Here is a 288,358-nt window from a genome sequence, read left to right as displayed (position 1 = left end):
TAAAACTGGTGACTTCCCAGACTCAGAGCAGACTTTAGGTTTATAGCAAATCGATTAATACTGCAATAGGTGAATAAAATAATGGAAAGCTTTAAATTCTCCAATCGAGGTAAAACGTGACGCGTGCTTACGTTATATGGTTTCAATCACACGTGTACCCGTCCACATACAGCAAGACCATTCGGAGGGTGGGAAGGCATAGTTCAACAGTAGTGTATTTGAGGAATGAGTGCGCCTGTATGTGTGTAATTTTCAGTCTTGTTGTGGTTGCGCACAGACTTACGAGAGGTCAGGAAAAAAAGAGAAGTATGTGCTCTCACTCTCCTGCAAATGCATCGACAGGGAGGCTTTTGTCAATCCAAACTACGACTTAACCTCAGGCTGGTCACCTTACACAATAGTCTCCTTGTCACCGATTTATTTGACAGCCCCGGAAGCTGTTCGCAATCACTTTCTATTGGAAAGCGATGTTTAAGACTGTGTAAAGGTTGCGATGGTTTATTTTTTCATATTTCCAAAGTGTGTGTGAGCCAAAGAGAGTAGTTAGCTAAAGCAGTGAGTTTTTAATCATGGTGAAGGACATGATTATGCACTTCCAAAATTAACTAGTCCAGTTGGTCAGACATTTGGAAGACCAGAGTTTACGTTTTTTGACGTCGCCGAAACGTCTCGCATCCAAGGGTAGTCACATCGATGAAGTCAAAAGGAAGCAACTGTTCAAATTCTGTGCTTGGAGTTACCTGTATAATTATCACGACACCTGCATTTACCTGTGGTGGGAGCTGGGATGTTTGTCGATCTGGCATATACATGATGAGTGAAATGGCCTTGATCTGTAAATCCTGATATTTATGGATTTCCTGCAGAAGGTTGGGGTTGGGGTTAGGGTTAGGGATCCTCATATTTTCCTATTTTTAGTTTTAAACGCAGAAGGATTATGAATGAGATTTACATATGACAAACGACACATTAGGAACATGTATGTAACATGTACAACGTATTAGGACATGTTAGTGAACCTTTTCATGAATCACACAAAGACATTATTCAACAATGGAGAGATGAACAATATATACAGAATGTGAATGCATTTCATAATACTGAATGTAAGTGGAAAAGCAGGAGAGAAAATGTGAACAGGACGAAGGAAGGAAGGACACCGAGTCCTATGGTATGTTTCCTTCTAACCGGCAGATATGTTTGCAATATTTCATTGGTTCTCTTCTGGTCTAACTCCTTCTGCCCTCTAAGCAATCTGCAAATCTCCTTCCCCTATATGTCATGCGTGTTCAAGTGGAAACCCTTACCTACTTATCATTTTTTCAAATTCCCTGTTTTCAACATATTCTCAAATTCCCTGACTTATTTCCCGAAAGTTCTTGCAGTGTCCATCTTCTTTATCCGGTGCAGATGAGCTTGATGGGGAGATTGGTGAAATGCCCGCTGAGATGGGCTGGACATTTGGTGGAGATGGGGGAAGAAAGAATGGCAAAGAGATTTACATATGTTCCGGACAGGTTGAGGGAACAAGGTAGGAGGAAAAGAGGTGGACCACAGTTGAGATTGGAGGATTGTGTGAAGAGGGATAAAAGTATGGTGGGGTTGCTGGAGAGTGGAGAGAGTTGGCTGAGAACAGAGGGGAGGGGAAGAGGATCGTGTTCAAGGCAGGACAGGAGCTTGATGCCATCGGACCTCACACCTTATAAAGGGAAGAGGAGAACACCAACAACAAAAAGCCCCGCCTCAGCCCTCTCTCTTCCACAGATCTCCCGACGTCCCTGTTCCCTACTGTTGTTGTGCTTCCCTCTCTCTCGCCCCCTCTTGTGTTCCACTTCCTTTATAACATGTCTGTACGTGTTAGTTCTTATACGAGCCTAGACTTTGTATCCAAAAAAACCCAGAAAGTGGGATGGATGGGAACCAGGAGGACAAGAATGCACAGATGCAGTGTTAGGGGGGAATCTACTATATAAGAGAGCTGTTGGTCTGTCTGTCTGTCTGTCTGTGTGTGTCGCCATTTTTCTCAGAGATGGCTGCACGCATCTTCATCAAACTTTCAGAGGTTCATCAGTGAGTCGTGCCTGGGACTGTTTCAGGCACAAAAAAAAAAATTGGCAAAAACTTGCTGGGAAGTCACCAGTTTGATTCTGACTCTGGACACGTTATATCAAAGACTTTTCAAATGGTATGTGCTGCTTCCCTGCTTTATGCACAGCACTTAGAGGATAGAGCATGGATACATCCCGGATGTTGGCTTCCCCCGGGGAGGGTCGATTCTCCCTAAAAATGCTCCACTGAGTGAGAAGAGAGAAGCGCCACCATTAGATTACATCGCTGGTACACACTGTTCGCGGAAGTTACTTCTTTTGAGGTCAAAGGCTGTGTTTGTTTGAATGGAGAATTAGTATTGTTCGTGCAGGCTAGTGTCGACCTGCATTGGCGGACAGGTGGATGACATCAACAGAATGTTGAATGAAATGTAGCCTACTAACCAACGTGAGGAGCAAGGAGACCCTGACATTTCTTTACATGCATGAAATTTTGAGATAATTTGTACTTTAAACAAGCCGGTTTGCCTTTTTGATTAATGACAGTTATATACAAGTACACATTCGCATAAATAAATACAAAACAATCACCAGACATTTGAACACAAATAAATCAAACAATTCCGGAATTGTACGAAGTTGGAAGTAGGGCTTCTTCTTCTTCTTCCTAATCGGCATCATACTTAACTCAGAAACGTGATGAACGGCACACTCACCAGCATATATTCAACGAAAAGGTGAAATTATGATTTGACATTTGTGATGGATTCTGATTTGGATGCAATTGCTTTTCCATTATATTTGCCCTCATTTCAAATATGTTAATGTTTCTTTTTCTCTTGAGCAACGGTGGGTACTCCAGCTATCAACACTTATACTTTACTCGGTGTACAAATACAAATACAACTTTGCTTGGGGGGGTAACATAGGCTATGTGGCCGCGGTCTCATGCGGGGGTGTAGAGGACCAGGAGAGGGGCGAAAATTCTCTATGTAAATGTGTACCGTGTAGCGCCACCTGATGATGGTGGCAGAGGGTATTACAATTTTCTTTTTTACCTGGGCAACACTGAGGTCAAAGCACTCTTTGCACGCGTAAAAGAAATTTCCTTCTCATCCCCCCCTCCCCCAAAACGGAGGGGCCTGTCAAAGCCACCCCTTTCCCACCCCACCCCAAAAGATGTATATGTAGTATATCCCCTCCCTCCCCCCTCAACTCTCGCATCCCTCCCCCTTCCATTTCCCCCACTCCCTTCCTCACCCCTCCCTCTCCTGCCTCCTCGCTGCGGTTTCAGAAAAGGGATTTTTAAAAATATCGGCTTCCAAGCTAATACGGCTGCCACACCACGTGACATTTGACCTTAAAAATGTACTCTGCATAGTAGTAGGTTGGGAGGGGATCACGTTTGTGAAGTTTCGTGTTGATCAGATAAAGTTCGTTTTTCTATTCAAGATGGCTGCCGACCCATGTGACCTATGACCATCATTTTAAAACTGCATGCAACAATGGTGTCAGATGATATTTGTAAAATTTCGCATCGATACGGTAAGAGCTCTTACGTTTTAGCTCTTACACGAGCCTCGATCTTGTACCGTATACAAAAAAAGAAAATTAAAAAAGAGGTTTCAGAGATATAATTATTTAATATTTTCTTTCAATCCAATATGTCTGCCACACCATGTTACCAATGAGATTTTTGTGATCATATTTTAATCGCCATGCCTAGTCAATGACATGGAAAGTTTTGAGTCAATAGATTTAGTGGTTTGGGAGAAGATGCTTTTTAAGGTTTTAGGTTAAATCCAATATGGCTGCCAAACCATGTGACCTATTATGTCATAAATTTAATATTTCAATACAAATAGGTCATAGATCAAGTGCATGCAATTTTAGATTTTTAGGATAAGGAATTCGATTAAAACATTTTTGCCTGGTACACCACTTCACCGATGATGTCATCATTGTCATGCTTTTGTTCCCCATTGGGAGTACTTGACAATTTGCCAAGTTTCAAATTTTTCCATTCAGCGGTTTTCGAGAAATTATTTTTGAATTATTTGCGTTTAATCCAAGATAGCTGCCATACCACGTGATCTATGACGTCACAATTATCACGGAAAGATTATGCATAGGTGTCACTCCTACCCTGAAAGTTTCGTCTCAATCATAAATGTGGTTGCTGAGAAAAACGAGGTTGAGCCCATACGGATGGACGGGCGGACAACCCGAAAACATAATTCCTACGAACACCTTCGGGGGCAGAAGCATAAAAATGATAATAAGGTAAGGGTTTCCACTTGAACACGCATGACATGGAGGTGAAGGAGATTTGCAGATTATTTAGAGGGCAGAAGGAGCAAGACCAGAATGGAGCCGATAAAATATTGCAAAGCTACCTGCAAGTTAGAAGGAAATGACAATCGACAAGGAGAGCCTCAAAGCACAACATCTCAGAGAAAAATATGGGAAGCAGCAGCAGTCCATAATGGTCTGGCCGAGTCCATATTCCATGGCACTTTGGAGGAAGCCCTTCCACACTTTTACAAGCTGTAATTGGCTGAGGACCAGCTTTGCAGGCCAGCGTGGAGATATGACAAGTTATGGGTGATATGGAGGTTTGGCAGCTCGAGAGACTCCACTGCTCCGAGAGACAGGCCGCAGAAATAAATTGTGCGATTTTCCAACCATTGTTCATGGAAGGGCAAAATGTAAGTGCAGGACTTTTCTACTTTGAAAGAAAGAGTAAAAAAAAGATGTATATATATATATATGTAGCTTCTGCAAGCCTGCCTGTCATGAACAGTCCTGCACAGATGAGGTTTTGCTCAAAATGATACAATGGATTTTTCAGTAAAGAGAGGTCATTTATATTGACCAAGAACACCTTTGGTCCCAAATGCCTTCGAGGATACCAGAGTAGGCACTAGGAACAGCACAAGAGAAAATGAGACATAAAGAAGCCCATTGTTTGTGATTGTGGAAGAAATCTGACAGCCAATCCAAGAGGGGACCATGCCTCCATCACAAGTCAAGAACTGCTCAGATGGGAACTTCAAATAGGCCAAGCCAAATATGTTTGTAATTTTAGGTGCATTTATCAATTTGACATGGATTTATATAGATGTTGTCGAAGGTGATGTACAAGTTGTCCTCCTTTGATATTCAGGGACCCTCCTCAAGTGGTTGTCTAATTTCCTCTGAGTTAAAACACTGGATGACCCTTAATTGTGTCCTTTAGCATTATCTTTCTTTTCAGGCAGGGCCTCCGCAAGGCAGCATCTTCGGACCAACATTGATCTTGATCGATGTCAATATTCAACCCGATTGTGTTGAAAACCAACTTTTCCATTTTGCCAATGACTTCACCATGCATGGAATGATGCATCTTTCCAGTGAAATGTTGGTCGCTGTCAATCTCTTCTATAAGACATGGAGAAGCCAAACTGGTAGTCACACAGCTACTTGCAAACTGATGTTCAATGCTGGCAAGTGATGCACTCTCACATGGTCTTTCCACAGTGATCGACAATCAATCGATCCATTCAACTTTTCTCGGCAGCCACTGTGGCAAAGGTGCAGTCCCTGGAGTTCTTCGGCCTCACCGTCGGCCATACCCTTTTGTGGGAGAATCATATCATCAAAATGGCTTCAAGGGATAGTCGCTGTCTATGTATTCTCCACAGAGCTATGACATTTGTGTGCCACACCGAACTCATCACGGTGTCCAAGGCTTTCTTACGGAACTCCATGGAGTATTGCTTCGCACTCATGGCTGGTTCTCCCACTTTCCACCTTGCTCCTCTTGAGACGGTCAAAATCAAGGCCTTCCATACCATTGCTATCTTAAAACAGGAAGGGGAATCCGAAAGACTATCACTCTCCAACGGTGGCAAGCTGGTGGCTCTCTATTTTAAACAAGGTCACACCTGCACTTGCTCCTCATGTCCTGTCCTGCATATGTCCTCCCCAAACCACCATGCATCCACATGCCTTCCTTAAGTAACCCTCACCAGCTCACTCTCCCAAAGTATAGACTGGTTTCTCGCCCACATTCATTCGTCGTCTTATTCTCCCGATTGTGGAATCGTCTATCGATGTGTTTGTTGTCTGGTCCTTCTCACCTCAGTATTTCAAAAGAGCTGCCAGGACATTGTTATTTGTTTTTGTGTTATTCCTCCTTTCCTCGTTGTGCATGTCCATATCCCTCCTCTCCCCCTTTGTGTATTAACAAGCGTTACGCCTAGGTCCCCCGTCGGTGAAGTGATGTGAGTTGACAAAGTGGAAGCCGCAGAAAACATGGAAGAGTCGATAATATTTGCGAGTGGGTTGGAGATACACCCACACACCGGATTAGAAGTTAGTAGTTCGTTTATTTTTCCAGATATTCCGCTCACAAGGTTCAGACATATATGGTGGCGGCCATATTGGATTTTGACGCGGCGACCCAATTTTCAATAGCGTTCTTCCTTATGCCTAGATACACCCACACACCAGATTAGAAGTTGATACTTCGCGCATTTTTCAAGATATTCCGCTTACAAGGTTCAGACATACATGGCGGCGGCCATCTTGGATTTTGACGTGGCGACCCAATTTTCAATAGCGTTCTCCCTTATGCGTAGATACACCCGCACACCAGATTAGAAGTTGGTACTTCGCTTATTTTTCAAGATATTCCGCTCAAAAGGTTCAACGCACGCATGCACACACGCACGCACGGACGCACGGACGCACACACGGACGGAGGGGAAAACCATAGTCCCCCTTTCGCTCCGCGGTGCGACGGGGGACAATAAACCGGCTCCTCTTTGTTGTTTAGCTGCACCATGGGCTTAGACTTGTGTTAAAAAAATAACTTCAAATCACCAAACTACGTAAATCCAAGGATTTTACTAATCTTGTACAAGCAGAATTGATTTTACTATTCAGATAAACTTCAATGAGCATCGAAAAGAGTGTTCGAACAATAGTGAATCCTGAGACCAAAAATATATTGTGTTCCAGTTCGATTTGGAATAATTAATTCTTGTTAGTTTGTTAGCTATTACGCTGCAAGTCACGAGAGACATATACAATCTTAGGGATTAATTACATAATTCCTAAAGTGTCCATTATAATAATAGCATGCTTTGCCCAAAAGCCAACCGGTGTCACAGGGTGTACGAGCAGATCTTTTTTCAAGTTTGTACCAGAAATATGAACATATAACATGAAAAACAGAATGACAAACAGGCATGACAATTAACATTGGGAGCTCCCTTTAAATATTATTGATTTCTGCTATTTCGGCCAAGGTAGCCCACAGCAGCCTGAATTCCAATGCGGTCACAGCACTGACATGAGAGAAGTGTCTCATCTTACAGTTTTTCTATCGAAATGTAATGTTGACCCCTTGGCTTGTGGCTGCCTGTTGTGCCCTTTGGAGCCAAGACGTGGCAAGAATGGCACTGGCATTGCCCAGTCTGGCCTGAATGTCGTCCCAGACAAGACAGGACAAAACTGCACTCACAGGGCAGGGGCGCACAGTAGAGGGCGCACGACATACACAAGTCCGTACCCTAATGTTGGGATGGTAATTGATTTACTCAGCCTGTCTCAGAACAATCACAGCTGCTGGTGAGTCGGTGACATCTCGCACCCAAAGTTGCAAATGAGCCATCAATCAATGGCTTCAAAATAATGGCTGATGCTTCACATCTTAAATCGAAATAACCATTCAGTTTAACATCTGGTCAAGAACCATGCGAAAATCTACTACTAAAAGGCAGGAGCAGAGTCTGTCCATCCACCCATCGTCCATCACGTTTTATTCTAAACCTAAAGGGCGACATGTTTGGAAAGCCAATAATCGATTTACTTGGTTGTAAAGCTAATAAGCCATTCACTTAGTTGGAAAGCTAATAATCGATTTACTTAGTTGGAAAGCTAATAATCGATTTACTTGTTTGGAAAGCTAATAATCGATTTACTTGTTTGGAAAGCGATTAATCGATTTACTTGGTTGCAAAGCTAATATGCCATTTAGGTTGAAACGCTAATAATCTATTTACTTGGTTGGAAAGCTAATATTCGATTTACTTGTTTGGAAAGCTAATAATCGATTTACTTGGTTGAAACGCTAATAAATCTATTTACTTGGTTGGAAAGCTAATATTCGATTTACTTGTTTGGAAAGCTAATAATCGATTTACTTGGTTGAAACGCTAATAATCTATTTACTTGGTTGGAAAGCTAATATTCGATTTACTTGTTTGGAAAGCTAATAATCTATTTACTTGGTTGGAAAGCTAATAATCGATATACTTGGTTGAAACGCTAATAATCTATTTACTTGGTTGGAAAGCTAATATTCGATTTACTTGTTTGGAAAGCTAATAATCTATTTACTTGGTTGAAACGCTAATAATCTATTTACTTGGTTGGAAAGCTAATATTCGATTTACTTGTTTGGAAAGCTAATAATCGATTTACTTGGTTGAAACGCTAATAATCGATTTACTTAGTTGAAACGCTAATAATCGATTTACTTGGTTGAAACGCTAATATTCGATTTACTTGTTTGGAAAGCTAATAATCGATTTACTTGTTTGGAAAGCTAATAATCGATTTACTTGGTTGGAAAGCTATTAATCGATTTACTTGGTTGCAAAGCTAATAAGCCATTTGCTTGGTTGGAACGCTAATAATCTATTTACTTGTTTGGAAAGCTAATATAATCGATTTACTTGGTTGTAAACCTAATAATCGATTAACTTGGTTGCAAAGCTAATAAGCCATTTGCTTGGTTGGAACGCTAATAATCTATTTACTTGTTTGGAAAGCTAATAATCGATTAACTTGGTTGGAAAGCTAATAATCGATTTGCTTGGTTGGAAAGCTAATATTCGATTTACTTGTTTGGAAAGCTAATAATCGATTTACTTGTTTGGAAAGCTCATAATCGATTTACTTGGTTGGAAAGCTAATATTCGATTTACTTGTTTGGAAAGCTAATAATCGATTTACTTGGTTGGAAAGCTAATATTCGATTTACTTGTTTGGAAAGCTTATAATCGATTTACTTGTTTGGAAAGCTAATAATCGATTTACTTGGTTGGAAAGCTAATATTCGATTTACTTGTTTGGAAAGCTAATATTCGATTTGCTTGGTTGGAAAGCTAATATTCGATTTACTTGTTTGGAAAGCTAATAATCGATTTACTTGTTTGGAAAGCTAATAATCGATTTACTTGGTTGGAAAGCTAATAATCGATTTACTTGGTTGTAAAGCTAATAATCGATTAACTTGGTTGGAAAGCTAATAAGCGATTTACTTGGTTGGAAAGCTAATAATCGATTAACTTGGTTGGAAAGCTAATAATAATCGATTTACTTGGTTGGAAAGCTAATAATAATCGATTTACTTGGTTGGAAAGCTAATTTTCGATTTACTTGTTTGGAAAGCTAATAATCGATTCACTTGGTTGGAAAGCTAATTAATCTATTTAGCTGGTTGGAAAGCTAATAATTGATTCACTTGGTTGGAAAACTAATAATCGATTTACATGGTTGAATATATATATGAATGAATGATCGTTTTAAGGCCATTTTCCCCGCTAGAGCGGGGGTTAGCCTTGCGGGCCCCATGACAATCATGGTTTCCTGTTTGAGGCAAGGTTTTTATGGCAGGATGCCCTTCCTGACGCCAACCCTTGGTCCGAAACGCCCGAATCCGTCACTTGGTTGGAAAGCTAATAATCGATTTACTTGGTTGGAAAGCTAATAATCGATTTACTTGGTTGGAAAGCTAATAATCGATTTACTTGGATGGAAAGCTAATAATTGATTTACTTGGTTGGAAAGCTAATAATCGATTTACTTGGATGGAAAGCTAATAATTGATTTACTTGGTTGGAAAGCTAATATTCGATTTACTTGGATGGAAAGCTAATATTCGATTTACTTGGTTGGAAAGCTATTAATTGATTTACTTGGTTGGAAAGCTAATAAGCCATTTACTTGGTTGGAAAGCTAATAATAGATTTACTTGGATGGAAAGCTAATAAGCCATTTACTTGGTTGGAAAGCTAATAATTGATTTACTTGGTTGGAAAGCTAATAAGCCATTTACTTGGTTGGAAAGCTAATATTCGATTTACTTAGATGGAAAGGTAATAATCCATTTCCTTGGATGGAAAGCTAATAAGTTATTTCCTTGGTTGGAAAGCTAATAAGTTATTTCCTTGGTTGGAAAGCTAATAATCGATTTACTTGGTGGGAAAGCTAATATTCGATTTACGTGTTTGGAAAGCTAATAATCTATTTACTTGGTTGCAAAACTAATAATCTATTTACTTGGTTGGAAAGCTAATAATCGAATTACTTGGTTGGAAAGCTAATAATCGAATTACTTGGTTGGAAAGCTAATAATCGATTTACTTGGTTGGAAAGCTAATAATCGATTTACTTGGTTGGAAAGCTAATAATCGATTTGCTTAGTTGGAAAGCTAATAATCGATTTACTTGGTTGGAAAGCTAATAATCGATTTACTTGGTTGGAAAGCTAATAAGCCATTTACTTGGTTGGAAAGCTAATATTCGATTTACTTAGTTGGAAAGGTAATAATCCATTTACTTGGATGGAAAGCTAACAAGCCATTTGCTTGGTTGGAACGCTAATAATCTATTTACTTGTTTGGAAAGCTAATATAATCGATTTACTTGGTTGTAAAGCTAATAATCGATTAACTTGGTTGGAAAGCTAATAATCGATTTACTTGGTTGGAAAGCTAATAATCGAATTACTTGGTTGGAAAGCTAATAATCGAATTACCTGGTTGGAAAGCTAATAATCGATTTACTTGGTTGGAAAGCTAATAATCGATTTACTTGGTTGGAAAGCTAATATTCGATTTACGTGTTTGGAAAGCTAATAATCGATTTACTTGGTTGTAAAGCTAATAATCGATTTACTTGGTTGTAAAGCTAATAATCGATTTACTTGGTTGGAAAGCTATTAATCGATTTGCTTGGTTGCAAAGCTAATAAGCCATTTGCTTGGTTGGAACGCTAATAATCTATTTACTTGTTTGGAAAGCTAATATAATCGATTTAATTGGTTGTAAAGCTAATAATCGATTAACTTGGTTGGAAAGCTAATAATCGATTTACTTGGTTGGAAAGCTAATAATCGAATTACTTGGTTGGAAAGCTAATAATCGAATTACTTGGTTGGAAAGCTAATATTCGATTTATGTGTTTGGAAAGCTAATAATCGATTTACTTGGTTGTAAAGCTAATAATCGATTTACTTGGTTGTAAAGCTAATAATCGATTAACTTGGTTGGAAAGCTAATAATCGATTTACTTGGTTGGAAAGCTAATAATCGATTTACTTGGTTGGAAAGCTAATTATCGATTTGCTAAGTTGGAAAGCTAATAATCGATTTACTTGGTTGGAAAGCTAATATTCGATTTATGTGTTTGGAAAGCTAATAATCGATTTACTTGGTTGTAAAGCTAATAATCGATTTACTTGGTTGGAAAGCTAATAATCGAATTACTTGGTTGGAAAGCTAATAATCGATTTACTTGGTTGCAAAGCTAATAAGCCATTTGCTTGGTTGGAACGCTAATAAATCTATTTACTTGTTTGGAAAGCTAATATAATCGATTTACTTGGTTGTAAAGCTAATAATCGATTAACTTGGTTGGAAAGCTAATAATCGATTTACTTGGTTGGAAAGCTAATAATAGAATTACTTGGTTGGAAAGCTAATAATTGAATTACTTGGTTGGAAAGCTAATAACCGATTTACTTGGTTGGAAAGCTAATAATCGATTTACTTGGTTGGAAAGCTAATAATCGATTTGCTTAGTTGGAAAGCTAATAATCGATTTACTTGGTTGGAAAGCTAATATTCGATTTACGTGTTTGGAAAGCTAATAATCGATTTACTTGGTTGTAAAGCTAATAATCGATTTACTTGGTTGTAAAGCTCATAATCGATTTACTTGGTTGGAAAGCTATTAATCGATTTACTTGGTTGGAAAGCTATTAATCGATTTACTTGGTTGCAAAGCTAATAAGCCATTTGCTTGGTTGGAACGCTAATAATCTATTTACTTGTTTGGAAAGCTAATAATCGATTTACTTGGTTGGAAAGCTAATAATCGATTTACTTGGTTGGAAAGCTAATAATCGATTTACTTGGTTGGAAAGCTAATATTCGATTTACGTGTTTGGAAAGCTAATAATCGATTTACTTGGTTGTAAAGCTAATAATCGATTTACTTGGTTGTAAAGCTCATAATCGATTTACTTGGTTGGAAAGCTATTAATCGATTTACTTGGTTGCAAAGCTAATAAGCCATTTGCTTGGTTGGAACGCTAATAATCTATTTACTTGTTTGGAAAGCTAATATAATCGATTTACTTGGTTGTAAAGCTAATAATTGATTAACTTGGTTGGAAAACTAATAATCGATTTACTTGGTTGGAAAGCTAATAATCGAATTACTTGGTTGGAAAGCTAATAATCGAATTACTTGGTTTGAAAGCTAATAATCGATTTACTTGGTTGGAAAGCTAATAATCGATTTACTTGGTTGGAAAGCTAATAATCGATTTGCTTAGTTGGAAAGCTAATAATCGATTTACTTGGTTGGAAAGCTAATATTCGATTTACGTGTTTGGAAAGCTAGTAATCGATTTACTTGGTTGTAAAGCTAATAATCGATTTACTTGGTTGTAAAGCTAATAATCGATTTACTTGGTTGGAAAGCTATTAATCGATTTACTTGGTTGCAAAGCTAATAAGCCATTTGCTTGGTTGGAACGCTAATAATCTATTTACTTGTTTGGAAAGCTAATATAATCGATTTACTTGGTTGTAAAGCTAATAATCGATTAACTTTGTTGGAAAGCTAATAATCGATTTGCTTAGTTGGAAAGCTAATAATCGATTTACTTGGTTGGAAAGCTAATATTCGATTTCCGTGTTTGGAAAGCTAATAATCGATTTACTTGGTTGTAAAGCTAATGATCTATTTACTTGGTTGGAAAACTAATAATCTATTTACTTGGTTGGAAAGCTAATAATCTATTTACTTGGTTGGAAAGCTAATAATCGATTTACTTGGTTGGAAAGCTAATAATCGAATTACTTGGTTGGAAAGCTAATAATCGATTGACTTGGTTGGAAAGCTAATAATCGATTGACTTGGTTGGAAAGCTAATAATCTATTTACTTGGTTGGAAAGCTAATAATCGAATTACTTGTTTGGAAAGCTAATAATCGATTTACTTGGTTGGAAAGCTAATAATCGATTTACTTGGTTGGAAAGCTAATAATCGAATTACTTGTTTGGAAAGCTAATAATCTATTTACTTGGTTGGAAAGCTAATAATCGATTTACTTGGTTGGAAAGCTAATAATCGAATTACTTGTTTGGAAAGCTAATAATCGATTTACTTGTTTGGAAAGCTAATAATCGATTTACTTGGTTGGAAAGCTAATAATCTATTTACTTGGTTGGAAAACTAATAATCTATTTACTTGGTTGGAAAGCTAATAATCTATTTACTTGGTTGGAAAGCTAATAATCGATTTACTTGGTTGGAAAGCTAATAATCGAATTACTTGGTTGGAAAGCTAATAATCGATTGACTTGGTTGGAAAGCTAATAATCGATTTACTTGTTTGGAAAGCTAATAATCGATTTACTTGGTTGGAAAGCTAATAATCGAATTACTTGTTTGGAAAGCTAATAATCGATTTACTTGTTTGGAAAGCTAATAATCGATTTACTTGGTTGGAAAGCTAATATTCGATTTACTTGTTTGGAAAGCTAATATTCGATTAGCTTGGTTGGAAAGCTAATATTCGATTTACTTGTTTGGAAAGCTAATAATCGATTTACTTGTTTGGAAAGCTAATAATCGATTTACTTGGTTGGAAAGCTAATAATCGAATTACTTGGTTGGAAAGCTATTAATCGATTTACTTGGTTGCAAACCTAATAAGCCATTTACTTGGTTGGAACGCTAATAATCTATTTACTTGTTTGGAAAACTAATAATCGATTTACTTGGTTGTAAAGCTAATAATCGATTAACTTGGTTGGAAAGCTAATTTTCGATTTACTTGTTTGGAAAGCTAATAATCGATTCACTTGGTTGGAAAGCTAATTAATCTATTTAGCTGGTTGGAAAGCTAATAATAGATTCACTTGGTTGGAAAACTAATAATCGATTTACTTGGTTGAATATATATATGAATGAATGATCGTTTTAAGGCCATTTTCCCCGCTAGAGCGGGGGTTAGCCTTGCGGGCCCCATGACAATCATGGTTTCCTGTTTGAGGCAAGGTTTTTATGGCCGGATGCCCTTCCTGACGCCAACCCTTGGTCCGAAACGCCCGAATCCGTCACTTGGTTGGAAAGCTAATAATCGATTTACTTGGTTGGAAAGCTAATAATCGATTTACTTGGTTGGAAAGCTAATAATCGATTTACTTGGATGGAAAGCTAATAATTGATTTACTTGGTTGGAAAGCTAATAATCGATTTACTTGGATGGAAAGCTAATAATTGATTTACTTGGTTGGAAAGCTAATATTCGATTTACTTGGATGGAAAGCTAATATTCGATTTACTTGGTTGGAAAGCTATTAATTGATTTACTTGGTTGGAAAGCTAATAAGCCATTTACTTGGTTGGAAAGCTAATAATAGATTTACTTGGATGGAAAGCTAATAAGCCATTTACTTGGTTGGAAAGCTAATAATTGATTTACTTGGTTGGAAAGCTAATAAGCCATTTACTTGGTTGGAAAGCTAATATTCGATTTACTTAGATGGAAAGGTAATAATCCATTTCCTTGGATGGAAAGCTAATAAGTTATTTCCTTGGTTGGAAAGCTAATAAGTTATTTCCTTGGTTGGAAAGCTAATAATCGATTTACTTGGTGGGAAAGCTAATATTCGATTTACGTGTTTGGAAAGCTAATAATCTATTTACTTGGTTGCAAAACTAATAATCTATTTACTTGGTTGGAAAGCTAATAATCGAATTACTTGGTTGGAAAGCTAATAATCGAATTACTTGGTTGGAAAGCTAATAATCGATTTACTTGGTTGGAAAGCTAATAATCGATTTACTTGGTTGGAAAGCTAATAATCGATTTGCTTAGTTGGAAAGCTAATAATCGATTTACTTGGTTGGAAAGCTAATAATCGATTTACTTGGTTGGAAAGCTAATAAGCCATTTACTTGGTTGGAAAGCTAATATTCGATTTACTTAGTTGGAAAGGTAATAATCCATTTACTTGGATGGAAAGCTAACAAGCCATTTGCTTGGTTGGAACGCTAATAATCTATTTACTTGTTTGGAAAGCTAATATAATCGATTTACTTGGTTGTAAAGCTAATAATCGATTAACTTGGTTGGAAAGCTAATAATCGATTTACTTGGTTGGAAAGCTAATAATCGAATTACTTGGTTGGAAAGCTAATAATCGAATTACCTGGTTGGAAAGCTAATAATCGATTTACTTGGTTGGAAAGCTAATAATCGATTTACTTGGTTGGAAAGCTAATATTCGATTTACGTGTTTGGAAAGCTAATAATCGATTTACTTGGTTGTAAAGCTAATAATCGATTTACTTGGTTGTAAAGCTAATAATCGATTTACTTGGTTGGAAAGCTATTAATCGATTTGCTTGGTTGCAAAGCTAATAAGCCATTTGCTTGGTTGGAACGCTAATAATCTATTTACTTGTTTGGAAAGCTAATATAATCGATTTAATTGGTTGTAAAGCTAATAATCGATTAACTTGGTTGGAAAGCTAATAATCGATTTACTTGGTTGGAAAGCTAATAATCGAATTACTTGGTTGGAAAGCTAATAATCGAATTACTTGGTTGGAAAGCTAATATTCGATTTATGTGTTTGGAAAGCTAATAATCGATTTACTTGGTTGTAAAGCTAATAATCGATTTACTTGGTTGTAAAGCTAATAATCGATTAACTTGGTTGGAAAGCTAATAATCGATTTACTTGGTTGGAAAGCTAATAATCGATTTACTTGGTTGGAAAGCTAATTATCGATTTGCTAAGTTGGAAAGCTAATAATCGATTTACTTGGTTGGAAAGCTAATATTCGATTTATGTGTTTGGAAAGCTAATAATCGATTTACTTGGTTGTAAAGCTAATAATCGATTTACTTGGTTGGAAAGCTAATAATCGAATTACTTGGTTGGAAAGCTAATAATCGATTTACTTGGTTGCAAAGCTAATAAGCCATTTGCTTGGTTGGAACGCTAATAAATCTATTTACTTGTTTGGAAAGCTAATATAATCGATTTACTTGGTTGTAAAGCTAATAATCGATTAACTTGGTTGGAAAGCTAATAATCGATTTACTTGGTTGGAAAGCTAATAATAGAATTACTTGGTTGGAAAGCTAATAATTGAATTACTTGGTTGGAAAGCTAATAACCGATTTACTTGGTTGGAAAGCTAATAATCGATTTACTTGGTTGGAAAGCTAATAATCGATTTGCTTAGTTGGAAAGCTAATAATCGATTTACTTGGTTGGAAAGCTAATATTCGATTTACGTGTTTGGAAAGCTAATAATCGATTTACTTGGTTGTAAAGCTAATAATCGATTTACTTGGTTGTAAAGCTCATAATCGATTTACTTGGTTGGAAAGCTATTAATCGATTTACTTGGTTGGAAAGCTATTAATCGATTTACTTGGTTGCAAAGCTAATAAGCCATTTGCTTGGTTGGAACGCTAATAATCTATTTACTTGTTTGGAAAGCTAATAATCGATTTACTTGGTTGGAAAGCTAATAATCGATTTACTTGGTTGGAAAGCTAATAATCGATTTACTTGGTTGGAAAGCTAATATTCGATTTACGTGTTTGGAAAGCTAATAATCGATTTACTTGGTTGTAAAGCTAATAATCGATTTACTTGGTTGTAAAGCTCATAATCGATTTACTTGGTTGGAAAGCTATTAATCGATTTACTTGGTTGCAAAGCTAATAAGCCATTTGCTTGGTTGGAACGCTAATAATCTATTTACTTGTTTGGAAAGCTAATATAATCGATTTACTTGGTTGTAAAGCTAATAATTGATTAACTTGGTTGGAAAACTAATAATCGATTTACTTGGTTGGAAAGCTAATAATCGAATTACTTGGTTGGAAAGCTAATAATCGAATTACTTGGTTTGAAAGCTAATAATCGATTTACTTGGTTGGAAAGCTAATAATCGATTTACTTGGTTGGAAAGCTAATAATCGATTTGCTTAGTTGGAAAGCTAATAATCGATTTACTTGGTTGGAAAGCTAATATTCGATTTACGTGTTTGGAAAGCTAGTAATCGATTTACTTGGTTGTAAAGCTAATAATCGATTTACTTGGTTGTAAAGCTAATAATCGATTTACTTGGTTGGAAAGCTATTAATCGATTTACTTGGTTGCAAAGCTAATAAGCCATTTGCTTGGTTGGAACGCTAATAATCTATTTACTTGTTTGGAAAGCTAATATAATCGATTTACTTGGTTGTAAAGCTAATAATCGATTAACTTTGTTGGAAAGCTAATAATCGATTTGCTTAGTTGGAAAGCTAATAATCGATTTACTTGGTTGGAAAGCTAATATTCGATTTCCGTGTTTGGAAAGCTAATAATCGATTTACTTGGTTGTAAAGCTAATGATCTATTTACTTGGTTGGAAAACTAATAATCTATTTACTTGGTTGGAAAGCTAATAATCTATTTACTTGGTTGGAAAGCTAATAATCGATTTACTTGGTTGGAAAGCTAATAATCGAATTACTTGGTTGGAAAGCTAAAATCGATTGACTTGGTTGGAAAGCTAATAATCGATTGACTTGGTTGGAAAGCTAATAATCTATTTACTTGGTTGGAAAGCTAATAATCGAATTACTTGTTTGGAAAGCTAATAATCGATTTACTTGGTTGGAAAGCTAATAATCGATTTACTTGGTTGGAAAGCTAATAATCGAATTACTTGTTTGGAAAGCTAATAATCTATTTACTTGGTTGGAAAGCTAATAATCGATTTACTTGGTTGGAAAGCTAATAATCGAATTACTTGTTTGGAAAGCTAATAATCGATTTACTTGTTTGGAAAGCTAATAATCGATTTACTTGGTTGGAAAGCTAATAATCTATTTACTTGGTTGGAAAACTAATAATCTATTTACTTGGTTGGAAAGCTAATAATCTATTTACTTGGTTGGAAAGCTAATAATCGATTTACTTGGTTGGAAAGCTAATAATCGAATTACTTGGTTGGAAAGCTAATAATCGATTGACTTGGTTGGAAAGCTAATAATCGATTTACTTGTTTGGAAAGCTAATAATCGATTTACTTGGTTGGAAAGCTAATAATCGAATTACTTGTTTGGAAAGCTAATAATCGATTTACTTGTTTGGAAAGCTAATAATCGATTTACTTGGTTGGAAAGCTAATATTCGATTTACTTGTTTGGAAAGCTAATATTCGATTAGCTTGGTTGGAAAGCTAATATTCGATTTACTTGTTTGGAAAGCTAATAATCGATTTACTTGTTTGGAAAGCTAATAATCGATTTACTTGGTTGGAAAGCTAATAATCGAATTACTTGGTTGGAAAGCTATTAATCGATTTACTTGGTTGCAAACCTAATAAGCCATTTACTTGGTTGGAACGCTAATAATCTATTTACTTGTTTGGAAAACTAATAATCGATTTACTTGGTTGTAAAGCTAATAATCGATTAACTTGGTTGGAAAGCTAATTTTCGATTTACTTGTTTGGAAAGCTAATAATCGATTCACTTGGTTGGAAAGCTAATTAATCTATTTAGCTGGTTGGAAAGCTAATAATAGATTCACTTGGTTGGAAAACTAATAATCGATTTACTTGGTTGAATATATATATGAATGAATGATCGTTTTAAGGCCATTTTCCCCGCTAGAGCGGGGGTTAGCCTTGCGGGCCCCATGACAATCATGGTTTCCTGTTTGAGGCAAGGTTTTTATGGCCGGATGCCCTTCCTGACGCCAACCCTTGGTCCGAAACGCCCGAATCCGTCACTTGGTTGGAAAGCTAATATTCGATTTACTTGTATGGAAAGCTAATAATCGATTTACTTGGTTGGAAAGCTAATAATCGATTTACTTGGTTGGAAAGCTAATAATCGATTTACTTGGATGGAAAGCTAATAATTGATTTACTTGGTTGGAAAGCTAATAATCGATTTACTTGGATGGAAAGCTAATAATTGATTTACTTGGTTGGAAAGCTAACAATCGATTTACTTGGTTGGAAAGCTAATAATCGATTTGCTTGGATGGAAAGCTAATAAGCCATTTACTTGGTTGGAAAGCTAATATTCGATTTACTTGGATGGAAAGCTAATATTCGATTTACTTGGTTGGAAAGCTAATAATTGATTTACTTGGTTGGAAAGCTAATAAGCCATTTACTTGGTTGGAAAGCTAATAATCGATTTACTTGGATGGAAAGCTAATAAGCCATTTACTTGGTTGGAAAGCTAATAATTGATTTACTTGGTTGGAAAGCTAATAAGCCATTTACTTGGTTGGAAAGCTAATATTCGATTTACTTAGATGGAAAGGTAATAATCCATTTCCTTGGATGGAAAGCTAATAAGTTATTTCCTTGGTTGGAAAGCTAATAAGTTATTTCCTTGGTTGGAAAGCTAATAATCGATTTACTTGGTGGGAAAGCTAATATTCGATTTACGTGTTTGGAAAGCTAATAATCTATTTACTTGGTTGCAAAACTAATAATCTATTTACTTGGTTGGAAAGCTAATAATCGATTTACTTGGTTGGAAAGCTAATAATCGAATTACTTGGTTGGAAAGCTAATAATCGAATTACTTGGTTGGAAAGCTAATAATCGATTTACTTGGTTGGAAAGCTAATAATCGATTTACTTGGTTGGAAAGCTAATAATCGATTTGCTTAGTTGGAAAGCTAATAATCGATTTACTTGGTTGGAAAGCTAATAATCGATTTAATTGGTTGGAAAGCTAATAAGCCATTTACTTGGTTGGAAAGCTAATATTCGATTTACTTAGTTGGAAAGGTAATAATCCATTTACTTGGATGGAAAGCTAACAAGCCATTTGCTTGGTTGGAACGCTAATAATCTATTTACTTGTTTGGAAAGCTAATATAATCGATTTACTTGGTTGTAAATCTAAGAATCGATTAACTTGGTTGGAAAGCTAATAATCGATTTAGTTGGTTGGAAAGCTAATAATCGAATTACTTGGTTGGAAAGCTAATAATCTAATTACTTGGTTGGAAAGCTAATAATCGATTTACTTGGTTGGAAAGCTAATAATCGATTTACTTGGTTGGAAAGCTAATATTCGATTTACCTGTTTGGAAAGCTAATAATCGATTTACTTGGTTGTAAAGCTAATAATCGATTTACTTGGTTGTAAAGCTAATAATCGATTTACTTGGTTGGAAAGCTATTAATCGATTTACTTGTTTGGAAAGCTAATATAATCGATTTACTTGGTTGTAAAGCTAATAATCGATTTACTTGGTTGTAAAGCTAATAAGCCATTTGCTTGGTTGGAACGCTAATAATCTATTTACTTGTTTGGAAAGCTAATATAATCGATTTACTTGGTTGTAAAGCTAATAATCGATTAACTTGGTTGGAAAGCTAATAATCGATTTACTTGGTTGGAAAGCTAATAATCGAATTACTTGGTTGGAAAGCTAATAATCGAATTACTTGGTTGGAAAGCTAATAATCGATTTACTTGGTTGGAAAGCTAATAATCGATTTACTTGGTTGGAAAGCTAATTATCGATTTGCTAAGTTGGAAAGCTAATAATCGATTTACTTGGTTGGAAAGCTAATATTCGATTTATGTGTTTGGAAAGCTAATAATCGATTTACTTGGTTGTAAAGCTAATAATCGATTTACTTGGTTGGAAAGCTAATAATCGAATTACTTGGTTGGAAAGCTAATAATCGATTTACTTGGTTGCAAAGCTAATAAGCCATTTGCTTGGTTGGAACGCTAATAATCTATTTACTTGTTTGGAAAGCTAATATAATCGATTTACTTGGTTGTAAAGCTAATAATCGATTAACTTGGTTGGAAAGCTAATAATCGATTTACTTGGTTGGAAAGCTAATAATAGAATTACTTGGTTGGAAAGCTAATAATAGAATTACTTGGTTGGAAAGCTAATAACCGATTTACTTGGTTGGAAAGCTAATAATCGATTTACTTGGTTGGAAAGCTAATAATCGATTTGCTTAGTTGGAAAGCTAATAATCGATTTACTTGGTTGGAAAGCTAATATTCGATTTACGTGTTTGGAAAGCTAATAATCGATTTACTTGGTTGTAAAGCTAATAATCGATTTACTTGGTTGTAAAGCTCATAATCGATTTACTTGGTTGGAAAGCTATTATTCGATTTACTTGGTTGCAAAGCTAATAAGCCATTTGCTTGGTTGGAACGCTAATAATCTATTTACTTGTTTGGAAAGCTAATATAATCGATTTACTTGGTTGTAAAGCTAATAATTGATTAACTTGGTTGGAAAACTAATAATCGATTTACTTGGTTGGAAAGCTAATAATCGAATTACTTTGTTGGAAAGCTAATAATCGAATTACTTGGTTTGAAAGCTAATAATCGATTTACTTGGTTGGAAAGCTAATAATCGATTTACTTGGTTGGAAAGCTAATAATCGATTTGCTTAGTTGGAAAGCTAATAATCGATTTACTTGGTTGGAAAGCTAATATTCGATTTACGTGTTTGGAAAGCTAATAATCGATTTACTTGGTTGTAAAGCTAATAATCGATTTACTTGGTTGTAAAGCTAATAATCGATTTACTTGGTTGGAAAGCTATTAATCGATTTACTTGGTTGCAAAGCTAATAAGCCATTTGCTTGGTTGGAACGCTAATAATCTATTTACTTGTTTGGAAAGCTAATATAATCGATTTACTTGGTTGTAAAGCTAATAATCGATTAACTTTGTTGGAAAGCTAATAATCGATTTACTTGGTTGGAAAGCTAATAATCGATTTGCTTAGTTGGAAAGCTAATAATCGATTTACTTGGTTGGAAAGCTAATATTCGATTTCCGTGTTTGGAACGCTAATAATCGATTTACTTGGTTGTAAAGCTAATAATCTATTTACTTGGTTGGAAAACTAATAATCTATTTACTTGGTTGGAAAGCTAATAATGTATTTACTTGGTTGGAAAGCTAATAATCGATTTACTTGGTTGGAAAGCTAATAATCGAATTACTTGGTTGGAAAGCTAATAATCGATTGACTTGGTTGGAAAGCTAATAATCTATTTACTTGGTTGGAAAGCTAATAATCGAATTACTTGATTGGAAAGCTAATAATCGAATTACTTGATTGGAAAGCTAATAATCGATTTGCTTGGTTGGAAAACTAATAATCGATTTACTTGGTTGGAAAGCTAATAATCTATTTACTTGGTTGGAAAGCTAATAATCGAATTACTTGATTGGAAAGCTAATAATCGAATTACTTGATTGGAAAGCTAATAATCGATTTGCTTGGTTGGAAAACTAATAATCGAATTACTTGGTTGGAAAGCTAATAATCGATTTACTTGGTTGGAAAGCTAATAATCTATTTACTTGGTTGGAAAGCTAATATTCGATTTACGTGTTTGGAAAGCTAATAATCGATTTACTTGGTTGTAAAGCTAATAATCGATTTACTTGGTTGTAAAGCTAATAATCGATTTACTTGGTTGGAAAGCTATTAATCGATTTACTTGGTTGCAAAGCTAATAAGCCATTTGCTTGGTTGGAACGCTAATAATCTATTTACTTGTTTGGAAAGCTAATATAATCGATTTACTTGGTTGTAAAGCTAATAATCGATTAACTTGGTTGGAAAGCTAATAATCGATTTACTTGGTTGGAAAGCTAATAATCGAATTACTTGGTTGGAAAGCTAATAATCGAATTACTTGGTTGGAAAGCTAATAATCGATTTACTTGGTTGGAAAGCTAATAATCGATTTACTTGGTTGGAAAGCTAATTATCGATTTGCTAAGTTGGAAAGCTAATAATCGATTTACTTGGTTGGAAAGCTAATATTCGATTTATGTGTTTGGAAAGCTAATAATCGATTTACTTGGTTGTAAAGCTAATAATCGATTTACTTGGTTGGAAAGCTAATAATCGAATTACTTGGTTGGAAAGCTAATAATCGATTTACTTGGTTGCAAAGCTAATAAGCCATTTGCTTGGTTGGAACGCTAATAATCTATTTACTTGTTTGGAAAGCTAATATAATCGATTTACTTGGTTGTAAAGCTAATAATCGATTAACTTGGTTGGAAAGCTAATAATCGATTTACTTGGTTGGAAAGCTAATAATAGAATTACTTGGTTGGAAAGCTAATAATCGAATTACTTGGTTGGAAAGCTAATAACCGATTTACTTGGTTGGAAAGCTAATAATCGATTTACTTGGTTGGAAAGCTAATAATCGATTTGCTTAGTTGGAAAGCTAATAATCGATTTACTTGTTTGGAAAGCTAATATTCGATTTACGTGTTTGGAAAGCTAATAATCGATTTACTTGGTTGTAAAGCTAATAATCGATTTACTTGGTTGTAAAGCTCATAATCGATTTACTTGGTTGGAAAGCTATTAATCGATTTACTTGGTTGCAAAGCTAATAAGCCATTTGCTTGGTTGGAACGCTAATAATCTATTTACTTGTTTGGAAAGCTAATATAATCGATTTACTTGGTTGTAAAGCTAATAATTGATTAACTTGGTTGGAAAACTAATAATCGATTTACTTGGTTGGAAAGCTAATAATCGAATTACTTGGTTGGAAAGCTAATAATCGAATTACTTGGTTTGAAAGCTAATAATCGATTTACTTGGTTGGAAAGCTAATAATCGATTAACTTGGTTGGAAAGCTAATAATCGATTTGCTTAGTTGGAAAGCTAATAATCGATTTACTTGGTTGGAAAGCTAATATTCGATTTACGTGTTTGGAAAGCTAATAATCGATTTACTTGGTTGTAAAGCTAATACTCGATTTACTTGGTTGTAAAGCTAATAATCGATTTACTTGGTTGGAAAGCTATTAATCGATTTACTTGGTTGCAAAGCTAATAAGCCATTTGCTTGGTTGGAACGCTAATAATCTATTTACTTGTTTGGAAAGCTAATATAATCGATTTACTTGGTTGTAAAGCTAATAATCGATTAACTTTTTTGGAAAGCTAATAATCGATTTACTTGGTTGGAAAGCTAATAATCGATTTGCTTAGTTGGAAAGCTAATAATAGATTTACTTGGTTGGAAAGCTAATATTCGATTTCCGTGTTTGGAAAGCTAATAATCGATTTACTTGGTTGTAAAGCTAATAATCTATTTACTTGGTTGGAAAACTAATAATCTATTTACTTGGTTGGAAAGCTAATAATCTATTTACTTGGTTGGAAAGCTAATAATCGATTTACTTGGTTGGAAAGCTAATAATCGAATTACTTGGTTGGAAAGCTAATAATCGATTGACTTGGTTGGAAAGCTAATAATCTATTTACTTGGTTGGAAAGCTAATAATCGAATTACTTGATTGGAAAGCTAATAATCGAATTACTTGATTGGAAAGCTAATAATCGATTTGCTTGGTTGGAAAACTAATAATCGATTTACTTGGTTGGAAAGCTAATAATCTATTTACTTGGTTGGAAAGCTAATAATCGAATTACTTGATTGGAAAGCTAATAATCGAATTACTTGATTGGAAAGCTAATAATCGATTTGCTTGGTTGGAAAACTAATAATCGAATTACTTGGTTGGAAAGCAAATAATCTATTTACGTGTTTGGAAAGCTAATAATCGATTTACTTGGTTGGAAAGCTAATAATCGATTTACTTGGTTGGAAAGCTAATATTCGATTTCCGTGTTTGGAAAGCTAATAATCGATTTACTTGGTTGTAAAGCTAATAATCTATTTACTTGGTTGGAAAACTAATAATCTATTTACTTGGTTGGAAAGCTAATAATGTATTTACTTGGTTGGAAAGCTAATAATCGATTTACTTGGTTGGAAAGCTAATAATCGAATTACTTGGTTGGAAAGCTAATAATCGATTGACTTGGTTGGAAAGCTAATAATCTATTTACTTGGTTGGAAAGCTAATAATCGAATTACTTGATTGGAAAGCTAATAATCGAATTACTTGATTGGAAAGCTAATAATCGATTTGCTTGGTTGGAAAACTAATAATCGATTTACTTGGTTGGAAAGCTAATAATCTATTTACTTGGTTGGAAAGCTAATAATCGAATTACTTGATTGGAAAGCTAATAATCGAATTACTTGATTGGAAAGCTAATAATCGATTTGCTTGGTTGGAAAACTAATAATCGAATTACTTGGTTGGAAAGCTAATAATCGATTTACTTGGTTGGAAAGCTAATAATCGATTTACTTGGTTGGAAAGCTAATATTCGATTTACGTGTTTGGAAAGCTAATAATCGATTTACTTGGTTGTAAAGCTAATAATCGATTTACTTGGTTGTAAAGCTAATAATCGATTTACTTGGTTGGAAAGCTATTAATCGATTTACTTGGTTGCAAAGCTAATAAGCCATTTGCTTGGTTGGAACGCTAATAATCTATTTACTTGTTTGGAAAGCTAATATAATCGATTTACTTGGTTGTAAAGCTAATAATCGATTAACTTGGTTGGAAAGCTAATAATCGATTTACTTGGTTGGAAAGCTAATAATCGAATTACTTGGTTGGAAAGCTAATAATCGAATTCCTTGGTTGGAAAGCTAATAATCGATTTACTTGGTTGGAAAGCTAATAATCGATTTACTTGGTTGGAAAGCTAATTATCGATTTGCTAAGTTGGAAAGCTAATAATCGATTTACTTGGTTGGAAAGCTAATATTCGATTTATGTGTTTGGAAAGCTAATAATCGATTTACTTGGTTGTAAAGCTAATAATCGATTTACTTGGTTGGAAAGCTAATAATCGAATTACTTGGTTGGAAAGCTAATAATCGATTTACTTGGTTGCAAAGCTAATAAGCCATTTGCTTGGTTGGAACGCTAATAATCTATTTACTTGTTTGGAAAGCTAATATAATCGATTTACTTGGTTGTAAAGCTAATAATCGATTAACTTGGTTGGAAAGCTAATAATCGATTTACTTGGTTGGAAAGCTAATAATAGAATTACTTGGTTGGAAAGCTAATAATCGAATTACTTGGTTGGAAAGCTAATAACCGATTTACTTGGTTGGAAAGCTAATAATCGATTTACTTGGTTGGAAAGCTAATAATCGATTTGCTTAGTTGGAAAGCTAATAATCGATTTACTTGTTTGGAAAGCTAATATTCGATTTACGTGTTTGGAAAGCTAATAATCGATTTGCTTAGTTGGAAAGCTAATAATCGATTTACTTGGTTGGAAAGCTAATAATCGATTTGCTTAGTTGGAAAGCTAATAATCGATTTACTTGGTTGGAAAGCTAATATTCGATTTCCGTGTTTGGAAAGCTAATAATCGATTTACTTGGTTGTAAAGCTAATAATCTATTTACTTGGTTGGAAAACTAATAATCTATTTACTTGGTTGGAAAGCTAATAATCTATTTACTTGGTTGGAAAGCTAATAATCGATTTACTTGGTTGGAAAGCTAATAATCGAATTACTTGGTTGGAAAGCTAATAATCGATTGACTTGGTTGGAAAGCTAATAATCTATTTACTTGGTTGGAAAGCTAATAATCGAATTACTTGATTGGAAAGCTAATAATCGAATTACTTGATTGGAAAGCTAATAATCGATTTGCTTGGTTGGAAAACTAATAATCGATTTACTTGGTTGGAAAGCTAATAATCTATTTACTTGGTTGGAAAGCTAATAATCGAATTACTTGATTGGAAAGCTAATAATCGAATTACTTGATTGGAAAGCTAATAATCGATTTGCTTGGTTGGAAAACTAATAATCGAATTACTTGGTTGGAAAGCAAATAATCTATTTACGTGTTTGGAAAGCTAATAATCGATTTACTTGGTTGGAAAGCTAATAATCGATTTACTTGGTTGGAAAGCTAATAATCGATTTACTTGGATGGAAAGCTAATCATTGATTTACTTGGTTGGAAAGCTAATAAGCTATTTACTTGGTTGGAAAGCTAATATTCGATTTACTTAGTTGGAAAGGTAATAATCCATTTACCCGGATGGAAAGCTAATAAGTTATTTCCTTGGTTGGAAAGCTAATAATCGATTTACTTAGTTGGAAAGCTAATAATCGATTTACTTGGATGGAAAGCTAATAAGTTATTTCGTTGGTTGGAAAGCTAATAATCAATTTACTTGGTTGGAAAGCTAATATATTGATTTATGTGTTTGGAAAGCTAATAATCGATTTACTTGGTTGTAAAGCTAATAATCTATTTACTTGGTTGGAAAACTAATAATCTATTTACTTGGTTGGAAAGCTAATAATCGATTTACTTGGTTGGAAAGCTAATAATCGTTTTACTTGGTTGGAAAGCTAATAATCGAATTACTTGGTTGGAAAGCTAATAATCGATTTGCTTAGTTGGAAAGCTAATAATCGATTTACTTGGTTGGAAGGCTAATAATCGATTTACTTGGTTGTAAAGCTAATAATCTATTTACTTGGTTGGAAAACTAATAATCGAATTACTTGGATGGAAAGCTAATAATCGATTTGCTTAGTTGGAAAGCTAATAATCTATTTACTTGGTTGGAAAACTAATAATCGAATTACTTGGTTGGAAAGCTAATAATCGATTTGCTTAGTTGGAAAGCTAATAATCGATTTACTTGGTTGGAAAGCTAATAATCGATTTACTTGGTTGGAAAGCTAATAATCTATTTACTTGGTTGGAAAACTAATAATCTATTTACTTGGTTGGAAAGCTAATAATCGAATTACTTGGTTGGAAAGCTAATAATCGATTTGCTTGGTTGGAAAGCTAATAATCGATTTGCTTGGTTGGAAAGCTAATAATCGATTTGCTTGGTTGGAAAGCTAATAATCGATTTGCTTGGTTGGAATGCTAATAATCGATTTACTTGGTTGTAAAGTCCTCAAGGGGTTTTGTGGATTGCGATATTGCCCCCTCCCCCACCCTGACATCCTCACTGAAGTAAATCAGGAATTTTAAATGGTGTGGCACGGTCTGATCCTTTCATTCACCTGATCTAACATGTTACAATGTCATGCATGTTTGATCGTTTCAATCACCTGATCTAACATGTTGTAATATAATGCACAGTCTGATCCTTTCAATGACCTGATCTAACATGTTTTAATGTCACACATGGTCTGATCCTTTCAATGACCTGATCTGACATGTTATATTGTCATGCATAACCTGATTATTTCAATGACCTGATCTAACATGTTATAATGTCATGCACGGTCTGATCCTTTCATTCACCTAATCTAACATGTTACAATGTCATGCATGTTTGATCGTTTCAATGATCTGATCTAACATGTTATAATATCATGTGCAGTCTAATCCTTTCAATGACCTGATCTAACATGTTATAATGTCACACATGGTCTGATCCTTTCAATTACCTGATCTGACATGTTATATTGTCATGCCTAATCTGATTCTTTCAATGACCTGATCCAACATGTTATAATGTCATGCATAATTTGATCGTTTAAATGACCTGATCTAACATGTTATAATATCATGTACAGTCTAATCCTTTCAATGACCTGATCTAACATGTTATATTATCATGTACAGTCTAATACTTTCAATGACCTGATCTAACGTGTTACAATGTCATGCATTTTTGATCCTTTCAATGACCTGATCTAACATGCTATAACATCATGCATGTTCTGATCCTTTCAATGACCTGATCTAACATGCTATAACATCATGCATGTTCTGATCCTTTCAATGACCTGATCTAACATGCTATAACATCATGCATGTTCTGATCCTTTCAATGACCTGATATAACATGCTATAACATCATGCATAATCTGATTCTTTCAATGACCTGATCTAACATGCTATAACATCATGCATAATCGGATTCATTCAATGACCTGAACTAACATGTTATAATATCATGCATGGTCTGATCCTTTCAATGACCTGATCTAACATGCTATAACATCATGCATGTTCTGATCCTTTCAATGACCTGATCTAACATATTATAATGTCATGCATAATTGGATCCTTTAAAGTTTAAATGAACTGATCTAAAATGTTATAATATCATGCATGGACTGATTCAATGACCTCATCCAACATATTATAACATCATGCATGTTCTGATCCTTTCAATGACCTGATCTAACATGTTACAATGTCATGTATGTTTGATCGTTTCAATGACCTGATCTAACATGTTATAACATCATGCATCTTCTGATCTTTCAATGACCTGATATAACATGTTACAATATCATGAATGTTCTGAACCTTTCAATGCCCTGACCTTACATGTTATAACGTCATGCATGTTCTGATCCTTTCAATGACCTGATCTAACATGTTATAATGTCATGCATAATTGGATTCCTTTAAATGAACTGATCTGACATGTTATAATATCATGAATGTTCTGATCCTTTCATTGACCTGATCTAACATGTTATATTATCATGCATTGTCTGATCCTTTCAATGACCTAATCTAACATAAGTAATAGTAATGATAATAATTGGCAATAATAATCATAAGGATAACAACATGACTCCCCCCTGCCACTCCCATAGTGAGCGGGTGTACTCGTATTCAAAAACAGGCTGAGAAAAGCAAACATTCCGACATTGTATCAGCCAATATTGCTGTGGCCTTTTAATGCACAATAAAGGAACTACGTTTTCGTATGAGACTGTTATTTCCCCCCATTGTTATATGAGGATATAATCTACAAAGAAAACAATTGTTCGATGAAAATGAGCTTTTAATGGGGCAATAAAAAGGAACATCCAAGGAAGTTGTCCCTTTACTAACAACGCTACCACTAGTGGGAGCTCCAGGCTGAAGGATATATACCATGGTGAAATATCTATGATTGTTTTGAGTACCAAGAGAAAGCTTCTCTCCATGAGCCTCTGGCCTATCTTCAGCTGTCACAGATAGAATAAGGGCTTCCGCGTGCATTTCAGGTGATGTAACTTCTGCCGATATGAACTGGACATGTTTATTAAGGGTTTTCTCCAATTCAAGTTATTTTCATGCAATACCTCCAAGGATATAAAAAGTGAATGCACAAACAGTCAATTCAAGCGATTCGGCTTGTGCTGACGAGATGGGAATAAGAGCACATTTGCTGTTCTTCAAACTGATTTTCTTTAAATCCTTTAACAACTCCATTTCATTTCAAATGTTCTGCTCCCTTGCAATATTAGTTCATATTCAGCTCGCTTCAAGCCAACGTCATTTTTTTTTAAATGCAAAACTAAATAATTTGTCCAACATATTTGATCGCTTCGTATATAGCCAGATCATCTACACTGAAATGGCCTCTACTCTCCGAGTCCGAGAGCATCAATCCTTTGTTGAATTGGCAGAAAAAACTCGGAATAGCCATGAAAGAAGCCAAATCGTTGATTTAATATGAGAGCGAAATAGAGTCCTCTGAGATTATCAGTTTCATTAACTTGCTGATTATGGGATTATAGGGCGACCATTTTGTATTTCAGAGGGCCTGTCTTCACCCCCTTAGGTCAAGGCTGGTCAGCTAGTTCATCAAAAGTGTTGGTGAAAGATGGGCCAAATAAATGTTCCCCAGCCAGCCCCATGAGAAGTAGGAACTAATTGGAGCCATTATAGTACTACTTTTAGTTGTAGTAGTAGTAGTAGTAGTAGTAGTAGTAGTAGTAGTTGTTGTAGTAGGTTTGGAATAACTTGACGAGAGTGACGGTAGAGACCGTCGATGAGCATCTCGGTCTGTGCACCAGAAATAAAAAAAGAAAGGAGTTTAACCCACTGGAAAAGCCAAAACAGAATCCCAGTCTTTCCTCTTTGGGCAATTCCTCATGAGACACAGGGATGTGAAGGATTTGTTTTTTTTGGACAAACATTGCAATCTGTATTACCTTGGCTGGAGTCACTCCACAGATGGGAGAAAAGAGGAACAGAGGAGTAAAGGTGAGCTGTAAGCTGGCAATGATGTCCTCCTTTTTGGATTCCACAGTATATCCAGGAGTGGGCCATGTGAGACAGCTGCACCAGTGATGGAGAGCACCAAGGGAGAGCAGTATTGCATTGAGCGACCAACAACGACCATGTATGCCATGAGATGAACAGATTTACAGAGGAAGGACTTGACAGGACAGAGGATACGCATTCTGCTACTGGCTTTAAAGACCAATTTGACTCATGAAATAAAAACTTCGACTCTTAAACACCTTGAGGGCCAGGCCACCAGAGAAACATACATACATACATACATACATACATACATACATACAGTACATACCAAATTGTGCAAGGCTAACTAAATTTAATAATACTGTAATAAGGTAGATAAATTACATAGGCAAGAGTCATACTTTAAAATGTGTCTCAAAATTCTCCAACCACAATGTAATAACCCTAATTTCCCCTTTCTCAGTCTCACATTTCAGTCTGTCTGCATTCGGTCACTTAATGTGCATTACGAGATAATTACAGACCCGTATATGTACTGAAGTAGCTACAGTTGGTGCTCTTAGAGTATTTTAGGGTCAGTCTACCCCCCTTTTAATAGCGAGTGGATCTGATTTCTCATGACAATGATCAAAACATGAAAGTCATTATTTTGCCAAGGGGGACCATTAGTGAGGGCACAGCATGACATAACTCCCCCATTATTGCTATTACTTGTCTTTCATTTAAAAAAGTTGGCATCTCGACTGCCAAGATGATGACTGGATATGAGGTCGACTTTCCTGTATACTCGAGGATAAAACGACCATTATTTGAGGACCGAGATGAAAACCATAATGCTAATGTGTGCCAGTTTCAGCAAAGGATTGCAGATGTTCATCACCCCCACATGATAAGAGCCTCATTCTTGTTACGATATTGAGACTAACAAAAACAGTAAAAAGCCTAACGGTCTTGCGTATGTCTCTAATCGCTGGAAGAACGAAAGTACATCATCCAAATCTCCAAGCAAATAAAAAGGGTTGACAATGGAATTCACTGCATCTACGACCCCAACATAAGGATCAAGGTTTGTACATACTGAGCACATCTCTGAATGTGGTATTTGGGACTCAATCTTGATCTTTTCTAATGTGTTTTGGAAGCATCACCATGGAACCCTTATTTGGAAAAGGAACCCCTTTCTTGGTCCACAAAATCTTCCAAACAGTTGACGGTTTTTTTTTTAATGAATCTCTGTTTTTGTTTTGTCACTATTTCTTGTATGACTGACATCATTGGAATGTCCTGTGTTGAGCCAGCAGCACTCGCTAATGAGTTGTAAATGAAATGCAGATGATTTCCTGGAACGGATGCCTGCCCAGATGTTTCAAAAACAATGTCTGACCTCCAGGACCATTCAAATCGAAATTGTTTCCCTTTGAATCGTCTTGAGAAACTGAAACTGTTTTGCATTTCAAGTTTAATTAAATATTACTCACCGAGCTGTAAGATCCAGATATGACAATACAGATGGGTGAAGAGGATACAAGAATTCCATTCCATACCTGTGTAGTTCCACCAAAAGAACACCAATTCAGCTCAATTCAGAATGGCTTTTATTGTGCGAGCAGCAAGCGCAACACCGCTTCCCGGGCCAACCAACCTGGAAGTGACGTGTACATCCATATCCGCTTGTTATATGGTGTGGACGGTGAGGTCTAGATGTTGCATACATCACATCTCCCCCTTTTAGCTGGGTGATTACCAAAAGTCCATATACAACATTTTTGTATCAAATGTGAAAACAAATGTGAAAATGTCAATTGTGAAAACCATGAGCAATATTTTGGCAAAAGTGAATCAACACAAAACGGTGCTAAGTTTAGAAAAACTAAAACACACAACTTGAAGCTTAGGAAAACTAGAATAACTCAACTTGAAGAGTCAGGGGCGAACTACCCCGATGCAACAAGATGACTGACTGCCACATCTATAGGTCAATACGATCAGGGCGTTTCCTGTTTCTGGATGAGCTGTGTGGCAGGTGTGCAGGAGAGGCAACATTACTGCCTGCAGGTGGAATGGCAGCATCGATTTCAGGCATGAGTGGATCAGAGACGTCCATTTGAGGCACGACATTCCCAGGTGCAGGCACAACAATGGATTGTTGCTGTTCATGCTCTGGCATAACGACAGGCAGTATTGGAGGTTCAATGGGGGCTGCAGTGACGGCAGACAACGTGGTCCTGGTGTCGACGGACAACCCGCCCATCATGCAAGCTTATTGTATGCGACAGTGGCCCAGGTTTGTCTATGACATCGCCAGGCAACCAAACAGCGCTTGCACCAAAGTTGCGGGAGAAAACTGGATCCCCGGTGTGAAGTGGGCGGCTCATTGCTGACTTGTCGTGATGCAACTTCTGGTTAGGTTGGCTCTGGTTCACTCGAGAAGCCATATCTGGTTTCAGACGGTCCAGGTTGGTCCTTAGGTGTCGTTTCATCAGTAATTCTGATGTTGTTACTCCTGTTGTACCATGAGGTGTAGTGCGATACTCGAGGAGCAGACGCAAGAGCCGGGTTTCGAGGTTTCCGTCCTGCAGTTTGCGTACTCCAAACTTGATGACTCCAACTGAACGTTCAGCCAGGCCATTGGAAGCTTGGTGTTGTGGACTGACAAATTTGTGTCTAATGCAATTCCTGCATGTGAATTTGGCGAATTCAGAGCTCGAGAAACATGTATCATTATCACTAACGATAACTCTGGGCAAGCCGTGTGTAGCAAAACAACGTCTCAGTTTCTCTATTGTTCCAGCTGATGTAGTGCGATGTGTTGTGTAAGCATCAATGCACTTTGAGTGGGCATCAGTGATGATTAGTAGCATCTAACCGTTCACTGGTCCAGCATAGTCTAGATGAACTTGATGCCACGGTACGGTGGGCCATTCCCAGGGATGCAGCGGTGCTTTCGCTGGTGCATTCCTGGTGCTTTGGCAGGGATAGCAATGTTGAACACACTGTTAAATATCAGTGTCGATATTTGGCCACCATAGATAATTCCTAGCCAGGTATTTCATCTTGACTATTCCGGGATGACACTCATGAAGTTCCTCCATTACCCTGGAACGCAGATGTTGCGGAATCACTATGCGGCATCCCCACAATATGCAACCGCTGCCCACGCTAAATTCATTTTTACGTGCCACGTAAGGGCAGGGTCCTCATCAGTAGTGATTGCCATCCAAGCTGTATGGCATGGAGAACTCTCGAAAGGACTGGATCACGTCTTGTGTAGGTGCAAATATGGTTGGCATCGATGGGACAGTCCTCCAGATGATCCATCAAGGCGATGACACTGCCAGGTAAGGGTGGGTTGGTGACCAAATTAGGGAATGGTTGACGGCTCATGGCATCTGTGTTGGCAATGGCATATCCGTGTTTATACTGAATGCGGTAGTCGTAAGCAGCGAGTAGCAACGACCATCATATAATCCTGGGTGGTAGCATGTCAGATGTTGCATTGGTTGGACTAAACAGGATAATCAGTGGTTTGTGATTAGTATAGACAACAAAGTGACGTCCAAATAGGTATTAGTGGAACTTTTTGACTCCAAAGATAATTCCTAAACCTTCCTTGTCCAACTGACTATAATTCTTTTCTGCAGGAGATAATGTCCTGGAGGCAAATGCCACTGGTTTCTCTGAACCATCAGGCATACCATGAGACAGCACTGCCCCCACATCGCACTGACGAGCATCACACGTCAGTACGATGTCCTTATCAGGATCATAGTGAACCAGTACGTTTGATGCATGGAGCAGGTCCTTTGACTTCTGGAAAGCTGCTTGTTGTGTTGTACCCCAGTTCCATGAGACTCCTTTCTTCAGCAGGTGATAGAGAGGATCCAAAACATTGGATATGTTTGGGATATAGCGGCTGAAGTATTGCAGCATGCCGAGGTAGGCCTTCAGTTCCGTCACGTCTCTTGGAGCTGGTGCATCCTTGATCGCTCTGACTTTATCCTTGGTTGGATGTAGCCCTTAAGCATCAATTCTGTGGCCCAGGTATGTCACTGATGGTGCCATGAACTCACACTTGTCGGGCCTTAAACATGGGCCGGAGTCTGATAGCTTTTTCAAGACTCCCTCTAGGTTGTGTAGATGCTCAGCTTCTGTTGAACCGGTGACCAGGATATCATCCTGATAAACCGCAACGTGCTGTGCTGCAGCAAACAAACTGTCCGTACAACGCTGATATATCCCTTGGGCAGACTTCATCCCAAAACTCAGTCGGTGGTATTTGTACAGGCCACGGTGCGTTAATCATCAGGTATTTCTTAGACTCTTCCTCGAGAAGAAGTTGAAGATATGCTGACTTGAGGTCGAGCTTGCTGAAACTTTGGCCTCCACTCAACTTCGCATACAAATCATCAATCCGTGGGATTGGATAGTTGTCTAGTGCTGAACATCTGTTGACTGTCATTTTATGGTCACCACAAAGACGAATAGACTGATCAGTGATCAGCTTTGACAACGGGGACAATAGGTGCAGCCAAATTTGAGTATTGAACTGGCTCAATGATTCCAAGTTCCTGGAGTCGATCGAGCTCTTTGTCAACCTTTTCACACAGAGCAAAAGGAACTGGTCGAGCCTTGCAGAAAATTGGTTTAGCATATTTGTCAATGTTGAGTTTAGCAGAGTAACCCCGCAAAGTACCGAGCTCATCGTTGAAGATGTCTGGATATCTGGCCAGGACTGCTTCAAGTGGTTTTGATGCATTGGTTGCACGAAATTTATGAATCCCCTTCCAGTTGAGTTCAATTACCTCCAATCAGTTCCTACCGAGTAATGATGGTCCATCACCTGGAATGGCGATCAGGGGTAGGTTGAACTTACGATTGCTGTAAGTCACGTTGATGTCACAAGTTCCACAGGGTTTGATCTGTTCACCGGTGTAAGTAGAGAGCAGGTGGAACGTCCGGTGCAATTTGGGCCAGTGAGGTTCACGCCACAGGTTGTTGAAAGCAGCTCGGCCGATGAGCGAAACAGCAGCACCTGTGTCAACCTCCAATTCCAAACATCGATTGTTGATACCGACTAGAGCCAGCAGAGGTTCTGCTCTGTTTTTAGAGAAGAAATGAAATATGTGCTGTGCATCGTGCATCTCGGAGGTATCACCAGGAGACGTTACCTCGTCAGCAAACAGAACTCTGAACCAATGAGGTGTGTCTTTGTACCACCCGCTTTCTCTTTATGTTTGCGGGAGAGACAAGTTGGAGCGATTACAGCCACTCTTGTGGCAGAAATGGCATGTGGCATTTTTGTAGCGACATTCATCTGGTGAATGCCTACCATCACAGCGATGACACCTGTTGCTCCCATAACTCATTTGTGATGGATATCCGGGTCTGGGATTCATTTTCCGTCACTGTGATGAAGGTTGTTCGACACGATTGATGGCAGTGTTGGTCTGTGCCTGACCATATGAAGAGCGAGTGATGCCGATGTCAGCAACGTATTTGTCCGCACTCTCCATGGCAATGGCAATATCCTTGGGTGTTGTAAATTTCAATGTCCGTTCAGCTAACAGACGGCGCCGTATGCGATCATCCGCAACACCAACAACAAAGCAGGTCCTGTAGCATGTCCTCGAGTGCGTCACCAAACTCGCAGAAGTGTGAAAGCTTCTTAAGCTCTGCAATAAATTCGGAAATTGACTGTCCTGTTGCCTGACGGCTCATATAGAAATTGAAACGTTGGACAATAACTGATGGGGTTGTGTTGCAGTGATCCATTAGCACCTCCACGAGTTCTGAATATTTCAGGTCCCTAATGGGCCTGGGCATGACCAAATTCTTCAACAACATGAACGTCTCTGCGCCACATACCAACAGTAGGACTGCTTTCATCTGTCGCTCGTCCGAGATACCATTCACCTCAAAGTAGAACTCCAAACGTTCAGCATACGTCTTCCAATCACCTCCATGGGTGTTGAATTCATCGATGCGGTCATATGACGTCATCATGGATTCCTTTGTGACGAAGCAAACAAAAAAATTCTGAGAATTTCACGAACTGGGTGGATGCCACGGGAAATTAAAGTTTCCTCCGAAGGTTTATCCTCGTCGCCATGTGTAGTTCCACCAAAAGAACATCAATTCAGCTAAATTCAGAGTGGCTTTTATTGTGCGAGTAGCAAGCACAACGCCGCTTCCCGGGCCCACCAACCTGAAAGTGACGTATACATCCGTATCCGCTTGTTATATGTTGTCGACGGTGATGTCTAGATGTTGCATACATCACAATACCAAAGACGTTTTATCATGGTAAGTGCTACTTCCTTGCTTAATGTTCAGCATTTAAAAGGTTAAGAGCACTGACAATCCCCATAGGTTGGCATCCATGGGGAGGAGGAAATTTCTCCCTTGGAAATGCCCGGCGGATGTGGTGAGAAAGGCGGCGTCCTTATTGTGACGTCACTGGTACACAGAGTAGCCCTGGAAGTGATGGCACTTCCGCCAAGCTTGGCGGCTGTGTTTGTCTCATCCAACCTGCGAGAAACCCAATCATCAAACCTTTGAAAAGTACCTGAGAGAAAGGGCTGTGTCTCTACACAAAGAAACACTCGGATAACTTTCTCAACTCGCTGAACGGGCACCTGCCCGTACTGCAAACTCCCGACCAGGTGGGTCAGTGGAAGTGGAATATTACATTTTTTCCATCTATTGCTAAATGTTGTCGTGTGTGTGTGTGTGTGTGTGTGTGTGTGTGTGTGTGTGTGTGTGTGTGTGTTGGTTATTATCTCCATATGCGGGTTTAAGAAGGTGGAACGGAATCCTCCCAGGTCTCGAAGTATCCACCTCCATTTCGGTAAGATTCATGGACCAGCTGTGAGGTTTTGTAGTTCTCAAAGTTTTGTTCCGAGGGCTCTTTTGAGGATCGTCACTTGGCCCCGGAAGATTCCAACTGCAGTTTGGTTTTACTAACATTCCCAGGGATGTTTTTCAAGATATCAGTGAGGTTGTTCTTCATCATTCCCATTGCTACAATAATCATTGGCACAATTCCGGTTCGCTTCAGATTCCAGGAACTTTTCAATTCATTTTTGAGGTCTTGGTATTGGTCATTTTATTGATTTGTGTTGTTTCGGCCAAAATTGCTGGGCCAAAAAAAACCAAAACCTCAATTAGCAATGCCGTTTAAAAAAAAATTTTGTACCTATAGGTACTACATCTTGTCACAATGCTTTGTTTTCTGTATTTATGCGCGATGGGATCATCAGATCGTATGTGAACGTTACTTCCTTGTTCTCAATTGTAACCTTTGGTTCATGTTTCCATGAGTTTTCTGGGACTGGGAAATGGAAGTTTTTACAGATTTGTGAGTTGATTACTCCACATACCTTCTGGTGCCTTTGAGTGTACAGCTGTGAGCATTACACGAAAATAACAACCAACAGAAGACCATCAAAGGAAAGGTGGCACATCTACGATACATGGATGATTTAAAGCTCTTAACTCCGAATGATGAAGAATTGACAGAACAACTAAAACTAGTAAACGGTTTTCCGAGGATGGTTTTCAAATGGAATTTGGACTAGAGTACACATTTGTACAAGGTAAACCAACAAAAATAGACAACATAAAAATTGACCTTGAAACAACAATACAGCAGTTAGAAAACGAAGCATCATACAAATACTTCGGAGTAGAAAAGGGCCACCAAATATGTCACAAACAAATGCTCAAAACAATCGCCAAAGAATACCTACGTAGAATGAAGCTGAGCCTGAAAACATACCTCTCCCCAAGAAACAAAATCAAAGCCATAAACCAGCTCGCAGCACCAGTGTTCCAATATAGCTGCGGAATAATAAACTGGCCCCAATCAGAAATCAACAAGTTAGACATCAAAACAAGAAAACTCCTTACCATCTACAAAATGGTTTACAAAAAACAGTGCATCCCGAGAATGTAGCTGCCGAGATGAGAGGCAGCGGCCTGATGGAACTCAACCAGGTGCACAAAGCGACGAGTGCAGAACTAGCTGAGGATGTGAAATGCCCAACAGACTATCAGATGCAATTTGTAAGCAAACATGAACACAACAAAGCTGAGAAAGTACCTAACCCACCTTGCAAAGAGTTTCCAAAAACAGGTGTGAATAGAAGATGCCGCACAAGAAAATGAAACAGCAACAAATTCAGTTCTAACAATTGCAAAAAAAGCCAAAATAAATACATATAAAGAACTAGAACAGCACTCAGTAGAGAGCATACATTGGCCAAACCAAACAGTTTACATTTTGTATCCCACTGATAAGTCGGATCTGGATCCGGACCTGAACCAAAAGCAAATTGGCTTTTTATTGACACTTACCAATTCATTCACCAGGCTTTGTCATAAATCATCCACAACTTTTTGAAACATAACGTTTTTGGCCCTGTTCTCAATGGTGAAGAATCACTTAAAAAAAAAAAAATCTTGCATCTGGATCCAGATTCTCAACAAAATAGAAACGATTCGTCCTTGTCAAACACTGTCCACAAAGTTTTGTCCAAACCCACCCAGAACATTTTGAGATATCCTGCTATTATCGGTTTTAGACTATCAATCAATAGTGAAGAATCACTTTAAAAAATTCTCTGATCCGGATCCCGATTCGATTCTTTACCAAAATTGAATCAATTCTTCCTTGTCACACACCCAACCTGTTCACCAATTTCGTCCAAATCCATCTATAAATTTTTGAGATATCGTGTTATATAATCGGGTTTAGTCCTATCTCTCAATGGTGAAGAATCACTTTAAAATTCTCAGATCCAGATCGGAATGCGGATCTTCATCAAAATCAAATAATTTCGTCGTTGTCACATATCCAACCTCTCCACCAAATTTCATCCACATCCGTCCACACACTTTTGAGATATCCTGTTCACAGCCAAATAGACAGGGGTGAAAACATAACCTCCATCCACCTTCGGTGGTGCAGGTAAATATCAACATACACCAACAACTGGTAGAACGTCAAAAGAGCAGGAAAATACAACAAATAATTGGACAGATAGGGAAGGGACAAATAATACTCATTGGAATATGCCGAAGAAGAGGTCAGCTCAGCTGGGACGGCAAACGAATCATAATAAATGCCCAAGATCAAGGACACGACACCAATGGATTAAAAAAGATGGCAGGACTGAGCCAGATGGACAAGAGTAGATTCTGCAAGACAGAAAGAAAAAGTACGAGTCACCTACTCTCAGGATGCAAAAAAACTATCAGAAAAACTTTAAACATCCCAGTACCAGAAAACACATGGAAACACGAACCAAGGGGATCATTGAAAATGAGGACGTCATGCTCACGTACAACCTGATGATTCCATCGAGCATGAACATAGAAAACAAAGCATTGCATCCGGACATTGTACTCAGGAACAAAAAGAAAAAGAAAGCATTGCTGATTGAGATATCAGTACCCAGCGATTTTGGCCTAACCAACACATAAATCAAGAAAATGATCAAATAGCAGGACCTCGAAAGTGAGGTCAAGAGATCTTGGAAGCTGAAAAGCATCGAAATTGTACAAGTGATAATTGGAGCAAAAGGAATGAGGAAGAAGAACCTCACTGCGATTTTGCAAACCATCCCCGGGAATATTACCACAAATGAACTACAACTGCAGGCAATCTGGGGTTCGGTGACGATCCTGAAAAGAGAACTTGGAAAAAAACTCTGGAAAAGTTGAACAGCTTGGTCCATGAACTGTGATCCTTTACCGAAAAGGAGATGGATACTTTTAGCCCTGGGAGGACTCCGTTCCACCTTCTGAAACCCGCATTTGGAGATAACAACCAATGACATGCAAACACACACACACACACACACACACACACACACACACACACACACACACACACACACACACACACACACACACGGCCTCATTTAGCATTCAAATGTCATTTTTAAAGTCACATTTTAATCAAACTATCCAGGCGAATACATGGTGCAGAATTCAAAATGTTGATCAATTAACAATAATAAACGTTTTTTTCACTCATTTCTTGAATGATTTTATCCCTACAGATAGAGTCGGATTCGACAAACAATTAGAGTAAAGTGCTGAGGATTTGGGTGGTTGAACCAAAAATCAGTTAACAAGCTCGTACGACAGAAAGTTCTGGTTCACTGGCAAGGAAAATGTTCCAAATTTGCTACGATCTGCTCAAGGCAGATTACTTCTCAAACCTTGTTCTATCTTGAACTTTGTTCATTTATCTCCATTTCATTTCCATTCACATATTTTCCTGTTCTATTGCAACATCCATGCCACAATATCATCTGTGTACCCACTTTGTGGATGGCTTCGGTGCAAAGTGTGTTACAATTCGGATTACTTTCATGTTATACCCAAATTTTGCAATTGCTTTGCATGATAATGTTAGTAAATGATTGTCATACTCAACATTTGTACAATTTTGTGTGCAGCCACACATCGTCACGGGATAGTGGTTGAGACATGACATTTAAGATATATATATATATATAATTATATATATATATATATATATATATATATATATATATATATATATATATATATTGTTATGTCGGGGGGTAAAGGAATATCTAGAGCCAGGTAGATCTGTATAGGTAACATGCTTCGACTGTCGCGATAGGGAGTCTACCCTGTAATAAGTTCTGTGTTTTTAGGCGGTTTGTCGGGGAAGTGTATATCTGTGAACATACAAGGATGTTCGGGTGTTAAATAATTGTAGGGACTACGATAAACCCCTGTGTGTCAGACCTGGTAATCATTCCTTTGTCCCTTATGGCAACGCACACATATAAACACTTAGATAGGTCCTTAGTGCACACATTCATTAGTTCCCTTCCCTTACAATGACTTTGGAAGAAGACCGGCAGGAAGCCAGATCTGGACACTGCCGGATGGCCGCCGCCAGCCGCACCACCAGCTGGCCTAGCAACATCGTGTGAGACGAGTTGTAACCCACGCCACAGGGAATATGTGATTGGTTGGCGCGGAAGGCGCGAACCTCCCGCCAATTAGGGCGGGAGGCGCGACTACGCAACTGAGAAGGAGGTTGTTCATTGGATGGAAGGCGCTAGAAGGTTCGGTGGATGGCGGGAAGCTACGAGGCGCTGATTGGGAGGGCGCGCCAGAGCTGACGTCACACGCAAGGTGATAAAAGAACGCGCTGAATGACATTTGCTCTCTTGGGCTGCATGACATTCTCTCTCTTGGACTCCGCACACTGGACCCCTTCGTATTGGAGATCTCTCTGTGCTTGAAACCCTTCCCCTTCTTCGCTTGTCTCTGGTCTTCATTGGCTCTTCCTTCTTGCGTGCTGGACCTTCGTGCTGGGTGACCGTTCATCGTGGTGCTTGGAGCGGGATCCGGTGCTGTTGGTACTGGAGCGAGGGAACTCGTGGCGTGCCGCGGAGCAAGTCGCATCGAGGCCGGGTGGAGCGTGCGAGCGAGCGGATGAAGGGTTTCTTCGCGCCGGAGCTTGGAGCCACGTTGGACGGTGGACACGACTACAGACAAAAATAAGATGCACCACATTTCACAAGTACACGATGAGACATTTCTTTTATTAATTCAGTCCTTTGTTCGTTTCTGAAGTGAGGTGTGCGGGATCCCAATTTAGGATCATTATAAGATTTATCATCGCGTTTCCCTGTCCCGACCTTTATTTAAAATAAACCCTTGCATTACTTTCCATTGCTTGTTAAACCCGTGTTCGTTTGAGTTCATTCCCTCTACAGGTACGCGCTTTTGCCACTTCTTCCTCTTCCCTTCTTTCTCCCGTGCTGTGATAGCAAAATCCGTGTTTGGTCGTCACCTCCATTAAAGCCGCTCGGTCTTCTGCGGTCCCTGGTGTTAACCTTGAGGGATTCGCACGACAACTGTTGTCAAGGAGTGGGATAGAACCCTGAAAAACATTGGTGTCAAGAGTGTGGAGAATCTGGAAACAAATTTTTTTTAGTCGGAGGCGATAAATAGGAATAGTCGATCGGTGCGCGGGACGCGAACAGCGCGTCAGTTAAAATTTAAATTTTATTCCTGGTAAAAGCTGCGTGGGAAAGTGACCTCTTCTTAACGGATGGAGGAGGTGGGCAATATGGAAGAAGGATGGAAGATGCGGGAAGCATTGGGGATGAGTCGGAAGTAGTTGGAGTGAGTGGAGCATAGTGATGGAGCTGCCCCCGCTATCAAGGCGGCCCCGATGGATTTACAGGCCTTTTATGAAAAAATAATGAATGGAATGAGTGATATATTTAATGGATGGACGAGTGAGTGGGGGGAAGGACGGACGAATGGTGCCGATGGGGCCCAGGAGAAGCCAAGGGTGGCAGAAATTCAATCGGAACGGGGGGAATTCAAATTGGGAATTGTAACGGGAATGGCAAAATTGGAATCACAGTGAAAAGGAAGGGAAGGTAGAAATTTAAATGGGTAAAATTTGATTGCAGCATGTGAAGAGGTGAATGGGGAATGCCTACAGGTAGATGGGGAATGCCAACAGGTGAATGTGGAGTGCCAAGAGGTGAATGGGGAATGTGAAAATTGTAATGGGGGATGTTTCCCACATGGTGACCTGGAGGTTTATTGGGGCCGGGTGGATGCCACAACACCCCAACCGGGAGATGAGTTCGGAATGGTGCAGCACCAGGGCGGTGGTGCAAAGCAAGAGAGGATAACAATAGGGGGGGTCCGAGTAATGGAGCCGGAGTATTTATTGGGGAAGACCTGTCGGGGCCGCAAATTATTGATGGGGATGATGAGCATGATGTGACACAGCGGCTGGGGACCTGTGACAGTCCCATGGAGGACGAGTTTGACCGGGCCCAAAGGAGTTTCGAGGAGGAGGTGAGTCGGTCCGAGGAGGTGATCGAGAGGACCCTCACCACAAACACAAATTGGGCAACACAGGCTCCGAAATTGCATGACCAGTTGGGGGAGTGTGTTGGCTCCGTACTAGATTTGGACTTTTGAGAGTCGGGAGATCGAGCCTCAGACAATTTGGTCCCCGTAGAGAATTTCAAACAGCTGCGGGGAGGGGCAGAACAACCTGGGGTCGTTACCTGCAGCTGCGGTTTGGCAGTGGAAATGAAAATTTTTTTAAGGAGAAAGAAATTTAGATTTAAATGGGAGTTTGATTTGGCACAGCCTTGGAGGGAGTTGTTCCCCGGGCTGCGGAATTTGGACCAGAAGAGGTCATTGTGGATGGCCTCGGGCAAAAGTTGCCCCTTTCAAAATTTGGTAATGCCAGCCAGCTGGGGAGCTGTGCTGGCGAGATTTGGACGTGGGGTCCAGCCATGGGTGTCGTGGTACAACCTGGGCCCCACGGGGGGTCTGGTGGAGTGTGGCATCCCTTGTCCGCCGAGGCGCCGCCCGAGCGTGTGGCTCGGGCCGGCAGGGTCGTCGGCACCTGGTGGGGGTTAAGACCTCCAGGGGGGTCCGAGGTGGTTCTTCACAGGCCTGGGATGGCATATATTGAGGACCACTAGGGGGAGGTGTTGTGGGTTGCGCTTTGGTGGTGGCACCACGGACGGCCAACTTGGGCCTGATGTGGTGACCACCCGGGCATGCGGCCTGACACCCTCTCCCTGAGACTCTGGGACAGCCAGCCATGCTGTGTTGGTCTATGGACGCGGGTCAAACCGCATGGACAGGGAATGTTATAGCCTACCGGACAACCGTTGGGGCATCTGCGGAACGTGATGGTGTGAGAGTGACCTTCCACCGATGTTCCATTATGATTTGTGGACTCTCGGTTTGGGAAGAGAGCCATGGGATTGTTGAATCGAGAATTGGTAATGAGCCGAGTATATGGGCCATTCTCGGCTGGCATGTGTATGGCAAAGCATCTTTCTTTGGTGAAATTAGTAAAATGTGAAAAATGTTTGGCATGGGTAATCTGAGGGTTAGATGCAAATTTAAGGGTGAATTTTGAAATGGCATGGTGGTCACTGACAGCAGTGACACCATTATTGATCCAGGTGTGTCGACCAAAGTGTTGTTGGCCGTGATTAAAATTGACAGGTTTGCAGGACACAGCTTTCAACTGGTTGCGGGGGCGACTGTGCTGATATTTGGGACGCAGGGTTATGGAGATGTAGTTGTGTAGTCTGGGGGTCAACGTGGTGCTGTGCATGTCTGAGGTGTGTGGACCATGTCTTCTGGGTGGGTCTCCTGGTGGAGCATGGCTGTTGACTGGACCTTGGTGTGGTCAAGTGTGGGTGGGCACTGGGGGCTGTGGTTCTATGGACTGGGGGATGAGGGCTGCGTAGGTGACTTGCGGGGAAAGCCACGCACTGCGACCGTCTCCCCCAGGGCCGAGGTTGTGCGTGCGGTAGTGGTTGTTGGCAGCAGGTGCTCACCACATTGGCCAGCTGGGGCTGGTGCAGCTGTGTTCCTTGCAGAGGGGCCGAAGGATGGATGGTGGGTCGCACCCTTATGGACACTCATGGGCCATGTTGGCGTTTCGACTGCTCACCTTGTCCCGATGACCCTTGCACGGTGGAGGTGCGGAGCTGTCGTAGCCACAGGTAGTTGTTTAGAACGGTTCACCGTTGGATGCGGATCCACATACCTGCCAGTATAGTGGGAGAAAAGTGAAATTTGGAAGAATTTGGAAGGCCCAATGATAAATTTTGGGATTTTGTGGGTGGATGGCACTTTGGACCTGACCAACTGGAAATTACCTGCACATCAAGGTAGGGGTAAGGCCTTGATGTTTACTGTCCCAGGCTTCAGGACTTGCTTATGGAAATTAGGGGACATGTGATTTGGAGTTGGGGGCGGGTGAGAGCGATGACATGGTCGGTGAGTGGGGATGGAATGTGTGCCACAGAGTCTTGTGGGTGGCGTTTGTTTTTGTGTTGTGGTTATTTGTTTTTATGTGGTTGTGGAGAATGGAAATATGAGTGAGTAGTAATTATTGAGAGTTTTGAAATGTGCTTGTGGAAATGTAATGGTTAAATGTGAACGGGGATTTCACACAGGGGCAGGCCATGGCAACTCTTTTGTACCATCTACGAAATTGTGTTTGGAAAATTGAATGGCAGCAGGGGAGGAAATGTGTTTTTGGGATATTGTGGGTGGGGAAGGTGTGTGTGTGCCCGCAGGTACAGATCAAGCTCTGAGGAGCGATGCCTGCGCCACCCCCCCCCCCCCCTCCGCGGCAATTACCCCTGGCAGCCGGTGGTATCTGGAAATTGGAGCTCATCGGTGGAGGGTCTGTTTGGGCGCCGTGGGGTAAAGGAGACTCCCGGCGACCCGTGGAGCTGCGCGGAAGCAGGAGGTAACGACCCTCACCGGCGGGGTAACGGCGGAAAGGGCTGTTGGGCTGCCACGGGGCCAAGAGGTAAAGGGGGGGGGGGGGGCAATGAACTTGTAATTCGGTTGACTTGTTTTTGGGTCACTATGTGTCCCGCAATGAGCATGGAGAAAAGAAAGAAAACCAGAGAATTGTCTGAGGAAGTCAGACACAAGATTGTAGCCAAGAATGGACAATCTCAAGGCCACAAGTCCATCTCCAGAGACCTTGATGTTCCTTTGTCCACCGTACGCAATGTTATCAGGAAGTTTAAAGCCCATGGCACTGTAGCCAACCTCCCTGGACGTGGCCGCAAGAGAAAACTTGATCGAAGATTGCAGCGAAGGATTGTTCGAATGGTGGAGAAAGCACCTCAATCAACTGCCAAACAGATTCAAGCTGACCTTCAGACATAAGGTACGACAGTTTCAACTCGCACCATCTGTCGCCAACTCAATGAAATGGGGTTCTATGGAGGACCCCACCACTGACAGAGAGACATAAGAAAGCCCGAGTGTAGTTTTCCAAAACACACGTGAACAAGCCAAAATATTTCTGGGAGAATGTCCTGTGGACAGACGATACCAAATGAGAGCTTTTTGATAAGCACATCATCTCTATGTTTACAGACAACAAAATTAAGGCTTCAAAGAAAAGAACACCTTCCCGAGTCAAACATGGAGGAGGTTCAGTGACGTTTTGGGGTTGCTGTGCTGCCTCTGGCACTGGGTGCCTTGAATGTGTGCATGGCATCACGAAATCAGGAGATTACCAAGGCATTTTGGAGCACAATGTTCAACCCAGTGTCAGAAATCTGGGTCTCCATCGAAGATCATGGGTCTTGCAGCAGGACAATGACACCAAACACACTTTAAAGAGCACCCAGGAATTGTCCAAGACAAAACACTGGACTGTTCTGAAGTGATCAGCACCGAGTCCAGATCTAAATCCCATTGAACACCTGTGTGGAGATCTGAAAACAGCAGTTGGGCGAAGGCACGCTTCAAATCTGGGAGAACTGGAGCAGTTTGCACAAGAAGAGTGGGCCAAACTGCCAGTAGAGCGGTGTAGGAAGCTCATCCATGGCTATAGAAAGCACTTGACTGCAGTTATTTTGTCCAAATGCTGTGCTACCAAATATTAAGTCGAGGGTGTCAATAATTTTGTCAATGCCATTTCCTTTTATTTTCTGATTTAAAAGGATATATTAAGTTCTGAATCAAAAACAAAGGTTCTGCAATATTAACAGTGAAATAAAGAATTGTTAGACCAAATACTTTGGTCAATTTTATCTTATTTTTAGAGAAAATTGTGAGTTATTTGAAAAAACTGCAAGGGTGCCAATATTTTTGGCCACGACTGTAAATATCCAAGAAAAGATTGTACAAGGTTGTTTTCTCATTCACAGGAAATGTTTCTGATATTCAAGCAACATATCAAGTAAAACAATAATCATGATGAAGCTACAAGTGTAATAATAAAGCAATATTCGTTGTGAGACCAATATTTTTGGCCACGACTGTAAATATCCAAGAAAAGATTGTACAAGGTTGTTTTCTCATTCACAGGAAATGTTTCTGATATTCAAGCAACATATCAAGTAAAACAATAATCATGATGAAGCTACAAGTGTAATAATAAAGCAATATTCGTTGTGAGATTTAAAAAAAAATAACTTGTGCAATGGAAAATAAGACAAGTTCGTTTGGCAATTGATCAGGACAATCAATGAAATTCCAATAACAAGTATTTGGGGTTTAGTAGTTGCCCCCTGAGATTATACGAGTAATTTGATGACTCTTACAATTACCACTAAGTGCTGTTCCCAGTAAGAATGTTTGTAATGGCAGGAGAAGGAATGCGATTTCATTAAATATATTAAGTTCGGCTTTTGTTGCACACGTGCATACGGTTAGCAAAATGGGTTCTAGGTTGAGCGTTATATAGCACACTTCAATAAATCAATCTTATTTGTGGCATTCTAAGTCTTTCTTTCCTTATTCAATTTTCCTGTTCCATCGGAATCCAGTTGGAATGCAAACAATCCATAAGTCTGGCATAGACGGTTGTTCTCATGTGATGTCAAATGAATGAGAGATTGTGGAAGTATGGTGGAAAATGCTCAGAATGAAATACACTTTGATCTCCATTTCATGAAACATCAATCAGTATACACTGAAACACTGTACTCTCATAATCCACATTGCTGTACACATACATTGTCGTCACATTAGCATATTGACACAATTCACCATTAATGTAATCCTGAGTTTTGTATTTGTACACACATTGCTCTCCATAAGTATTGGAACAACAACAACAACAACAACAGGCATTTTAAGGCCATTTTCCCTGCTAGAGCGCGGGTTAGCCTTGCGGTCCCCATGACAATCTTCTCCATTTTGCCCTATTTTCTGCATCTCTCCTTGCTAACCCCCTTGCCCGCATTTCTTCTTCCACCATCTTTAGCCAAGTCTTTCTCGGTCTTCCCCGTCCTCCACTTCCTTCTACATTCATTTCCATCACTCTTCTCAACCAGTCACATTCATGCTTCCTCAACACATGACCAAACCATCTCAACCTGTTCCTCTTCACAGCATCAATCACAGGCTCTATTCCCATCATCTTTCGCAATTCATCATTTGTCTTCCTCTCTCTCAACGATACTCCGCACATCCGTCGAACCATTCGCATTTCCACCCTTTCCAGCCTTCGTTGCTGCTCTACGTTCATTACCCATGTCTCGCTCCCACAAATCATAACACTTCTCACACATACAGCATACACCTTTCCCTTCAGCTTCAACGACATCAGCATGCCACTCAGTTAAGTAAAGTATTGGAACAATAACGTCAAATTTGTTATTATTGCTATATACTCCAGAAATTTGGATTTGAGATCAAAAGAGGAATATGAGGCAAGAGTACAGAAGGTCAGCTTTTATTTCTTGGTATTTATATGTATATGTTTTGCCATTGCAGAATAATGGCACTGTTTATGTTCACTCTCCCCATTTTAGGAAAGCTTATATGTATTGTGAGATTAACTTAAAGTAAATTAAAGTCGGACAATATTTAGTATTTGGTTGCATATCCCTTCCATGCAATAAGACTCCACTCTTTGCCGCTCCATTCCTCATCCCTCGGATCGGCAGTCTGCAGCCTCCTCACTCTCTGCAGACCTGGACAAAATCACAGACAGGGCAAACAAGTGGAACATGTCTTTCAATCCTGACAAATCCCACACTCTTACTATGTCTCTCCGAAAAGATCGACTGGACAACCCTCCCATCCACTTTCTCAACGATCCTCTCCAAAAAGTTCTGTCGCTCAAGCTTTTGGGTCTCACTATCTGCCATGATCTTTCCTGGGAAAACCACATTTCCAAGCTGGCCTCCAAAGCCAGAGGCCGACTGGGCATCCTCCGTCGTCCGAAGTCCTTCCTTGGCACACCTGAGCTCCTCACCACATACAAGGCTTTCATCCGCAGCTCAATGAAATACTGCTCTCCCCTCTGAGCTGGTGCTCCTGCCTCACACCTAGCTCGGCTTCACGCTGTTGAAACCAAAGCTTTCAGAATCATTGGAATCTCCCGCGATGAAGCTAACTCCGAGGGCCTTTCACTCGCTCACCACAGGCAGGTTGGTGGTCTTTCTGTCTTCTACCGACTCCTCTCCGGCCTTGCTCCCCCAGCTCTCTCTGTGCTCTGTCCCCCAAATATTCATACAGGTCGCACAAGATCTGCCAGAAACCCTCTGATGGTTAAACTGCCAAAATCAAGACTCTCTGCTCACCTTCACTCTTTCATTCCTCTTTTCTCCCACCTCTGGAACAAACTTCCCCACTCTCTTCAATCCCACTCCTCCCTTTTTGTCTTTCAAAACAGTTGTTCACCACCATCTCTTATTTTCCCCCATCCAAAACCTTGATCTTTTCTACCCCCACAAATTCACCCCAGATCCACTTTTTTGAAATTCCAACTTCTTTCCTGGAAGTCCTTGCAGTGTTCAAATGTTTTATACCTCTCCCACCTCCCCCCAAGCCCTCTCCCTCTCACATTTCTCTCGATGTCCCTGCTCTCAAATGTTGTGTTTGTGTCCTTCCCCCTCTCTCCCCATCTTGTCTACCACTCCCCTTATTATACGTTTTTTATGTGTCGGTTTGACTTTTTGTGTGATTAATGTTAGCTCTTTCACGAGCCTCAATCTTGTAAACAAAAAAATAAAAAATAAAAAAACTACATCGAGCCTGTGACCCATCGACGTCACCAAACTCTTGGTATCTTCCTTTGAGATGCTTTGGCAAGCCTTTACTGCAGCCATTGTCAGTTGTTGTTTGTTTTATGGGGTTTCTGACTTCGTATCCTCTTCAGTCGGTGAAATCCATGCTCCATTGGATTTAAATCAGGAGATTGACTTGGCCAGTCTAAAACTGTATTGAAAAAGCTTCCAGACCTCTTTCCAAGATACGAGGCTTTATTCAAATCGATCTTTGGCATCCTGCACAACAGGCAATAATTTCATCGGTCCTACAAATCTAATAAAGCATTATAAAGCAAAGTCAAGCAGTTTAAACATTAGTCATGAATCCCAGTCACTTCTTACCAATAAGATCCAGCGCTCATCTCTGCATAACTCAATTCAGCAGACAAGATACTGACCCCCTCTCTGACCGAGGGCTCGCCGCTAAATAGGCATCCAATAAGACCCACGCCTATTAAGGCTCTTCTTCTTCTTCATTTTCACGACAATCACCCTCCCTTAAGAATACTGACAACAGGTGTAATGGCTAAAGCCACAGGTGCAAAGGAATAAATCAGAACGAATAAGCTACAAGCCAAAACGCGTCGGAGGCTGACAAAGCCGCCCAATTCGAGAGCGATAAACTCCATCAAAGCCTGGGGCATGCTGAAGGAATGTTTTAAAAGCCACACAAGGGATGCAAACATGTCCAAAATCTATTCTGGTGCCATCTTGTCCTTAATTTCCCTGGTTGCCATGCCTAATACACAGAGGACACGCACAAATTATGCTTTCCTATCAATAATACCATCTTAACGTATGTACAGTGCATTCAGAAAGTATTCAGACCCCTTCACTTTTTTCACATTTTGTTATGTTGCAGCCTTTTGCTGAAATCGTTTAAATTCATATTTTTTCCCTCATCAATCTACATTCAATACCCCATAAATTACAAAGAGAAAACAGGGTTTTAGAAAGTTTTGCAAATTTATTAAAAAGAAAAAACTGAAATATCACATTTACATAAGTATTCATACCCTTTGCTATGACACTTGAAATTTAGCTCAGGTGCCTCCCATTTCTCTTGATCATCTTTGAGATGTTTCTACACCTTGATTAGAGTCTACCTGTGGTAAATTCAATTGATTGGACGTGATTTGGAAAGGCACAATCCTCTCTATATAAGGTCTCTCAGCTGACGATGCATATCAGAGCAAAAACCAAGCCATGAGGTCGAAGGAACTGCCTGCAGAGCTCAGAGACAGCATTGTGTCGAGGCACAGATCTGGGGAAGCCTACAAAAAAGTCTCTGCTGCATTGAAGGTTCCCAAGAGCACAGTGGCCTCCATAATTCTTAACTGGAAGAAGTTTGGAACAACCAGGACTCTTCCTAGAGCTGGCCGCCCGGCCAAACTGAGCAACCGGGGGAGAAGGGCCTTGGTAAGAGAGCTGACCAAGAACCCGATGGTCACTCTGGCTGAGCTCCAGAGATCCTCTGGGGAGATGGGAGAAACTTCCAGAAGGACAACCATCACTGCAACACTCCACCGATCTGGGCTTTATGGCAGAGTGGCCAGACGGAAATGTTGATATATGTTGATATATGAATGATGTTGATATATGAATAAAATACATACAAAAAGAAGAGATCTTGTTAACGTTTACTCACCTTCCTCAAATTCAACGAAAGTGAGCTTACGTTACGGTTGATACTGTACACGCGTACATATATAAACACATACGAGCACAAGCACATATTCATATACTGTACTGTTTATATTTATATAAATACACTGCCTGCATTTGTTCACGACATGTATAAAGGTTACACGACATGTAAGTTCACATCATGAAAAAATGAGGTGAATGATTTACGGTGAATGAATTAAATGAGTTGTGACATCCGTTAATCGTTAAAATTTATGCCATGAAACTTTGTCCGAAGATAGTGTATCCAAAAAGGCTCACTTCTCAGAGTTGTGGTGTGTGATCGATTTGCAATTATTGATTTGACGAGATTTGGATATTGTCTATTCTATTGAGTGATCTGGTTGATTAACATGTACAGTCAGGCAGAGATTTGGATATCGTCTATTCTATTGAGTGATCTGGTTGATTAAAATGTACAGTGTCAGGAAGATATTTGGATATCGTCTATACTTTCAAGTGATCTGGTTGATTAAAATGAACAGTCAGGCAGATATTTGGATATCGTCTATTCTATTGAGTGATCTGGTTGATTACAATGTACAGTGTCAGGCAGAGATTTGGATATCGTGAAGGAGCTATGCTCCAACGTGAGTCGGGAGGATTGACGCGACCAAAGACGGAAATTCGTCCGAGTTGCTTTATTGCACGTATCAAACTCGGGTACTCTCTCCAAAAAGCCCGTTTATCGGGCAGCAATATATATACACATTATGCCGGAGCGTTTGCCCGGGAAAAGCGAGACCGGGTGTGCCCGGGCGTCAAGGGCGAGTCCTGGAAAGGCGAGTCTGGACCTGCCCGGGCATCCTGGGCGAGCCATGGAAAGGCGAGGCTGGGCATGCCTGGGCGTCCTGGGCGAGCCCTGGAAAGGCGAGAGCGGGCATGCCCGGGCGTCCTGGGCGAGCCCTGAAAGGCGAGAGCGGGCATGCCCGGGCGTCCTGGGCGAGCCCTGGAAAGGCGAGAGCGGGCATGCCCGGGTGTCCTGGGCGAGCCCTGGAAAGGCGAGTCTGGACCTGCCCGGGCATCCTGGGCGAGCCCTGGAAAGGCGAGTCTGGACCTGCCCGGGCATCCTGGGCGAGCACTGGAAAGGCGAGGCTGGGCATGCCTGGGCGTCCTGGGCATGCCCGGGAAAGACGAGACCGGGCGTGCCCAGGAGGCTTGGGCGAGCCCGGGAACAGCGAGTCCGGGCATGCCCGGGAGAGGCGCGTCTGGGCCTGTCCGGGCGGCCTGGACGAGCCCGGCATGGTGATTGCTCCCTGGCCGCGTCCTTGGTAGGTGCAAGGCGATTGTGTACACCCAGCGGTAACCGATACACACGCCCCTCCAGAATCGACTTGCACCGGCAGGGTCAATTTAAGGGGGGTCCTGATGACCCGGCCGAAGCGACCCCTGGATGGTCGTGGGGGGGGGGGGGTCCGATGTGGTGGTGGGTGGTCGATCGGGGGGAACTGTGGACGGGGGGCGGCCTCGCCGCGGAGGAAGGGCCAACCGTGGTGGTTGGTCGACGTCCACGTGCGCCGGCTTGAGGCGGTCCACTGAAATCCGGTCCGACCGGCCGCAGAAGTCGATGACGAATGACTTGTCGTCCCGTCGCAGGACCCGGAAGGGCCCGTCGTACGGCGGCCGGAGTGGCCCCCGGTGTGCGTCATGACGCACAAAGACGTACTCCACTGTGCGAAGCGCTGGGGGGGACGTAGGACTGGGGGCCACCGTGGCGGGACGTTGGCACGGGGGCAAATCGTCGGGCGGCCTCCTGGAGGTCCGAGCGCTGGCGAGCTGCGGACCAGGGACTGGTAGCGTCGGGCACGAACTCGCCCGGGACGCGGAGCGGCTGGCCGTAGACGAGCTCGGCGGTGGACGCCTGGAGGTCCTCCTTGGGGGCCGTGCGGAGGCCCAAAAGGACCCACGGCAGCCGGTTGGCCCAACCGTCGTCCTGAAGGCCGGCCATGAGCGCGGCCTTCATGGAGCGGTGAAAACGCTCGCACAACCCATTGGCTTGGGGGTGGTAGGCCGTGGTACGGTGGAGCTGGACTCCCAGGTTGCGGGCGACCGCGCCCCACAGCTCGGAGGTGAACTGCGGACCGCGGTCCGAAGAGATGTCTGCCGGTGCGCCGAAACGGGCAACCCAGGTGGCGATGAAAGCCTGTGCCACGTCGGCGGTGGTGGTGGAAATGAGGGGAACGGCCTCCGGCCACCTGGTGGTCCTGTCCACCATGGTGAGCAGGTGTGTGAAACCCCGCGAAGGGGGAAGGGGGCCAACCAGGTCCACGTTGACGTGGTCGAAACGCCGTTCGGGCACGGTGAAAGGTGCCAGCGGGGCCTGGGTGTGGCGGTGGACCTTGGCCCGCTGGCAGGCCGTGCAGGCGTTGGCCCAGTCACGGACGTTCTGTCGAAGGCCGTTCCAGACGAAACGCGCCGACACCAGCTTCTGAGAAGCTTTCCGGCCCGGGTGAGAAAGGCCGTGGAGGGAGGCGAAGATACGGAGCTGCCAGGTAACGGGCACGTATCGGCGAGGCTGGCCTTGGGAGACGTTGCAGAGCAGGACAGTGTCCGCGAAGGGGATATCGGCCAGGCGGAGGCCCGTGTCCGCCGCCCGGAGGGCCTGCACCGCGGTGTCGGTGGTTTGGTCGGCCGCCATGAGCGCGAAGTCCACGCCGAGGTGGACCGCGTTCGCGCTGGCCCAAGAAAGACAGTCGGCCACGGCGTTGTCTTTGCCGGCGACGTGCCGGATGTCCGTGGTAAATTCCGACATGGCGGAGAGGTGGCGCTGCTGGCGGGCCGACCACGGCTCCGTGACTTTGGCCATTGCGTAAACCAATGGCTTGTGGTCGACGAAAGCCGTGAACGGGCAGCCCTCCAGGAGGTGGCTGAAATGGCGAACGGCCAGGAATAGACCGAGGAGCTCGCGGTCAAACGTGCTGTATTTTAACTCGTTCGGCCGGAGTTGCCGGCTGAAAAAAGTGAGTGGCTGCCAAACCCCGTTCACCCATTGTTCATGGACGGCGCCCACCGTGTAGTTGGAGGCATCCGTAGTGAGGGCGATGGGAGCGTTGAGCACCGGGTGAGCCAGCAGCGTTGCGTCGGCGAGGGCCCGCTTGGCGCTCGTGAATGCCGCGTCCATGGCCGCGGACCAGATGATGTCATGCTTGGCCGGCTTGCCCCGGAGGGCTTCGTAAAGGGGCCGCATGAGCTGAGCAGCGCGGGGCACGAATCGGTGATAAAAATTCACCATGCCGAGGAACTCTTGCAGGGCCTTGATGGAGCGGGGACGCGGGAACTTGGTGATGGCCTCGACCTTGGTCGGCAGCGGCACGGCCCCGGTCTTGGTGATGTGGTGGCCCAAAAAGTCAACGGTCGTCGTGCCGAAGTGGCATTTGGCCGGGTTGACAATTAAGCCGTGCTCGCTGAGGCGTCCGAACAGCGTTCGGAGGTGGAGGAGGTGCTTGGCCCGGGACGTGCTGGCGACGAGGATGTCGTCCAGATAGACGAAAAGAAATGGCAGGTCACGCAGCACGCCGTCCATCAAGCGTTGGAACGCCCGGGCCGCGTTCTTGAGGCCAAACGGCATCCTGAAAAATTCGAACAGGCCGAACGGCGTGATGACGGCCATCTTTGGGACGTCGGCCGGCCTGACAGGTACCTGGTGGTATCCCCGTATCAGGTCAATTTTTGAAAAAATAACCCGTCCCGCCAAACGGGCGGAAAAGTCTTGGATGTGCGGGATCGGATACCTGTCGGGGGTGGTAGCGTCGTTGAGGCGGCGGTAGTCGCTACACGGGCGCCATCCGCCCCCCGGGTTTGGCACGATGTGCAGTGGTGAGGCCCACACGCTATCGGAGCGCCGCACGATGCCGAGGCGCTCCAACGCGTCGAACTCGGCTTTGGCCACGGCGAGCTTGGCCGGGTCGAGGCGGCGGGCTCTGGCGTAGACCGGCAGGCCCGTAGTGGGTATGTGGTGCTCGATCCCATGTCGCACTGCGACGGCCGAAAACGTCGGCCGCGTGAGGGCCGGGAATTCCGCGAGCAGGCGAGCGAACTCGTTCGCCGTCAGGAGGGCGCATGCCAGTTCGGTCGGCGCGGAGCTGCTCATCGTACATGCCAGGGAGCTGAAGGTCTCGGCGTTGACCAGGCGACGCCGTTTGACGTCGACCAGCAGCCCGTGCGCGCAGAGGAAGTCGGCGCCCAGCAAAGCCATGGGGACGCTTGCGGTCACAAAAGTCCACTGAAAGCGCTGGCTGCCGAAGCAGAGGGTGACGTTGCGCGGGCCGAAGGTGCGTATGGCCGATCCATTAGCAGCGACCAAGGAGGGGCCGCAAACGGCGTTCTGCCTGTCCTGCTCGGAGGCGGGTATGACACTCAGTTGGGCGCCGGTGTCACAAAGGAAACGCCGCCCTGACGCTTTGTCCTTAATAAACAGCAAGTTGCCTGAGTGGCCGGCGCTCATGGCTGGTAATGAACGCCGGCCTGGCCGTTTCCCGACTTGCCGAAAGTGCACGGGGGTCGGCATGTCCGAGCCTTGTGTCCGAACCTGGCGTGGTAATGACACCACGCCTGGTCAGGTGGAGGCCCCGGCCGTCGTGTTGGAAGCGGTCGGCGCGGCGTGGCGGCCGCCAGTTGCACCGGCAGTTCGGCCTCCAACCGCGCAGGGCGCTCGGGCGTCATGGGCGTCGCCTCGGACGGCGGCCGGCTCCAGGTAGCCGCCCCGATGTGCTGGCCTGCCGAGGAGATCTTGTCGGCTTCCCTGGTGAGGGCGCGGGGATCCATGATCGACGTGCCTGCCAGGGCGAGGCGTACCTGGTTAGGCAGCTGGCGGAGGAACAGCTCTCGGAACAGAAAATCCGGAGAGTGCTCACCGAGCAACGAGAGCATGTAGTCCATTCGCTCGGACGGGCGCGTGTCGCCGAGCTCGGGCAGGTCGAGCAGGCGTCGTGCGCGTTCCGCCGGTGAGAGGGCGAAAGCGTCGAGGAGGAGCGGCTTGATCGCGCCATACTTGTCAGCGGCTGGCGGGCGCTCGAGGAGGCTCAGGGCGCGGGCCGCGGTGGCGGAGCCGAGCGCTGCTACCACATGGTGGAGGCGGGTGTCGTCGGCGGTGATGCCTCGCAGGGCGAACTGGGAGTCCGCCTGGGCGAACCAAACAGCTGCGTGAGCCTCCCAGAAGGTAGGCAGTTTAAGGGCAACTGCCGTGTCCATGTTCGGGGTCACCAATGAAGGAGCTATGCTCCAACGCGAGTCGGAAGGATTGACGCGACCAAAGACGGAAATTCGTCCGAGTTGCTTTATTGCACGTATCAAACTCGGGTACTCTCTCCAAAAAGCCCGTTTATCGGGCAGCAATATATATACACATTATGCCGGAGCGTTTGCCCGGGAAAAGCGAGACCGGGCGTGCCCGGGCGAGTCCTGGAAAGGCGAGTCTGGACCTGCCCAGGCATCCTGGGCGAGCCCTGGAAAGGCGAGGCTGGGCGTGCCCGGGCGTCCTGGGCGAGCCCTGGAAAGGCGAGAGCGGGCATGCCCGGGCGTCCTGGGCGAGCCCTGGAAAGGCGAGAGCGGGCATGCCCGGGCGTCCTGGGCGAGCCCTGGAAAGGCGAGAGCGGGCATGCCCGGGTGTCCTGGGCGAGCCCTGGAAAGACGAGTCTGGGCATGCCCGGGAAAGACGAGACCGGGCGTGCCCGGGAGGCTCGGGCGCACCCGGGAACACCGAGTCCGGGCATGCCCGGGAGAGGCGCGTCTGGGCCTGTCCGGGCGGCCTGGACGAGCCCGGCATGGTGATTGCTCCCTGGCCGCGTCCTTGGTAGGTGCAAGGCGATTGTGTACACCCAGCGGTAACCGCTACAATCGTCTATTACTCTATTCTATTGAGTGATCTGGTTGATTACAATGTACAGTGTCAGGCAGAGATTTGGATATCGTCTATTACTCTATTCTATTGAGTGATCTGGTTGATTAAAATGTACAGTGTCAGGCAGAGATTTGGATATCATCTATTCTATCGAGTGATCTGGTTGATTAAAATGTACAGTGTCAGGCAGGATTTGGATATCGTCTATTCTATTGAGTGATCTGGTTGATTGAAATGTACAGTGTCAGGCAGAGATTTGGATATCGTCTATTCTATCGAGTGATCTGGTTGATTAAAATGTACAGTGTCAGGCAGAGATTTGGATATCGTCTATTCTATCGAGTGATCTGGTTGATTAAAATGTAGTGTCAGGCAGAAATTTGGATATCGTCTATTCTATTGAGTGATCTGGTTGATTAAAATGTACAGTCAGGCAGAGATTTGGATATCGTCTATTCTATTGAGTGATCTGGTTGATTAAAATGTACAGTGTCAGGCAGATATTTGGATATCGTCTATTCTATTGAGTGATCTGGTTGATTAAAATGTACAGTGTCAGGCAGAGATTTGGATATCGTCTATTCTATTGAGTGATCTGGTTGATTAAAATGTACAGTCAGGCAGAGATTTGGATATCGTCTATTCTATTGAGTGATCTGGTTGATTAAAATGTACAGTGTCAGGCAGATATTTGGATATCGTCTATTCTATTGAGTGATCTGGTTGATTAAAATGTACAGTCAGGCAGAGATTTGGATATCGTCTATTCTATTGAGTGATCTGGTTGATTAAAATGTACAGTGTCAGGCAGAGATTTGGATATCGTCTTTACTATTAAGTGATCTGGTTGATTAAAATGTAGTGTCAGGCAGATATTTGGATATCGTCTTTTCTGTTGAGTGATCTGGTTGATTAAAATGTGCAGTGTCATGCAGACATTTGGATATCGTCTATTCTATTGAGTGATCTGGTTGATTAAAATGTACAGTGTCAGGCAGAGATTTGGATATCGTCTATTCTATCGAGTGATCTGGTTGATTAAAATGTAGTGTCAGGCAGAGATTTGGATATCATCTATTATATATATATATATATATATATATATATATATATATATATATATATATATATATATATATATATATATATATATATATAATGGTATCTGTAATCTGGTTCTCCAACCTAATGAGCGGACAACATGACGTCATCGCCATGCACGTCCGCCTTGCCTGCAAAGTTCCAGAGGAACCATCTAGCAGTGCGTCATTACGGATTATAAATACAGATACTGTCACAAGTGCATGCAAAATTCACAGTTACCGACCTGGTTTCGCCCTTGTTGGGGCTTCATCAGGGCAACGCAGTGAGGCTTTCCATACACTTGTAACTCTGTGACCCTTTCGGTTTTTATATAAGTCACTATGCGACCTTCACGAGTCACTAAGGGACACCTTGCTGGCGGTTCTCCACTGATGATATGCGTTACCTCGTTGCGTCCCAATGCGACCTCTTCGCTCAACCTGCGCCCAATGTCCTCCCCCAATTTTTTTATTTCTCGGGTGGATTTGTCCCCCATTTCTTTTAATATCTCCCCTCGGGTGTCCATTCTTTCTTTCAATTCGTCCTGGTCACGCCTTGCTTCGTCCCTCATTTCTGTTATGTCTTCATTAAACCTGACCATAAATGCCATCATTTCAGCCATAAATAGGCCCATATCCATTGATGCCGCAGGCTCGGCTTCCGCTGCCACGTGCGAGGTGCCGCCATTTTCTACCCCGCTGGGCGGTGTGAGGAACGCGTGGAGAGCGGGGTAGAGCAGAGCGCAGCTAAGTTGACCGAGGGTATAGAGATCGCGACACCGGGTGTGGAAAAGCCGACGGCCGCCGAATTGGACAGAAAAATTTTATGCGCGCCAGTGGTTGTCGAGGAAATAATTCAAATAAAGGAAACAATTGGGGCCGAAGAGACGGCAGAGATAGAAATTAAATCGAGGGAAGAAATGGAATGCACACAAAGTTCGTGCTCGCATCGTGATGCCGTGCTTGCTAACCGCAATAAAATTTTGCAGGTGTTGCCGGAGAAGAAGGTCCCCAATGGGAGTAGGAGTGTGTTTGGCAGGAAAAGGGTTTTTGCACGCTTGGGACATGGACGAAACCCGGGCGCTCGTGGAAGGTCCATGGTGCGGTGTGCGAGGGCGAATGGTGCACGGGTGAGAGAGAAGTGTGCACCGGAGTACGAGTGTGTAACAGGAGAGTGTGTTACGGAGTGTGCGATGGCCGAGGAGAGGGAGAGAGAATGCACACCGGACTGTGTGCAGGGAGAGTGTGTTACAGGGGAGTGTGCGAAGAAGCGCACACTAGAGCGTGTTATTGGGTGTGTACCAGGAGAGTGCACACCCGTGGACGCTACGGAGTACGTAACGGAAGAGTGTGCGCCAGGGTGTGCGCGAGGGTGTGCGATGGCCGATTGTGTTACAGAGTGTGTAACAGAAAAGTGTGCGGTAAAGGAGTGTGTGGAGGAAAAGTGTGTAATGAAGTGTGTGAGGGGTGTGAGTGTGCATGGGTGGTGTGCACCTGAGTGTGTAAGAGAAGAGTGTGCACAGGAGAGTGCAGTAACAAAATGTATGGAGTGTATGGGAGGCTCAGGGATGCCTAGGTGTGCGAGTGAGGAGTGGGTCGCGTGTGGTGAGAACGCGGCTCGAGCATCGACACAGATCTGGGTAGCGTTTAGCCCGATGGATAGCCGACGTGAGCCCTCGGTGAGTTGTGTGCTGCGGGGACCGGCGGGGATCGATGCCGCGGTGGTTTCACAAGGACCGCCGTGCACGATTCGTGCCAGCCCCCGCCCTGTATGGTCGGTGCCGCGCCTTGGCGGTAAAGGCGATCGGCAAGGTTCAAGGGGAGGTAGGAGAGTTCGGAGCCACGCCCCCTGGCGGGTGCGGTGCTCCGACCGTGGGCGGTTGGGGCTATCGTGCGTGGGACCACGAGGCCCCGCACAGAGATGGAGCTCTGAACCTCGGCCCTTCCATGCCTCCTCCTCCTCTGGATAGAAAATGCCGGACGGACCCAACCTACAGTAGACCAACCACCCGCACGGATCGCTCGGCCTCTCGAGGTCGAGCCGTAATGGCGATGTATTTCCGCACGAAGAGGCTCAAGTGCAGTGGACGAATAGCAATAGTGTTGGGGAATGGTACCCGGCGTGGAGGAATGGTAGTTTTACCATTCCTCACACAATCCGGGCATTAGATTAGGGGGATGGCAGTGTTAGGCACATAGGGGGCCAGCGATGGTTACCTCCATGGGGCACCGAAGCTAACAGAGGGCGGGCTAGGATAATTGATAGGGAATTTAGCTGACTGTAGGGGACAAAGGTTTAAGTAGTGACTTTTGTACTGTAGTGGGGACGTAGAGAGATTAGATGGATGTTAATGACGAAGGGAAGTGCTTAGTGTAAGGGAAGACGGGGAAGCACGAGTATTAGGGGAAAAGCAGTTAGCTAGATGATGCTGTGTGTGTGAGGATTTGTGTATGGAGAACAAATGGAGTTGTGTTTGAAGTGTATGGGAAGTAGTGTGTGAGCACAACAGGTGTGTGAGAAAGGAAAAAAGGTGTGTGTGTACAAAAGGTGTGCGAATTTGGTGTATGATCACAAATGGTGTGCAAGATATTTGGTATGTGAGAAAAGTGGTGTGCGAGATCATTCTGTGTGGAATGTTTGGTGTGGAATAAAAGGTGTGGAATGCATGGTGCGAAGGAGTGAATGGGGGGAGATGGACCCATTCACGAATACCTGGGGTGGGTAGTTTAAAGTCAGGTAGAGGGCTCAGGTAAATTGTTTGGATTTTGACACCCGTGGTGCAGGTAGTGGCCAAGTAGTGCTTTGGAGGGTGCATGAGTACATGAAATGGCTGGGCGTGTGGCTTAATTGGTGAGTATGGTTATTGGGGCACTCCGTCACTGGTAGTTTGTCGGCCAGGTGATGCAGCAGGTAGGCTCTGGGAGCCAGTTAGAGTAGTGGTGAGTTCGCAAAGGTGGGCGGTCCGCTTCGAAAGTCCGCTTATCCGCTTATCCGCTGCAGCGGACTAACGTTTTCGAAGCGGATAAGCAAATCGGAACAACCCCCGGAAACCGAAGCGGATAAGCGTAAGCGGACTACCGAAAAATTAAAGCGCATCGCGATTCGCCAAATCAGCTGTTAGCCTGAGCCGTTACTCTAGAATTGTGAATATTTATTTAAGTGAATAATAAGTGAAAACTGAATATTTTATTGGACGCGAGAGCGGCAATAACGTCAAGATGGAGAGATTTCTGACTCTCCAGCCCAGCGGCAGTGCCAGGGACAGGCACACGAGCGACGCAAACCAGCAGTCCCAGCACCCCAGCCCGGCTCGAGCAGTATGGACTACCTGTTCGCCATGGAGGAGGGGCAGCAGGAGGAGAACCTCGAGGAGAAGATCAGGGAAGAGGTCAACAACTGGTCGAGGAAGCCGCTGAGGGGGAACCCGGGGCTCTCGCCCAATCTCTTCCCGCTCGAGTTCCGTGATGCTTGGGTAACTCTATTTCTCAGGCATAACACGCCGGTCCCGAGCTCTGCCTCGGTCGAGCGCGTGTTCAGCTACGGGTCGGACATCCTCAGGCCTAAGAGGTCGGCCCTGGCTGCACCGAACTTCGAGGCCCTCGTCTTCATGAAGGGCAACCTCCAAATCCTCAAGAAGGCCCACGAGGTGGAGGAGGAAGACGAGGACTAGTCAACAGACTGCTAGTCTGTTGACTAGTAGACTCTCTTGTCAAAGAAAGGACGGGCAAATTGATTTTTCTTTAATGTAACTTGCATATATTAAAATTATATTTAAATTAACTGTAGAGTAGAGTAGAGTCGAGTGGAAAACTTTATTTCAATAAATTTTGAATAAATTTTATTTAAATAAAAATGTATATTTTTGATCTTAAAAGCTTTGTTTGTCTTTGTAGTAGTTAGAAATGGCTATTTAGGCTTAAAAAGCATTAAATTCCCTTTAGAAACGTCAAAAATCGCTTTAAAAACGTCGAAGCGCTTTTAAAAAATCGAATCGAAGCGGATAAGCGGATAACCGGTAAGCGGACTAAGATTTTCGGCCGCTGAAGCGGATAAGCGAATCGGACTACACGGGCTGGCGGAGCGGATAAGCGGTAAGCGGACTTAACATTTTCCGAATCGCGCCCACCTTTAGTGAGTTGTTTAGTGGAGCCCGAGGATCCAAGAGAAGGACCAGGGTTTCCCAATGCCAAGGAGGGCATCAGAGGGGTAAAGAGCCAGGAGGGGCCTTCCCCAGTTTAGGTAGTCGCAGGAGCAGGTAAGCTCGGGTGGTGACTTCAGTGGCGGAGGTGCGCAGGTAGTTGGACCTGCTAGTGGAGCCACATGACCCAGCCCCGAAATTGTGCAAGGGCACAGTATGAAAAATTGGGGAGTGAGACCCAAATTCAGGGGCACCGCAGAATGGTCAATGGGGATTCGGTTTTTAGAACCACATAGTTTAAAGAGGCCGATTGGCAGGGTACGACCCCGGGTAGTGTAAATGAGTTAATGTAACTGGTGTAGTTAAGAAGAGAGAAATTCCCATCGCGCCATCCACATCCATTCACCGACGAAGACGAAGCTCCACACCAGCACCAAGGCTTTGTAAACTGTTGAGTGAGTAAAACGCATCATGATGTAATGGGACATTGTGTTTGTTCCATTCCTTCCTTCCAGATCCGGGCTTTGACTTGGCCATTCCAGAACTAGTCAGGTTCACTATGTTTTTTCGTTCAAAATCATGGTAGATTAGCAAACCTATACATTTTTGGAAACGTTATTACATGGAAAATCTGAAAATCAATGTTTACATTTGCCAATTCCGACCAATTCGATTCGACCAATTCGACCAATTCGACCAATCGACCAATTCCATTCGACCAATTCGACCAATCGCTTCGATCGCTTCGATCGACCATTCGACCAATTCGATCGATTCGATTCGATTCATCGAATTCGATTCGATCGACCATTCGACCAATTCGATTTGCCAATCAATTTGACCGACCTTTGCTTGTGTGGAACGGACTGTGAAAACGATGCGGACTATATTGTCGGATACGACACACAGGACAGTGATGACGAACTCTAAATGGCATATTCTGTAATCGTGTATGTTTGATGCCATTGACTGCCTGTGTATATTTTGTCATTGACTGCCTGTGTAGATGTGAAGTTATACTGACTGCATGTGTATATATGATTTTGCTGACTGCCTGTGTATGTTTGGTGATATGAATTATTGTGACACATTTTGATGTTATTAACTGCCTGTACAAAATGATAACATGTATTTGATTATGCAACTTATCGCAAATATAAAGACAGTATTTTGCAATTCAAAACCTTCGATTCGTGTCTTACCATTCCCCATAGCACTAATTTGATACTTTCATTGGATTCCTTGTCCCTGAAAATATAGGTTTAGTATATTTTTTAAAGTTTTTAGGGTAATTAGAGGCAGAAATAGAACAAAATATATATTTTACAGTGACCATTTTGAAAATCCAAAATGGCCGCCATACAGGTATCTCTCCAAATGTAAACATCGATTTTTAGTTTCCTTATGCTATAACCTTTCCAAAAATGTATAGGTTTGCTAATCTACCATGATTTTGAACGAAATATAATTTATTGACATAGTGAACCTGACTAAACCCTCCATTTCTTTCTTTTCAGCCATTCCTTGGTGGATTTACTGGTATGTTTAGGGTCATTGTCATGTTGCAAGGTCCACCTTCAATTGAGCTTCAACTTTCCGACAGATGGCCTCACATTGTCCTCAAGCACCCGCTGGTACAATGAAGAATTCATAGTGTATTCTATGATGGTGAGCTGCCCAGGCCCTGATGCAGCAAAGCTGCCCCAAACCATAATATTTCCACCACCATGCTTTACAGTTGGTATCAGGGTCTTGTGGTCAAATGCTGTCTTTGGTTTTCGCCAAACATATTTTCTGGTACTGTGGCCAAATAGCTCTACCTTTGACTCATCTGTAAGGAGCACATTGTTCCAGAAGTGCTGGTCTTTGCCGAGGTGTTCATTGGCAAACTTTAGTCTTGCCCTGATGTTCTTTCTGGACAGCAAAGGTTTCCTCCTGGCACACCTCCCATGTAGATCAAATTTGTGCAGCCTCTTTCTAATGGTGGACTCGTGCACTTTGACATCAACAGTGGCAAGAGCTACCTGTACATCCCGTGATGACATTCTGGGGTTCTTCGAGACTTCTTTCAGCATCTTGCGGTCTGCTCTTGGGTTGAACTTGCTGGGGCGGCCGGGCCTGAACAAGTTGGCAGTTGTTTGGATTCTTCTCCACTTGTAGATGATCTACCGGACAGTCAAATGATTGATTTCAAATTGTTTGGAGATCTTTTTAAATCCCTTCCCAGACTCGTAGGCATCCATAACCTTCTTCCTGAAGGCCTCAGAGAGCTCTTTTGATCTAGGCATGGTGACGCCGCACACTTCAACAACAAAGAGCAAACCAAACTAAATGTCTAAGGTTTAAATAAGACAGGTTCCTCCAAGATCCTCTCTAAAGATGTTCTAATCATTTGCACCTGAGCTGGTGCACCTGATTCTAATTTTAGGTATTTGAAATAGTGATAAATGTAGGGGTGTACTTACTTTTTCCACATGCGAAATTTGCATTGATGTTTATTTAAATTATACAATGGACTACAAAATGGAAATGTTTCATGATATTTGTTATATTATATCACCTTTATCTGTCAATATTGTTGAAATGAAGATCAAATAGCTGTATGTTGAAATATGTTGAAAACGTCAAAACTTTACATGGGGTGTACTTACTTTTTCAAGTGACTGTGTGTGTGTGTGTGTGTGTGTGTGTGTGTATGTATATATATATATATATATATATATATATATATATATATATATATATATATATATAGTGCATTCAGAAAGTATTCAGACCCCTTCACTTTTTTCACATTTTGTTATGTTGCAGCCTTATGGTGAAATCGTTTAAATTAATTTTTTTCCCTCATCAATCTACACTCAATACCCCAGAATGACAAAGAGAAAACAGGATTTTAGAAAGTTTTGCAAATTTATTAAAAAGAAAAAACTGAAATATCACATTGACACAAGTCTTCAGACCCTTAACTCAGTACTTAGTTGAAGCACCTTTGGCAGCGATTCCAGCCTCGAGTCGTCTTGGGTATGACGTGACAAGCTTTGCACACCTGGATGTGGGGGTTTTCTGCCATTATTCTCTGCAGATCCTCTCAAGCTCGGTCAGGTTGGATGGGGACCGTCAGTCGGCAACCATTTTCAGGTCTCTTCAGAGATGTTCGATTGGGTTCAAGTCAGGGCTCTGGCTGGGTCACTCAAGGACCTTCACATAGTTGTCCCTCAGCCACTCCTGCATTGTCTTGGCTGTGTGCTTAGGGTCATTGTCCTGTTGGAAGGTGAACCTTCAGCCCAGTCAGGTCCTGAGCGCTCTGTTTCAGGTTTTCATTAAGGATATCTCTGTACATTGCTCCATTCATTGTTCCCTCAACCCTGACCAGTCCCCAGTCCCTGCTGCTGAAAAACATCCCCACAGCATGATGCTGCCACCACCATGCTTCACCGTTGGGATGGTATTGGGCAGGTGATGAGCGGTGCTTGGTTTCCTCCAGACATGACGCTTAGAATTGAGGCCAAACAGTTCAATCTTGGTGTCATCAGACCACAGAATCTTGTTTCTCACAGTCTGAGAGTCCTTTAGGTGCTTTTTTGCAAACTCCAAGCGGGCTTTCATGTGTCTTTCACGAGGAGAGGCTTCCGTCTGGCCACTCTGCCATGAAGCCCAGATCAGTGGAGTGTTGCAGTGATGGTTGTCCTTCTGGAAGTTTCTCCCATCTCCACACACGATCTCTGGAGCTCAGTCAGTGACCATCGCGTTCTTGGTCACCTCTCTTACCAAGGCCCATTCTCCCCCGATTGCTCAGTTTGGCCGGGCGGCCAGCTCGAGGAAGAGTCCTGGTTGTTCCAAACTACTTCCATTTAAGAATTATGGAGGCCACTGTGCTCTTGGGAACCTTCAATGCAGCAGAACATTTTTTGTAGGCTTCCCCAGATCTGTGCCTTGACACAATCCTGTCTCTGAGCTCGGCAGGCAGTTCCTTCGACCTCATGGCTTGGTTTTTGCTCTGATATGCATTGTCAGCTGTGAGACCTTATATAGACAGGTGTGTGCCTTTCCAAATAATGTCCAATCAATTGAATTTACCACAGGTGGACTCCAATCAAGGTGTAGAAACATCTCAAAGATGATCAAGAGAAATGGGAGGCACCTGAGTTAAATTTCAAGTGTCATAGCAAAGGGTATGAATACTTATGTAAATGTGATATTTCAGTTTTTTCTTTTTAATAAATTTGCAAAACTTTCTAAAATCCTGTTTTCTCTTTGTCATTATGGGGTATTGAGTGTAGATTGATGAGGGAAAAAATGAATTTAAACGATTTCAGCATAAGGCTGCAACATAACAAAATGTGAAAAAAGTGAAGGGGTCTGAATACTTTCTGAATGCACTGTACATATATAAATATATACATAAATTGATAGATATTTACATATATAGATAGATATTTACATATATAGATAGATATTTACATATATAGATAGATATATACATATATAGATAGATGTATACATATATAGAGAGATGTATACATATATAGATAGATGTATACATATATAGATAGATGTATACATATATAGATAGCTGTATAAATATATAGATAGATGTATACATATATAGACAGATGTATACATATATAGATAGATGTATACATATATAGATAGATGTACACATATATAGATAGATGTACACATATATAGATAGATGTACACATATATAGATCGATATATACACATATAGATAGATATATACATACATAGATATATCCATAAATTGATAGATATATACATACATACAGACTTGGCATTTAATATGTAATTTTTTTTTTGTGGGGGTGAACTTACTTTTCAAGATGACTTAGAACCAAAAGTTCATTGGAATTATGTTGAAATTATTCTAGATTTTGTTAATGTGACCTTTAAAAGAAACAAAAACCACATTTGACATTTCGAAGCAAATAAATTGATCCTTGAAAGTGATGTAAACTGATATCGAACTCAATTCATGGACAGTACTGTGTTAAACTTCTGTACGTTTTCCAGAAGCATCTCTTTATTTTGCACATTAGCCAAAAAAAATTTCAACAAAAACAAAAGCTAAATTATGACTGGGATTACGGACAGTAAAATTACAGTTCAGTACTTCGTGTAACCCCCACGAGCATTCAGGAGAGCACGTACACGTCGAGGCATGCTGTTCACGAGATTTGCCAAGGTTTGGACAGGAATCGCTTGCCATGCAGTTGCAATAGCCTGCTGCAATTCACGCACAGAGGTAGGCTGCTGGTCCAAGTGGTCGATTTGACGCGTTAATTCTGCCCACAAGTTCTCCATCGGATTCATATCCGGGGACATGGCAGGCCACTCCATATGCTCTACACCACGGTCAGCAAGAAAGTGTTGGATCATGCGAGCACGATGAGGCCGTGCATTGTCATCTTGGAAGACAAAGTTTCCTCGAAAGGCTGCACGAGCAAATGGAAGCAATGTTTCTTCCAGAATGACCCTGTACTTGAACTGGTTCAGGTTTCCATTCAGAACAACCAGGTCAGTTTTGCCCCCTGCATGAAAAGCAGCCCAAACGGTCACCCCACCACCTCCAGCTTGGGCTCTTGGCACTATACAATCTTCGATGTGGGCTTCATGCACTTGTCTGCGCACTCCGACGCGGCCATTTTGACGATAGACAGGAAATCTAGACTCGTCACTGAAGGTCACGTGATTCCAGTTTCCTGGCTGCCATTGACGGTTCTCTCTGGCCCACTGCAATCGGCGCTGGCTGTGTTGTCTGGTCAGGTGTGGCTTTATCAGGGGACGCCTGGCACGATAGCCTGCTTTAACCAGTCGTTGGTTGACTAGCCTTCTGGATACAGGTACATTTGTCAGTTGCTGCCACTCAGCCTGAAGCCGATTAGCTGACTTGGTACGGCCATTGCAGACTAACCGGTGCAGCTGGCGATCATCTCTACTTGTGGTTCTGCATGGATGTCCTGGCCTCGGTATTGGAGAAGGGATACCCCTCTGAGCATTTCGTTTCAGGATCTTTGACACCTGACCTTGAGTGATGCCATACTGCCGAGCAATAGCACACTGTTTCATGCCAGAATTTCGTAAAGCCACCACTCCATGACAAACAGCATTGTCAAGTTGACGGACCATCTCCAGAGGAAGCGGCAATAACTTTTGTGGACGTGCAGCAGTTGTTTTCCACTAATACAGAACGCAACAACCCTTATATACCCGATTGTGAAGCCAATCGTCAAATGTACCTGTCCTTACATTTTGTCACGCCACCTGTGATATAATCCTGTTATTGACTTCTTGCTGCGAAAGACAATCAGTGACATGGTTCTTTCAACAAAGACATCACCGAAGCGTAAAAGAAACTCACCAGATCGATATACTGAGCTCAGAAAGTAAACCCAAGTCAAGAAAAATAAATATTCCATATTAAATGCCAAGTCTGCAGATAGATATTTACATATATAGATAGATATTTACAGATACAGTCGCGTGAAAAAGTAAGTACACCCCATGTAAAGTTTTGACTTTTTCAACATATTTCAACATACAGCAATTTGATCTTCATTTCAACAATATTGATCGATAAAGGTGATATAATAAAACAAATATCATGAAACATTTACATTTTGTAGTCCATTGTATAATTTAAATAAACAGAAATGCAAATTTCACATGTGGAAAAAGTAAGTACACCCCTACATTTATCACTACTTCAAATACCTAAAATTAGAATCAGGTGCACCAGCTCAGGTGCAAATGATTAGAACATCATTGGAGAGGATCTTGGAGGAACCTGTCTTATTTAAACCTCAGACATTTCGTTTGGTTTGCTCATTGTTGTTGAGGTGTGCGGCGTCACCATGAATAGATCAAAAGAGCTCTCTGAGGCCTTCACAAAGAAGGTTATAGATGCCTACGAGTCTGGGAAGGGATTTAAAAAGATCTCCAAACAATTTGAAATCAATCATTCGACTGTCCGGAAGATCATCTACAAGTGGAGAAGATTCCAAAGAACTGCCATCTTGTTCAGGCCAGGCCGCCCCAGCAATTTCAGAACGAGAGCAGACCGCAAGATGCTGAAAGAAGTCTCTAAGAACCCCAGAATGTCATCACGGGAGCTACAGGTAGCTCTTGCCACTGTTGATGTCAAAGTGCATGAGTCTACCATTAGAAAGAGGCTGCACAAATTTGATCTACATGGGACAGGTATATCAGATCAGTACCTGTCACAGCCAGGAGGAAACCTTTGCTGTCCAGAAAGAACATCAGGGCAAGACTAAAGTTTGCCAATGAACACATAGGCAAAGACAAGCACTTCTGGAACAATGTGCTCTGCACAGATGAGTCAAAGGTAGAGCTATTTGGCCACAGTACCAGAAGACATGTTTGGCGAAAACCAAAGACAGCATTTGACCACAAGAACCTGATACCACTGTAAAGCATGGCGGTGGAAATATTATGGTTTGGGGCAGCTTTGCTGCATCAGGGCCTGGGCAGCTCACCATCATATAATCCACTATGAATTCTTCATTGTAGCAGAGGGTGCTTGAGGATAATGTGAGGCCATCTGTCGGAGTGTTGAAGCTCAACCGAAGGTGGACCTTGCAACATGACAATGACCCAAAACATACCTGTAAATCCACCAAGGAATGGCTGAAAAGAAAGAAATGGAGGGTTCTGGAATGGCCAAGTCAAAGCCTGGATCTAAATCCCATCGAGATGTTGTGGGGGGATTTGAAACGAGCTGTGCAACAATTTTTTGTGGAATTAATTATTGCAAAGTCAATTTTCATTGTTTTTTGTTCAATTACATCACCTTTATCTATAGATACTGTTTAAATGAAGATCAATGTTATTGATATATCCACATATCTCAAAAAGATTTTAAAAAACATTTAATGGGGTGTACTTACTTTTTCCACATGCGAAATTTGCATTTATGTTTATTTAATTTATACAATGGACTACAAAATGTAAATGTTTCATGATGTTTGTTATATTATATCACCTTTATCTATCACTATTGTTGAAATGAAGATCAAATTGCTGTATGTTGAAATATGTTGAAAAAGTCAAAACTTTACATGGGGTGTACTTACTTTTTCACGTGACTGTATAGATAGATGTATACATATATAGATATATCCATATATATAGATTATAGACACGTACATATATAGATATATACATATATATAGATTATAGACACGTACATATATAGATATATATATATACTAGCTTGGCTCGGCTCGCTGCGCTCACCTCACCAAGCGTCGTTACTGAGGAACGGGCTTATTTTAGCTGAGGCTAATGACTGTACCTGAGTTTCTGTGTTGTCATGATTTACACCAATCATAATACAAACAATTACTTTGCACAAATGTATTTGTTGTGTTTGTGATATTATATTTTTATAGGCAATTTAGGTTGAAGATTTAGGTTGAATGTTTTTTTTTTCAAGAAAGAACCCCTCAGCACACACATAGGGGAGGGGTAGGTGCAGACTGGAAGTTTGGGATGATTACACCTCACCACCACGAAATTAAAAACACCTCACAGCCATAAAACATGTAATAAAAACACCTCACAGCCATAAAACACATAATAAAAACATCTCACAGCCGTAAAACACATAATAAAAACACCTCACCACCACAAAATTAAAAACACCTAACAGCCATTAAAACACGTAAAAAAACACCTCAGCCACGAAATTAAAAACACCTCACCACCACATCATTTAAAAACACCTCACCACCAAGTAATTCAAAACACCTCACCACCACGTAATTCAAAACACCTCATCACCAACTAATTCAAAACACCTCACCACCACATAATTAAAAACACCTCACCACCACGTAATTATAAATACCTCACCACCACGTAAATCCAAACACCTCACCACCAAGTAATTCAAAACACCTCACCACCACGTAATTCAAAACACCTCATCACCAACTAATTCAAAACACCTCACCACCACATAATTAAAAACACCTCACCACCACGTAATTATAAATACCTCACCACCACGTAAATCAAAACACCTCACCACCATGTGATTTAAAAACACCTCACCACCATGTGATTTAAAAACACCTGACCACCACATCATTTAAAAACACCTCACCACCACATAATTCAAAATACCTCACCACCACGTGATTCAAAACCACCACAACGTTATTAAAAACACCACAACCACGGAAACAAAAGTTTGAGGGAGTCGTTAAGTGACAACACAGACACTGCCCAGATGTGTCGATATCTATCTATAATTCCAGCAATCTCTGTGTGTATGTTTGTTTGTTTGTTTGTTTGTCTGTGACCGCTGTTTCTCGACAACCACGGGTCCGATATACTTTAAACTTGCCAGGTATATTGCTGGGGACCCGAGGATGTGCCTTTTCAAGGTTTCATATTAATCGGACAATTACTTACCGAGCTATGTCCAAAAAACGATTCAACCAATCAGAGAGCAGCGAGCTATCGCGTGTGCCGAACGTGGCGAACACACTCTGCCTCGGACGGCACATTTGAGAGCGTATTCATTTATTTCACGTTGGCAAACTATGTTGGCGTTAAACTATGTTTTAAAACTAATTAAAACTACTTTGCGATTCATCGTAACTGCGATTCGTAACTGCCGTTCGCTTTGGCTTTGCGAATGGACCAAACCATTTCATGTAAATAGAGGGGGGGGATTGTCACCGTACTCGCAAGCCGTTCGCTTTGGACCAAACCATTTCATGTAAATAGAGGGGGGGGATATAATTTTAGATATAGATATAGTACGGGCATGCCCTAGTATAGATAAATGACTGTACCCGAGTTGCCGTTTTGTCATGGTTTAAACCAATCATAATTCAAACAATTATTTTGCACAAATGTATTTGTAATATACGTGATATCACATTTGATAAACAATTGAAGTTGAAAAAAAAAAATTCCCAAAAAAATTCCAAAAAAGAAAAAACAAAGTGGAACATTTTTCAAGAAAATACCCTTAGGACATACCGACGGCAGAGATATGTGCATTCCAGAAGTTTGGTACGATTTCACAAAAGTTTGAGAAAGTAGTTCAGTGACAACGCAAGACAGATATATATATATATATATATATAGACAGATAGATATTTACATATATAGATAGATATTTACATATATAGATAGATGCATACATATATAGATTTGTCCATATATATATATAGATTATAGACATGTACATATATAGATATATACATAGACATATATAGATATATACATCTATAAATTATAGACATGTACATATATAGATATATACATAGACATATATAGATATATACATCTATAAATTATAGACATGTATATATATATATATATATATATATATATATACATATATATATATATATATATATATATATATATATATATATATATATATATATATATATATATATATATATATACATAATATAGATATGTACATCTATAGATTATAGACATGTTCATGTATAGATAATATATACATATATAGATGTATACATATATAGACAAATACATATATAGATTATATATAGATACTGTTACAGATACGACTTTGATGGTATGGTGGGCCGAGCGGGATGGCCGCCGTATCCGTACAAGTTACCCGATTGTGCCCGAATGTTAACTAATCGCGCTACGCTGGCTCAATAGGAAAGAGAAGACACCCGGCTGGGTTACAATCACACAATACGACACCAGGGGTTCAGTTCTCAAGACCTCCGGAGGAGGTTATATTAAGGCGGAAAAGGTTAGATTACAGGGACAAGAGGGAAACATAGGAAGGTGGGCACTTAAACACACTCTTATATTAACCCTCGACAGACCACAGATAAACGGGACAAGGCTCACTCACACGGGGTTTGATGGCCAGGAAAGCGGCAGTCGATGGCTCAGGTGCACCTGGCTCAGGGACAGAATCGCGTACGTTGGTGTCCAGCAGATGCGGGGAGGTCGCTCAGCGCTCGTGGGTCGCGACTTTGGTGGAGATGCCGGGGAGGTCGCTCAGCGCTCGGGAGGGTGGCGTCTTGTCCTTCCAAGCTCGGGGCGCATCTCTCGTCACGTCCGGCGCGGGGCCGCGTATATCCGGCGGGGAGTCACGCCCTCGCTCGTTAGCTCCGCCCCATATGGCATCGGCCCATGGCTTCTCATTGGGTGCGGGGGTTACCGGCTCCGCCCTTGACGAGGGGCCGACAGGGAGCCCCCTTCTGGGTAACCCCGTCGAGCACATGTTCAATGGCGGCCAACCGAGCCGGAGTGAGGACGCAAAGCCGCTGTTGTTGTGGTTGTTGTTGGAGCTTGAGATGATGGGAAGAGATGCGGGGAGGTATGGGAAGGTCCTAAACTCCTACTGGTGCCATATCATCACATTCTGGTGCAACGAAGAGTCATAATTAATGGAAACAAGTCCTTAACTGACATAGATTAAGAATAACTAGCAAGATGTCCTATAATTGTCTACGTGTGGTGCGGGGGACCTGGGCACGACATTTAATGGGGGAATGAAGGGGAAGATCGGCTCTAATGGGTGTTGTTTACAGACAATGGGACTAGGGAATGGGGTAAGGGGAGAGTTGGGGAGTATCGGAGAAGATAGGGGAATATTTACAAGCGGATATGGAGGTCAAATTCCATATTCGCAACATTGCACCCTTCTCTACCCTCGGGGCGTCCCGACCCGATAAATTTTTACCTACTTTAGTGTGGCACGCAATGTAGTTCCCTCTACTATTAACTCTACCCTGAGTGCGACAGTTTTATAGATATTCACAAATGAGTAAATATGTCCCCCTGCGACGTTGCACCCTTCTCCTCTCAGAAACACACCCACAGGATAACCGAATCCGGAAAGAATTCTCAAACTAAACATACAGCCGGTAGGGAGCATTATTTACAAGACTACGCTGATATTTACACTACGATCCAGGACCTGTCTTTGGAGGAACACATGCAGATGTTATGCATAGAGAGAGCGCGCTTGCCAACATCGATACACCAACCCACGAGTGCTCTGTGGCCGACGGCCTTTAATAACGTGCAGAGCACCCTTTCCCAGCATCAAAAGCACCACCCCACCACACAGTCAGCACCATCCGGTGCAGTCACCATTGTTCATTGGTATAAAAATAACTTCAACAACCCCTAACCCTGCAGGTGTCTCTTGCTCTTCTTGTGGTGCACTTGGTGTTAATTATTAGTGGTTCACCTGTATGGCATAGGTGCCCCGTTGACCCATAGGTCCATCCCCGGGTGGTGCTTGGCCGCAAACGAACTGCGGTCCATTGTGGGTGGCCACAAACATTGCGGTCCATATGGTGTACCGATCCAGGCAGCGAACAGCGAAAGTGCAGGCCCACAACTGCGCAGCCAGCACCTCTCTCTCCTCTCTCTCTACCCCAAAGCCAGATCCTCGGAGGTGGGAGACAAAAGAAGCAGACAAGTGAGTAAGGTGGTAAGGGCGCAAAAGTGCACGCAATGTAAGGTAATGCACACTGGGGGCACATGGGAACCAGGTGAGACAGGTACGTTCCTATCGTACGCCCCCCCCCCCCACCAGGTAACCTACATGGCCCCTCCCTTACCCCTTACTGTATCCACAAAACACAACACTACCCATAAACATCTACTTTACAAATCAACAAACATCCCTACTGTCTTCCCCGTTCCTCCCATAAACCAAATTCGTCTTCTCTCCCTCCTAACCAATCAAATTTGCCATTTTCAACTCTCATCAAAATTTGCCATTTTCAACTCAACATCAAAATTTGCCATTACCAATTCATCATCAGTCCCTCCTAGGGAGGGAGAGATGGAATCACCCCAATGTCTCATCCACGTCGTGATGCGTCTCACAAATCCACAGCAATTTCATTTCCTGCAACAAACAAAGAAAACACAGGTGTGGAGTCATCATCATCACCACAGGCAAGTGGCTGCGTATGGTGCGACAGGTTCATCAATCCTAACTATTTCCGAAATGACTTTAACAACTTTACACTACCCGGGGTCTTTCTCCGGCCAACCCATTGGCCCTCTTACACTATGGGTTCTAAAAACCAATTCCCATTGGCCAAACTGTGGTGCTCTTCAATTTGGGGTCTCACTCCCCCGATTCATCTCCCGGTGCCCTCGTACAATTTCTGGGCTGCGACGTGTACCTCTCCCAGTGGGTCTACCCACCTGCACACCTCCACCACTGCAGTTGCCTCCGAGCTTACCTGCTCCTTACCCTAACCTAACTACCAGGGGAAGGCCCTCTGGCTCTCTCCCCACTCCGTGCCCTCTCTGGCACTGGGCTGCCCGATCCACACCCGGGATCCTCAGGCACCCACTCACAACTACCGGCTCCCAGAGCCCACCTGCGGCCTCACCTGGCCGACATCCTCACAGTGGTGGAGTGCCCAACCAACTACACACACTAACAGGCTACACGCCCAGCCATTTCCACAACACTAATGCACCCATTCACAACACCATTCTGCAACCGCACCACAAATGCCAATATCCAACCACAATTTACCTGCACCCTCTACCTAACACTTACACTACCCGCCCCGGGTGCTCGTGAAAGGGGTCCACTCTTCCCCCATCCACACCTTCGCACCATGCACACCACTCCGTACCACTCACTCCAACTCTCTCCACACACCTGTACCTGCACACCTGTGCTCTCACACCTGGTGCCACCTGCACCCTTCTCTCCCCAAGCGCATTCGCGCTGATCCACACACTCACTACTCATACACTGCTCCACACACCTGTCCAGTTGCACACCTGTGCAATCACACCTGTTCAATTCTCACAAACACGGCATCATCTCAGCTAACTACTCCCTTCTGAAACTTGCGCTTCCCAGTCGTCCCTTTAAACTATTGCGCTCCCACGTCATTATCATCCATACTAATCTACCTGCGTCCCCACTACAGGTATCAGTCACTAACTAAACTTAACGTTACCTAATGTCATCTTCGCTAGATCCCTACACACCATATCCTAACCCACCCGGGCTAGTTTTCACTGCCATACACCCCATAATCTATTGCTCCTTTGCCCCCCCTGTGAGGGATGGTGGATTTGCCATCCCCCCACATCGGGGGTCTCTCACTACCAATTTTGCACATCAAATTTCAACAAATCAAGAATTTGCCAATCACTGCCCATCATCTGCCAATCACTACTGCCAATCCCTTGCCAATCATCAAATTTTGTTTTTCTCTAATTTTGGGTCCAAAACACTAACCTCATCACCCAGTCGACTCACTAATACCTCTCGGTGCGCCAATCCCTGTCCAAAGCCCGGCTTCGTAAAGCCAAGCAATGGATGCTGGTTGTTTTGTGCCAGCGGCTGAATGCGTCCGGCACTCGGTGCAGGGACGGGGGCTTACCCGGGCCGAGATCCCACGCATCACCTCGGCGCGGAGCCATCCAATGTCCCGATCTCGACCTGCCGGCACGTCTCAACAAAACGTGGTCGCCATAACGACCCTTCCTATCGGGCTGCCCGCTCCCCCTAGTGGAGCACGGACGCGGCCGTTCAAAGCGAGGCCCAGCACGCACCGAGGGCCCGATTCGGCTAAAAGTCGCTCTAACCTCTAACCCGTGTAACGTCGATGCTTCACCTGGACGCTTACACCCCGCAGCCCGTTCCTTGCTCACACATCCAGCCGTGCCCATGCTCCTCGTACCTTTCCTTACACACCCAGGTACACCCATTCCACTCACAGCCTTGGTCACACACCTGACCACCGAACACTTTGGCACACATTCGTTGGTAGCACACCTCACCAAAACACCTCTTCGCGCCCCCTCCTCTGTCACCTCCTCTGTGACAATCACAGGTGTGCTCTCATTCGCACACCCAACCACGTGCCTCACTACCAATTCCAGCGTGCATTCCCACTCACGCTCTACCATTCCAGGTGTGCATCCTTCCATCCCAGGTGTACATCCTCGCTCACCTGTCACAACTAACTCACGCTCCATGTCACTCTCACTACTTTCACCTCCATTCCTGACAGAGCACTCACCCTTACTCTTGACAGCGCACTCTTTCCCCATGCACCTGTCCGTCACACACCTTTCTCGCGCACACTCTCCCGTTACACCCTCTGTAACACTCACCACAGGTGGACACTCTTCCTTACTTCTGACAGCGCACTCTTTCCTCATGCACCTGTCCGTCACACACCTTTCTCGCGCACACTCTCCCGTTACACCCTCTGTAACACTCACCACAGGTGGACACTCTTCCTTACTTCTGACAGCGCACTCTTTCCTCATGCACCTGTCCGTCACACACCTTTCTCGCGCACACTCTCCCGTTACACCCTCTGTAACACTCACCACACCACGCTTCCATGTGCTCCCTCGCACACGCGCTACGACCGACTCACTCTCGCCAGCACACTCACTCCTTGGCACGCACTTTTTCCTCACACACCCCAGAGTCGGACTTTCTCGCACACCTCCTTTTTCGCACACCAGACCTGTCGCACACTTCACCAACGGCCTCTCACGAACACCCGGGTCTATCTCGACCCCCAAGCTTCTTAAATCCCCTGGCGCATCATACGCACGACCATATTGGTCACCACTTACACCGGGTCCTCTTCCTCTTCGCTTCTCCTCCATCACCTGCGAATCCCTCATCCGGTTAATGAGCACATCATCACGATCCAAACACAGACTTTGGACCAATTCTTTTACTTCCTCCTTTATCTCTTTCTTATCCTCTCTCCGTCGCTTCTTAATTTCGCTCACCCCTTCTTCCACTTCCTCTAATTTTTGCTTCATCTCCTTCATCTCTTCGTGCGCCCCTTTAAGTTCTTCCTCTAACTCCACTTTATTTTTTTCTATGTGCTCCCGCACCTCCCGCTCTTTAACCTCCATTACCTCTACCACCTTGTCCATTTTCCTCGTCAGGTCCTCATGTACCGTCTGGCACTCTTTTTTAATTACCCCTACGTCCTTTTTCATCTCCTTCTGTGTCGATTTTAAACCCTCTATTACCGCTGTGTTCTTCTTTACCTGGTCCCCCAACTCCTTTTGTCCCACTGTCAGTTGTTCTACTCCCAGCGTCAACTCCTCTATACCACCTTGCAATTTTACAGTCCCCTTTCTCACCTCTTTCTCCATGCGCTCCTTACAGTGCCTCACCTCCTCGCGCACTCCTCCGACCTCCTCACTCACTCCTCTTCTGATCTCCTCTCCCATCACTTGCATCTCCTGCCCAGATGCCACCCTCATCTGCTCCATTTCCTCCCTGTGAGCATCCAGTTTGGTTTCTACCCCCATTCTGACCCCCTCTATCTGCTGCTCCATTTGTTTAACTTCCCTTTCCGCTTGGTCCCTCATGTCCCTCAATTTGCCTTCCATACTGTTTTCTAACCCCTCTAACCCATTTTTCACTCCCTCTATCTGATTCTCCTGGGCAGCCATTCTATTTTCTACCCCCTCTAACCCCTTTTTCACTTCTTTTATCCCGTTGTCTAACCCCTCAAAATTATTGTCTAACTTCTCACTGGTACCCCTCGCTTCGTCCCTCATTACCCCCATTTGGCCCTCCATTCGCCCACTATCAACCCTCATTTGCTCACTCTGAGCATCCATCCGGTTCCCCAATTGGTTACTCTGCAGTTTGAGGGACGCCTGCATTTGCGCCATAAATTGCTCCATGAGGACCTGCATCTGGGCCATCCCTCCCACTTGTGCAGCGGGTGCGGCCGCCGTAGCTATGTGCGAGGCGCAATTTCGCGCGTCTGCTACCCCCGCTGTTTCGCTCTCCTCATGTCCCTCATGTCCCTCAATTTGGTCCTGGACCGACCCTGCTTCACTCTCCCCTACCGGACCCCAGCCGTCTTGATCCGCCATAGCGCGACTTTCAAAATTCGGGTTTTTATTATTTTATTTTTTTTGTAAAACACAATCAAATTTCGCTGTTATAATTTCGAGCGCGTAAACGCGCTCCGGGTCCAATCCCACTCCTGACACCAATTGTTACAGATACGACTTTGATGGTATGGTGGGCCGAGCGGGATGGCCGCCGTATCCGTACAAGTTACCCGATTGTGCCCGAATGTTAACTAATCGCGCTACGCTGGCTCAATAGGAAAGAGAAGACACCCGGCTGGGTTACAATCACACAATACGACACCAGGGGTTCAGTTCTCAAGACCTCCGGAGGAGGTTATATTAAGGCGGAAAAGGTTAGATTACAGGGACAAGAGGGAAACATAGGAAGGTGGGCACTTAAACACACTCTTATATTAACCCTCGACAGACCACAGATAAACGGGACAAGGCTCACTCACACGGGGTTTGATGGCCAGGAAAGCGGCAGTCGATGGCTCAGGTGCACCTGGCTCAGGGACAGAATCGCGTACGTTGGTGTCCAGCAGATGCGGGGAGGTCGCTCAGCGCTCGTGGGTCGCGACTTTGGTGGAGATGCCGGGGAGGTCGCTCAGCGCTCGGGAGGGTGGCGTCTTGTCCTTCCAAGCTCGGGGCGCATCTCTCGTCACGTCCGGCGCGGGGCCGCGTATATCCGGCGGGGAGTCACGCCCTCGCTCGTTAGCTCCGCCCCATATGGCATCGGCCCATGGCTTCTCATTGGGTGCGGGGGTTACCGGCTCCGCCCTTGACGAGGGGCCGACAGGGAGCCCCCTTCTGGGTAACCCCGTCGAGCACATGTTCAATGGCGGCCAACCGAGCCGGAGTGAGGACGCAAAGCCGCTGTTGTTGTGGTTGTTGTTGGAGCTTGAGATGATGGGAAGAGATGCGGGGAGGTATGGGAAGGTCCTAAACTCCTACTGGTGCCATATCATCACATTCTGGTGCAACGAAGAGTCATAATTAATGGAAACAAGTCCTTAACTGACATAGATTAAGAATAACTAGCAAGATGTCCTATAATTGTCTACGTGTGGTGCGGGGGACCTGGGCACGACATTTAATGGGGGAATGAAGGGGAAGATCGGCTCTAATGGGTGTTGTTTACAGACAATGGGACTAGGGAATGGGGTAAGGGGAGAGTTGGGGAGTATCGGAGAAGATAGGGGAATATTTACAAGCGGATATGGAGGTCAAATTCCATATTCGCAACAATACATATATATAGACATTCATCCATAGATTATAGATATATACACATATACGCATATAAACATAAACATATATGAGAGATAGATCATTAAATTAGCAGGTTTTCTTTTTCTTCTCTCTCTGTAAACAGCGTGAGGGATGCTTTGAAGTTGCGGTCGGAGCGAGGGGCTCAAGCTGCGGCACAGATCCTTTGATGGAGCCGCGTTCTCGCTGTAATCAGGCCCGCCCTGGGTAAGCTGCGCGTCATGCTTTCATTGGGATCAAAGGCACTCCAGCTGTTTAATATGATGTCAGCATAGAAACGAAGGATTTGGCCTCGGGACTGATTAGCAACGATGCATCGGCGTGCTCGAAATGCCCAAGAGAAATTTGAAGAACGTTAGTCAATTAAGAGCGAGGAAAGTATTGGGACGGGGCAGCCGCAACCGTCCCAGTGCAAAAGCCCAAATCTTCAAACGGATTTCCAAGAGGGATCTTCTATTCCCAAGAGGCGTTTGTCAATCTTTCTGCGAATCCTTTGTGGGAATGTCGAGCTAAAAAAGTCAAAGCGTAAATAAATCTTCATTCTCACTAACAGCTGCGGGTCATCACACTCGTGGCTTTTCCTGGCGGAACCCATGGAGACAGGAGGTCCTGAAGACAGGGATCACCATTAAGGCGCCTCGGCGTTTATAAAGCCGTAACCAAAGGGCTGTCCTCAAACGCGCCAGCGGGCGCCTGGCACGCATCCTAAACCCAAACCCCAAATCCCAACCCCAAGGCACATTCGACTCCCTCTGTGAGAGCTCAACGTCACACGAAGACGGCATCCTCGCCTCACGAATCGAGACGAAAGAACCTGTATATAAAAGAAGCGTGCATCCATAATCTCTTCCCAATCACCCAGAAGCTCTGATCTGCAGACACCCGTGGCCGACGCGGGAAATGGATACGGACGGAGGTGCGAGCGAGCACGTGCACCAGGTGCCCCGCACATCTATCGCTTCCTAAGACCTTCCGAGTCATCGAGGTGGATAGAAGCGCTGCTGTGAGTCGGGACCCGAACTTGTGCGAGGGGAGGGGGCTCGGGGGTGGGAGGGAGATATGGCTACATCGGATGTGCTTGCGCTTCTGGCGTTGGCGGTTTTCAGCCTCCACATCCATGGCGGACAGCGGGCGGAGGCGCATCGAGACGCCGAGAGCTCCCACGCGCAAAGGCGCGAACTCAAGGTAAGTCCGCGTCCCCATGAACCCAGCAGCTCATCTTCATGTTACCTGTTTCGCATGTGCGGAAATTTCGTTTTCGCATTCCTGGTGGAACCATCCTCGAGCCCTCATTTGATCATCAAACACCATCCATAGCGAGAGTAAAGTACTTTTTCCCCCAACGAGAAGGTTCCACGGGTAATGGGATTCCTTTGTTGTGAATTTTACTTCATCTTATTTCAATCCCTTGCTTCTGTTCAAGGTACTTTCATGTTGCATCCCTCGTGGTCAGCAGGACCCACGACGCGAACGAACGCCGGAGTCTCCTGTCGCCCCTGCGATGGGATCTCCCGAAACACAGAGCCCAGGATCGTCGTACATCAAGGGCAGGAGCCCTGCAGGTCACGGGCGACACCGGAGCCCAAGACGCGACCGAAATCGACGTAGACACGGAAAAGGAAAACGTCTCGTCAGTGACAGCCCCGAGCCCGCGTTGCTCTTCAACGTGGCTGCCATTGGAGAGCTGGAGAGAGGTTACGCCGGGGGTCGAGCTGAACCTCTGGATGGCGACCCCAACATCCAGGTAAGCGTGATCCGTACACCGTCATTGTACATTTGATACACACTTCGCCACTTGAAAAGTGTATTCGAATTTTCCACAACTCGGTATTTTAAAACAAACGTGTGAATTTCAGGTGACCATCGAGGTGGTCGATGAGCCCAAGTCCCAGATGAACTTCAAGCGTCTCGGGGGACGACCGTGGGGAGTCGCAAGACCCGATCAACCACCGCCCGAGGAAAGGAATGTTCTGAATCCCCTCCTCACCTGGTTTCGCGGTCTATTTGGCCCAAACAAGCCCAAAGCGTCTGGAAACACCATGTACGGTAAGCAATCAGTTGAACTACCTGCATCGCGAAACACTCCCGATCAGGTTCCATGAAAATATAATGCTCGGAGGGAAAGAAAAATGCTTTTTTAAACAATTGGTGCCAGCAAGTCCTTTCTCTTTCTCTTTCTCTTTCTCTTTCTCTTTCTCTTTCTCTTTCTCTTTCTCTTTCTCTTTCTCTTTCTCTCTCTCTCTCTCTCTCTCTCTCTCTCTCTCTCTCTCTCTCTCTCTCTCTCTCTCTCTCTCTTTCTTTTCCCTCAAGCAAGGAGTGAAATAAATAACATTATGATTCTTATTATATCCTCACAACATCCCCTTACACACGTTTCGCTACACCATCCTCATCCGCTACCTTCTGCTTTTACAATCTGCCGGTTTCTCCCCTTACACACGAGATGCATCAGAGAGAGACAGAGACAGACAGACACAGACATAGACACATAGAGACACCGAGACAGACAGAGACATAGACACAGACACAGAGACAGAAAGAGACATAGACACAGAGACAGAAAGAGACATAGAGACAGAGACAGACAGAGACATAGACACAGAGACAGACGGAGACATAGAGACAGACAGAGACATAGACACAGAGACAGACAGAGACATAGAGACATAGACACAGAGACAGACAGAGACATAGACACAGAGACATAGACACAGACATAGACAGAGACATAGACACAGATACATAGACAGACAGAGACAGACAGAGAGAGAGAGAGACCACCTTTAGAGGCCATTTTTCCCTGCAGGGCAGGGGTTGGCCTTTTTCGAACACCATGGTCCCCTTTTCGAAGCAATGTTTTATGACCAGATGCCCTTCCTGCCACCAACCCTGTTACTCGCCTCTTGCGACACACAGGGAATTACCAGTGAGCTGGTACTCAATTTGCCGACCTCGGAAGGATATGACAGGTTGAGTCAACCCCCCACCCCCTGGTGTTAATTTAGCGATTGACCGGGATTCGAACCCAGGATCCTCGGATCCCAACCCGGCACCCAAACCGCTAAGCCAACACCAACATGGACAACCCTTAACCAAGAGTTTGCATAAACAACACCCATTCAAGATTGTTGGCACTGGCAAGGATAGAAAAGTAAATTCTGAACCGTTTTCATCACAGAGGAGGTGTCACTCAATGACTAAAGTCACCTCTAGGCCTCCGTCAACCAGTTTCCCTAAATCACGCAAAAATTACAATCTGCAGAAACGTGCGCAATGATGATCGGATTCTCTGCCAATATCAAAATCCATTTCTCGTTAACTCAGGAAGTGCAATTTTTCCAAATTTGGTTTCCTTTAACAGACAGAGGACTTCAAGCTGGAAATTCCTCATTACAACTTCAGTTTCTGCTCTGATTCTGTTAAACTTTATCATGGATTAAAAAAATAAATCTTTTAACAAAGCAATACTTTCTGATTGTGCATTTAAGACCCAAGAAGACAATGAAATTGCAGCAATAGCTTCCAAATGAATGAACACAGACTAGATATTCTCAAAATAGTTGCGCACAGAAACACATGTTAAAATATATTTTTTAGATGCAATCACTTTTGAGACGCCGCTAACTGTATAAGCAAAACCGATAGTCACCTGGCGATGAATCACGTTTTTTTTAATCGATTCTGTATTGTGGAATGGTGTTCAGGAGACAGTGGCCAGAGTGAGTGGGGAGCCTGGTCCGCGTGCTCGGTGACCTGTGGCTCTGGCAGACAACAACGCATCCGTTCGTGTGGCCCATCCTGCACGGCTACGGAGAGTCGTGCCTGTGAACAGCGCAGCTGCTCTGGTGAAACACGTTTTTCCTACAGAAGGGAACATTGAAAAGATTGACATGAATGCATCACACATGTTTAAAAGCAACATTTTATGAAATTAGCCTCAGATCAGATATCGTTAAATCAGCCCACAATTCTGCTCCATGCAATTATTTTATTTGACTTTTTTTTCTTTTTTTTTTAAAATACTTAATTTAATTATTTATTTTTAAAACTTTATTGTTATTATTTTCTTTTTTTATTTCCATGTAATTCTTTTATTTGAGTCCAGGTCTTCACATAAGACTTTGTCCTGTAATGAGTAATCAACTACTTGTAATGAGTGGCCTTATGGAAAGGGTTCTCGACTGACGCTTTCATAATTTCTGCGTTCAAGCTAAATGAATAACTAGCATGAAGTCGATGGCGAGCCATCGCACATCCCCATGCTTCCCACCTATGCAAGATTGAAAGATGGCAAAAAGTTCCACCAGGAATGACCAAATATCATATTTTGAGTTAAAAAACAACAACTTTGTTTTGACCCATGCGACCAAGTCCCCTCCTTGGGCAAGAACCGGGGGTCAAATCTAAAAAAAAATCGCTACACATTTCATATTTCCCCCAATGTTGATTGCATATACAAAGTTTCATTAAAAATGGGCCCGTAATTGAATTTTTTTTTTGTATTTGACCTTTTGACCCCACCCCAAGGGACGACACTGTTCTCGCACCTTTGTGCCATGTGGGGATCATAACTACCAAGTTTGGTGAATTTCTGTACTTCCGTTTAGGAGGAGATAGCGTGACGGACAGACAGACAGAACCAATTACAATATTTCCCCGTTTTTTTTAAAGTCTGGAGATAATAATAACAATAAGACATCCCTGATAAGGAACTTCAACACAAGAGGAGGCCATTAGGCCCATCAAGCCTGCGCAATGGTTGCCAACCTGTAGTCGTTTGTTCGTACTCTATCCTTTTTAAATGCCGAGATTCAAGCAAAGAATCAGCATATACCATATTTAGTCTTTGGTACGACTCGGGTGGAGTTCAAACCACCGACCTCCTAGACTCGGAGCGAATGCTCCAACCATTGATTCAGAACTATCGGGGATGCCTCTTCGTGGTGGTTTTACCCCCCAACGCAAATCTGGGGCCAAATCCTCACCATTCTACCCTGCTGACCAGATTCATCAGGGCGGCATGGTCACGGTCAGAGTGCCGATCGGTCCCTATGGATCGGCCCATTGTCTCTTTCTTTTTCTTTTTTTGTCTCTGTCCCTGTCTCTGTCTCTCTCTCTCTCTCTCTCTCTCTCTCCCCTGACTTCGTGAGGGTGGGGGGGGGGGGCAATCTCTGGGTTGCGACTGCAAGATCAATCGGCTGTGACTGTGCCGCAGGCTTGTTCAAGAGGACTGTCCGGGGCTAAACAACAACTATTGAACCACAGATTCTGATTGGATATCTTCTTGGCGTTGCTAAATTAAGGCAGCAGCGAGAAGGACTTGGATTTTTCCAGATTCTGAAATTCAAACTAGGCTTGAGGACAGTGATTCCCCTATGGGATGGTCAATTAAAAACCCAGCTGGCTCTCTGCTTTACCTCGTCTGGACTGCTTGTGGTTGAAGTCCAAACTTTGTGGCAATGTTTTGATGTTCTCGAGTCAACTTGGAATGGGTTTCTAAGATGGAACATTACTCAAAAATCTCCACGAACAATATAAATAAAACTTAGAAGCCATATACTTACTCCTTTTTTCATCAAAAACACAATGGGTCCACTTTTACTAAACTTGGAATCCTTTGCTCTTCCAATACACAAAGAGTGAAGGCAAAGTGATAAATTGCGAGTAAGAAATGGGAAATCGTAGCACAACTATAAATTAAAGTAAAAGTTCAGTAAAATGTGTTTCCACGTGTTTTGTTTTTCTTTACTCTTCTATTCAATGTAAGGAAGAAGAAGACTGTAGAAAAATTTGAAAACAAGATTTATATTGCCTTAGCTTTAGTTCGAAGTCACACTGTTATTGTAGACAGGATTGGATAAAGGAAGTGTTCAGATTGAAAAAAAAAAATGGCCAAACCAAACCGGTGAAGGTGATTGGGTGATGATGTAAATGAACTGTTTTGTCGCGTTATTCTAGGTGCTCGAGGTCTCCACGAGTCATTTGATGTTCCAGTGTCGGAGAACGTGACCGAGCTTCTCAGCGTCAGTAAGTCTTCAATTCTCAAATGATGCTCACAGTTTAACTCTCAACAGATCTAAAGAATAATGATTTTCAGGCAAAATTAAAAGGAAACATCAGCAAGCAATGCATCGAATACATAAACCATTCTAACCGCTCACTCACTCAGTTATACATTAAAAGTTTAGTAGTTTCTCAATGGGCTTGGAAGATGAAATTTAGTGTGCGGATGTAATTCGAAGCCACGATTACAGGAAAAAAAAAATCACAAAACTGTATGGAAATGTCCGTAAACAAAACCCGGCCGGTCGAGCCTCGCTCTCTCCTCGGTCAGGAAAGAGGCGGAGCTTGGACTGCCGATGGCGAATCGCTCTCTCAGTTCGGGAGAGGGGCGGAGCTTGGAGTAATCATAAATAAAGAGCACGTACTGCTCCTTATTCTTCATTTAATTGATGTATTGATCTGCTTGTAGGATGCAAGCAGAATCCACTCGTATATAATAAAGACTAGAATCAATCCTTAGCCTCTCTGTGCACACAAAATCGACAAAAGGTCCTTACAGGACATGTAACGTAGAAAAAAAACCTCTACGGAGCAAACCTATCCTACTCTATAGCAGCAAGCCGTACATAAAATTGGTACTGTGGAAGTAAAGAGAGTGGTTGGGACGCAACATGAGAACGTAATGGATGGAAAGTGGGGATAGATCAATATAATGGAGAAGGAAGGACAGAGAGAATAAAGACAAGGGTTGCCGGGCTATGGCTCAGATGACCCGGTAGGAGCTGACCATGAGCGCCTCCCTCAACCTTCCATTTTCAGAAATTCGGGGACGTCCCAAGGTCCACGCCAGTACTCACAGGCTCGGACAGACATGATTACATCGGTGGCAGGCCGAAATTAGAATCGATCGGTTGATGTGAAGACATCACTGAAGCAAGACATGTTGACAGATGCAAACGATTGTAGCATTTCCTCTGTTGGCTCTTAGCACCCTCTGGTGCAATGTTTTTCCCTCTCGAGCTAACAGAATCCCAATATCTCCATTTCCTCTCAACACCTCCAAAAACTTTTTGTGTTCCTTTTCACATCAGCACCTTCTCCGCTCTTTAGCCTCAAAGCCAAAAGCTGCTTTTCATGTTTGTGCAGAAAACAGTAGTCCATGCCCCATGCACACCCACAGCGGTATATGGACGGAAGGACAAATAGGGAGGGTTTTAATCATAAAAGAAAGGGTGAGGCGGGAAGAAATCGGCTTTGTTGGAATAACTTACGGCTTTCTATTTTGTCCATGTTGGAATAATTCGTTCTCTTTACACCGACTCATCATGCAACTCATGCACATAACCTAACAGACACATTGAATGTCCATACATTTTTACACATAGATGTACAACTTAGGACCCACTCCCTTCCTTTTTCCATGCATGTTGTAGTGTGTTTGCTGTTACGCAAAAGGAATCCCAAAAAAGGAAAGAGGAAGTTTTTAATCGCTTCATCTCCAATCATAAAGTTCCGAACTATAGTTCAGGTCACAACGTCAACCATAGAAAAAAACGAGTGTAACTCTGTGCAGTCTTGAGAAAAAGGACAAGGGAAGGGCCTTTTAAGCTCTTACTTTGCGTTTCCGAGCACAATCTCCAATTTCCGATCACCAGCCGCCATTTTGTCCAAATCACAATATTCCACCACCCTGAGAGCTGGAGGGGCAAATATAATTGGTCGAGATGGCTTAAAATGGCATCATATTTGTCCGACTAAACTGAAAGTTTTTGGAAATGCAATTTGTGTTCTACAGTACTTCATTCAATTTAAATAAAATATAAGTTTAAAGATTGAAGAAAAAGGTTTATTTCCGGAAGTTTACCACCATTGATGCACCGTCTTTAACATCACCTTATTTACCACGTTAAATTAGCTATTCATGCCTGTTGTTTGTGTCCTCTATGACATCCTTAAAACAGTAAGCCTCCTGTTTGGAATGATTTTCAATTTTGTTTGATGCGAAATAAGCAGACAGAGTACAACATTTACCTTACTCTTCTGTGTACATGCGTGATCAGGAGGCGATTCCATACAATTTACCAAATTCAAAGCAAAATTACTGCTAAACTGCAGGTTCATGTTGGAATATGGAATATGGCATGCATCCTCTTGAAAAATGACACCCTTTTATATGGTATGCAGACATGGACAACTGTGAGCGCTGGATGAATTGCAGAAGTGCTTTCCTGCTCAGCTACACAGCAAAATCAGAAGCGGAGCTTCCTGCATGCCCATGCCACTACCCAGCCGAGGTTGCTTATGGCACGGCGGAAATGCACGACATATTAAAGCGTCGCCTCTTCCGCTGGAAAGACGCCAGTGGCCCGAAAGAGCACCTAGATGTGTACAAGCCTACAGCTCGCTACTGCATTCGTTCGCTGTTGGCACTCGGAAGCAGCACACTGAGCGCACAGTACTGCTGCTACGACGGACACATGCGACTGCTGACGCGCGGCAAAGGTTCCGGCTCACCCAACCTCATCAGCACCGAGTTTTCAGCAGAGCTTCACCACAAAGTGGATGTTGTGCCTTGGCTTATCTGCAAAGGTGACTGGAGCCGCTACCATCAAGTCCGAAAACCGAACAATGCCCTGCACTGTGTGCATAACCCATCAGAAGAAGTATACAGAAAGCAACTATTGGAGGCTCAAGAGTACTGATGTACTGTTCCGCACTTCATTCTAGAAAGTGATTTCACAGCAAAATGTAATTTTACGTTTGCATCATTGCATCATTGCATCTCATCTGACAAACACAAACACATTTTGTCCTCTCCATGAATGAAGCCTCATGGGCCAGTTCCTGCAACATGCTGTATATTATTAATTTCCAAAAAAAGCAAATCTATAATATATTAATATAACTGCACCATTATTAAGAAAGAAAGCATTAACAAAAGATACTTAGAAAAAACAAGTTCATAAAATATTGTAATGTTCAGTGGAGGCAATATTTTTGTACCAGAAAATAAAGTTAAGTTATTTTTGTCTTACTAAATTTCATGTACCGTAACGATAAAAGGTGGAATTCGGAATTTTTCCAACACTGTTTTCAATATACTTTTGAAACATTTGTTTAAAGCCATGTTTGAGCTGCAGGTATTTATAAAATCTTTATTTTGCAGCATGTGCCCATTTTGTAGACAAATACTTTTGGAGCCATCTATTTGTTACGTATGCACGGAGGGGCAGGAAGGGGAAGGTGGGCTGTGCATCAATGTAAAAAGAGGGAGAGATGTGCCAACATCCATTATATTTGCAGACCCTGAGATAGATTGTCCCTGAGCATGTAATGAGCATGTAACAGACAAGATTTTTAACATTCATAATAAAGTCATGTAAATCAGTCATATTGATATTGAATAGTTGACAACAATTATCAAGTGAATGTGTTTTGTATATCCTGCATTATTATGGAAATAAAGAGCCAAATTAACACGCTGCTTCGACTGAATGATTCTTCTGATCCCATGTCATTAGCTCCATAGAATAATGCAAAACGCAGTGTTCAGTAGCAATGATCAGCTTCACACAGCAGATATAAAACCTAATGTGGCAAAGAAAATGCAATAATAACTAGAACAGCACTCATAGAGATCATAGTCTGGCCTCGCGCGTTCTTTCTGGCTTCTACTGCCTCCTTTCTACTCATCATTAACCGAACATGCCTCTATTATGGCCCATATACCCATATCAACCATGCACCCTTTTATGTCATATAGTTTCTTGGCATGAGTTATGAATGTCATGAATTTCATTATTCACTCACATCAGGACATATATCAGATGTATGAAGTTTCAGATGTTAAAGAAATAATTAAATTCAACCAATTATGACTGGAATACCACTTCTCATATGACGTCATCATTATCACCCTGGATATCCCCCAAAAGGAGTTGATGCCATATGCCAAGTTTTAATAATTTTTTTCATTGAGTGGTTTCAGAGAAAATGATGTGCAACATTTTTCCTTTAATCCAATATGGCTGCCATACCATGTGACCTATGATGTCAGAGTTAGCAATAAAACATTCTCCATGTGGAAGTCCCTCCTATATTTAAAGTTTTGCATCGATCAGACAAGCGTTTGCAGAGAAAACAATTTTTAAAGCGAAAATGTATAGATGCGGACACAGACAGTGTCAGACGGGGCATTGCAATAGTTCCGCATCCCTTTTGGGGCGAAACTAATAACAACTACTAGAGTTGGGAGTAACAATGAAGGATTATAGCGCAGAAACACTGATAGTTCAAAGGATCGTCGAGATATTCAGATTTCGCATTTTTGAATTTGCTACAACTGCAGAGATATACAAAGCTGTTTTTCTTGTTAAAATAGGCTTTAGTATCTAAGTGGCTACGAATGCCATCTTTGTTGCGATGGAAGGATTCATGGGATGCGGAATTATTGTGACTTGCTCATTTTAGGAGAGGAAGAATAATCTTCTAAGGATAACTTGTCATCTGTGCAATAGGAACAAATCATTGGCAATGTCAATGTCGCAATATAGCCTTACACACTAGGGATTCACGGATTGAAGGTTCGTCGATATTTAAATCGACCAGATCTCGCGAGATCTTGGAGACGGCGGCAGGGATTTTCGAAGCTCCACACGGTCTCCACGTTTTTCGAAGTTAAGTCTGTTCACAATTGTATTTTGTCGAAACTGTATTTATCTTTCGGTGTGTGAAGTTATTGTGTGCAACTTTGGTTGTTTCTCGGTGTTTATCTTTCATAAATTGATCGTCTGTTTGCCGTGTCGTGTCTTGAGGCCTTGTACAGTGTGCACTGTACAACCTTGAGGCTTTGTTTTTCTCTCAGCGGTCCGTCTTTTGTGATCCAATAACTTTCGTTCTCTGTATTCCCAGTCTTTTCACCCATAGCCTACTTCCTTGTGTAAATCTCAACTCAAAAAAAAAAAAAAAAAAAAAAAAAAATTTCCCTTCTCTGTTATCATTCGTTTATTCATTCTTATTCGTTCGTTCGTTCTTTGACCACGTGTTTCTCCCCCATTTCCCCAGATAGTTTTCACTCATTAACCTTCAATGTTTACACTTTCCCCTCAAGTTATGTATTCCGTCATATTTTATAACACCTTTTTCTTCTTCTTCTTTAAAAGGCTGCTTTCGACTTGCTCACCAAATCAATTCATCCCAAAAAAAATATCCATCTCCTATAGTGCCTTTTTTCTACATTCCCTAAACTCTCCTGCACTCCATCCTCCATCCAGCGTCCTTAAACGTATTTTTAACTCGAAGGTCACAAGCAACTCATTTTGCAATAAATGTTCGTTTCCCATAAATCGTACACTTTCAAAAATCCAATCTCACCCCTCCCCTCCAAATCTTCCCCATAACCCCTCCCCTCCAAATCTTCCCCATCACCCCTCCCCTCCAAATCTTCCCCATCACCCATCCCTTTCAAATCTCCCCCCTTGCCCCCTCCCTCCTAAACGACCCCCTCACCCCTCCCCGCCAAGACGCCCCCTCGCCCCTCCCCTCCTAGACTCCTGCCTCACCCCTCCCCTCCAAATCTCCCCCATATCCCATCCCTTTCAAATCCCTCCCCTTGCCCCTTCCCTCCCAAACTTCCCCCTCACCCCTCCCCTTCAAATCTCCCCACCCTCATTGCTTCTCAATTTCCCCCCTCTCACTCCCCCTCCTCAAAGCGTCCTCCCCGCTTCTTCCCCCTTCAAACTCTCACCTCCATCTCCCCCAACCTTCTGCCTCGCTCTTCCCCCTCCTCAAATAACACCTCATTGTGGCTCACCCAATCACCATCAAACCTTTTGTCCGCCCCATCCTTCCCTTTCTCCGAGCTATTCTGAAATCTCTGACACACCTTCAACAGCTCTCCCTACCTCTTCCACCTCTTCCACGTCTTACCCTACCCCTCCTCCCCCCTGTTCTGTATCTGATGCTCCCCCTTCCTCTTCATTAACGGTATGGACCTCAAACATCCGGGGCCTTCGTTCAAACTTAACTGATCTCTCCATACAGGTTGCTTCTGTCAAACCAGACGTGATCTGCTTAACAGAAACTTTCCTCCTTTATGATGTCTCTGATTCCATAGTATCTCTCCCGGGCTACTCCCTCCTCCGGTATGATAGACCTGAGCCTCGTCCTGGAGGCGGGGTTGCTATCTTTATCAAAAACTCTCTTCCTCACTCGCCCTGCACTGCACTCTCTCCACCTCACCCCCAGGAATACCTCTGGCTACGGCTTCCCCTTCGCTCCCACCTCTTGTTCATATGTGTGTTGTACCGTCCACCAAACAGTGATGACTCCATATACATCTCGCTGTCTGATGATATGGACCAACTTCTATCTACTCATCCCAACTCTCTCTTCCTCATATGTGGTGATTTCAACTGTCATCATGCCAGTTGGCTGGGTGTGGGTACCTCTCTCACCAGCCATGGCTCCTCAGCAAAGGACTTCTGCGACTCACTGGGACTGACACAATCTGTCAATTTCCCGACCCGGATCTCAGTCAACGGAACATCTTCTCTTCTGGACTTGGTTATGAGTAACTTCCCTGAAAATGTCTGCTGCTCTTCTTCTGCTCCGATCGGATCATCTGATCATGTCCTTGTTAAAGTGGACATCTCTCTGACCACCCTCAGGGAGCCTGCTCAGCGTCGACGAGTCTGGCATTTCACTCAGGCCAACTGGCACGGTCTTCAAGCAGCCATCAATCATCTGGACTGGTCTCCCATCTCTACCACCTCTGACATCAACTCATCCTGGGAATTCTTCCAAAGTAAATTGCTCTCTCTCATGCACAGATTTATCCCATCTCGTCTTCAGTTGTCATACCCTTCCTCCCGTCCATGGTACACGGAATCTTGTGGTGAGGCTGTTGCCCAGAAAGAACTTGCCTTCGTCTCCTGGAAAGCAAATCCAACGGAAGGAAATCTCATTTCCTTTCACAAAGCCCGAAACAAGTGTGTGTCCACCCTCAGGAGAGCCAGGAAACAATATCTCTCCGTTCTCAAGACCGAACTCTCTTATCTGTCTCCCTCTTCCAAATCCTGGTGGCGTCTGGTCAAATCCGTTTCTGGTGTTTGTTCCCCCTCCATCCCCTCCCTTACCTCAAACGGCTACACAGCTGACTCCGCACGTGAAAAAGCTGAATGCCTCAACTCTGTGTTTGCCTCTAAATCTTGTGTCCCAAACCCATCCCTCTCTGTACCCACCATACCCAGTCGTACCCTGCTGCTCCTGGACTCCGTGTCCTTTCCTCCTGACAAGGTGGAAAAGTTTCTGTCAACCCTCGACTCTGATTCTGCAACTGGACCCGACGGCATCAGCCCACGGGTCCTAAAATCCTGCTCTGCTGCTCTATCTCACCCTCTCTCTGTTCTCTTCACCCTCTCTTTTGCTCAAGGTCAACTGCCATCTGCTTGGAAATCAGCCAACATCACCGCTTTGCACAAAAAAGGTGCAAAAACAGATCCTAGCAACTACAGACCAATCAGCCTTCTCCCAATTATCAGCAAAGTCATGGAATCCATCATTGCTTCGGATATGAAATCTTTCCTCTTCTCCAATGGCTTGATCTCTGATCATCAATTTGGTTTCAGACCAGGTCACTCTACTCTGGACATGCTGCTTCTGCTGTCTCAACAATGGATGGAGGTCCTCAATGCCAAACAGGAAATTAGAGCTGTCTCCCTCGACATATCACGTGCCTTCGACACGGTCTGGCACCCCGCTCTGCTCACCAAACTCTCCTCCTTTGGTATCCATGGAAATCTCCACGCATGGCTGGCGGACTTCCTCTCTAGTCGTCGTCAACGTGTGGCCCTGAATGGGTTTCTCTCATCTCCTCTTCCTGTTCAGGCTGGAGTTCCCCAAGGCAGTGTTCTGGGCCCCGTGCTTTTTCTGGTCTTCATCAATGATCTCTCTGACTCTCTCGAAAATCCTCTCTATCTCTTTGCTGATGACTCCACTCTCTGCCGCTCCATTCCTCTTCCCTCAGATCGGCAGTCTGCTGCCTCCTCACTCTCTGAAGACCTGGACAAAATCACAGACTGGTCAAACAAGTGGAACATGTCTTTCAATCCTGACAAATCTCACACTCTTACTATGTCTCTCCGAAAAGATCGACTGGACAACCCTCCCATCTACTTTCTCAACAATCCTCTCCAAGAAGTTCTGTCGCTCAAGATTTTGGGTCTCACTATCTGCCATGATCTTTCTTGGGAAAACCACATTTCCAAGCTGGCCTCCAAAGCCAGTCGCCGACTGGGCATCCTCCGTCGTGCGAAGTCCTTCCTCGGCACACCTGAGCTCCTCACCACATACAAGGCTTTCATCCGCAGCTCAATGGAATACTGTTCTCCCCTATGGGCCGGTGCTCCTGCCTCACACCTAGCTCGGCTTCACGCTGTTGAAACCAAAGCTTTCAGAATTATTGGAATCTCCTGCGATGAAGCTATCTCTGAGGGCCTTTCACTCACTCACCGCAGGCAGGTAGGTGGTCTTTCTGTCTTCTACCGACTCCTCTCCGGCCTTGCACCCCCAGCTCTCTCTGTGCTCTGTCCCCCAAATATTCCTACAGGTCGCACAAGATCTGCCAGCAACCCTCTGATGGTTAAACTGCCGAAATCTCGGCTCTCTGCTCACCTTCACTCTTTCATTCCTCTTTTCTCCCGCCTCTGGAACAAACTCCCTCACTCCCTTCAATCCCACTCCTCCCTCCAGGTCTTTAAAACAGCTGTTCACCACCATCTCTTATCTTCCCCCATCCAAAACCTTGATCTTTTCTACCCCCGCTAATTCACCCCAGATCCACCTTGTTTGAAATTCCAACTTCTTTCCTGGAAGTCCTGGCAGTGTCCATATGTTTTATACCTCTCCCACCGCCCCCTTCCCACGCCCCCCCCCCCCAAAGCCCTCGCCCTCTCTCAGATCTCTCGATGTCTCCATGTCTCTCGGTCCCTGCTCTCAAATGTTGTGTTTGTGTCCTTCCCCCTCTCTCCCCATCTTGTCTACCGCTCCCTATGTTATATGTTTTTTGTGTCGGTTTGTCTTTCTGTGTGATTAATGTTCGCTCTTTCACGAGCCTCGACCTTGTATACAAAAAAAAAAAAAAAAAAAAAAAAAAAAAAAAAAAAAAAAAAAAAAAAAAAAAAAAAAAAAAAATGTCAAATGTCCCTGTAAATATCCCTTGAGTCTGGTTCATAAGAAACAACTTTATTTAATTAATCCGCACAGCTTTATACAATTTTCTGACATTGGATCCAGTGAAGTTCAGCTCGGGCTGGCAGATTTTTCTGATAAAGGAAGAGAAAAATTACAACATTGTTTACGACGCATTCTTGTCGAACCATCTCTTCTTTCCAGCCAAACAAGAAGCTGGGAGCAGGATCAAAACTTTGTGCTCACATTACTTGTACTTTTGTGTGGGGGCAATAACTTCTATATTAAACAATGTTATATTAAAATAAAATAAAAATTATTTTTCATTTTAATCACATAAAATATAACTTGTGATATAAGCTTATTCATAGCACATGTACTACATAATCAAAAAACAATAATTACTTTGGGTTAGCCAGTTCATTCTGATTTGGTTACCCATTCTGATCTGAGCTTTTGGTTACCCATCAATCCGAGACAATCCGAGATCATCAATCCGATAGCCTTCCTTGGCTCCCAGGTGTCACTTTTAGCCATGATCTCTTTGGGCAAACCACATCTTAAAGTTGGCCTCCAAAGCCAGCCACCGACTGGGCATCCTCCATCGTGCACAGTCCTTCCATGGCACACCTGAACTCATATCCACCTCTAAGGCCTTCATTCGCAGGTTGATGGAGTACTGCTCTCTCCTCTGTCTCACATATTGCTCAGCTTGATGCTGTGGAAACCAAGGCCTTTAAGATCATTGGAATCTCCTACGATGAAGCTGAGTCGATGGGCCTATCGCTTCTCTGTCTTCAACTGCCTCCTTTATGGTATTGCACCTTCTGCTCTTTCTGTGCTTAGTCTCCCCCAAGTTTCTGCAAGGTTCAGACAATCCAGCATCAACCCCCTTCTGGTGAAACTACCTAAATCCTGGATTATTGCTAACCTCCATTTATTTGTCATTCTTTTTTCCTGCCTGTGGAATCAGCTTCCACAACCTCTTCAATTTCATTCTCCCCTCCAGGTCTTCAAGACAGCTGGTTCACCGCCACATCAGATCGTCCCCATTCCAAACCATGTTTTTTTCTACCCTTGTTAACCCCAACCAAATCCCTCCTCCTTCCAATTTTAGTTTTCCCTCTGTATCCATCGTGTCCACCCCATGCATATGTGCTTTACATCCTATTTTTGTCTGTTACGTCCTGATCTGTTCATTGTACAAGCTATTTCATGAGCATCGACTCTGTATGCAAAAAAAGTAAAAGCAAGCAGAAAGAAGACCAAATGTCTATTAGATGAGGCAATAGATACTGTATTACAGACAAAAGAAGAGATGAAAATCAAAGGAGTATCAAGAAAGTAGATGAAGGGGCTAAATGCTGACTTCCAAAGACAAGCTCAGAAAGACACACTTCTCGCTGTGCCGACATTAGAAGCACTGATGCAGAAGCTTGGCACATTGGATGCCATATATATATATATATATATATATATAATTTCAAAACACACCTGGTCACAAGTGTGCCTCACTGACCGGGTCCTCAGTCGAGGTCCTCAGCATCATCCGTAACGGCCCTTAAACCTTGATACGGTCAGCTAAGGTGGGCTAGCAGGGGCACATACACCTCCACATGCAGCAGCTACACCTGGATGCATACATACCCCCACCCCCAGCCAGTGCGAACACAGACTACAACAACAAAACCGCCTCCACACCCAGATTCCACAGCCCCTCACCCACTCACTCACGCACCCAAAAAAATAACCAACCGACCACCTAACCTTAGAACATGCACCATTCAAACAAAAACACATTCATGCAAAACTACACCCACTCCTGCAAAACACACACCCACTCCTGCAAAACACACACACACACACACACACACACACACACACACACACACACACACACACACACACATCTCTATTTCTCTTCCACACTCATTCACTACCCCTTTAGGCTGACATGAACCACCACCCACAACCTCAACCTACACCGCTCGACGTGCCTCTTCCTCCAAATCCAAAGTGAGCCTTTCAAGGCAACCTGGGCTACTCTGTCACACATCCTCCTTCTTTCTGTCCCACACACTCCAAGCCGAGCAAGAAATGCGGAAAAGGAATTGCCAATATACCCTCTACACCCCACCTCAAATGGCTGACAAGAAACTCACCAACCCTTCTCCTGGCACTCTGCCTCCAGCTCACTGTACTTTCCTCTCTTCCTCTCGTGCACCTCCTCCATGTTCTCTTCCCAAGGTACAGACAATTCCCCTAAGATTACCTGTCTTGTTGCACCTGACCAGATGAAAATGTCATCCCGCAACCTTGTCACACAGATCTCCTCTGGGAATACCAATTGTGGCTTTCGGTCTGCCACCACCTGCCCATCACAAGCATCTGACAGCCCTCTTGCTTTCCAACTCCTTCTCTTTCCACCTCTTACCACTTGGCCCTATTTGACAAGCAACACCTCTCCCCCATCGGTCTCCTTCTCTTCTATACTCCTCTCCTCTCCTCTCCTCTCTCTCTCAGCACCTCTTGTTGCACCATCTGCACTACCACCGCCAGCACCCGATCATGCCGCCACTTGTATCTTCCTGCTGCCAATGCTACGGAGCATGCACTCAGTGCATGCTGCACCGTTCCCAAACCTCCACACAAATAACATCTCTCCTCCTGCAACCTCAAGTTTACTGCATCAGCCGACTGTTGGACAACTGTCAGGTCATCCATGAATGCAAACATCGCTGGCAAACTCTGACCAGGGGCTAGCTCCACTTCTTTATGATGTCCACTCATTGCACGTATCGACAACTCCATAACCAGCACAAACAAAATAGGGGAGATGGTACATCCCATCGGGATCCCCACTTCCAACTTCTGCCACTCTGTTACATAGGACTGTGTCGCAAACCGCATCCAAAACTGATCATAATATGCCATCAAAAAATCCCTAAATCTCTGTGGCACCCAAAATAAATCCACGGTTATTGAGTTATGTTATTGTAATGCTATTCATTCATTCATTCATTTTATTTATTTTTTTCTCTTTTTTTGGTTTGTACGCTTCCAATCCCCTATTATGATGTCATTCCCAAATAGTTTTGATCCTTCTTTCTCTTTCTCTTTCTTTCTTTCTTTCTCTCTCTCTCTCTCTCTCTCTCTCTCTCTCTCTCCCTCTCTCTCTCTCTCTCTCTCTCTCTCTCTCTCTCTGTCTCTGTCTCTCTCTGTCTGTCTGTCTGTCTGTCTGTCTGTTTGTCTCTCTCTCTCTCTCTCTCTCTCTCTCTCTCTCTCTCTCTCTCTCTCTCTCTCTCTCTCTCTCTCTCTCTCTCTCTCTCTCTCTCTCTCTCTCTCTACATATTTTAAGTGACGAACTCCAAAATCAGGGTACAAATACAACTTTGTGTGGGGGGTAACAGACTATGTGGCCGCGGCCTCATGCGGAAGTGTGGGGAGGGGGGCATAAATTCTCTATGTAAATTTGTATCATTTCAAAACGGTTGTGGTGGTTGTGGTGGCAGAGGTGATTACAATTTCCTTTTTTACCTGGGCAACACTGAGGTTAAAGCACTCTTCGCATGGGTAAATTTTTCCTCCCCTTTCCCACCCCACCCCACTTCCCTCCCCTCCCAATTCCCCTCTCCCCAGGCAATGCTGGGTACTTCAGCTAGTCCCTTATAAAGGGAATAGAAGGAAAAGAAGAGTTACTTAAGCTTGAAGTCTTGTTTGGGTTATGTACTGCGAACATGATTCTGCCCTTTACTTAGTCATTGCTTAATGGTCAAAAACAAGGATTTCAGTATTAAAGTCACTTCTCAATTTTATTAATGTTCTAATTCAAAATTACAAAAGGTGTAGTTTCAAGTTTGAGGAATGCAGAGATCAATTCCACATATGCAAATACAGTACATTAAAATAAAGAGTAAATGAAAACATTATTGACAATTTTTACAGCGTTTAAAAGTAAAATGTCAGGATCCAGCTGAGAAAATGATACCCAACATTTACCAGAGCTGCCTAGAATACCCAGGACGAGAATCCGGTTTATATCAACAAAGAGGAAACAAACAACGACAAAAATATTTACCGTAAATGCATTATGATGCTTTTGTTCAAGTAACGAAAGTTGGTAAAAACAAAACAAAAAAAAGACGGATTGAATCTACATCCAATGAGAACAAATAGAGCACCAATAATATATGAGGAAAGACGAAGGTCAGGTGCTTTGATTGTAAAGGCGGCAGACTCCACCCTCAATGGCGACAGAACGTCCAGTGGAGACTTCGGGCGGCAGTCGGGAAATAGATGTCTGCGGGACATGGCACCACAGGTTAATGTATGGGAGGAAACGCATCCCGATGCTCGTTTTGTGCAACCGCACAACCCTCGTTATACAACATCAAAAGGAATTAAAGGAACGGAGTGGATTCACATCCGACGGGCAGGAAATCACTACCACTTCAAGGAATGTTATCCCAAATACATCAACGGCTTCCAGCCGGCTAACAAGAGCCATTTTACAAAGCTGGCAATCTTTGATCCACAAACCGATCCGACAAAACACTGGGAAAAGAAACTTTTATAGCTTTCCGGTTACCCAATTTAAAGCCAACGCAAGGAAAGGAAACTTGAAATCACAGAACTTTTTGGAATACCACTACCAGGCAAAATGCTGTCTTTATCGCGAGTATCTTTTCAAAAGCAAAACTTCTTTAAAAACCGGAATAAATTTTGAGATTGCAAAAGATGGCCGCACGCGTTTCATGTGCATTTGGAAAACTCTTTTCATGGTCATTATAGCCATGTGTGCTGAGTGGAATACGGGATGAAACGGCACATGCTTCTGCTTATGAGACAGGCCGATATGATGTAAAATGTTCGCATACTGCTTTGTTTAAAATTGATCCTTGTGTCATTGTGTAAATAAGGAATTAAAACTTCCATGAAGGAGATTATTCATTCAATACAGAGAAATCATTTGCACATCTTCAAAAAAAAAATACTTGGCAATGAATGTGAATCTCAAGAAAAGCTCAAAAAGACACAATTACTTTATAATGCGTCACAACTCGTACTACACGGATTTGTTTCATGTACAGTGCATTCAGAAAGTATTCAGACCCCTTCACTTTTTCACATTTTGTTATGTTGCAGCCTTATGCTGAAATCGTTTAAATTCATTTTTTCCCTCATCAATCTACACTCAATACCCAATAATGACAAAGAGAAAACAGGATTTTAGAAAGTTTTGCAAATTTTTATAAAAAGAAAAAACTGAAATATCATAATGACGCAAGTATTCAGACCCTTTGCTATGACACTTGAAATTTAGCTCATGTGCCTCACATTTCTCTTGATCATCTTTGAGATGTTTCTACACCTTGATTGGAGTCCACCTGTGGTAAATTCAATTGATTGGACGTGATTTGGAAAGGCACAATCCTCTCTATATAAGGTCTCACAACTGACAATGCATATCAGAGCAAAAACCAAGCCATGAGGTCGAAGGAACTGCCTGCAGAGCTCAGAGACAGGATTGTGTCGAGGCACAGATCTGGGGAAGCCTACAAAAAATCTCTGCTGCATTGAAGGTTCCCAAGAGCACAGTGGCCTCCATAATTCTTAAATGGAAGAAGTTTGGAACAACCAAGACTCTTCCTAGAGCTGGCCGCCCAGCCAAACTGGGCAATCGGGGGAGAAGGGCCTTGGTAAGGGGTGACCAAGAACCCGATGGTCACTCTGGCTGAGCTCCAGAGATCCTGTGTGGAGATGGGAGAAACTTCCAGAAGGACAACCATCACTGCAACACTACACCGATCTGGGCTTTATGGCAGTGGCCAGACAGAAGCCTCACCTCAGTGAAAGACACATGAAAGCCCGCTTGGAGTTTGCAAAAAAAGTACCTAAAGGACTCTCAGACTGTGAGAAACAAGATTCTGTGGTCTGATGAAACCAGGATTGAACTGTTTGGCTTCAACTCGAAGCGTCATGTCTGGAGGCAACCAGGCACCACACATCACCTGCCCAATACCATCCCAACGGTGAAGCATGGTGGTGGCAGCATCATGCTGTGGGGGTGTTTTTCAGCAGCAGGGACTGGGGGACTGGTCAGGGTTGAGGGAACAAAACAGAGCAATGTACAAAGATATCCTTAATGAAAATCTGAAACAGAGCTCTCAGGAACTGACTGCGTCGAAGGTTGACCTACCAACAGGACAATGACCCGAAGCACACAGCCAAGGCAATGCAGGAGTGGCTTAGGGACAACTCTGTGAAGGTCCTTGAGTGACCCAGCGAGAGCCCTGACTTGAACCCAATCGAACATCTCTGGAGAAACCTGAAAATGGCTGTCCACCGACGGTGCCCATCCAACCGGACAGAGCTTGAGAGGATCTGCAGAGAATAATGGCAGAAAATCCCCAAATCCAGGTGTGCAATGCCACCAATTCCATAAACCTGGCCGAATTACCGAGAAAATTATGTGTGGCTGACACAGTAGGACAGGATCTTGGAATTTAGCCGGATGTCCACGATAACTCATCGACTCATCATTAAAATATGGTGGGGCCTTCAACGTCCACTAGCAAATGTTGCACAGTCAAATGACCAGCTCAAAGTCCACCATAAAGGAAGACCAACCCATTGATGAAATGCTCTGCCTGCAAAGCATTAGTCTCGTAGTTTATAGTTAGGTCGAGAATCAAACGCACACTAAACGGCTCAAGGGTAAGATTACTACTTTTGCACCATCCTGATGGCAGCATCGTATCAAAGAGGTGTGACAGAAGTATTTGATTGCAAACTATTTATGCTTTCAAATAAGTTGTTCTCATTAAATACGAATGCTTTGTTTTTGACCCGCATCATTTTCTTTGAAGAACCCGAGCTGTGCACCAACATGATGTCCATGGCTGGTCGAGCGGGAAAATCCACACTGCCAATGTAGGTGTCTTTGCCATGGGTGGTTGTTTTGTGGTCTACGTGTGCTTAATTAGTAACACCATGCAATATATCATTGAGGGCCCCATTTACGACAGGGCATTGAGCGAGCGCCTAACCCTTAAGCTCTGGCAAAACATTGTTGTGCGCGCACAGTAAAACACACATCTAAACAGATATTTACAAAGGGAGATACACAGGCATTTAGTTATGCGTGTCTGAACAGCTGATTGGCCTGTGAAACACCACCCATACCTCCAGCATCAAACTGAAGCACTTGCATGGAATCAAAGCACCACGGATCATTGTTGGAGGGGATTAAACGCAATGCTCCTCATCATAGGTTGATCCAGGTCATCTTGCATTATATTCAGCAGCCAACGGAATGATTCCTTTGAAAGATCCAGCCATCCCTCCCTCCTTCCACTCGTCCATCCCTCCTTCCACTCGTCCATCCCTCCTTCCACTCGTCCATCCCTCCTTCCACTCGTCCATCCCTCCTTCCACTCGTCCATCCCTCCTTCCACTCGTCCATCCCTCCTTCCACTCGTCCATCCCTCCTTCCACTCGTCCATCCCTCCTTCCACTCGTCCATCCCTCCTTCCACTCGTCCATACCTCCTTCCACTCGTCCATACCTCCTTCCACTCGTCCATACCTCCTTCCACTCGTCCATACCTCCTTCCACTCGTCCATACCTCCTTCCACTCGTCCATCCCTCCTTCCACTCATCCATCCCTCCTTCCACTCATCCATCCCTCCTTCCACTCATCCATCACTCCTTCCACTCATCCATCACTCCTTCCACTCGTCCATCCCTCCTTCCATTCATCCATCCCCATTTCCACTCATTCATCCATACCTCCAACCATTGATCATGGAAAAGACAATCTATGAAAGTGTACAATCCCTGTATCCAGCTATGGTCCCCACATGTCTGCCACTCTGGGTAATCTGGATTGAAGTGATCGATGATGGTTATTGAAACGTAATTCATGTTTTATGTTTGGGTTGTGTACGACAGAATAAAATTAATTTGTTGCTATCTATTTATTATGTATGCAGATCTGGTGACGTTTTGCCACTCATTCCATACTCTTATAGTTACTCTAAAGTTAACTTAACCTGCAAGGAGGTATGTGAGAGTACAACTGCGGTTCTAACTATACCATTTTTGCCAAATTCTTGTTTCAAGGCCTCACAAATACTAGAACATGATCTTGCTGATGTGTAAAAGTTTGTTATTTAAACGCTTATGATTAGGTTTTGATCGCGCATTAGATAAAGTCTTTGGCGATTCGTGATTAACTTTGAATGGTTGATCATGACATGACTCCAAACAAGTTCATTACTAAACGAGATGGTATTCATATAATATTTAGCCCACACAGTCAACTTGGTGTGAGTAAACTCTTCTGTTTTTGAAAGGTTTTTTTTTTTCTTTGATCCAATATGGCTGCCAGACCACATGGGTGATGACATAATAAATTTACATTCTCTAATATAATTGTTGCATAGATCAAACTCAAGAAATTTCAAACTTATCAGACTAAGCGTTGTTCCTGTTGAATTATGACATCACAATGAAGGTACGGATGACATAATCATGAACATATATTATTCCCCATGGGGAGTACTTGACAACGCACCACATTTCAATTTTTTCCATGGAGCGGTTTCGATGATAGAGAGGTGCAACATGTTTCGAATTTTCCAAGATGGTGCATGTACCAATGTACCATGTGACCTATGACATAATAATTATCATAAAATTCTGCAAGAGGAGGTGCTCCCATGTTGAAAATTTAGTGTCCAACGGTTGCAGAGAATTTTTTTGTTTTCATACTGATTGGATCAAGCATTGTACTTGTCTAATGATGACGTCATCCGTGCCTTCATTATAACATCATCATGAACATATCTTATTCCCCATGGGGAGTACTTGACAATGAGCCATGTTTCATTATATTCCATTGAGTGGTTCGGAGAAATAGAGGTGTGACATTTTTCCAAGATGGCGTCGTAACACGTGACCTATGATGTCATAATTATGAATAAAACAATTATACAGGTGGAGGTGCGCTGTACGCAGAGTAATACAAAATATAATTTACATCCATATGATGCCTAATAAATAAAGATATAAGCATAGATAATAAAGATATACTTGGCCGAGGCTTCAGACTTTGGCACGCTCACGAGAATTCACCGTCAAATAAACTGTTCCAGACCATCATATCTGACGGGCTTTTTACTACTGTGGAAATAAAACATTACACCTTTTTGGGGTGGATTCCACCGGATTGCATATTTACAGATTTTTTTAATGTTTGGTAAAGTATATCATTAACAATCATGAATTGTCCATATTCGGTGGCGTAATGGTTGGAGCGTCCGCTCTAAGTCTGGAAGGTTGGTGGTTTGAACCCTGGCCGAGTCATTCCAAAAAGTAAAAATGGTACGTGCTGTTTCCTCGGTTGACAATCAGCATATAAAAAGGTTATAGCACGGCCAAACAACCATAGGTTGGGTAAGCATAGGGCAGTCTTAAAAAACCACCTTTAGAGGCCATTTTTCCCCACAAAGCGGGGGTTGGCCTTTTTCGGGAACCGTGGTTGTTGTTGTTTTTCGGTCCCCTTTTTGAAGCAATGTTTTACGGCCGGATGCCCTTCCTGACGCCAACCCTTTTTGCCGCCTTTAACGACAAACAGGGAATTACCAGTGAACTGGTACTCAATTAGCCAACCTCGGAAGGATGACAGGCTGAGTCAACCCCCCTGGCGTTAATTCAGCGATCGACCGGGATTCGAACCCAGGATCGTAGGATCCTAAGCCGGCACCCTAGCCGCTAGCCCAACACCAGGGCCCAACACCAACACCAGGGATAGGGCAGTCTTAATGGGCTTAATTGAACTTCCTTGTAAGGGAACTGTTTTACGAGTTACCTAAAAAAGCAAAATCCTGGCAGTTTAGCTGATTAATTCAAGGAAAGATTCTCTATTCTCCAATCAATCTGCACTATTATCCATTTCATTTGCTCCTTTGTGGAGCTCCATAAATGTTGCAACAAGAGTGACTATTTTCTCTTCCATCGGGGGGTTTAATAACATAATATCAAGCTGTCAAAAGTTAAGGATGATCATGTGCCGAGGAGTATGCGTCCTCTCAGAATCTGTTTAATGTGGTTATTTCTTTCTTTGAAGGACTCTCCATAAGAATAAATGTCCCATTTCCATCTTGGTAAATAGTCGCAAAGTCCACCGGTTTGAAAAACGAGGGAATAATTGTGCATTCTCCGATTAAATAAGGTGGGAATAATCATGTATTCACAGATATAATGAGGGAATTGTCGTGCATTTTCCGATTAAATAAGGAGGGAATAATCGTGTATTCTCCAACGAAATAAGGAGGGAATAATTGTGCATTCTCCAATTTAATAAGGAGGGAATAATATTGTATTCGCCGATATAATAAGAAGGGAATACCGGTAATCGTGTATTTTCCAATTTAATAAGGAGGGAATAATCGTGTATTCTCCAATTTAATAAGGAGGGAATAATCGTGTATTCTCCGATTAAATAAGGAGGGAACAAGTACAGATACATTCAAAGTACACCGCCCCCATGCCAAATAATTAAATATCCTACAGCGCGGCATTGCCGGGGCACCTCTGGCGCCCGGCAATACCGCAGTGCAGCTCATAGAGGCTGCATTGGGAAGGAGAGGTGTACGCGAATTGATTGATTAATTGTATAATTAAAATCAATAAAAGATTATCACAAAATATTTTCCTAATCAATTGGCTAATAGCATAACTAAACCACTAGTGCTTCATCCGAAGATATATCTTTTAGAAATTTAATTAAATAAGTCATTAATGAAAATTTTAATAATTAATTGATTAATCAATAAATAATTAATCAATTAATCAAGAAATAATTAATCGATTAAATGATTAATCAATAAATCAAAAAGATCCTTCATAGCCACATCACTTGGTCACTGTCATGTCCAAATATTAGCTTCCCAGCTCAAAAGGTGCCTGAGATATTGGCCAAATGGGAAAGAAAATAAATAAATTATTAATAATGAAAAGAAATAAATAATAATCATTTAAAAATTTAATTATTAATCAATTCGGTCACAGAACACATAAACCACCACCATTTCATCAGAATCTGTAACTGAATTTTTTTTTTGTAGTAATTAATCAAATAATTAAATCATTAATCGATTAATTGATTAATTGATTAATCAATAAATCAAAAATATCCTTGACAGCCACATCACTTGGTCACTCATGTCCAAATATTAGCTTCCGAGCTCAAAAGGTGCCTGAGCTATTGGCCAAATGAGAAAGAAAATAAATAAATGATTAATAATGAAAATAAATAAATAATAATCATTAATAAATTAAATTATTAATCAATTCGGTCATAGAACACATAAACCACCACCATTTCATCAGAATCTGTAACTTAAAAAAAAAAAATTTTTAGTCATTAATCGAATAATTAAATAGTTAATCGATTAATTGATTAATTAATTAATAAATCAAAAATAGCCGTTGCAGCCAAATCACCTGGTCATTGGCATGTCCAACTATCAGCTTCCTAACTTAAAAGGTGCCTGAGTTAATGGTCAGAAGGGAAAGGAAATTTAATTAATTAAGTAAGTATTTAATTAATCGCTAATAATTAAATAACTCCTCCATTAATTGATGAATCAAAAAACAAAAAATACTGTTTTTGACAAAGTACTTGCTCACTATTGTGCCGAAATTTCAGCTTCCTAGCTCAAAGGATGGCTGAGATATCGCCCGGACAACCAAGAAAACAACCAAGAAAACAAACAAACAACCAGAGTGAAAACTGAGTACTCCCTTTCAGCGTGCGTCACTGCCGAGCCCCCTTCGGTGCCCGGCAATGACGTTTTGCAATGCCTGGAGAAGGCATAGGAAAGGAGCGGTGCACAATACTAGTGTATTCTCCACTTTAATAATGAGGGAATAATCGTGTATTCTCCAATTTAATAAGGAGGGAATAATCGTGTATTCTCCAATTTAATAAGGAGGGAATAATCGTGTATTCTCCAATTTAATAAGGAGGGAATAATCGTGCATTCTCCGATTAAATAAGGAGGGAATAATTGTGTATTCTCCAAATTTAATGAGGGAATAATCGTGTATTCTCCGATATAATAATGAGGGAATAATCGTGCATTCTCCCATGAAATAAGGAGGGAATAATTGTGCATTCTCCAATTGAATAAGGAGGGAATAATATTGTATTCGCCGATATAATAAGAAGCGAATAATCGTGTATTCTCCAAATTAATAAGGAGGGAATAATCGTGTATTCTCCGATATAATAATGAGGGAATAATCGTGCATTCTCCCACGAAATAAAGAGGGAATAATTGTGCATTCTCCAATTGAATAAGGAGGGAATAATATTGTATTCGCCGATATAATAAGAAGGGAATAATCGTGTATTTTCCAATTGAATAAGGAGGGAATAATCGTGTATTCTCCAATTTAATAAGGAGGGAATAATCATGTATTCTCCGATATAATAATGAGGGAATAGTCGCGTATTCTCCAATTTAATAAGGTGGAAATAATCGTGTATTCTCCAATTTAAAAGGGAGGGAATAATTGTGTATTCTCCAATTTAATAAGGAGGGAATAATCATGTATTCTCCAATTTAATAAGGATGGGATAATCGTGCATTTTCCGATATAACAAGGAGGGAATAATCATGCATTCTCTGATTTAATAAGGGGGGGAATCATCGTGTATTCTCCAATTTAATAATGAGGGAATGATCGTGCATTCTCTGATTTAATAAGAAGGGCATCATTGTGCATTCTCCGATTCAATCATGAGGAAATCATCGTGCGTTCTTCGATTTAATAAGGAGGGAATCATCGTGCGTTCTTCGATATAATAAGGAGGGAATCGTCATGCGTTCTTCGATATAATAAGGAGGGAATCATCGTGTATTCTCCAATTTAATAAGGAGGGAATAATCGTGCATTCTCCAATTTAATAAGGAGGGAATAATCGTGTATTCTCCAATTTAAAAGGAGGGAATAATCGTGTATTCTCCAATTTAATAAGGAGGGAATAATCGTGCATTCTCTGATTAAATAAGGAGGGAATAATCGTGTATTCTCCAATTTAATAAGGAGGGAATAATCGTGTATTCTCTGATATAATAATGAGGGAATAATCGTGTATTCTCCCATGAAATAAGGAGGGAATAATTGTGCATTCTCCAATTGAATAAGGAGGGAATAATATTGTATTCGTCGATATAATAAGAAGCGAATAATCGTGTATTTTCCAATTGAATAAGGAGGGAATAATCGTGTATTCTCCAATTTAATAAGGAGGGAATAATCATGTATTCTCCGATATAATAATGAGGGAATAGTCGTGTATTCTCCAATTTAATAAGGTGGAAATAATCATGTATTCTCCAATTTAATAAGGATGGGATAATCGTGCATTTTCCGATATAACAAGGAGGGAATAATCATGCATTCTCCGATTTAATAAGGAGGGGAATCATCGTGTATTCTCCAATTTAATGATGAGGGAATGATCGTGCATTCTCTGATTTAATAAGAAGGGCATCATTGTGCATTCTCCGATTCAATCATGAGGAAATCATCGTGCATTCTTCGATTTAATAAGGAGGGAATCATCGTGTGTTCTTCGATATAATAAGGAGGGAATCGTCATGCGTTCTTCGATATAATAAGGGGGGAATCATCGTGTATTCTCCGATTCAATAATGAGAAAAACATCATCATGTGTTCTTCGATTTAATAAGGAGGGAATCATCGTACGTTCTTCGATATAATGAGGGAATTGTCATGCCTTCTTCGATATAATAAGGAGGGAATCATCGTACGTTCTTCGATATAATGAGGGAATTGTCATGCCTTCTTCGATATAATAAGGAGGGAATCATCGTACATTCTTCGATATAATAAGGAGGGAATCATCGTACATTCTCCGATTTAATGAGGAAATCATCGTGGGTTCTTCGATATAATAAGGAGGGAATCATCGTACATTCTCCGATTTTATGAGGAAATCATCGTGCGTTCTTCGATTTAATAAGGAGGGAATCATGGTGCGTTCTTCAATTTAATAAGGAGGGAATCATCATGCATGCTTCGATATAATAAGGAGGGAATCATCATACATTCTCCGATTCAATGAGGAAATCTTGCATTCTTCGATTTAATAAGGAGGGAATCATCGTGCGTTCTTCGATATAATAAGGAGGGAATCATCATGCGTTCTTTGATATAATAAGGAGGGAATCATCGTGCGTTCTTCGATATAATAAGGAGGGAATCATCATGCGTTCTTCGATATAATAAGGAGGGGATCATCATGCGTTCTTCGATATAATGAGGGAATCATCGTGCGTTCTTCGATATAATGAGGGAATCATCATGCGTTCTCCGATTTAATAATGAGGAAATCATCATGCGTTCTTCGATATAATAAGGAGGGAATCATCATGCGTTCGTCGATATTGTTGTGGATATGAGGATTGTATTTTTTTTATTGTGTGTTTTATTAATATTGCTCGATTCTGGACCCTCCTGCCTCCAGTGTTGTGTAAAGGTCAAAGGGCGTCCCATAATTAGTCCATAAAGCATACACGTCAGCCAATCATAGATTTCCCCCTGGTTGATAGTTATATTTTTATTATGTGTATTAGGGTAAGGCCTTGTCTCCCATTAAGATGACACTCCATTGCACCAAGTGAAAGAGTAGATTCCTTTCACTTTCCCCTTTCGTCATTGCCAAGCCTCGATTGCCAATTACATCCCCTCCAAAACCACCATTGAACATGTGCTTGGGTCGGGGGAAAAAAGGCGTGCCCGCCCATCGTCATCAAGGGCGGAGCTAGAGGGCCGTGCCGACCAATCAGGGCCGAGGTGAGCACACCGATGGGCGTGTCCTAAAGGCCGGCGGCTTGATCGCCGGAGGCGCTATAAAAAGCGCGCGCGCAAGGTCCTGCGAGAAAAGATGGGAGATCATCCAGCAGCGATTCTTGTCCAAGGGAGATCATCCAGCAGCGATTCTTGTCCAAAAGAGATCATCCAGCAGCGATTCTTGTCCAAAAGAGATCATCCAGCAGCGATTCTTGTCCAAAAGAGATCATCCAAAAAGATCATCCAGAGAGATCATCCAGGAGAGATCGTCCAGGGAAGCACAAAGCCTGCTATTCGTCGCCTTGCTCGCCAAAGTTGGACCAAGCAAGAGAGTTGGGCAAGAAGCAAGCACGTTGTTCAGTTGGACCAGACGAGTCCTGGCAAAGCACGCGACGTCCCCAGAGCAGCCGCAGCCACAGCAGCAACGACAGCAAAGTGGGGGCCTTGACGGCAGTTTTGAGCGGGGCCGCGAAGGAACGGCGGCTGCCAAACGCGCCGATCGCGCTGCAGTACCGGTGGACCTTCCTGTCCCTCCAGCCATCCACCTCCCGCCAGTCCTATCATCATTCCCCGCGTGAGTCTGTCTTTGTTTGTTCTGTCCCTGGGTATTTAATTAAGCTTGTATAAGGAATTTGCACTGTGTCTCTAATATCTTCTGTATATTATTTTCTTATCTTTCCTTCTCCTTGGTTTTTTTGAGCCTGTAAATAGTAAATAAATTAGATTCGTATTTCCAACCTTTTTGTCTTCTTCTTCTTCACATCCGTGTCGCCTTAGTCTTTTCCCAATTGAATATCTGTGGCGCGATCCGGCCAACGTTCAGGAATCGGGTTAGTCGAGGTAACTGTTAGGGCCGCGGGGCCTCCGCTCGGCAAAACCAACATCTTATCCGCGGTCCGTAACAATATAATAAGGAGGGAATCATCAAAGGAGGGAATCACCATGCGTTCTTCGATATAATAAGGAGGGAATCATCATGCGTTCTTCGATATAATAAGGAGGGAATCATCATGTGTTCTTCGATATAATGAGGGAATCATCATGCGTTCTTCGATATAATAAGTAGGGAATCATCATGCGTTCTTCGATATATTAAGGAGGGAATCATCATGCTTTCTTCGATACAATAAGGAGGGAATCATCATGCGTTCTTCGATATAATAAGGAGGGAATCATCATGCGTTCTTCGATATAATAATGAGGGAATCATCATGCGTTCTTCGATATACTAAGGAGGGAATCATCATGCATTCTTCGATATAATAAGGAGGGAATCATCATGCGTTCTTCGATATAATAAGGAGGGCATCATCATGCTTTCTTCGATATAATAAGGAGGGAATCATCGTGCATTCTCCGATTTAATAAAGAGGGAATCATCGTGTGTTCTCCGGATACAATAAAAAGGGCATCAACATGCATTCTCTGCTTTAAACTCCGACATATATGGAGCAGTTCAAAACAGACCAATGAAAACAAAACAAAAACAAACAAAACAGTCCAACAGACCAATTTTCGCAAAAACAGATCCTTGCAACTACAGATCAATCAGCTTGCTCCCAATAATCAGTAAGGTCATGGAATCAATAATCGCTTCTGACATCAAATCCTTCCTCTTCTCCAATGGCTTGATCTCAGATCATCAATTTGGATTCAGACCAGGTCATTCTACTCTGGACATGCTGCTTCTGCTGTCTTAACAATGGATGGAGGTCCTTAATGCCAAACAGGAAATCAGAGCTGTCTCCTTTGACATATCACGTGCCTACGATACGGTCTGGCACCCCGCTCTGCTCTCCATACTCTCCTCCTATGGTATCCATGGAAATCTCCACGCATGACTTGCGGACTTCCTCTCTAATCGTCGTCAACTTGTGGGCCCTGAATGGATTTCTCTCATCTTCCCTTCCTGTTCAGGTTGGAGTTCGCCAAGGCAGTGTTCTGGGCCCTGTGCTTTTTCTGGTCTTCATCAATGATCTCTCCGACTCTGGAAAATCTTGTCTATCTCTTTGCTGATAACTCCACTCTCTGCCGCTCCATACCTCATCCCTCAGATCGGCAATCTGCAGCATCCTCACTCTCTGCAGACCTGGACAAAATCACAAACTGGTCAAACAACTCGAACAAGTCTTTCAATCCTGACAAATTTCACACTCTCACTATGTCTCTCTGAAAAGATCGTCTGGAAAACCCTCCCATCTACTTTCGGAACAATCCTCTCCAAGAAGTTCTGTCACTCAAGCTTTTGGGTCTCACTATCTGCCATGATCTTTCCTGGGAAAACCACATTTCCAAGCTGGCCTCCAAAGCCAGTCGCCGACTGGGCATCATCCGTCGTGCGAAGTCCTTCCTTGGCATACCTGAGCTCCTCACCACATACAAGGCTTTCAGCGAAGCTCAATGGAATACTGCTCTCCCCTCTGGGCCGGTGCTCCTGCCTCACACCTAGCTCGGCTTCACACTGTTGAAACCAAAGCTTTCAGAATCATTGGAATCTCCTGCGATGAAGCTACCTCCGAGGGCCTTTCACTCACTCACCGGAGGCAGGTTGGTGGGTTTTCTGTCTTCTACCGACTCTTCTCCGGCCTAGCTCCCTCAGCTCTGTCTGTGCTCTGTCCCCAAAATATTCCTTCATGTCGCACAAGATCTGCCTGCAACCCTCTAATGGTTAAACTGCCAAAATGAAGACTGTCTTGCTCACCTTCACTTTCATTCCTCTTTTCTCCCACCTCTGGAACAAACTACCTCACTCTCTTCAATCCCACTCCCCCCTCCAGGTCTTAAAAACAGCTGTTCATCACCATCTCTTATCTTCCCCCATCCAAACCCTTGATCTTTTCTATCCCCATTAATTCACCCCAGATTCACTTTTTTGAAATTCTGACTTCTTTCCTGGAAGTCCTCGCAGTGTCCATGTGTTTTATACCTCTCCCACCCCCCACCCCCTTCCCTTCCCTTCTCCCCCAAAGCTCTCTTCCTCCCACAGATCTCCCGATGTCCCTGCTCTCAAATGTTGTACTTGTGTGCTTCCGTCTCTCTCCCCATCTTGTCTCCCGCTCCCTTTATCTTATGTTTTATGTGTCAGTTTGTCCTTTTGTGATTAATGTTCGCTCTTAGACGAGCCTCGATCTTGAATATTAAAAAAAAAAAGTTCAGGGTATGAAAAATGTTTTACTAGTGAAGTATAAGGATTGGCCTATTGCGCCAACGTTGATCTCAAAGATGCCATCCTACCCCCAATAAAATAAAACGCCTTTCATGACGTCTTTGACCAGGTCTATGTTCTAGCATGACTACAGGTTCAAAAACTCCAACCTCTGAACACTAATCTTTTCACACAAAGTCCTGATCCATTCATTTGTAATACAATTCATTAAAATGGTTCCATGGCCGAATAACTTTTGCAGCAGACATCAACAATATCACTGAATTATTCATCAGAGCAATACTATGAAAACAGTTACAAGGTAAAAATAATTGAAACCTTTCAAGGATTGTTGAAAACCTTCCACATATACATTTATAACCATTTACACAGGTGGGAGCAAGGCTGTGGTGGGGGTCAGGAAAGAAAAACTGCAGCATCAAAGGCACTCTGGATCACAACCTGAAAATTCTTGAAACGACTTCACAGAAGCACATCACAAAATAATAGGAATAGAAATAAAGTCCACGCTTTAACAAATGACATTAAAAAAAGAAAAAACATCTGCTGACTGAAATTCTTCAGCAAGATGAATATTCCATTGCAAGAAAAAAAAACCACGCTAAATGGTCTGGATTTCCAAAACACCTGCAACGTTTATCATAGTCAAAAGTGCAAAACATCACACAGAATCAGAACACCTTCATGCTAAATAAGCCCCCCATCCGCACACCCCCTCACTCCCACCTGCGGTTTGCCATCCTGTGTTGACATATATCCAACACACATGCTGTCTGTTGTATGTGCCCACAGGAACTCCACTGAAAATAAAAAGAGGGAAGAAGGGGAGGAGAAGGAGGTGGGTGAGGGGTGGACAAGGTACAGTAAAATAATAATGAAGTCATGTGACCAGTCAGGTGAATATGCACATGCTGTATATAAACAGCATGAATGAACGGCCGCATGACTTTACTGGTCACTTTACCTTACTTTAGCAGCAAAGCATGAACTCATTAGAAAGGAAATATTTTTTCAAAAGAATAATAATACTTAATATCAGTACTATTTGACTTTGGTATTGATTATTAAAAGTTCACAATTAAAATGCACACAGGTGCACAACATCGAAATGGCAACAACCCAAAACTTAAGAGAATCAAACGAAAAGGAGAATAAAAGGGCACTTGAGAAAAGCTGTTTGGGATTAGGGAAGCAATAAGCAAGCAGCGACAAAAAATAAATAAATAAAAGAATACACATTTTTGTCTAAATTGTGACAATTTTTTGATGAATATACAGCACAACTTTCATTTAAGAGTGTACACAAATGTTTATCAAAGCTTAGCAAGTTACTGAAGAGAAATCAGACGAGATCGCGAAAGCCATCCCTATTTGAACCAGATATCTCAATGCCCTTGATTTTATTATTGATCTTTAAAAAAAAAATTCCCCAAAACCTGCAAGACTGACTAAGTGCATCACCAATTACGAGTTTCCAAGTTTCCTTTTCCTCACGGCCTAATCTCAGTCTTGTTTTTCCAACAGCCTCGTCTTGGTCGACTCATAGTCTTGTAATAACTTTGAATGCAATTTTAGTGCTGCTCTGTTTCGTTATAATCAAACCTTTACTTGTTGAAACCACCTTTTTACTTGCAGAGCAAGTCGCTCCATTGTCACCAGCGCACGTCGCTGCATTATGGCTACAAATTATTGGAATCTTTACACACTCTTTGGAGGAATACAAACACCTTTACACACTCTGAAGACGCTATGCTTTGCTTCGCTTAACGCCCCTCCTCTCGGTGGGTAGAGTTACATAGAAGGTTGTGTGTAGCAGCGGAACGTGTCATTCGCTTGCGGCTATCCACATTCTAAAAGAGAAATTGTGCCTTTTTTAAGCAATTCGCTGCTCAGTCATTTTCTTTTTACAAAAGCACTTTTGTTGGAGAGTAGGAATGGGGCTAAGGACAAGCTTCTTATTGTTTACAGAGCAGTCATTCACATGTTAATCTAATTTCATTTTCCTTTTTGGACTGCAGCTGCTCATCTACCTCCTTCTGAGCCAGATTAATCAAACGCACCGGCAATAACCAATAGTAATCCCATGGAACCTGAATCTAAGGGTCTTCTCTTATCACATCATGGAATGGTTTTAGGGCTGTTTGTTGACTGAAAATTGTTTTGCGGCTTTACTCCATCTCAGGCACGCCACCTGTCAAACATACAGTGCATGCTCTTTTTTGGACCCTCTTCTTGTTTCTCTCTCAAACTCTCATGTCACAGTCATATGCATACATGTCTTCCTCATTTTTAGCTCACCTGGAATGTAGTTCCAGGGAGTTTATGGGATGGTGCGTCGTCCGTCCGTCCATCAGTCAGTCAACACTTGCAACTTCTTCTCCGAAACTGCTGATGGGATTGTGACCAAACTTGGCTAAAATGATATTTGGTATGTTGCGACTCAAGTTTGTGTACACGTCATTAAAAACATCAGGGCCAAAGGAGGGCTGCCGGGGGTCAAAGTGGGTCCAGGTTTAACCCCCCCCCCCCCCCACCCTGAAAAATAGGTATTTGCTTTTTTCTCTGAAACTACACCCAGAAATTCGATGAAACTTGAACACCACCCCGTGATGTACCAAAGTTTGTTCACTGCATAAAAAAAAAAATCGAGGTCCAAGGAGGTTTAGAGCCCCTCCCCTCCCCCCCCCCCCCCCCCAAGTAGGTACTTGCTCTTTTCTCTGAAACTATTTGCTCTTTCTCCCCCCACCTCCCCACTCCAAGCATTCAAACCCCCTCATCAGTCTCCTCCACAACTTTTAAATTCCCTGCCCCCCCACCCTCACTGCCATTCCAAAACCCCTCCCAACTCTGTCCCATCTATGCTCTCCCTCCCCCTCGAAAACCCAATTCTATGTCCTTTTCTCCTACCCTTCCCTGGGGTTCGGGGGAGATGAGAGAATGGGGGAGGAAAGGGGGAGAGGAGAGAGGGGAAAGAGGGGAGTGAGTGGGAGCAGAAGGGGAAAAGGTGAGAGGGGGATAGGAGAGGAGGAAGGAGAGGGGTGGGGGGAGAGGAGAGAGAAGAAGAGACGGAACAGTTAAACAAAGAATAGTTAAATGTCATGCAAATTTATTCTTGTTAGGGAAAGCTGTTGCTTGATTAGAATTAACCCCACCAATCCAGTCTTCAAAAGTCATGATGAAAGCTACCAACCTTTGCGTAAGTAACAGAATTTTTTTTTGGGAAACTTGATTGAGGCTCATAAAAAGAGATAAAAGCAGGCAATTTTCCATTTAAATAAAACTATTAGCACCTGCGAGTTATAGTTAGGTCTAATTTTCATCAGAAGAACAAAACAGAACTGAACACCAAACCTATCTTGACTGACTTACTTCTGTCATTCACTTTTAAATTTAAACATCAAATACATTTCACTTTACAAATCAAAAACTGCTTAAAACCAAACGTCATTAATAAACATTATATTTGATAGTTAGTCCACATATTCAATTTATTAGACAAAGTTTTTTCGAAATATTGTTTAAATATATGCAGTAGCTTAAAAAGAGTAAACTTGTGTTGGAAAAGAGTAAACTTGTGTTGGAAAAGAGTAAACTTGTGTTGGAAAAGAGTAAACTTGTGTTGGAAAAGAGTAAACTTGTGTTGGAAAAGAGTAAACTTGTGTTGGAAAAGAGTAAACTTGTGTTGGAAAAGAGTAAACTTGTGTTGGAAAAGAGTAAACTTGTGTTGGAAAAGAGTAAACTTGTGTTGGAAAAGAGTAAACTTGTGTTGGAAAAGAGTAAACTTGTGTTGGAAAAGAGTAAACTTGTGTTGGAAAAGAGTAAACTTGTGTTGGAAAAGAGTAAACTTGTGTTGGAAAAGAGTAAACTTGTGTTGGAAAAGAGTAAACTTGTGTTGGAAAAGAGTAAACTTGTGTTGGAAAAGAGTAAACTTGTGTTGGAAAAGAGTAAACTTGTGTTGGAAAAGAGTAAACTTGTGTTGGAAAAGAGTAAACTTGTGTTGGAAAAGAGTAAACTTGTGTTGGAAAAGAGTAAACTTGTGTTGGAAAAGAGTAAACTTGTGTTGGAAAAGAGTAAACTTGTGTTGGAAAAGAGTAAACTTGTGTTGGAAAAGAGTAAACTTGTGTTGGAAAAGAGTAAACTTGTGTTGGAAAAGAGTAAACTTGTGTTGGAAAAGAGTAAACTTGTGTTGGAAAAGAGTAAACTTGTGTTGGAAAAGAGTAAACTTGTGTTGGAAAAGAGTAAACTTGTGTTGGAAAAGAGTAAACTTGTGTTGGAAAAGAGTAAACTTGTGTTGGAAAAGAGTAAACTTGTGTTGGAAAAGAGTAAACTTGTGTTGGAAAAGAGTAAACTTGTGTTGGAAAAGAGTAAACTTGTGTTGGAAAAGAGTAAACTTGGTGTTGGAAAAGAGTAAACTTGTGTTGGAAAAGAGTAAACTTGTGTTGGAAAAGAGTAAACTTGTGTTGGAAAAGAGTAAACTTGTGTTGGAAAAGGGTAAACTTGTGTTGGAAAAGAGTAAAGTTGTGTTGGAAAAGGGTAAACTTGTGTTGGAAAAGGGTAAACTTGTGTTGGAAAAGAGTAAACCTATGTTGGAAAAGGGTAAAAATGCCTTAATAAACTTCATATAGAGTGCCATCCACAAGTATTCGAATAGTGAAATTTGTTATTATTGCTATATACTCAAGAAAATTGGATTTGAGATCAAGATATGAGAAGATTACAGAAAAACAGCTCATTATTTCTTAGTATTTCTATGTATGTTTGTTTCACCATTGTAGAACAATCACACTTTTTATGTTCAGTCCCCCCATTTTAGGTAATTATAAGTATTGCAACTGATTAACTTAAAGTAAATTAAAGTAGTAAAATAGTTTGTATTTGGTTGCATATCACATACATACAATAATGGCATCGAGAATGTGACCCAATGACACCACTAAACTCTTGGTATCTTCCTTTGAGATGCTTTGCCAAGCCTTTGCTGCTACCATCTTCATTTGTTGTTTGTTTTGGGGGGTTTTGACTTTAGTGTCCTCTTCAGTAAGTGAAATGAATGCTACATTGGATTTAAATCAGGACATTGACTTGACCAGTCTAAAATGAGATGAGAGGATTTCATCTTGCGGTGTAGCCTTTGTAATGCTGCTGTTGAAGTCTTGGACGTCAGATCAAGCAGTTCCTCCTTTGATTTCATTAAACTTGTTTTCTGGATGAAATCCATCATATCTGTGATACTGTATTTCCATCTGTGTTGTGTTGGCAGTTTTGTTTTGGGTCATTATCTTGCTGCACGGTGAAGCATCGCCCAATGAGTTGGGAGGCATTTTCTTGTACAAAGGCAGACAAAATGTTTCTGTACACTTCCAAATTCATTCTGCTGCTGCCATCATTAGTTCCATCAATAAAGATGTCAAAATGCATGTCAGTACATTTCCCCCACATGTCCAACATGCCTGCATCTTCCCAACCCCACCCCTTCTGTGTCCCTCTCTTAAGCATCCCCTCACTTCACATCCTCTCAGATTCCCCTAAACCTTACACACTCTCAGCCTCCCCTCTCATCCCTTTTCAGCTTCCCCCATGCCCTCACTCCCACCCCCCTCGGCTTCCCACTCGACCTCACATCCTCCCTGTCTCTCAGCTTCCCATCAACCCGCTCAGCTTCCCCTCAACCCTCTCAACTTCCCCCTCATTCCTCATCAGCTTCCCCCTCATGCCTCATCAGCTTCCCCCTCATGCCTCATCAGCTTCCCCCTCATGCCTCATCAGCTTCCCCCTCATGCCTCATCAGCTTCCCCCTCATGCCTCATCAGCTTCCCCCTCATGCCTCATCAGCTTCCCCCTCATGCCTCATCAGCTTCCCCCTCATGCCTCATCAGCTTCCCCCTCATGCCTCATCAGCTTCCCCCTCATGCCTCATCAGCTTCCCCCTCATGCCTCATCAGCTTCCCCCTCATGCCTCATCAGCTTCCCCCTCATGCCTCATCAGCTTCCCCCTCATGCCTCATCAGCTTCCCCCTCATGCCTCATCAGCTTCCCCCTCATGCCTCATCAGCTTCCCTCTCATGCCTCATCAGCTTCCCCCTCATGCCTCATCAGCTTCCCTCCTCATTCCTTTTCAGCTTCCCCCTCATTTCTTATCAGCTTCCCTCCTCATTCCTTATCAGCTTCCCCCCTCATTCCTTATCAGCTTCCCCCCTCATTCCTTCTAAGCTTCACCCCTTGCCCCCTCTCAGCTTCCCCCTCATTCCTCATCAGCTTCCTCCTCATTTCTCATCAGCTTCCCCCTCATTTCTCATCAGCTTCCCCCCTCATTCCTTTTCAGGTTCCCCCCTCATTCCTTATCATCTTCCCCCCTCATTCCTTATCAGCTTCCCCCTCATTCCTTATCAGCTTCCCCCTCATTCCTTATCAGCTTCCCTCCTCATTCCTTATCAGCTTCCCCCCTCATTCCTCATCAGCTTCCCCCCTCATTCCTTATCATCTTACCCCCTCATTCCTTATCAGCTTCCCTCCTCATTCCTTCTAATCTTCACCCCTTGCCCCCTCTCAGCTTCCTCCCCCACCCCCATTCAGCTTCCCCCTCACTTTAGTGTCCCTCCCAGCTTTTCCCTGCCCCTCCTCATCCTGCATCCTCCCAGCTCCCCCCCCCCCCCCCTCCCTACCCTGCACCCTCTCAGGCTGCCCCCTGCCTTGCACTCCCTCCGAGCTTCTTTCCACATTCCTGCACAATGTAAATATCTCCTCCTCCTCCCTTGTCCCCAACTGTGTGTCCTCATCATCCGAGGCCTCTGTTCCAACCCGACAGATCTCTCAATCCAGGCTGCCGCTGATAAACCCGACATAATCTGTTTAACAGAATCCTTTCTCCTACAGGACATCCTCGATTCCTTCGGCCTTATCTCCATGGCTATTATCTCCTCCTGTTTGATAGGCCTGAACCCCGTCCTGGTAGAAGAGTTGCAATACATATCAATAACTGCATTTATCATTGTCCGTGTACTGCTCTTACACCTCTCAAACCTAAGAAGTACCTTTGGCTGTGACTTCCCCTCTGGGCCCACCTCTTGTTTGGCTGGGTGTTGTACCATCCTCCAGTGACTCCATATACATTTCTCTCAGTCAACATTGACCAACTTTTAACCACTCATCCCAAAACTGTCTTCTTCATGAGGTGATTTCAATTGTCACCATGCCAATTGGCTGGGTGTTGGTTCGTCTCTCACCACCCATGGCACTTCAGCAAAGGATTTCTTACTCCATCAGACCGACTCGATCTGTGTACCATCTGACTCAGATTTATGCCAATAGCAAATCATCCCTTCTCGGGTTGGTGATGGCCAAGTTCCTCACTAATGTCTACTGCTCTACCTGTGCTTCAATTAGTTCATCTGAACATGTGCTTGTAAGACGTAAGAGTCAACACCTATTTAGTGATTCTCAGTGAGTCGCCTCAGCAAGGCGAGTCTGGCAGTTCACTCAGGCAGACTGGCATGCCTTCAAGCCTTCATCTCACTTCATAACTGGACCACTATATCTGCCACCCCTGATATTAACTCAGTCTGGGAATTCTTCCACAGAAACCTACTCTCTCTTGTGCACTGATCCACCCCATCTCATCTTCAGTTATCCTTCCCTTCTTGCCACCCATAGTACACTGAATCCCGTGTGGACGCAGTTGCTTTGAAACAACTTGCATTCTCTCTTCCTGGAAGACAAATCCAACCGAAGGTAATATCAGATCGTTCCACAGAGCCCATAACAAGTGTGTCCCCAATCAGGAGAGCCAGAAAACAAAATCTGGCCAACGTCAAGATTCAACTTTTAAACTGGTCTCCCTCTCAAACCTGGTGGCACCTTGTTAAGTCTGGCTCTGGTGTGAGCTCCCCCTCCATAAATGGCACAACAGCCAACTCAACTCGTGAGAAGGCCGAATGACTCAATTCTGTGTTTGCTACCAAATCCTGTGCACCCAATCCCTCACTCTCTGTAAACATCAAACCCAGTCGCACCCAACTGCTCCTGGATTCTGTGTCTTTTGCATCTGGGAAACACTTGGAATATGTATTTCAATCCTGACAAATCTCACACTCTCACTCTATTTCTGAAAGGATTGTCTGGCAAGTCCTTCCCCTCCCCCAACTATTTTCTTAATAATCCTCTTCAGGAAGTTCAGTCACTCAAACTCCTGGGTCTCACCATCAGCCATGATCTTTCTTGACAAACCATACTTATAAGTTGGCCTTCAGAGCTGGTCACTGACTGGGCATCCTCCATTGTGCAAAGTCCTTCCATGACACACCTGAACTCTTGTCCACTGATGAGGCCTTCATCCAGAGCTTGATGAGTCTGTGGGCCTGTCACTTTCACATGCCATATGGGTCAGTGGTCTCTGTCTTCTACCTCTTTCTTTCTGGTCTACCACCCACTGCTCTCTCTGTGCTCTGTCCCCCAAATATAAGGTCAGTCCACCCCTCTGCCGGTGGCCCCTTGCTGGTGAGGGTCCCAATATCCTGAGTCACTACCTTCACTCGTTTGTTCTCCTCTATTACCACCTGTGGAGTCAGCTTCTGCGTTTTCTTCATTCTCTATCTTCCCTCCGGGTCTTCAGGACGGCTGGTCGCCACCATCTCAGATCGTCCTCCATCCGTGGCCATGGTCTATTCTGCACCCCATCGACTCTCACTGGACCTGCCTCTTTCCAGGTTTGCAGTTTTTCCTTCCTGGGAGTTTACTTCTGTGTCCCTCTTGTCCAGACCACATGTCCTTCCCTGGCCCTCATTCTTCACCACACCCCTGGCTTATTGAGGTCTTCCACTATTTTGTCCCTCATCCCTGCTGTTGGTATGTTTTCTTCCTCTCTTTATACTGTTCCGTCCTGATCCGTTCCATATCCTAGCTGCAATGCTCCTGCACAAGCCTCGACATTGCATAAAAAGTCTAAAATTCTAGTTGCTAACTAATGTTTTCAGGCTTAAACTGCTGAAAAAATTGACAGAATCAAGTCATGATGCTTCTGATTCTTTGTGAGGGATGAAAATAATGTTGAGAGCTTTCGATTCCAAATAATCCAGGACAAGTGCAAAGGAGCAGCAGCCGATAGATGAGAGCAGTACTCCATTGTGCTATGGACAAAGGAAAAAAAGGACAGAGCCCACCACACTAGTTTGGGCTACTGAGAATTATGGAATTGTGATATTAGAAGGAGCTCAGCAAGACAAGAATGGTAGACTTGTATTCCACAAGCAGAAGTATTGTTAAGCAGAGCAGGGTGCCAGACTGTGTCAAATGTCTGAAGTATGTCCAGGGACTGAGGCCTCACCTCTTGCTTTAAACATTTAGTGCCATGATCAATTGTCGAGAAAGAAGCAGCAGCAGATCCAAAGCTGAGTACCAGAACGGAATCCAAATTGATTATCAGCAATCAGGTTTTTCAAAAGAGAAAAGATGAAGTCACCAGCAATGATGGATTCTGTGACTTTGCTGATAACTAGAAGAAAGATTATTGGTCTGTAGTTAGGAGGATCTGTTTTGTCACCCCTAATTTTTATTTAAGTGATAATATTGGTTTTCCCAAGTAGAAGGGAGGTGGCCTAAAATGAAGGACATGGTGAAGAGCAGACAGAGGACAACTGAGAACAGTAGAGCAGGATTTGAGAACATGGGTACTGATGCCATCTGACCCTGTTGCCTATGGAGAGTCAAGGCTGACCAGAACTTTCTCCTTTTTTGGTGAAAAAGGTCAGTGTCAGGGGATAAGCTGCAGAGAGCTGGATGAGTTGAGAAAATGAGCTTTTTTGTTTTGTTTTGTTTTTTGTGTACAGAGTCGAGGCTCGTGAAAGAGCCAACATTTATCAAACAAACAAATCAAACAAACAAGCAAACAAAGTATATAAAAAGGGGAGCGGTCGACAAGATGGAGAGAGAAGGGGAGGAAGCACACAAACACAACATTTGAGAGCAGGGACATCAGGAGAAGTTTTTGGAGGGAGAGGGCCTGGGGGAAGGCAGGATAGGTATAAAACGCAAGGACACCAAGGACTTCCAGGAAAGAAGTCAAAAGTCACCTCAAAAAAGTGAGTTTGGGGTGAAGTTAGCGGGGGTAGAAAAGATCAAGGTTTTGGATTGGGGAAGATAAGAGATGGTGGTGAACAGCCGTTTTAAAGACCTGGAGGGAGGAGTGGGATTGAAGAGAGTGAGGGAGTTTGTTCCAGAGGCGGGAGAAAAGAGGAATGAAGGAGTGAAGGTGAGCAGAGAGTCTTGATTTTGGCAGTTTAACCATAAGAGGGTTGCAGGCAGATCTTGTGTGACCTGCAGGAATATTTGGGGGACAGAGCCCAGAGAGAGCTGGGGGAGCAAGGCCGGAGAGGAGTCGGTAGAAGACGGAAAGACCACCAACCTGCCTGCGGTGATTAAGTGAAAGGCCCTCGGAGATAGCGTCATCGCGGGAGATTCCAATGATTCTGAATGCTTTGGTTTCAACAGCGTGAAGACGAGCTAGGTGTGAGGCAGGAGCACCAGCCCAGAGGGGAGAGCAGTACTCCATTGAGCTGCGGATGAAAGCCTTGTATGTGGTGAGGAGCTCAGGTGTGCCAAGGAAGGACTTCGCACGACGGAGGATGCCCAGTCGGCGACTGGCTTTGGAGGCCAGCTTGGAAATGTGGTTTTCCCAGGAAAGATCATGGCAGATAGTGAGACCCAAAAGCTTGAGTGACAGAACTTCTTGGAGAGGATTATTCAGAAAGTAGATGGGAGGGTTGTCCAGTCGGTCTTTTCGGAGAGACATCGTAAGAGTGTGAGATTTGTCAGGATTGAAAGACATGTTCCACTTGTTTGCCCAGTCTGATTTTGTCCAGATCTGCAGAGAGTGAGGAGGCTGCAGACTGCCAATCTGAGGGATGAGGAATGGAGCGGCAGAGAGTGGAGTCATCAGCAAAGAGATATAGAGGATTTTCAAGAGAGTCAGAGAGATCATTGATGAAGACCAGAAAAAGCACAGGGCCCAGAACACTGCCTTGGGGAACTCCAGCCTGAACAGGAGGAGGAGATGAGAGAAACCCATTCAGGGCCACAGCCACACGTTGACGACGACTATAGAGGAAGTCCGCCAGCCATGCGTGGAGATTTCCATGGATACCAAAGGAGGAGAGTTTGGTGAGCAGAGCGGGGTGCCAGACCGTATCGAAGGCACGTGATATGTCGAGGGAGACAGCTCTAATTTCCTGTTTGGCATTGAGGACCTCCATCCATTGTTGAGACAGCAGAAGCAGCATGTCCAGAGTAGAGTGACCTGGTCTGAAACCAAATTGATGATCAGAGATCAAGCCATTGGAGAAGAGGAAAGATTTCATATCCGAAGCAATGATGGATTCCATGACTTTGCTGATAATTGGGAGAAGGCTGATTGGTCTGTAGTTGCTAGGATCTGTTTTTGCACCTTTTTTGTGCAAAGCGGTGATGTTGGCTGATTTCCAAGCAGATGGCAGTTGACCTTGAGCAAAAGAGAGGGTGAAGAGAACAGAGAGAGGGAGTGAAAGAGTGGAAGAACAGGATTTTAGGACCCGTGGGCTGATGCCGTCAGGTCCAGTTGCAGAATCAGAGTCGAGGGTTGACAGAAACTTTTCCACCTTGTCAGGAGGAAAGGACACGGAGTCCAGGAGCAGCTGGGTACGACTGAGTATGGTGGGTACAGAGAGGGATGGGTTTGGGACACAAGATCTACAGGCAAACATAGAGTTGAGGCATTCAGCTTTGTCACGTGCGGAGTCAGCTGTGTTGCCGTTTGAGGTAAGGGAGGGGATGGAGGGGGAACAAACACCAGAAACAGATTTGACCAGACGCCACCAGGATTTGGAAGAGGGAGACAGATAAGAGAGTTCGGTCTTGAGAACAGAGAGATATTGTTTCCTGGCTCTCCTGAGGGTGGACACACACTTGTTTCGGGCTTTGTGAAAGGAAATGAGATTTCCTTCCGTTGGATTTGCTTTCCAGGAGACGAAGGCAAGTTGTTTCTGGGCAACACCCTCACCACAAGATTCCGTAGACCATGGACGGGAGGAAGGGTATGACAACTCAAGACGAGATGGGATAAATCTGTGCATGAGAGAGAGCAATTTACTTTGGAAGAATTCCCAGGATGAGTTGATGTCAGAGGTGGTAGAGATGGGAGACCAGTCCAGATGATTGATGGCTGCTTGAAGACCGTGCCAGTTGGCCTGAGTGAAATGCCAGACTCGTCGACGCTGAGCAGGCTCCCTGAGAATGGTCAGAGAGATGTCCACTTTAACAAGGACATGATCAGATGATCCGATTGGAGCAGAAGAAGAGCAGCAGACATTTTCAGGGAAGTTAGTCATAACCAAGTCCAGAAGAGAAGATGCTCCGTTGACTGAGATCCGGGTCGGGAAATTGACAGATTGTGTCAGTCCCAGTGAGTCGCAGAAGTCCTTTGCTGAGGAGCCATGGCTGGTGAGAGAGGTACCCACACCCAGCCAACTGGCATGGTGACAATTGAAATCACCACATATGAGGAAGAGAGAGTTGGGATGAGTAGATAGATGTTGGTCCATATTATCAGACAGCGAGATGTAGATGGAGTCATCACTGTTTGGTGGACGGTACAACACACATATGAACAAGAGGTGGGAGCGAAGGGGAAGCCGTAGCCAGAGGTATTCCTGGGGGTGAGGTGGAGAGAGTGCAGTGCAGGGCGAGTGAGGAAGAGAGTTTTTGATAAAGATAGCAACCCCACCTCCAGGACGAGGCTCAGGTCTATCATACCGGAGGAGGGAGTAACCCGGGAGAGATACTAAGGAATCAGAGACATCATTAAGGAGGAAAGTTTCTGTTAAGCAGATCATGTCTGGTTTGACAGAAGCAACCTGTATGGAGAGATCAGTTAAGTTTGAACGAAGGCCCCGGATGTTTGAGGTCCATACCGTTAATGAAGAGGAAGGGGGAGCATCGGATACAGAACAGGGGGGAGGAGGGGTAGGGTAAGATGTGGAAGAGGTGGAAGAGGTAGGGAGAGCTGTTGAAGGTGTGTCAGAGATTTCAGAATAGCTCGGAGAAAGGGAAGGATGGGGCGGACAAAAGGTTTGATGGTGATTGGGTGAGGCACAATGAGGTGTTATTTGAGGAGGGGGAAGAGCGAGGCAGAAGGTTGGGGGAGATGGAGGTGAGAGTTGGAAGGGGGAAGAAGCAGGGAGGACGCTTTGAGGAGGGGGAGTGAGAGGGGGGAAATTGAGAAGAAATGAGGGTGGGGAGATTTGAAGGGGAGGGGCGAGGGGGGAGTTTGGGAGGGAAGGGACAAGGGGAGGGATTTGAAAGGGATGGGATATGGGGGAGATTTGGAGGGGAGGGGTGAGGGAGGAGTCTAGGAGGGGAGGGGCGAGGGGGAGTCTTGGAGGGAAACAATGACAAATTTTGCCTTGTGTTGAGCAGACTCAGCATTGAGGCCATTTTAGGTGAAGGAGGGGAGGGAGAGGAAGCATACACCAGAGGCAGACTTAACAAAACAACCTGTACTTTGAGGAAGGAGACAGGTTTGTAAAGTTCAGCTTTGAGATTACTCAGATATTTTCTGTCTCGTCTGAGGATGGACATACAGTCACGTGAAAAAGTAAGTACACCCCATGTAAAGTTTTGACTTTTTCAACATATTTCAACACACAGCTATTTGATCTTCATTTCAACAATATTGATAGATAAAAGTGATATAATATAACAAATATCATGAAACATTTACATTTTGTAGTCCATTGTATAATTTAAATAAACATAAATGCAAATTTCGCATGTGGAAAAAGTAAAAGCAAATTCAGGGTGCATTCTCACCCATGAATGCCCGACTCCCAGATCCAACTTCACAGTTTTCTGAACTTTCTTGGCATCTAAGCACAATGACTCCTCCCAAAACACTATCTTCAGCTGTCAAGAATGGCGAATCTGTGGAAACAAGGCCAGCAGCGGCATTAAATTCATTTTTGTTAATATTAAATGCACAAAATAATACATATGTACAATTTTGTATTTTACGTGAAGGCTCATGAAGGGACTCATTTGCTAACAATAGCTGATGGATGTTAAAGACCCCATGGTGTTTTGCCCCACAAATAAATTAATCAATGAAATATATTTTAAAATTGACCATATCGCCATGCAGCTCACATGTATCAGGCAATTTTCTGATATTTTCAATATGGTTCAGAAATGAAGTTAATCACCAATTATGGTTGATGTCCCATGCTCACTATTATGCAAGTTTCTTTTTAAAAATACATAAAAATTTGAAGTGAAAAAAATTGATATATATATATATTGTTGCGGATCTCGCGCCCGTCGACGTACAAAGGGGGGTTAAACCCCTTTCCCCCTCGGGCCTTCGAGTCCACGACCTACTTTACACTCGTGGGGCGGATTGCGGAGCAATTCCAGCGGCCACCCCTGTAGCGAGCGTGTGGAAGGGTATCGGGTCGAATCCCCACGTACCTTCGATACACATGCCGCCACGAGAACGGGGACTGGACCTCGCACGAGTCACGCTGGTCTGATATGCCTGAGCGGTTTGCGTGTCACGTGACTCGTGCCCTTAATTCTTATTGAACCCGATTGAGCGGTTTTACTCGTACAGTGCGAAGCCAATGGTGGGAAATGACATGAACGACCAAATGGATGCGAAAGAACACAGGTTTATTTTACAATTTATCCAGTGATCAGGGCAAAGAGACACAGAGAGCAGGACTTAACGGCCTTACTTAATCCCCGGACAAGGGCCCACTCACTCACGAGGGGAAAAGGATGAAGAAGGACGACGCGCTCTAAGCGCGGTCGTTGGCGCCGTTCGTCCCGGTCAGCTCGTTCAGCGTGTCCCTGGGATGTTCGCGGCACGTTCAGGGAGCTCAGGCAAGGAGATCGTTGGCGTCTGTGGCCCCGGGAGACACCGTCCTCGCAAGCGCTATTAATAGGCAGCAGAGCGCATGGCAGGGAGAGTTCGTGCACAGAGAGCCTCGATCACAGAGAGAGTTCCAACCACACCTCTATCACCGAGAGCTAGTTCGGGGGCAGTCTGAGTTCGTGGATCCGGCCCGGGTTTTATAACCCCTCCCCAGAGTCTCACCCGAATGTTCCAAACTCCTCCCCTGGCCATCGTTGTTCGCCACTCCCCTTGAGCTTCCATTGGCTGCTTGCCGCGTACCGGCCACTCCCCTGCAGCTCCTCCCTCGGGCCTTCCAGACTTGTTCCAGGCCAAAGAGCACATGGTATTCCAGCCCAAAGAACACATGGAATTCCAGCCCAAAGAACACATGGCATTCCAGCCCAATGAGCACTGAAGCCTACACTTACTGGCCTGTCTCAATGCATACTAACACAGGAAATAAGACTATGCTCAACAATTTAATAGGAAATAACTGAACTAAGCGAGGCTACATGTTGTGGTGTAACTAACTAAGAGGGGGGGTTACCTTTATTCCCAAAACTGCAACAATATATATATATACATATATATAATTATAAAATTCAAAAAAAGAACCCCTCAGCACATACTCACCACCACGTAATTCAAAACACCTCACCACCACGTAATTCAAAACACCTCACCCCCACCAAATTTAAAACACCTCACCACCACGTAATCCAAAACACCTCACCCCCATGTAATTCAAAACACCTTACCACCATGTAATCCAAAATACCTCACCACCACGTAATTCAAAACACCTCACCACCACATAATTTAAAACACCTCACCACCACGTAATTCAAAACACCTTACCACCATGTAATTCAAAACACCTCACCACCACGTAATTTTAAAAAAACCTCACCACCAAGTAATTCAAAACACCTCATCACCAACTAATTCAAAACACATCACCACCACATAATTAAAAATACATCACCAACTAATTCAAAACACCTCACTACCACATAATTAAAAATACCTCACCACCAAGTAATTCAAAACACTTCACCATCACGTAATACAAAACACCTCACCACCACGTGATTTAAAAACACCTCACCACCACATAATTTAAAATACCTCACCCCCACGTGATTCAAAACCACCACCACGTTATTAAAAACACTTCACAACCACGGAAACAAAAGTTTCAGGTCGTACCATGCGAAGCCAATGGATGGAAGGGACAGGACGGTCAAATCAGAGGAAGAACACGAACAGTGACAACAGACACTGCCCAGATGTGTAGATATATAGATAAATGACTGTACCTGAGTAGCTGTTTTGTCATGGTTTACACCAATCATAATTCAAACAATCATAATGCACAAATGTATTTGTAATATACGTGATATTACATTTTATAAACAATTTAAGTTGAAAACGTAAGTTGGGAAAAAAAAAAATTTGCCAAAAGAAATTCCCCCCCACCAAAAAAAAAAAAAAAAAATTGGAAGTTTTTTCAAAACAATACCCTTAGGACATACTGACGGGAGAGATATGTGCATACCAGAAGTTTGGTGGAATTTCACAAAAGTTTGAGGTAGTTAAGTGACAACACAGGACAACAAAGGACATCACAGACACTGCACAGATATATATATATATATATTTACACAGTATATGCATAAAAACTATATAAAAGCATGTGTAAACTAAAAACTATATAAAACTATATAAACACGCACACACACCAAGGTAAAGCAATAGCTGAAAAAGCTGCTTGGATCTGGTCACATGATGACCCACTTATAAAGAGTAGAGAAATAGCTCACACAAACTTGGGAATGACTACCATAAGCAATATTTCTGCCTAGTTTGGTGAAAAATTCCCCATCAATTTATGAGAAGTTTAAAATGTTAACAAACAGATGGACAACGTACGATGGTGTAGGGTACTCGGACTAAACATTCTCGATTCATAAAACATTACTGCTGAGACGTGTAGGATATCCTCCAACATGGACCAAAAATAAAAGAGCACATCTGTGATGAGCAAAATGAAAATGACAAGAAAATTTATATAGTGTTTGGTGAAGTGATGTGTATGGTGAACATATTTTCTCGAAATGTTTTTCCTGATAAAAAGTACTTAGTGCATGACAAAGTTTCATTCTATTACTGACTTTAGCACTTTTGCCATAAATAATGCCTTTTGTAACATGACAAGGTGTAACACACTTCTTTACAGCATTTCACACAACTGAATCAAATTCTAGCTTGGTTCAATACAAAACATGAAAATATACAGTATTGAGGAAAAGTAAGAGAATGCTCCGCCACCAAAGGTGGATGGAGGATTATGTTTTCACCCCTGTCTGTCTGTTTGTTTGTTTGTTTGTGAACGAGATATTTCAAAGAGTTGTCGATGGATTCGGACGAAATTTGGCAGAGACGTTGCGGATGTGACAAGGACGAAATGGTTAGATTTTGGTGAAGATCCGGATTCGGATCCGGCTCGTAGAAGTTTCTAAGTGATTCTTCAACATTGGGAGATGGGGCCAAAAACGATACATAGCAGGATATCTCAAAAGGTTGCGGACGGATTTGGACGAAACTTGGTGGACAGTTTGGGTGTGTGACAAGGACTAATCAATTCGATTTTGGTGAAGATCTGAAAATGGATTCGGATACGACAATTCTTTATTTTTAAGTGATTCTTCACCATTGAGAGATCGGGTCAAAAGTGATATAGAATATGACATTTAAAAAAGTTATGGACAAGTTGTTTAGGTGACAAGAACAAGCTGATTAGATTTTGGTTCAAGTCCGAATCCAGATCCGGCGTATCAGTGGGAAACAAAACAAACTGTTCAGCCTGACAAAAGTATGCTCTCTACCGAGTACCGAGTGCCATTCTAGTTTATTCGAAGGTGGACAGAAGAAAGAGGGTGTGGCCTCACATTTCATTTGGCGGTGTCAAAAAAATCAATGTTTTAATAATCTGAAGCAAAACATCATTACAAATATCAAATGTTTTGAAAACTAGTTATTTTGTTTTCAGGCTGTATAATGAAGTTTTAAGAAATTAATACGACTTTAAATTAGTTTCGTTGCATTCAAGTCAAATGGCACCTTTAATCATTTAAAGGGATGGTAACAGTCGTTAGCACAACAACTCTTGCGCATGTCATGTGACAGTCAACAAGCAATTCCACCATATGTTAGTGTTGTGATACGTTCGTGAAAAACATGCGCGACGTTTCATTAGAAAAAAAGAAAAGATGATGCATCTCAGCATGACCATACAACCCAACAAGGAGAAATGCACAAGATGAACTTTGCAGCAGGCATGTGGGCTCTGATGTGGTCCATGGTTTTTGAAGTCACATCAAAGCAACCTTTTCCAGACTGCAGCACTCTGGAGTGTCTCCTAGCTGTGTAAACACCGCCCTTTAGTTTCCCTTGAGGGTCGCGTTTGGCGCAATCCAGGAAGGCTTATCAGAACAAACGGAACTGCGATCGAGTGAACAGAAAGGCAGTGAGCTTGGTGTTTCCAAAAGTCCTTCAGGGGTGATCAAACATGTCATCGGCTTCCTGAGAACAAAGTGTTCAAAGATTGCATGCTATTTTGTGCAGCTCAGGAATCTTGAAATGAGTGCACCAAGGCTATAAATATTTCGAGAAGAATGTGTTACAATGAATGCTTTTCTGATTGTGTCAAATTGTGCTTAATATTACTCGTACTTCCCACTTAGCAGTGATTGATCGAAGCCAAATAATTTAATGAAAAACAAAAAGTAAAATTGGTGTGTGTGTATATATATATATATATATATTGTTGCGGATCTCCTGAAGCCCGTTCCCATTACAAGGGGGGGATTAAACCCATTTTTTCCCCCTGGGTCTTCGGGTCCGCGAGGCCGAATCGCCACTTCCGGGCAAACGTGAAAAAGGGTATCGGGTCAACGTCGCACGTACCTTTGACCCACGCTGCCACGAAAGCGGGGACCGAGCCGCGCACAAGCCACGCTTAATCGAGTACGCCTGAGCAGTATGCGTATCACGTGACTCGTGCTTACTTTTATTGGAACCCGATTTGAGCGGTTTTATTCGTACCATGCGAAGCCAATGGATGGAAGGGACAGGACGGTCAAATCAGAGGAAGAACACGATTTATTTACACTATTATGTACAATGATAATGATGAAGGAAAGGGGGACACAGAGCAGGGCTTAATCAATCTTACTTATTTCCCAGACACGGGCCCAATCACTCACACGGGGAAATGGAAGAAGAGCAGGTTCGCGCGCCAAACGCGCCTTGCTGCCGGTCGCTCCCGGACAGCTCGCTCGTGGTGTAGCCCTCTGGCGGTCACGGCCCATATGCAGGAGAAATGCAGGCAGGAGGAGATAGCGCGTCTGTGGCCCAGCACCGGTCGTCCTCTCGAGCGCGCGATTAATACAGCGGCAGAGCGCAGGGAACAGGGCACGGGGCAAGTTCGTGTACAACGAGGCTATTACAACGGTCAATTCAAGCACTTCGACTTGTTCAGGGCTGGGCGACTTTCACTCCTCGTCTCTCGTTCTTGATCTCACCCGTTCGGCTGCCCACAAACTCTCACAGCTCTCTCCTCTCGTGCATTCTGCGTTCTGTGTTCTGACTCACGCGGGTTCTGCTGCTGTTCTGCTTAATGGGCTCGGGGCAGGACCTTATATGGCACCTCCCCGATCTTACCCGAATGTTCCAAGCCCCGCCTCCTGCCGCAGTGGTAAGCCACTCCCCTCGAGCCCTGATTGGCGGCTCGTTGCTTACCGGCCACTCCCCCTGCAGCTCGTCCCTTCAGCCTTGCCAGACTTGTTGAAGGCCTACCACGTGGCATTTCCAGCCCAAACCAAAAGCACCAAAGCAAAGCGCCAAAAGAACACCTAAGCTCACTGGCCTACTCAACGCAAAATTAAGCACAGGAAAGGACTACGCTTACATTCACTAAGAAATAACTGAACTATCGTGAGGCTTCATGTTGTGGTGCAACTAACACAATATATATATATATATATATATATATATATATATATATATATATATATATATATATATATATATATATATATATATATATATATATATATATACATACATACATATATATATATACATACATATACATATACACATACACAATATATATCCCTTGCCAACTCCATAGGGGTTAGGTTCTTCAAAACACCAGTGGTTGGTAAATCCGCAGTTGGTAAGACTAAGGGCCTATAGGAAAAAAAATGGAGTTAGGTTACACAGCCACACATAGGGGGTTTTCCTATTATGCCTTCAATAAACACGACAAATATGCATTAATATCGAATATCCTGCATGAACGAAAATACTTTTAATTACCTTTAATATTGACAATGAAGCATTGATGACAATGACTATAATGATGACTATGACCGTGATGATCACGGTGGGTGGTTAGAGGGATGAGGAGCTGCCCCCTCCTCCTCACGATCCTCAATCAAAATCCCTCATGATGTGGCAGGAGAACTGGAAACTGCGATTGGATGAAACATGGCAACACCGGTGGACGGTAAGGCGGACTGCTTCATTTTACAGTGAACGAATTTTACAGTGAATTTACAGTGAAGTTTTTACAGTTACCCTGAATGAAGGACAACAGCAGACAGAACTAGCCTGCACACAGTAGAGAGCATACCTCCACCAGGCTGAAAACGTTTTCTACCCACTTGGAGTTTGCAAAAAAGCACCTCAAGGACTCTCAGACTGTGAGAAACAAGTTTCTGTGGGCTTTCATGTGTCTTTCACTGAGGAGAGGCTTCCGTCTGGCCACTCTGCCATAAAGCCCAGATCGGTGGAGTGTTGCAATGATGGTTGTCCTTCTGGAAGTTTCTCCCATCTCCACACAGGATCTCTGGAGCTCAGCCAGAGTGACCATCGGGTTCTTGGTCACCTCTGTGACCAAGGCCCTTCTCCCCTGATTGCTCAGTTTGGCCGGGTGGCCAGCTCGAGGAAGAGTCCTGGTTGTGCCCAATTTCTTCCATTTAAGAATTATGGAGGCCACTGTGCTCTTGGGAACCTTCAATGCAGGATAAATTTTTTTGTAGGCTTCCCCAGATCTGTGCGTCGACACAATCCTGTCTCTGAGCTCTGCAGGCAGTTCCTTCGACCACCTGGCTTGGTTTTTGCTCTGATATGCATTGTCAGCTGTGAGACCTTATATAGACAGGTGTGTGCCTTTCCAAATCATGTCCAATCAATTGAATATACCACAGGTGGACTCCAATCAAGGTGTAGAAACATCTCAAAGATGATCAAGAGAAATAGGAGGCACCTGATCTAAATTTCAAGTGTCATAGCAAAGGGTATGAATACTTATGTAAATGTGATATTTCAGTTTTTTATTTTAAATAAATTTGCAAAACTTTCTAAAATCCTGTTTTCTCTGTCATTATGGGGTATTGAGTGTAGATTGATGAGGGGAAAAATGAATTTAAACGATTTCAGCATAAGGCTGCAACATAACAAAATGTGAAAATAGTGAAGGGGTCTGAATACTTTCTGAATGCACTGTATGTGTATATATATATGTTGGAACCTATCTGTGGATCGGTCCCATCGGCCGATGGGTCTGACCCATCTGTGGATGCACGAGAAATGACAATGCAGACCCATCGGCCGATGGGTCTGCGCCATCTGCGGATGTGTTGTTCACCTTGAAGGAATGTGTTGACAGAATGGTGCTCTTCAATCAGGTACACAGTCATTGGAATTACATGTGGTAGGAATTTAACAGAGATGATTTTTAAATGTTATATTTAACTTTTATTTTTAAAATTTAAATTTTATTTTTTTATTTTATTTAAATTTTATTTTATTTAATTTAATATAAAGGAATTTAACATTCCCCTCAGCCATTATCAGAAGAACACCTAATGTTTTGTATGAATGTTGAGTATGTTATGTAAAGCTTTACTAAAACTGCCATGTATCTGTCAATTACAAAATGTATAAATAGATGGGTAGAAATAGATAATAAAACATTTTAAAATCATCTCTGTTAAATTCCTACCACATGTAATTCCAATGACTGTGTACCTGATTGAAGAGCACCATTCTGTCAACACATTCCTTCAAGGTGAACAACACATCCGCAGATGGCGCAGACCCATCGGCCGATGGGTCTACATTGTCATTTCTCGTGCATCCACAGATGGGTCAGACCCATCGGCCGATGGGACCGATCCACAGATGGGTTCCAACATATACACTATTTTAAAAGGCTCTTCTGGTGAAACAGTTACATAGACTCTGCCTATCAGGTATCAGTTTAGCACAGATGCAGCGCCCTACTTCCCAGTAGAATTATGATGCAGCCAATACTCTAACCAATTACACAACCGAGTTCCTTGTAAATACCAAGTTCCTTGTAAATACCGAGTTCCTTGTAAATGCAGAGTTCCTTGTAAATTCCGCGTTACTTGTACATACCGAGTTCCTTGTAAATGTAACCATTCTTTTCAAATGCCAGCGCAAGCAGAATAAAAGTTACGGCCTAATGCAATCCAAACTTATTTTGACAGTATTCATAAACAGCTGAGATTGTTAACGAGGTGGTTAGATACGAGTGGGTTTTCAAGGTGGTTCTTACATATGAACTTGTCTTGCATCGTCTCCAAGAGAGCTTGATGTGCATCTTCCTTTTGCATTGCACAGGTACATTCTCTGGCCAGCATAGTCCGAACTAACTGCTCACCACAACCTGCAATTTTCTCAAACAACATGTGGCATCGGCATCAAAGAAATGACAACATTCCATGATTTGAATGCTCCCAAAAATGTCAAACTGGTGGTCACGCTCACACAGAATTAAAGTTCCTATGTTGATTTATACATATAAAAACAAACCCATTGATGTTATAGAAGTAAGTCTCATGCTTTAGTTTTTCTGTTTTCTTTTTTCTTTTTTACGTCAAGGCAAATATTCACAGAACAATCATTTAATGCTACCTGATGTGCTGGAAGCCGAGCTGAATGCATTTGTCCCGTTTGCACGTTCAGCCCAGCAGCCGCACCCATATACTGCTGCCTGTAGCAAAACAAACAATGAACAAAAATTTTAATTTTTCACAAAAAAACAACAATGTTGAACAAAATGAATGAGAAAGAACAAGTACAGCATACAAAATGCTTTGGAGTACTCTATACAATTGCATCAACAAATCCAATATCAGGTGCACAAACCGAGTCATAAACAACAATGTGATAAAGAAACAGTCGACAAACATACTTGGCCAATGCGGCCTGGATATTTCATAGCAAGCCCTCCACTGGAAACAGCGGCTGCAACCTGTCCACACGAATCCAGGATGACCGCACCGACAGTGTCCATCGCAGGTTGGTAAATATCCTACAAGAGAGGTAACTACTGGATCATGTCAGCCGAAAGGAAGCAGTGTGAATCAATAATGAAGATAGAATAAATAATATAATAAATGGCTGTAACAAAGTGTTGCCATCGACCTTTCGGGGTTAGAAAAAGACGAGAGAAGAAGCTGTGTGAAGCAATAATAGAGGGAGGAATAAAAAGGAAAGCAGTGATTTGGGAATATTTTAACTTACCAGACTGAGAAAAACAAAATTGAGAATATACATGCATATATATATATATATATATATATATATATATATATATATATATATATATATATATATATATATCTATATATATATCTATATATATATCTATATATATATCTATATATATATATATTGTTACTGTACGCGGTTAAAGATGTTATATTTGCCGAGTGGAGGCTCCGCGACCGAACAGTTATTCCCCGACTAACCCGATTCAACCCCAAACGTTGGCCGTATCGCACCGCAGCTGCTCAATATGGAAAACTCTAAAGCGACCGAATGCAAAGAGGAAGAAGACGTACAGAAGAGTAACTGGGTTTATTATTTACACATAGAAGCAAGAAGAAAGCAGTCACGTTTATTTACAGGCACATGAGACGCAGGTGACACAGTGAAATCTTTAGCTTATACAAGCTTAATTACCTACCCCGGACAGAACAAACAAAGACGACTCACACGGGGAATGATGACAGGAATTGGCTGGAAGGAGAGGAAAGTCCACTGGGTCCGGCAGCACGATCCGCACGTTGGGCAGCCGCCGTTCCTTCGCGGCCCTGCTCCGAACTGCCGTCCAGGCCCCTAAGCGGCTGGCGAGCGTTGTTGCTGCTGCTGCTGTAGACGCTGCCGCTCGCGAGCAAGGTGACGAATAGCAGGCTTGGTGCTTCCTTGGATGATCTCTGCTTGTTGGACCTCACAACTCAGCTCTTTCTTGGACCCTCTCTCTTCTCAGCTCATCTGCCTTGGACCTTTTTGCGACTCTCTTAAAAGCTCCTCTCCTTTCTCAGCCCATCTCATGTCTCTCCTTCCTTGTCTCAACTGCTTGGACTCCCTCTCGTCTGCCTTGGGAACGCCCCGCCGGCGGGTTATATAGGCCCCGCCCCTCAACCTTTTCGAACCTCCCCCATCGCTCTTCCTCCACCCTCTCTAGCCAAACCCCTGGCTCATGGTTGGTCGAGTGGGGCTGGCTCACTCCTCCCCTCTATGACGAGGTGGAGACACGCCTTTCTTCTCCGACCCTGCCTCGTGGTCAATGGCGGCAATTGGAGGGGAGGTAATTGCCAATCGACGAAAGGGGGAATGGAGGTTTTGGGAATGGGAATGAAGGGAATCTATCTCTTTCACTGGTGCAATGGAGTATTTCAATTAATGGGAGACACAGCCTTACCCTAAAACACATAATAAGATATAACTATCGAACAGGGGTATTCTATGATTGGCTGACGTGTATGCTTTTGGACTAATTATGGGACGCCCTTTGACCTTTACACAACTCTGGAGGCAGGAGGGGCCATATCCAACAATGTTCATCACCATCTCCAATATAATACAACACAATCAAAAAAATGCAATCCTCATATCCGCAACACTGCACCCTCCTCCTCTTAGGCACGTCCCGGGCCTACAACTTTTATTTAGTGTGACACGTAGGTGTAGTTCCCCCTACTTTTAACCTGACCCTGAGTGCGACAGTTTTAAAACATAAATAAATGTGTCCCGCTGCTCCATTGCACCCTGCCTAACAGACTTACGCCCACAGTTAACCGAATTGCGGAATGGTCTTCAAACTACACACTGACGGTGGGGAGCATTATTTACAATTGACACTACCTTTATTTACAAGACTAACCCAGGACCTGTAATTGTTCTTTCTGGGGGGAGACAGTCTGCTCTGCATTGACGCACCATGAAAGCACCCAAAAACGCACCAATACACCCCCAAGCACCAATCGGTGCAGTCATCACTGTTCATCAATGTTCAATAATAAAAATAACCAAACAACCCCTAACCCTGCAGGTGATCTCTTGCTCTTCGGCTCCCTCTGCTGGCTATTATTATTTCTTCCAGTTGTTGTCTTTCCTTCATTTTCTTACTGGCGGCCTATTTGCAATAAAGCTTGCCCAAACGTGTCCATTTTATTTATCTTTATTTATGGCCCACAGGGCCGACTACGTGTGGTTCACCTGTGGGGCATCGGTGCCCTGTGGCCAAGGTCCGCCAGCAAGATTTCGGGCCCTCATGGCCGGTTCCAGCAGAGGGGCCATGCCCCAACCCATGGGGTCCATACGTGGTGCTCGGCCACAGGCATGTGGTCCATAATGTGGTGCATCGATGCAGACAGCTGGTTCTGGGAATTTCGGGCGCACAATGGCCGACTCACGCACGCTCCCCTCGGCGCCCAATGGCGCACAGGTCATGTGGGAGACAAAAGGGGGGAGACAAATGAGCGAGGGGTAAGGTCACAAGGGTACACATCAATAAAGCAATGCAAGGCGAAATGCGTACGGAGGGCGAAGTGAGAAAGCTCGTCCCTACCGTACGTCACCCCCCTGTCACCTACACTACCCTTGCCCTTACCCCATATGTACAAAATCTACACATTACAAATTCGTCACTACCGTCACGTCTTCCCCATATTTCCCTTATACCAAATTCGTCTCCACAATCCCTCTACTTCAAAATTTGCCATCACCCAATTCATCATCAATCCTCATAAGGAGGAAGAGATGGAACATCAAAGCACAATGTCACACCCACGTCATGATGCGTCTCACAATCCAAACATTTGCATCATAAAAAATAATCATGGCATGGTGTGGAGTACCTGTCACCTCAGGTGAGTGGATGCAGATGGTGCAAGGAGATCCTTCATCCTATCTATCCTCTAAATGACTTTAACACACTTTACACTACCCGGGGTCTCTCCCTGCCAATCCATTGGCCAACTTACACTATGGGTTCTAAAAACCAATTCCCATTGCCCAAACTGTGGTGCTTCTCAATTTGGGGTCTCACTCCCCCGATTCATCTCCCGGTGCCCTTGCACAATTTCTGGGCTGTGACGTGTAGCTCTCCCAACAGGTCTACCCACCTGCACACCTCCACCACTGCAGTTGCCACCCAAGCTTACCTAGCTCCTCACCCTAACCTAACTAACTGGGGAAGGCCCCTCCTGGCTCTGTCACCCCACTCGGTGCCCTCTGGCAGTGGGCTACCCGGGTCCGTCCTCCGGATCCTCGAGCCCCATCCACAACAACTCTACCGGCTCCCAGAGCCCACCTGCGGCCTCACCTGGCCGACATCCTCACAGTGGTGGAGTGCCCAAACCAACTACACACACCAACAGGCTACACGCCCAGCCATTTCCACAACACTAATGCACCCATCCAAACATCATTCTTCCACCCGCACCACAGATGCCAATATCCAACCACAATTTACCTGTACCCTCCACCTAACACTTACACTACCCGCCCCGGGTATCCGTGATGGGGGTCCATCCTTCCCCCATTCACACCTTCGCACCATCCACTCCACTCCACAATTTCCACCATACTCACTCCACGACCATCCATTCCAATACTCCAGATATTCCACACTACCATTTATTCCATACACCTGTTCCTCATACCTGTTGTTGCACACCTGTGCACTCACACCTGGTGCCACCTGCACCCTCCTCCTCTTCCTGGACCAGTTGGTCAACACAACACACATCACCATTCCTCAAACACTGCTCCATCCATCTGTTCAGTTGCACACCTGTGCAATCACACCTGTGCAATCACACCTGTTCAATCACACCTGTTCACCCTACACTTCCACAATACACTTCTGAATACACATCCAACACTCACACGGCATCATCTGAACTACCTTTTGCCCTGCTAACTTAGTGCTCCCCGTCTTCCCTTTAAACTAAGCACATACCACGTCATTATCATCCACACTAATCTACCTGCGTCCCCACTACAGGTATCAGTCACTACCTAACCTTAACGTTACCTAATGTCATCTTCTAGGGCCCTACACACAATATCCTAACCCACCCGGGCTAGTTTTCACTGCCATCAACCCCATAAACTAGTGCTCCTTTGCCCCCCCCCTATGAGGGATGGTGGATTGCCCATCCCACCACATCGGGGAGGTCCCACTATCAATTTTGCTCACCAAATTTCAGCCAATCAAAAATTTTGCCAATCATCTGCCAATCACCGTACCAATCATCAAATTTTGCCTTTTTCTAATTTTGTGTCCAAAACACTAACCTCATCACCCGTCTACTTATTAGATCCTCTCGGTGCGCCAATTCACGTCTACAGCCCGGCTTCGTAAAGCCGAGCAATGAATGCGGGTTGTTTGGTGCCGGCGGCTGGATGCGTCCGACATTCGGTGCAGGGAAGGAGGTTTACCCGGGCCGAGATCCCACGCACCACCTCGGCACGGAGCCATCCAATGGCCCGATCTCGACCTGCCGGAACGTCTCAATAAAAAGTGGTTGCCATGACGACCCTTCCTATCGGGCTGCCCGTTCCGCCTAGCGGAGCACGGACGCGGCCATTCCAAGCGCGGCCCAGCGTGGATCACGTACGGCGGTCCTTTCGAACCCGCCATGGTTCGGATCCCCGCTGGTCCTCGCGGCACGCGAAACCCGGCACGCACCGAGGGCCCGATTCGGCTATAAGTCGCTCTAACCGCTAACTCGGTTACCGTCGATGCCTCACCTGCATGCTCACACGCATACGCTACCCCTTTCTTGCTCATACATCCAGCTGTTCCCATGCTCCTCGTCATTGCACCTTCTCTTACACACCCAGGTACACTCATTCCGCTCACAGACTTGGTCACACACCTGACCACCGAACACCTTTGCACACACTCGTCGCTCGCACACCTCACCAACACACCTCTTCGCGCCCCCTCCTCGGTCACCTCCTCTGTGACAATCACAGGTGTGCTCTCACTCGCACACCCAACCACGTGCCTCACGACCAACTCAAGTGTGCATTCCCACACACGCTCTACCATTCCAGGTGTGCATCCCTCCATTCCAGGTGTACATCCTCGCTCACCTGTCACAACCAACTCACGCTCCGTGTCACTCTCACTACTTTTACCACCACTCTTGACAGCGCACTCACCCTTACTCTCGACAGCGCACTCTTTCCTCATGCACCCGTCCGTTACACACCTTTCTTGCGCACACTCTCCCGTTACATCCTCTGTAACACTCACCACAGGTGTGCATTCTCCTTCACTCTTGACAGCGCACTCTTTCCCCATGCACCTGTCCATTACACACCTTCCTCGCGCATCCTCTTGCGCACACTCTTTCGTTACTTCCTCCGTAACACTCACCACACCGCGCTTCCATGTGCTCCCTCGCACACGCGCTACGACCGACTCACTCTCGACAGCACACTCACTCCTTGGCGCGCACTTTTTCCTCACACACCCCAGAGTCGGACATTCTCACACACCTCCTCTTTTGCACACCAGACCTGTCGCACACTTCACCAACGGCCTTTCACGAACACCCGGATCCAAACCAATCCCCAAGCCGACTGAAGCTCCCCTCACATCATGTACATTTCCTCGTATATCGCCACTCACCTTGGCACCTCGTCTCCGCACCTCCTTTGCCACCTGCAAACTCTTTATTTGGTCAGTGAGCATCACATTATGAGTTGAGCACCGACCTTGTACCAATTCCATTACTTCCTCCTTTATTTCTCTCTTAGTTTCTGTCCGTCTCTTCTTAATTTCACTCACCTCTTCTTCCACTTCCTCTAATTTTTGCTTCACCTCTTTTATTTCCCTGTGCGTCTCCTCAAGTTCGTCCTCTAAGGCTACCTTGACCGTCTCTATGTGCGTCCTCACCTGCCGGTCCTTCGTCTCCATTACTTCTGTCACCTCGTCCAACCTCGCTGTCAGTCCCTCACGTACCATCTGACATTGCCTCTGTGTCGCTATCAAGTCATTTTTAATTTCTTTTTGTGTCGCCTTTAACCCTCCTAGTACTGCAGTGTTCCTTTGAACCTGCTCCACTAACTCCGTCTGTCCCTCCGTCAGCTGTTCCACCTCCTCCGTCAGGTCCTCTATGCCCCCTTGTAACCTAGCCGTTCCATTTCTCACCTCTTTCTCTATACGCTTTTCACCTCGCTTTACCTCCTCGCGTACCCCCGAGACCTCCTCACTTACACCTCGTCGTATCTCCTCTTTCATCTCCTCCCTCTCTTTTGTAGATGCCACCCTCATCTGTCCCAATTCATCCCTCTGAGCATCCAGTTTGGTTTCTACCCCGATTCTCACCTCCTCTATCTGGTTCCCCATCTGTTCGATTTCCCGGGCAGATTGTTCCCCTATTTCCCGCAATTTGTCCTCCATCCTATTTTCTAACCCCATTAACCCATTTTTCACCCCCTCTAACTGATTCTCCTGGGCAGCCATTCTATTTTCCACCCCCGTTAATCCATGTTTCACCCCTTCTATCCCATTGTCTAATCCCTCAAATTTCTTGTCTAATCCCTTAAGATTATTGTCTAACCCCTCAAATTTAGCTTCTAGCCGTTCCCCCATTTCTCCCATTTCGCTCCCCATTTCGCCCATTTTGCCCCCCAATTCATCCCTCATTGACCCCATACTGTGTTTCAAACCTCCAATTTGGTCTCCCATTCGGCCCTCCAATTGCTCACTATTCTTTTCCATAAGGGCCTTTATTTGTATCATGAAAAGATTCCAATCCACCGGTGGCGCTGCTACGGTCGCGGGCGCGGCAAAATTTGGTGCCGCTACACCCACGTGCGCGAGGACGCCATTTTGCGCGTCTGATACCCCCTCAACCACATCCTCCATATACATTTCCCCGAGGTCCTGGGTCGATTCCACCCCGTCTTTCTCTATCTCTCCCACCGGCATCCCATCGCCTTGACCAGCCATGGCGCGATTTCAAAATTCGGGTTTTCCTTTAAAAACAAAACAATTTCCAGCTGCTTGTAATTTTGAGCACGTTAAGTGCGCTTCGGGCCTCGTATCTCACTCCCCGACACCAATTGTTACTGTACGCGGTTAAAGATGTTATATTTGCCGAGCGGAGGCTCCGCGACCGAACAGTTATTCCCCGACTAACCCGATTCAACCCCAAACGTTGGCCGTATCGCACCGCAGCTGCTCAATATGGAAAACTCTAAAGCGACCGAATGCAAAGAGGAAGAAGACGTACAGAAGAGTAACTGGGTTTATTATTTACACATAGAAGCAAGAAGAAAGCAGTCACGTTTATTTACAGGCACATGAGACGCAGGTGACACAGTGAAATCTTTAGCTTATACAAGCTTAATTACCTACCCCGGACAGAACAAACAAAGACGACTCACACGGGGAATGATGACAGGAATTGGCTGGAAGGAGAGGAAAGTCCACTGGGTCCGGCAGCACGATCCGCACGTTGGGCAGCCGCCGTTCCTTCGCGGCCCTGCTCCGAACTGCCGTCCAGGCCCCTAAGCGGCTGGCGAGCGTTGTTGCTGCTGCTGCTGTAGACGCTGCCGCTCGCGAGCAAGGTGACGAATAGCAGGCTTGGTGCTTCCTTGGATGATCTCTGCTTGTTGGACCTCACAACTCAGCTCTTTCTTGGACCCTCTCTCTTCTCAGCTCATCTGCCTTGGACCTTTTTGCGACTCTCTTAAAAGCTCCTCTCCTTTCTCAGCCCATCTCATGTCTCTCCTTCCTTGTCTCAACTGCTTGGACTCCCTCTCGTCTGCCTTGGGAACGCCCCGCCGGCGGGTTATATAGGCCCCGCCCCTCAACCTTTTCGAACCTCCCCCATCGCTCTTCCTCCGCCCTCTCTAGCCAAACCCCTGGCTCATGGTTGGTTGAGTGGGGCTGGCTCACTCCTCCCCTCTATGACGAGGTGGAGACACGCCTTTCTTCTCCGACCCTGCCTCGTGGTCAATGGCGGCAATTGGAGGGGAGGTAATTGCCAATCGACGAAAGGGGGAATGGAGGTTTTGGGAATGGGAATGAAGGGAATCTATCTCTTTCACTGGTGCAATGGAGTATTTCAATTAATGGGAGACACAGCCTTACCCTAAAACACATAATAAGATATAACTATCGAACAGGGGTATTCTATGATTGGCTGACGTGTATGCTTTTGGACTAATTATGGGACGCCCTTTGACCTTTACACAACTCTGGAGGCAGGAGGGGCCATATCCAACAATGTTCATCACCATCTCCAATATAATACAACACAATCAAAAAAATGCAATCCTCATATCCGCAACAATATATATATATATATATATATATATATATATATATATATATATATATATATATATATATATATATATATATATATATATATATATATATATATATATATGTATATATATATATATATATATATATATATATATATATATATATATATATATATATATATATATATATGTATATATATATATATATATATATATATATATATATATATATATATATATATATATATATATATATATACACAATATAATTCAGTTTGATGAATACTCGACACAGTCACAATAGATGAATAGTCTGCAGTCCTAGAATTGAACAAGTTAAGGTGGGGAAGTACTTATGAGCTAGTGATCGTAATGAAGTACAAGTTATAACAAGTATATTTTTATATAACGAGGGTAAATATACACCTATTTGATTGCAAGGCAGATTTTGATGGGATGATTCAAGAACTGGGAAAAGTTTGTTTAGAATTTGTTGTGCCAAGAGACATACATACTACGTGGACAAGCGCACGTTTAACGATATATTTGGGGAAGAGCAGTAGCAAGTTGTTCAAGTTAAAGGCAAAGTAGTCCAGCAGTTAAGCCTGATAAATCGTTCACTTATTGGGGAAAGAATGATTTTTGGCATATATGTAGCCTTGGAGTCATTTTACCATTCGGTTCTACCAGTGAAATGCCCCCTGGTGGTCGCCATCTTGGATTCCAATATGGCTATCGTGGATGCCTGTTTTCCTTTAAATCTTCATGGAAAAGATGGAAAAGCATTTTCATATGCTGTACCTATAACCTATACCTATATTTGCTGGGTCAAATAATTAATTGCCATCATTTGTTAGTGATGTCAGAGGTGGCTATTGTCGTGAAATTGTGTTCAAGTCTGAACCCAGGTGTCATGCGACTTCTGTCCACTGTGTGGCAGTTATAAAGATCTCGGACATCCAGCGCAGCGATCATTCCTGTGACATTTATTGTATGTTACGTAGGTGCATAAATAGATGGTATGTACAACCACTTTGTTCAAGGCTTGCTTGTGCTCGATTGTAATCCCATTACTCATTCAGATGAATGCTGAGTATTGATATGATATTCGCCGATTCTCTTTAAGGTATTGCTAGGGATCGATTCAGATTAAACTCATGATCTGAGACAATGTTGTATCTCTGATTTTTACAACAGCTATCTTGGATTCCAAGATGGCTGCCAAAGATGTGACAAAGAAAAGGCTGTAACTTCATTGTCTCATTTAAGTTAGGTAAGTTCAAATTTTTCTACATTTTTAGCTTTCCATTCTAAACTAGTATTGTGCTGCCATCTATCATTCAGGTAATTAAGCAACAAGACAGATGCATTGCACTCTTGCTATTTTGTTGTTTTCAGTGAGAGTTTAAATGTGCATATGCCTATATATTCAAAGCACAACACTAGATGATAGATGGCAGAACTGGCATGATGAGTCAATACAAACTAAACAAAATAGTTTCATGCAATAACCTGCTTTGTTTTTTTTTTCAAGTGCATTCAAATTCAAGTGATGGTATAAGCAGCGATGTCGATGCAGTTCAAGTTAGTTCAACTCTGTCCATCGGGAAGTCAAGATGTACCAAGAGAAATCCCTGTTACAGACTCGAGTATTTGCGAGCTCTGTCAAGAGAAACATCAGACGTATTGGTGCAACCAGCCGAGGGTAAACACTGTGATATAGGGACAGACCACACGTCATGAGCCGAGCAACATATAAAGTCGAAGGAAATAGGCCACAATCCTCTCACTCTGAAGAAGAACCATGCTTCCTGGCATAAATCATGTCCAGACAAATTCTCCAATATAAAGTTTGAGTACTGGGCTGAGTGCAATTGTCTTGCATTGATGCTGGCATCAACAACAGGGTGCTATTCCATAACATGATGCACACCGGTCAGATCAGATCTGCTTCTTTTGTGGAAGTGCAGGTGGTGAACTCCATACTGCATCTACATTTTCCTTAGACAACACCAGCATTCAACAATATGACACTAAACCCAGAGACAATAAACTGCTCAGAAAACTTGCCGCAGGAGACATGGTGGCCACAGAAGCCCAATATCTTAAACGACGTTTGAGAGATTTATTCCATCAAGCTCAAAATCATCAACCAAGCAGTCCTGTGGAAGATGATACTCTCCCTTTATTTCACAGTATTGCGCAAGCCGAGTTAATTTCACACAATGATGAAGCCATATTTGTCCGAGACACAGTTCCAGTTTACATACTTGCTGATCTGGTTGCGTCATACAAATCGCGATTGGTTGATCTTGGAATTGACCCCACGGTGAAAGTGAACTCAACACGGTTAAAGGATAGGTTGTTGTCCCATTGTCCATATCTATCTGCAACAAAGTAGGGGAGAGAAGATGTGCTTCTCGGTTTTGACATGCTATTCTGAAGGCCTGGGACACCAATTTTATCTAACAAAAGCTTCCCAGAAAACAGCGAAGAGTTGCTTACTCTTGATTCGAATGACATCACGCCTGCTAGTGTAATCAACAGTGTATGTGACATAAACCATTAAGTAAAGCCCAGTCCGAAACATACATAGAGAAACGGTTCAGCAAGTGAGAAAAATTATTAAATGACACAATCTCTAGGAATAACCTTCCGAAATTTAGTAGGCCAAAGCAAACAGTTCATCCAAAGATAAGGTAGAAGTACCAGAGCTGAAGAATGAATGCTCACTCTTTTCAAGGTTGTACATTGCCAAAGGATAGACGGAGATCTCAAGGACTTTTTCCGCCACAAAACAGCTGTCCCCGTCATCAACATCAATAGGACGACAAATGAGGAAATGAGATGTTAGATCTTTGAGGGTGTCTTGACAAGACAACAACTACAGCGTGTCATGCTCCATCAGTTGATGCTAAAATATTTGATGGTTCAGCAGTTGTTAATTTTCTCTTTGTTGTTACATCCGGTACATTTGAGGAGTACGCAAATGACACATTTGTACGATACATTACATCAAAGCTAAGAAGTAGTTCCAGAGTAGATATAGTTTGGGACCTATATATAAGTGATAGCCACAAACCCTAAACTAGAGGACAGAGGGAAGGGTTCACGGTGACGTGTCACGGCCAACACAAAGTTACCTGCTGAATTAGCTGCTAGAAGTTGCACACCAACATGATGTCGAAGGTTGGAACCCTGTACTCATGAAGAGGCAGACACCCGGATCATGCTTCTTATGAAGGACGCCGCTGAGAAAGGTCTGAAGAAGATCATGATTTAGACAGTAGATAGAATTGTGGGGTTGGCAATTGCTAACTCTTTTAATGTACTAGTTATAGAACTGTGGATTGCATTTGGCACTGGGAAGACTTCCAAGTACTTGGCTATCCATGAGTTGACATTTTTTTGGGGACCTCATAAGGCTGAGGCCTTGACTTTCTTTCACACACTTAGTGGCTGTGTACTGTGTCAAATTTTGCAAATCGAGGTAAGAAGTCTGCTTGGAAAACATGGGAAGTCTTCCCTGCTGTAAAAAAAAAAAAAAAAAAGGGTTTTCCCTGCTGTGATAGTCAGTTTTTGTTTTTTGTCCGATAAGCCAAAATTCATATCAAAAGACATGATGGACATTTATTTGTGGCTATGTACGACCGTACAAGTGAACTCAATAAGGTAAATTAAGTCAGAAGATATTTATTTTCCAAAAGATCAAGTCATTGAAAACATCCTACCGACCACACGCAAAGCGGTTGGTAGAAAAGCATGCAAAGAGGGTAGGCCGCCCATCAGGCAAAGCAAGTTTAGGGCAGGTAGGAGTGTTGAAACCTATCTTCCCAAAACTGAGAGCCTTGGGATGGGAGAAAAGGGCACAGGGTGGTTTGGAAACCGATGTGGACAAAGCTACCTGAGCCCCAAGTGGCCTGTTACAAACTACGAGGGCCAGTCAATAAGTAACCTTAAAATGGCGATATGAATTCGAGAATGTAATGTGTGTCGTTGTACACGACATATGTGTAATATCTATGGGTACAGTCATGTTTTGCCTGTTTTAGATCTGGCAACATTGAACGTATGACGTCAGTAGAGCAGTTCCAAGATGGTGGCTCGTTCTGTTCTGTCATCGTTCTGTCAGGGAGGGAAGAGCAACGTTCTGTCATCTGTTTCTTGGGAAGTGAGGGCGTGAATCCCAGTGAAATCCATCGCAGAATGAAGATGCAATATGGTGACGCATCTTTATTGCTGCAGCAAGTGTACGACTGGGACAGGAAGTTTAAAAGTGGTGTCCAGTGTGGCAAATGATGCTCACTCGGGCCGGCCTCACACAGCCGACACCAGAAATGATTGCAGGAGTTGAGCGCGGGGCTAAAGGAAAACCGTCGCTTTACGCTGGATGAAGTGGTCTCCGAAATGAACATTAGCCATGGTTCAGCACACCTTATAATTCACAACGTGCTGGGGTTCCGCAAAGTGTCTGCAAGGTGTGTGCCTGGACAACTCACACCCAAACTGAAAGAACAGCGAGTGGACGCATGTGAAGAACTTCTGCGACTTTACGAAACAGTAGGCAATGCTTTCTTACAGCGCGTAGTGACTGGGGATGAAAGCTGGGTCCACTACTTTCAGCCAGAAATGAAGAGGGCAAACAAAGAGTAGCGCCATTAAACTTCACCGAAGCCCAAAAAAATCCACACACAGCCGTCCGCTGGAAAAGTGATGCTGACGCTCTTCTGGGATAGCAGAGGCCCACTTGTGGAGCATTACATGCCCAGAGGGACCACAGTCACCAATGCATCATACTGCAACCTCCTTAAAAATCATATGAAACCAGCAATCAGATCAAAACGTCATGGACTACTCACTACCGGTGTTTTGCTGCAGCATGACAATGCTCGGCCCCATACTGCCCACGCTGCAGCTGCAACAATTAAGGACCTGCATTTTGTGTGTCTCCCTCATCCACCATACTCACCAGATCTCGCCCCTTTGGATTACCACATATTTGGGCCACTTAAAGAGGCGCTTGGTTGCACCACTTTCCGATCCAACGAAGAGGTCCAAGAGGCGGTGCACGAATGGGCTACACAAGCAGCCAAAATATATATTTATTTCTCGAGGAATCCAGGCCTTAGTAAAGCACTGGAAAAAATGCATTGAACACAATGGAGATTATGTTGAAAAATAACAGTTGTTACACACGTACATGCAATAAACAAGTTGTGAAAAATATTTTAAGGTTACTTATTGACTGCCCCTCGTACTTACTATGTTGGAACTGCAAATCCACTTGCATGAGAAATTGCACATGTTTCGAACAAAACATACAATGCACAGCACTTTGGAAGTTTAACGGACAAGGCAACCAAGACTCGAGCTGCAAGAGGTAAACATTCAAATAAAATTAAATTTCTCCCCTGAATTGGAATGAATATAATAAAGACACGTGTGGCCATTTTGTTCGCTAAGGACGCTTGGAAATGATAGGCTTATTGGATTCCTTGATCCAGAAAATAGGGGTATGGTAATTGAAATTACTTTTCCATACATCATAGAAAGGAGGATAAAATGAAAGCAGGTATATATATATGGTGGCCATATTGGAATTCAAGATGGCGGCCACCAGGGGGCATTTCAGGGGTGGATCTTAATCGAAAAATGAGCCCAAGAGTGTCATACTACTTTGCCAAAAATTGTGCTTTTTCCCAACAAGTGAACAATTCGCCACTTTTTTGGGCCTTAACTGCTGGACTAAAGGTGGGAATATAAAGAAATGAACATCTATAAGCTATGGTATGAGGAATGAATATAAAAGTATTAAGGACAAGTAGAAAACATTTAAAGTATTCAAGGAAAACAGGTCAGAGGTAGACAGGAAAGTTATGAGGACAAAACAGAAACTAGTCAAAAAACAAAAAATGTGGCAGGTAGTCAGAATAGCAATTTAGAATTTGGCCAGAGTGCAATGGCATACTTTTTGAAAAGATACTGTGGGGTCTTTATTATCCACACAGGCAAAGGCCAACAGAACAGCCAGCTTAAAATCCCTTCAGAAAGGTGACATACAACATGATGTAACATCCTGCTTGCAGAACACTCAACCAACAGTTTATAGACAAGTCCAATATCTATGCTGATGAGAATCAAACTCAGACACGAGAGCTCAAAGGTGAGTATGTTACCTCTAAGGCCTAAGCTATCCCATCAGAACAGTTCCCATGGGTATGGGTAGGTGTGGAGTTGTCAGCATGTGCTGATGAAGTTGATAAAGTCGAAACAGATGTCCACATTTAGGTCGCTCCTCTCCTCTGGCCTGTGGTGCTGACCTCATATGAGCCTTTTTAAAACCTCATTTGTTGTAGCAGATAATTTTTATTGACTTTTTTTTACAATTTGAAAGAACGTTTTCATTCGTATCTGTATTAAAAAAAAACATTATATAGACTATAGAGATTCTAAAGAGCATATTTTATAGAACATAATCTATCGAATTTCAATATAATTTGTCCTATAAAACATGTTCTTTAGAATTTATATAGAAGTTGGTTATCAAGTTGTATAGAAATTCAACAAACTTAGTTGGACTTCGACTTAGTTTGTTTTTGAGTCTCCATATAACATAATCTCAATAATATATTTCTACAGAATATTTTTAGGAGGATAAATAGTAGAGAGTTAAAAATGGCCATGATTTGGTGAGTGGGTGATCCAGTGATCCAACCCATCCCTACTCCCTCTGGACTCCCACCTCACCCCATCCCCCCTCCCTCCGTACTCCCACCTCACCCCATACCCCCCCCCCTCCCTTCGGACTCTCACCCCACCCCATACCCCCTCGCTCCAGACTCCCAACCCACCCATCTCCCCTCCCTCCAGACTCCCACCCCACCCATCTCCACTCCCTTCAGACTCCCACCCCACTGCACCCACCCTCCCTCCAGATTCCCACCGCACCCCATCCCCCTATCCCACCCATCTCCCCTCCCTCCAGACTCCCACCCCAGCCTCTTCCCTCCAAACTCCCACCCAACCCATCTCCTCTCCCTCCAAACTCCCACCCCACCCATCTCCACTCCCTTCAGACTCCCACCCCACTCCACCCACCCTCCCTCCAGACTCCCACCCCAACCATCTCCCCTCCCTCCAGACTCCCACCCCACTCCATCCCCCCTCCTCCTCCCTCCAGACTCCCACCTCACCCCATCCCCCCTCTATCCAGATTCCCACCCCACTCCATTCCCCCCCCCCCCCCACTCCCTCCAGACTCCCACACCATCCTCTTCCCTCCAAACTCCCACCCCAACCATCTCCCCTCCCTCCAGACTCCCACCCCACTCCATCCCCCCTCCTCCCTCCAGGCTCCCGCCCCATCCTCTTCCCTCCAAACTTCCACCCCACCCCATGCCCCCTCCCTCCGGACTCCCACCCCACCCCATTTCCCTTCCCTCCAGACTCCCACCCCATCCTCTTCCCTCCAGACTCCAACCCCACCCATCTCCCCTCCCTCCAGACTCCCAGCCCACACCATCCCCGCTCCTTCCAGACTCCCACCCCATCCTCTTCCCTCCGGACTCCCACCCCAGCCCATTTCCCTTCCCTCCAGAATCCCACCCCATCCTCTTCCCTCTAAACTCCCAACGCACCCATCCCCCTTCCCTCCGGACTCCCACCCAACCCCATCCACGATCTGCTCCGATCCTCAAATCAGAAGACAGATTTCGATTACATACTTCAATTAGGCCGTGAGAGGCCTTGGTGGAAAACCACATCCTATAATAGTTCAATGCATAAGGGGGGAGTGGAGAGAGAGAGAGAGAGAGAGAGAGAGTGGAGAGGGAGAGAGAGTGAGAGTGAGACTGAGACTGAGAGTGAGAGTGAGAGTGAGAGTGAGAGACAGAGACAGAGACAGAGAGAGAGTGAGAGAGAGAGAGAGAAAGAGAGAGAAAGAGAGGGGTAGCGGAAAGAGAGAGGGGGAGGGGTAGGGGAAAGAGAGAAACGGAGGGGAGGGGGAGATGGGAGAGAGGGTAGAGAGAGGGGAGGAAGAAGGGAGGAAGAAGGGAGAGCGAAGCCTCACCACATGTTACTATACTGTAGTCAAAACTGAACCGATTTTCACCGGATTTGTTTTACCAGGCCTCCATCTACCTTGGCGTCTATGTAAACCAAAAATAGAAATAGAATCTGAGTTAAAATGAGACTGCGAGGTCCTGACGAACATTTGATGAGAGATTTAAAGAAAAAGCAAATAAAGGTGAAAAAGTGAGGGTGCAGGAAAGAAAACTGTGAGGGCCTCGGCCGTCGTTCTCCAAAGATGTTTGTGGCCGCCAGTAATACTAGTGGTAAAAACAATAAAACAGTAATTGTTCAAGAACACTCACCGACGTCAAATTTGAAGATCTTCGCTTTTGAGGGTTCTGCAATTGATCTGCTAATTCTAATTTCCTCTTATTCTTCTTAAATGAAGCCATACTTTGTCCTGAAAAACAAATACAGGGCATTACAATGTTATTCAAAACAAATCTGGCACATGACATAAACCTTGAAACTACTACAAAATGATGGAGAAAAAATATATATTAAAAATACTCCTTCCCTCACCCTGTCACCACACTCTTGATCCACCAACCACCTTCTCTTCCATGTGCAAAGACTGCATCAGTTTTTAAGAACTCAAAAACACCATGTGTAGAGTTAATAGATGCGAGTTTGTTTTGCAAATCCCCGTTCACAAGCTTACATTGGCAGCCACAAACAGTGAACAAAAAGTTGGCAAAAAAAAACTACTCGGACAGACGGTTACGACCGATAGTACAGGATAATGAAGGACATTACGGCAAGCTTGGCTGCCGAAATACCGAGCCTTATACCTCACCGATTCGGTGTGCCATCAATGCAAAAAGGAAGGCCCTGTTGATCCTCTCTGGGTAGTTGTCATCCACTTAATAGTTCTAAACTCCCACAAGTATCATTTCATAGTGGTCCTCGACAAATTATTGCTGGAGAAATATGGGACTAAGCAAAGCTGATAGGAATCATTTAAATGCAAATGAGATGTACCGCTAACATGGAATGAAAAGAATACTGTGGGCTGAGAGAACTAATAAAAGTATGACAGTGGAAGTTGTAGTCCATATAAGGCAACTAAGCATTATTGATGAATATATTGTTGCTGTGGTTCATCCCAGTTACCTGGTACGTACCTCAGCGGGTCGCGTCAACAGCGACTGCAACGGTCAGCTGGTTTGGCCTTCCCAGGCTGGAATTACTGGTCGTTCCACTGTGATACCGTGCTGGTGGGGCCGTCAAATCAGCCGATTGCTTTTGCAAAATTGGTACCACACTCCTAACCTTCAATTAACGGCCAAGCGAGCTGAGAAGAAGCGTGGTCTGGCCTGGGTGCATGGTGTGCCAATTTATCATAGTAACGAACGTACCCTAATTGCGGTAGCCAATTATCCTCAACGAAAGTACCCTAATGGAAAGAATGATCACCATAGCTTAAATTCACCCTGGGATCGGGTACATTTCACTGGAAAAACAATGGTCACAGGGGAGAAGAAATAAAAGGAAGCAATGCACAATGATCAACAATAAAAACGAGACCAAAAGTCTAACGGCGGCGTAGCCAGGCTTGTAAAATATTATAAACCACAAACACACATGATTAGCTTTTTAAACAGTCGCTAATGCTGTTTATAACATTAAACAAGAAAATTTGGAAGAATCCAGACATCCGTAAGGCAAGTTCTACTTACAGAACTGATGGAAGATCTACTGTAATCTAGATTATACGCCACAAGGGTTGGGTACGTACCGTTTTGTTGGAAGAGACGTAATGCCGATGCTTTGGATATTTGATGGTCATTTTAACAATTGGTTTGTTTGTGTTTCACATTGCATGAAAAAACGTAGAGGTAGAGCATGGCGATTGTAATAAATGACAGGTTCGACGATATGTTCGGCATAAACGGCATATAAATCAAAATGGTGGTGCGTGGAGAGTCAGCTGCCGTACTGCCGTAATGACATCAGACATAATCACATCACCCTGCCATGATTGGTATACGTTTGAGGGGACATACATACATACATACGGACAAACACTGTTCTAGACAGCTTTGCCCTATGGGCTACGCTGTAAAAACCCTTAACTCAACTAACAATATGTGCACATGAACCAACGATGAACGCGAATCTGTATATCTAAACCTTATCCGGCCCAATCATTCCACAGTAGAGAGACAGAGTGAATCACAGGACAAAAATACCAGGTACTCCATATCCATCCCTGGTAATCCCCAACAGAACTCTGCAGGATGGAAAAGCACAGTCCCAGCTGCTCTGTCGTAATGGCCTGCCACACATCGCTTACAAAGGGAGTGAGCAAAGGGCACAGCTTTCATTCAAGTGGCATTCAGGCTTCTCCTACTTTCCACCCGCCTTTATTGAGTCTGGACTCCGCTTTCACACAGCATTGTTCGATGGGTGCGGTCTGGGGGTGGTGCAATCCTCACACAACCTCTCACTCAGAGGTTCTGGGGCTGAAGGCCGGTTGTGATGGTGGGGTTGGCTTTGCCCGCCAGGAATTGCACTACAAAGCCTAGAGAAGTCTTTGAAAGAACATAAAAACTGATTTATAAGGGTAGCATATAAAACGAAGGCTCGCAGGGATGGTGATTTTTAGACACCGACATGAGAAAGCTATCTATGTATTATATACTATATATATATATATATGACGCATATCTAATATCACAATCAATTACTTTATGCTTACTCTAAGATGGTTGCAGCAGGGTAGTTGTTGTTTTCCTCAGAAAGTGACGTCCCTGCCCTACGCAAGTCCCAGGCTCAGCGTCCCTGTCCTACGCACCTGGTATGGGCCCCTTGTCCAGGGAAATGGATCCCCACTGCCTTGTGAGGGAAGCCTCTTTACGCTAAGGCTGTGAGAAGGACACTCAGATATCAAACCGCACCTGTAGGTCAGTCTGGGATGTGCTACATAGTGGATAAATGTGCCCATGACAGTTGGTGGTAGCACCAATTTAGGCATCACTGTGCAGCATCTGCAGACATCTGTGTCCACTATGGACAACAACGGCAGCCGTCATCATACCGACGACCTGGCCTGTCTACTGTAACTATGTGCATCAGACTTTACGTTGCATTTACTGCACCTGCAGCCAATTATGCTCAGAGGAAAAGAGAGCGGGAGAGGGACAGCACACACCTCTATCACTTCAATCGCTTCTCTGTGCAGGTTTAAGAGATTCGTCGAAAGCGACGACTCACACCATCACTCGAACATATTTACTAAGGAGCTAACTAAACTACACCAAGCAATGATAACCCTGAGGAGTCATTTCCACAACAATGTTATGCTATTAGGACATACTACGAGGAAGCAAGGTGAAAATTTGGAAAATTTGATTGGGCAGGGAAATGTTTAAGGGAAAGTAAATGAAGAGCTCGATGACCCAAGTTGAAAATGCTGGATCAGGTTAAGAACACAACAGGGCTGTCTCTCCAAGTAGCAACTAGCATGGGCCAAGACAGACCCTGCTGGATCCCTTTTCCAAGCAGGTAAATGATCTTGTTTGTGTATATGAGTTTCAGAGTGTGTTGGCTCTACAAATGACTCCTTTCCCCAAACGAATGTACTTGTGAGGACCTAATTAGCCTGGGTCCATTAAAAGGGCAAGGAGACTCACTTGTCGTTAGTGCAGCTGCTGTGCTTGATGCCATTCCTTGTGCCATGGCCCATTTATAAGCTCCATCTCCAACTAAAAAACTTTGACAAAAAAAGAAAGATAAAACAAAAACAAAACAAGATTCCACACTTTAAATTATCAACAAAAAATATGTGAGGAAAGATTAATGTGAAGGAAAAAAGAAAAAAAGACGACGTCACTCTGATACAATAATCTGAAGAATAAATACCAGGGTGGAATTCTTCCTGCTGGAAGCTTTCCTTTTTCACTTTCAAGTAGAATCTTTCTCGCTACTAAGATTGGGTTTTTTATCCCTGGAAGAGATGAAACCACAACATCACACTTCTGAACTGTGTGTAGCTTAAATGTCTATCTATAGTTTTTATTGGTTTCCTAGCATTCTTCATGGCTGGTAAAAAAAGGAGACAAACTAAAACATCACTCAGTAGAGAGCATACCTTCGCCTGGTGAACAGTTTACATTTTGTATCTCAGTAGACCAGAAAATCACAATACAGAATCACATTTAATCAAAATCAATGACAGGAATCACCATAGGTCCAGTCTTTCATACCCTGATCTACCCCTCATTTTCGGCCATGTCACTCAATGGTGAAGAATCACTTAAAAAATTACACTAGCTGAATGTGGATCCGGATCCAGATCTTCACCAAAATTGAATCGATTCTTCCTCGTCACACACACAACCTGTCCAACAAGTTTCGTCCCAATCCATCTGTAACTTTTTGAGACATCCTGCTATGTATCGTTTTTGGCCCTCTCTCCCAATGGCGAAGAATCACTTTAAAATTAAATAATTTTCATATCCGAATCCATATTCAGATCTTCACCAAAATTGAATCGAATCGCCCTTGTCAGACGCCCAACCGGTCCAACAAGTTTCGTCCAAATCCGTCCACAACTTTTTGAAATATCCTGCTATGTATCGTTTTGGCCCTATCTCCCAATGGTGAAGATCACTTTAAAAATTCTAGTAGCCGGATCCGTATCTTCACCAAAATCTAATAATTTCGTCCTTGTGACATATGCAACATCTCTGCCAAATTTCATCCGAATCCATCCACACCTTTTTGAGACATCTTGTTCACAAACAAACAGACAGACCAAAAAAAAAATCGGTCAGAGACCGAGGATTTGCCAGGAATGTACTTTTTCCTGGGGTGTTGGTCAGAAGGGAATCGGATAATGTTTGACAGTTATTAGTAAAAAAAAACATTTTTGACCTTGAGTTTGACCTTTCAAGGTCACTCAAAGTCAAAGGTCATGGTGTCAAATGAAATGTCGTATGTGACTTCCTTTATGTCAGTAACAGTAAGTGTATGCATATCTCTTGCACTTTTAGAGTTATAGTGGTTTGAAATATATTTTAAATTAAAAATCGACCCCCCTGATTTCACGTTTTGGGTGACCTCGAGCTTGACCTTGGGCCTAGAGAGTTAAAAATTGGGCACAGTCTATTCCAGGGCAAGGCAAATACGTGTGTAAAGTATGGCAATGCCATGTGCAACGATGTAGACGTTGTACTGCACACAAACAGACAGACAGATGAAAAATCGGTCAGAGACCGAGGACTTGTCGGCATGTACTTTTTTATCGGCCATTTTGGACAAATATGGCGGCCAAACCACGTGATCGGTAACGTCATCATTATTTGTTTTCTAAACTAATTTATTCCTTGATGATGCTCAAGAAATTTCATCTTGATCGGATGAAGTTTTGTACTTGTCGAATTATGACGTCATAATGGAGGCACCTATGACATCATTAACATATTTTATTCCCCATGGAGAGTTCTTTACAATGAGCCATGTCTCAATTTTTTCTATTCAGCACTTTCGGAGATATAGAGGTGCAAAGTTTTTCGGTTTTTCCAAGATGGTGGTCGAACCACGTGACCGATGAAGTCATCATTTTCTTTTTTCTCCACCAGTTTATGCCGTCATGTCGCTCAAGAAATTGCATCTTGATTGGATGAAGTTTTGTACTTGTCGAATTATCAAATTATGACGTCATAATGGAGGCCTTGGGCCAAGAGAGTTAAAAATTGGGCACAGTCTATTCCAGGGCAAGACAAATATGTGTGTAAAGTTTGGTGATGCTATGTGCAACGATGTAGACATAGTACTGCGCACAAACAGACAGACAGACAGACAAACCAACCAACTAACATACTTGCCGGAATCTATTCCGGCAAGTAACAAACAGACAGACTGTTTGATGTTTCATTTGAGACAGACAGGGGTGAAAACATAACCTTTGGTGGCGGAGGTAATAAGGAATCCAAACTAGTTTGAAAGAAAAACTCAACGGGGTTAATATAAACTACTACACCATGTCAGATATACCGAAGAGGGGGTTGTGAATGGGGGGAGGGAAAATGTAAGGGCAATTTCGTGTAAAGATGCATGGCACATGAAAGTGGAATTGGTAAACATTCTGCCATTTTGTAGCACAGAGAGCTTTTACAATTGACCAGAATAATGTTGAATGAAGCAAAACTAAGGACCTTGGAGTGCACCAACAGCTGCGAAGTTTAGTGTTTTCCCGTCCATGACGCTGGCGTCACATTCAGTTTCTCCCTCGATGTTGAGGTTCGAGCCCGTTCCAGCATTGGTTATTGGGGAATTCTGCATGGATCGAAAAAAAAGCACGTTTCATCAAAAGGCATTTGCAAGGCCATGGATAAGTAGCATTCACACAAAGAATGATACACCTCACACTTTTTATGATCATGTGTATCAAGTAGTCAATTGGATATGGAGCTCAAATTTGCATCAAAGCGAGATTTGCGATATTACGAATGGAAAGATAAAGCTCCTTTTGCTTTGTGCTTATTTAAAGATAAAGAAGCACATTTTTGAAATACTACTCATGATCTAATCTGAGTTGTCTCATGACCTGAGGGATCGTTGGGCATCATGTCCGAGTTTCCATGGAACAATATATCCGACGGTCTCCCTCTCATCTTTGGGCCAAGTTAGGGAAATAACTTCTAACTTGGCCAGGGGACAGACACACAATGACCTCTTGAAAGATACGTCGGGATCCTTTATATCTAACAGCAGATGCTTGCAGACATTCTGTGATGTTCACCAAATTCAATATTCCGCTGAAGGATAGAGCAATAAGTGATACACCACCATGCCTGTGAACCATGAGGATAATAATAATAGTAATAATAATAATTTAGAGTCAAGTTGGAAATCAAACCCAGGCGACAGCTTAGAGCAATCCTGTTAGCAAATCTACATACGATGGGCAAAACTAAAATTGACCTTTGTCCACTAGGTCAAATTATTTATTTTTTTGTATACAGAGTCGAGGGTCGTGGAAGAGAAAGGGCACAGAACGGATCAGGATGCAACAGAACAAAAGGAACAGCAGAAAGAGAAGGGGGAAATGCCAACGGCAGGGTTGATGGAGAAAATAGACAGAGACGGACAAACAAGTGAGGCCCGGGTAATGATGAGGGATAAGGGAGAATGCAAGGGGTGGACAAGATGGATACAGAAGCAAAAATTGTGGTTGGGGGTGGTTAAACACGTGGAGAGAAGATCATGGTTGTGGATGGGGGAGATCTGAAATGGTGCTGAACAGGAGTCTTGAATACCTGGAGGGAGGAAAGACATTGAAGAGAATGTGGAAGTTGATTCACCAGGTGAGGGAAAAAAAAGAGTAGCAAATGAGTGGAGGTGAGCAGTGATCCTGGATTTTGTTAGTTTCTGAGAAAGGGATGGCTGGTGGACTGCATGCGCCCTGCAGACATTTGGAGGGGACGGAAGGGAGGTGGGGGGGGGGGTGGGGGGGGGGGCAGAAAAAGCACGGCGATGGCAGTGGGTGCAAGATTCAACTTCATCCCCAATGCAATCGGCTTATAATTTAAAAATGACAAAATTATAAATGCCGCATTAAGTGGTCCAAACATTGTTTGGAACGTAGTTTGTTTGGTTTGGTATTTGCCTTTCCAAACCAACCCAAAGGCCCCAGGGGATGGGGCCAAAAATGGTATTGCTCTCACACCTTGCTATGTGGTAATCATAACTTCCAAGTTTGGTGAATTTCTGCACAAGCGTTTAGGGAGAGATAGCGTGACGGATGGACAGACAGACGGGGTCGATTACAGTACGAGGCATGTTCTGAAAACTGAGAATAGAGGCAAGGATGCTGCGAGATCATGAGGACAAACCAAAAGCACTGGAAGCTCCTCAATATGAACAACCAATGGTGAGAATCTGAGGATGGACCAATGGTATTGTAAAATCCAATTCCTGCATGTTAATTATATTGAAGAGTTTGTTTCACTCGTCTTGCCATATGTTATCGGCTCAGTAAAATGGGTGATCCAACTTGTTCGCCCAAGCATACAAAATTTTCTTTCAGATTTGGATCATCAACCACAAAAAAATGGGAAAAAGAGAAGTTTCAGCTGTAAAACTACAAAAAACCAACAACAGAAGCTACATTATGAAAAGCGATGATGTTGAGAATTTCAGACATTTTGGAACAATGCATTCCCTTGGGTAAGGTACGAGCTGAGGAAGAGAAGATATCCTGCCAGGATCGGTGGTTCAAAAGCATAAACAGTACGCACATCACATCAAGGGCTCTCTCTATTAAATACTTTATATCTAGTTGAAGAACTAGTTGAAGTTGATAAAATATCTAGTTGAAGAAGCGATAAAAGCATTGAAGAGTAGAAAAGCGGGAGGGCCGACGGGAGTTGTGGGAGATATGTTGAAGGCAGCGGGAAGTTGGGGTTTGAAGAGAATGACAGAGATCTGTAATCTGGTGGTGAAAGAAGGCCGCATTCCAGTGGATTGGGAACTGAGTACCCTCGTCCCTCTATACAAGGGGAAAGGGGACCCTCTGGACTGTGGCTCGTATCGAGCGATAAAGTTATTGGAGCATGGAATTAAGGTATTGGAAAGGGTGTTGGAGAGGAGGATAAGGAAGAAGGTGAAGATCGACGAAATGCAGTTTGGATTTATGCCAGGAAGAGGAACGACAGACACGGTTTTATTGTAAGGCAGTTGCAGGAGAAGTACATGGAGAAGAGGATGAAGTTGTAGAAGAGGAAGTAGTGACATGGGCATTGAGGAAGTTAGGAGTGGAGGAATGGTTGATCAGAGTAGTGATGGCCATGTACAAAAGAGCGCGCACAGCTGTAAGGACGAAGGACGGGAACAGTGGTGAGTTTGAGGTGAAGGTGGGAGTGCATCAGGGGTCGGTACTAAGTCCACTACTATTTGTAGCTGTTATGGAGGTGCTGGCTCGGAACGTAAAGGAGGGTTTACCGTGGGAGTTGTTGTATGCAGATTATCTGGTGTTGATTGCAGAAAGTATGGATGGACGGAAGGAGAAGATGAACAAGTGGAAGGAATGTATGGAGACAAAAGGTCTGAAGGTGAATATCGGAAAAACGAAGGTGATGGCAAGTGGTAAAGCATGTGGTGAGGTGGAAAGAACTGGGAAGTGGCCGTGTGCTGTGTGTGCAGGAAGGGTGTCGGAGTGAATTCCATTCAATGTACAATGTGCGCTGAGTGGGTTCATCAAAAATGTAGTGGTCTGAGAGGGTCATTAACCAGTGTGGAAGCTACATTCAAATGTAAGGTGTGCACAGAGGGAGCTGCAGATGGAGGAAATGTTGAGTTGGATCTTGGAGACGGCGTGAAGCTGGAAGGTGTGAAAACATTTTGCTATCTCGGAGACATGCTGAATGGAGAAGGTGGATCAGACTCGGCAACGGTTGCTAGAGTGAGATGTGCATGGAAGAAGTTTCGGGAACTGAGTGGCGTGCTGACGAGTAGGGGAGTGTCGTTGAAGCTGAAGGGAAAGGTGTATGCTGCATGTGTGAGAAGTGTTATGATTTATGGGAGCGAGACATGGGTCATGAATGTAGAGCAGCAACTAAGGCTGGAAAGGGTGGAAATGCGAATGGTTCGGTGGATGTGCGGAGTATCGTTGAGAGAGAGGAAGACAAATGATGAATTGCGAAAGATGATGGGAATAGAGCCTGTGATTGATGCTGTGAAGAGGAACAGTTTGAGATGGTTTAGTCATGTGTTGAGGAAGGATGAAAGTGACTGGTTGAGAAGAGTGATGGAAATGAATGTAGAAGGAAGTAGAGGACGGGGAAGACCGAGAAAGACTTGGCTAAAGATGGTCGAAGAAGAAATGCGGGCAAGGGGTTAACCAGGGGAGATGCAGAAATTAGGGTAAAATGGAGAAGATTGTCATGGGGACCGCAAGACTCATCCCCGCTCTAGCAGAGAAAATGGCCTTTTAAAAAATCCAGTACAAAATCCTCCTCTTGACCTACAAAGCCCTCCATAACCTGGCCTCATCCTACCTGGCCGACCTCCTCTCCAGACACACTCCGACCCGCAACCTCCGCTCTGCTGGTACCAACCTCCTGACCCCCCCCCCATCCGGACCAAATTCAGATCCTGGGGGGACAGGGCCTTCTCCATCGCTGCTCCCACCCTCTGGAACTCACTACCTCACACCATCAGAGACTCCTCCTCACTCACCACATTCAAAACATCACTCAAGACCCACCTGTTCAACACTACATTCAACATTTAACCCACAGCATTTAACCCATGACTATCTCTTCTCCTTCTCCTTCCTTTTGCTTTGATTATTTACCTGTTGATTTTTGTCTTTTTGCACTTGTTTTTTTGTACTCTGTCAAAGCGTCTTTGGGCTTCTTGAAAAGCGCTATATAAAATAAATGTATTATTATTATTATTATTAAAATGCCTGTTGTTGTTGTTGTATATCTAGTTGAAGAAAATTCCTGAAGGTAAATAGTCACATTTACCATAACACTCGCGTCCTTCTACACAGTGCCACAATCGATTTTGGACTTCAAGGCATTTTAACACTCCTCTTTTATTCAAGGTCTGGGGTTTGGAAGAACTAGAAAACACCAGGAAGTAGGGAAATGCATGAACTGCAAGCACTCAGAACAGAGGGACACTTGAAGAGTGAATGGGCGAGGGGAAGAATGTGTTAAGTGGAGGGGGAGGAGAGAAAGAAAGACATGTGTGAACAGGGGGTCAGGGGTGGAGGCAAACAAGAAGGACACACTCAAGCACAAGGGCTGAAAGAAGAGAATGAGGTAAAAATGTGACGAACAAGCGAGAAAATAAATAAATCTCGCGATCTCGCGAGATCTTGGAGACGGCGGCAGGGATTTCCGAAGCTCCACACGGTCTCCACGTTTTTCGAAGTTAAGTCTGTTCACAATTGTATTTTGTCGAAACTGTATTTATCTTTCGGTGTGTGAAGTTATTGTGTGCAACTTTGGTTGTTTCTCGGTGTTTATCTTTCATAAATTGATCGTCTGTTTGCCGTGTCGTGTCTTGAGGCCTTGTACAGTGTGCACTGTACAACCTTGAGGCTTTGTTTTTCTCTCAGCGGTCCGTCTTTTGTGATCCAATAACTTTCGTTCTCTGTATTCCCAGTCTTTTCACCCATAGCCTACTTCCTTGTGTAAATCTCAACTCAAAAAAAAAAAAAAAAAAAAAAAAAAAAAAACATTTTCCTTCTCTGTTCTCATTCGTTTATTCATTCTTATTCGTTCGTTCGTTCTTCGACCACGTGTTTCTCCCCCATTTCCCCAGATAGTTTTCACTCATTAACCTTCAATGTTTACACTTTCCCCTCAAGTTATGTATTCCGTCATATTTTATAACACCTTTTTCTTCTTCTTCTTTAAAAGGCTGCTTTCGACTTGCTCACCAAATCAATTCATCCCAAAAAAAATATCCATCTCCTATAGTGCCTTTTTTCTACATTCCCTAAACTCTCCTGCACTCCATCCTCCATCCAGCGTCCTTAAACGTATTTTTAACTCGAAGGTCACAAGAAACTCATTTTGCAATAAATGTTCGTTTCCCATAAATCGTACACTTTCAAAAATCCAATCTCACCCCTCCCCTCCAAATCTTCCCCATAACCCCTCCCCTCCAAATCTTGCCCATCACCCCTCCCCTCCAAATCTTCCCCATCACCCATCCCTTTCAAATCTCCCCCCTTGCCCCCTCCCTCCTAAACTACCCCCTCACCCCTCCCCGCCAAGACGCCCCCTCGCCCCTCCCCTCCTAGACTCCTGCCTCACCCCTCCCCTCCAAATCTCCCCCATATCCCATCCCTTTCAAATCCCTCCCCTTGCCCCTTCCCTCCCAAACTCCCCCCTCACCCCTCCCCTTCAAATCTCCCCACCCTCATTGCTTCTCAATTTCCCCCCTCTCACTCCCCCTCCTCAAAGCGTCCTCCCCGCTTCTTCCCCCTTCAAACTCTCACCTCCATCTCCCCCAACCTTCTGCCTCGCTCTTCCCCCTCCTCAAATAACACCTCATTGTGGCTCACCCAATCACCATCAAACCTTTTGTCCGCCCCATCCATCCCTTTCTCCGAGCTATTCTGAAATCTCTGACACACCTTCAACAGCTCTCCCTACCTCTTCCACCTCTTCCACATCTTACCCTACCCCTCCTCCCCCCTGTTCTGTATCTGATGCTCCCCCTTCCTCTTCATTAACGGTATGGACCTCAAACATCCGGGGCCTTCGTTCAAACTTAACTGATCTCTCCATACAGGTTGCTTCTGTCAAACCAGACGTGATCTGCTTAACAGAAACTTTCCTCCTTTATGATGTCTCTGATTCCATAGTATCTCTCCCGGGCTACTCCCTCCTCCGGTATGATAGACCTGAGCCTCGTCCTGGAGGCGGGGTTGCTATCTTTATCAAAAACTCTCTTCCTCACTCGCCCTGCACTGCACTCTCTCCACCTCACCCGCAGGAATACCTCTGGCTACGGCTTCCCCTTCGCTCCCACCTCTTGTTCATATGTGTGTTGTACCGTCCACCAAACAGTGATGACTCAATCTACATCTCGCTGTCTGATGATATGGACCAACTTCTATCTACTCATCCCAACTCTCTCTTCCTCATATGTGGTGATTTCAACTGTCATCATGCCAGTTGGCTGGGTGTGGGTACCTCTCTCACCAGCCATGGCTCCTCAGCAAAGGACTTCTGCGACTCACTGGGACTGACACAATCTGTCAATTTCCCGACCCGGATCTCAGTCAACGGAACATCTTCTCTTCTGGACTTGGTTATGACTAACTTCCCTGAAAATGTCTGCTGCTCTTCTTCTGCTCCGATCGGATCATCTGATCATGTCCTTGTTAAAGTGGACATCTCTCTGACCATCCTCAGGGAGCCTGCTCAGCGTTGACGAGTCTGGCATTTCACTCAGGCCAACTGGCACGGTCTTCAAGCAGCCATCAATCATCTGGACTGGTCTCCCATCTCTACCACCTCTGACATCAACTCATCCTGGGAATTCTTCCAAAGTAAATTGCTCTCTCTCATGCACAGATTTATCCCATCTCGTCTTCAGTTGTCATACCCTTCCTCCCGTCCATGGTACACGGAATCTTGTGGTGAGGCTGTTGCCCAGAAACAACTTGCCTTCGTCTCCTGGAAAGCAAATCCAACGGAAGGAAATCTCATTTCCTTTCACAAAGCCCGAAACAAGTGTGTGTCCACCCTCAGGAGAGCTAGGAAACAATATCTCTCCATTCTCAAGACCGAACTCTCTTATCTGTCTCCCTCTTCCAAATCCTGGTGGCGTCTGGTCAAATCCGTTTCTGGTGTTTGTTCCCCCTCCATCCCCTCCCTTACCTCAAACGGCTACACAGCTGACTCCGCACGTGAAAAAGCTGAATGCCTCAACTCTGTGTTTGCCTCTAAATCTTGTGTCCCAAACCCATCCCTCTCTGTACCCACCTTACCCAGTCGTACCCTGCTGCTCCTGGACTCCGTGTCCTTTCCTCCTGACAAGGTGGAAAAGTTTCTGTCAACCCTCGACTCTGATTCTGCAACTGGACCCGACGGCATCAGCCCACGGGTCCTAAAATCCTGCTCTGCTGCTCTGTCTCACCCTCTCTCTGTTCTCTTCACCCTCTCTTTTGCTCAAGGTCAACTGCCATCTGCTTGGAAATCAGCCAACATCACCGCTTTGCACAAAAAAGGTGCAAAAACAGATCCTAGCAACTACAGACCAATCAGCCTTCTCCCAATTATCAGCAAAGTCATGGAATCCATCATTGCTTCGGATATGAAATCTTTCCTCTTCTCCAATGGCTTGATCTCTGATCATCAATTTGGTTTCAGACCAGGTCACTCTACTCTGGACATGCTGCTTCTGCTGTCTCAACAATGGATGGAGGTCCTCAATGCCAAACAGGAAATTAGAGCTGTCTCCCTCGACATATCACGTGCCTTCGACACGGTCTGGCACCCCGCTCTGCTCACCAAACTCTCCTCCTTTGGTATCCATGGAAATCTCCACGCATGGCTGGCGGACTTCCTCTCTAGTCGTCGTCAACGTGTGGCCCTGAATGGGTTTCTCTCATCTCCTCTTCCTGTTCAGGCTGGAGTTCCCCAAGGCAGTGTTCTGGGCCCCGTGCTTTTTCTGGTCTTCATCAATGATCTCTCTGACTCTCTCGAAAATCCTCTCTATCTCTTTGCTGATGACTCCACTCTCTGCCGCTCCATTCCTCTTCCCTCAGATCGGCAGTCTGCTGCCTCCTCACTCTCTGAAGACCTGGACAAAATCACAGACTGGTCAAACAAGTGGAACATGTCTTTCAATCCTGACAAATCTCACACTCTTACTATGTCTCTCCGAAAAGATCGACTGGACAACCCTCCCATCTACTTTCTCAACAATCCTCTCCAAGAAGTTCTGTCGCTCAAGATTTTGGGTCTCACTATCTGCCATGATCTTTCTTGGGAAAACCACATTTCCAAGCTGGCCTCCAAAGCCAGTCGCCGACTGGGCATCCTCCGTCGTGCGAAGTCCTTCCTCGGCACACCTGAGCTCCTCACCACATACAAGGCTTTCATCCGCAGCTCAATGGAATACTGTTCTCCCCTATGGGCCGGTGCTCCTGCCTCACACCTAGCTCGGCTTCAAGCTGTTGAAACCAAAGCTTTCAGAATTATTGGAATCTCCCGCGATGAAGCTATCTCTGAGGGCCTTTCACTCACTCACCGCAGGCAGGTAGGTGGTCTTTCTGTCTTCTACCGACTCCTCTCCGGCCTTGCACCCCCAGCTCTCTCTGTGCTCTGTCCCCCAAATATTCCTACAGGTCGCACAAGATCTGCCAGCAACCCTCTGATGGTTAAACTGCCGAAATCTCGGCTCTCTGCTCACCTTCACTCTTTCATTCCTCTTTTCTCCCGCCTCTGGAACAAACTCCCTCACTCCCTTCAATCCCACTCCTCCCTCCAGGTCTTTAAAACAGCTGTTCACCACCATCTCTTATCTTCCCCCATCCAAAACCTTGATCTTTTCTACCCCCGCTAATTCACCCCAGATCCACCTTGTTTGAAATTCCAACTTCTTTCCTGGAAGTCCTGGCAGTGTCCATATGTTTTATACCTCTCCCACCGCCCCCTTCCCACGCCCCCCCCCCCCCCCCCCAAGCCCTCGCCCTCTCTCAGATCTCTCGATGTCTCCATGTCTCTCGGTCACTGCTCTCAAATGTTGTGTTTGTGTCCTTCCCCCTCTCTCCCCATCTTGTCTACCGCTCCCTATGTTATATGTTTTATGTGTCGGTTTGTCTTTCTGTGTGATTAATGTTCGCTCTTTCACGAGCCTCGACCTTGTATACAAAAAAAAAAAAAAAAAAAAAAAAAAAAACAGGAAGGTGTGAGGAGGGAAAAGTGAGGAAACTCAGTAACCTAAAAAAGTATGGGTCGGCTCAGGGAAGGTTAATGAGAGTAGAAATGATCATAAATGAGCTCAGGGGGAGTTAAACCAATCTATAAATTAAACAAATCGGGAGACGACGATGGTTCACGAGCGAGCGGTATTCAATGACAAAGGACGGACTATAACCGAAACAGGCCCGGACTGGGGGGGTCGGGGGCCCACGTGGCAGGTGTCGGCCCCCAACATGCGGTGTACATGCCTATTTACAAGGGGCCCCAATGCGCTGCGTGCGCAGGCCTTTAAGAGCCAGCTGTATGTAATTGTGTGTGGTGCTGGCCTGGAAATGTCAAAACGAAGATTACTGACCTTGAAATGAGATAGAAAATAATGTATAATCAGTTATGAGGTTAGTTAGCTGCACAATACCGAAAATTCGGTTCGATTCCGACAACTTTGAAACTTTGACCTTTGTGACCTTCAAAGGTCAAAGGTCGAAGATTCTGAAATTTGTTGTAAAACTTGTATTTCATGATGTGTGCGATAATATAAGATCATGTACGACATTTCACCTTATCAGGAAGCGAACAATGTAATAAAACCATCAAAAATCGACTTTTCTAAATTTCGTGACCTTGTGACCTTGACACGAAAATGAAAAATCGAGCTCCGTGGGGCTAGACACATGACATTGGCCTAACCAAATACCGAAACCCCTGCCAGATTCCACCAAACCCCTTGGAGAAGATGTAGCTTGAACTCGATTACCCCCTAAAAAGACATCTTTTTTGGGCGTGGGTCCACCCACAATGGGCGCAATACGCCCACTCTAGGCAGGACAAAACTAGTTCATGATATCAACCTCCCACCCAAGTTTCATCAAGATCGGATATCCTTGGGTAGTTATGCTGCGGACAGACAGACAGACAGACACACACACATGACGAATATAGTGGTCACTCTGTTTGATAAGTCGTGAACCAATTAAATTACTTCATTGAGGTGCATTGGTAGCAGCTCTCCCTAGTGGACATCATAAGGTCAGCCTCACGACTGCAAAATATATCCTCATGCTTCCTGCGTTCATGATGAGTGTAACCATGTACATATTCTACATATGTTGAAATGGAAACTCCATTTTAAGGTGAATTTTCCGAGCACGGAAGAGGGAAGGAGGGGGTGGGGGTAGTGGGGGGGCCAATGTAGCAGATTGAAATGCCCGGTGAAATTGCTTGTTAATTTTTGGACACTGGTTGGGCTGTCTTTAGGGATGATATAAGTTCTAGAAAAAATATGTCTCCAATTGTTTCAAGTTCTTTATGGCGGCCATTTTGGATTTTCAAAATGGCGGATGTCGAAAACGTAAAATTCCATTATCTTGGCTTCTAAATGACCTAGAGTTTCGATTCTGGTGTCCAGTTGTACATTTTTGGGGATAGAGAATTGAATGAAACCTTCTTTAATAACCTACAAGGGATAAAAATAGGTTTTTATGGCACAGCCGAACCAGTGTCCAAAATCTAACTTAATGCACATCTATCTTAATTGTTATTTGTTATTTGTATGTTCCAGATTCGTGACCCTGAGCTATGATGGAGCCAAAAAGCAAGAAAACCAAGAAAGAAACTGATTTCACACTTTGCATTCAGTGCCAGGATCCCCAAGGTGCACTAGTGACTGAGCCAGCACTGGGCTCATATGCAAAGTTTCTCCAGTTCATCCAGGAGAGGGCACGATATGGTGATGCCGACTTCAAACAGATCAGCGAACGATTAAGCTGTTTCACTGCCACTGACTTGAGGAACAATAAAGCAAAGTGGCACCGGGCATGTTATGGATCTACATGCAACACTGCTCACCTGGAGCGTGCTAGAGTTCGCCACCAGAAAGCCTGCGAACATGGCGACACCCAGCATCTTCATAAGAGGTGTGGACGTCCTTCTTCTGCACCTGCCGCTGCAAGTACCTCAGGTTCTACGCAAGACGAGACTCTTCGCTTCACACGTTCATCATCAACTCCATTCAACAGAGACCTTTATTTCTTCTGTCAAGAGGTCACTAAGGAAAGTGTACATGTTGTATGCACGTTCAACGCAGGTAAACAGCTGAAGAAAGCTGTTGAAGAAGGCAGCAACCACAAGTGGAAAGTTCAGCTGAGTGCTGCCATCAGTGCACATGATGCTCATGCGATCGACGTCAAGTATCATCTCCCATGCTGGGTGCAGAATGTCCAACGTGCTCCCAAGAGTGGGACATCAAGTGATGACAAAGAACACATACTGCAAGAAACTAATGTTATCAAAATAGCCGCAGACATTGAGTTTGTCAGCCTTGTTCGCTCTCTACTCCAAGCTGATGAAATTCTCAACATGTCTGACCTGAAGTCGGTTTACTCCAGGATTCTTGACAATAATGGTGTGCACAATGTCCCATCACCTACTACCCAAGGCATGAAGGAGAAAATCAACTCTCACATTGATGACGTTCACTTCATGAAACCAAAACGTCGAAACGAGTCAGACTGTGTATTCTCCACTGCCGTGCGTGATGCAGCTGTCGAAGATGCAATGACGAAGACAAATGAAAAAAACATCGAACAACTGTTTGAGAGTGCCTCTGTTCTCCGCAGTGCCATTGCTTGTCAGAACAAGCACCCATGGCAATTTGAAGGAGAAATGAACACTGATGATGCTGAAAAGCATGTACCCAAAGTACTCTATGCTTTCCTCCGCTGGCTACTGGAAGGACCAGCCACGAGCATTGAGCCAGAGACTATGCGCTCAGCCACTATTCATCGAGATGTTATAACCATCAGTCAGAACATCATGTACGGCTACAAGTCAAAACGCCAAGTCACGTACAAGCCCAAAGAGCCAGATGCACCATTCCGCCATCGCTTAGAATGGCCACAGCAGCTTGCCGTTGCCATTGTAGTCCATCAGTCCACCAGAAACAAGAAGCTTCTGGATTTCCTGCATGGGTTCGGTCTGTCTGTTGATTATAGTCGGATCTTGCGGTTGGAGACACAGCTGGCCAACTCAGTCATAGAGTCTACGACAGAACAGGGTGTATACTTTCCAAGAACCATGCGCATAGGGACGTTTGTCTTCTTTGCAGTGGACAACAGTGACTTCAATGAAGACACACCTGATGGGAAGCGGACACTCCATGCTACAGCCTGGGCACTCTACCAACGACGGGAACATGCACCCTCCACAGATGAACATAGAACACTGACACTACATGACCGAAAGGCCAGACACCGCTCACTCAAGGTTCTGACTGCTCCAGACTTTGTTCCTTGCCAAGCACCAAACAAACAATCTGCCACAGGTACCACGTATAGCTTCAAGACACGGTCAAACCCAGATGTCACCAAGCCGTACTCTGCGACGGACACAGTATGGCTACTTTCACGCACAATCATGCGAACAGCTGAAGCTGAGGACGTACAAGACGACATCATCCCACCAGATGACCAGCTGCAAGCTGCAGAACCCCAGCATGCTGACCCTGTTGGGTCACTCGTCCACGATCCAAAACAACCACCTGGCAGTAGGATCAAGCATCACGATATCCCAACTTGGACAGCCTACAACTCACTGCTCTCCTCTTCGAAGCCTCTGACAGAGGTCAACGCCCTGCCATTGGTAGCAGCACCAGCCCATGAATGGCAAACACTGATAACAGTCTTGAAACAGACACAGCAAATCAACTGCATGGTCATGGGTCCCGATAGGAAGACAGTGATCACCTTAGACATGGCCCTGTATGAGCGAGCCAAACAGCTGGAGATGACCAGAGATGACTGCAAAGGCAAGTGGGTACTGCGACTAGGGGAGATGCACACTGTGATGGCTGCACTGAGGGCTGCTGGGAATGCCATAGAGGACAGTGGTCTTGACGAGGCTTGGTCTGAGGCTGATATCTATGGCCCAACAACGACCAGACAAATACTGGAAGCCAAGCACATGAAGAGGGCTTTGGAGGCCCACATCACCACTGTCCAAGCCCTCTTCGACCTCTATGTGGACGAATTCTTCCAAGAGCATCCCCATCTGAGGGGCCCATGTACCCAGTCAGCACAACAGGTTGCCCAGAGCTGTCATCTACACAACCGAGAGGAGATGACAAGCGCGCAGAACAACATGCTAGCTGTCCTCGAGTCAAACGAAGTCCTGGAGGCCATGGCAAAGTTTGATGAGAGGAAAGAAGCCAAGAGTCCACTGTTCAAGTTTGTGCGACGCTACATGCGGATGATAATGCTGATATACACATTCATCCGTGCCACCCGTGATGGACAATTTGAGCTTCACCTGTCTTCACTGGATGAGATGTGCATATACTTCTTTGCACATGACAAACAGAAATATGCCAGGCTGACTCCCCGGTACCTTGCAGAGATGAAGGCCCTGAAGATGACAGATCCAGGGATCTACCAAGAGTTCATGGATGGGAACTTCAGTGTCCATAAGAATGAAATCCCCTTCTGTGCTGTAGGTGTGGACCATGCACTGGAGCACATCAACAGGATCATGAAGGTGACAGGGGGTATTGTGGGCATTACCCAGAATGCCAGTGCCCGCGAAAGGTTCTTTCTGACAGCACCAGAGCTGAGTAGGCTTGCTGAAGAAGCCCGTCAGATGGCTGGCTCACAATCAGCTACACGCAAGGAGCACCACGACCTATCAACCACAGTCTGGGCTCGGCAGGAAGACAGCATTCGTCGACTGAAGAATGTGATCAGAGAGTCCATGAATCCCATGACGCATGAGGGTGAAGACCTGACGACTATCATCACCAAGGTGGTGATGCCAGCTGAAGTACAGAAGGATGTCTGCAACCAAGATGAGATTGGTCAGAAAGCGTATAACACGTTTGTTGCAGAGCGCATCAACACAAATGAAATCAACCTTTGGGCCAGAATGGGAAAGGTCAAACTGAAGATGTGGAAGAGTGCCAGGAAAGCTGTGAAGCACAAACTGGCAGACAAGGTTGTAGAGCTGAAAGACGACAGGTCACTGTTTGCGCGCATGCTGATCGTGGCCCGCTCACGACCAGAGATCAACTTGAAGGATGCCATAGGTCAATATGAATTCACCGCGCTTCCACGAACCCTCTTTGCAATGGCTGGGACACTACTACCATGCACAGACAAAAGCAAGCTCATGGGCATCCTAGAAGATCTACCCAAGAAGTCAACTGGCACTGGTCAGCAGCCAGACGACGACAATCCTGAACATACTCCACCCCCTCCCAAGAAGGTGACTGTCATAGACGGCATGGCATTAGTGCAAGCAATGGGTAAGCCACAATGGGTCAAAACATGTGCCCAGTGGGCTGGCCATTTCAATGCAACACTGGACTGCAAGACCAACGGGTATGATGAAGTCCACCTCGTGTTTGACCGATATGATCTGCCAAATTCACTGAAAGAGGCCACACGGGAGAGGCGCCAAGGTGGCAAGCCGCCCACTGCTTACCACGTTCAAGACAGCACCCCGATTGGGAAACTGACAGCAAAACAGTTCCTGTCGCACACCAACACCAAAGATGAGCTAACTGTCTATCTGGCAAAGAAAGCTCTGTGTCACTTTGAGGGGACTACCAAGGTCTTCATCGTCACTTCAAGGCAGGATGTCTTCTCCAACTGCATGGATGTACAGCATCTCCGTAGCTCCCAGGAGGAGGCTGATACGAGGATCTTTCTTCACAGTCTAGATGCCGTCCGAAGAGGTGCAACACAGCTGTACATTCAGTCACTTGATACTGATGTATTCATCCTAGCACTCCACCGGTACCATGAACTATGCAAAGACACATACTTCATCACGGGTGTGGGGAACAAGAAGAGGCAAATCTCACTGGAACCAATAGTACATGAACTTGGTGTCAGGAAGGCTGCAGCCCTACCAGGATTCCATGCATTCACGGGAGCAGACCAGACTGGTCGGTTTGCCGGCAAGGGAAAGCTCACATGTTGGCAAGCCCTCAATAGGTGCTCTGTTGAGGTGGTATCTGCGTTTCATGACCTTGGGGCCTCTGAGGAGCTGAGAGCTGACACAGAAAGTGACATTGAGGCATTTGTATGCCAGCTGTATGAGCCTCGTACTACAGTTGTGGATGTGGGCAAGCTGAGGTGGAGACTGTTTACCAAGAAACAGCTAGAGGCACAGAAGCTGCCACCAACACGGGGAGCTTTACATGAAGCCATTGCTCGTGCACATTTCCAGGCCATGGTGTGGCATCAGGCTGATGTACCGGACCCCCAGCTTCCACAACCAACAGAACATGGATGGAGAGCAGAAGGAGATCAGCTGGTGCCCATCACAACCAAGGACCCTCCAGCCCCAGCTGCCATCACACATCTAATCAAATGTAACTGCAAGAAGACCCAATGCATGTCTCACTGCTCATGCAGGTCTCAGCATCTCAACTGTTCTGAGATGTGTATGTGTGGGGCAGATGAAGAGGTGTGTGGTAACACGGGTCAGGAGCGCCCCATGGGAATCGATAACACTGATGATGAGGAGGATGGAGATCCTTCAATGTAACAATGAACACTGCCAACTAAAAATATTGCACAAAGACATTATAAGTGTACATTTGAACACTAAAGTCCAGCCTTTATGTGATTTAGAAGTGAAAATGATGGAAAAAAATATATATATGTGTTGGCATAAGTGCGTGAAAATCCAAGATGGCTGCCATAAGAACCCTTTTGATCATATGTAGGTGTATAAATGTGTGTTTATTGGATTAAGTATCCGCAAATATGTACATTTGGACACCAAAATTAACACTCTAGGTCATTTAGAAGCCAAGATAATGACAATTTCGGTTTTCAACAAACGCCATTTTGATAATCCAAAATGGCCGCTATAAAGAACTTGAAAAAAATGGAGACATATTTTTTCTACAACTTCTATCATCCCTAAAGACAACCCAACCAGTGTCCACAAATTAACATTTGAATTCAACGGGAAAACATTGGCCCCCCCACTAGGGGGAACGTTAACATTGAACCCTGCATCCCCATTAATCCTGCCCCAGATCAATTACTTTACTCCTTGTGTCCATCTGTGACCAGACTTCCCCACTGTCACTGTAGTGTTTTTTATCCTCTGTATACAAAATTGAGCCTCTTGGAAGAGCGAGGTGACAGACACACACTTATTAAGAAGAAAAAAATCACACCTGGGTCCGAACGAAGCGGTTCAGTTTGGCATTTGTATTATGAAATAGGCAAAGCCTAAAACGAACAAAACCCATTAGAATTACCCTTTACAACCCCTTATAACTACCCTTTAGAATCCCCATTAGAACCTTCTAGAATGATACTTCAGAACCCTTTAGAAATAAACATGGTGGGTTAGAGAGGTTCTTCTTCTTCATTTTTTTTTTTATAGATGGAAGGACATAGCCAAATATTGAAGTGTCTTCACCGCTTTAAAATGGTCCCATGTATATCATAGTAAATTACTGTCCTGTCCGTAACTAGTTAACACCAGCCGTAGACGAATCGCAGAAAGTTTTACCTCCTGAGGCGGCAGCTGGTAACGGCGGCTACTTTTACACACGCGGGAATGACGGGATGCGAGACGTTTAGCTGAATGATAAAACAACAACAAATATTAAAGAAGTAGAATAAATGTCACAACGGATAAATAAATTAAAATGTCATTATAAAATGTACAGGAAAAAAAACCAAAAAAAAAAAAACCTCCCGTGATGAAGCCGAATCTGAGGGCCTTTTACTATCTCACTGCAGGCAGGTTGGCGGGCTTTCTACCTTCTGATTGGCGGGCTCCTCTGCGGCCGAGCTCCCCCTGCTATGTGCCGCAAATATTCCTACAGGACGCACAAGATCTACCAGTAACACTCTCCTGGTGAAACTGCCAAAATCAAGACTCTCTGCTCACCTTCACTCTTTCATTCTTCTTTTTTTCTGCCTCTGCAACAAACTCCCTCACTCTCTTCAATCCCTCTCCTCCCTCCAGGTCTTTAGAACAGCTGTTCACCCCCAACCGGCCCTCTCTCTTCCACAGATCTACCGACGTCCCTGTTCTCTCCTGTTGTTGCGCTTGTATGTTTTCATCTCCCCCCCCCCCCCCCCCCTCTTGTCTCCCGCTCCCTTTATTTATTGTATGTTTATGGGTCCGTGCATGTTTTCGTGTGTAATGTGTTAGCTCTTAAACGAACCTTGACTCTATATACAAAAAAAAAAAAAAAACACCACAAAGAATTTCATTAAAATAAACCAAGGAGGTGCAAATGAAAGGTGAGGTAAAAACGAATGTCTACTTTGAGGATCCTCACACAATGACTCAAAGACGGACACACAGAGGAATATAAAATGAAAATAAAATCCCTTTTCATGCTGGCACTTATCTTTTGGCTCAAATGGCCCCTTTTGTGGAGAGTGGTGGCGATGGTCGATGCTCAAACGCCTCGCGCCGGAGTGCACAAGATGGCACCAGCTGATGAAAACCCACGCCTCCGAAGAGACTGGAGTGGTCAGCATGGCTTGTTTTAGGTCCCACGGCCTGGCGAGCACAACGTCGCCTCCAACTCCCCCGAAGAGCACCACAGCCACCAAGACCTCAAAATGCCGTCACGGACCAAAAGCTCCACCTGCCTCCCAAAAGCACGCACTTTTTTCAGCACCAAGAGAAAAGATGGCGAAACCTTCTTGTTCAATCGCAGAGAAGACGTGCTCTTCCCCTTCACTCAGGTGAGCCAATCATATCTTTACCTCCGCCACTAAAGGTGGATGGAGGTTATGTTTTCACCCCTGTCTGTATGTCTGTCTGTCTGTCTGTTTGTCTGTCTGTCCGTTCGTCAACAAAATATCTCAGAAAGTTGTAGACGGATTCTTACGAAATTTGGCAGAGATGTAGCGTATGTGACAAGGTCGAAATGATTAGATTTTGGTGAAGATCCGGATTCGGATCCGGCTACTAGAATTTTAAAGTGATTCTTCACCATTGGGAAATGGGGCCAAAAACGATACATAGCAGGATATCTCAAAATGTTGTGGACAGATTTGGACGAAACTTGGTGGACAAGTTGGGTGTCTGATGAGGACAAATAGATTCGATTTTGGTGAAGATCTGAATATGGATTCGGAAATATGAGAATTATTTAATTTCTTAAGTGATTCTTCACCATTGGGAGAAAGGGCCAAAAACAATACATAGCAGGATATCTCAAAAAGTTATGGATGGATTTGGACGAAACTTGTTGGACAGGTTGTGTGTGCGACAAGGAAGAATCGATTCAATTTTGGTGAAGATCCGGATCGAGATCTAGCTAGTAGAATTTTTGAACGATTCTTCACCATTGAGTGATATGGCCAACCAGGCGGAGGTCGAGAAGCGCTCTCCACCGAGTGCCGTTCTAGTTCGCCCCACCCACATCCCACGGTCGAATCATGTCCCTCTGGGCGTGGCCACACAGCTTTTCTTGACCGCCCAATTCTCCACCTCTCGTGGGCGGCCTTTCACCTAATAGGTCCTTTGGGCGGGGCTTAGTCTGTTCATGTCCTGCCTGCTTGTAGTTGGCGGTAAATGTTGTTTCAAGGTGGCCTTGCCTGGCCGGCCTTGTCAACAAAAACGTGAGCGGAGAATTACAGAGGGAAAGCACGCACTGGGGAAAACTATCCTGAAACCCTACCCGTAATTATCACAACACGAGCAAGCAGAACTTGTTCAAATCAGCATTATTCAATGCAGTGTTAAGCATGTAAGGGGTTTCCCTTAAATGAAGAGCAATGAAAGATGTAAGGGTCTTCTTTCATACGTAGCACATGGCTGTGGGTAGAATCATTTCCTGGGGCACAGCTGTGCCGCTGATGCAGTTCCCCTCGGTAGGTTAAGACAGACATTTGTAATTTGTTCATGGTGCCAATGATAGACCACCTACTCTTCGAGAAGGACACAATGGAATCTTTAAAGTGCACCAACTCATGCCGGCAGAAGGGCTGCCCAGTTTAACACACATCCGAGGGCGGCACACACATTGATTAATCTCCCTGCTTGTGGAACACCAGGATGACAGGTAATAGCTGCCTCGGGATTCAAACCCAGGCTAGACAGCTCAGACGCGAGTGTGCACACCTATAGTCTCGGCCACCCTGTCAGCCCGGATGTAAAGGTCAAAGTCAGAGGTGAAAATTTAATTATTTTTGCACTGTCATAAATTCAATCATGTCTCGTTCAAACTGACGAAATCTGTTTTTGTTAAACGTGTTTACATTTGTGTTTCCTTTGAATAAAACACCAGTGAGGCTGACCGAGTTGTTTGTGCAAGTGAATGGTTATTTCGAATCTTGTGGCAACAAATGGGAGCTGGAAAATAATCATTCTTACAAAATCGTTTGACTTTGACTGTATCCGAAAGCAACCACTCAGGCCTTAGTTTGTTAGATCAATTGAAAAACAATTTAAACAAAGTGGCTAACTGTTTTCTGGTACTGCGTATAATACTGTAACACATTTTTCAAAGTAAGGGTCTTCTTCTTCTTTTGTCTTTTCTCATTTTTACATGGGGTCACCATGCATTGCTGGTTGATAGCCCTTATCCATCTCCTCCTTTCAATCACCCATTCTTCTTCCAATCCCACAATTTCTAAATCTCGTGCCACCTCATTTTCCCATCTGGTTTTTGGCCTTCCCTCTTCTCCTTCCTGGCAGTCCCATCTCCATCACTCGCCTCACAACATACTCTCTCTCTTTCCTCATCATATGACAAAACTATTGTACACCGCTCCTTTCCTATTCCATCTCCAGGTGCTGCATGAGCACCGAAGGAGGCCCAGAGATAATGCGCGCTGAAAGGAAGTACTCAGTTTTCACTCCTGTTGTACACCGCTCCTTTCCTATGCCATCTCCAGGCATTGCAAATCGTCATTGCTGGGCACCGAAGGGGGCTCGGCAGTGACGCACGCTGAAAGAGAGTACTCAGTTTTCACTCTGGTTGTTTGTTTGTTTGTTTGTTTTCGTTCTTGCTTTCTTTCTTTCTTGTTTGTTTGTTTGTTTGTCCGGGCGATATCTCAGCCATCCTTTGAGCTAGGAAGCTGAAATTTCGGCACAATAGTGAGCAAATCCTTTGTCAAAAACGGTATTTTTTGTTTTTTGATTAATCAATAAATTGAGGAGTTATTTAATTATTAGCGATTAATTAAGTACTTATTTAATTAATCAAATTTCCTTTCTCTTCTGACCATTAACTCAGGCACCTTTTGAGTTAGGAAGCTGATATTTGGACATGCCAATGACCAGGTGATTTGGCTGCAAAGGATATTTTTGATTTATTAATTAATCAATTAATCGATTAATTATTTAATTATTCGATTAATGACAAAAAAAATTTTTTTTTTTAAGTTACAGATTCTGATGAAATAGTGGTAGTTTATGTGTTCTCTGACCAAATTGATTAATAATTTAATTTTTTTATGATTATTATTTTTTTATTTCCATTATTAATCACTTATTTATTTCCTTTCTCATCTGGGCAATATCTCAGGCACCTTTTGAGCTCGGAAGTTGATATTTGGACACGACAATGACCAAGTGATTTGGCTGTAAAAGGTATTTTTTATTTATTGATGAATCAATTCATCGATTAATTAATATATTCAATTAATGAGTTCAATAATAAAAAAATTTAAAGGTTACAGATTCGGATGAAACGGTGGTGGTTTCGGTATTCTATTAGCCAATTGATTAATAATTTAATTATTTTACGATTATTATTTATTTATTTTCGTTATTAATGACATTTATTTTCCTTCTCATGTGGGCCACATCTCAGGCACCTTTTGAGCGAGGAAGCTGATATTCGGACACACCAGTGACCAAGTGATGTGGCTATAAAGGATATTTTTTATTTGATTGATTTTAATTATTAAATTACTATTTATTTATTTTAATTGAGCAATTAATCAATGAATTATTGTACATCTCTCCATTCCAATACTGTCTATATGTGCTGGAGGATGTTATTTATTTATTTGGCATGGGGGTAAGGGGGTGTACTTTAAATGTATCTGTACTTATTTCAATCTCTTTTCGGCTACTTTATTGGATGCTTCCCCAATCTTCACTGTCCCCCTGATGTACTTGTTCCTGATCTTGTCCTTCTTGTCACTCCACACATCCATCTCAGCATTGACATCTCGTTTGCATCCAGTTTCTGTTCCCTTTTCTTTGACGTTGCCCAATTTTCCACACTATATAACAATGTCGGCCTCACAACTGTCTTGTAAATGCTTCCTTTCAGATTCAGCAGTACTTTTCCATCACACAACACCCCACTGTACTTCTACCAATTATTCTAATCCGTTCCTTAATTTCCATATTCTACCACCACTGACCCCAAATACTTGAAGCTACTCACTTTCTCCAGATCTTCACCCGTAATCTTTACACTTCCAGCTTCATCTTACCCAGGCTCAAACTGACAATCCATATATTGAGTCTTTGGTCTATTGATCTTCATATACCCCAAACATTTTCTCGGACATGTATGGATCGATTTTGTTTAAACTTGACACAAACAACGCGTGACGGTATACATAAGCACATCAATTTGTGTCGCGATGCGATCAAAGATGGCCGACTAGTGGCCATTTTAGTTGTAAACAAGACCAAAAGTCTAACAGCGGCGTAGCCAGGCTTATACAATATGATAAACCACAAACACAAATTCTTAGCTTTTTAAACAGTCGCTAATGCTGTTTATAACATTAAACAAAGAAATTTGGAGGAATCTCGACATCCGTGAGGTAAGTTTTACTTAAAGAACTGAGCGAAGATCTACTGCAATCTATATACCCCACAAGGGTTGAAGTGTGCTCATTTACCAAGCAGCTAGCTAGCGTTTGCCAAGCCAGCCATTCCTCAAGGGTTTTGAATTGAGTGCTTGTTCGAATGCTCAAACCACTTGGTGACCTCTCCACAATAAACTTGGTAAATGAACACACCCAATGTTCTTGAGACCCGGCCATATATCGACTGTAATCTATATACCCCAAAGAGGAATGACCTTTCCTGCAGCTCTCGAAGTGAGCTGGTGTTTACGCCATAAATAATGACATCATACACGTAATGACGTGGCATGACGGCCGGACACAATACTACCGCTACTTTAATATATATATATATATATATATATATATATATATATATATATATATATATATATTGTTGCGGTTCTGAAAGTGTACATATCTGATTAATAAAGGTTAAAGGTTTTGCCCCCATAGTTAGTCCACATGCAACACGTAGGCCACCTTAGAACGTTAGTTATTTCTTAGTACATGTGAGATAAGGCCATTTCCAATAGTTATCATCTGCGTTGTGTAAAACAAAGAAGAGTAGGCCCCGTTCATTCTGCAGCCCTCCCTCCAATCGACTCCATTGCACGCCATCCAGTCTGCGTCCCATGCCCCATTGCACCCATCCAGTCTGCACCCCATTGCCCCTCGCATTAGGATGCTCAAACCAGCCTAAATGCCACGAGGTAAGGCCTGAAAAGGGGGTGGAGCGCAAGGGTGGGGGTGTGGCCACGTCAAGCAGACATCAAGGGCAGAGCCGGTAAGACCCTAACAACCAACCAGGGCTCGAGTGGGCCTGGCTAAGGGGCGTGGTGAGTGCGCATCTACCAGATTCGAGAGGGTTCGCTAAGTGGCGCTATATAACCGCGAGCATAAAGCCCGTACACGGGACTCGCTGGGGGAACTTTGATGGTAAAAGGACTCGCAAGTGAAGAGCGTCAAAGGACTATTGGGAAAAGCACTTTATGAAAGGATCGTCACGTTGGCACTGGTGGAAGGACTCGATGGGTGTTTGGCTTTGGGGATTGCTGAGACCGCCAGTATAACCGCCTAGCCGGTTCGTTTATTACGTACGCGGCCATGAGCCATGGAATAACCGCCCAGCCTAGCTCACCCCCCCCCCCCCCCCCCCCCCCCATATAATTGTCCGATCCGCGCCAACGACACGCGGAGATCTTGCCTGCCGTCTACCATCTTCACCGCCGTACGAGTCAGGGACCGGAGCGAGCTGTGGACACCATCTGTGGACCCTCAACCCGACCATCTACAACCCCCGTGTGAGTCTGAGTGTGAACGGGCCCATGTCCAGGGATAAGTTAAGACTGTTATAAGGCTGCCCTGTGTATCTGCTTCTTCTTCTTCACTGTACATTGCTTGTTCTTCTTCTTCTTCATTGTACAAAGTGTGTAATAAATTACTTGTTCTTCCTGTTTTCCTCTTAATTCGACCGTCTTAGTGATTTCTCCATTGGGTAAACGTGGCACGATTAGGAACCACTCCAATCGGGTTAGTTCCTGTTAACAGCCCGAATCGCAGCTCGCTATCGCTCGGCGTGTCCACCAAAACCGTGGTTCGGGTGGGGTTATTTCCTTGCTTCCCGGGAGGCGCTGGTACTTAGGTAATAGGACTAATTCGACCTACCACCCTATTCAGCGCTGACCGGAAGGAACGTGATAGCCCCGGATCGCGTCGGCTAGTAAAAAGACAAGGGGATTAATCTCCCCTTGGTAAGGGGAAGGCCGACGTTAGAGATCCGCAACAATTTTTTTTTTTTTTTTTTTTTACCTCCAGTAACGTTGCAGTCACTACAAAGGGATTAGTGTTCCGATTAGATTTACTATAATAATAACGTTACATTGTTATTACGAAAATTATAGTATTTAAAAAAAAACCAAGGTGAATTCCTTACGTCCGCGGTTACACCGCTTCAACCCATAAACTTTCCATTCACGACATTGGGATTAAAGTGTTATGGTTATATTTACTCTAATATTATTATTACTATCCCTGGTGTTGGGCTAGCAGCTAGGGTGCCGGCTTGGGATTCTGGGATCCTGGGTTTGAATCCGGTCGATCGCTGAATTAACGCCAGGGGGGTTGACTCAGCTTGTCATCCTTCCCAGGTCGGCTAATTGAGTACCAGTTCACTGATAATTCCCTGTTTGTCGTAAAAGGCTACAAACAGGGTTGGCGGCAGGAAGGGCATCCGGCAGTAAAACGTTGCTTCAAAAAGGGGACCAGCAAAAACAACAACAACAACCACGGTGCCCGAAAAAGGCCAACCCCTGCTTTGCGGGGAAAAATGGCCTCTAAAGGTGGTTTTTATTATTATTACTACGAAAACGATACTACTGAAACGATATCACTGTATTAAGAAACCCGGGCTTAAGTTGTCCGAAGCGGAAGGGGAGTCATAACGCCTAAGGCCTATACGTACCGTTTTATTGGAAGAGACGCAACGCCGATGCTTTCGATATTTCATGACCATTTTAACAATCGATTTGTTTGTGTTTCACACTGAATGAAAATCGTATGGGTCGAGCATGGCGATTGTGATATATGACAGGTTCGACGATATGTTCGGCATGAACGGCATATAAATCAAAATGGTGGAGTGTGGAGTCAGCCGTTGTACGCCATAATGACATCAGACGTAATGACATCACCCTGTCATGTGACCAGATGCTCAGCTCTGATTGGTATACGTTTGAGGGGGCATACATACATACATATACATACATACATACATACATATTACATATGGACAAACACTGTTCTAGACGGCTCTGCCCGATGGGCTATGCCATAAAAACCCGATGCTGACCACGTCCTCAACCATTTCTCGGACACCCATTTACTGATCTTGTTCAAACATTGCACACAGATAACAAATGATGGTTTACATATGCAAGTCATTTTTTTCCAGGTCAGATCCAAGTTGGCTGACTGGTGGCCATTTTGTTACTTACATTTGTTACTTTAAAATGTCCCCAACCATTTCTTGACATATATGGACGATTTTGTTCAAACTTGGCACAAAGGCAATACATTAGGGTATGCATATGAAGAAGATTTTGTTTTGTAATCCGACAAAATATGTCTGACTGACGGCCTTCAACTCCGTCGAGCAAAATTACTAAAACCACAGGGGCTATGACATTTCATGTCTTTTTCTTCTTGTTCTGTTTTGAAATCTGACATTAGTTTCCCTTGAAGTGACCTAAAATAACAACCCAGTTGGGATCAAAAGATCTCTACTTACCTCCAACTCGACCAAAGCAGTAGTCACGGCAGATAGTGCACACACCCCTTCACGCAGTTCCGCCACAGCCTGTCACACAATAAAATAAGTGGTTTCGTTAGTTTTCATTCCAATTTGAAGTAAAAATCAATTAACAGCCCTATATTGTAACAGCTATGCAATGGATGTGATGTTAAGCTGTGGTACACTCTGCCATTGGTTGCCAAACTCTGCTACCACTTGTGGAGGCCAAATCCCAAAAAGTCTTTCACAGAGGATTAGGCGTTGGCCGTTGGGACCCTGGACAAATTGAAGATTTATGGCCGAACTACTTCCACTATAGTCAGGGCCCTTAGGGATATTTTGCGGCCGTTTGGTTCAAATTCTTCCAAAAGCACCAAATTTGGCCCAGATGTTGCCGATGCCATACTCTTTCTATTTTTGACGGGCGCCAAGACGGGCGCCCCCCCCCCCCCCGGGGGCCCCATATTGGCGAAATACTAAATGGCCGCCACCCGGATTAGAGGAAAATCAGTTAAATAACCAAAAGGGTTGGAATCATGTATGATACCACTTTTCAGGGGTTTTCGAGGTCGAGGAATCCAATTATGATGTTATTTTGATGATTCGAGGTCAAGGTAAACCCTCAAGGTCATCTTAAAGGTCATTTTTGAGTCAAACATGTCGGTTTTTGAGTTTTTTGTCATGACTTATGCGAGGTTCACTATTTTAAGTTTCTGGGTTGGGTAATCGAACTCTGACCTTATTTTTGACAAGTAGAGGAAATATTTACATGTCTATTTCCTAATTTTCAGGCATATGCAGTTCATCAGTCTAATTACAAAGGTACGGATTTTGATGTTTTATGAACTGTATGCCATATCCTTGTGTTTAATTTTTGTGCGATGATCCGGGTTCATGTATACATGATTGTATACATGTCATAAATATGACGTCATAGGTCATGTGACCTGGCGGCCATATTGGATTTTATGAAAACCTTAAAAATGGATCCCTGCCTTCATTTTTCGATCGATTCATTTTGAACTTTGACCACTTATAGTACGCCATGTGATTGGATGCATATCCTAATTATGACGTCATAGGTCAGGTGACATGGCGGGATGGACCGGTATGGTCCCCGGATCATACCGCCCTTGGCGCCCGTCAAAAATCGAAAGAGTATGGCATGGGCAACATCTGCGCCAAATTTGATGCTTTTGGAAGAATTTGAACCAAAATATCCCTAAGGGCCCTGACTACTATGAGGCATTGGCATCCCACCCAGTCTACTTCCCTTTTTTGGAAAGCTGCTTTAATAGTCCTAAATCCCCTTCAAAGGGTATCAGATGAATTCAAGAAAACCGCACATTTGCAACTTCCCAGGTCATCATCACCACTAAGTTTATCACGTTCTCCTGATTTATAAATGAATGAGGCAAAGAAAGGAAAACTTAAAAATAACAACAGGATTCAATATAAAAAAAGGAATTGATTTGAAGATACAACTGGGTGGTTACCTTTATACATGCTTTCCTGCATGCAGTTTTATACTCCTTTGCTTTGGACTCCGAGTGGAACCCCGCACCTGAAATCAAGAAATTGTTGATTTTGCTCAAAACAGTGCACTTATTGATATCAGAATGTACCACCCTCATGATTAAAATCCTTTGGCACCATGCATCTTAAAGGGAAATTTTATAATAACATAAATTGTAAATAAATTTATAACACCTCTGGTCATCTGGTATATATTTATTTATTATAATTGAAGGTTTACCCGACTGAAGTGCTTTGGGAAGCAGTGCTGGAAGGGGATGATGTTTGGAGAAATCACCAGAAGTCGGATACGACTTGACAGAACTGGCTGATTTGATAACTGCTGGAACATTTTTGAGCTGAATACTTAGTTCGGGCATCACATGCAATCCAGACCTTGAAGCTTCAATACGCTTTCCTAAGAGTCATTTATTTCTAGCAGGTTTATTCAACTGATACAAACCAAAGAAAATATTTCGCTACTTGAATGCCCATTGATGCTGCGGACTGGTCTGGTGGGGAAAGGTAGGGCGGCAAAAAGTAGGTTGATGCGTAATTCATCAAATCTTCACCACAGACATGTTGAGGGACATCATTGTATTAGGAGCTTCTCCATCACTTGCCTCTCCATCACACCCTTCCCTTCTCCCTTATTGTATTGGGAGCACAAATTTGGTGAATTTTTAGACCATTGAATCCTCACCTACACCCCTACCCCTTTCCTCCTCCCCTACTCTACCCTTTCCTCCTCCCCTACTCTACCCTTTCCTCCTCCCCTACTCTACCCTTTCCTCCTCCCCTACTCTACCCTTTCCTCCTCCCCTACTCTACCCTTTCCTCCTCCCCTACTCTACCCTTTCCTCCTCCCCTACTCTACCCTTTCCTCCTCCCCTCCCCTTCCCTCCTCTCCTACTCGACACTACCCTTCCCTCCTCCCCTACTCTTCCCTCCTTCCCTACTCTCCTCTTCTCTATCTACCACTCCTTCCTTCCTCCCCTACCCCAACTTCCTCTAACTAATCTACCCTTCTTTCCTCCCCTACCTTCCTCTAACTAATCTACCCTTCCTTCCTCCCCTACCTTACCCTCCTCTACCTTTCCCTCCTCCCCTATTCTACTCCACCCTACCCTATCTCTCTCTCCCTTGCTGCTTCAACCTTAGGCTTAAACTGAATAGACGTTTTAAGACCAACCTTTGCATTAGGAATACATTATGGTGAAGTACGCGGTACTACGCGCGTGACTTGCTACCAAGGAGGAAGCGGACAACGCGGTGAGTTTATAGTTCTTTATTCCAAAGAGGTCACTGTAGCACTGGCGCGCTCCGGGCTGCGCACCCGGTGTATATCCTGAGGCCACGCCTACCCCTCGGGCGTGGCCGCCGCCCACTTGGTGCGCGGAATGATGTCACCACGCCAGTGGGCTTTCGTGTCCGCCACACGCGCCCCCCCAGAATTCCCGCGCACCTGGAGGGCCAGTTTGCGGGGCAAACGGTGACCCGGCCGAAGCGCCCTCTGGCGACCGGCGGCGACCGGCGGCGTCCGGGGTGCAGGGATGTCAGGTGGGATGCCCCCGGCTGTACCCGGGATGGGTGTCGGACCGGGGGGCGGCGTGCCTGCGGGGCTGGGCGGTGCCGGGGGTCCGCCCGCAGGGGGGCGGCCCCGGCGCGGGGGCCGAGCCACCGGCGGTGGGTGGTCCACGTCGAGGTGGGCCGGCTTGAGGAGGTCTATGGAGACCCGGTCAGGAGTGCCGCCGATGTCCAGGGTGAAATGTTTCACCCCCGTCTCCAGCACGCGGAAAGGCCCGTCGTACGGGGGCCGCAGTGGTGTCCGGTGGGCGTCGTGCCGGACGAAGACGTACTCCGCGGTGCGAAGCTCCGGGGCGACGTGTGTAGGAGGGTGCCCGTGGTGCGCCGTCGGCACCGGGGCGAACCTCCGGGCGGTCTCCTGCAGCGCAGAACGCTCCTGCACTGTGGACCAAGGTGCCGTGGAGGAACTCGCCTGGCACCCGCAGCGGTTGTCCAAAGACCAACTCCGCCGCGGTTGCGCGCAGGTCCTCCTTGGGCGCCGTCCGGAGGCCCAGCAGGACCCAGGGGAGCCTGTCGACCCAGCCGCCGTCGCGGAGGGTGGCCCGGAGCGCGGCCTTCAACGAGCGGTGAAATCGCTCGCACAGGCCGTTGGCCTGGGGGTGGTAGGCCGTGGTTCGGTGCAGCTGGACCCCGAACCCCCGCGCGACCGCGGCCCAGAGCTCCGAGGTGAACTGGGGGCCGCGGTCGGACGAGATGTCCGAGGGGGCGCCGAACCGGGCGACCCAGGTGGCGATGAACGCCTGCGCGACGTCTGCCGTCGTCGTCGCCGCCAAAGGCACGGCCTCCGGCCACCGGGTGGTGCGGTCCACCATGGTGAGGACATGGGTGAAACCCCGCGAGGAGGGCAGAGGTCCCACCAGGTCCACGTGAACGTGGTCGAACCGACGTTCCGGCACCGTAAACGGGGCCAAGGGGGCCTGGGTGTGTCGGTGCACCTTTGCGCGCTGGCACGCGAGGCACGTCCTGGCCCAGCCGCGGACGGCCTTCCGAAGGCCATGCCAGACAAACATGTCGGCGACCAACCGCTGGGAGGCCCTCGTGCCCGGGTGGGACAGGCCGTGGATGGCGTCAAAAACCTGGCGCTGCCAGCCTGCGGGCACGATGGGGCGAGGCCGCCCGAGGGAGACGTCGCAAACAAGGGCCGTGCCCGCGCCGTCGAAGGGCACCTTGGTGACGCGGAGGCCCGTGACGGCGGTCCGCAGGGCCTGGACCCCGGGGTCGGCGGCCTGGTCCGCTGCCATCCGGGCATAGTCGATGCCAAGGTGGACTGCGTGGGTGACGGCCCGGGAAAGGCAATCGGCCACCGGGTTGTCCTTTCCCGCGACGTGCCGGATGTCCGTCGTGTACTCGGACACGGCCGCGTGGTGATGCTGTTGCCGGGCCGACCACGGCTCGGCGACCTTGCCCATCACGAAAACCAGCGGCTTGTGGTCGACGAAGGCCGTGAACGCACGGCCCTCGAGCAGATGGCGAAAGTGCCTGACCGCCAGGTGAAGCCCAAGCAACTCGCGGTCGAAGGTGCTGTAACGGCGTTCGGGCGGGCGAAGCTGCCGGCTGAAGAACGCCAGCGGTTGCCAAGCTCCATGCACCCATTGCTCGTACACCGCGCCCACAGCGTAGTCCGAGGCGTCGGAGGTGAGGGCGATCGGTGCATCGAGCGCCGGGTGCGCGAGCATGGTGGCGTTGGCCAAGGCGAGCTTCGCGCCCGAGAACGCCGCGTCCATCTGCTCGGTCCAGGTAATGTCACCTTTGCCCGGCTTCCCTCGAAGGGCCTCGTGTAAGGGGCACAGGAGCTGGGCGATGCGGGGCAGGAACCGATGGTAAAAGTTTACCATGCCCAGGAACTCCTGGAGCCCCTTGATCGTGCGGGGGCGCGGAAACCCCTTCACCGCCTCCACCTTGGCCGGTAGGGGGACGGCCCCGTGCCTGGTGATGCGGTGCCCCAAAAAGTCGATTTCAGCAACACCGAACCGGCACTTGGCGGGGTTCACGATCAGGCCGTGCTGGCCCAGACGTTCGAAGAGCGTGCGGAGATGGTGTAGGTGCTCTTCGCGGGACGCGCTGGCGACGAGGATGTCGTCCAGGTAGACGTACAAAAAATCCAAGCCGCGCAAGACGCTGTCCATGAGGCGCTGGAACGCCTGAGCTGCATTTTTCAAACCGAAGGGCATCCGAAGAAATTCGAAAAGCCCGAATGGCGTGATGACAGCCGTCTTCGGGATGTCCTCCGGCCTGACCGGGACCTGATGGAAGCCGCGCACGAGGTCCACCTTTGAAAAGAAGGACATATTCGCCAAGCGGGCGGAAAAGTCCTGAATGTGGGGGACAGGGTAGCGGTCGGGGGTGGTGGCGTCGTTTAGGCGCCGGTAGTCCCCGCACGGTCGCCATCCCCCGCCGGGCTTGGGCACGATGTGGAGCGGGGACGCCCACGCGCTCTCGGAGCGCCGCACGATGCCGAGCCGCTCCAGCGTAGCGAACTCCGCTTTAGCTACGGCGAGCTTCGTCGGCTCGAGGCGGCGTGCCCGGGCGTAGACCGGTGGCCCGGCGGTGGGGATGTGGTGTTCCACCCCGTGCTTGACGGTCCCCGCCGAGAAGGTCGGCCGCGTGAGGGCCGGAAAACCTGCGAGGAGGCGGGCGAATTCGTCCGCTGCCGGAAGCGTACAGATGAACCTGGCCGGAACGGAACCGCTCTGTGAGCTGCTCAACAAGCCGGGCAGCGCACACGCGAGCGAGCTGAACGTCTCAGCCTGGACAAGCCTTCTGCGCTTTACATCGACCAGTAATCCATTAGCACATAAGAAGTCCGCGCCGAGCAGTGCCATGGGCACGTCGGCCAAAACGAACGACCAACGGAAAACCTGACCTCCGAACCGCAGGGAGAGACAGCGTTTTCCGTACATGCGTATAGACGTACCATTGGCCGCAAGCAGCGCGGGGCCCCGGCCCGCGGTGTGCTTGTCGGACGTACCGGCAGGAACGACACTCACCTGCGCTCCCGTATCGCACAGGTAACGGTGCCCGGACAAGGTGTCCGTTATGTACAGCAGGCTGTTGGAATTGGCGACGCTCACCGTTGCCACCGAGCGCCGGCTCGCCCGTTTCCCGACCTGCCGAATGAGCACGGCAGGCGACACTGCCGAGCCTCGTGGCCGAACTTGGTGTGGAAGGTACACCAGGCGGGCAGCTGCGGCGTTTTCTTCGCGGCGGCGGCGGTGGTGGTGGTGGTGGGCGGGGCGTGACGGCGAACACGAGGTGCCGTGCATCGGGGAAAGCTTCGGGAGCCTCGGGAGTGGCAACCGCGCCAAGACTCGCCTGCGTGTCCAAAGCCGCCTAGTATTTGTCGGCCTCAGCAGCGAGCGCACGGGGTTCCGTTAACGCGGAACCAGCCAAAGCGAGGCGGACTTGTGCTGGCAGCTGGCGTCGAAACAACGCCCGGAATAGAGCGTTCGGGGTTTCGTCGCCCATGAGCGCCAGCATATGGTCCATACGGACCGACGGTCGCGTGTCCCCGATCTCGGGGAGGTCCAAGAGGCGATCGGCTCGTGCGTCCACCGTAAGGCCGAACGTGGCGAGGAGGAGACGCTCGACCGCCTCATACTTGCCGTCGGCAGGTGGATTCCTTAGGACCGATACGACGCGGGTGGCCGTGCCGGGCCTGAGGGCGGAGACCACGTGGCAGTACATCGTCTCGTCCACCGTGATGCCTCGAAGTCGGAACTGGGCTTCCGCCTGCAGGAACCAAACTTCGGCTTGTGATTCCCAGAATACGGGGAGCTTGATGGAGACCGCGTTGGTAGCCATTGTTGCGGCGGTTTCGGGGAGTCAGCGACGGCTGACTCGAATGTCGGAGGTCACCAATGAAGCACGCGGTACTACGCGCGTGACTTGCTACCAAGGAGGAAGCGGACAACGCGGTGAGTTTATAGTTCTTTATTCCAAAGAGGTCACGGTAGCACTGGCGTGCTCCGGGCTGCGCGCCCGGTGTATATCCTGAGGCCACGCCTACCCCTTGGGCGTGGCCGCCGCCCACTTGGTGCGCGGAATGATGTCACCACGCCAGTGGGCTTTCGTGTCCGCCACAATGGTATAGATTCAGTGGATTTTTGCACCATGTTTACATTGACCATCTGCCCAACTCTGTTCTGTTGTCCCTCATCACTTCCCTACCGGTCACCACATTGCACATACTGGATATATAATATATATTATATATATATATATATATATATATATATATATATATATATATATATATATATATATATATATATATATATATATATATATATATATATATATAAACACACACACAATATACATACTCCACCCCTAGCGCTGTCCTCTGCTCCTCATTCACCCATCCGATCATCCCTTATTTTGTGCCTTTCTCCATTTCTTCCTTCCCCCAAAGAGTACGGAATAAGTATATGGTAATTTTTACATCATCAACTCGGATGTTTTTCGTGTGAAGCCCTCGATTATTATTTTCATTTATGGCCGTGTTTGTTTTTTGTAATCATTTGTTCGATGCTCCGGTGACAGTTCAGTTGGAGAGAGTAAAAGAGCGGTGTATGTGTAATGGTGCATGCGAAGCACTGTTTCCTCAATCAGCGTCTCACCTTTTACATCACGACAATAACAAACAAAATATTCCAATCATTTTAATTATGTGCACCGTTACCTTTTGGACAGACAGGTGATTATTCCAATGTATTAACACCATTTAAATGAGCAAATACTGCACATGCCGAAAGAACGTGAAGTTACAAAGCAAGGATTTGCGGAAGTGGAGTAAAGCAAGGTGTCGCATTGTGATGGACACCTCTGACATAATTATACACACACACACACACACACACACACACACACACACACACACACACACACACACACACACACGACGGCGCATTTCCAGCATTGGTAGAATACAGACCCAACGTACCTGCATGCACAAGTACAAAACCCTGGGCGCTGTTTTTTAAGGGCACCCCAGTACCGCTGTGCTCTCTTGGCTGGTTGTCAAAGTAACGGGGAGGCTCCACCACCGAACTCGGGTCCACACGGTCCTCAATCACTGAACTCGGGTCCACACGGTCCTCAATCACCGAACTCGGGTCCACACGGTCCCCAATCACTGAACTCGGGTCCACACGGTCCTCAATCACTGAACTCGGGTCCACACGGTCCTCAATCACCAAACTAGGGTCCACATGGTCCTCCATCACCGACCCAGGAAGCACGCACCTCCCTCACCAACCTCGGGGTCCGAGATCTGTGGCTCCAAGAGTCCAAGACACTCGTGACTCGTTCACAGCGCCGGGGATATTTAGTAATTTACATTTAAATCTGATACCCAACGCCCTCAGCCTCCTTTAACGAAGACCCCCGCCGGCAGATTATTCTTCTCAAATCTATTTGGCCTTTTTGTCGCCTTATTATTCACTGATCACTCACTGTACGATCCAATTTGGGAGTTTTGAAGTGTCGCAGATCTACTATGCTCTATATGCTCCACACTATTTAATTATTACCAAGTACCAACCGATCTTTTATACGATCGAATTACGAAGGAAGGACCTACACGGTGTGCGGAACATTTATATCCAGATGATGATTCTAGTGGACCTGCCAACATTCAAAAAGTGCTCCAGGAAAGAGAGCACACCTTTTTTCCTGCGAATAGAGGGCTAATCCATGTGTTTGATAAGGGGCACGAATGCCGAAAATGATGTGCGCGGATGCAGCCATCCTTGCATTTGTCCTCAAAAAATGTAATTTTCAAGATCAAAACGGTCAAATTTAACATTTCATCATTAATGCATTAACACATGTTCAATTTTTTATTTAACACACATGTTGAATGAATTTGTTGAACACACATTGTTGAAGTTGAACACACATTTATTTAACACACATGTTGAACGGAGAGAATGAAGGATTATGAGGGGGGAGAGAAGTTAGGGTGTCGTCTGGGGATTATAGGGAGGGGGAGAAGGGTTAGGTTGTGTGGGGGTTAGAGGGAAGGGGGGAGTGGTTAGGAAAGATGGGTTAGGGTGTGTGGGGGTTATGGGGAAGGGGAGAGGGACCTACCTGCCTGCGACCACCTGCGACCAAAGACCACCTACCTGCCTGCGGTGAGTGACTGAAAGGCCCTCACAATCAGCTTCATCGCGGGAGATTCCAATGATTCTGAAAGCTTTGGTTTCAACAGCGTGACGCTGAGCTAGGTGTGAGGCAGGAGCACCAGCCCAGAGGGGAGAGCAGTATTCCATTGAGCTGAGGATGAAAGCCTTGTATGTGGTGAGGAGCTCAGGTGTGCCAATGAAGGACTACGCACGACGGAGGATGCCCAATCGGCTTGGAAATGTGTTTATCCCAGGAAAGATCACGGCAGATGGTGAGACCCAAAATCTTGAGTGACAGAACTTCATGGAGAGGATTGTTCAGAAAGTAGATGGGAGGTTTTTCCAGTCGGTCTTTTCGGAGAGACATTGTAAGAGTGTGAGATTTGTCAGGATTGAAAGACATGTTCCACTTGTTTGACAAATCTGTGATTTTGTCCAGGTCTGCAGAGAGTGAGGAGGCTGCAGCCTGCCGATCTGAGGGATGAGGAATGGAGCGGCAGAGAGTGGAGTCATCAGCAAAGAGATAGAGAGGATTTTCCAGAGAGTCGGAGAGATCATTGATTAAGACCAGAAAAAGCACAGGGCCCAGAACACTACCTTGGGGAACTCCAGCCAGAACAGGAAGGGGAGATGAGAGAATTCCATTCAGGACCACACGTTGACTACGACCAGAAAGGAAGTTCGCAAGCCATGAGTGGAGACTTCCATGGATACCACAGGAGGAGAGTTTGGTGAACAGAGCTGGGTGCCAGACCGTATCGAAGGCACGTGATATGTCAAGGGAGACAGCTCTGATTTCCTGTTTGGCATTGAGGACCTCCATCCATTGTTGATACAGCAGAAGCAGCATGTCCAGAGTAGAGTGACCTGGTCTGAAACCAAATTGATGATCAGCGATGAAGCCATTGGTGAAGAGGAAGGATTTGATATCCAAAGCAAAGATGGATTCCATGACTTTGCTGATAATTGGGAGCAGGCTGATTGGTCTGTTGTTGCTAGGATCTGTTTTTGCACCTTTTTTGTGTAAAGCGGTGATGTTTGCTGATTTCCAAACTGATGGCAGATGACCTTGAGCAAAAGAGAGGGTGAAAAGAACAGAGAGAGGGTGTGAAAGAGCGACAGAGCAGGATTTTAGGACCTGTGGTCTGATGCCATCTGGTCCAGTTGTTGAATCAGAGTCGAGGTTTGACATAAACTTCTCCACCTTGTCAGGAGAGAAGGACACAGATTCCAGGAGAAGCTGGGTTCGACTGGGTAAGGTGGGTACAGAGAGAGATGGCTTTGGTACACAAGATTTTGAGGCAAACAAAGGTTTGAGTTAAGGCATTCGGCTTTGTCACGTGCGGTGTCAACTGTGCAGCCATTTAAGGTAACAAAGGGGATGGAGGGGGAACAAACACCAGAAACAGATTTGACCAGATGCCACCAGGATTTGGAGGAAGGAGACAGGTTTGAGAGTTAATTCTTGAGAGTGGAGAGATAGTGCTTCCTGGCACTCCTGAGGGTAGACACACACTTGTTCCGAGCTTGGTGGAAGGAACTGAGATTGCCCTCAGTTGGATTAGCCTTCCAAGAGGCAAAGGCAAGTTGTTTCAGGGCAACTGCCTCACCACAAGCTTCAGTGTACCATGGACGGGAGGAAGGGTAAGACAACTGAAGACGAGATGGGATAAATCTGTGAATGAGAGAGAGCAGTTTGCTTTGGAAGAATTCCCAGGAAGAATTGATGTCAGAGGCAGTAGAGATGGGAGACCAGTCCAGAAGATTGATAGCTGCTTGAAGAACATGCCAGTCGGCCTGAGTGAAATGCCAGACTCGTCAACGCTTAGGAAGCTCTCTGAGAATGGCCAGAGAGATGTCCACTTTAACAAGCATATAGTCAGATGAACCGATTGGAGCAGAAGAAGAGCAGCAGACATTTGCAGGGAAGTTTGTCATAACCAAGTCTATAATAGAAGATGCTCAGTTGACTGAGATCCGGGTAGGGAAATTGACAGATTGTGTCAGTCCCAATGAGTCACAGAAGTCCTTTGCTGAGGTGGCATGGCTGGTGAGAGAGGTACCCACACCCAGCCAGCTGGCATGATGACAGTTGAAGTCGCCACATATGAGGAAGAGAGAGTTGGGATGAGTAGATAGAAGTTGGTCCATGTTGTCAGACAGCGAAATGTAAATGGAGTCATCACTGTTTGGAGGACGGTACAGAACACATATGAACAAAAGGTGGGAGCGGAGAGGAAGCCATAGCCAGAGGGGGTGAGGTGGAGAGAGGGCAGTGCAAGGAGTGTTACGGATTCGTCACTTTCGTTGTTGTGGTTTTCATCCACGGTAAACATTTTTGATTCCATGTACTATTATTGTTGTCGTTTAAGGGAGATAGAGATTACTATTTTCAAAAGGTAAAAAAGTTAATGTTTTAAATGAAACCGGAACCGGACGACGACGAGGAGGAAGAGAATGCGAAGCGAGTGAGGCGGACAAGAAGCCGAGCTGCTTCAAGGTCTGGAGCAAACGATTGGTGAACGAGGGTCACGAATGAAATTTGGGTTTCCTTGGAAAGGGATTCCTGCGACAGAGTTATTATCGCTGTGACAGATAAACCTGCGTGACAGGTTTTGCGGTCGATTCCGAAGAGAATCGTTGGAGTGCCGTTACGGCTCGAGAACGGGCCGTCGGCCATTTTGACTCGCGCGCTTTGCGCATCGCTCAAGGTTTCTCACTTCGCTTCAACCCTTTTCACCGCATTCAGACGTTAATCTGGTGTGCATGTGTCACGTGGCTTTTGAGTGGGAAATCTGCGGTTCGCCGATTTGGAGCCGTGGAACGTCCATACCCGAGGGTGTGATTTCCCAGTCGCCTTGAGGGCACCTTTGCACAGCTTTGGAAGCGGGACTGTGACTGTCATCCGAACGGGATTCTGGTCTCGATTAGCCATCGTTCTGACGATCGCTGGAGCGGATCGACTTTGGCTTGATGCCGGAATAGAGACATTGGGGAATGTTCTTCTTTTCGCTCACTTGGAGCAGTGAGTTATATTGTACGAACCTGATGGTACCATCATAGGGAATATATATATATATTGGTTGTACAATAATTGATTACTATTGTTGTTGTACTGTTATTCTTGTGTGATCTTAATACAATATTTGTTTGTTGGTAACAATTGGTGTGGCTTCACCATTGATCTTTGACATACAGAATAACACATATTTCTGCCGTGACTCCTCTCGGGGCTCGGAGGTACACCGTGACCGGGGTTTGGGGAGGAGCACGTAACAGGAGAGGAAGAGAGTTTTTGACAAAGATAGCAACCCCACCACCACGATGAGGCTCAGGTATATCATACCAGAGGAGGGAGTGACCAGGAAGAGATATTAAGGAATCAGAGACGTCTTGAAGGAGGAAAGTTTCTGTTAAGCAGATTACGTCTGGTTTTTCAAAAACAACCTGTATGGAGAGATCAATCAGGTTTGAGTGAAGGCCCCGGATGTTTGAGGTCCATACCGTTAAGGAAGAGGGAGGGGGAGCATCGGGTGCATGACAGGGGAGGGGAGGGTTCGGGTAAGATGAGGGTTGAGAGGAGGAGGTAGGGGAAGCTGTTGATAGTGTGTCAGAGATTGCAGAAGAGCTAGGAGAAATGGAAGGATGAGGAGGACAAAAAGTTTGATGGTGATGGGATGAGGAACAGTGAGGGGTTGTTTGAGGGGGGTGGGGGCAGAGCAAAGTAGAAGGTTGGAGGAGGTGGAGTTATGAGATAGAAGGGAGACGAAGTGGGGTGGAGGCAGCTTTGAGGAGGGGGGAGAATTGGAGAAAGATGGTCAGGGGGGAGTTTTGAAGGGGAGGGGCAAGTGGGGAGCTTTGAAGGGTAGGGGGGAGTGGGGACTGGTTCATTTTTTTTTTTTCGTTGACTGGTTCGTTTTTCTATCCAAGATGGCTGCCAAACCACGTGACCTGACATCATTTTCCAACTATATGCAACGGTGCTGTTAGATTATATTTGTAAAATTTTGCATCGATAGGGTGAGCGGTTTCAGAGATATAATGATTTCATATTATCCTTCAATCCAATATGGCTGCCAAACCATGTGACCTATCATGTCATAAATGTAATATTTCAATACAAATCGGTCATACATCATGTGCATGCAATTTCAGATTTTTAGGATGAGGAATTCGATTAAAACATTTTGGCTGGTATACCACTTCACCTATGATGTCATCATTATCATACTTTTGTTCCCCATTGGGAGTACTTGACAATGTGCCAAGTTTCAAATCGTTCCATTCAGCGGTTTCCTAGAAATATTTTTTAAATTATTTGCTTTTAATCCAAGATGGCTGCCATAACACATGACCTATGACGTCGCAATTATCATAAAAACATTCTGCGTGGGTGTCACTCCTTCCCTGAAAGTTTTGTTTCAATCGGACATATGGTTGCTGAGAAAAACGAGGTTTAGCCTGGATGGACAACCCGAAAACATACTACCTGTTTTACTGTATAGTAGATGAGCCTGCGGAACTTTACCGCAACAGACGTTGAGGATTAGAGGTGGGGGAGCACTTTATCAAGAGACAATACAGCTCCATGGGATAAATAGAATTGTACCCCTGTAGTTAAAGTGTGTGTGAATCCTCCTGTTATGACAATAGGATGTGCAGCGAAATGTTGTTCATGTTTGAAGTAAACATTGACTGTCAAATTGTATATCTCGCATTCTACTTTATCTCCAGGTTACCCACAAAAATACCAAGGCGCCCCATGGACGCCCGACATAGGTCTCTAAGTATCTTGTAATTACACATAGTGGTATTCCATCTGGGCCACATGGATCAAAAAACTCCGAAAAAAACCCTGAGACCAGTCCCAAAATATGCATACATGATGAACTGTTTTCCATCTCAGGTTGGCATGAGTGAACTGATCACCCGCCACCAATAAAGCGAGACTTGAAAATAAATACACATGTCGTCGGACCTCATGTGTATATCCTGCCAGGATAGCTCCCCAGTGCCACCCAATTTCCCCAAGGGAATTTCCAAGGCTGGCGAGGCTATTTCCCCTGGTCCGAATCTTGAAGCTCTGGAACAAAGTCCCTCCAAGGCTGCTTTGGATTTAATTTAAATTTCCCGGCCTCGAGTACCCAAATCCGGCTGTGGGCTAATACCCAATGGACTTCGGGACCTTGCTTCTTCCTGCAGCTGCTGCTGGCCTTGAGCAGGAGAGGGTAGGGGGAGAGGGAGAGAGAGAAAGAGAGAGGAAAGCACAACAGTAGAGAGCAGGGACATTGGGAGATCTATGGAAAGGAGAGGGCTGGGTCGGGGCACGGTTTAAAACAAGATGGACACTTTCAGGATTTTCAGGAAAGAAATATTCGTGGGGGAGGTGAATATAATTTTTTTTTTTTAAAGATACTAAACACGGGGTTATAGCGGGAGGATTTGAAGTATAACAAGCGTTACGCCTAGGTCCCCCGTCGGTGAAGTGATGTGTTGACAAAGTGTAAGACGCACGGCGGCCATCTTGGATTTTGACGTGGCGACTCAATTTTCAATAGCGTTCTCCCTTATGTGTAGATAAACCCACACACCAGATTAGAAGTTAGTAGTTCGTTTATTTTTCAAGATATTTCACTCACAAGGTTCAGACATATATATGGCGGCGGCCATCTTGGATTTGGACGTGGCGACCCAATTTTCAATAGCCTTCTTCCTTATGCCTAGATACACCCACACACCAGATCAGAAGTTGGTACTTCACTTATTTTTCAAGATATTCCGCTCACAAGGTTCAGACATACATGGCGTCAGACATACATGGCAGCGGCCATCTTGGATTTTGACGTGGGTTGCACCCACACACCAAATTATAATTCGGTCCTTCGCTTACGCACGCACGCACGGACGGACAGACGGACACACGAACGGAGGGGAAAACCATAGTCCACCTTTCGCTCCGCGGTGCGACGGGGGACAAATAAGGAGACTGGAGAGAAAACCAAAAGGCTGACGGTAGTACGAAGAAAACACAATTTAAAAAACAATTGTGGACTCCAACTAGGAAAATGTAGGCCTCAAAAACCTGGCATGAAAAGTCTGACGAATACTTACAAATGTGTACAAGTTTTAAAACAAAAACCAAACTAGAAGCATACAGTAAACACAGAGAGAAAAATAAACAGCAAAAACCCAACAAAACTACCGGGAGTACTTATCTTTGAGGAATTTGGCAGAGTCCGAAAACGGCTAACCGAGCTCAAGGAATTGGAAACCGGAAGTCAGAAATTAGCTTGTGACTCAACACAAAACCCATTTTAAAGCCAATTGGGGCTCTAACCAACACTTTTTCACAATGGGCTATCTCTTTCTAAGTCTACTTCTTTTTCTTCTTCCCCACCACACGGCCGTTGGCACAAAGACTGTGGGTGGCGGTTCAACGACTCCAGGTGAGTATCCGACTCCCACAGGGTCCGTCTCGAACACCCAATCCTGGCACGACCCTTTCAGATGCCAGCTCGCACGCATTGATGGGTGCAGCCTCACTCACCAGCATTCTGACCTCACTCCCAGTCAGTCTCAGGCGTCTCAGGATCCCAGCTGAGTCTAACCACGTGCCCATGAGTGCTGTCCCACACACCACAGATTTTGCCTCCACACCATGGGGATAATTAAGTATTTTCTTCTCAATCCCCACTAATCCCTCTAATTTATTAGTCTCTGGGACGGTCTGTTCCTTCTGGCACAAAGTGACATCACCAATAACAAGATGTTGATCCAGGCCAATAGTCATCAAACAGGTCCCTTTGGCATTTTCCATTATCACTCCAAACTGAGCCCAAACAGCCATTAGACCTAATTTGTGCCCATGCCTGTGCCCCAAGAATTTCGGTGTTCTTGTTCATTTCCCCCTTCATGTTTATCATTTCCTTTTCCAAATCATCTTTATTTTTCATATCTGTTATTTGTGCTCCGAGATCATATATTTTATTCGTTTTGGACATAATCTCCTGGAGATTGCCCTGTAAGTCCATTTCACCAACCTCCTGGTTGGTATACTTAGGAGTGAGGGAGGTTCCTCACCTGAGCATATATTCAGTGTACTCTCACCTGAGCCCACCTCACTTGATCACATATTCAGGGTACTCTGCCATTTCATGGACATTGGCCATTTTGTCCATCGTTTCATGAGCGCCAAATATTTTGACTCTGCCAATCACACTGTTGCGCACAAGTTTAAATTTTGCAATTTATCCTGGGGGATATCGGGATGAACCACGTCAGAGGCCTGGCTAAGGAAGACGATCTGCGCCATGGGTCTTAAGACCTCTGGAAATGACCGAAATGAAGTACAAAGTTACTGCATTCAGAATTAACTATTTAGCAAGTTACAACCACCAAAGGATCATGCAAATAGAGCCGAGACAGGCGGCCGCTCACTTGCGGGAAGGCACAAGGTGGGAAGATGTTTCTTTATAAATAAAATGTTTATTATAAATGTATATTTTGCACCAGCAACCACGGTCCACCAACATACTGTTACGTTTGTGGGGGGTAGGCAAGAAATACCTCAAAGGAAAGTCAGAATTGTATAGATTAGCATGCTCCGAGTGTCACAAAGAAGAACCCATCTTGATGTACATAAGTAGGCCGTCTGTCCGGGTAAGAGCATTTGCATATCGACATAAGGAGGGTGGTTTTGTGCTAATTAATTTTAGGGTCTGTAAGGTTAAATTCCCCTGTACGTGATTGCCTCCCTGTGATTTTTCCAGAATGCTCTTATTACATTCGGCCAGCCAGGAAATAGAGGGCTCAGTAAAACAACTATAACAAATGGACTCATTCACTCACAGCGCCGCCAGAAACAGCATTTGCCGATCGGCACATAAATCCAGCCTCAAGACCGCCGACGTCATATGAACATTCCCGGACGACAAGACTCCACCCCCCCCCCCCCCCCCCCCGACGACTCGTAACGATGAGGCCACACCCCAGCCTTCGTGATTGGTGGAGGCACGATGAGATGATTGAGTAGCGGCCTCGATGATTGGAGAGAGTGTGACGTCAGCGTGGAACATTCGAGAGCTGAAGGAAAGAGAAGCTGTCTCGCCATTTTGGTCTTTGTCCTGGCGCTCATCGAAGGCAGTCGCATTTCACTTCCTCTCTTTTGGTGCTGGCAGTTGTTGGAGGCAGTCGCATTTTGCTCTCTCGGTCCTGGCGTTCATTGGAGGCGGTCACTTGGTTGTTTTGTGTGGGAGGACGACGGGCGCTTGTCTGTGTGTGTGTCTTGAGAGATCATTGGAGCCGTGTTGCATAGAAGGATCCTGCCTGCTTGCCTCACGCCGGTGGCTGGCTACGGGCACGATTCCACGCCATCTTGTGAGTTTTGCGCACGGTGGTTCGAGGCGACGACCAACAAGCCATTTGGGAACGCAAAGCAAAGTGCCGGCACTATATAAAAGGCCAATATTTTCTTTTACTTTAGTTTCCCCCTTGTTTGTATACGAGTCTGAGTGGAGATGTCTCAATTTAGGAATTTAGGGAGACAAGAGGAACAAGCTTCCACATTCTCTTCAATCTCATTCTTCCCTCCAGGTCTTCAAGAAAGAGTTCACCACCATCTGAGATCATCCCCCATCCAAAACCATGGCCTTTTCTGCACCCATTAAACCAACCCTCACCCCCCCTCCCAGATTTGCTTCTGTATCTACCTTGTCCACCCTTTGCATTCTTGTCCACCCCTTCTCTCCCCTCGTAGTACCCGCACTCCTGGTTGTCCAAGTCTGTCAATTTTCTCTTTTGGCCCTGCTGTTGGCATTCTCCCCTTCTCTTTCTGCTGTTCCTTTTGTTTTATTGCATCCTGATCCATTCTGTGTTCTAGCTCTTCCACGAGCCTCGACTCTGCATACAAAAAAATATTAGACGTCATTTTATTTCACGACGCCGACCGATATGCCTCCGCCTACATTATTACACATACTTGTACCAAGTTTGATTTAAATTCCATCAGCTAGTCTCAAGTATCACATTTTAAAATGAAATGACTTCTGACCTCTTGATGCCAAAATCAAATCACTTCATTTTTATATCATAATATATGGTTATACAACAGCAAGTTTAATCAAACTCCCATTACCTTGGTTCAGGAGTTAGCTTGGTAACAGAATTGTTAACTAATGGGACCTCTGGCCTTTGACAACACAATCGAATGGATTTATGCGAAAACAAACCTATCACGAACGTAGATAGCCGGACGGACGGACAACCTGAAAACGTAATGCATCCGGCAACTTCGTTATTGGAGGCATAAAATATTGGGATAAGGATGGGCGAGACAGGACAAATAATCCACGGAACAGATTCTGGTGGTTAACAGACACAGACAGGGATGAAAGGGGAGAAAAGAAACACGATCTTGTCTACAAGAGAAATAACAGCACTAATGGTGTTGTGGGAGCTGGTGGTTGCTTTATTAAACTTTTTCTCATTAGACTGCTGACAGGCTGAGAATGTATATCTCATGCTCTGTGATTTCTCTTGCATTTGCTTTTTCAACCACAAGATGGTCTGTGTTTCTCATCCTGCTTATCTAACAATGAAAGGAACTCCGTGGTTTCCTCCCTTTATACAAAACTCCTACATTCTGGGGAGTGCCCCTCAAGATTACGTGTGAGATGCATTGAGCATGAGACATGTTCTTGTGGGAAGCTCCCCTTGGAGATGGTTATCTTTGCTCCGCTGAAAGTGCCTCTGTGCTTATAACCGGAGTGCACGGTAAAAACTATTGAGAAGGGACTTGACATTATCTGGAGCCTACCCTTTTCCCGCATATGTGTGAATCCCATATTAAACGGCTTGTATCTTCAGTACGGTGTCTTTAGTGTCTCATCGGACATCGGACATCGCACTTCGACAATACAGTACCAGATTAAGACCACAGAGTGGGGACAGAACAGGCAAGGACTTGTGCTGGCATGAGTTGGTCATGCCTGTCGGTACATGGTGCAGGCTGGCGTGGGATAAAACGAAGCAGGAGAGGAGGTGATCTGATGATGGCAAGATGGCGTCCACGTCTTTCATGCGATTAAGTAGCCTCAGTGGTGTAATGATTAAAGCATCTGCTCTGAGTCTGGGAGGTCGGCTGTTCAAACCCCGACAGTCATACTAAAGACTTTAAAAATTGTACGTTGGTACATGCTGCTTCTTTTCTTCCATCAAACATCCCTCTCCCCCTCACAAAAAGGCAAAATACGATTTTATTTTTTATTGTTTTCAAGTCAAAAAAAGTTACTCAGAAATTAAAATTGAAAATGTCATTTCCTTTTTGGCCGTTTGCTGGCGTGATGCTGTTGGGCCTTGGCTTTCACAGATTTGACCAACAAGGCGAGTGAAGAGTCCGTATGCTTCTTGGTCACTTCAGAGGTTGTTCTTTCGAAGGTGGCATTTGCGCTGCAGCCCGGCTTTGGGATGACTGGTTGTTGTTCAAGGCAGCGCCTCCGAGCTTTTTCTTGTACAAGCGCCTCGGTGGCCTTTGTGCGCCGAAAGCTGGGATTTGTTGGGTCCAGGTTGAACAGATGTGAGGAATAGAGTGCAGAAAATCGTGGATCCTGCACATCAACCTGCAACAAAGAAAATTATTTTAGAATAAAATAAAAAGGTACATCCGTCTGATAGTATTCCGTCAAAAGCAACACACTGATTGCGAGTGCAAAATAAATGTGATAGCCAGTCTACGAGGGAACCTAAAATACCATAAGCTGACAGTTTTGAAATCAGGTGGCATAATGTTTAGTATTTGTTTGTTTTTACAGGGTTTCTGTTTTTCTTAGTTTTTCGGTTTTTCGAAGATGGCGGCCGAACCACGTGACCTATGACGTGACCTTCCAGAAAGAGCATAATAAGCTTGTTACATATACGTCAGGTGGGTCGACGACAACCGTTGACTACCTGATGGTGCATAGGCGAGATAGGGGGCACCTCCGGGACACAAAGGTGATCCTGGGGGAGGAGGCTGTTTCACAGCACCACTTGGTTGTCTGCGACATAAGGGTGGAAGGTGCGAGGAGAGCTCGGCGGGTGAAGTACCAACCGAGAATGAAGGTGTGGAGGTTGAAAGAGGTGACAGTAAGGGAGGCATTAAAAGAGAGGCTGAGTAGGGTAGAGGATGATGTGGTTGAGCTTGAAAGTGGTTGGATGTCAATGAAAGATAGTCTGTTGGGAGCTGTTGGTGAGGTATGTGGATTGTGGATGGACAAAAAGACCACCGAGGCACTCGTAAACATGGTGGTGGGATGATGAAGTTGGAAAGAGGATTGACGAGAAGAGGAAGAAGTTCAAGGCGTGGCAGAAGGCGAAGGGTACGGGAGCAGAAAAAGCAAAGCATGAAAGTTATAAGGCAGCCAAGAAGGCTGCAAAGAAAGAGGTAGCAAAGGCGCAGGAGGCATGTGGGAAAATGTTCGGAGAACCCTTGGATTCGGAAGGGGGTCAGAGAGCGGTATTCATGATAGCAAAGCAGATAGCGAAAGAGAGGTGTGATGTGATGGGGGTGAGTTGCTTGAAGGGTGAAGTGGGACAAATCGTTGTGGACCCAGATGGAATTAAAGGAAGATGGAAAAGATATATGGAAAGGCTGTTGAATACAGAGAATGAATGGGATGGCAACATAGAGAGTAACCTAGTTTTAGGACCGGCAGAGAAGATAACTGAGAAGGAAGTTGAGGAAGCGATAAAAGCAATGAAGAATAGAAAAGCGGGAGGGCCGACGGGAGTTGTGGGAGATATGTTGAAGGCAGCGGGAAATTGGGGTGTGAAGAGAATGACAGAGATCTGCAATCTGGTGGAGAAAGAAGGCTGCCTTCCAGTGGATTGGGAACTGAGTACCCTCGTCCCTCTATACAAAGAGAAAGGTGACCCTCTGGAGTGTGGCTCGTACTGAGCGATAAAGTTATTGGAGCATGGAATGAAGGTATTGGAAAGGGTGTTGGAGAGGATAAGGAAGAAGGTGAAGATCGATGAAATGCAGTTTGGATTTATGCCAGGAAGAGGAACGACAGACGCGCTCTTTATTGTGAGGCAGTTGCAGGAGAAGTACATGGAGAAGAGGAAGAAGTTGTTTCTTGGGTTTGTTGATCTGGAGAAAGCATTTGTAAGGGTTCCACGCGAAGTATTGACATGGGCATTGAGGAAGTTCGGAGTGGAGGAATGGTTGATCAGAGTAGTGATGGCAATGTACAAAAGAGCGCGCACAGCTGTAAGGGCGGAGGACGGGAACAGTGGTCAGTTTGAGGTGAAGGTGGGAGTGCATCAGGGGTCGGTACTAAGTCCACTACTATTTGTAGCTGTGATGGAGGTGCTGGCTCAGAATGTAAAGGAGGGTTTACGGTGGGAGTTGTTGTATGCAGATGATCTGGTGTTGATTGCGGAAAGTATGGATGGACTGAAGGAAAAGATGAACAAGTGGAAGGAATGTATGGAGACAAAAGGTCTGAAGGTGAATATCGGGAAGACGAAGGTGATGGCAAGTGGTAAAGTATGTGGTGAGGTGGAAAGAACTGGGAAGTGGCCGTGTGCTGTGTGCAGGAAGGGTGTCGGAGTGAACTCCATTCAATGTACAATGTGCGCTGAGTGGGTTCATCAAAAATGCAGTGCTCTGAGAGGGTCATTAACCAGTGTGGCAGCTACATTCAAATGTAAGGTGTGCACAGAGGGAGCTGCAGATGGAGGAAATGTTGAGTTGGATCTTGGAGACGGCATGAAGCTGGAAGGTGTGAAAACATTTTGCTACTTTGGAGACATGCTGAATGGAGAAGGTGGATCAGACTCGGCAACGGTTGCTGGAGTGAGATGTGCATGGAAGAAGTTTCGGGAACTGTGTTGTGATTTATGGGAGCGGGACATGGGTAATGAACGTCGAGCAGCAACGAAGGCTGGAAAGGGTGGAAATGCGAATGGTTTGTGGATGTGCGGAGTGTCGTTGAGAGAGAGGAAGACTAATGATGAATTGCGAAAGATGATGGGAATAGAGCCTGTGATTGATGCTGTGAAGAGGAACAGGTTGAGATGGTTTGGTCATGTGCTGAGGAAGGATGAAAGTGACTGGTTGAGAAGAGTGATGGAAATGAATGTAGAAGGAAGTAGAGGACGGGGAAGACCGAGAAAGACTTGGCTAAAGATGGTGGAAGAATAAATGCGGGCAAGGTGGTTAACAAGGAGAGATGCAGAAAATAGGGCAAAATGGAGAAGATTGTCATGGGGACCGCAAGGCTAATCCCTGCTCTAGCAGGGAAAATGGCCTTAAAATGCATGTTGTTGTGTTGTTGTTGTACATTATTATTATTAACGTTATTATTATTATTACAAAAAACGATATAACTGCACTTAAAAACCTGGGCTAATTTGTCGGAAGCGGCCTGAAGGTGAGCCATGAAGGCATGAAGCCAAAGACCTCTACATACGGTGTCATTGGAAGATCCTTAACGCCTATGCTTTCGATATTTCATGGTCATTTTAACAATCGGTTTGTTTCTGTTTCACACTGAATGAAAAACAAAGGCAGAGCATGCAGATTGTGATACATGACAGGTTCAACAATATGTTCAGCCAGAATGGCATAAAAATCAAAATGGTGGCATGTGGAGTGAGCCGTCGTACACCGTAATGACATCACAGACCTAACCACACCACATCACATCACCCCTGTCATGTGAATAGATCCTCAGCTCTGATTGGTGTACGTTTGTGAGGGACATACACACATACATACATACATACACCGTTCTAGATGGTTTTGCCCTACGGGCTACGCCATAAAAACAAAAAAACCTCCACATTCAAGTCCCATCAAGTAAACGTTGTATTTGCATTTGAAACAGTCATAGCTCAACTGGGCTCTACAGTATACTCCACTTCATGTAAAGTTTAAAATGGAGTTTGTAAATGTATAAAACGAATTATAGTGAAAAAGGGGAAAAAAATACCTGAAAATCATCTTCCATCAATTTATTGTTCTTTTTCAGGAGCATCTTTCTCTTTCTCTTGGTAAGATTTTGCTGGTTCACAATGCTGTCATAGTCGAAATGCGTCCGGTCATCCACTTCCTCATCCATCATCAGCAAAGAGAGCAAGGCCTGCAAAATAAATAAACAAACAATGTAAACGTACCCATACAGTGAGTTATTATTAAACAATGGCAGAAAATAAATCTCAAATCTTCATCAGATATTCATCAAACCCCACCATAAATGTGAAAGGGGGTTAAAGATATCCCAAATATATAAGAAAGATATACTTTGGTAAAATGGGTGAGCATAAAAATAACAGGTGGGTGAATGAAAAAAAAAAAACCCAACGTTTTGTTTGTCGTTTTCTGCTTGCTCTTCTAGAGTAACTCCAGAATCACATTCGTCCTTCTTCGTACTCTTCTCTTTCAAAGATTTCATTCCTGCAAAACGCAAGTGTCCAAAGATAAACAAAGAGCAAGATTTGAGGACAACATGTTCGAGAGAAATCCATTTTAAATTTTGCCACGATAACAATGCAGCCATTATATACCAAATGGATTTAGCTTGAACCACCTTTAGAGGCCATTTTTCCCTGCAGAGCAGGGGTTGGCCTTTTTCAGGCACCGCGGTCCCCATTTTGAAGCAATGTTTTATGGCCGGATGCCCTTCCTGCCGCCAACCCTGTTAGTCGCCTCTTGCGACACACAGGGAATTACCAGTGAGCTGGTACTCAATTTGCCGACATCAGAAGGATGACAGGCTGAATCAATCCCCCTGGCATTAATTCAGCGATTGACCGGGATTCGAACCCAGGATCCCAGGATCCCAAGCCGGCACCCTAACCGCTAAGCCAACACCAGGCTAAATGGATTTAGCTTAATGGCTCTTAATCCCTCAAGGACCAACTGTGGAAAGTTGAAAGGTGGCTGAGAGTTCCGTTAGTTTGATATATTCGTTGAAGATGTGGAAATTTTATTCCTCGCATCATGCCAGTCACAAAATATATCCTTGGTATGCCCAATGTGTCCTCGTGCATTTTATTGTGGTTCATCTGTAGACGGTGCTATCTATGCAGAATATTGATCAAATATTTCATTGGGGAAAAACAATAAATAAATTCTGCAAATAGAGAAGATTAAAAAAATTATTTTGTGAACAAAAAGGCCTAAAATGTTGTCCATGCGTTTGTCTCGTTTGAAAAGTTGCCGATTGGTTATTTTGCATTTCAATTCACTTTTATTGATGCAATATAGTCAGTCACTTTATTGTCCCTTCCAGTGACCTTTAAAATAAACATGAACATTTGGATTAAAGTAGATTTAAAACAGATCTTTATGGAGGATGGAGTAACAATTTAAAACGGATATATTTTGCCCTCTTTTAAGACAAATCTAACATCCGCCATCCGATGTTGCAACACCATTTCACGATGGGTGGTACAAGTACAGTGCCTTCAGAAAGTATTCACACCCCTTGCCCTTTTACATTTTGATGTGTTATAGTCTGAAATGAAAATGGAATAAATTGAGATTTTTTTTTGTCACTGATCTGCACATAGCAGATCACATAGCAGACCATAATGTCAATGTGGAATTTTTATTTTTAGAAAATTTTCAAAATAATTAAAAATTGAAAAGCTGAAATGTCTCGATTCAATAAGTATTCAAACCCTTTGCTATGACACTCCAAATTGAGCTCAGGTGCATCCAATTTCCTTTGATCATTCTTGAGATGCCTCTACAACTTGATTGGCGTCTACCTGTGGCCAATTCAATTGCTTGGACATGATATAGAAAGAAACACACCTTTCTATAGAAGGTCCCACAGTTGACGGTGCATGTCAGAGCAGAAACTCTACCATGAAGTCCAAGGAACTGTCCAAGGATCTCCGAGATAGAATTGTAAGGAGACATACATTTAGCTCTTTCACGAGCCTCGATTATGTATACACAAAAAAAAAAAAAAAAAATCTGGTGAAGGGTATAAAACAATTTCTAGTGTGTGAAAGAATGGGGAAAAACTCCCCAAATCCAGATGTGCAAAGCTGATACAGACATACCCAAGAAGACTCAAAGCTGTGATCGCTGCCAAAGGGACTTCTATGAAGTATTGACTCAGGGCGTTGAATACTTAATGTGAATTCAAATTTTCTGTATTTCATTTTTAATTATCTTGTAAAAATTTCATTTTCCATTTAAAAGTCAGGCTGTAACACAACAAAATGTGAAAAAGTCAAGGGGTGTGAATACTTTCTGAAGGCACTGTATATGTATTCACACTTGGTGATCTCCAGAGCATGTTAGATTTGCTGTAGAAATTTACGTACCCATGTGTACATAAGGGCATCAACACAGTCTATCGTCTATTCACTATTGTACAGGTGTACGCAAAATGTGTTACATTAAGTTGAACCCACGTGGGCGTGCCAATGGTTGCAGGTCCATGCCTTTCCTTGTTGATTTCAAGCCTGGTGTTGGCTTAGCGGTTATGGTGCAGGCTTGGGATTGAGTTCGAATCCCGGTCGATCGCTGAATTAACACCAGGGGGGGTTGACTCAGCCTGTCATCCTTCCGAGGTCGGCAAATTGAGTACCAGCTTGCTGGGATGAATGATCCCGGTGTGTACCCCGATTTAGAAAAAAAAAACTTTGCCTCAAACAGGGAACCATGGTCGTCATGGTCCCCGCTCTAGTGGGGAAAAATGGCCTAAAAAACGATCATTCATTCATTCATTAATTGAAATCCTTGTGGACTTATACCAATCTAAATTTAAATAAAGCCCTTATTAGATTGGCCTACATGATAAATTGAACAAAAGTCTGAGCTCGAACAAAAAGTACATTTTAAATTGAGGGGAAATAGTGATCCAGGAAGTGGTAGCATAGAATATATTGCAAATCATAATTTTCAAGTTTTGTTTTGGAGTCCATAACCCAGCACAAGTACAAAAGTGAGTTTCGTTTTTTTGAAAGCAGGTATTATCACAGCCCAGTGGAATTAATGTGAGTATTACAGATAGATCCCAAATGAGGCATTTAAACAAGCAATTATACTCAGGCACGACCTTCAGAATAAATAATTAATAATTGAAAACTCCACAAATAAATAATTACCATCACAATTCTGGCATTATCCCTTGCTCGAACACAGCAAGAGTTATTACATGTATAGCAAATTATAAAATGTTCAGTTGGAAAACACTACATTACAATACCCAGGAGGGCAGCTCACTTTAAGTGCCTTCCAAGCACCGCAGAGCTGTCTGTAAACAACCATCTGGCAGAATTTGATGTCAAACCTTCCTTCGTGTACACGAACACATATTTAATGCACAACTGACCGGCAGGATATGCAAGATGGAACAGCTTCTCATGGACCTGTGGGTTATTTTTTTTTTTTAGGATAATTATCTTGAGAACTCCTCTTGGCACAGAACAGTCTTATGGTTCTAAAAAAAAGTGTGCATGTATCACTGCCAATCAGCGACTGATTTCATTTTCCACCCTCATGGTGAAATTTCATTACCATGAGGGGAAACGGTGGGGGTGACTAGTTAGCAATGCCATGCTTCTCCTTTACTTTTAAAAGTCTATGCTTTTGATACACCAGTTCATATAGACAAGGGTTGAACGTTTATTCTGGAAATGCACATGTTGCTCCAATCACAGACCTTCAGATTTCACCTTCATCCTCCCTCCACATTGATAGAGAGGGATGCAGGACAAGGAAAGAAAAGACTTTGTATATATATATGTGTGTGTACGTATGTATGCATTAGGCCTGGGGAATAACAGAAAAACCTACATCACAATGATGCAACTCATTATCACGATTATCGTGATAATCTATCTATAATTCCAGTAATCTCTGTGTGTATGTATGTATGTATGTATGTATGTATGTATGTATGTATGTATGTATGTATGTATGTATGTATGTATGTCTGTGACCGCTGTTTCTCGACAACCACGGGTCCGATATACTTTAAACTTGCCAGGTATATTGCTGGGGACCCGAGGATGTGCCTTTTCAAGGTTTGAAATTAATCGGACAAGTAGTTACCGAGCTATGTCCAAAAAACGATTCAACCAATCAGAGAGCAGCGAGCTATCACGTGTGCCGAACGTGGCGAACAGACTCTGCCTCGGACGGCACATTTGAGAGCGTATTCATTTATTTCACGTTGGCAAACTATGTTGGCGTTAAACTATGTTTTAAAACTAATTAAAACTAATTTGCGATTCATCGTAACTGCGATTTGCGACCTTCCGGACAGTGAAGACTTCACTTCCGGCAGCCAATCACAGAACGAGCCGAGCCGAGCGCGTGCGCCATTACGGTTCGTAATTCGATTTCTTCCGGAGAAAATAATAATTTCTCGATTTCTTATGCGCATTATTTCTCTCAATTCAGTCAGAGCGAAGGGCGGAAGCGAAGAGCGTTGTTTTTTTTGTTTACGGGCGTACGGGCGGGGTAGAGCGTACGGGTAGCGTTTTTTTTTTTTTTGGCAAGGAACGGGCACCCACGTACGGGCATGCCCTAGTATAAATAATGTAATTAGCACCTTGGCTTGAGAACGTGTGGCATACAATAACAATCCACATAGGAACAAACTGAATAGTTATAGTTACATGTGTTTGGTCGTATTCATTATTTCATAATTCTGTTGCAATTTGTTTAAAGTCAAACCTCATTTTGCCTGGACGAAATCGCTTTGCTCCATTTGCCGAGTGACTGGATGAGCAGTTTGCAAAACGGTCGATACTGAACGTCTGGCTTGGCAAGCGATGGCAAGCTGCTTACTAACTGAACACACCAAGCAAGCTGGTTGCTAACAGAACACACCAAGCAAGCTGGTTGCTAACAGAACACACCAAGCAGGCTGGTTGCTAACAGAACACACCAAGCAAGCTGGTTGCTAACAGAACACACCAAGCAAGCTGGTTGCTAACAGAACACACCAAGCAAGCTGGTTGCTAACAGAACACACCAAGCAAGCTGGTTGCTAACAGAACACACCAAGCAAGCTGGTTGCTAACAGAACACACTGAGCATGCTAACGGAACACACTGAGCATGCTAACGGAACACACTGAGCATGCTAACAGAACACACCAAGCAAGCTGCATGCTAACGGAACACACTGAGCATGCTAACAGGACACACCAAGCAAGCTGCATGCTAACGGAACACGCCGAGCAAACTGCTTGCTAACAGAACACACCAAGCAAGCTGGTTGCTAACAGAACACACTGAGCAAGCTGCATGCTAACGGAACACACTGAGCATGCTAACAGGACACACCAAGCAAGCTGCATGCTAATGGAACACACTGAGCATGCTAACAGAACACACCAAGCAAGCTGCATGCTAACGGAACACACTGAGCATGCTAACAGGACACACCAAGCAAGCTGCATGCTAACGGAACACACTGAGCATGCTAACAGGACACACCAAGCAAGCTGCATGCTATCGGAACACACTGAGCATGCTAACAGAACACACCAAGCAAGCTGCATGCTAACGGAACACACTGAGCATGCTAACAGAACACACCAAACAAGCTGCATGCTAACGGAACACACTGAGCATGCTAACAGGACACACCAAGCAAGCTGCATGCTATCGGAACACACTGAGCATGCTAACAGAACACACCAAGCAAGCTGCTTGCTAACAGAACACACTGAGCATGCTAACGGAACACACTGAGCAAGCTGCTTGCTAACAGAACACACTGAGCATGCTAACGGAACACACTGAGCAAGCTGCTTGCTAACAGAACACACTGAGCATGCTAACGGAACACACTGAGCAAGCTGCTTGCTAACAGAACAAACCAAGCAAGCTGGTTGCTAACAGAACACACTGAGCATGCTAACGGAACACACTGAGCATGCTAACGGAACACACTGAGCATGCTAACGAAACACACTGAGCAAGCTGCTTGCTAACAGAACACACTGAGCATGCTAACGGAACACGCCGAGCAAACTGCTTGCCAACAGAACACACCAAGCAAGCTGGTTGCTAACAGAACACACTGAGCATGCTAACAGAACACACTGAGCATGCTAACAGAACACACTGAGCATGCTAACAGAACACACTGAGCATGCTAACAGAACACACTGAGCATGCTAACAGAACACACCAAGCAAGCTGCATGCTAACGGAACACACTGAGCATGCTAACAGGACACACCAAGCAAGCTGCATGCTAACGGAACACACTGAGTATGCTAACAGAACACACGAAGCAAGCTGCGTGCTAACGGAACACACTGAGCATGCTAACAGAACACACCAAGCAAGCTGCATGCTAACGGAACACACTGAGCAAGCTGCTTGCTAACAGAACACACTGAGCATGCTAACGGAACACACTGAGCAAGCTGCTTGCTAACAGAACACACTGAGCATGCTGACGGAACACACTGAGCAAGCTGCTTGCTAACAGAACACACTGAGCAAGCTGGTTGCTAACAGAACACACTGAGCATGCTAACGGAACACACTGAGCATGCTAACAGAACACACCAAGCAAGCTGCATGCCAACGGAACACACTGAGCATGCTAACAGAACACACGAAGCAAGCTGCTGCGTGCTAACGGAACACACTGAGCATGTTAACAGAACACACCAAGCAAGCTGCATGCTAACGGAACACACTGAGCAAGCTGCTTGCTAACAGAACACACTGAGCATGTTGACGGAACACACTGAGCAAGCTGCTTGCTAACAGAACACACTGAGCAAGCTGCTTGCTAACTGAACACACCAAGCAAGCTGCATGCTAACGGAACACACTGAGCAAGCTGCATGCTAACATAACACACCAAGCAAGCTGCTTGCTAACAGAACACAATGAGCAAGCTGCCTGCTAATGGAACACACTGAGCAAGCTGCTTGCTAACAGAACACACTGAGCAAGCTGCTTGCTAACTGAACACACCAAGCAAGCTGCATGCTAACATAACACACCAAGCAAGCTGCTTGCTAACAGAACACAATGAGCAAGCTGCCTGCTAATGGAACACACTGAGCAAGCTGCTTGCTAACAGAACACACTGAGCAAGCTGCTTGCTAACGGAACACACTGAGCAAGCTGCATGCTAACATAACACACCAAGCAAGCTGCTTGCTAACAGAACACAATGAACAAGCTGCTTGCTAATGGAACACACTTAGCAAGCTGCTTGCTAACAGAACACACTGAGCAAGCTGCATGCTAACATAACACACCAAGCAAGCTGCTTGCTAACAGAACACAATGAACAAGCTGCTTGCTAATGGAACACACTGAGCAAGCTGCTTGCTAACGGAACACACTGAGCAAGCTGCATGCTAACATAACACACCAAGCAAGCTGCTTGCTAACAGAACACAATGAGCAAGCTGCTTGCTAACAGAACACAATGAGCAAGCTGCTTGCTAACAGAACACACTGAGCAAGCTGCTTGCTAACAGAACACACTGAGCAAGCTGCTTGCTAACGGAACACACTGAGCAAGCTGCATGCTAACATAACACACCAAGCAAGCTGCTTGCTAACAGAACACAATGAGCAAGCTGCTTGCTAACTGAACACAATGAGCAAGATGCTTGCTAACTGAACACACCAAGCAAGCTGCATGCTAACGGAACACACCAAGCAAGCTGCTTGTTAACAGAACACAATGAACAAGCTGTTTGCTAACTGAACACACCAAGCAAGCTGCATGCTAACGGAACACACTGAGCAAGCTGCATGCTAACATAACACACCAAGCAAGCTTCTTGCTAACAGAACACAATGAACAAGATGCTTGCTAACTGAACACACCAAGCAAGCTGCATGCTTACAGAACACACTGAGCATGCTGCTTGCTAACGGAACACACTGAGCATGCTAACGGAACACACTGAGCACACTAACGGAACACACCAAGCAAGCTGCATGCTAGTGGAACACACCAAGCAAGCTGCATGCTAGCGGAACACACTGAGCATGCTGCCGGAACACACTGAGCACACTAACGGAACACATCAAGCAAGCTGCATGCTAGCGGAACACACCAAGCAAGCTGCATGCTAGCGGAACACACTGAGCATGCTAACGGAACACACTGAGCACACTAACGGAACACACCAAGCAAGCTGCATGCTAGCGGAACACACTGAGCATGCTGCTTGCTAACGGAACACACTGAGCACACTAAAGGAACACACCAAGCAAGCTGCATGCTAGCGGAACACACTGAGCATGCCAATGGAACACACTGAGCACACAAACGGAACACACTGAGCACACAAACGGAACACACTGAGCACACTAACGAAACACACCAAGCAAGCTGCTTGCTAACGGAACACAATGAGCATGCTAACGGAACACACCGAGCAAACTACATGGTAAATGAACACACTGACCAAACTGCTTGCTAATGGGGACATTTGTGAAGAAAGTCATCTTTGAATATCTTCAGGCATTTAAAATAACACCTTTGTTGCGGTACTTCGCGAATAATAAATGCCAAGCAATCCCATGTCATGACAAAAATGGGACAAACAACTGACTCTTCAACTAAAGTATCAAACAAGCCCAGCTGCGCTGTTGTTAGACCATCAGGCGTGTTTGTTTGCTACAGCCTCAATTGAATTATAAACTTCAACACTGTAGAATACAAATCATCTTCTTGTACATTAAAAAAAAAAACCATTTGTGGCGTACTTGGACAAAATATTACACCATTTCTCCACATTGGGGAATATTGAGATTCAGATAAAATTGCGGCTCATAGGAAATATAGATCACCTACGGAAATGCAATAAGCAAGAGTTTAAAAGACCTTTCCCAAGTCCTCTTTTCTCAATACTGTGTGGGGTAAGGTGTTCTATGTACTTTCGAGTAAGTTAGCTCATCCCCCACGCAGTGGGATATTTTTTATGTTTTGCAATCACTTCTGTGTATCTATCTGTCTGTGCGTGTCTGCTCAGCCATAACTTTACCATTTAAGCTTTTATCATCAAATTTTCAACAAAGCTTTATAATGAGAACATGAAGAATTTCAAAAATAATTTAGTCAAAATGTCAAAGGTCAGTATCTTACTATAATTCACCAAATGTCCATCTGGCTGTCTGTCTGTTCGAAGGTACCGTAAAAACTGCTGGACCGATCGCAAAGATATTTTCGGTGGGTAATCCTGGGACCCCCAGGCGTAAAATAGGCTATTTAGTTTTCCCAATTTCAGCTTTAGTCTCCAGCATTCTCAGGTTTGGACTCCCGCATAACATTCGCGTTTGCATGACGTTCATTGTGACGTCTTCTTCCGTCGAGCATCGGTACCCGCCCTACGGGCGGGGCTTCAATTGGGAGGCCCAAACGAAAAGGCTAAATATCGGAAATTGAAGGCTTTTTTATTTTATGCTTCAGTTAATGTGTGGTAAAACGAAGCAATTCACCAAGAACTCCAAAGCTGTGAGCTTTTATTCACTTGAATGCAACTGATCTACAAAGAGAACACAAAAGCTATTTAGCAAGCATCTGCCACGGACCCACGATCGATGTTTCTCTACGTGAACGTACCCGTTTGTTTACGAACGGGTACGTTTTTCATGGAAGTCCTTCACGAACTTGCTGTCCATGTCTGACGTGCGACTGAAGGTGCTACAGGAATGTGGAATTTATTGGTTTCATGCTTTAGCATTCACCGTATCTGCATTGCCTGTTTGCTTCAGGCCTCCCACCCGTGCGTAGCACGGGTATTTCTCTAGTCACATAAAATCGTCAATTTTCATCCAATTGACCTGAAATTTTAAGAATTTAACATATTGGTCCACTGAATTGGTTCACCAATCAAAAGCTAGAAGCCGATAGTTTTTAGATAAAAAGGTCAACGTTGCATAAGATTGTCATCTTTCAATCGAAAACTTGAAATTTGAGCAGAGTTTGCATATTGGGTCGCTGAACTCTATTGCTTTTGAGGTCAAGGTCAAGGTAGCCTAAAATTGTCAATTTTTGTATATATATATATATATATATATACTGTATATATATTTTTGCTATTTTCGACATGCTCAGCATACGGAAGAAGAAGTCTGAATACAAAACGGAGGCGGGCGGGCTTTGCATTTTCAGATGCTTTCTAGTTTTACCTTTATTACCCTTGCCAGAGGAGAGGGTATTGCATTTGGGTCCGTTTGTTTGTCTGTTTGTTTGTGTGTCTGTCTGTACAAAGCGTGAGAGTTGTGTATTAATTATATTAGACCCTTTAGAACCCCAAGACCCGTTACAGACCCCTAAGACTCTTTCAAACCTTTACAACCATGAGAACCATGAAGACCCAAAGGACCACGAATATCCACAATGATCCTAAGACCCTTAAAACTCTTAGGACTCCTAACACCCCGAAGACCCTTTAAGACACCTGAAACACTTTTAGAGCCTATAGAACCCTAATACCCTTTTAAACCCAAGACCCCAAGACCCATTATAACCCCAAGATAATTTCAGACCCCAAAGACCCTTTCAAACTCCAAGACCTTTTAAGACCCTTTGGAACCTTAAAACCCCTTACAACCCCGAAGATCCTTGAAGATCCATAAGACCCAGAAGACCCCCCAACACCATTTAAGAGCCCTAAGAGCCTTTAAGACCTAAATTACCCCGAGGACCTTTAAATAGCCAGGGAAACCAAAATACCCCGAAGACCCTTATACAGTCAGGGGGAAAAAGTAAGTACACCCCATGTAAAGTTTTGACTTTTTCAACTTATTTCAACATACATCTATTTGATCTTCATTTCAACAATATTGATCGATAAAGGTGATATAATGCAACAAATATCATGAATCATTTACATTTTGTAGTCCATTGAATAATATAAATAAACATAAATGCAAATTTCACATGTGGAAAAAGTAAGTACACCCTTGGCTCTAATAGGTGGTATTGCCCCTTTTGGCAGAAACAACCTAAAGTAGGCGTTTCTTATAACTGTCTACCAGTCTCTGACATCGACTGGGAGAAATTTTTGCCCACTCCTCCATGCAGAATTATTTCAGCTGTGCGATGTTTGAGGGTTTTCTTGCATGCACAGCTCGTTTCAAATCCCCCCACAACATCTCGATGGGATTTAGATCCGGGCTTTGCCTTGCCATTCCAGAACCCTCCATTTCTTTCTTTTCAGCCATTCCTTGGTGGATTTACTGGTATGTTTAGGGTCATGTTGTCATGTTGTCATGTTGCAAGGTCCACCTTCGGTTGAGCTTCAACTTTCCGACAGATGGCCTCACATTATCCTCAAGCACCGTCTGGTACAATGAAGAATTCATAGTGGATTCTATGATGGTGAGCTGCCCAGGCCCTGATGCAGCAAAGCTGCCCCAAACCATAATATTTCCACCACCATGCTTCACAGTTGGTATCAGGTTCTTGTGGTCAAATGCTGTCTTTGGTTTTCGCCAAACATGCCTTCTGGTACTGTGGCCAAATAGCTCTACCTTTGACTCATTTGTCCAGAGCACATTGTTCCAGAAGTGCTGGTCTTTGCCGAGGTGTTCATTGGCAAACTTTAGTCTTGCCCTGATGTTCTTTCTGGACAGCATGAAGGTTTCCTCCTGGCACACCTCCCATGTACATCAAATTTGTGCAGCCTCTTTCTAATGGTAGACTCGTGCACTTTGACATCAACAGTGGCAAGAGCTACCTGTAGGTCCCGTGATGACATTCTGGGGTTCTTAGAGACTTCTTTCAGCATCTTGAGGTCTGCTCTCGGGCTGAACTTGCTGGGGCGGCCTGGCCTGAACAAGTTGGCAGTTGTTTGGAATCTTCTCCACTTGTAGATGATCTTCCGGACAGTCGAATGATTGATTTCAAATTGTTTGGAGATCTTTTTAAATCCCTTCCCAGACTCGTAGGCATATATAACCTTCTTACTGAAGGCCTCAGAGAGCTCTTTCGATCTAGGCATGGTGACGCCACACACTTCAACAACAAAGAGCAAACCAAACTAAATGTCTGAGGTTCAAATAAGACAGGCTCCTCCAAGATCCTCTCTAACGATGTTCTAATCATTTGCACCTGAGCTGGTGCACCTGATTCAAATTTTAGGTATTTGAAGTAGTGATAAATGTAGGGGTGTACTTACTTTTGCCACATGCGAATTTATGTTTATTTAAATTATACAATGGATGACAAAATTTAAATGTTTCATGATATTTGTTACATTATATCACCTTTATCTATCAATATTGTTGAAATGAAGATCAAATAGCTGTATGTTGAAATATGTTGAAAAAGTCAAAACTTTACATGGGGTGTACTTACTTTTTCACGTGACTGTATACCCCGAAGACCTAAAATGTCCATTGCACCCAATAGACCCCAAATATCCCAAAGACACAAAAGACCTAGAGGACCAAAAATACAAAACCACACATGTCCCGGTGAGGGTCTGCAATCTCTCATTGTTTTTTTTGTTGTTGCATATTGTTTAGTTACGCTTTCAAGGTCATATCTGGTTGGAGTTTTTAATATATATTTTTCACCTTTCTCAACTTGATTATTCTGCGTCAGCAGCAATTAAGGAAGCTATTGAGTTACTCAATTCTAAGTTATGCTGTTTTTGCAATAACATTTAACAATTTATTTTATATTTTCCAAAAAAAAATTCAAAAACAAAAGCAACAACACATACACGACACATCACCAACCAGTTTTTTGTTGTTCTTCTGCATGAAATTCATCGTTTAAGTCAACTCCAAGAGGAAGATCATCATCACTACCAACTTCCACTTGTGTACCCTGTGTTCACGCAATACAAACGATCCAGGATACTTCACAATGGCCAGGGCCAGAAAAATTATCGAGAAAGTAAAACAGCTTTGGTTATTATTGGGGTTTTCCCCTCTATAAAGTCCTTAGAAATAAAAGACTTCAGATGAAATCCTCACTGAAACCTCATGAAATATTGGAGACCTTTGAGATATGAAGTATTTTATTTTCATTAACACTCAATGAATGAATGAATGAATGATCGTTTTTAAGGCCATTTTCCCCGCTAGAGCGGGGGTTAGCCTTGTGGGCCCCATGACAATCATGGTTCCCTGTTTGAGGCAATGTTTTATGGCCGGATGCCCTTCCTGACGCCAACCCTTGGTCACGCTCTAACGATGCGCAGGGATACGGTGTACACACCGTGATCATTCATCCCAGCAAGCTGGTACTCAATTTGCTGACCTCGGAAGGATGACAGGCTGAGTCAACCCCCCTGGCATTAGTTCAGCGATCGACCGGGATTCAAACCAAGGATCCTAGGATCCTAAGCCGGCACCCTAACCGCTAAGCCAACACCAGGCTATACTCAATGTGATATACTAATGGACTTGTCATCAGAAGAACAACATTGGAGAAAAGAATGAATGGTCAAACCTACTTTAGCCATTTTCTTTTTTTCCTTGACCCTCTGTTTGCGTTCCTGCTTTTGCTTCTCAAGGTACTTCAACTGGGGAATAACTTTTTTCTTTGCTTCCATGTTTTTCTTCACCATCTCTTTGGCATTCTCTTTCAAGCCTAAAGACAAATGCATGTTTTACATCAAGCCATAACATGTTATTATATAGTGTGTACTTTTACACACATGTGGGCTCTGCTATAGTGCTTAATACAATTTATTGATTTTATTTGTAGAAGGTAGGGAAATTACTCTACAAGCATTCTTAACTTTCTCCATGCCATCCATTCATCCATACATTAATTATATGAGACAAATATATTATTAATCAAATAATCTGCTCAAATGTTCTTGAAAATGCAGCAAAGAAACGTTAGAAATCCAGAGGAAGTGTGAAGCTAAATTAATTCCGTACATGATATGACTAAACAAAAACATGAATCAAAAAAGGGGAACATATGGAGTTGGGAAAGCGAAACAAACGTACTTTATAAGGAAATAAAAAGACAAGTTTACATATAATCCATTTATCATATTCTAGAGTGAGAAATACCTGGCACCCATGTGATTTCCATCTCCATGTCATTCTGCCCCTTTTTTTCATCTTCTTCTTGTATACTCTTTAGCAGCTCCCTGTACTTGTTGATAACATCTGCTTCGCACATCTTCGTTTCCACTGAACTTTGAGTCCCCTCCTCATGCACAACGTTATCTTTTACCATTAAATCTTCTGCTAAATCTGCCAAAACCAAAAGAAAGAAAAAAGAAGAAAAATTTGAGAAAACAATAGGCAAGGGAAAAACCACGTTTATAACTGTAAGGATTCCATTAGTCATGTGAGAGAGCGTATTCTTCTCACCATCCTCTTCACTCGAACTCGATGCCAAGTATGCTTTTACATCCATATCCAATATTTCATCTTGGCTAAATTTTTTTCGTGTTAACGCTTGGACACGATCATGATCCCCTTCATCCCACGTCAATTCTACCTGTTCAGTGGGGATAAATAAAACAATATCATTCCTGTACGATGCAAAGATTACCAAAAGCCTTGCAATGGCAATCCAGCATACAATTTACCCTAGACTGACGTAGTGCTGCCGTTGTGAAATATTTGGGTTTAAAAGATGCAGCATCCACCTCCTCAGACACATCTGTAGGTTCATCATCGAATGTCATCTCATCGGGCACAAATCTGAGAATTGGCAGACCGAGGTTACTGCACTGACACATAAGACATGAAAACAAAACTAACAAAAATGTACTTTAAAAGATTGTGGAAACAAGAAAGAAAAAGACATGTACAACACAGATAGCGTCTCGACTATAATGTCCTCCGGCCCCACTCCAAGTTAATTGTGTTAAGAGTATCAAGTCAGATGTCACACGTTGGTACTGTTTGAAGCAATACTTTGAGAGATGCTGTGTGGAAAGCCAAAAGAACAACATTAAGCACCAAGCTCGCCAAATTGTTCAACTGGAAGGGAAAAAAATTTGAGGATCTTCTACTTTAAGGTTTGGTGAAAACAAGTACAACAAGAAAGAGCAATCAGAGATTGCAGACCCTCACCAGGATGTGTTTTCAGTGGTTTTTAAGGCTTTTGTGTTCAAACAAATATGGGGGCCGAACCACGTGACCGATGACGTCATCATTTTTTTCTTCTCTCCACCAATTGATCCCTAGATTATGCTCAGGAAATTTCATTTTTATCAGATGAAGTTTTGTACTTGTCGAATTATGACGTCGTAATGGAGGCACCCATCATCATTAACAGATGTTATTCTACATGGAGAGTTCTTTGCAATGAGCCATGTCTCAAGTTTTTCTATGTTGCGCATTCAGAGATAGAGAGGTGCAATTTTTTTCGGTTTTTCCAAGATGGCGGCCGAACCACGTGACCGATGGTCATCATTATATTTTTTTCTCCACCAATTTATGCCGACATAACGCTCAAGAAATTTCATCTTGATTGGATGAAGTTTTGTACTTTCGATTTATGATGTCATTAAGGATGCACCTATGACATCATCATTAAAAAAAAAAAAACACCTTTAGAGGCCATTTTTCCCCGCAAGCGGGGGTTGGCCTTTTTCGGGAACTGTGGTTGTTGTTGTTTTTCGGTCCCCTTTTTGAAGCAATGTTTTACGGCCGGATGCCCTTCCTGACGCCAACCCTTTTTGCCGCCTTTAACGACAAGCAGGGAATTACCAGTGGAATTACAAGCAGGGAAGCAGGGAATTACCTATGACATCATCATTAACATATTTTATTCCCCATGGAGAGTTCTTCACGAGCCATGTCTCAATTTTTCTATTCAGCGCTTTCGGAGATATAGAGGTGCAAAGTTTTTCGGTTTTTCCAAGATTGCGGCCGAACCATGTGACCTATGACATCATAATTATCATAAAAAAATTATACAGGTGGAGTTGCAACTATGGTGAAAATTTCCTGTCAATCGGACCAACGGTTGCAGAGAAAATCATATTTATTCTGTGCGGACAAACAAACAAACAAAGGGACTCAAATGCAATACCCTCTCCTCGGGCAAGGGTAACTCGAATGGCACTCAGTGGAGGCAATATCTCCGCCAAGCTGAACAGTTTACGTTTTGTATCCCACTGATAGGCCGTATCTGGATCTGGACATGAACCAAAATCTAATCGGCCTGTTCTCGTCACCTAACCAACTCTTACACATAGTTTTGTTATAAGTCGTCCAAAACTTTTTGGAACATCGTGCTATATATCGTTTTTGGCCCGATCTACTATATAAGAGAGCTGTTGGTCTGTGTGTCGCCATTTTTCTCAGAAATTGCTGAACGGATCTTCTTAAAACTTTCAGAGGTTCATCAGTGAGTGCCTGAGAGTGTTTTAGGCAAAAAAAAGAGGTCATTTTTTGGATTTAAAAAAAAAATCGCTCTAAAGTGCCTAAGCCTTTTTGATTAATGACAGTTATATACAAGTGCACATTCACATAAATAAATACAAAACAATCACCTGACATTTGAACACAAATGATAAATCAAACGACATCGGAAGCGGTCGAAGTTGGTGGTAAGGCTTCTTCTTCTTCCTGGCGTCATCATACTTGACTCAGAAACGTGATCAATGGTACATTCACCAGCATATACAACAACACAACAGGCATTTTAAGGCCATTTTCCCTGCAAGAGTGGGGGTTAGCCTTGCGGTCCCCATGACAATCTTCTCCATTTTGCCCTATTTTCTGCATCTCCCCTTGTTAACCCCCTTGTCCGCATTTCTTCTTCGACCATCCCGAGCCAAGTCTTTCTCGGTCTTCCCCGTCTTCTACTTCCTTCTACATTCATTTCCATCACTCTTCTCAACATTCACCATTCACAACATTCACTCAACATTCACCAGCATATATTAAACGAAAACGTAAAATGATGATTTGACATTTGTGATGGATTCTCATTTGGATGTAATTGCTTTTCCATTATATTTGCACTCATTTCAAATATGTTAATGTTTCTTTTTAGCCGCGTCGCAGACGCTGCTCATAGAGTGCCCTCTGCTGTTGTTGTTGTTGTTCTTCTTGTTCTTGCAGAGAAGACAAAACCTCAAAGCTCCACCCATTCTGGGAACCATAGCTCCACCCATTCTGGGAGAGCCTTCATATAAACAAATATCCACCATTTTATTAACTCGCATAGCTTTGAGGCCTGTTTTGTAGGCCCGTGGTGTCTTCCTCTCTCACACAGTTTTATTTCAAATCAAATTCGATATATCATTTCATTTTTCACAGTCGCTAACATCGTTTTGGACTCGGTTGAAAAAAAACGGGAAGAAAATCTGATGAAAGTTGCCCTTTATAGAACGAAATGAATTCTCAAAGGCCTGTAACTTCAAGTCCATTGAGATATTTTTTTTTTAAATCGCGGCATGGTCAGTCATACACCGCCCGAAATAAGAGACGGGAAAATGCCGAGATATATATATTTTGTTTAAATCGCGGCATGGTCAGTCATACACCGCCCGAAATAACAGACGGGAAAATGCCGAGATATATTAAAAGTTCGTCCATTTGATGACAATCGTCACGATGAAATATTTAATTTATACGTCGTCACAATAATGTGGAGAGAGGAGCATAGCTTCGTTCACGTGTCGCCACACACGGGAAATTGCCGAGATATATATCTATCTATAATTCCAGTAATCTCTGTGTGTATGTATGTATGTATGTATGTATGTATGTATGTATGTATGTATGTCTGTATGTCTGTATGTCTGTGACCGCTGTTTCTCGACAACCACGGGTCCGATATACTTTAAACTTGCCAGGTATATTGCTGGGGACCCGAGGATGTGCCTTTTCAAGGTTTCATATTAATCGGAGAAGTAGTTACCGAGCTATGTCCAAAAAACGATTCAACCAATCAGAGAGCAGCGAGCTATCACGTGTGCCGAACGTGGCGAACAGACTCTGCCTCGGACGGCACATTTGAGAGCGTATTCATTTATTTCACGTTGGCAAACTATGTTGGCGTTAAACTATGTTTTAAAACTAATTAAAACTAATTTGCGATTCATCGTAACTGCGATTTGCGACCTTCCGGACAGTGAAGACTTCACTTCCGGCAGCCAATCACAGAACGCGTTGTTGCGTAGGCGTGGCCGATGTGAGAGCGAGCCGAGCCGAGCGCGTGCGCCATTACGGTTCGTAATTCGATTTCTTCCGGAGAAAATAATAATTTCTCGATTTCTTATGCGCATTATTTCTCCCAATTCAGTCAGAGCGAAGGGCGGAAGCGAAGAGCGTTGTTTTTTTTGTTTACGGGCGTACGGGCGGGGTAGAGCGTACGGGTAGCGTTTTTTTTTTTTTTTGGCAAGGAACGGGCACCCACGTACGGGCATGCCCTAGTTTTTTAAATCGCGGCATGGTCAGTCATACACCGCCTGAAATAACAGATGGGAAAATGCCGAGATATATTAAAAATTCGTCGCCACACACGGGAAATTGCCGAGATATATTTTCACTTTGCACAAAAATAACATCAAGTAATCGAATCAATAGGAATGTCCTGTGCCTATAACATCGACGTTATAGGCACAGCTGCATCTAGGCATTGTGTAACATCGACGCAGCTTTTGTTTTAATTAAAACTTTTTGTACTTGTTCGCTTGAGCAATGCCGGGTACTCCAGCTATAAATGCTTTTACACTTTACTCGGGGTACAAATACAAATACAACTTTGTCTGGGGGGTAACATGGGCTTTGTGGCCGTGGCCTTATGCGGGGGTGTGGAAGATCGGGGGAGAGGTGTAAATTCTCTATGCAAATGTGTACCATGCAGCGCCACCTGGTGATGGTGGCAGAGGGTATTACAATTTCCTTTTTTAGCTGTGCAAAACTGAGGTTAAAGCACTCTTTGCACGGGTACATTTTTCCTCCTCCCCTTCCCATTCCCTCCTCCCCTTCTTCCCCCAAAACGGAGGGGCCTGTGAAAGCCCCCACTCTGCCCCCCCAAACATGTGTATGTCGTATACCTTTCTCCTCACCCCCCCTCCCCTATCCCCACCTCTTCCTCACCCCTCCCCTCTCCTGCCTCCTCCCACCCTCCCTCCCCAGCAAAGCCAGGTACTCCTGCTCGTAAATAAATAAATGCAATGAATAAACAAACATGTTAAACGTTTTTTAAGAGCACGGTGGTGTTTTAGGTACAATGTTTATATTGACAATTCCCTGATACACTAACCTCGAGAAGCATCTTTATTCCCGTTTAACCTTTCCTGCTCTTTTAAAGAACATGAAGCCCTGGTAGAGGTTGCTGTGCCAGGCAAGACTTGTCCTGCCCATCAAAAGTGTACTACATGTAGTTACGTACTTTAAACGTTTAAATTTATGGAAGCTGTAAAGACACATGCATCCAGCCTGATTAGCAATGACGGGGTGTCTAAAATTAGCACCAACTGTTTCATCGGATCAATGAAGCGTGATGGGCGATGCAAATAAGAAAGGACACAAAACCGGATAAGCTGATTGTTGAGACAATATCTGCAAAAAATGTTTTTTAAATAATCATAATAATAAACACACCCAACCTTTTGCCTTTGTATATTGAAAGAGAAAATGCAGATATTGCAATGGGAGTGGTGGGAGAGGTGGGAATCATGAAGACATTGTTACCTGAGATCGACAAAGGAACCACTGGATTCAAACTCGAATCCATCACAACCCTCATAAATGGCGCTCGCAGTTTCCACTGAGTCACAGTCGATGAGAGCGAAATGATACTTCAGTCGATTCATTTGGTATTGACGCATTGTTTCTCTGAACATTCTGCAACAAAGGGAGAACATTTGATCACATGACCGAGATAAACCATAATGGGGTGGGGAGAGGTGGTGGGGTAATGATCAGAGAAAAAAACGAGATGTTGAAGCAAGTCAAAAAACAAACTGTTGAAATGAAGCATTTTAAAGCAATATAATGCTGAAAATAAATATTTATATGGTTGCTACCGGCATACGCATGAAAACGGTCGACTCACTTTGTGACACATTTTTGTTTCTCTGGATTGTTCTCATCAATGTTGAATTTGTCATTTTTCAACTCTTGTGGACCATGCAGCTCGTCCTCCTTCATTCTTTTCTTGCCAAACTCAGACGGTAAGATCTAAAACAATAAAACTAATAAAATCAAACGTATTCAAGTTTCCACGAGGGGACAATTATTTCGAAGCAATCTGCACAAATACCACATCACCACTAAACTCGGCGGCATAATGGATAGAGAGTTTGCTCTGAGTCTGGGACGACAACAGCTCAAACACTTTAAAATTGGTGCGTGCTGCTTCCTTACTTGATGCTCAGCATTTAGAGAACTAGGGCATTGCCCGTACTATATCTATATCTAAAATTATATCCCCCCCCTCTATTTACATGAAATGGTTTGGTCCAAAGCGAACGGCTTGCGAGTACGGTGACAATCCCCCCCCTCTATTTACATGCAATGGTTTGGTCCAAAGCGAACGGCTTCCGGAGTTTGGTAAAGAAATCGCCATCGCGTGCACAAACGCGCAGGAAAGCGAATGAATCGCAAATTCGGTTTTATTAGTTTTAAAACATAGTTTAACGCCAACATAGTTTGCAAACGTGAAATAAATGAATACGCTCTCAAATGTGCCATCCGAGGCAGAGTGTGTCCTCCACGTTCGGCACACGCGATCGTTCGCTGCTCTCTGATTGGTTGAATCGTTTTTTGGACATAGCTCGGTAAGTAATTGTCCGATTAATATGAAACCTTGAAAAGGCACATCCTCGGGTCCCCAGCAATATACCTGGCAAGTTAAAAGTATATCGGACCCGTGGTTGTCGAGAAACAGCGGTCACAGACAAACAGACGTACAAACGTACAGACGTACAAACAGAGATTACTGGAATTATAGATAGATACAGCATGGACAAATAACCATAGGTTTGCAATACCAGCACAGGCTTCGATTGGCGCAATGACAACCTCCTGCATTGAAGTTCCTTGCAATGGAACATCTATTATGTTTAAGGTACAAAGTACAAAATGTTCGACTTCAAATGTATCCTTGAACACTGAAAATACAGTACAAGGAGTAAACTTGCAGGAAAAGGCTTTTTCAGGGACCAACCATATTGTCAGCATTACATCAATGAGAAACTTCACAAATGATGAGTCCTACCAGTGCCTGGTGTGACCTACCAGAAGCCTGACACATGTGTAAATAAACAAGGTTTAAAAAAAAAAAATAGAGTGTTTTGTACTACATTCTTCAAACATTAAGCAACCAATGTTGAGGCAAGTATTACTCGTATTTTTATGGTACGTTCAAATGTGTTAATATTCACCCGCACATTGATCTGTACCCTCCATAAGCAAAGAATCCGAAGCCTGGCAGGATAGTAGCCTTTACGTAATTGTACCCCACTGATGGGCCGTATCTGGATCCAGGCCTTTACTAAAACCAAATGGACTTGTTCTTGTGACCTAACCAACTCATCCAACAAGTTTAGTCATAATCAGTCCATGACTTATTGAGATATCTTGCTATATGTCGGTTTTGGCCACATTTCTCAATTGTGAAAAATCACTTTATAATTTAATTAATTGTAGTATCCAGATCTTCACCAAAATCTAATCAATTCTTCCTTGTCACACACCCAACCTGTCCACCAAGTTTCTTCCGAATCCTTCAATATTTTTTTGAGATATCATGCTCATAGACAGACAGACAGGGTTGAAAATAACCTCTGTCCACCTTCAGTGGCAGATGTAATGATCACAGACAACTGCACATTGGCAAAATTACTTTAATAACAAACAAGACTACGAGATTTCAAAAAAGGCTAATCCAGCCCTCCTCCTATAATATATTGCACCATTATTTGACGAGGACCACTTTATTTTCAGGAGACTGGACGGACTTCGTGAACACAAACTGCTGCTCTAGGATATTGCAAACATGGCCCAAATAAAGCATCCAACTTTACACACTGCACATCCTATTTACGAAATGCGATTTTTAAAAAATAGAATGTCCCCAAGGGTTGCATACACATAACTATGGAATATACAAACCAACAAGCCATAGTTTGTTTTACAGTTTAAATGTGGTTGCTTTTTGTGTAGAGTATATAATGCCTTAATAAGAACAGCAAGTCATTGGTATACGTTAGCAGGAATTTCATCGAGCATATCAAGAGTTAAACAAGCTGTAATCAATATTTCAGTGACATGTGAACCTCGTTTTTCTTATATTTCAGCACAAATTATTCCCAACTTGTGGGGTCAGGGGAAGATTCTGGTCTGAGTATTTCTGGAACCAGCTGGTTAGGCCTCACTTTTGATGTGGCAGGAATTTGACCAAAATTGACTACTCTAAATATACCATAGGGCCTTCAACATCCACAAATGCCCCCAGTGCTGGCAGACGTCTTCCAACTTAATATCCTTCCTAGGCACACATGTCGATTCATGACTGTGCATGAGAAACACCAGGATGACAGTTTATAGCTGGGTAGAGATTCAAATCCAGGCTAGACGGCTCAAAGGCGAGTGCACACAGCAAAGAGCTATCCTGCCAGCCCTAGTGATATGCGAACAGCAACTCCAAACGAGGCTGACATAATTGTTTAGATCAAGGAGTAAGTGCATCCTGTTCAGAACAAGGTAATGTTGGAGTAGATCAAACTTGTGCAGAGATGCCATGGTACAAAAAGTCAATAACAATGATAAGCTATGAGCACTTGCATGGCACAATCTCAAGCTCATCTCATAATAGAGACCCAGTACAAAAGCCTTACAGGATTTTAAGTGCTTGACGAGGCCGTGGAAGGTCATTGCTCGGATTTTGTGAAGTAAAATCAACAGAATGTGATATGTCTGCAGCCTGGCTGATAATGGCTTTGGTAATAAGTGTGGTTATAAGGTGTAGTCATCTGCAAAGTGATACAGAATGATTCAGACGTATTATAAACCAAGGGGAGATGACAAATCTCAGTAGGCAAATGAGGTAGAGAGATGGATAAAATGACAAATGAGGTAGAGAGAAAAAGACACCATCAAGAGGAACGCTTCTTGCATGTACAAGCAATTCCTTCCACTCAACTCTGTTGTAGCGACGCAGATGGAAATCTGGGCATGGTGAAAACACATGGAACTATAACGGCACTCGGTAGAGCGCACACCTCTGCCAGGCTGAAAAGTTTACGTTTGGTATCCCACTGATAGGCCAGATGTGCATTCATACTTTACCCAAAATCTAATCAGGTTGTTCTTGTAAACTGCCCAACTCATCCACCAAGTTTTGTCATAATCAATCCACAACGTTTTCAAAATATCATGCTAAATGTCATTTTTGGCCCCATCTCTCTCAATGGTGAAAAATAACGGATCCGGATCTTCACAAGAATCTAATCAATTTGGCCTTGTCACACACCCAACCTGTCCACAAAGTTTCATCTAAATCTGTCGATAACTTGATGACCTGACAGACATACAGGGGTGAAATCATAACCTACGTCCACCTTTGGTGACGGAGGTAAACCTCTGAGCATGGTGAAAACAATTGGAAAAATCTGGGCATCGTGATACCAAAGCCACAAAATATTTCTCAGGAACTGATCTGTAGCTCGAGGTTCAGTTCTTCTTGTGCTGGAGGTTCAAACCTTATTCTGAATGTAAACATCTAAGAGATTGAAAGAAAAGTCAAAATGGTTATCCGTCACCCTGGAGTTGGAAAATAGGAATGATTTCATAACAGCTGCAATTTCGAATCCCATCAAATTTGAAAACAATTATTGTTCTTTCCTGAACATTTATGAACATTAAACAAACAGAATAAATAAACATTCAATTCGTAACATTAAATTAGTTTCTCATGCCTTCCCAGATGATCACGCCTCGTGTTGGAAATAATTAGCGCCAAGTTTTATTATTTCACCAAGTGCTCCGAAATGAGAGCATTTCCGTGATGCTTGGCTGCCATTGGGGAACAAAACGTGCTTCACATAATTAGTCTTATGCTACTTGGTATTTACATTCATTGAAATATAAACTTGAGAACGCAAGATCGTGAAGCACAGGCCATGGACATCATGAAGAAATAGAAACATAAGAATGCAAGATCACGATTTGTTTTCAATAAACATGCATTCTCACTCAACATAATTTGCTGCACATCACCCCCCCCCCCCCCCCGATTCTTAAAAGTGATTATTGCAATTTAAGGCTCTATTTTCATGATGAGCCAAAGACGTTTTAGTATTTGAACACATTTGAAAATGCTTTGAGGCATCGCACATGTGACATAATAAAAGCCTCCACTTCATCGGAATAGAAATGTCAAAAAGGACAGTTCTCAACATGTGGAAAGTAATTTTCATAAATAAAATATATTATATATTAAACATGCTCTCCATAAGTATTGGAAGAGTGAAGCCAAATTTGTTATTATTGCTATATACTCAAGAAATTTGGATTTCACATCAGAAGATGAATATGAGGCAAGAGTACAGGTCAGTTTTTATTTCTCAGTATGTATATATATATATATATATATATATATATATATATATATATATATATATATATATATATATATATATATATATATATATATATATATATATACACACACACACACACATATATATACAGTGCGTATCAAAAAAAAGGCAATCCGAATTCAAGCGGTTAATATGCAAAGGTTATTTAGTTTGACAATTTACATGTGGTTTACCAATTATGAGGAGATCCTCAGCTTTCCATTGATGCCTTTCATGCATCATTGCTGTCACACATGACCGAGTACATGTTCATTGAAAATGACAAGTTCAAATCGCATTTTTACAAGTTTGGCTAATCGGTGCAAGACAGTTTGAAATGGACGCATTACTTGTCGACTGCCAAGTTGATTGTGTAAAATTGTTAAGCTGGTCTGGTAATCGTCGGTTTCGTCATCCTTTGTTTAAGATGGGTATTTAAGATGGGCCTACAGTGTATGGGTTTAGAGACAGTCTGAGTCATTGAAAAGATAGTTCAACTTACGATTGAACAGCGGATCTTCGTGGTTACAACCTTTCACCAAACTGGAAGTTTGCAGTGAACTCGTGATGCGTTCCGGGAACGTTTCCCAGAACGGGAGCCTCCAGCAGCCAAAACCATCTGGGCGAATGTTAGAAAATACCAAGAGTATGGTAATAAGAAAATACCATCCACACCAGCCTCAACCGCAACAAGGAGAATTCTGGTAGGAGGAGCACTGGCGATCGGAAATGAACATTGCAGCAGTAATGAAGCATCGACGAAGCATCAAAAGACCATTATATAGGCCACACCCTCGAGCCTACGCGAACGTTCTCTCCACGCCCTCTCAAAGCCAAACCCCTCATTCTTGGTTGGTCGGCAAGGGCTCTCCTGGCTCCACCTTTCGATGACGAGGTGGAGACACGCTTCTTCCTCGACCGCGTGCTCAATGGAGGCAAATGCAGCAAACCTGGAACTTTGAAGGTGCCATGGGGGCGTCGGAGGGACCTATCTTATTTAATTGATGCAACGCAATGAATTTAGTGGACCACAGAGCCTTATACTGACATATATTAAGGACATAACTACCGAGGGGAAATCTATGATTGGCTACGTGTGTGCGATGGATTAACTAAGGGCGACCTCTGATCTTTACAATTAGAGGGTGATATTTACAGGGAATATTTACAACACACAAAAGGGTATATTTTACAACAAATTACACACAGGATTCTCAAATCCTCAACAATATGTTTATTATTGATATGTTATTATTGATATGCTTGTATAATCAATAAAATACGTTTTGTGCGCACGTTTTGTTTTTCATTACTGTATACCTACTTTTGCAGCCCCCTGTATATACAGTCACGTGAAAAAGTGAGTACACCCCATGTAAAGTTTTGACTTTTTCAACATAAAGCTATTTGATCTTCATTTCAACAATATTGAAAGATAAAGGTGATATAATATAACAAATATCATGAAACATTTACATTTTGTAGTCCATTGTATAATTTAAATAAACACAAATGCAAATTTCGCATGTGGAAAAAGTAAGTACACCCTTGTCTCTAATAGGTGGTATTGCCCCCTTTGGCAGAAACAACCTCAAGTAGGCGTTTCTTATAACTGTCTACCAGTCTCTGAGATCGACTGGGAGAAATTTTTGCCCACTCCTCCATGCAGAATTCTTTCAGCTGTGCGATGTTCGATGGGTTTCTTGCATGCACAGCTCGTTTCAAATCCCCCCACAACATCTCGATGGGATTTAGATCTGGGCTTTGACTTGGCCATTCCAGAACCCTCCATTTATTTCTTTTCAGCCATTCCTTGGTGGATTTACTGGTATGTTTAGGGTCATTATCATGTTGTAAGGTCCACCTTCGGTTGAGCTTCAACTTTCCGACAGATGGCCTCACATTATCCTCAAGCACCCTCTGGTACAATGAAGAATTCATCGTGGATTCTATGATGGTGAGCTGCCCAGGCCCTCATGCAGCAAAGCTGCCCCAAACCATAATATTTCCACCACCATGCTTTACAGTTGGTATCAGGTTCTTGTGGTCAAATGCTGTCTTTGGTTTTCGTCCAAACATGTCTTCTGGTACTGTGGCCAAATAGCTCTACCTTTGACTCACCTGAAAAGAGCACATTGTTCCAGATGTGCTGGACTTTGCCTATGTGTTCATTGGCAAACATTCGTCTTGCCCAGATGTTCTTTCTGGACAGCAAAGGTTTCCTCCTGGCACACCTCCCATGTAGATCAAATTTGTGCAGCCTCTTTATAATGGTAGACTCGTGCACTTTGACATCAACAGTGGCAAGAGCTACCTGTAGGTCCCGTGATGACATTCTGGGGTTCTTAGAGACTTCTTTCAGCATCTTGCGGTCTGCTCTCGGGCTGAACTTGCTGGGGCTGCCTGGCCTGAACAAGTTGGCAGTTGTTTGGAATCTTCTCCACTTGTAGATGGTTATTCCGGACAGTCAAATGATTGATTTCAAATTGTTTGGAGATCTTTTTAAATCCCTTCCCAGACTCGTAGGCATCGATAACCTTCTTCCTGAAGGCCTCAGAGAGCTCTTTTGATCTAGGCATGGTGACGCCGCACACTTCAACAACAAAGAGCAAACCAAACTAAATGTCTGAGGTTTAAATAAGACAGGTTCCTCCAAGATCCTCTCTAACGATGTTCTAATCATTTGCACCTGAGCTGGTGCACCTGATTCTAATTTTAGGTATTTGAAGTAGTGATAAATGTCAGGGTGTACTTACTTTTTCCACATGCAAAATTTGCATTTATGTTTATTTAAATTATACAATGGACTACAAAATGTAAATGTTTCATGATATTTGTTATATTATATCACCTTTATCTATCAATATTGTTGAAATGAAGATCAAATACCTGTATGTTGAAATATATTGAAAAAGTCAAAACTTTACACGGGGTGAACTTACTTTTTTATGTGACTACATACATACATACATATATATATATATATATATATATATATATATATATATATATATATATATATATATATATATATATATATACATACATACATACATACATTTGTGTATGTGTGTACATACATACATTTTCAAACACACAAGAACATCCATATATATATATATATATATATATATATATATATATATAATATATACACCAAATATGAAAGCAATCTGATTTTATTTAGGGGTGCCACATCAGCCTTCAAACTAAAGGTGTCTACAAAACTTTTCTATATATGGATCGAAAGCAAAACCAGAAGTTTGTTTTTTGAAAATCCACCCTCCACTCACTTTCTTTGTATTCCAGCAAACACAAGTTACAATAGCTGCACAAATAGCACTATATTGCTATGAAAACTCAAATTCAATGATAACAATCCAAATGTTCAGTTCATAAAATGAAGAGACACCATATCACATAATATTAAAAAACCCAAATATAATGAGAAATGTAACTCCTATTTCTGGGCCTGTTTCACCACTGTTGCCTTCTTGGCATCGGGGTACATCTTCCTGTGAGCAGCAACAACTTGGAGCAGAGCTTGCTTTTGCTCTTCATCCTTTGTAAGGAGCTTATTGTAGTCTTGTATCAATGCGACACCCCTTTCTGCCCTGTCGTTCACCACGACTAAGCCACTGGCGGCTTTCTTTGCTTCCTGAAAGCTGGTTTCTTGCTCCCATGAACCAGGATCCTTATCCATCCAATCAGTTGGGGTCCCTAGGATGCTGAAGAAATGCTTGGTGTGTTTTGTTATGAGGCCAGCGATTGACAGGGCGGTTCCTCGTTTGATAGCTGGTCTCTTTGGAGAGGGGTTTTCACCGTCATTTTTCAATGCTTCAATCATATTGATCTTGCTTTCTTTGTCAATTCTGGTGTCAAAGAATGCAAATGCCACTAGTACTGGGCTCATGTACCACGTGTGGCGGCCAAGTGCCTTCAAGGCTGCCTGAGCCATCTTCTGATTGATTAGTTCAAACTTTTCCAACTTCTTGAAGAGGTTAATGTCATTCAGGGGAGCCTCAATAGCTTGTGGAGCCCGAAACCAAGCCTGTACATACACAAGGCAGACAAAAATGTTGAAGGCTCGGAGTTCTCTCGCCTCTCGAAGTGTCAAGTGGAACTCTGACCGAAACATGAACACCTGTAGTGAATATAGTGCTTTTGCCATCCATCTGGCTCTGTGCATTGCTCCTGGAGCCATGATCCGGATTCCACGAGGTGGGATTCCTCCCATGTAGATGACAGTCAGTTCTAGGAGTTCACGATAATCATCTCGTGGCTGCTGATCTTTCAAACACACAAGAACGTTTTTGCTTCCAACACAGTGTCTACAGATCCCATTGAAGCCTTCTTCTCTGAGAATTGATCGTGAAGAAACTTCCTGTCCTCGGGGTTGGTGATTATGGCCTCCGAATCTGCATGCCTAAGATCAAACGTCTTCTCCAAGGAGGCCTTGAAGGATGCTTCCTTTTTCTCTTGGGTTGCACCACCCCGCTTTGCACCTTTTTGGAGGCTCCTCCATTCTTCATATAGCCTCTCCAAACGATGGATGCAGTGCCGCTTCGTCGTTGTAGGTAGGTGAGCTTTTTCCCAGAACTTCACAACCTCTTCAATGGTGAGGGTTGCACTCTCACGGGCAGTGCGATTCTCCTTCTTCAGGTGATGGAAAAACAGGACAAGAGATTGATGCACAGTCGGGAGCTTGGCACCTTTGATGGCATCTCCAGAAGTGGACCCAATGAGATACACATTATCCTGAGCCCGAGTTTTCAATGAAACACTGGTACTAGCACATGCCATATCTGCAAAATAAGCAAGAATGTGGGTAAAATCCTGTTAATTCTTACTCCACAGGGTCACTCTCTACAAAAGAGCCACAGTCAATAAGTTAGGCCTACATATTACACACTAAAAAAGCATACCCCTGACCCCGGGAACCTGTACAAAACATGCATGAAAATTGCCCAGATAGTGATCATAGGAAGTCTCAAAACTGTATGTATAATATATTGTATATATATAATGTATAATGTGTATTTATGTATATTTATTATTTAATGTATATTTACTATATATTTATTTTTAATATTATATTTAATGTATATATATAATTATGTATTTATTTTGTGTATATACAGCCTAAAAAATGGGAATTCCTATTTTTTGCATGGGGGAAAATTCATCACCGATGTGGCACCCCTAAATATTATTGGATTCCATTCAAATTTGGTGTGGTTTCCTTTGACACCAAAAGGAACAAAAATAGACCATGTCCCGGAGAAAATCTGCATTTTGCTTTTTTGAAGCCCACCCTAATATATATATATATATATATATATATATATATATATATATATATAGTTACGGTCCGCGGTTAAGGATGTTGTTTGCCGAGCGGAGGCACCGCGGCCTAACAGTTTCCCCGATTCACCCGATTCACCCGACATTGGCCGTATCGCGCCACAGCTATTCAATATGGAAAAGACTAAAACGACGGATGTGAAGAAAAGGAAGGAGAAGAAGACAAAAGGTTGAAAATACTACTAAATTTATTTACTATGTACAGGCTCAAAGAAACCAAGGAGAAGGAAAGATAATAAAATAATATACAGAAGCTTTTAGAGACACAGTGAAAATCGCTAGCTTATCTAAACAGACTTAATTATACCCAGGACAGAACAAACGAAGACGACTCACACGGGGAATGATGATAGGAATGGCAGGTGGATGTTTTGAGGGAGAGGGAGGTCCAACGGGTCCTGCAGCACGATCGGCGCGTTGGGCAGCCGCCGTTCCTTCGCGGCCCTGCTCCAAACTGCCGTCCAGGCCCCACGCTGCTGTTGAGTGTTCTTGCTGCTGTGGACGCTGCTGCTGGCGAGCAAGGCGACGAATAGCAGGCTTTGTGCTTCCCTGGATGATCTCCTTTGAACAAGAATCGCTGCTGGCTGATCTCTTCTCTTGGACAAGAATCGCTGCTGGATGATCTCCCTTCTCTCTCTTGGACCTCACAACCCAGCTCTCTCTGACGACTTCCTTTTGCGCGCGCGCTTTTATAACGCCCCCGGCGATTAAGCCGCCGGCCTTCAGGACACGCCCATTGGTGTGCTCACCTCGGCCATGGTTGGTCGCGCGACCCTCTGGCTCCGCCCTTGATGACGACGGGCGGGCACGCCTTTCTTCCCCAACCCAAGCACATGTTCAATGGCGGCAATTGTAGTTGGCAATGCGAATGGCAATTGACGAAAGGGGAAATGGAGGTTTTTGGGAATGGGAATGAAGGGAATCTATCTATTTCACTTGGTGCAATGGAGTGTCATGTTAATGGAAGACAAGGCCTTAATCTAAAACACATAATAAGGATATAAACTACTGAACAAGGGTTTTATCGTGTCCTTCAATGTGTGCTTTTATGGAATTAACTACCGGGACGCCCTTTGACCTTTACACAACACTGGAGGCAGGAGGGGCCAGAATCAAACAATGTTACACAGCAATTTACCACAATACAACACAATAAAAAAATACAATCCTCATATCCGCAACAATATAATATATATATATATATATATATATATATATATATATATATATATATATATATATATATATATATATATATATATATATATTGTTACGTTTATGGGGGAGAGGTTAGAGATTACCTTAGAAGAGATAGAACTGCATAGAGTAGCATGATCCGTGTGCGAGTCGGAAGCAATCTCGATGTATGGAAGTATGGTCCTGTCAGCTTAAAGATTGTGTTTGATTGTGCATGATATGGAGAGTCATGCTTGTGATAGATATTGAGGGATTAAAGTTAATTGACCATGTGTAAAACCTCCCTGTAACCATCCGCCAGGGTTAGAGTTCGCATAAGCCCAGAAGAACGAAGTGGAAAGTAATGGGACTCTGGCAGGCAGCGAGAGAGGGGGCATAGCTATGATTGTTTCATGAAAGGGGGTGGAACCCGATGCCTGGAGGGTGAAGCGTTGTTAAGGGAGGAGCCAGCAGTTTCTAGGTTGGTACTCGGAGGAGCGGGAATGGATCTGAGGAGCTCGTGTTTTGTGAGGAAGATTGCATGAGTTCTGAGGAGATTGGAGAGCGCCAAAGTATAATTAAGGGTCGCGCTCTGAGAGGCAAACAAGGGAGTGTTGTTCTGAGGAGAAGTGGGAGGAGCCTGGATCGAGCGGGTACAGTGCGCGCTGGGGAACTCACAGTTGGTGAGGAGAAGAGAGAGTTCTGAGGAGAATTGAGAGATGGAAAGCTTTAAAGAGGTCATCCTGCCTGCCTGCCTGCCTAGGCCCTGGTGCTGTTCTTGTCTTCCCCCATTACCTGTTCATCGTCCTGCTCATCTCATCGGCATCCTGGTTGTCTCATCACCCTGCCCATCTCATCATCTGCTCCGTACCGATCCTCCCCTCCCCGACTGCCACAAGTGATGTCACCCAGTATTATCCTCCATCCTGTTTGTGCTTGTGACTGGAAAGAGGAACCGTAGTTTTTTAAAGATTTTTTAAAAACCATTGTATACCTCATTGTATATAGTTATTATTGAATTCATTTTCCCTGATTATTTTTTTTTGCATTTTGTAAACATTTTTTTGCAAACATTTTTGCTACCTCGGAGACATCCTGAATGGAGAAGGTGGATCAGACTCGGCAACGGTTGCTAGAGTGAGATGTGCATGGAAGAAGTTTCGGGAACTGAGTGGTGTGCTGACGAGGAGGAGAGTGTCGTTGAAGGTGAAGGGGGGGAAAGGTGTATGCTGCATGTGTGAGAAGTGTTATGATGTATGGGTGCGAGACATGGGTAATGAACGTAGAGCAGCAACGAAGGCTGGAAAGGGTGGAATGCGAATGGTTCGGTGGATGTGTGGAGTATCGATGAGAGAGAGGAAGACAAATGATGAATTGTGAAAGATGATGGGAATAGAGACTGTGATGGATGCTGTGAAGAGAAACAGGTTGAGATGGTTTGGTCATGTGTTGAGGAAGGATGAAAGTGACTGGTTGAGAAGAGTGATGGAAATGAACGAAGAAGGAAGTAGAGGACGGGGAAGACCGAGAAAGACTTGGCTAAAGATGGTGGAAGAAGAAATGCGGGCAAGGGGGTTAAGAAGGGGAGATGCAGAAAATAGGGCAAAATGGAGAAGATTGTCATGGGGACGGCAAGGTTAACCCCCACTCTAGCAGGGAAAATGGCCTTAAAATGCCTGTTGTTGTGTTTCGTTGTTGATTGCTATTTGTTCGGGAACAAACATATTTGGTGATAAAAGCTACAAGTTACTCAAGATTCTCCCCAACCCGTGCGCGAGAGCATAATCGACCGCCATAAACTGTATATATATATCTATATAGTGTTGCGGATTTGAGAATCCTGCGTTTTTTTTTTATTGTTGTAAGTGTCATGAATCTTGTTGTAAATATCACCCTCCGTAGTGTAAAGGTCAGAGGTCGTCCTCCTAGTTAATCCATATACATGCACGTAGCAAATCATATATCCTTCTAAATAGTTATCTCCTTATTCTATGTAGTTTAAGGCTCTGTTCCCACTAGTTGACACTGCATTGCATCAGATGACATAAGATAGTTCCCTTCCATATCCCAAAGCCTCCATTGTCAACTGCATTGGGCGGTTTTCTGCATTTGCCGCCATTGCCATGTGCTGTACCTCGGAGAAGAAAGGCGTGTCTCCACCTCGTCATCGGAGGGTGGAGCCAGGAGAGCCCTTGCCCACCAACCAAGCACGAGGGGTTTGGCTTGAGAGGGCGGAGAGCGAACGATCGGGGAGGTTCGCTAAGGTTCGAGGGTGTGGCCTATATAACCCGCGGCGGGACGCCCCCACCAGAGATGAGTCCTTGGAGAGCATGCGACGCACCCCCCCCCCCCCCCCCTGAGACGAGTGGAGGAAGGAAATGATTGAGAGAGAGAGAAGCACGCATGAGCTTTGAAACCATCGCAGCTTTGAACCACCGCAGCTTGAACCACTGCAGCTTTAACCACCGCAGCTTTGGGCTTTGACGGCAGTTTCGACCGTGGCCGCGAAGGAATGCGCCGTGCGAAACCGATCGAGAAGGGGCGGCGGCTGCTCACTCCCGGCCCGACCGTGCTCCGGTTCCAGTTGAACCTTCCTCTCCTTCCAGCCATTCGTTCCTGCCTTCATCCCCCCATGTAAGTCTGCTCGTCGTCCGTCTTTTATGTTGTCCTGGGGTGTAAATAAGTTTGTATAGGTAAGCTAATATTTGCACTGTCTCCTTACTCCTTTCTGTCTTTATTTTCGTATTTTTCCTCCTTCCTTGGTTTCTTTTGACTTGTAAATAGTAGTAATAAATTATATTTGTATTTCCTACCTTCGTTCTTCTTCTTCATGCTCGTCCGGTCGTCTTTGTGATTTCCCCATTGAAAACCTGTGGCGCGATTTTGGCCAACGTTCAGGATCGGGTTAGTCTCTGCTAATGGTTCGTGCCGCGGTTGCTAAACCGCTCGGCAATTAACATCTGTCCGTGGTCGCGAACGAGGTTGCGCACCTGCCTCTCCGGAGGGAGCTTGTGCAACTTCAGGACTCACGTCAGGTCAGTCATATGCAAGGGGATTAATCCCCCCTTCTTAAAGGGAAAGGCCGACGTAGAGATCCGCAACAAATTGGTGCCAGGAGCGAGATTCGGACCTGAAGTGCGCTTAGCGCGCTCAAATTACGAGTGAGCCACAATTTTTATTTATAACATCCAAATTAAAATCGTGCCATGGGTGGTCAAGGCGATCGGATGCTGGTGGGTGAGTCAGAAGAGGGGTTAGAATCAACCCAGGACCCCAGGGGAATGTATATGGGGGAAAGGCAGGAGGAGAGAAATGAGGATGTGGTTGAGGGGGTATCAGGTACATGAAATGGCGCCTCGCACATGGCAGCGAGGGCCGTGCCCGCTGCGCAAATGGCTGCGCAAATGGACGCCCTCATGACGCGATTATTAGCGAGGATGGGGGTGTCAAGACAGGAACTGAACGAAGAGATGGATCGAATGGCCAGATTGAAAAAGGCGGGGGAGAACATTGACCGCAGATTGGGCGAGCAGGTCCCAGGGGTGCACGACGAGGTAAAGCGGGTCGAGAAGCGCTGGTTGAGCGAGGCAGAGGAAAGCACAGGTAACTGGACCGGGGTAGACATCGCGACCCGGGGTATGAAAAAGCCGGCGACCGCTGAGGTAGAGGGAATTTTAATAAAGCCAGCGGTCGTCAAAGAAAAAGTGCTGGGAATTGAAATTGGAGAGACCGGGGACTTAGAAAAGCACTCGCGGCAGGGAAAGATGGAAAATGTGCAAAGTCCCTGCTCACATCACGATGCTGTGCTTAATAACACCAATGAAAGTTTGCAGGTGGTGTTGGAGCGAAGGAGAAGAATCTCCCAGGTGAGTCGTGCTGTGTATTGTGCGGGGAGATTTTGCAGGAGGATGTTTGGCGACAAAAGAATTTTCGCGCGCTTGGGATCGAGAAAGCATCAGGCCGTTGGTGAAGGGTCCCCTGTGAGTGGAAATGGCGCGCTTGTGGAAAAAAAGTGTTCAACGGGAAATGAGCGTGTTACAAAGCGCAAGTGTGAAACCGAGTGTGAACGGGAATGCACGTCGGAGTGTGACACGGAGAGTAAGGTGGTGGTGGAACGTGTGCGAGAGTGTACACCTGAGTTGGTTGTGGCGCGTGTGCGGCAGGGCACATCGGAGCGCGTGAGTGGGTGGATGCAAGAGTGCACCCCCTTGAGTGGTACGGAGTACGTACCGAGGGAGAGTGCGCAAGACGTGTTAAGGAAGTGTGCGAACGGAGAGTGTGCACAAGAGGATGCACGAAAAAGGTGTGTAACAGGGAGTGCAGTGGTGGAATGGACTGAGTGTGTGGGATGCACTGGAGGCACTGAGGACGCCGGGTTTGGTGAGTGTGAAAAGGGTCGCGTGGTGTGAGCATTGTGAGCATAATGAAGCATCGACAAGTGAAGCATCGACGTTAACCGGGTTAGCAGTTAGGGCGACGGATAGCCGAGGCGAGCACTCCATGCGCGGTGCGTTTTGTTTGCAGCGAGGACCGGCCGGGACCGTAAGCGCGTCGCTCTTCGGAGCGTCGCACACGAATCGGGCCGGGTCCCGCACTGAATGGTCGGTGCCCGCGTCAGAGCGGCGATCGGCGCGATTCCGGGGGGAGGGGGGCCAGGGTCGAAGGGATTGGAACGGTGCCCCCCTGGTGGCGGGGGCGGGGTTCCGACCCGGTGAGATTGAGCCATCGGGCCGGGCGACCGCAAGGTGCCGCGCTGAGATGGTGCGTGGAATCTCGGCCCAACGAAGCCTCCTCCCCAGAATCGTGAATGCCGGACGGACTCAACCTGCAGGCGACCAAACCACCCCAAATTCATTGCTCGGCTGTGCAGAGCCGAGCTGTGTAATAATGTAAAGACGCACCGAGGCTCCAGTGAAAGGACATTTGGTAGGGATAGGGAATTTGTGATTGGAAAATTTTTGATTGGTTGGAATTGGATGAGCCAAATTGATAATGGGAAATACCCGATGTGATGGGATGGCAACTCTGCCATCCCTCACATACGGGGCAAAGGAGCTATCGTTTTATGGGGTTTATGGCAGTGTAAGCTCGCCGAGGGAGGGTTTGGATCATGTATAGGGATCTAGAGAAGATGACCATAGGTAACTGGAGATTTAAGTAGCGACATTGGACAGGTAGTGGGGACATAGAGAGGGTAGTTGGATTATAATGACGAGGGAGCGCAATAATGTAAGGGGCGACGGGGAAGCGCGAGTGTTAGCAGGAAACCAGGTAGATCAGATGATGCCGTGTGTGTGAGAGTATTGACATCGAGCAAATGAGGAATTGCGGGGCAATGCTTGGGAGAGATGTGAGTTGTATTGAGCGTGAAAGTGTATGGAGCAGTGCGTGAGGAACAATTGTGGTTGTGCATTGTATTGAATGATTGAGGGGAGGAAGGAGGGTGCAGGTGGCACCAGGTGTGATTGCACAGGTGTGCAAGTGAACAGGTGTATGGAGCAGTGTATGACTGAGTAGTGGTGATTGAGCGTTGTGTTGAGCAAATGGTCCTGGAGGAAGGAGGGTGCAGGAAGCACCAAGTGTAGGAGTGGTTGCACAGGTGTGCAAATACAGGTGAGCATGGTTGAATGGAGAATGATTGTCTGGAATATATGGAGTATGGAATGGATGGTGTGGAGTGAGTATGGTGGAAACTATGGAGTGGAGTGGTTGGTGCGAAGGGAGTGGATGGGGAGGATGGACCCCATCACGAATACCCGGGGAGGGTAGTTTAAGAGTTAGGTGGAGGGAGTAGGTATATTGTGGTTGGATATTGGCATCTGTGGTGCGTGGTGGAAGAATGGTGTTTGGATGGGTGCATTAGTGACGTGGAAATGGCTGGGCGTGTGGCCTGTTAGTGTGTGTATAGTTAAATGGGCACTCCGCCACTGTTAGGATGTCGGCCAGGTGAGGCCGCAGGTGGGCTCTGGGAGCCGTTAGAGTTGTGGATGGGGCCCGAGGATCCGGAGAACGGAGAGGACGAAGAAGGGCGGCGGAGAACTAACAATATATATACACAAGCAAAAGTACCCGGCTTTGCCAGGTAACAATGAGTCGCTGCCTGACGGGAATATGAAGAGAGGAGGAAGGAGAGGATGGAGGGGGAGGGGAAGGGAAGGGGATGGGGAGGAGAGAGAGGCGAGGGGGAGGTGGAGGAGAAGAGGGAGAGAAAGGGGGAAGGGAAAAGGAAGAGGGGGAAGGGGGAGGGGAAACGAAGAGGGGGAAGAGGAAAGGGAGTGGGGGAGAGGAATGGGGGAGTGGAAATGGGGGAGGGAAAGGGTGAGGGGAAGAAGGAAGGGGAGGGGGTAAGGGAAGGGGAGGGGGAGGAGAGAGAGGGAAGTGGAGGCGGGAGGGAAGGGGAGGGGGGGGGGGAGAGAGAGAGGGAAGGGGAGCGGGAGGGAAGGGGAGGGGGAGGGAAGTGAGGGTTAGTACATCACACAAAAATGTTAAACAATAAAATAATTGGTATGTAAAAAGAAAAAGGGAGCTCTGTCTACTGTAACGCCATGGCTTGAAAAAGCAGCCTGAACAGCGTTCACCTAGTGGTGGTTAATCATATTCAAAAATATACGCAATCTCGGTCCATCATCTAGATTCCAAATGGAATTTTAAAAACAGATCGCAGGTACAGTGGAACAGTGGCGTATCGAGGACAAATGACGCTCGGGGCGAGATGTCAAATTGCCGCCCCTCGTAACTCATAAAGCGTTCAGAATCATTGGAATCTCCCGTGATAAAGCTACCTCCGAGGGCCTTCCACTTACTCACCGCAGGCAGGTTGGTGGTCTTTCTGTCATCTACCGACTCCTCTCCAGCCTTGCTCCTCCAGCTCTCTCTGGGCTCTGTCCCCCAAATATTCTTGAAGGTCGCACAAGATCTGCCTGTAACCCTCTTATGGTTAAACTGCCAAAATCAAGACTCTCTGCTCACCTTCACTCTTTCATTCCTCTTTTCTCCCACCTCTGGAACAAACTCCCCCACTCCCTTCAATCCCACTCCTCCCTCCAGGTCTTTAGAACAGCTGTTCACCACCATCTCTTATCTTCCCCCATCCAAAACCTTGATCTGTTCCACCCCGGCTAATTTCACCCCAAATCCTCTTTTTTGAAATACCAACTTCTTTCCTGGAAATCCTTGGTGTCCTTGTGTTTATACTTCTCCCACCCCCCCCCCCCCCAACGCCTTTCCCACGCCGCCTCCCCCCAAGCCCTCTCCCTCCCACACATTCCCGATGTCCCTCACAAATGTTGTGTTTATGTGCTTCCCCTTCTCTCCCCATCTTGTCTACCGCTCCCCTTTTTATACACTTTGTTTGTTTGTCTGTTTGATTTGTTTGTGTGATAAATGTTAGCTCTTTCACGAGCCTCGATTATGTATACAGAAAAAAAGAAAAGAAAAGAAAAAACTTCCCATAAGTCTTTGAATGCTGTGTGTGTGTGTGTGTGTGTGTGTCCCTGTGTGTGTGTCCCTGTGTGTGTGTGTGTGTGTGTGTGTGTGTGTGTGTGTGTGTGTGTGTGTGCCGTGTCTGTGTGTGTGTGTGCAGTGTCCGGTTTAGTAAATATGATCATAGAAGGTTGTATCAGATTGCCAAATAACTGCAGGTAAAGCTTCAAAACGCAGCAGGTTTAGTAAATATGATCATAGAAGGTTGTCTTAGATTGCCGAATAACTGCAGGCAAAGCTTCAAAACGCAGCAGTTTTAGTAAATTTTGGAGACTCACCGATCCTGTGACGCCCTCCAGTACCGGCCTTGCCGGGTGGGGGAAGGGAGACCCGTACATTCCCAACCCGTACATTCGCCCTCTCGACTCAAGCTCACTCGGACAAAAGCCTCGCACAAATTACACCGTGAAGGCCCAATGGCCATGTCTATGCCACAAATCAAGTACGTGAGCGAGTCGGGCGCACTGAATATATATAGAATATATAGAACGCTCATACAGTACACACCACAAACAGCCTGGTGTGTGTACAGTACATGCCGCTAACAGCCTGGTCCGTGTACAGTATGCACCACAAACAGCCTGGCCCGTGTACAGTATGCACCACAAACAGCCTGGCATGTGTACAGTATGCACCCCGCACAGCCTGGTGTGTGTACTAAAGATGAAAGAAAAAAAAACTATGTGGTGTGAATGGCAATGTTCCTCGCTGAAATGTGAAAAAACGCAATCGCTTTTCGCTCTGAAATACGTGCGAACGCGTAACTGAGTTAATGGCGGCAAGGAACATCACGTGATCGCTCTGAGCGAATCAGCGCGCTGCTCTGCCACCGGTCAGATTCGGTGCATAATATTCCTCGCTGAAATGCGCTGAGGTAAAAATATGGAAAAAAAATATTATGAAATAAATTTTTAGGTCGGCCATGTTCTTCCCAGGCTCAATGGCCATGTCTGTGCCAAATATCAAGTACGTGAGCCTCTCCGTTTAGGAGTCTACCGGTAACATTACACACACACACACACACACACACACACACACACACACACACACACACACACACACACACACACACACACACACACACACACACACACACAAACTGTGTTTTATATATATAGATATGGAGAAGGCAAATTAATAATTTTGTGAAAAGGTCAAAGGCCATGTCATCACATCACATAAAATGTCATCACATCACATCACATCACATAAAATCATCAATTTTCATGCGATTGACGTGAAATTTTAAGAATTTGCATATTGGGTGAATTAATTAGTTCACCAATCAAAAGATAGAAGCAGATTGGTTTTTTAGATCTTAAGCTCAAAGGTCAAGGCTGCATAAAATCATCAATTTTCATTTTGTATTTTTTAAAACTATTTTCGTTATTTTGAGCATAAGGAAAAAGAAGAAGATGTCTGAATACAAACGGATGCGTGCGGCCTTTGCATTTTCAGCTGCTTCCTGGTTTAGCAGTTGGAACTGCAGTTAAACTCAATTCTGCAGTTTAAATTTTGAAAATCGGTTCAGATTAAGAGTTTGGAGAGCATATCACATTTTAGTGTCTAACCGTGTGTGGAAATAAAATCAAGGCACTAACACCGCCATGTCGGGACTCTTTGTTCAGGGACCGACATCCTCCTACCCTCCCCCCCCCCCCCCCCCACCCACCACTCCACCCTAATACAACTCTCCCTCCAACCCCACTCTCCCTCCCACACAACTCTCCCTTAATCCCCTCTACCTCCTCCCACTCTTCCCTCTACCCTCATACAACTCTCCGGACTTCACAGGGTAGTGCTCTTACCTTTGTTTCTTTTCTGCACACGGTTAAAAACTAAAATGTGATACGCTCTATAAACTCTTAATCTCAACCGATTTTCAAAATTTTAATTGCAGAATTGAGCTTAATAGCAGTAGTGTATATATGTTGCTTCTGGGACACTCTCATTTTCCCATTGACTTACATGTTAATTTTTCCCCTCCCTCATTGCCCCTAAACACCTCTATTTCTCTCACCCTGTTCTTTACGAACCTTCTAACCTTTTGACATGTTATCCTTATTCATTAGACCACTTAAACAATGGTCCTTCTGTGTGAACCTGTGATCCTTCTGACCTTATGGACCTTTTAACCTTTTACTCTTAATATCATCTGGTGAATCATCTTTGGCCCACTCAAACAACGACCCTACAAATATTTGTTTATGCGTGGGAAATAATTTAATTCTCTTGCCACTCTCTTCACCATCTAATATATTAACAAAAAATATGTTTGAGTTTGGTTCTTTATTAAGATATTTTAACTGAGCTAAGATAAAATGGTAAACCTCCCTCAATGTTCTTGTTTGAGCGCCTTCAGTGCCACACACTTTTTGGTAGGCTCTGTCCACCTTTTGTTAAGCTCCGTCCACTTTTTGGTAAGCCCCGCCCCCTTTTGTTAAGCCCCGCCCACTTTTTGTGAGGCCCCGCCCACTTTTGTGAAGCCCACCCACTTTTGATAAACCCCGCCCACTTTTTGCTAAGCCCCGCCCACTTTTGCTAAGCCCCACCCATTTTTGCTAAGCCCCACCCACTTTATAAACTCTTTAGCATTGTATCATTTCCAGGTAATACATTACATCATTTTCAGGGAATTCCCATCACATCATTTCCAGTTAAGACACGCCCAGGGAATTTCCACAGGAAATGACACACCCAGTCCTTATAAAAGGCACCGACCACACAGGCTTTTTCAAACACGCTTTCTGCTTCACTTGAGAATGGACTACTATGCCGAAATGGAATGGGATAACTTTGCTATTCCTTGGAGTCCTACTACCTGTGTAGAACTCAACCTTCAGATTGATGAACTGGACTCGAACCTCTTATCAATGGAGGTAAGTTTGTTTATTTATTAATTTTTTTATTTAATTATTTAATTATTCATTTAATTATTTATTTTAATTTTTTTTTTTTTTAGATGAGACTCGTGTAAGAGTTAACAAAGTTTATTTTAATATTCATAGAGCTTGATTTATACAAATAAAAATATTGTATTAAATTAATACATTGTTATTTTCTTTCACAGGAAATTGTATCTGAGATACGAAATGAAAATTCTGCTTTTAACACAACTTGGGATGAAGTTATTTTTTTGTTTGAAGACATTTTGAACCACCAAGACCCCCAGAACGAGTTCTACCTTGATGACCCAGCCAAAGAGTTATACCTTGGAGATCCACAAAATCCTGAAAAAGAGTTTTACCATGATGATACTTGTTGTGAGTTATCAAAACAAAACCCACTGAACAAGTTCTACCTTGATGAGCCAGAATACAAGTCATACATTGGAGACCCACAAATTTCTGAAAATTGGGAAAGGGGAGTTCTCCCTGATGGTCCGCAGTTATACTATGTGAGACACATCATAGAAACCCTAAAAAATTGTGAAATGGGAATTCTCCCTGATGGTCCGCAGTTATACTATGTGAGACACATCATAGAAACCCTAAAAAATTGGGCAAGGAGAGTTCTCCCTGATGGTCCGCAGTTATACTATGTGAGACACATCATAGAAACCCTAAAAAATTGGGAAAGGGAAGTTTTCCCTGATGGTCCGCAGTTATACTATGTGAGAGTTATCACGGAAACCCCCAATATTTCTGAAAATTGTGGTTCTACCTTGGGGACTTGGAAAGATGGTTATATTTTTGGAGACTCGGAATGGGGGTTTTGTTTTGATGACTCGGAATGTGATACCTATCTTGGAGGCTCAACAGGAATGTGGTTATACCTTGGGAACTTGGAAAGTTGGTTTTATTTTGGAGACTCTACCTGTGGGGTTCCTCTTGGAGACTCTTTGGATTCTAAAGCAATGAACAATGTTCTTTATTTAATGACGCTTGATTTAAGCAATATCAAGAAAGTTCGAGGAAGAAAATGCTGGAAAATTCTTTCTTCCCATTTCTACTTCTTCAAACTTGAAAGCCTTGAAAGACAGAATTGGAGGGAAGAGGAAAAAAAGAAAAAAGAAATACGTATTTAAAAAAAGAAGAAAAGAAAGATTATGTTAGGGTTTGGGTGGGATTTTGAATGTGAGGGTTAGGGATGGGGTTGGGTTAGGGATGGGGTTGGGTTAGGGATGGGGTTGGGTTAGGGTTGGGATTTTGAATGTGAGGGTTAGGGTTGGGGTTGGGTTAGGGATGGGATTGGGTTAGGGTTGGGTTAGGGATGGGTTAGGGATGGGGTTGGGTTAGGGTTGGGTTAGGGATGGGGTTGGGTTAGGGATGGGATTGGGTATGGGATTGGGTTGGGTTAGGGATGGGGTTGGGTTAGGGATAGGGTTGGGTTAGGGATGGGGTTGGGTTAGGGATGGGTTGGGTTAGGGATGGGGTTGGGTTAGGGATGGGTTTGGGTTAGGGATGGGTTTGGGTTAGGGATGGGGTTGGGTTAGGGATGGGGTTGGGTTAGGGTTTGTATATTATTATGACTCACTCACACATACACACACACACAAAAGTTAAGCCCCAACTGGAAAGTTGAGGGATTCTGTGTTTGGGGTTCACAGATTTAAAAACGTATCCCCATTATACACACACAAAAGTTAAGCCCCAACTGAAACGTTGTGGGATTCTGTGTTTGGGGTTCACAGATTTAAAAACGTATCCCCATTATACACACACAAAAGTTAAGCCCCAACTAAAAAGTTGTGGGATTCTGTGTTTGGGGTTCACAGATTTAAAAACGTATCCCCATTATACACACACAAAAGTTAAGCCCCAACTAAAAAGTTGTGGGATTCTGTGTTTGGGGTTCACAGATTTAAAAACGTATCCCCATTACATTTTATTTATTTATTTATTATTTTCAAGGGCATTATCTGCTTACTTGTGTTTTTTGTAATTCGTGTGAGTAAAATGAACCCAAGATTTCTTCTCCAATTAAATCATATAATTTGTAGGTCCAAGGGTTTGTAGCCATTACATCAACGATTTTAAATAATTCATTAGTCCATCTCTTTATATAACCTTTCTCAAAATGGCTTTTCCATTTGTATATTCTTACAATATCACCAACTTTGAACTTGGGCTTTCTCAAATTAATCTCCTTTTCATATTCTAATTTTGTAAATGTTTCTGATGGTTTTGATTTTGTTGATGAATGAACTGTATTATTGTAATTATCTACAATATCCTGAATTAAATACACCCATTTTTGAGAACCGAGTTGTGTGAATTTTTTATATAATTTCTCTTTTAAAGTACGATTAAAACGCTCAATAACAACTGCCTTTCCTTCATTAAAGGTGCTGTATAATTTAATACCCTTCCCATTAAGAAATTTCATGAATATTTTGTTATAGAACTCTGTTCCCTCATCAGTCCATAACTTATTTGGTTTCCTTTTATCCCGATCAAATATTAGCTTAAAGGCTAACATTAAAGTATCACCCCTTTTATTTTTTAAAGGGACAACCCAGGCAAATCTACTCCTCAAATCAATAACGGTTAAAGCATACCTGTATCCCCTGTCATTATTCAATTCAATTAAATCAGCGGACCATATGTGGTCGGTGTATTTAGAATAAACCTTCCTTCTTTTAAACTTTGTGATTATAGGTTTGTGTAATTCTTCAGCCAAAAGCTCCTCAGTCTTGATGACATCATTAGAGCCTAATAGTTTTTTGAGGAATAACCAAGACCAAGTTTCAATTTAGCATTTATCAAATTTCTCACAATAAACCTATCAACTTTCTCTCTCAACGTTGGATTTTGTATCAAAGACAAATTATACAACATTTCGCTGTCGGCTTTATGTTTTTCAGTCAACGTAGTGGTTTTCCCATAAGCAATATCATGCTTCATACACACTTCGTCAACCCTATTTGTAGGTTTAGACCAAGGTTTAGGATTGTCAGCCTCATCTAATCTTTTATCCAAGTTTGTTCCTGGACCACAGAAAGAATACCCTGGAAGGTGTAATTCCCCTGGAATTCCAGTTGTTGTAAATTTACTTCCTGACAGAAACTTTTGTATGTCTCCTCCTCTTTTAGGAGAGATGAATTGGCACTTTTTAGAGCCACATACTTGACATATTCCTTTTTGATAAACTCTATTATTTTTAGCTTTAACATATGAGATATTTTTAGATTTAGTTTTCTTTTTACATTTGAGACAATAACTCATATTTATTTATCAGAAAAATTCCGACAGAGTATCAAAACCTTTTTGGTTTTCAACATATACATTTCAATCTTTATTTTTAAAACATAAAGAATCCTAAGGAATGCCTTCACTCTCTCCTCCATTTATTTACAAATAAAAACTAACTAAAGTCAATGACACCAACATCATCATTCATCAATCACATAATCTTTTCCTTCTTCTTCTTCTTCTTCACCACTTTCTCGTTTAAATCTCCTCCCTGAAATTGAAGACATTGACGTTGTTATTTTTGAAACCATTATCTTCATAAGAGTTGTTAATTCTTTAATTTCCTCTTCGGTGCGTTGAGATTGATTTATTTGCTGTAATACACTCAATCTTTTACGAATCTCACTGATTTCCATCTTTTTATATTTTTCCTCCCTCTCTCTTTGCTCCCTTTCCTCCCTCTCCTCCTTTTTCTCCCTCTCCTCCTCCTTTTTCTCCCTTTCCTCCTTCTCCTTTTTCTCTCTTTCCTCCTTCTCTTCTTTAACTCCTTCCTCATTTATCTTAGCAATTTTTGAAATCAATATTTTCACAGCATTCATTCTTTCTTTATTTTCCTCTTCGGTGAGTTGAGATTGATCTTCTTGCTGTAATACATCCACTCTTTTTTGAATCGCTCTGATTTCCATCTCCCTCTCCTCCCTCTCTCTTTGTTCCCTCTCCTCCTTCTCTCTTTTCTCTCTTTTCTCCTTCTCTTCTTCAACTCCTTCCTCATCCCTTGCTACCCTTGAGTTTAAACCCCAAATAATATTATCCATATACTCATCTGGATTTTGAGATATTCTTGTATCTATAATTATTTTTCTCATAATAGGATACCAATAAGATTTGTTGACGATTTCTAAAAGAGTTTTATATTTCATAACTTTGAGAAGTTCATTTTTATTTAATACTTTAAACAAGTCTCTATTTGTGGGTTTAACAATATCAGTATAAGGCCAGTTTTTTATGACAAAATTCCCATGTATATGCTCCAAATCATAAGGTATGTAATACCGAGCACCCTTTTCTTGTAGGTATCCTTGAATACAAAAATTATAATTCTCTTGTAGTCTTCTTCCTGCCATTTATGTATCAGAAATATATGTGAGATTAATATTATGACAGGTAATACCACCCCATCTTCCCACTACCAAATCGGTTTGTATTCCTCGGCTTTCTATCCTTATCTCATGACCTTCCTTCTTTGTCATGCTAACCATCGCTATACTATCATATATTTTTCTTTTCTTAAAACCATGTATTTGTTGTTTATTAATTGTACTTCCACATAAATCCATATCCTCACCAAGTGGATAATATTCTTCTTTACGAGACTGATTCAAATCATGTAGGTCTTCTATGTTTATTGAAAAAGACCAATTATACCCTAAATCAGGCATATCGTACCCCCATTTATTAATTCGCATATTAACTATATGTCCTTCTTTATAAAATTCAATTGTAAGCAGGTAGTTAAATTCAATGAGGAAAGGTGTATGGTCAGTATAACCAGGTGTTGTGGTTGTAAATTTTACTTGTTTAACAAAACGTGCTGTTTTCTTTAAAAATATATATTGTGATAAATCACTAAATCTAATTAAGTCATTTGCATCTGTAGGGTTTGGATAATTGATTAATTTATAAGTATTCTTCATATTAATATTTTTACTTACACTATATTTTTGTCGTTCAGCCTGTGCCTTTGTATAATAATTTGATAAATCAATATCCTGAGAGGATTTTCCAAAGATAGAACCATCTTTTCCAACATAAGTCATTTATATTAGATTAAAAATGATATCATAAAAATTTTCATTATTGTTGAGTTGAAATAATACATATAAACATAATTGACCACAACATTTAGAATTAATTTCTTGAACTTGAAATGTTTGATAAACACCATTCTGTAAGAATTGTATTACTTCAACAGGTGGTGGCATACCATAACTATCAAAATAATATTTATCCTGACTATTATGAATACAAACCCAATGAGAACCATTCTGTGTGTCTAAATTCATAATAATATTCTTTGTATTCTTATTTATATGTATTAATTCATCTCTCATACAAATAACCACATTATCAATTTTTAGTGTTTTACAATACTTAGTAAGTTCTATATTTGACGTTGTATTCTTTCCAAATTGTTTAAACCATTTATCCATTTCTTTATGAGAAAGATACAATCCATTACCCCGTTTAGTTAGTTTAACACCCGCTTGAGCGATAGAGGAAAGCATATCTCTAACCAACAATCTAGCTTTATCAGGTAGACTTTCAAGTTTTTGAGCAAAATCTACAATTACACCACTTCCACTAATTTGTTTCTCCAACTCCTTGTTATGTCTTTCCAATTCTTTTTGAGCTTTTAGTTGTGCCTTCCTTTCGTTAGCAGTTTTTACCGCTGCTGAAATACCACCAGTCAATGCTCCCGCCGCACTTAAACCAGCAAATAAAGGAATTAGAAACGGGAGAAATCCTCCTCTTGACTCGTCTATTGAATATTTCTTTAACATAGGTTTCGTCATTTTAATTTTAAGAGATCCAACATCATTTAGTGTTTTTACTTGTGTGTGTGTGAGTAAAACATCAATTCTTACAGCTCCTTTTCTTTGAATTGTATTAACATTAATAATACAAGGCTTTTGATTTTGAATACAAGATGTTAATTTATTAAGATTGATTTGATTAACATATACCCCAACCATTTATTTATGAGAAAAAACCTATGTGATATTAATCATAACACCATTATCTGTATTAATCTGTAATTCTGTTTCCTCCAAAAGCAAACAATATGCATTAACCTCTTCACTCTCCCCTCTTTCAATGTATAGAGAAGTATCCACTCGATTAGACTTTATAGTTTCCTTTTGAGAACTCAGGTCAATTGCGTAGATTGTATAAAGTTTTTGAAACGCAACCATATCCAAAATAGGATCATTATTACCATTACTTTCACACACCTTTTGGTAGGACTTGTAGGCTTCCGCATAATCATTTTTTTCCCAATCAATTTCCAATCTATCTCGCGGATAAAATGTGCCATCAAGAGAAACCCGAAGTTGTTTCACCTTAGCATTATCACTCAGCGCATTATTCTTATTAGTACCGTCCTCTCCATCTGGTTCTTTAAAAATGAGCCAGAGGTATCGTGGCTTTCCTTGAAGAACACCCAAATTCCAAGTGTAGGTAGTGTGTTCCAGTTTAACGTGTTGACATCTTCTTTTAAGGTATGATACATTTAGCGGTTTCTTTGAGTTAAGTCTTCTATTTAACATCTCTTCCGTTTTAAGATTAGGAGTATATTCACCGATATACCAACACAAATCATTAATAACAAATTTATTGTTGTCTCCAAAAGCATTTTCAACCCCAAAAAGCAACCTATTTACATTATCATTCCTTTGTAGTTGAAATCTAATTTTAAGACCATACAAAACTTTGTCATAATCACAAAATCCAAATATACCTTTCAGAGGTACTGCTACGGTAAAACTATTCTCTGGTTTTGTGTCATCATTATACATTGCCTTCCTTTGACTATAACCAGGGTCTGTGTTTGTACCCGTTGACATATCAGGAATAAACCCTTCAACAGCTCCCTTACCCATTCTATCACCAAACGAATATAGTGTAAATTTCATCATTTCAGATGTAGCAGAGACATAATCAACCGCTTCAACCTCTTGTGTTCCAATATACAGGCGAACACTATCAAACATTTTCCAGAAGAAATCATTTACGAGTGTAGCATTAGTATTATTCGCAGCCTTAGTGAATTTAAATTTACACAGCAAGAAACTATCAGCTATATTCAAGTAAGTTTGTTGATTATTTATTTCAAAACTTTTTGTTCCGTTTCAATTCCAGTCTGTTCCTGTTATAGCATTTACCTTAAAATAGTCTTCCTTTTTTGTGGAGTTTGAAATGATAATTGTATCATCCAAATCATAGATACTATCAATCGCTTCCATACTTGTATTTATATAGTATTAAAATCGTTGAAACCCTGACCCAAGTATTTTAATGATTTTTTGTCGTTCTTGTGAAGATAGTTGAGTTTTACCTTTTTTTATTTCTTTGATTGCTTGTAATTTATGAGACTCCTTTTGAGCATCTTTTATACTCTTTATAGCACCCGCAACGGAGCCCACGGCAGAAGCAGTTGAACCAATTAGGTCTTTATGTTTAAGGATGGTTGAACCAATACCCATTAGAGTATCAATTATCCCATCTCCTTTATTTCGAAATTGATGACCTACACCTCGTTGTCTCTTAGGTTTATAGTATCCTTTACCCACGTACCTTGTATAGTATGGTGAAAGGTACATGCCCTCCCCTGTAATTATTTTATATTTTCCCAACTCATGTTTTCTCACAATAACCATTATTTATTTATTGAAAAACTTCACGTAGGTGAATTCTGATGGATATAATTTCATCATTAAAGGATATCATACGATTATCTTGGTCGGTTATCCTAAAATTTACTCTGTATATGGTTTTTCCTGCCACAGGTAAATAGACAAGATTTTTTGGTTCCATATTAAATTTATAACCAATCGGGGTTGAGTATGCACTGAATGAAAATATTGTATTTGTTCTTATTCCATCGTTATAAGCACCATCAATCAAATCACAATGAATTAATACTGAATTTATACCGGAGGATATTTGGATAACATTATCACTGTAAAACGTCCCGTTATTTTCAATCTTTTTTGAAGAGAAACCCAATAGCTCTCTAAACGAATTTTCAATCGTGAAATCAACTTTATAATTATTTTTAAGTTTAATAGTTGATTTTGAAGTGTGTTTTTGAATATCTATTACAATATTTTTTGGTTCATCACCTTTTTCTTTCAGAAGGCGAGAGACTTCTGAAGATATTTGAGAAATCTCGTAAGCTCCAGGTGAAACGGTTATAGTTTTATATCCACTTCCTGGATTATAACTAAACTTGTTGTTTTTCTCTGTGATATTAAAAAGGGTATTGTAAGTTTCCATTGACAACAAAGATGCCTCATATGAGGTAAGGGGGTCAAGTTGTAGTGGGTAAGGGAATGAAGCTGTGTAATCGCTCGTTGTGAAATTAAAACTAAGAATTGTGCTTCTCATCTTATTTAATATCTAATAAAATATCTTTGTATTGACATTTATTAATTATTTTCATGTTCATCAACTGATCTAAAATGGCTGAGGATTCATTAAAACAATTGTTGTTTCCAGCCTTCTTACTACCTAACAACAATAATAGCCTATTAACTAATTGTGATGGGTCATTTGGAAGAAAACTAACACCCGAACCAAGCTTATTTAAAGCATCAATAATATGTTTCTCCTTCTCATTCTTCTTACTTTTACCAGCAACAGAAACTCCATAATCAAGTGCATTTAGCAACTCAATATATACCCTATCTTCCTCTCTTTCCATATCAAGTGGTTCCTCAAAATATTTTGCACCGCTGAATCCGGGGTTTGTTTGAAGAAACATTAATCTTGGAGTTAATTTAACATTTGGTTGAGTAGAACTCAAGAACATCAATTCATCATTAAATATCAATACCTTTTCTTCCACAAGATGAAACACTGCTGGTTCTTCTGTTGGAATGAGACCTGCTCTGGTTTTTGAACCCGCCGAATATTCATTGTTTTGAAGAGCTTCCACAACATAATTAGGTGGTTGATTTACCTCCTCAAGTTTCCGAAATAATCCTTCATCATCATATTGTAATTTTCCAAGTTCTTGTTTTGTTATCTGACTAAAATCTTTGAGCATTTGAAGTTTTTTCGGAGTAAATTCTACCGTGGGAACTGTAGGGTGTTGAGTTTTTAAAAGCGGTTTAAAAAATTTCTCTTGTTTTCTTTCAAAGGCTTCTTCACCAGTTAGTTTCTGTCTCCGTTTCTTCTTTATCTCTTCCTGTTGCTTTACAACTTTTGAAACGAACTCTTGATGTTCCTTAAACTTTCTTGCTCTTTCTTCAGCATTCATTTAGTATTGAAAAATATCATTTAATGAATTGTAAAGGTCAATGGGAAAATTTTCCTTTTCTTCATCATTATAGTAAATGTGTTGAAATAAATCTTTTTCTTTAAATATTTCATCAAATTATTTATTGGTATTAATACGAGTTGTTATTTCTTCTTCACTAATACTTGTATCTCTGCTTTTCATACGTTTGCGTTGAGTTTCCTCATCGATATCAAAACCGAATGATAAAATCTTAACTCCATCACCACACAATTGTTTAATAATTTGTCTCATTCCTTCAGGATTCGTTTCTAAAATCCCAAGACCATTAGATTTTACTTTATTTAACTCACTCTTACAATGTGAATATTTTGTAGAACCAAGAGAGACCTCCTCAAATATTTGACCTTCGTTCCTCAATCGCATATGTTCCTCCATTGAAATGTAGTAATAATCTTTCCCTTCTACTTCTCCTGGTCGCTTTGCTCTGGTTGTAGTACTCACAAAACGAATCATAGGGTGTTTTAAAAAAAAACTTACAATCTTTTCATTTTTACTATTCAAGAGTTTAGATTTATGAAAGTTCTTTCCAGAAGCAGATTTACCCACAAGGTTAATAATAATTGTTGTCATTTATATATGTAATTATGTTTAAAATAAAAATACATCCTTTAATATCTCATCTTGTTTCACAACAATATATTTATATTTTCCAATCGTGTGTTTCATATAATTTTCAAATTCTTTTTTACTACATAACGTAGAGCAATTATCTCTCCAAAAATTATTTACATCTATTGAATTTAACTTAAATAAAATAAAAGTATTAGCATTGTTTCTTATTGAGCGTCGAGGGAGTTGAAAATATGACTGACTAAGATAAATACAATTACAAGAAGAATGTCTCCCTCTTGTATAGTAGCTATCCATTACTGTTTGGTTTCTCTCATTAACACAATCATCAAAGATGACGAGGTTCTTTTTTGATTTATCTAAATCTTGAGGTGAAGGTATATCATCCATATTATCACTGAGAATACAAGTTATGGGTTTTGGTTTAGGTTTCTGTGTATCACAAAATAGTTGTATTATATCCTCAATGTTATAATCATTTAGTTTGTTTTGAAGTTTAAATAAACCGATAATGTCTTCCTTTTTAAGACCTGCATTAAAACCCTGTGATAGTAGTTGATACTCGGGTTGAAAACTTGACTTCGTAAAAATTATTAAATTATCATAATCTAAAAAGTTGGGGGTATGGAGCATCTTTAAAAGCAAACAGGTTTTTCCACATCCGCTTGAACCAACTATTAGACATCTCAATGAATTTGGAATGTTTTTATGGTTATTAAATTTTATCTTATTTTCCCAAACGGGTAAAAAAATCATTCATTTATATATTTGGAAAACAAGTCATCCAACTTTTTTTGAGCTATTTTAGAAACTATATTTTATCCTGAGTTCGGGTTTAATTTCAAAATAATTCATTATTTTATTTATGTAGTATCTTGTATTAACATTTCCATTAAAATTATTTTGAATAATAAATATCATTAAACCCTTATACATTTCCTCAATACAAAGAGTCTCTTTCCTTGTAAGAAATGGTGTATTATCACCATAATGCTTAACATTCATCTCTCTTATTAATCTTGTAAAGTAATTCATTTTTGGTTCTAATTTAAAAGAGTTATATGTTTTTTTATATTTCTTATTATCATTAATTAGAATATAATCACAGAATAAACATTGTTTATATGAATCCTCATCATTAAGCCCCACTCTATCACAAGCCGGACAATTCTCTAATTTATCATATGGAGAGTCTGGAAATTCTAAATATCCTTCAGAACTTATCATATTTATGTGGTAAATTTTTACTTAAACTAAATGCAAGTTTATTCATTAATAAATACAATGTTTCAAAGCACAAAAGACAAATTTCAATCAATCTCTACTTCGGTGAAAGATATAGAAAAATATGTCAAAGATGTTAAATTGAACAAAGATAAATATGGAAATTTTTGGGTAAAACCAGTTATGGAAAATAACATGAGCCCCTCTATTTCATTTAAAGGAAGAGCTCTAACTATACCTGGAAAGACATCCATTAAAGTAAATCTAACAAAAGTTTCTCCTCTACTCCTGGCAATTTATTCAAAGCTTGAAAAAGTGATTGACCACGATACTTTGAAAAAGAATGATAAGACCATCAACAATACTCGTGGAGAAATTTGTATTTACTTTAATAATCCAAAGGGTGTAGATCTAAGTAAAATGAATGATGTTAATATTTCTGGTGAAATGTCATTTCGTTCTATGATAGTTAGAGATTATTTAAAGATAACTTTTGATATTAAAAATGTAGAGATTGAATCCGTTAATGAAAGAAAGTATATTGGTATAGATGGAAAGGTTTTTTCTGCTAATTAAATATGAGTCATTACAGCAGTGAAGATTTTACTATTTCATTGAACTCGGACGATAGTGATGATAGTATTTCATTGAACTCGGACGATGGTGATGATAGTATTTCATTGAACACAGATGATAGTTATAATACTAATAGTTTGTGCTCAAATGATAGTTATGAGAGTAGCTTTATTGATGACTCTGAGTATGATTCTGAGTATTCATGTGATAGTTATGACTTCGATGATTCTGAGTGAAAAAGTGTTTTAGTTTAAGCACAGCGATATATATAAAACGGAGCTGTAAAGCTCAAAAGTGTTTTATTTTAAGCACAGTGATATATATAAAACACCACGTTTTCTCACGCTATAAATATGGTTTATTGTGATACTTGCGAGAAGGAAGTAAAATATTATAAACAACATATTCTCACCGCAAAACATACATACAACATTCTTAACAAACTTTCCCCTCTTCCACCTAAAACAAAACATTGTAAGGTCTGTAAAACAACCATCCTCAAGAAGGGGTTTAAAGCCCATCTTAAAACTAACAAACACTTGTCAAAATTGTTTACTATTAAAAATACTGATGGTGCTTTCAAAAGACATATCAGGATTCGAATCTTTAACTTCAAACCTCCCGAACCAAAGTCTATAGTTGATGCTGTAGAAATAGTCAAACCTGCTGTTCAAACATTGATTGAAAAAACACTAAAAGAAATGAAACCACTTAAATTTTATATGGGGGTAAAATTAGAAATGACAAAGGATAAAGGAGTTATAGATACACCATACATGAGAACTGAGCCACACTTTATATCTTCATATCAAGATTTTAAAACATCAGGAGTCTATGATGAACTTATTAAACAAGAGCAAGATGTGGATAATTCAATCGTAGGAAGTGGATTCAATATAGGAAAAATTATTTACATAGACATTCATATTCTTAAATCAGATCCTCTAAAAGCTTCTTCTTACAATGATTTACCCAGTGTTATCAAAAATAGAAAAGCAGTTATCAATATCAAAAATAAAGACAATAAATGTTTTCTCTGGTCTATTTTAGCACACTTACATCCTCCACATTTTCATGATGAAAGAGTATCTCATTATAAAAAATATGAGAATACATTAAATACGAAAGATCTAAAGTTTCCGATGACTTTAAATGATATTCCTAAATTTGAAAAGATGAATAATTTATCAGTTAATGTTTATGGTCTAACAGAAACAAACAACATTCAGGTTTTAAAGCTTTCTGACAATTGTAAACAAACTCATATTAATCTTCTATATTTTAATTCAGAGGAAAATTCACATTATACATACATCAAAGATATTACAAAATTAATAAAACCACAAGTATGTAAAAGAACAAATAAAATATATATTTGTATGCGTTGTCTTAACTTCTTCCATAAACAAGAAAGATTAGATAAACATTCAAATCATTGTGGTGAACATAAATCAACGGTAATCAACATGCCTAAAAAAGGCTCAAAGATCACATTCAAAGATGAAAAGAAAACAATAAAACATCCATTTGTTATATATGCTGATTTTGAAAGTATTTTAGAAAAAATTGATACTGCTTCTCCAGATCCAAAAGAATCATACACAAATAAATATCAAAAACATACTCCTTGTGGTTTTTGTTATTATATCAAATCATCCGTTGGTGATAAATATAACAAGTTAGAGATGTATAGAGGCTCAAATACCCCAGAGGAGTTTGTGAAACGACTAGAAAAAGACTGTGTTCGATTAACCAAGATAATGAGAGAAACCAATAAACCAATGTCCTTAACAAGTAAAGAAAAAAGGGAATTTATAAAAAACAATGTCTGTCATATTTGTGAGGAGAAAATTGGTAAAGGTCTAAAGGTTAGAGACCATTGTCATCTCACTGGTAAATATAGAGGTCCGGCTCATCAAAGTTGTAATATTAATTATCAACTCCCCTCTTTCATTCCTGTCTTTCTTCATAACAACGCTCATTATGATACACATCTATTTATCAAGGAACTCTCAAAGACTTCTGGAAGTATCTCAGCAATTCCAAACACGGATCAGAAATACATTTCATTCACAAAAACAATTCACACATCTCCTATTACTCATATCAGATTTCTTGATACATTTAAATTCATGGCAAGTCCATTGGCTAACTTGGTTCAAAATCTAAAAGAGTTTCCATGTCTTTCAGAGTATTTTTTAGATAAAGATTTTCTAACACAAAAGGGAATTTACCCCTATGACTATATGGACTCATTTGAGAGATTCAATGAAACACAACTTCCTTTAAAAGAAAATTTCTATAACAAATTAAATAATAGTCATATATCTGATAAAGATTATGTACACGCACAAAATGTTTGGAAAAAATATAACATTAAGAATCTTGGTGAGTATCACGATTTGTACCTCAAAACTGATGTGCTTTTGTTGGCTGATGTGTTTGAGGCTTTCAGAACAATCTGTCATTCTGGATATGGATTGGATCCTGCTCACTATTACACTGCTCCTGGATTGGCTTGGAGCGCGATGTTAAAAATGACAAAACAAGCTTTGGATTTGATAACCGATGTTGATATGCTTTTGATGATTGAAAAGGCAAAGAGAGGAGGAATTTCACAAGTCTGTTCAAAGAGATATGCTAAAGCAAATAACAAGTACATTCCAAATTATGATCCATCGGTAGAGAGCTCCTACTTGATGTATTATGATGCGAACAACCTGTATGGCTGGGCAATGTCTCAGGCTCTTCCTTATGGAAAACTTAGATGGGTAAAGGAAAAAGATTACAAAAAGGTTTTACAAGATGTATGTATCTCTACACAAAAAGAATTGGATGATTCAAAGGTTGGTTATTATTTTGAGGTCAATTTGAAATATCCAGAGGAACTTCATAACCTACACAAAGATCTCCCATTTGCTTGTGAAAAGGAAAGTCCAAAGAAGGAGTGGTTAAGTAATTATCAACAATCATTTAATATAGGTGAATCAACAGAAAAATTACTTACTACATTATATAACAAGAAAAATTATGTTCTACACCAAAGAAATTTGCGACAATATTTATCAAAAGGTCTAAGAATAGATCAAAGTCATTGGTTAAAGGGGTACATTGATTTTAATACACAAAGAAGAACAGAGTCAAAAACAGATTTTGAGAAAGACTTTTATAAATTGATGAATAATGCGGTCTTTGGTAAGACCATGGAGAATGTGAGGAAAAGACAAAATATCAGACTATCAACATCTTGGGAACAAGCATCAAAATTAATTAATAGACCGAGTTTTACTAGAGCTGAGGTCTTTACTGAGAACTTTTGTGCGATCCATTTGATTAAAGAGAGTATTGAAATGAACAAACCTATTTATATTGGAACATCAATTCTTGATTTATCAAAGTCATTAATGTATGATTACTTTTATAATAACTTGAGGAAGAAATATCAAAATGATGTTCATCGACTTTATATGGATACAGATAGTTTTATTTTGCAAATTAATACTGATGATGTTTATTCAGACATGAAAAAGGACATTAATATCTATGACACTAGTAATTACAGTCCAGAGAGTGAGTTGTTCTCTTCTAAAAATAAAAAGGTGATTGGAAAGTTTAAGGATGAATTAGGAGGAAATGTCATGAGTGAATTTGTGGGATTGAGGTCTAAGGCTTATGCTTATAAATACATTGTGAATAACGTCGAAAAGACTGATAAGAAGTTAAAAGGTGTAAAGAAAAATGTTATTAAAGAAACAATAAACTTTAAGGATTATTATAACTGTTTAACAACAAAGAAAGAAGAGTTTAGAAAGATTAATGGAATAAGAAGTTATAAACATAAATTATATTCAGAAGAGATGAATAAGAAAGCATTGGGGGCTTTTGATGATAAGAGGTTTATTTTAGAAAATGGAATTGATAGTCTCCCTTATGGTTATATAAGTATATAAGTGATAAGTTAAAAAGGGGGGTTAGGGATTTTAACGGGCTACCGCCGCCTTTTTTACTATTATATAAATGATAGAACCAAGTACCAACCAGACTAAAGAGTGGAGGTGTAATCAACCTTGGTATATAAATGGTAAACATAACGAATGTGAAAAATATCAAATAGGTATAATTGAAAAGACAACTGGTAAAACAATTTACAAAACAAATAAGAGAATTAATTTAAATACCGGTGAATTGGGTAAAAAAGATGGAAATATTTTTGAGTGGACGGAAAACTTTGATGGTTGTCAGGAAAATATATACTTTAATTTTAAAATGGTATGTGGCACTGGAGGCGCTCAAACAAGAACATTGAGGGAGGTTTACCATTTTATCTTAGCTCAGTTAAAATATCTTAATAAAGAACCAAACTCAAACATATTTTTTGTTAATATATTAGATGGTGAAGAGAGTGGCAAGAGAATTAAATTATTTCCCACGCATAAACAAATATTTGTAGGGTCGTTGTTTGAGTGGGCCAAAGATGATTCACCAGATGATATTAAGAGTAAAAGGTTAAAAGGTCCATAAGGTCAGAAGGATCACAGGTTCACACAGAAGGACCATTGTTTAAGTGGTCTAATGAATAAGGATAACATGTCAAAAGGTTAGAAGGTTCGTAAAGAACAGGGTGAGAGAAATAGAGGTGTTTAGGGGCAATGAGGGAGGGGAAAAATTAACATGTAAGTCAATGGGAAAATGAGAGTGTCCCAGAAGCAACATATATACACTACTAATAGCAGTTCCGACTGCTAAAAAAGTCTTAATTTGCTAAAAAAAAGTTTCATTCAAAAAACGCATCTCCAGGCAGTGTTGGTGGTGTTTGGCCGACCAAATGTGCCGCCCCACACAAAAGTGCTGCTTGGGATGGCTGCCACCTTCAGTGATATAGATATCAGCCCAGGAACACAGTTCACATGGATTTATTTGATTATTTATTTCAAATGTATACACTCAAGATCCTTAAAAGAGGAAATATTTAATGATTCCTGTGCAGATCGCCATGAAATGAAATCACAAATTCTAAGAAAAAAAATCACAAGAGTATAGACCAACCAGTCCAGTACCTTTACGGAGAAGATAACACCTCCTTTGGGTTTGAAAGAGTCAAATAGGAGGAGCAGATCCTTCGCCTTTATCCTGTCCCAGTCCATATTGCAAAGGGCCAGACGACGAGTGACCTAAAATAAATCAGTGTGGTATAGAAAATAAAGAAAACCATGCACAAGAAATGACCATTTTCACAGCATCATGAAAAACACAAAAATCTGTTCCTCACCGTGTCACCTCTTCGAGCATCATTTGCCAGCTCACCCCAAGCGTGTTCCACAGTCTCAGGTTCATTTTCAAACAATTCAAAAAACTCTTCTTCATCCGAGCTCGATTCCAATTCTCCGCCACCTCGAGCCAAGTCTGGCCCGCAATGATCAATGGCTTCCTCTTCCTCGGTTTCTGAACCACTCTCGTCATCATCCAAATCCTCCTCAATCTCCCCCAAACTCCCTTCGTCACCTTCCAAATCATCACCCTCTTCTTCAATCCGATCAACATCATCTTTACATCTTTTCTCAAATTCGTTTGGTTCATGTGGCAAGTGATCATCTTCAGAACCTGACAGATCACAAATTAATTTTAACATCTGCAATAAATGGACGAGGTGTGTGTGTGTGTGGCATGTTTTTTGTGGAGTCCTACTGGAGTGTGGCTTATTGTGGAGTCCTAGGCTAATTAACTTCAAATAATCTGGAAGAATTCCCATGTTTCTCAACCCGTGCAATGTTAAGGTGTATGGAGCAGGTTAATGGGTACTTCCATGGCATGGCATTCAAATTACAAAATATAACAAAAACAATGACAACATTGTAACAACAGGCATTTTAAGGCCATTTTCCCTGCAAGAGCAGGGGTTCGCCTTGCGGTCCCCATGACAATCTTCTCCATTTTGCCCTATTTTCTGCATCTCCCCTTGTTAACCCCCTTGCCCGCATTTCTTCTTCGACCATCTTTAGCCAAGTCTTTCTCGGTCTTCCCCGTCCTCTACTTCCTTCTAGATTCATTTCCATCACTCTTCTCAACCAGTCACTTTCATCCTTCCTCAACACATGACCAAACCATCTCAAACTGTTTCTCTTCACAGCATCAATCACAGGCTCTATTCCCATCATCTTTCGCAATTCATCATTTGTCTTCCTCTCTCTCAACGATACTCCGCACATCCATCGAACCATTCACATTTCCACCCTTTCCAGCCTTCGTTGCTGCTCTTCGTTCATTACCCATGTCTCGCTCCCATAAATCATAACACTTCTCACACATGCAGCATACTCCTTTCCCCTTCAGCTTCAACGATTGACAACATTGTAACAAAGCATATATTAATTAATACTATTAATATTAACAACAATAATATTCGTATCATTTGGCAAAAATAATAATGTCTCATAGTTATCTATGTCTCCGGGCAAAAATAATAATGTCAAAAATTTTTTTTTCCAACCGCACCCTGGCCCAAGCATATTTGGGCTTGGTGAAAAGCAAGCTAAAGTATGACACAAGGTCGTGAAGTTGTTTCATACTTGTATGACACAAGGTCACGTGAAGTTGTATGACACAAGGTCACGGGCCCACTAGTGTGCAAAACAACTTGAAAATGCTTATCTGAAAGCACAAGACATTCCTGGAAATATTTAAACATACATTCCACTTTCAAGTTGGTCCAATACAATGAGGAAAGAGTGTTTAAAATCAATGCACAGTTAAAACCTTCCCTACTCTAATTAAAATAATGAAAATAAATGGTCAAGACATTATTGAAACTTCCCAGAAGACAATTTTTACAAACTATGTGAATTCCACAAAAATATATTCAAAAGTGAAAATTTCAAATGCGAGGCCCATATAGGCAGTTGAGAACATGCTCACAATTTTGAACTACCACTTAGTGGGCAGATGCATTAAGCACGCACATACATGAATGCTTGGAAAGGAGTGGTATTTGTGCATACACATATTGCCACGTCTACATATATAATGCACTTTGTGAATGGGCACGTGTGCCGTGTGGGCCAAACATAATAGTCCGTGGGCTGAGTAGGGTTTACATGCACCCCCCCCCCCCCCCCCCCCCACAACTTAACTTCCCGGGTATGTCCATGTACCCCCCACCCTAGGGGTTAGGAAAAACCATGTTAACAGAAAAAAAACTCATTCCCAAGGTACCTCCCACGCATATTTTGATGTTACCCCCCCTGTGTCAGTGATTTCCGAAAATTAGGGGTAGGCGAAATTCAAATGGCCATAACTTTTTACCTAGTCATCCTGTGGTTGCATATGACCCATCAAAATGTTTGTCCTGGGACACTCTTTACAATGATATGTGTTATATGCAAATGAGGTCACTAATGAGGTCACCAGAGGTCAAACTATGAGGGAATGAGTTTTTTTTCTGTTAACATGGTTTTTCCTAACCCCTAGGGTGGGGGGTACATGGACATATCCAGGAAGTTAAGTTGTGGGGGGGGGGGGGGGGGGGTGCATGTAAACCCTACTCAGCCCACGGACTATAATGGAGCCAGAGTAGCCAGAATCATATCCCACAGATCTGGTTTCCTCTTTTCCCTACGTGTCCCGTTTATTATAATTTTATTTATTATTCCCGGCAGTTTCATAAACTCTGATACCCTTTTATACCCTTCTCTCTTTTTCCCCATAACCTTTAACATATTCAAATGAAACTTGGTACATGGCTTTATTATGAGAAGTTACAGGACAAGTTCGAGTTTCAGGACGTTTCTTCAATTTTTCAGAATTACGCCCTTTTTGGACTTAGAAAATATCACATCAGCAGGGGACATGTATTGCAAAGCAAGTCTCACTTGTTTTCTATGATTTTCAGATGCACATACACAAACAAAGAGAATTGCCTCATTTAGTACAGTGGGATACAAAGTCGAGGCTCACGAAAGAGCGAGAACACAGAACACAGCAGAACAAAAGCTACAGCAGAAGGATAGGGCGAAACACCAACAGCAGTGCCGAGGGACAAAATAGAGGGAGGCCCAGAGAAACAAGGGATGTGAGTAGTAATGTGGGATAAGGGACGACACAATGAGTGGAAAAGATTGATAAAGAAGCAAACTCTGAGGAAGGAATTTTTTTTGGGAAATTTGGAAGGAGGTGGGCTTGGTTAATGAGGGTACAAAAGACCATGGTTTTGGATGGGGGGTGATCTGAGATTGTTGGGATCAGCTGTGACCTGGAGGGAAGAATTAGATTGAAGAGAATGTGGAAGTTGATTCCACAGGTGAGAAACAAGAGGAAAAAAATGAGTGGAGGTGAGCAGCGAGTCTATTTTTGAAGGCTCATCATAAGGGGGTTACTGGCAGATGGCATGCACCCTGAATAAACCTGAAGGGAGGTGGGGGGTTAAGGCATGGAAAGAGCAGAGGGTGCAATACTATAAAGGAGGCGGTAGAAGACAGACCACTGAACTGTCTACGATAGGAAAGTGATGGACTCAGCTTCGTCGCGCGAGATAACTATGTTGTTAAAGGCCTTGGTGAAACTGAGCAAGTTTTGAGGCAGAGACAGGACTCCAAGCTGCGAATGAAGGCCTTGTAGTGTAGGTGGATCAGAGCTCTCATCTCAAACAGTCTGAATAAATTGATGGCCAAGTCAAGGCCATGCAGCACATATTAATAAGGTGGTTGAAATGCAACCTAGGCTTGTTTTTGAGAGACAGAGAGAATGGAAATGGGTTATATAGATTAATGATTTTACACAATTACTAGCAAAGAGCCCATCCTTACAGCCAGGAGGAAGAAGAGGCAGGACCTGGAGTATGTGTTTTTTTTGTTTTTAATGTTGAAGGCTCCAGTTATGGACTACATCGTCCTCATCGAGGCCAGGCCTTAAATAAAAGAGGTGCATTGATAGAAAAGTGAAGAAAGAGAGAATAGTCTGAGTTTTTTAAGAAGTAAAAAATCTGCTTTTTGAAAAGGGGAAGGTCATAAGTGTTTGGAAAGACATGAGAAGGTAAAGAGTTCCATAATTTGGCAGTGGAGGGGAAGAAACAAACATATTGGTCCATCCTCGAGTTGCCACTGGCCACACAATAATCATGCGACTTGTAGTGGCTTGTCGAGTATTCCATGGTCTCGCTAATGGCAGTGGTACACAAGCAGGAAGTTCTTGGGAGCAGAAACCGAAGTAATATCTGTAGAAAAGAGAAAGAGAGCTAACTTTACGGCGTAATTTGAGCGGGTCGAGTTTTGAGGCCAGATTGGGAGAGTCGATACGTCGGATTCTTTTGGATTAAATTCTGTCCAGTAAGTGCAAGTATGTGGAGCCAGAACCTCCCCAGATGTGAGAGCAGTGCTCTATACAAGGACGAATCAATCCTTTATATAGTTTAAGATTCTTCTCTATACAGTTGCTTCAACAACTGAACAGGACTCCTAGTTTCTTCAAGGCAGAATGTGTGGATTATTTGTGTAATGTGTGGATTCCATAATAAATTTGATGTTCGGGTAATACCTAGTAGGTTTATTGAATTGTATGGTGTAATTGTGCAGGTTTCAAAGGAGATTGGAGAGTCGAGAGGAGTTTTACGGAGAGAGAGATGGGAAGAAATTGAGTTTTAGAAGCATTAAACTTAACCTGATTACATTTGCCCCACTGGGAAATCTTGTCCAAATACAAATTTAAAGAGGTGGCTGTGATGAATATGTAGATCGAGTGAGGGAAGATGGGGCAAATGGGAAGAACATGGAGGAAAGTAATGTTGAGTCATCAGTATACGAGTGCATTTAGTTATTTGTAGAAGAAAGAAGGTCATTGATAAAAAAGAGGGAAGAGTGTTGGAGACAGGACAGAACCCTGAGGGACATCGCTGTTGATAGCGAAAGAGGGAGATGCTGAACCATCAACAATTACAGAGATAGATAGATAGATTTGCACCTCAGGGTTAATATTGGCAAAATGTAGCAAACTGGGCAGTACAATAATAAATTATTTATTAAACCTGACACTCCTGACAAGCCCTGTGGGTTTTGGTTACTACTACAAAACTTTTATGCCAATGAAGTTACCAAATGTATTTTCAATCCGATCCCAAGTTTGAAATTCACCTCTCCACCCCCACCTCCTCCAAAATAAACTTTCTATAACAGCCGAGCAACCAGAATAAATCGGTACAAACTTATAGACTTACCAGACTTGAGAGGAACCCTCCGAGGTTGTGGAGGCTTCATGAGAGACACGATTTGCTCTTTACTTTTCCCAAAAGTTTGGGTTTTTCCTTTTGAACAACATACACTATCCGACGTTTCAAAATCTCTCTCTCGTTTTTTAGCCAGAAATTGTTTCCGCACATCATTTTTCTTCACCTCGTCTTTATCTGTCGTCTGTTTATCGGCTTCCTGCTTTGACTTCACCTCATTACGCTTTTTCTTCAACTTTGAACAATGCTTTTCTGACTTTCTTTCAACATCGTTGTTTTTAAAAGAGCCAACTCTGCCTGTGGGTCTTTGCGTCGAGGTCACACGTTTTGTTCGATCATCGGTGATTTGTGGCAAACGATCTTCATTCAAGACATCACCGTCTTCTTCATCTTCATCCGAGAGCTTGTAAAATTTCTTGAGATCTTCTCCAGACGAGTGATTGAAAGGCCTACCACGCTTGTCCACCATGTATTTCAGCTTGAATCGTTTTTCATGGAACATAGCTTTGAAACGCTTGTCAATTTTAATCTTTTGTTCCTTAACAGGCATCTCCCAAAACCTTGGATCTTTTGAGACTTTGCTGAAACGCTCATCTTTCGACAAATCCATTTTGGCTCAACACCAGTCTTTCACAAACACGAAGCGCCGGTCAAATAAACTTCAAAAAGGCCTGTTGAGAGATTGGGGTGGAGGGGAAAGCATACTTAAGTAGACAACACTTGCAATAATATGAGAACAATATCTATCTCTCTCTCTCTCTCTCTCACACACACACACACACACACACACACACACACACACACGCACGCACGCACGCACGCACGCACGCACGCACACACACACACACACACACGCACACGCACACGCACACACACACACGTTGCTTGCCCGGAACAAGATCGCCTGTCAGGCGGGTACTCTGATAGTTTTAATAACTCTAATTTGAACACAACTACCGACTCCTCTCCGGCCTTGCTCCCCAGCTCTGTCTGTGCTTTGTCCCCCAAATATTCCTCCAGGTCGCACAAGATCTTCCAGCAAACCTCTTATGGTGAAACTGCCAAAATCAAGACTCTCTATTCACCTTCACTCTTTCATTCCTCTTTTCTCCCACCACTGGAACAAACTCCCTCTCTCCATTCAATCCCACTCCTCCCTCCAAGTCTTTAAAACAGCTGTTCACCATCATCTCTTATCTTCCCCCATCCAAAACCTTGATCTTTTCTACTTCCGTTAATTCACCCCAGATACACTTTTTTGAAATTCCGACTTCCTTCCTTGAAGTCCTAGCAGTGTCCATGTATTTTATACCTCTCCCACCCATGCCCCCCCCCCCCCCCTTCACGTGCCTCCTCCCCCAAGCCCTCTCCCTCCCACAGATCTCCCGATGTCCCTGCTCTCAAATGTTGTACTTGTGTGCTTCCCTCTCTTTCCCCATATTGTCTCCCGCTCCCTTTATCTTATGTTTTATGTGTCCGTTTGTCTTTTTGTGATTAATGTTAGCTCTTACACGAGCCTCGATTTTGTATTCAAAAAAAAAAAGAAAAAAAAAAAGACCTCCTCTCTCTCTCACGATACGTGCTCCCATTATCCCAACAGCTATAGATATTAGATTCACATTAACATCATTTCATCGACCGAATAATTCACTGTTCATGATACAATTACATTAGGCAAAAACAACACACGACTGCCCCAAAGTGAGAAATCCGTGAGGAGATTGTGTGGAATACGTGAAGCGCAGCTCCACATGGCTCATTAAACTGTACAGTACTGAGCAGGCCACTGAACCGGTCGAAACGTGTTTACATCCTCAAAATGAAGCAAGTTAATAACAAAATCTATGAAACCGACACATTAAATTGGTTGCTATGAAGCTCACCAGATTGAAATGAAATGGGGAGAAATCGCAAGTCAAAGAAACCAAATCACTTGCCAGTGGCTCAACGCAATGTCAGTCCCCACTTCTGTTCCTTGATTTGATTCGCCTATTCTCATCAACAACAAAAAATCCCTCTATTATCCAACGTCAAAGAAGATTAAATATACTTTGTGTTTTATTATTAAAAGAATAAACAACCTCCCTAACACTTACAAAAATACAAAACACTATAGCGTACTATACTGACATGCCGCATACGCATTGCACAGCGACGTCAGGGTCATTAAGCATTCCAACCTGAAGTTGTTTCATCGTTTTTACTTGTTTACTCTTTTATGAAATATGCCTCCTTATTACTCTTGGTGCACAATTGTAGTAAGTTTGGTACATCTGCTATACCAACTCGCGAGATATGCAATCCAATAGTACCGCACTGGGTTTTACGTCACAAAGTATGACCCTAAAGCGCGGCGTTACGCGCGCTGCTTGTGAGCAAGGAGGAAGCGGACAAGCGGTAACATATAAACGTCTTTATTGTAAGAGCACACTGTAACACTGAACTGCTCCGGGCACCGGGCTGGTCGCCCGGTGTATATCATGAGGCCACGCCTACCCCTCGGGCGTGGCCACCGCCCACTTGGTGCGTGGAATGATGTCACCACGCCAGTGGGCTTTTGTGTCCGCCACACGCGCCCCCCCAGAATTCCCGCGCACCTGGAAGGCCAGTTTGCGGGGCAGACGAATGACCCGGCCGAAGCGCCCCCTGGCGATCGGCGGCGTCCGGGGTGCAAGGATGCCAGGTGGGATGCCCCTGGCTGCCCCTGGGATGGGTGCAGGACCGGGGGGCGGCGTGGTGGCGGGGCTGGGCGGTGCCGGGGGTCCGCCCGCAGGAGGGCGGCCCCGACGTGGGGGTCGGGCCACTGGCGGTGGATGGTCCACATCGAGGTGGGCCGGCTTGAGGCGGTCTACCGAAACGCGGTCAGGAGTACCGCCGATGTCCAGGGTGAAGTGCTTCGCCCCGGTCTCCAGCACGCGGAAAGGCCCGTCGTACGGGGGCCGCAGTGGTGTCCGATGGGCATCGTGGCGGACGAAGACGTACTCCGCCGTGCAAAGCTCCGGGGCGACATGCGTCGGTGGGTGCCCGTGGCATGCCGTTGGCACCGGGGCGAACCTCTGGGCGGTCTCTTGCAGAGCGGAGCGCTGCTGTGCCGCGGACCATGGTGCCGTGGAGTCGGGGAGGAACTCGCCCGGCACCCGCAGCGGTTGCCCGAAGACCAACTCCACCGCGGATGCACGCAGGTCCTCCTTGGGCGCCGTCCGGAGGCCCAGCAGGACCCAGGGGAGCCTGTCGACCCAGCCGCCGTCGCGGAGGGTGGCCCGGAGCGCGGCCTTCAATGAGCGGTGAAATCGCTCACACAGGCCGTTAGCCTGGGGGTGGTAGGCCGTGGTTCGGTGCAGCCGGACCCCGAGCCCCTGCGCAACCGCCCCCCAGAGCTCCGAGGTGAACTGGGGGCCGCGGTCGGATGAGATGTCTGAGGGGGCGCCGAACCGGGCGACCCAGGTGGCGATGAAAGCCTGCGCGACATCGGCCGCCGTTGTCGACGCCAAGGGCACGGCCTCCGGCCACCGGGTGGTGCGGTCCACCATGGTGAGGACGTAGGTGAAACCCCGCGAGGGGGGCAGAGGTCCCACCAGGTCCACGTGGACGTGGTCAAACCGGCGTTCCGGCACCGTGAACGGGGCCAACGGGGCCTGGGTGTGCCGGTGCACCTTGGCGCGCTGGCACGCGAGGCACGTCCTGGCCCAGCCACGGACGGCCTTCCGGAGGCCATGCCAGACGAACTTGTCGGCGATCAGCCTTTGGGAGGCCCTCGCGCCCGGGTGGGACAGGCCGTGAATGGCGTCTTTGAGACGGCGATAGTCCCCGCACGGTCGCCATCCCCCGCCGGGCTTCGGCACGATGTGCAGCGGCGACGCCCAAGCGCTCTCTGAGCGCCGAACGATGCCGAGTCGCTCCAGGGTAGCGAACCCCGCTTTTGCCACCGCCAGCTTCGTCGGCTCGAGGCGGCGTGCCCGGGCGTAGACCGGTGGCCCGACGGTGGGGATGTGATGGGCCACCCCGTGCTTGACGGCCCCCGCCGAGAAGGTGGGCCGCGTGAGGGCCGGGAAGCCGGCGAGGAGGCGGGTGAATGCATCCGCTGCCGGAAGCGTACAGACCAACGTGGCCGGAACCGAATCGTTCGGCAAGCCGCTTGGCAAGCCGCTCGTTGAGCTGGGCAACGCACAAGCGAGCGAGCTGAACGTCTCGGCCTGGACAAGCCGTCTGCGCTTGACGTCGACCAGGAGCCCATTAGCGCACAGGAAGTCCGCGCCAAGCAGTGCCATGGGCACGTCGGCGGTGACGAACGTCCATCGGAAAACCTGCACTCCAAACCGCAGAGAGAGGCAGCGTTTTCCGTACGTACGGATGGGCGTCCCGTTCGTGGCAAGCAGCGCGGGGCCCCCACCCGCGGCGTGCTTGTCTGACGTGCCGGCGGGAATGACACTCACCTGCGCTCCCATGTCGCACAGGTAACGGCGCCCGGAGAAGGTGTCCGTTATGAACAGCAGGCTGCTCGAACGGCCGGCGCTCATCGCCACAATTGAGCGCCGGCCCGGGCGTTTCCCGACCCGTTGAAGGAGCACGGCGGATGACACCGCCGAGCTTCGTGGCCGAACTTGGCGTGGAACCAGCACCAGGTGGTGGAGCTGGAGGAGCGCGGCTGGCTCCGCCAGGCCGGTGGAGTTGGCGGGTTTCCCCGCGGTGGCGGTTTTCGCCGCGGCGGTGGGCGGGGCGTGGCGGCGCTCACGAGGTGCGTATCAGCATGCTGCTGAACATCAGCGTGCTGTAGAAGCTGATGCTGTGGAACATGCTGCTGAACATCAGCGTCGAGGGCCGTGACGGCCACGCCGACGCTCGCCCGCGTGTCCGAAGCGGCGAAGTACCTGTCCGCCTCGGCTGCCAATGCTCGGGGTTCCGTTCGCTCGGTCCCGGCCAACGCGAGGCGAACCTGCGCTGGAAGTTGGCGCCGGAAAAGCGCCCGGAATAGCGAACCGGGGGCTTCGTCGCCCAACAGTGACAGCATATGGTCCATTCGGACCGACGGGCGCGTCTCACCGAGCTCGGGGAGATCCAGGAGGCGGTCGGCCCGTGCGTCGTCCGTGAGGCCGAACGTGGCTAGGAGTAGCCGCTTGAGTGCCTCGTACTTGTGGCCGTCCGGTGGGTGGCGAAGGACGGACACATCTCGAGCGGCCGTGCCGGGCCCGAGGGAGGCGACGACATGGCAGTAGCGCAGGTCGTCGTTGGTGAGGCGCCGAAGCAGAAATTGGGCTTCGGCTTGAACGAACCAGACTTCGGCCTGGGCCTCCCAAAATTCGGGAAGTTTAATCGCCATTGCCTTGTCGTTGGCCATTGCAATGGCGTCGTGTTCGGAAGGATCGCTACGGCAGATCCAACGTCGAGGGTCACCAGTAAAGCGCGGCGTTACGCGCGCTGCTTGTGAGCAAGGAGGAAGCGGACAAGCGGTAACATATAAACGTCTTTATTGTAAGAGCACACTGTAACACTGAACTGCTCCGGGCTGGTCGCCCGGTGTATATCATGAGGCCACGCCTACCCCTCGGGCGTGGCCACCGCCCACTTGGTGCGTGGAATGATTCCACCATGCCAGTGGGCTTTTGTGTCCGCCACAACCCATTGTTTCCGATTGGTAATTATAATATATCTTCCTCTTCCACTTCTATTTGTGGTCCAGGACACATCAATATCAGTTGGTGGAACCATCCTCAGAGCATCTTCTGAAGTGTCGTTCCTGGGGTTTGTTTTCGACAAAGGGCTTACGTGGAGCTCCCACGTTGTTAAATGCGCCAAGGGTCGATATCTAATTCGATGCATCACTGGCACTTCCTGGGGAGCCCACCAGGGAAGTCTTTTTCTCCTGTTTTTTTTTTTTGTTGTTTGTTTTTTTTGTATACTGAATCGAGGCTCGTGAAAGAGCTGACATTTACTTCACAAACAAATCAACCAGACAAACAAAATATATAAAAAGAGGGAGCAGAAGACAAGAGAAGGGGAAGCACACAAACTCTTGAGAGCACACAACATTTAAGAGCAGGGAGATGTGTGGGAGGGAGAGGACTTGGGGGGAGGAGGCGTGGGAAGGGGGGGGGGGTGGGAGAAGTATAAAACACAAGGACACCAAGGACTTCCAGGACAGAAGTTGGTATTTCAAAAAAGTGGAATTGGGGTGAAATTAGCGGGGATAGAAAAGATCAAGGTTTTGGATGGGGGAAGATAAGAGATGGTGGTGAACAGCTGTTTTAAAGACCTGGAGGGTGGAGTGGGATTGAAGAGAGTGAGGGAGTTTGTTCCAGAGGCGGGAGAAAAGAGGAATGAAGGAGTGAAGGTGAGCAGAAAGTCTTGATTTTGGCAGTTTAACCATAAGAGGGTTGCAGGCAGATCTTGTGCGACCTATAGGAATATTTGCGGGACAGAGCCCAGAGAGAGCTGGGGGGCAAGGCCAGAGAGGAGTCGGTAGAAGACGGAAAGACCACCAACCTGCCTGCGGTGAGTGAGTGAGAGGCCCTTGGAGTTAGCTTCATCGCGGGAGATTCCTATGATTCTGAATGCTTTGGTTTCAACAGCGTGAAGACGAGCTAGGTGTGAGGCAGGAGCACCAGCCCAGAGGGGAGAGCAGTATTCCATTGAGCTGTGGATGAAAGCCTTGTATGTGGTGAGGAGCTCAGGTGTGCCAAGGAAGGACTTCGCACGACAGAGGATGCCCAGTCGGCGACTGGATTTGGAGGCCAGATTTGAAATGTGGTTTTCACAGGAAAGATCATGGCAGATAGTGAGACCCAAAAGCTTGAGTGACAGAACTTCTTGGAGAGGATTATTCAGAAAGTGGATGGGAGGGTTGTCCAGTCGGTCTTTTCGGAGAGACATCGTAAGAGTGTGAGATTTGTCAGGATTGAAAGACATGTTCCACTTGTTTGCCCAGTCTGTGATTTTGTCCAGGTCTGCAGAGAGTGAGGAGGCTGCAGACTGCCGATCTGAGGGATGAAGAATGGAGCGACAGAGAGTAGAGTCATCAGCAAAGAGATAGAGAGGATTTTCAAGAGAGTCAGAGAGATCATTGATGAAGCCCAGAAAAAGCACAGGGCCCAGAACACTGCCTTGGGGAACTCCAGCCTGAACAGGAGGAGGAGATGAGAGAAACCCATTCAGGGCCACATGTTGACTACGACTGGAGAGGAAGTCCGCCAGCCATGCGTGGAGATTTCCATGGATACCAAAAGAGGAGAGTTTGGTGAGCAGAGCGGGGTGCCAGACCGTATCGAAGGCACGTGATATGTCAAGGGAGACAGCTCTAATTTCCTGTTTGGCATTGAGGACCTCCATCCATTGTTGAGAAAGCAGAAGCAGCATGTCCAGAGTAGAGTGACCAGGTCTGAAACCAAATTGATGATCAGAGATCAAGCCATTGGAGAAGAGGAAAGATTTCATATCTGAAGCATGATGGATTCCATGACTGTGCTGATAATTGGGAGAAGGCTGATTGGTCTGTAGTTGCTGGGATCTGTTTTTGCACCTTTTTTGTGCAAAGCGGTGATGTTGGCAGATTTCCAAGCAGATGGCAGATGACCTTGAGCAAAAGAGAGGGTGAAGAGAACAGAGAGAGGGAGTGAAAGAGCGGAAGAACAGGATTTTAGGACCCGTGGGCTAATGCCGTCAGGTCCAGTTGCAGAATCAGAGTCGAGGGTTGACAGAAACTTTTCCACCTTGTCAGGAGGAAAGGACACAGAGTCCAGGAGCAGCTGGGTACGACTGGGTACGGTGGGTACAGAGAGGGATGGGTTTGGGACACAAGATTTAGAGGCAAACACAGAGTTGAGGCATTCAGCTTTTTCACGTGCGGAGTCAGCCGTGTGGCCATTTGAGGTGAGGGAGGGGATGGAGGGGGAACAAACACCAGAAACAGATTTGACCAGACGCCACCAGGATTTGGATGAGGGAGACAGATAAGAGAGTTCTGTCCTGAGAACGGAGAGATATTGTTTCCTGGCTCTCCTGAGGGTGGACACACACTTGTTTCGGGCTTTGTGAAAGGAAATGAGATTTCCTTCCGTTGGATTTGCTTTCCAGGAGACGAAAGCAAGTTGTTTCTGGGCAATAGCCTCACCACAAGATTCCGTGTACCATGGACGGGAGGAAGGGTATGACAACTGAAGCTGAGATGGGATAAGTCTGTGCATGAGAGAGAGCAATTTACTTTGGAAGAATTCTCAGGATGAGTTGATGTCAGAGGCGGTAGAGATGGGAGATCAGTCCAGATGATTGATGGCTGCTTGAAGACCGTGCCAGTTGGCCTGAGTGAAATGCCAGTCTCGTCGACGCTGAGGAGGCTCTCTGAGAATGGTCAGAGAGATGTCCACTTTAACAAGCACATGATCAGATGAGCCGATTGGAGCAGAAGAAGAGCAGCAGACATTTTCAGGGAAGTTAGTCATAACCAAGTCCAGAAGAGAAGATGCTCTGTTGACTGAGAACCGGGTCCGGAAATTGACAGATTGTGTCAGTCCCAGTGAGTCACAGAAGTCCTTTGCTGAAGAGGCATGGCTGGTGAGAGAGGTACCTACACCCAGCCAACTGGCATGGTGACAATTGAAATCACCACATATTAGGAAGAGAGAGTTGGGATGGGTAGATAGAAGTTGGTCCATATTATCAGAGAGCGAGGTGTAGATGGAGTCATCACTGTTTGGTGGATGGTACAACACACATATGAACAAAAGATGGGAGCGAAGGCGAAGCTGTAGCCAAAGGTATTCCTGGGGGTGAGGTGTAGAGAGGGCAGTGCAGGGCGAGTGAGGCAGAGAGTTTTTTATAAAGATAGCAACCCCCCCTCCAGGACGAGGCTCAGGTCTATCATACCGGAGGAGGGAGTAACCTGGGAGAGATACCAAGGAATCAGAGACATCATGAAGGAGGAAAGTTTCTGTTAAGCAGATCACGTCTGGTTTGTCAGAAGCAACCTGTATGGAGAGATCAGTCAAGTTTGAGCGAAGGCCCCAGATGTTTGAGGTCCATACTGTTAAATAAGAGGAAGGGGGAGCATCGGATACAGAACAGGGGGGGGGGGGGAGCGGTAGTGTAAGATGTGGAAGAGGAGAAAGAGGTAGGGAGAGCTGTTGAAGGTGTGTCAGAGATTTCAGAATAGCTTGGATAAAGGGAAGAATGGGGCGGACAAAAGGTTTGATGGTGATTGGGTGAGGCGCAGTGAGGTGTTATTTGAGGAGGGGGAAGAGTGAGGCAGAAGGTTGAGGGAGATGAAGGTGAAAGTTGGAAGGGGGAAGAAGCGGGGAGGACGCTTTGAGGAGGAGGGGTGAGAGGGGAGTCTAGGAGGGGAGGAGTGAGGGAGAGTCTCGGAGGGGAGGGTTGTGGGGGGAGTTTAGGAGGGAAGGGGCAAGGGGGGAGATCTGAAAGGGATGGGTGATGGGGAGGATTTGGAGGGGAGGGGCAAGGGGGAAGATTTGAAAGAGATGGGTGATGGGGAAGATTTGGAGGGGAGGGGCAAGAGGGATTATTTGAAAGAGATGGGTGATGGGGAAGATTTGGAGGGGACGGGCAAGGGGGTGGATTTGGAGGGGAGGGGTGATGGGGAAGTTTTTGAGGGAAGGGGTGATGGGGAAGATTTGGAGGGGAGGGGTGAGATTGGATTTTGAAAAATGTACGATTAATGGGAAACGAACATTTCTTGCAAAATGGGTTTCTTGAGACCTTCGAGTCAAAAATACGTTTGAGGATGCTGAAGGATGGGTGGAGTTCTGGAGAGTTTAGGGAATGTATGAAAGAGGCACTGTAACTGTAAGAGATGGAATTTTTTTTTGGAATGAATAGATTTGGTGAGCAAGTCAAAAGCATCCTTTTATAGAAGAAGAAGAAAAAGGTGTTGTAGTATATGACAGAATACAGTTCTTCAGGGGACAGTTGAAACATTTTTTAAACGACGTGAACACGTGATCACGAACAACGTGGTCGAAGAACGAACGAACAAATAAGAACAAACAACGGATAAGAACAGAGAAGGGATTTATTAATTTATTTATTTTTGAGTTGAGATGAAAACAGAGACAGAGACCGAACGTGAAACGTGAAAAATAGAGACCGAAAGTAATTGCGAGCGCAATCGAAGAACCGCTGAGACAGAAACAAAGCCTCAAGCCAAGGTCAGACACGGTAGCCTACTAGTACTACACTAGGCCTCAGAATACGCGACACGAACTAACCGACGATTCTGTACACAGGTATGAAAAACCAACACCAAGAATACTATTAAAGACACACCAATAGTTACACACACCGAAAGAAAGATACAGTTTCGACAAAAACACAATTGTGAAAAGTTATTTAACTTCGAAAGCGTGCGCGCATGGACAGCTTTGAAGAGACGTGACGTGACGTGACGAGAAGAGACGTGAAGAGACTTTGAAGAGATTTAAAACGTTAGACAAGTGGTCGATGTTCGCGGAAGTTAGGGGGAGAAGAGAAAATCTAAGAAACCAGCAATACAGCGAAGGAAAGAACTTAAATTCACAGAACACCTATGGGGGTAGGTGTCATGTATGCAGTGCAAATATTCACCGTTGTATCCCTACACCGGGACCGGGTTGTATCCCTACGCCAGACCTCGGATGGCGCTGCTGTGAATCGGGCCTTGATCGGCAGAGTGAATAAACGCGTACGACAATTGATCGCAGTTTGTCGAGATACTTTACATGGCGACGAGGATAAACATCTAGACCATGACTTCTTTCGGCCATATCGATGAATTCGACCCTCATGAGGGGGATTTTGACACGTATTCTGAGCGGTTGTCTTTCTACTTCGAGGCGAACGGCATCGCGACCGAAGGCCGGATGAAGGCCGTCTTCCTGTCCGTTTGCGGAGGTGAGACGTTCACACTTGTTAAAAACCTGATTCGGCCTCGGACAATCCAGGAGCTCACGTATGCAGAGCTCAAAGCCGCTTTGAAGGAACATTGCAACCCATCTCCTTCAGTCATCCTGTGTCGGTTTAATTTTTACATGTGCAGACAGTAGCAAGGTCAGTCGATCGCAGACTACATTGCACACCTCAAAAAACTGTCACATCTGTGTGAGTTTGGGGTCACGATCGATGACATGCTTCGTGACTTGCTGGTGGTTGGCATGTCCGATGACCGCACTCGTAGACGCCTACTTGCTGAGAGAAGACTGACGTTCCAAAATGCCAGAGACACCGCCATTTCCATGGAAAGTGCTGAACGCAACGCTACAAGCATCGGTGCCACTCGCTCATCTGGTACCAGCCCTGCTGTGAATCGGTTGGATCATGTTCAGCCAAAACGTTGGAACAAGGCTCCTCGTCAGAAGCCAGTGCAGTCTCAAACCCACAACAACTGTTTTCGGTGCAACGGAAAGCACCCTCCGGAGACGTGTCGGTTCAAAGATGCCATCTGCCATTTCTGTTTGAAAACTGGCCATATTGCTCCAGCTTGCATCACTCGCAAATCGGGAAAAGGAAAAGCTGCTGACAAGATTCATCAGTTTATCGGTTCGGAGGAACCCGAGCTTGACCAGGTGAGCTCTGTTTCCAACAACTCAGAATCGTATGACCTGCTTCATATTGATTCTCACCATAGGCGGGACCCTCTTCTTGCCAATGTTGTCGTCAACAATCGACCATTGCAAATGGAGGTTGACACTGGTGCGGCCGTCTCGCTCATCAGCCATGCTGTTTTCACAAACCTGTGGAGTGATGCTGACCGACCCCATCTGAAACCTACTACCTATGGACTCTCCACCTATACAGGTGAGAAGATTGTTCCCTGCGGTACATGTGACGTCACGGTGGGCTACGATAACCGTGAGTTTCACCTACCCCTGATCGTCATTCCTGGAAAGGGCCCTTCCTTACTCGGCAGGAACTGGTTGAGCATAATTCGACTGAAGTGGGAAAGCATTCATCAACTCCGGGCAGCCAACGTTTCTCCTACCGCAGCATACACACTCAAAAATGTGCTGGATACGGACCCGGATGTCTTCAAGGATGAGCTTGGAACCTTGAAAGGACATACGGCTAAACTCAGGGTTGACCGGGATACCAATCCTATATTTTGCAGGGCTCGCCCAGTCCCTTTCGCCCTGCGTGAGCGGATTGACAAGGAACTGGATCATCTTGAAAATCTGGGGATCATCGAGCAAATCCAGTATGCCGAATGGGCGGCGCCCATCGTTCCGGTCATAAAATCGGACCAGTCCATCCGCATATGTGGAGATTATAAAATGACTGTGAACAGGTGTTCTTCATTGGATAAATATCCAATCCCGAGGATCGAAGACCTCTATGCTCGTCTCACGGGAGGTAAGACTTTTACGAAACTCGATCTCAAATCCGCCTATCTACAGCTCTGCTTGGACGAGATTTCGAAACAGTATCTTACCATCAACACGCATCGTGGGTTGTACAGGTACCACCGACTTAGTTTTGGAGTGAAATCTGCACCTGGAATTTATCAGCGTGTCATGGACAGTTTGTTTGCCGCCGAACGCAACGTCGTTTGTTACCAGGATGATATTCTGGTTACTGGTCGTACGGACGCGGAACATCTACAGAACCTGGAGAGAGTTCTGAAGAAGATTTCGGACTCCGGCCTACGTTTGCGTCGAGACAAGTGCAAGTTTATGGTGCCATCAGTCACGTACCTGGGTCATACGATTGATGCCGAGGGTCTACACCCAACAGATGAGAAAGTCCGAGCTATCAAGGATGCTCCTGCTCCACGAGATGTGACCGAATTGAAGTCATACCTCGGTTTGCTTCAGTTCTATGGTCGTTACATCCCGAATGTGACCGACGTTTTGGGCCCCCTTTATCGGCTTTTGAGGAAAGGAGTCTCCTGGAGCTGGGGGTTTACTGAACAATCAGCATTCCAGACCTCTAAGGATCTGCTCAAATCGTCCAATGTTCTCGTTCATTTTGATCCAGAGAAGGATCTTGTGCTGACATGCGATGCCTGTCGGTATGGAGTGGGGAGTGTATTACCACACGTGATGCCTGACGGTACGGAAAGACCGGTTGCATTTGCATCCAGAACGTTGTCCCCGGCAGAGAAAAACTATTCCCAACTTGACAAGGAAGGATTGGGAATCGTTTTCGGCGTCAGCAAATTTCGCCAGTACCTTCTTGGACATCATTTCACGATTCGCACTGATCACAAGCCGCTGATCAGTCTGTTTGGTCCAACTAAGGCGACATCTGACACACTACCGCCCAGGATCATCCGCTGGTCCCTGTTTCTCGCTGCTTATGACTACACCATATGTTATAAGCCCGGTTCGTCTATCACAAATGCAGATGCCATGAGTCGGTTACCCCTTCCAGAATCCGTTGATGATTCGCCTACACCAGGATCCATTATCGCACTGATGGATCATCTGGAAGATTGTGCTGTCGATTCCGGCCAGATCCGCACTCATACTCGACGAGACCCCGTTCTGTCCAGAACTGTCCAGGCTGTACAGCTTGGATGGCATTTGCTACCTGAGGGTGACCCAGATTTTGCGGCTTTTAAAGCACGTAAAAACGAACTCAGCGTGGAAAATGGTTGCCTACTCTGGGGATGTCGTGTCGTGATCCCGAAAAATCTGCGTTCCAGGGTCATGGATGAAATCCATGACTGTCACCCCGGGATTGTGAAGATGAAGTCACTCGCCAGAAACTATGTGTGGTGGCCGAATCTTGATGCTGATATCGAACATCATGTTCGACATTGTTACCCCTGCCAGAGCACCCGGAATACACCTGCGAAAGCGCCACTGCATCCCTGGGAATGGCCCAGCGAACCGTGGCATCGCCTACATCTCGATTATGCCGGGCCTATTAACGGCAGCATGATTCTAATAATTACGGACGCGCACACAAAATGGATTGATGCCTATGTGACGCGTGGTACTATGTCAGCCATTGTCATCGAAAGACTCAGACGCTGTTTCGCCACTCATGGTCTGCCCAGGATGATCGTGAGTGATAACGGTTCGTGTTTTTCCAGTACCGAGTTTGCCAAGTTCACACGTCGGAACGGCATCAAACATAAGTTTGTCAGCCCACATCACCAGGCTTCAAATGGCTTGGCCGAACGATCCGTAGGAATCATCAAATCCGGATTGCAGAAACTTCAGGAGGGAACCCTGGAAACAAAGCTGTCTCGTCTCCTGTTCAAATACCGTATCACGCCACAATCAACAACCGGTGCAGCTCCGTCTGAGTTATTGATGAAACGACACTTGAGATCGACACTTGACAATCTCAAACCAGACATATCATCAAATGTTTATCAGAGCCAACTTAATCAAAAGTTGGTGCACGATAAGACGTCCAACAGTCGATGTATCAACATTGGAGATCCAGTGTTTGCCCGAAATTTTGGTGCAAGTGCGACGTGGCTACCGGGGGACATCATCGAGAAGCCAGGTCCACTGTCCTGTGTGATTCGCCTGCAGGACGGCCGCGAAATTCGTCGACATCAGGACCACATAACCTACCGTCACTGTGAGTCGATGGAGCCTGTAGCATCGTCACAGTCAGGACAACAGTTCGACCCGCCACTGCCGGAGATCGTCGTGGCCGCTCCAGCCGGCTCGGATGCCCCGAAAACCTCTGCAAACGCTACACCCTTCGTGGAGACCAAAGGAATCACCTCGGACTCTGTATCCACTGGTACACCGCGACCCAAAGGAATCACCTCGGACTCTGTATCCACTGGTACACCGCGACGCTCAATGCGTGAGAGAAAAGCACCCGACCGGTTGAATCTTTGAAGATGTTTTTTTTTCACGTTGACACATGTTCTATTTTCACGTATTTTCATTATTCTCATAACCGTTTGCACACATATTTTCACATGTTTTGGAAATGTTGCTTTTGAAATGTCAATTCTGGAAATCTAGCACGTATTGCTCTTGGTAATTTTGGACTTAAAGGGGAGGATGTCATGTATGCAGTGCAAATGTTCACCGTTGTATCCCTACACCGGGACCGGGTTGTATCCCTACGCCAGAGCTCGGATGGCGCTGCTGTGAATCGGGCCTTGATCGGCAGAGTGAATAAACGCGTACGACAATTGATCGCAGTTTGTCGAGATACTTTACAGTAGGGAAGCCGAGAGAAACCAGCAAAGTCCTTGTCCGCCCTCATCTGGATTATGGTAGCCAGGTTTTTTCAGACATGTCAAACACCAATCGCAGCAAACCTGAAGCCATTCAGGCCAAAGCTCTGCGTGTCTGTCTGGGTGCTTTCGTAAGTTCACCGATCTCTGCCCTTTTGGTGGAGTTCGGGGAGATGCCTCCATCCCTCCGCTGGGAGGTGTCCCGGCTAAAATTCTGGGCCAAATCGATATCCTCTGGGGCCTATCACCCAGTCCGAGTGGTTTTTGCAGACTGTTGGGAGTATGAGGCATGGGGCAAACATCTAAATTCCGCTCCCTTCGGGATGGCCTGTAGGCGGGTAGCGGGTGAAATGGGTCCTGGACTCCTTGCCCATTGAGTCCGTCAATAAAGTTCCAATCTGGCACACCTGGACTCTTACTATGCCTCAAATCCACCTGGATCTATGGGGGAGAGTCGACAAGGATAACCCCTCTGCTTCCTGCATCCAGGCGATCGAGTTCAT

At 43.8% G+C, this 288,358-nt stretch overlaps 3 protein-coding genes and 1 long non-coding RNA gene across 8 annotated transcripts; 1 reads left to right on the top strand and 3 right to left on the bottom strand.

The window, feature by feature from the left end:
- Positions 1-29,953: 29,953 nt before the first annotated feature.
- LOC137435066 (uncharacterized) lies at positions 29,954-32,937 on the bottom strand. The gene is made up of 3 exons (XR_010985995.2): positions 32,832-32,937; positions 31,233-31,359; positions 29,954-31,083 (listed from the first exon to the last, which is right to left on the bottom strand). It is a non-coding gene; the product is annotated as an uncharacterized LOC137435066 (long non-coding RNA).
- Positions 32,938-82,379: 49,442 nt separating this feature from the next.
- On the top strand, positions 82,380-91,271 carry ISM1 (isthmin 1). Of its 2 annotated transcripts, none has more exons than XM_068128467.2 (6): positions 82,380-82,969; positions 83,238-83,528; positions 83,641-83,830; positions 85,489-85,629; positions 87,743-87,811; positions 89,972-91,271. In XM_068128467.2, the coding sequence occupies exons 1-6, from the start codon at positions 82,844-82,846 to the stop codon at positions 90,487-90,489; spliced, it is 1,335 nt and encodes a 444-aa protein (XP_067984568.1). In that variant the 5' UTR covers positions 82,380-82,843; the 3' UTR covers positions 90,490-91,271. The 2 variants fall into 2 exon arrangements, with proteins under 2 accessions (XP_067984568.1, XP_067984569.1); XM_068128468.2 differs by having other exon boundaries at positions 82,541-82,969; positions 83,241-83,528.
- Positions 91,272-100,769: 9,498 nt separating this feature from the next.
- On the bottom strand, positions 100,770-194,798 carry TASP1 (taspase 1). Of its 2 annotated transcripts, none has more exons than XM_068128469.2 (13): positions 194,242-194,798; positions 187,694-187,761; positions 186,195-186,263; positions 160,866-160,986; positions 158,569-158,653; positions 158,340-158,419; positions 155,007-155,104; positions 138,242-138,361; positions 137,962-138,040; positions 137,603-137,713; positions 128,868-128,978; positions 115,761-115,834; positions 100,770-101,276 (listed from the first exon to the last, which is right to left on the bottom strand). In XM_068128469.2, the coding sequence occupies exons 1-13, from the start codon at positions 194,519-194,521 to the stop codon at positions 101,184-101,186; spliced, it is 1,389 nt and encodes a 462-aa protein (XP_067984570.2). In that variant the 5' UTR covers positions 194,522-194,798; the 3' UTR covers positions 100,770-101,183. The 2 variants fall into 2 exon arrangements, with proteins under 2 accessions (XP_067984570.2, XP_067984571.2); XM_068128470.2 differs by lacking the exon at positions 194,242-194,798 and adding an exon at positions 187,954-188,165.
- A 10,872-nt stretch (positions 194,799-205,670) lies between these two features.
- ESF1 (ESF1 nucleolar pre-rRNA processing protein) lies at positions 205,671-274,731 on the bottom strand. 3 transcript variants are annotated; one of them, XM_078784721.1, is made up of 14 exons: positions 274,663-274,731; positions 272,717-273,396; positions 267,785-268,116; positions 267,573-267,686; positions 229,380-229,504; positions 229,016-229,168; positions 223,942-224,056; positions 223,721-223,850; positions 223,415-223,600; positions 222,844-222,980; positions 222,122-222,212; positions 209,770-209,861; positions 209,398-209,547; positions 205,671-206,040 (listed from the first exon to the last, which is right to left on the bottom strand). In XM_078784721.1, the coding sequence occupies exons 2-14, from the start codon at positions 273,333-273,335 to the stop codon at positions 205,735-205,737; spliced, it is 2,550 nt and encodes an 849-aa protein (XP_078640847.1). In that variant the 5' UTR covers positions 273,336-273,396; positions 274,663-274,731; the 3' UTR covers positions 205,671-205,734. The 3 variants fall into 3 exon arrangements, with proteins under 3 accessions (XP_078640847.1, XP_078640846.1, XP_067984574.2); XM_078784720.1 differs by having other exon boundaries at positions 223,942-224,080; positions 274,609-274,722; XM_068128473.2 differs by having other exon boundaries at positions 274,609-274,722.
- Between the last annotated feature and the right edge of the window lie 13,627 nt (positions 274,732-288,358).

Source organism: Myxine glutinosa, chromosome 9, assembly GCF_964187855.1.
Source record: "Myxine glutinosa chromosome 9, kmMyxGlut1.1, whole genome shotgun sequence".
Classification (NCBI taxonomy): domain Eukaryota; kingdom Metazoa; phylum Chordata; class Myxini; order Myxiniformes; family Myxinidae; genus Myxine; species Myxine glutinosa.
The sequence above is the reverse complement of the archived record's forward strand: the minus strand, read 5'-3'. Positions and strand labels throughout refer to the sequence as shown.

Bases quoted from the DNA above. Each gene is read 5' to 3' on its own strand.
- TASP1 (XM_068128469.2), bottom strand. From the start codon at position 194,521: ATGGAGGACCATGTGGACCCTAGTTTGGTGATTGAGGACCGTGTGGAC. The intron at 187,762-194,241 runs GTACGTTGGGTC...TCTTGATTTCAG, and splicing joins TTTTGTACTTGTGCATGCAG to GTGCGGGGTTCCACTCGGAG. The intron at 158,654-160,865 runs GTCCTTAGTTTT...CATCTCTTCCAG, and splicing joins AGCTGTTGGTGCACTCCAAG to GGATAAAAAACCCAATCTTA.
- ESF1 (XM_078784720.1), bottom strand. From the start codon at position 273,335: ATGGATTTGTCGAAAGATGAGCGTTTCAGCAAAGTCTCAAAAGATCCA. The intron at 229,169-229,379 runs GTGAGTCGACCG...CCTTTGTTGCAG, and splicing joins AAACAAAAATGTGTCACAAA to AATGTTCAGAGAAACAATGC. The intron at 223,601-223,720 runs GTGAGAAGAATA...TGGTTTTGGCAG, and splicing joins GAGTTCGAGTGAAGAGGATG to ATTTAGCAGAAGATTTAATG.
- ISM1 (XM_068128467.2), top strand. From the start codon at position 82,844: ATGGCTACATCGGATGTGCTTGCGCTTCTGGCGTTGGCGGTTTTCAGC. The intron at 83,831-85,488 runs GTAAGCAATCAG...AATGGTGTTCAG, and splicing joins GTCTGGAAACACCATGTACG to GAGACAGTGGCCAGAGTGAG. The intron at 85,630-87,742 runs GTGAAACACGTT...GCGTTATTCTAG, and splicing joins TGAACAGCGCAGCTGCTCTG to GTGCTCGAGGTCTCCACGAG.